Source organism: Eublepharis macularius, chromosome 11 (genome assembly GCF_028583425.1).
Source record: "Eublepharis macularius isolate TG4126 chromosome 11, MPM_Emac_v1.0, whole genome shotgun sequence".
Lineage (NCBI taxonomy): Eukaryota > Metazoa > Chordata > Lepidosauria > Squamata > Eublepharidae > Eublepharis > Eublepharis macularius.
In genome coordinates, this window is record NC_072800.1 from 36,642,766 (window position 1) to 36,931,123 (window position 288,358).

Genomic DNA, 288,358 nt, shown 5'->3' on the forward strand with positions numbered 1-288,358 from the left:
GCGGTAGTTCAGGCACAAGTAACAACTGAATTTTACAGCTAGATTAGTAAAACAGATGACTATCAGCCAGTATATGAAGTGCACAAGCAAATGCCGCAGCAGTTTTATTACATGTGCATGCTTGTTTCCTTGAAACCTATGATAAAAACAAGCTGATGACAAAGCAATCTTGAAACCAGCCATAAAACCATAAATATGTGCAACAACTAATGTAAAACAAATGTTGCGAGATTGGAAACTTTCTGAAATCTTTTCCCATTTGAATGCTAATTATAGATTACAGATGTTCTGGATGAAAATAAAATGTTTCATACTGGGGGATGTTAACTACAAGGATTTCAGTTTTTCCCCTATCTTTCAGTAGAGTTCACAAACCTTTTCTTCACATGTGTTCAGGTGGATCATAGTACAGTGCTTTATTTTAAAGAGCCTTCATTGTTTTCTTTGCTAAAATATTTTAATTCTGACTTTCTTAAAACAGGTTCAAAATTGTTGACACTGTATATTAAAACAGATTAACAGAAACCTAAAAATGTCATCATTAAAACAAGTTTAAAACCAGCGCAACAATAATTAAAATGCAGTTGGATGTGGGGAGTTTTATTCCACAACTGAGTGAAGCACTCCTGCATTTCAGAACTGAAAATAGGGAGAATCTTTTGCCTGTACATCCCTATTTCCAAATCAAGAATCTCTGCCTGAGGACCATCTCTTCTCTGTATGTGGCATTCATTGTCTTTGTAATAAATTGCCCTGTACTGCTCACTAGCCAAGCATAAGAGAGAAACTTCTCTTCTGCCACCTCTCACTCCTGTCAAAGAGCTACATGTTTCAGATCTAACACCTGACCAAAGGGGAATAACCAGGGCTTTTTTTCTGGGAAAAGAGGTGGTGGAACTCAGTGGGTTGCCCTCAGAGAAAATGGTCACATGGCTGGTGGCCCCGCCCCCTGATCTCCAGACAGAGGGGAGTTGAGATTGCCCTCCAAGCCGCTCGGCAGCGCAGAGGGCAATCTCAACTCCCCTCTGTCTGGAGATCAGGGGGCGGGGCCACCAGCCATGTGACCATTTTCAAGAGGTTCCAGAATTCCGTTCCCCCATGTTCCCCCTGAAAAAAAGCCCTGGGAATAACACATGTATGATTGAGGGAAGAAACTAGATGAAGCTCTGAGGGAGGTGTGGAAGAAAAATGGAGGTGGGAATTTAGTGGAATAATCAAGGTTAATTTTATTGAGTGAAATATTAAAACACGTATGCAGATGCAGTTGGCATATCAAGCATGCTGTAGCACTATCAAAATGGTCAAAGGAGATGTTAGGTATTCTTACATACATGTCTGTCACAACTCAAGTGAGAGGACTGAGAAGAGGGAAGGCATCAGGGAAAGCACAGGATTATATAACCTATTATGTATGAATCTTTGTGGTGAAACCATCTGAGGTAGTTTCTAAGTATCTAGGCAACTAATAGCCTTAGAACTTCACAAATGAAGAGGTTTGGTGTTCTGGGAGGAGTGTTGGTCAAAACCATGCAAATCCATAAAAATCCAAGGGAGAGAACCAGGACATGCTCCAGGGGGAAAGCACCTGAAAACAGCCATTGTGAGGGGAGGAGTTGACCACAACTCAAGATATACAGCACAGCAGAAAATGAGATTACTAAACATGAGTTGGAATTATGAAGGTAGCACTTAGGAGCCAAGGACTAAAAAGAAGAAAACATTTTGGATTTCCTGGCCTGGGAGAGAAAAAGAAAAACTTTTGATTTATACAGTAAGAGGCCTGAGGCAAGGAAGGTGTGTGACCAGGAAGGGCTTTCATGGTAGAAGGCTTTCCAAATATGAACAGCAGGAGGTAGGTCAGAGAGGAGAGTAGTATGAACTCTTGGTATAAAATTTATTGTCACAGGCTAAGATCACCGGGGTTCTCCATTTGGCAAGCCTAAAGCAAGAGAACAGAGCCCAACAGCATCAGAATTGAACCAAAACTCTTCAAATAATAGTCACAGAACTGATAATGCTTTATTGGATCATTTCTTTCTGAGATTTTCCTTTGTGCTAGGAATATACTGTTCTGGAACTAGTTAGCCTTCGGATTTACTTCATGGTTAAAATTCAGTCATATAAAATGGCCTGCTTTGGTCTATTCCCTCGCTTTACTCTCCTCCTTTGTCCTGCAAATACACTTTGGGACAACACTCAAGAGAAGGCTTTGAGTTTGGCAGAACTGATTGACTGGTCACAGACCAAAGGGGTAGAGACTAATGGCAACAAAATGGAGGTTTAAGGGAATCATGGCAACAGAGAGAAAAACTGAGAGCCCTTGCAGATGTTTTTAAAGGGACAGCAGATTTTTTCCCTTATGTCCTATGCAATGTGGTGCACAGTCTCGCATTTATAAAACTGGGTTCTGTTTCCCAGTGATGAAGACATGTTAATTTGAAACACTTGCCAGGCTATTTCTTCTTATTTTGTATGTCCTGGCATAAATTAAGACACAAGTGTCCTAGCCTTATGCTTCCATGCTACAACATTGCAGTTGGTTTCCTGCGTCACAATTGAAAGGAACATTCTTCAGATATCTGAATGAAATACACACATCATTCTAAACACCACAGCTCTTGTTTGCCCCTTAGTTTAAGAATCTTGTTTTAGTTACTTTAAGGTGTGACTTGGAATGAAAGCATTTATGTTAGTAATTGGGTGGGGACATTTCTCAGACATTTACAGTCCAAGCAAACAGTAAGGAATGCGTCTTTTATTTCTCAAGTGGCAGATAGTATTTCTAACAGATGAGATAATGTATAGTTTCTTTTGAAGGATTTAAGTAATGGTATATTGAAACTGAAGTCTGAACCATTTTTTTATTCTCTGTTATAGTTGTACAAGTGTTCCAAGGGAATCCATCTTTGACGTTACATCAAGATATAGTTGCCTGTTCAGTCATGTAGAGGAACCCCCAAGATTGTGTTTAGTGTAATGGTTGTGCTTATATTTAGAATTACATGGATTAACCAAAAAAAAAAAAAGAGTTCAAATACTCTCTTAATCTGATTTCCAATGAGATTAAATTAGTGGAGTTGCTCTGATGCAAGAAAGAACAAAGTGTGTCCCTGGAAATTGCTCTTCCTGTATGAGCATCACAGTCTCCTGCAAGAAATGTCACAAGCTGTACAGCTGAGAAAAAAAGATATTTTTGTTAAATATTTTCAAAATGAATAATTGTCTCACAATCTAGTCAAAATCAAGGGCTTGAAACAAAAGAGTCTTTCCTCAGTCAATAAGGCCATCTTCAAAACAAAGTAACAGAGAAGAAAAAATTAAGACTTGCAGATTTTTCAGTTTTAAATTAGTCAAGGTCTTTGTTGGAATCAAAGACATAAGGAGTCATGCTGCATGCCTTTATCTTGCTCGTTTAGCCCTCAAAGAATTTTTTCTCTTTGATTTTCACTTGAGCATCAACATGGGATGGAGCTTATGGGGTTCTGCCTGACCTCACAAATGTCAACATCACTTTTGAGGTTTCCGTGATGTACAGATTTCATCTCTGGAACAATTCCTGTAGGAATGCAAAAAAAGAAACTGGATTCTTTCCAGATTTTGTCCAGATTTTACTACTTCATGTTTTACTTTAAGATTGCAATAACTATAATTTGTTATTACCTATTTTATGATTTTCTAGATTTAATAAAAATGATTATTATGTATGCATGGAGCTTCCTGGATGTAGTAAACTGTTTCATCCATCCAATGGAAAAATCAAAACAATGAGTAGGGAAACATCACCTGTTGCAGTGTTTTCTAATCTGTGGGTTGGGACCCAAAAGTGGGTCACAAAGCCTCTGAAAGTGGCTCCCAGGCCAGCCATCCCTAATGGTGGCTCCTACTGAAGAGTGGACGGGAGCTATTCAGCATATGGAAAAATGAGAGGAGAGAAAGGGTCGTATGTAAGCAACACCTCTGTCTTGGGCTGTTTTCACATGGCCACGCACCCGGAAGATCGCATGAAACTCACGGCATAAAAGCATCTTCCTAGCCCCATTTCCTGGCACGATCCCGTTTAATGGCCCTTTTTCTGACATCATCAGGCCATTAAAGGGGATCGTGCTGGGAGATCATGCTAGGAAGTCGCTTCATGCCCTGAGTTTGCGTGAGCTCCTGGGGCACATGTGAAAACGGCCCAGGTGCTGCTCCTTAACAGACCTCTTGCCCAGCCCCCTGCAGTGCTTCACTGCCCTCTACCTGCCGTGTGAGATTTAGTGCACTGAGCCACTTGCCACCCACCTCTTTGCCAATATCTGCCATCTTCCTGAATATCCTCACCTCGGTGCTGCCACCCCTACTGCCAGCGCCTTCTCAGTCTCTTGGATCAGCCATAGATGGGTCACCACACAAAGTAAATTTGCATCATTCAAAAAGGTTGGGAACCACTGACCTGTTGGACAATGCTTACATCAGTACACTATAACTGTAGCCATGAACTGTTGTATAAGCCATTACAGCCACTAGCATGTTGAATATGTGAATATGTGGTTTTGGGGTGCACTTTTGAGCTTTCTCTACTTGGTGCAGGATGTATAGCGGATATACTATTTCAGTGCAGATGAGAGCTGCACTGGGAGTGGGATCTATCAAAGGAGGCCAGTATCAGTCAAAGATGCTTATGGCTTATTGAATCTCTCTAGCATCCTAAGAGCTGACAATGCAAGGCCACTACCTCTCCCACTGCTGCACTAATATTATGCAATACCAGATCTGTAAGAAACAAAGTTATATGCCTTGCTGGGATCTTGTAGGAATAGGAAATAGGTATGGCTTGCATAACAGAGATGTGGTCAGGGGAAAATGATGTGGTATATGTGCCCCAACTAACTGCCCAGCTATGCAGTCCTACACCAACCTCACAATGGTGGCCAGGGAGGAGGGGTTGTTTTTATACTTTGTGAGTCCTTCAGCTCCTGCAGTCAGTAGCTGGCATTGACTGTACGCTCCTTTCATTGCAAACTAGATTAGGTATTCATGTTTACCAACTGCCTAGATCCCCAGTAAGCATCCTTTCTGAGTTGGCAGAGGTGATCTCAGATATGGTGTTAGAGACACCTAAACTGATTGTTCTGGGGGACTTCAACATCCATGCTGAATGCTCCATGTCTGGGCCAGCCCAGGAATTTATAGCTTCCTTGACAGCCCTCGGCCTCTTCAAATAGTGACAGGCCCACACATGCGAGGCCACACTTTGGACTTAATGTTTTGCACTGAGCCTTTGAAGAAAGGTCTTGGTTCAGGGTTGGGGATCTGACTTGAACAATAGTCTTACCATTATCAACTCAAGGCAAAATTGAATATGGCCCCAACACCCTGCAAAAGGGTGGGGGGGCATTAAAATGGTTCACCCATGAAGAATCATCAACCCTCCTAGATTCCAAAATGCCCTGGGCACCTTAGGATTCCAAACACATGCTTTCTTGAGATTGCGGTAGAGGTTGGAATGTGAAGCTCCTCAAAGCTATTGACAACATTGCCCCTCACCAACCTCTCCCACCTTTGGCTTGGAAGCCACCCCCATGGTTTACCATACAGCTGGGTGACCTAAAAAGGGCTAGAAGACATCTAGAAAGATGCTGGCAGAAAACTCATGCTGAAACTGATACAGCATGCTACAGAGTCCATTGGAAGACCTATGAAGTGGTGATGATAGTAAAGAAATATAATTTCTCTGCAACCATTGCATCAGCTAGTTCATGCCCATCCCAACGATGGTCAGTCAACGATCACAGTCAACTGTGATGCCTTTGCAAAAATTTTTGTTGATAAAATAGCATGGATATGCTGTGATCTGGATGCCAGCTGTAATATAGGACATGCAGAAGAAATACTGTCTAGTTCACGTATGGACCATGTTGAACCAGTTACAGTAGTGGATATTGACAGGATCCTGGCATCTGTGAAGACACCTGTGCACCGGATCCTTGCTCATCTTGGTTGTTAAAATCATGTAAGGACTATATAAATGAGCCTTTGAAGTCTAGTGTAAAACAAGTCACATACAAAACTCTTCATGGCTTTGGTCCATCATATCTATGGAACCACCTCTCTCCCTATATTCCACAACTGTTACCAATGAGGAGGTCTCCTTGTGAATTGGGGGAATTATTGTGCAAGGAGAGGCAGAGAGAAGCAGGTAACTTAGCGAGAGCTCCACCTATGTATATGAAGATTGTCTTTGCTAGAGAACTCTTTTAATGATGAGGCAGATATTCAATCAAAAGGGTTTTTTATTGAATGCAATAAAGATCAATAGCACACAAAGACACACATACATTCAGAGCTAACTAGAAAGCCGTGGTGAAAGTTGGATAGAGGTTGAGGAATTGGGTGATAGCTACCATCCAGAAGAGGGCATCCGGGAGAGAGAACATTGAGTGATTAGTGCGTCAACGAAGAGGAGCTTGGATGGAGGCCCAAGGGTGAATGCTGGATTGGAAAGCATGCACACAACTATGGCGGAGGGGTAGTCCAATTATACTACAGAACATACCCTGGGGCAGATTACGTCTTCTCCCCCCCCCCCCCCCGCCAAAAACAATAACTTAATGGTTGTCTCCGGGATGGGACAATGAGCTGGTGAGCTGCCTCCAGGGTGAGACAATAACCTGGAGACATTTGACAAAACCTTCCTGGGCAAAGCTAAAGTTATCAATGGTGACCGACGACCTGTGCATAAGGCTATCAGAGCCCTGAGACACCTGAAAATGGGAGAGTGGATAAGGAAAGATCAGTAGGGTGTGCTATGGTGATTAATTCAGGAACTCTGGGAAGATCCTATTATCACAGGATCTTTGCACATCTCCAAGGCGGTGGGGCTGAAAGCTGGCCTCACCTGGCATCTCACATGCTAGTAATTTTCTGTCTCCCAACCGGGATCTAACTTCCATTTTTCTGCCTGGCTTAGGCAGTATTTCTGTGTATAAAACACATACCGGGCGGGGTGGTGGTGGTGGTGACTTATGATATAGCCATATTCATAAGCCTTCTTGATATCGTGAGAGCAAGTCTGACCACTAACACAAGGACATCTTTGTTCATCTAAACAGGGCCTTTTGCAGGTGCCATCTTGCACAAAGGTAAAATCAACAGCTGCCCGAACATGTGCATTCTCTGTGGTGGTACCCAATTTATGGAATGGGCCTTCCTGAAGAGGTCAGGAATCCTGAAGAGGATCTCTCTGGATTTCCACAAACTATGCAAAACTGAATTATTCAAGAGAGCTTTTTACTCAGATAAGAGGACTGTAATAAAAGGAAGCAGTCTCAAAGAGAGAAATCAGTAAAGGAATAGGGAGTGACTATAGATTTTACTGCTATAGCTTCACGTATGATACACTTTTGACTTTACTACTATTGCTCTAAGTATGATCCTACTGGGTAGTTCCTATGTTGTTTAACATATCAGTCTTAGAATTGCCTGTGTTCTGTTTCAGCATTTCTTGAACTCTGTATTGGATTTCTGCTGGTTTTAAATCTTTGCAAATTTGCATGTATATACTCTATTACATGTTTATTGAAATGTCCTTGAAACTGACTGTACTGACTCACACTGTGTTATCTGCCTTGAGTCTCAGTGAGAAAGGTGGGCAGGCCGTTCCATAGGGTAGGGGCCACCACAGAGAAAGCCTTTGTAAGGGCTGCTGTTGATTTTGCCTGTGTGCAAGCTAGCACCTGCAAGAGACCCTGTTTAGATGAGCGAAGCTGCCAGGGAGGGACATAGGGAGGGAGGCAGTCCTGTAGGCCAAGGCTGTGAAGAGCTTTGTATGTAATAACCAATATCTTGAATTGAGCATGGTAACTGACAGGTAGCCAGTGAAGTGACTGTACAATGGGAGTGATGCTCCTGTTCGCTCCTGCCAACACTCAAGCTGCAGCATTTTGCACTAATGGGAACCTCCTAGTTAACTTAGATGAGAGACCAATGTACAGTGCATTACAATAGTCAAGTTTTGATGTTACCATAGCATGGATCCAGGTAGCCAGGTCAGCTGTGTTGAGATAAGAAGCCATCTTCCAGGCTAATCAGGTCCAATTGGTTCCCATAGAAGAACTGTCAAATTTTTATCCTCATCACAACAGTGCTTTGAAGTGAGTTAGACTGGGAAAGAGAGACTAGACTAAGGCCAGTCAGTGAGTTTCATTACTGCAAATTATGTTTAATTTACTTAATTTTAATTTAATTTTAAAAAATTACTTCATTTATATTCCACCTTTCTCCTCACTGGGAACCAAAGTGGCTTACATCATTCTCCTCTCATCCATTTTATCCTCATAACAAATCTGTGAAGTAGGGTAGGATGAGAGAATGACTGGCCCAAGATCATCCAGCAAACTTCCATGGCAGAGTAGGGATTTGCACCTGGTCCTCCTAGGTCCTAATCCAGCACTCTAACTACTACACAAGGCTACATCCTTCTCACAGAGTGAATATTTAAACTAAGGAATCAAAGGGACCTAAGAGAGTTTAATGTAGGCTGGATTATGTCCTATACTTTTTGTGGGAAGAAAGCAAGACACAACTAAAAATAAGGATGGAGTATGCTTATAGGTCTTTAGTAGACATAGACTGTGGAAGGCAGTCAATTGTTGATAAAAGGATGGGGGGGGGATGGAACACAGATGGAAAATGGACATTTGTATGCTTGAGTCCCTAACAGCTTATAGTATTGTAGATATTCGGACTGGGGAGAAATGTACCAATTGTTTATCCCCACCAAAGTTCTTCATGGACTCCCAGCTTGTTCAGTTTCTTATTACCACACTAGCTAACAGGCTAATACTATGCTTGCATACTACAGCACTTGTAGAAATACTTTGCTTTCATCCTTGCCCCCCATCTGCACCGAACAGTGGAAAGCTATCCAGTACCCCTTGAAAAGCAAAGGAAAACAGGAGGATTCAGGAGTCATGAATGTGTAACTGAATTAATGAGTGCTTACAGTGGGAGCAGCTGTACTAGCTTCCAAATGGTGAACCACTGGGAGGAGTAATTAGCACTGGATCATTTGCTAGAATGATCAGATGCCAAGAAAAGCAGGCTTCAAATCTTCTTACTAGTTGTGCAGAAACAGAAATTTCAGCAGGCACTATATTTCCTACCCATGTGTGGCCAGCAGTACTGTAAAAAATTCTTCTACATAGCCTTGACTTCTTTAACACTTAATGGTGCAATCCTAAACAGAGTTACTCCAGTCTAATCCCACAATGGGTAGACCGGTGTAACTCTGTTTAGGATTGCGCTGTAAATCACTCACTTTTAACTGAGTAGTTTCGACACTCAGTTTTAACTTGGCAAATACAAATAGTCCAGAGAGTCACTGCAGCATAGAGTAATGGACAACAGGAGTTCAAATCCTCATTCAATCATGAAATTCACTGTGGGCCTGTTACTCTCTCTCAGCCTAATCTACCTCACAAGGTTGTTCTAAGCATAAAATAGAGCAGAGGGAGAACCGTGCACACTGTCCTAAGCACTCAAAAGCAAGCATGAGCTAAAATGATACAAATAAATAAAGAGGTGCTAAACAGTGTTAAGAGCCAAGGTGCCTAGAAGGATGTAACTCTGCTTAGGATGGCATTGTAAAAGTTCTTCCCTATCCAAGAGAAATCACTTTATTCTCCAAAATGTGAAGGGCAAAGTTGCTGCAGTCATTTTGACAGCATCATGGTTTCCTTTTCAGTTCACACTGAATAAATGTGCCTGTAAGCTAGTAACTTTGTAAACCAAAACGTCTTTTTACCAACACTTCTCCATCATTCAACACTTACTACACTTCTCTGTCATTCAACATAACATTTCCCATTCATGTGTGCTAGTAAGCAGGAGAATTCAGAGCAATATTTGAATTTCAAAAACTTCTAAAAGTTTGTATTCTGCACCGTTACTTACTAGGCTGTTTAAATGTCATGAATGAATCCTTAAACCCAAATTATTTGATGATCTTTAAACCAAATCATTGCTATTATGGGTGACTTTTTTTCCTCTCCGAAAGGGTAGATGCCTCAAAAATAAACAGGAGTCATGTGATACCTTAAAAGCTAGTAACATTTTATTCCAGCATATATTGGAACAAATTTATGCTAATCTTTAAGGGACCACAAAACACCTGTTTGTTTTATTTTTACGGCTGTTAAAAATGTTATTGTTCCATAGAGTAGACTTTTCAAAATTTGGCCCTAATATTTCAATAATTCTCCCAAGGGATTGCTTCTCTTGAAATTAATAGCATTACACTGTTTGTTGAAAAGCGAATTATAGCGATTTGGTTGTAGGAATTCATGCCTCATCTTGTTACACCCTCAACACACATTATACTTAATTAAAGTTTCTTCTTAGTCCGTAAAAGGAACCAGTGTGGTGAAGAGAGCCATACATGGTGGAAAATGCCCCAGAGCTACTTCATTAATTAGCACGTGTGTTTGTTTAGACATGAAAATAAGCACTAACAGAACAGAGTTTTAGATATTTGCTTTATAATGCCTAACATTATTATCCCCTTTAAAAAGAGCAAGTCCTATCTCCCTTTCTATGGACAATGACTGCTGAGTCAGGTATCAATCAGCTATGCTTTGGGCTCCTCTGGAGGAAATCTGTTTCAGGAGGTGATTTGGAGTATGCTAAAAGTGCAGTCCTTTTTTTTTAGGTGCAGCAATGATCCATTCCAGTCTACTCATTTTTCAACATTGCAGGATGAGGTTTCCCATGACACTGAAAGAGCCCCACTACCAACCTCTATTAAAACAAAATTACTGTTTTGCAAAAATTTATTTAAAAGATTCTTTAAAAAAAATCCTTATATAGTAGCAGTGATACACACTGAAGAGCAGGAATGTGTACACAAACGGGTGCATAAAGATCAGATGTTTCTGAGTGGTACCAGTTTCCAAGTCTGTTCTCAAATGGCCTGACTCATTATTCTTTCACTTGGTCTCTGCTTCTGCCCATTCTCAGCAACTTGGGACCAACACTTCTGACTCCTGCCTCACCTGCATCCTTTCCCTCTTCTCTTTATCCTAGCCCTTGTTATAAATCATCCCTATAGATATATTAATAACAAATTCTTCAAACTTTACAGAATGTGTCCCTGTTTCCCCGACTTAGTTTTCAGGCAGCAGCTGTGTGCTTTGCTGTACCCAAATGCATGTCCACATTCATTCCTGTTAAACTTGGCAGCCTTTCCTTAATGTGAAATGTGCTGGTTGTTAGGTCTGAGAAGATGAAATGAGTGTAATGGCTGCTGATAAAACAAAGACAGCATCTGATTTCTCCTTTAAGTAGTGGAAACCAGGGTTTCCCCGCTTTTCAGTTCCTACAAAGAAAGGATATAGTATGTGCATGTTTGTAGGGAGTCTCTGCCAGAGGAAAAGATGCTGGATCACCAAACACAATCTGTTAGCTTTCTTTCTCGCTCTGGCCTGGCCCAGCAAAGCAGCCTAGAAGAGGGAAGGCAGATATTCTGACTCACAGAGGTGTGGAACATAATAATATAACTAGCACCTTGAACTGAGCCCAGAAGGCAATAGGGATCCTGGGCAGTTGCTAAAGCATAAGCAAATTAGATGTGATATTCCAGCTCATCCTATATCTCCAAGTTGCCAAGGCCCAATTTCTGAACACAGAAAATTGGAAAATGCACAACAAAGACATGAAATTATAGACCATGTTAGATGATTGCCTCAATCCCCCAAAGGAGGGTTGTGTTACCATAATGATTAGCAAATTTATTGTGAAAGCAAACTTAAACACATCTACTCAGAATCCTACTGTTTTACTCTACTCCCAGGAAAGTGTTCATAAGATGACACTGTGTGGGACAAGAGTGGAAAAGTAGCTACCTTGTACCCTCCAGTTCTTATTTATCATATTCTTGTCTCATTTTTCCTCTTAGAAAGATAAGATTCCAACTGTTCCTGTTCACCAGTGCCCCTATAGATTACTGGTTTGCCTTTGTGGATGCCTCATTAAATTTTTGTTAGCATAAAATGCTAGCTTCATCATTCTTCAGGGATCAGCCCCTTCCTCTGAGTCGGGAGCGGACCTATCTTGTTGCTAGTGTATGTTGATGTAAAATACACATGCATAGCACAGCAAGCTGTTTCACAGATCACAGCTGCTGAGGTAGATTTCAAGTTGTTAATAATATATTGTAGGGCAATTATGTCTCGCATACACATCTTTAACCGAAAGACCCATCACCCTCTTGTCTCTTTAATCAGTGGAAGGCAAGGGTATTGCAGAGTAAAATGAATGTAGCAGGTAGTAAAGACCCTTCAACAATATGTAAGAGTGGAGCTTGCAAGGGATCTTTGGTTAAAAAATAGGGGGGATTACAAGCACATCCCTACTTTCATTTCTGAAATGCTGGAGTATATTAACAAATGTCCCCCTACAGATTTATCCTCACAGCAGTCCATGATTGGCCCAAGGTGAGCCGATCTGTGAGCTTCAAAACTAATCTGAATTCAGGGTTCCTAAGCTCCAGTGCAACACACTACTGACAACACCACATTGGCTCTAACCACCACATTTTCTCCCATCCTTGCAGAAAACAGGTTTGAAAGCATTACCCTCTTATGTATGCTAAATAAAGCACTTTGAAACCAAAGTCCCAAAGAAATATTTCCTTCACCATTGATTTTTAGAGAGTATTAAATACCACACTTTACACTAAATCTATAGAACAGTGCATATTTTTGTTGAACAGTATTATTTATATCCTGCTTTTCACCCCAAGGGGGACCCAAAGCAGCTAGCCATTCTTCCCTCTGCTGTTTTATCATCATAACAACAACCCTGTAAGGTAAGCTAACCTGAGAGAAAGTAACTGGCCAAAGATCACCCAGCAAGCGCTCAATAAATTGGTGTTAAAAGAAATGGACCAGTAACCTTCAGCTACATACTAAAATTCAGTCCTTGCAGTCCATGTTAATTAATCCAACATGGCCTCACCTGATGTGTTCAGTCACATAATTACATCTGTCCAGAAAAGTAGTATATAAGTAGTATATAGATGCAAGTTCTTGTTGTTATTATTATAGATCCAAATCTATGAATAAGCACATGTTGAACAGGTGGGAAAAACCCATGCCCTACATTGTGAGCATCACAGGAGCTAGAAAAGCTTTTAGCTATTATTACAAACTATGTAAATTAAGGTCACTATATGAATTATGGAAAAGAGCAAGAGTCCAGCAGCACTTATAAGACTAACAAAATTAATGGTAGGATATGAGCTTTCATGAGCCACAGCTCACTTCTTCAGAAAGATCATACCCTACTACTAATTTTGTTAGTCTTATAGGTACTACTGGACTCTTGCTCTTTTCCACTGCTACAGAGTACGCGGCTACCCATCTTGATATATGAATTATGGTTATTAATAACTAATAAAGCCAGTGTAGACTAGATGACCCAGGTTTGATTCCCCGCTCTGAAATGGAAGTTCACTGGGTGACCCTGGCCCAGTCACGCACTCTCAGTCTAATCTACCTCAGAGGGTTGCTGCGAGGAAAAAAATGGAGGAACAGACAATGATGTAAGCCGTCTTGGGACCCACTGGAGAGAAAGGAGGGGTATGAATGAAGTAAAAAAAATTACATTTAAAAACTAAACACTTTCCAGTCAAATCACACCGCGGACGCTAAGGGCTGGGCCACATTTATTAAAAAGGTCCTCGGCAACAGACGACAACCCTACCGCCGTTTCTAATCCGCTCGCCTCAGATTCTCAACACCAATCTGGGTTGAAGCGAGAGAGGAAGACCCATCAGTCAGACAGGCATTCGAGGCCTCCATTGGCCAGTGTACGGTGGCGAGGCGGAACCTCCTCCGGGCGCACGCGCAATTCCTCACCCTTTCTCTTTCGATGCCCCTCCCTATCCTGCGTTTCCTCCCTCCCCCCTCCCCCCTCCCCTTTCACTTGACTGCAAGAGAGCCGCTGTTGTTGTCAGAAGGTTTCGTAGCCCGCCGGGGACTCAGAGAGGCGCGAGCGCAGTCCGTTGGGCGCGCGAGTCGCAGAAGCCGAGGAGAGGCGGCGCGAGCTCGCAAGAACGCTGAAGCGTCCGCGCGCGCCACTGTGTTGTACTGTTTGTTTGCCGCCGCCGCCGCCCTGGTCGCTGAGGAGGCCACTCTGCGGCGGCTGTTCCTGCGAGAGGAGCGGAAGGGTGCCGAGCAGCAGCGGCCGCTTTTCCATGCGGGGAGCGGCGGGGGAAACGCGGAGGGCCGCCGGAGGAAAGACGGCCACTCCTGCCGCTGCCAACATCCTCAGTAAGTGGACGAGGGCGGGGCTGGGAGCGAAGCCGAGCCTCCGGCTTGGCCTGTCCCGAGGCTTTCGCCGGGAGGCCTCGAGGGGCAGGTGCCGTCGGCGAGGCCGGGTGTTTCTGAGGGAAGAAGGGGGGCAGGCCGGCTCCCGAGGCCCTCCTCTTATGATCCTCTCAGGCAGGAGCCGGTGGCGATGGCAAGGGTGCCGTACTCATATCCCTGCCCTGCTTTGGGGTGTGTATCTTGTCACACGCCCCTCTCTTTACCTGTGTGCGACAGAGCTGGGTCGGGGTGGGTGGGATGTCTTTTTGTGCGTGTGAATGCGACTCTTCCGGGGACTAGTGGGATGGAGTGAATGTATTTCGTGTGTGGTGCGTTAGCATTTAAACACACACACACACTTAGGATGCTGCGCCTGAGAGGAGAGTGAAGCTGATTCACCTTTCCTGGTCCCCTCTTTCATCTTTAGCGCGGTCCTTCGCAACCAACTGCACCCCCCCCCCCCATCCCCTGCAGTCGGAAGGGAGAGGGGCGCTTTCTGGATCCCTTTCCAGCGGCTTAGGTGAATATTCGTCAGCCTTATGTAGTGGTGGCTGAGAAGTTCTTACTCGAGAGCTGCAGACTTATGTTTGGGGGTGGAGATGACACTGCATCTTGCTAGCTAGATTTAGAGAGAGCCAACAGGTTAGTCCTGGGTGAGCCGAGCTGCCTATTTTCTTTCTGATAGTGCAGAGTGGGTCTGCTACAGAGAAGCCTTCCGTATTTCCTTCTTTGGAAGTGGCTGCATAAGGTCATCCTGCCAAAAGCACATTATTGTGCTGATAATCTCTTCAGCAAACAGCCATTTTTGTAAGCTGTTATCTTCTTGTGCTCTGCAGCCAGCATCTCACATAAGCATCAAACCTGTAGAGTGTTGAATAGGGTGAGTTGGTTGGATTGTTAGTTTTTCTGTATTTTAGTAGTGTTGATGAAGCAAATCTGTACAGAAGCAGTGCATTTGTTTTAATGAATAATTACTGAGTGGCTTAAAGGGAAGCTATGTTCATTATAGTGGTGGAAATTAACATGGTATAGCTTCAGCAGGTATCTTTTACGTCTATCAAATTATGAATTGTAAACATAAAACAGCCTGTTTTCTTGTATAGAAGTGTACTAAGGGAGAAACTGCATGTGGTTTGTATTTGAGGCTTATTTGATATAATGGGGTATGTGTAGGAAATAAATATTTTTCACTGGCCACCAGTGTACTTAAAGTCTTCTTAACTATAGCTGTACTACAGTCTAGGAGGGATGTGAATTCCTTTCAAAGGATGTGAGTCAAGATCTGTTTAAAGCCTGCCCTCTAGTGTAGCCATTCTTACTCTTACATGCTGCTATTTTTATATAGTTCTTTTTAGGAATTCATAGTACTGGATGCTTGGTGTAGAAAGTGGGGAAGGAGTTTAGCAGAGTAAGTCTTGCATTTTCCCAAGCTATTTTTGGAAAATATCCTTAAATATCTATTAACTGTAAGCGTCTTTGGTAACATTTGGCAGTAATTGTCTTTAGCATAATTTACTCCGTGTTGCTATCAGTTGTCTGGGTTGAAAAATTGGATAGTGATGGTATATTTCACATTGGTCATAGCTCATGAAAATATATGTTTTGGCTTTTTCAAAACAATATTTGTATGACTTAACTGTTAACATTTGGTATTTGTTAAACAAATGAGCTGCATAACTGTAATTAGGACACTTTGTACACTGTTTTCCTGCCATACATAGTACATATATAATTAATTGGAAGAATTAAACCTGATACTATTCAAATGCAATCCTGATGTTGTGTTTCTAAAGCCTTAGTTTTTTTTAAAAAAAAAGAAAACCAGAATCAACTTGATATATAGCCACTGTAAGGGAACCTTTTTATTTATTGTAATGTTTAGGTAAGAAAGTAATGTGAAGATGAAATCTACCAGACAGCTGTAAAGAAATCTGCTATTGATTTCTTTTAATGGATAAGCTCATGCTTATAAAGATGCAATAAAGTCTTCAAGGTCTGAAATGATTACCTTCACCTTCTGACAAGGTTCTATAACTTGCGCCTTTTGCTCTGATAATTCTGCCAGCTATTCTGCATTGAGTAGAACTCATCATCCTTCATATCCCATCTTTCTCTGTGGTTTGGGAACAGTTTTTAAAAATGTGCTCTTAGCTTCAGGTGTTTCTTTCATATTCCTTGTTCTGCCTAATGTCATTTTTGTATCTTTCCCTGTCTTCATTTGAGCAAACACAAGGAAGTGATTTGCTCATAGTATTTGCTTAGTGCCCCAAATTCCCTTCAGAGTGTTTTATTGTATCTTTTAGTTCTGCCATATAATTTGGAACTAGGCACTTAACTTATTAGAGAGGAGACTCTATGGTGCAGGTCATTTGTCTCTGCCTTTTCTGTGCAATGGTGACTAAGATGTAATGCTTCAACAAGATTAATCACTCTTAGTACATAGTAATGTTTGACATACATAGTGCCCATATGTATTTTTAACAATGTTGAAATTGCATAAAACCTGTAGAGCCGCCCTTTAATTAAGCAGTTGCTTCCAAGAGGCTGAGTAACATGTGCTTCCTTTAAACCTCTTTGCTGCTTGTCCTTTTCATGTATAATGCTTTGTTACTCAGCTTGGAGAAATTCAACACTTCATTGTTATTTTTATTTTCCCTTCCCATTGTGGAAAAAAATTTATTTGAACACTTCCCCAGTTTTCCGGTTTGAAAAGCACATACAAATGCTTTAAATGAATAATAAATACTTAAACAACTTACTTTTTTTCCACAAGTGGAGATGCACTGTATTTTCTCTATATCTATCAGAATAACAGTAAGTCATGCAACAAATTTATTCAGTACATAACACTGGGCTTCTAATGTGGGTAAAAAATGTTGGATAAAACAAAAGGATAAAAGGGATAGAAGTCATTTTGAAGTTTTCTTTTGGGTTTGAATGTGTAATTCCTGTGTACTGTACAAGGACTCTGAAACGTACCACCGCAAAATGTTACTGCAGTAGTTTTATTTGGTTATTAGGTTTTCAATTTGGAACACAACTTGCCTACTTTTCACTGAATAATAGAAAATGTACTATGCATGGTAGAAACAACTTGCTATACATCAGATATGTTATTCCTAGTTTGATCATCAATTACTTACTTTTTAGTCTGCCTTTATTACTGAGATTCAAGGTGGATTATGAAACATAGTAATGCATTAGGAACAGTATAAAATATATAATAAACACTGGAATGAGATTGGATTATACAGTTAGAAAACAATGCAGTAAAAACAGTATAAAGGATGAAATAAGAAATTCAAAAACTGGATTACAGAAATAACAGTGCATTAAAAGTAAGAAATGTATACAATAATCAGTGCCACAAACTACTGCCTTTGTCCCTTTGTTTAAGCATTCACCTGCACAAGTCCATTTTACTACAGCTCTATTCCCTTTCTAAAAATACCTCTTCCTGAACAATTATGATTTATACATTCTGCAGAATGATAGCAGTGTGGGAGCTTTTTTGGACTCCTCAGAGGCTATTCCATAAAGTGGGAGCCACAGCAGAGAATGCTCATTTATGAGCAGGTACTGATTTTTCTCATTTGCAGGGTGGCAGTTTCAGCAGACAGTGCAGCTGTCTCAGTGGAGCATTTTGGAAGAGGCACTCCATTAGATATGTGAGTTCTAGGCCATGAAGGGCTTTGTAGTTGTTATCAATACCTTGAATTCAACGGAGGAACTAATTAGTATACATCATATTTTGTGTGGCTCATTGGCTGCAGCAGCTTCTCTAAACATGGAGAGAGTTGCGATTAACTGCATCAGTTTAATGTGGTGAGTGGCATTTTCAAAGTTTACTCAGGCCAAAGAGATTAGAAAGACAAGGGGAAAAACAATCCAGTAGTACTAGCCCGTGTGCCCTGGAGTTACACATGTCTTGCAGTGTGGGGATGTGCACTTAAAAATGGTATTTTTTTCAGATTTGGGAATCAGGAAGGCTGTAAATATAAGTAATCCTGCTGTTGCGCAAGATTTGCGCAACATCGCGCAAATCTTGTGCAAGAAAACGTGATCTTCCGTGTTTTTTGCGCGATGTTCTGGGTTGTTCCGAGAGAAGGTAAGCAGTGTGAAAACAGCCAGGATGAGGGACACTAAAGACCCTTCCAAATTTCAAGAAGATTGGCTCGATCTAGTGGTCCGTGAACAAGGTGCCTTCAGCTGCTCTTCATTGTTCCTTATGGGTGAAAATCCAAAGCTTTCTTCAGGGCAGAGAAGCTTCTGCCAAACACACAAGAGCAACTACAGACCAAAAAGAACCAACAAAGCCCAACAGAACCAATGCCAAACAGAGAAGCCGAACAAAACCAACCTGGAACAGAAGGCATGCTCTCCAAAAAAAATCTTTTCCCAAAGCTGCAACTGGTTGTAGCAGCTTGTTTTTCCCCCTTTGAAGATTTCAAAGAAAGAAAGAAAGAGGCAACCCTTGCAGATGAATGGCATCACTTGTTAGGAGGAGCCCAGCTGTCTGTCCAATCACAACGATTCTCTCATATGGTCTGTGAGAGAATTTGTTGTGATTAGACATGCAGTTGAGCTTCTATTGAGCTATGCCATTCACCTGTAAGAGTTGCCTCCCTCCCCCCTCCCTTTTTTTCCTGGGAAACATGCGAAAGTAAGAAAAACAAGCTGCTGTGACCTTTAAAATGGTGACCCCGGTTATTCCCAAATATTTCTGGGATTAATTTGGGATGCCAATACATATTCAAGAAATCCAGATATGATCAGAATTCCTGAATATATCCCAAAAATACCAATAAAGTATTTTTGCAGCACATTAGCAGCCTAGAAAAGGGACCTATTCTCTGCCGATCTGTAAAAACGTCTGTTTGCTTAGAATAGGTGTTTGTAACTGAATAGGTGACTGGCTGCTTACAAGCTTTTTACGCTAGTTGAGTTTAGTGATGAAGTATTATCAGGACTTTAAGCAGTCTAGTACATTTACAAACTCCTGGGTGCCTTTTTGGAGATGCTGTACACGTGAATAACCTTTAGACCTTGTAGTGAGTCAAGTAAAAATGGGAAAATATTAAGGGGTGCCATTTAAAACTATCTTTGGCTGTATCTATCTAAAGGGATTTCTCTGCCTTGACTTTGAAACTTCAGTGGGTTTGTTGTTCAGTTGATTGGTTTATTGGCACAATGTCATCTTCTTCTTATTTGGAGGAAAAACAGTAAGAGACTTAGTTAATTTTAAAATGAAAGCTGAAAATTTAGAGCTAGTTGATTGTGGCAATGCAGTATTATAAATGTTGCACAATAGCAATTGCCTATTTTTAAAGAAAAGCCCTCTGGTGGTGTGGGGGGAGAATGCAGGGGAAATGTTGGCTGGCAGAAGAAAGCGTGTACACAACTCCTGAGGGGACGCCCTGAGCCAGGGCAAATCTGTCTGTATTCACAGCCTTGATGGCTGAAAAATGAAGAATCTTTGCTGGGTGGATGTAGCCCTTGGAAAATATTATTTATGCAGAAAATTGCTGTGATGGTATTCATCAAATTTTGTCCAAGCTATGAATTAATATTGGGTCTTAGAGATTCCTGCGTTCATTCATCACATCAGGTATTCCTTAGACTCACTGAATTTATAGCCTGCTCTTCTATACATTTCTGTTGCTTTGGTGGGGGGCGGGGGGGGGGAGCCAGGAGATAAAAACTTAGGCTTTTCTTAGAGCTTGCTGTCACATGGCTTTGTTTTTTATATTTGTATTGACAATTTCATGTTCCAGATTAAACAGGAGGAAGAAAGCTTGCATTTGTGGTTTTGGTAGGTATGTAACTTCTGATAAGTGAACTTAATTATCCTTTTTCCCCTTAGGCAATAAGGGAAGAAGACTAAGCAACTGTTCACAGAACTGGATATGGAAATATCAATAGATGAGTCCTTAGAGAATATAAAGAAAAATTGAAACTTCATGAACAAAGTATAGACAAGATGATACCTCTGGAGAGGGCGCTGCCGAGGTTGGTAAACTCCACATTAGATTTATTCATTGTGGATTTCTTAAAATTACTTCAGTGCTTGTGAAACTTCTCTGTAGCTATTGAGGTAACTTCATGATTTGTCAACAGTTGCAAACAATTACTGACTTTGGCATCTTCCAGACAGATGGTTTCATTTCCCTTGGTTACCATTGTTTTTCAGTGTTTCCCTGCATTGTCGTTGTCAATCCCTTGCTGTCCAGGTTTTTCTCTTTCCTCCCCACTCTTTCTAGAACACATTTCCCCTAACGTTTTTTTTTCTGAAATGGCTTGATTTTGGTTTTCCACCAGTCTGTAAAAGCTCTGCCATTTCTCATTGTTCTGTCCACCTTGCCATTTTGTGAGGCATAGGCATTGAACAATTTCTTTAAACAACATAGTATGCTTTTGGTCTCTTCAAACCATGCATATGCTAAATGAACCAACATGGCCATTCAGAACTTCAGACACAAGCAACTAATTTTCTCCTTGCTGTCATCAGAAACATTTCATGTAAGAGCTCACCTGAGCACATACCTGGGTATTATTTTCAGGCTCTGTATGCACTGTGCACTAGGTTCCTTTTTAACAAGCAATCTAAAGAGAAAGGCAAGTCTGGAAGTACTGGGGTTTCCGGGAGAGAAAGGGAAACCATTGCCTTGCTTTCAGTCTGGGGTGAGGAGAAGCTTCAGAGTGCTTCTCATAACCCATGCCTCCCCCCCTGTCCTGCCCAGCATGCCTTCTGCAGAAACCACAGAAACAGTGAAAGGGACACCCTCCAGCACTGGCCCAGCACTGTAACTGATCTATTCAGGGCTTTTTGGTGGCAATACACATATATACTGAGTACTGACGCTTTTCTGGGGTCTCTCTCAAGTCCAGAGGGAGGAATTGGTGGAAATCAGTGCATATAAGTGCTGATACCTTTTTAAAGAAAAAAAAACCCAGTTGGGTCTATTCAAATATTTACAAGTAACAATTTACAAATTAGAATGAAGCTACAAAAGCATTTCTTGCCATTAATGATGACTTGCTGGTGGTTAGGTGATCTGAAGCAGAGTTTGCCTCAGTATTAATTTTCCTGATCATGGATTGCAATAAATAAACTGACTGGCCTCAGTATTAAGCATTAATCCCACACACCCCCATGCACTTACACCTTTCTGTGGTCAAAGCTAGTGCACAACAATAATGAATTTGATATTAACTTGAGTATAGACAGAGGAACATTCTTTATTGATGAATAGAACTGGGCAACAATACAGTTTAAGGGTTCAACATCCTCTTAGTCCTGCAGTCGGCCATGATGATCGGCCATGATGAATTATTTTAAGTACTGTCCACAATTCAAAAAGGGAAGGAAGGATAGCATAGCCAATCAAAACAATGTAAACAACCAGTCAAATGTGGGAAAACAGCTAACCAATCAAAGGCCAGATACATATACAAGGTATGATTCACTGGTAGGCTTTGTTGTGATACAGTGCATGTGCAAATGGTGCGCTTTCAATAGATCAAGCTGTTGCTCCATGGCAACAGCACAAGCACAAAAGGAGGGGAGCCACAAACTGAACAAGAAGGCAAGGCACACATATGCTGGAAAGTTCCACATAAAACTCTGCAGAGTGGAATTATTGTCCCAAATGTGCTGTGATCAGAGACACCCTAGAGGCAAAGAAAAACCAGATCAAGGTTGCAGTCTGGAAAATGCCTATGTGTTTATATGCTAATCTCACGATATACTGCACTGGACCTATACAACTGTGTGTTTTTCTGTTTGTGTCTCTGAAATACCAGTAAATCAGGCATAATCCTTTCCTGATCTCTGCTTGCATGTTTTCTTAACAATGAAACAGCAAAAATATGCACATGAAATTTATGAATGTTGCATAGATTTTGTATCACAGGGGTAGGGGTACAAAATATTACTACAAGGATAACTTTCTGCAATCCGAAGCGTATTCCATAATTAGAAAGACTTATCCAATCTGATTGAGAGTGATTCCTTTGTAAGTTGATGGTGCTAAAATGGAATTATTGCAATGGATAAGAATAAAGCCTCCCATGCTGGGGACATGATACTCTAGGGAGGTCTGGAAACAGTAGTGCATCTGCATATTCTTGTGGTACTCATGAGTCCCACCCTGGTCCCCATGATTCCCAGTTCAATTCAGCTTCAAAATCAGTCAGTCCCTTCAGGCAATCTGACTAATAAGAGCAGGAATCATAAAGGACAGCAAATCACAAAGCTCTACAAAGAGGGATATGGGTTCTTTTCCAAATGGAAACAGCTGATTGGCTTAGCATCAGCCAGAACATGAAAAGTGTACTTATCCCTGACAAGGGGTGTAATTACAGATAAATAAATAAAAACCCTGAAGGAAGAGTTTCTTTTCCTTTCCCAGGAGCAAGCAATGAATGAGAAGTCCCTTGAAGGACAGGCCCACATGAGACCAACATGGCTCAGTCTATGAACTCTATGCCATTTAGCTAGGTTACCAATTTAACTTTCTATGTGGCTTTATCTGACAGGTGATGGCAGCTACCTGGTGTGTTTTAGGAGCAAGCAGTAGCCAAAGGAGCTCCAGGGAGGCTGGGGAAGTAGGACCTTCCATCTCTGCTTCCCCTCTGCCTTTCCTGGAGTAACCTGTGATAAGAGTCTAAAGCTATAAATGTAATGCCATTTATTACTGCCACCTCCTAAGTGATATCAGAGGTCATTTAGTGAAAAATAATCAGCATTTTAAAAAAATTGACCCTGAGAACTGACTGGCTCTTCAAGCTAAACCAGCAAATACTGCTTGTGTTGGTGATTAAACCTTTTAGATACCACCATAGCTTCTGTACGTTGGTACTGGTCAGAAATTCAGCAGTGGTGGTTGTGCAATAGCACCTCATCAGATACGATTAAAGGAGACCATAAATTGTTACCCTACTCCTTTTGTATTGTTGATATTCATGCAATAAAATTAAAAAACAAAACAAAAGGAGACCATAAAAAAGATGTAATTGTATTGGAGCCACACTTGGGACCACATCTTAAAACTTAAACAATGAAATAATTTTTTCAAATACATGAAAATTGCACCCAAAATTATTCTGCTTTATCAATTTCTAGATTTTTTTTCAAGAGTAAAAGTAAGTTCCTGACACACAAATATCCATGTTGGTAAAAGTTCAAGTGAATGAAAGAAATTGTGCTTTTTGAATTTAATAATTGAGATAAAACTGGGCTGTGTAGTTTATGAAGTAATTTTGAATTTGAACACAAAAGTAGTGTGAACTTTCTATGTTTATTGACTACTCTGTTAAACTTTCTTAATATTTGAAAGTATTCCAATTTATAATCTGTGTTAAATCCCATTTAACAACAGTTTCCTGTTCTCCAGTCAGGTAGTAGCCTAACATAATTGCATCACAAACCATCTAATACTCTCTTTTTCCAACTTGCCTGAAGCTTAATTCACACATTCCTTGTAGCACATGGCTGCTGCCACCAATATAGTTGTTTCCACACTGCACTTAGTACATCTTACATCTGTTAGGGTGGAGAGTACAATTACACTGGGGTATATGTGTGAGTTCTCTCACTATCCAACCTGTTTACTTGAAAATTTTGTACAAAACTTTTGCATATCCAGTATACATTTTAGATCAGCTTGAGTGACTTTCTCCAATTCTCTTTGATAAGAAGGAACTTCTTAAGATGAGCCCAAAGTACCATTTAAATAGAGAAGCTGAAATTTGTTAAACTTCTCATCTTAGGTGTTTATTCTATGCTGATATTTTTTCTGTGTTTTAGGTGCGTTTGGCAGTGAAAATGGTTATATATCTGCTTCAAATATCCTTGTATGAGAAGACATCAGTTTCAAAACTCTTCAGAATTACATCTTGACTTGGAGCAGTATGGCAGGTTTCAAACGAGGGTATGATGGAAAAATTGCCGGATTGTATGATTTGGATAAAACCTTAGGCAGAGGGCATTTTGCTGTGGTCAAACTTGCCAGGCATGTTTTTACAGGTGAAAAGGTAGCCGTGAAAGTAATTGACAAGACCAAGCTAGATACACTAGCCACAGGACATCTCTTCCAAGAAGTTAGGTGCATGAAATTAGTGCAGCATCCTAATATTGTTCGTTTATATGAAGTGATTGACACCCAGACGAAACTTTATCTAATCTTAGAGCTTGGTGATGGGGGAGATATGTTTGATTACATCATGAAACATGAAGAGGGCCTTAATGAAGATTTGGCAAAGAAGTATTTTGCTCAGATTGTTCATGCTATATCCTACTGCCATAAACTGCATGTAGTTCACAGAGACTTAAAGCCAGAGAATGTTGTCTTCTTTGAAAAGCAAGGACTTGTGAAATTGACTGACTTCGGTTTCAGCAACAAATTTCAGCCTGGAAAGAAACTTACAACAAGTTGTGGATCTCTTGCATATTCTGCTCCTGAAATTCTGCTCGGAGATGAGTATGATGCTCCTGCAGTAGGTAAGTTAATGGGTTAAAGCACAGCCAGTGTTAGAATACTCTTGGAATTGATACTAATGTAATGTTTTGCATGTAAATAAGTGTTTGTATTTTACTTCTGGTTAATGTGGGGTTTTTAATACTTGTTACTGTACATTTAAATGTAAGCCTGTGAGGAAAGAAGGAGGGGGCTTGATGAGTGAATGGAGTCTGCTGTGATTGGACAGTAGCTGTACCCTAGCAGTCAGACTGAATTGCAGTTTTTAGTCAGTGTGCTGAAAGAAAGTATTAATTCTGTGAAATTCAATAAATCTGTGTGGAGTTCTGAGAAATTCTGTCTAAGACAGGCCAACTTTGTGACCCTGAGTTAGTCTGTGCATATCTCAGAGAAAGATTATTCTATCTAGGTCAGACAAGCTGTGTGGAAAAGCCTGATGAGAGGAGTGCTTGTACTGTTAGTGAAAATCTGTGACTTTATCTTTGTGACTGGATCTGTGAACATACCTTTAAGAATATATATACCTATTTCTGAAATCACCATGCTGATCACCCTATTCTGAAACCAATACACTTATCAGTTCTCTGCAACCATTACACTTAAGTTACTTATAAATTAATTCTACTTTTGGTTAAGCAAAAAAGGATCCCTTTTTGGTCACAACCCCCCTCCCCCCACATGCTGAACTGTCATAAAACCATCAATATATAACAAAGCCTTCCTATAATATCAGTTAAATAGAAGAGATCTAAGGCTGGGACTTTAGGATGGCAGCAAAAACCTTTTGGGAAGCAGCAATATATCAGCCGCACAAAGGTGGCAAAATGTTACAGGTGGTGTTAGCAGTGGGATTCAAACCCGAAAGGGAAGATGTTCTGGAGGTACAAGCCTGGGTAAAATAGAGGACACCTGTGTGTGCAGAGGAGGAGTAATAAAGGTCCAAGGGCAGGTTTAAAACAAAAATAATTGCAAATAGGTTCTATGATGGTCTTGGGATGTCTTCAATTATGCATGTCTACTGCCTTTTATTTCAGAGTGGGTTGATACAATTGGACTTTTAAAATAAATGGCTGCCAGGACTGTGTGCATCCTTAATGGTGGGCAAAGCTAAGTCAGAGGAATATACAGTTTAACACTAGAAATATAAAGGGTGTGAATGCTTGCAGAAGAATCTAATATTTGTCATGAACATAAATTATGAAGTTTTGTTTGATTAAGTACATGCTCTAAGTGCTGCAAAGCACATGCAGCTACTGAAAAGAGGGACTTCCTCATTTATGTTTGTAGTGTGAATAGGTCTGTGCATGCATAAAATACTTTGGATTAGATTGATAGAGATGACTGTTTACCAAGAGGTTATCTAGCCACAGCACATATACAGAAGAATTTACCACACCCATGTATTTATAATCAGTAGTAGCAGCATGCTAGAGTTCTCTTTCTTGAGTGGCTGTTAGAGATGACCAATGCCCTTCTTTGTTGTGCACACCTAGTGATAAATTACTATTGACAAATGGCTTGATTCATCCAGAACTACTCAGGAAAGTTTCTTTTTGTCAAAATGGCATGCTAAAACATCTGTTCTTCATTCATAGTCCATCTTTGTGAAAGGTCAGAAGGTAGAATTAGGGATGCTTGGCTGTTGGTTGGCATTCCCAGGAACTTAGAAGGTGGGGCAAGGCGCCTCTTTCCTTCTGTTGCCATCTTCCGCCAGTGAGTGAAGACGTCTTTGTTTTGTCTGGCATTCTTTCAGTGTTCCCTCTTAACTGCCCTGTGTTTTAATAGTTGTTGTTCTGGTTTTGTACGTGTATTTTAGTTTTGTTTTAGTTGTATTAAATATTGGTTTTTGTTTGATTTTAATAGTTTTTAAGGCTAATGCTTATTACATATATGTTTAGTCTGTTGGCTGCCTTGGTGGCCCTGATGATGGCAGAAAGGTGGAGTACAAATTTTATAAGTAAGTAATGTTGTACAATGTGCTGCTGTCACTTCTAGGTGAAATCCTGGATGTGACAGCAGCACATCAGAGGATGGTTTGGACTCTTCCATACCTTCGATTTTTTGGGTTTCACCCAGAAGCGATGGTGACATGTCGCTCATCATTTCTGTCCCCACATTTCTCTTGGTGGCCAAGAACCAAGAGCAGATTGGAGGGCCCATCCACCAGAGGTTGCCCTTCTGAAGTAGGCAAATGGTAAGCCTAGATAGAATCTAAAGCCTGTAAAGTGCTCTTCACATAGTTTCCCCATATAATAACAGTAGTTTACACAAGGTCTACTAATGTTAATACTAGATGTGGTGGACATATTTTAACTTTGGTTTTTGTTATTACTAGATGGTACAAGGGTTAAGAACTTAGATTATACCTTTTAGATGTCATTGCAAAAAAAATATTTTTTCAGGATGGAAATAATGGTAAATATTATTAGAAAATTAGAGCATATATTTGTCATAAGATATACAAAATTATTTGACTTAAACAAATAAAACAGCATAAGAATCCATTATACTGAATAAAACAGCATACATTTGTCTAGTTTACAATCAATAGTGTTCTTGACAATAGCCACAGTATGATTTATTTTGTTTAAAACTTTAAAACTTTTTTCAGAAATAGGCTCAAAGTGATGTACATCAAAGTTTAAAAAGCAATCATAAAAACACAACACCAGCAGAATAATATTTGACTGACTCCCAATAACTATTGAGCCAGTGCATTTTGGTTGGTTTGAATTTTCCATATTGTCTGTAGGGCAGTGATGTGGGTTTTCCAGGAAAATCCAGATTCATATTTAAATAAATTAGCTAAATAATGTTAGCAAAGTTTAAATAATGTCATGAAAAGAAGGCAAATATACCATGTAGAAGCTTGGAAAATGTAAAAGACCTGAGGTTTGCCCTTGCTTTATATTCCATATTTAGCCCATCTAAAATGATTGAGTTGCATCCCTGAAAACAGCCCTGAAATCTATAAACACACTACATTTACATATGTGGAGCAAAAGATTTTTGACGTAATAATATAGCATTGGAAAATTTTCTGCCCCACATCACTGCTTCAGTAGCAACCCTACATAAAGGGCAATATAGTAGGCTAGGTTTGAGGTTGCAGTGACATGGATCATCATAGTTTTATCAGGTGGGACTCAGTGAAAATTTTCATGCTGAGTCTGGATGTAGTTGTAAAGAAGCACTCTTGCATGATATACTGACAATAAAGCTCTTCGAATAGATTTCCCAAGCTTTTAACTGAATTAGTACAAGAAAAAGCTTACCCCATTAACAGTGGGCATCACAATCCCTTCTGAAACATCAGCCTTGCCAAACCAGCACCACCTGGTGTATAAGTAATATATTTTCTGTCATCTGTTGGACTTTTTACATAATCTCTCAAGTAGGATAAAGAAATCTAAGCAAAAATTTGTTCTCAAGCAAGTGGAGGATTGTGTATGCCACAGCTTATTCCCATAAGCATAAAACCTTAGATATGTGGGTTATGTAATACTCATCCAACACTGTGTAAGGAAATTGCTTGATAAATTGGAAGTTTTTCTTACTACTGAGTTAAGAAGATTTATCAAGGAATTTTCCAGTTCATGAGCAGACTTAAACAGCATTATTTTTACTTTTCCCAAGAGAGATCCTGCTGGTTAAACTTCTGTCTTGTTCTCCTAAATCCAGTTTTTGGGGCCACTGGCTGAAGACTAGTAAAATATTCTAGAGGTAGTGGCCCAAGTCACCCAAAGAACTTCATGACTTTCTGGTGATTTGAATTCAGGTCTCCCCAGTCATAGTCTAACATCTTAGTCCATCAGTGTGCAGGATCCTCATGGCACATATATGTTGAAGCTCCTGGTCAAGTGAGTATGGGGTGGCTCTTTTTTGTCCACAAAATGATGCCTGTGAATAGAAATGTCTCCAGCTGACTGGAGATATTACTATCTTACTTCAAAGAGTTAAAAAAAAGTTTGAGTCATTTGCAAGGCCTAGCATTTGTATTAATCATAAAGGGAGAATGTGATTTTACCTGTATAATTTATGATGTGTGCATTAGTTGACTAATCCTCCAAGACTCAAACCAGATGAGTTGTTGAAGATCCGTGATTGAATCTCTCATCTTTGTATACTTTTAATAGTAGCTACAGGACCACCAGAATTGAGAATGCAACAATGGGATGTGTGTGTGAGAGATCAGTTATACTAAGTACAGCAGCAAACTTACTTTCTGTAGATGAAATGGATGAGCATCAGTATGCTGTGAAACTTCTGATGTATACAGAAATTGCCCAAATGAAACTGTATAAATTCTTGTTGGGACAACTACTAGCCAAATTCTGTTTTGGCAGCAAAGGAAAGAATGAACTCTTTAGAAACTTGCTTCTATGTACAGCCATACTACTATCCATAGAAGTTGTGTTTCCTGTTAGTGTCGCATTTGATGTCTTGGTTTTTTTTTCTGGTTTTTTTCTTGTGTTGCTTGTTTCCTAGTTTGTACCTGTACTGTCATCAGTAACATAGTATCTGCTCATAGTCCAGGCATTCTGCAGCAATAGTTTAGACAGGAAAACCCCTGCTGCAGTAGTCATTTTCCAAACCGGAAGAAGAAGGGGCAGGAAAGAATGAGAACTCAGTAAGAAAATGAAGAACAGTTGAGATGGTAGTGTGTGGAAAGAGAGATTGCCTAAAAGTACAACAATTGTTGAGACAGACTTGATGTCACAACTCTTTCTAATTTGTTCATACTGAGAACAAACCTAGTTTATTAGGCTCATGTGTTCCTTTCCTCCGCTCCTTAGCCATAGAGCTAAGAATGAAGACTTGTTGATTGAAGAAATTGAAGAAACTCTTTGAGCTAACTGTCCACAGTTTTTGTTGTTTCATGTTTTGGAGGCGGTTAAGACTCTTTTTTTGCCCAGAAGTAGGTTCAAAATCAGGATTTAAACTATGGAGGAAAATGTATTGACCAGGCCTAGTACAAAGCAGGCTCATTCTCATTTATTTATTGCATCTCAATATAGTTCAGACTTGTCTTTGTTCTTCTTCATTGTTGATGTTATGTGAAAAGATGCTTGGGATTCATTGGGCAGCAAATGCTGTCAGACATAAAAATGATGAATAAAGTTATCTTACGAAGTGAAAATGTAACTTATTTGTGCTTAAAAGGGTCATGTAGTGAAACTCACACCGTATGGAAGAAATAGTTCTGTAACATTACTAATATGAGCAAAGGTTGGTGGTAGACGTTGAGGCTAAACTAAAAGTGAAAAAATATATACTTTGACAATAGAGCTTTAAATAACCAGTGCTGGCAGTTTATTTTTAAAAAAACTGCCCGAAGGGAGAATGATTGACAGGCTGCTCCCCCCCCCCTGTGATTGACCAATGAGAAGGTAACAATTAGGGCTGACAGAATTGTTGAAGGAGTTGAAGTTTGGAGTCTGACAAGGAGGGATAGACTAATAATCCTCTGTGGGAAGAAAAAGGAAAAGTTTGCCCTAACTGGGACAGCTTTAGATTTAAAGAAAACTCTTCGTTAAAATACTTAAATGTGAAAGCCAGCACTAATTTACACAGACAAGATAGAACTGGGGGGGGAGTGTTGTTGGCAGAGGAAGTGGGTAGTGAAGGGAGACTCCCCTTCAGCCAACGATCAGGGTTATGTCTTTCGGAGAAGAATAATTCCTTCCCAGAGTCTAAAAGGGAAGGGTTGGCTCTGAGGAGGATCCTGGGTCTGATGTAAAGGGTAAAGAGTGCTGTGTTGAAGTCAAGAGACCTAAGCTGTAAAGTGAAATCTATGAAGAACCTTGTTAAAGTAACCTAACTCTGAAGCTAACAACCTCACACTTTCTAAGATCTGTGACTACTGAAACTAAGCTGTAAGAAGATTATTGCGCCTAATGCTTGTGAAGTATTCTGTTCTACAATCAAAGTTTAACTCAGCGTTACTTTCCCTGCCTACCTATATACCAACCCTGCCTGTTTAATAAACCTACTGCTTCTTTTTGAACTTTACTCAGTCTCTAGTGCCATTTCATTTGAAGAAGATGTGAGTTCTTGCTTCTCACCTACCAAATATTTAGGCTGGGATATAAGCCATAAATACATAAGCTTAAAGTGTGGGACAAAAATACCTTTAAATAACATCCAGTGGCTCGCTACCAGAGGCTGTCCAACCACACAAAGCAACATTGATGTTTTGGAGGGAATACCTGCTTCACAGTAGGGAAATGAGTGGGGATTATGTCATAGCATGTTCATCTTCGTTCTTCTGTGCCTCCACACATGGGACTGCGCAGGCGCAGGCCAGCCGCCGGAGAATTTTCTAGAGCTTCCATGGCTCCGAAGGGGCCGTTTGTTGCGCGCCTCAGCGACCGTTTTCCCGCCCAAACGGTCACGTGATCCTCCAGCGACCAACGGCCCCTTCCCTCAGTTCTCTTCTTGCCGCCGCTTGGAGAGAACGTGAGCTTCGTTGCTCTGTGCTTTTTTGTGCTTCGTGCTTTATTCTGACTGATTGCTTGGCTTTTGACTTCGGACTTCGTGACCTCGACTACTCTTCGGATCTCGTTTTGGACTTTGTTGTGGACTCGGTAATTTGACTCGGACTGTTTTTGACCTTCCCTTCGCGTGCCCCTGAAGATGGCCTCAAAGGCTCTCTTCAAGCATTGCCTCCAATGCCACACGAAAATGGCCAAGACCGATGGCCATGAACTGTGCCTGTTTTGTTTGGGGGAGACCCATAATGTGTCGGCCTGTAAGATTTGCCAGGGCTTCACCAGCAAGGCCCGACAGGAGCGCAAGGCCCGACTGAACTCCTCCCTGTGGCAGAAGGTCATGTCCGGAGGCGCTCCGTTGCCCTCCCCTAAGGCCGGCCCTAGCCCCTCTGCCGAACGGCATTCAAGAGCTGGCTCAGTGGCCTCCGCGAGGTCGGGGTCGAAACCGCGTCCCCCGAGTACCTCGGCGTCGAGAGCGGCCTCTCCAGCGCAGGGACCGGTGCGGCCGCCCCGTAGCGCGTCATCTACCAGGTCGGATCCGAGACCAGCTTCGGAACCGAGGATCCTGGTACCGAGTCCCCGATCGGAACCGACGACCGGATCGATTCCGATAAAGTCAAAGAGGTCGAAGCCGAGGTCCCCTTCGAAGGCGAGGAGCGCGTCGGTTCCGAGGTCTTCTTCGGAACCACCGAAGAAGAAGAAAAAGACCAAGCACCATCGGTCGCCGCGTCCCGCTCCTCAGGAGGAGGTCATCGTGCTTCCTCACACGCCTTCCCCTCATCTGGGCTCTCCGGAGCCAGAAGACATCTCCGTTCCGGTGCCGGATCCGATGGCCTTCGAGACGGTGCCCGCAGAATTCTCGTCGGGGCCGGAACCGAGCCCGCACCGTCGGAGCCGACCATCACTTCCCCTTCGGTCGCCGAGGCTGGAACCGAGCCCGTCTCCTCGTCGGAGCCGTCCGTCGCCTGCCCGTCCGTCTCCACCTCCGGTCGGTCGTGAGCGGCATGGTTCCGGGGACAGTGTCCGATCGATCCGATCCGCTGCGTCCCGGCATCGACAGGCTTCCTACCTCCCCTCGCCATATCGTTGCCAATGGGAGGGGGCACCTGCGGGCTTCTCCGTGTCGGAACCGAGGCCTTCGACATCGAGGTCGGCGTGGGCTCCCCCTCCGCTCCAGGTTCCGGAATCCCAGCTCGGTTCCGATGAGGAGGATGTGGAGAGCTTTGGCGGCTACCAGTCGGAGTCCTGGTCCGAACCATCGCCAGCTGAGGAGCTAGTGCCATCGGCGGACTCGCCATTCGAGGACCTCCGCATCTACGCCGACCAGATGGCTAGGATGGCCAAGGCTCTCGAGATGGACATCTCTTCGGCAGTTCCCCAGACCAAGGACAAGCTCCTCAAACGTATTTACGGGGACAATCCGGCGTATGTTGGCTTCCCCATGCTCGAGGGTATTGAGGAGATAGTGGAGAAGGTGTGGCAGGTGCCCTGTGATCAACCTCCAACATCCAAGCGCATCGAGCAGCTTTACAAGATCAAGCAGGGCACCTGGCCGGCGTTGGTGAAGCACCCTCCACCTTCCTCCTTGGTCACAGAGGAGTTCAACCCCCGACGATCGGGTCACTCCTCGGTGCCTGCCGATAAAGAGGGCAAGAAGCTGGATGCCATGGGCAGGCGCCAGTACATCGTCGCTTCGCTGGGTCTGAGGATTGCCAACTACCAGACCATCATGGCAGGGTACCAATTGTACCTCTGGGAGAAGTTGGCATCCTACACTCGAGACCTCCCACCTGAGCAGAAGGCTGTCGTCTCCCTGTTGCAGACAGAGGCTGTCCGGCTGTCAAAACAGCAAATGAATGCTGGGAGTCACGCTGCCGACACTGCTGCTCGGGGAATGGCTTCGGCGGTGGTCCTCCGACGCCACTCCTGGTTGCGGTCTACGGCCCTGTCCCAGGAGGTGCGTTCCAGGGTGGAGAGCATGCCCTTCGAAGGGGACTCGCTGTTCTCCAAATCGACCGACGAGACCCTGAAAAAGAAAAAAGAGGACAGGCAGACGGCGCGGTCCTTGGGGCTGGCTCCTGCGGACAAGCCCTCCTCCAGGCCACGGTACGCTCCCCGGTCCGGCCCTTACCACTACCAGGGCAGATACCAACAGCAGCGGCCGGGCTATCAACAGTATCCTGCTTACCAGCAGCGGCCTTACCCTCCCGCACAACAGCAGAGGAGGCGTCGGCCCTTCAAGCCTCGTCCGGCACAACAACCGGCCCAGCAGAAAGATCAGCAGGGCGCCGGGAGGCAGTACTGACGGGTCACGCCAGCCGTATCCCCGAACTTTTCGGACAGACTTAGTCCACTCCTCTCTGAGTGGGAGTCAATAACATCTGACTCATGGGTCTTAACTATTGTTGAACTGGGATACGGGCTGGAGTTTGTTGAGCTGCCTAGATGCAGTTCACCCCTGACAGCTGTCAATAACACTATGGCCGAGCTGGATGCGGAGATCGCGTCGCTCTTGGCCAAGGGTGCTGTGGAAGAATTGCCCTATGAGGACTCTGTAAAGGGTTTCTTCTCTAGGTTCTTCCTGGTCCCTAAGAAGGATGGGGGCTTACGTCCCATTTTAGATCTGAGGGGCCTTAATGCCTTCCTCAAGGTGACCAAATTCAAAATGGTTACGTTGGCGGCTGTGATCGCCTTGCTGAAACAGGGAGATTGGTTTGCGGTTCTTGACTTAAAGGACGCATACTTTCACGTGGGCATACGTAAGGAGCACAGGAAATACCTGAGCTTTGTTTACCGGCAAAGGGTTTTCCGGTATAAGGTGCTCCCCTTTGGCCTGTCCACTGCCCCGCGAGTGTTCACTAAATGTGTGGCCCCTGTGGTTTCCTTCCTACGGGAAGAGGGCTGTACCATCTTTCCGTACCTCGATGACTGGCTCATCGTGGCTGAATCGGAGTCTAGGCTGGTGCAGGACATTGGCTTGGTACTTAGCACTTGCCAACGCCTGGGGCTCCTGGTGAACTTGGAGAAATCCAAGCTAGTGCCCAACTGCAAGGTGTCCTACATTGGTGCACTGTTGGACTCTGTGCAGGGTAAGGCCCTGCTCCCCTTGGAGAGGGCTCGGTCCCTAAGGGGTCTAGCGTCCATGTTTAAAAGGAACCGGTTCCAGTCTGTGCGCACTATCCAATGCTTACTAGGGCATATGGCAGCGGCCACCTCGGTGGTGCCTTTCGCTAGGCTGCGTATGCGCCCTCTCCAGAACTGGTTTGTGCGGAGGTACGATGCTCTGCTGCACCCTCCGTCCCTCGAATTCTCTATCCCGAGGGTCATCCTCTCCTCCTTGGACTGGTGGCTGTCTGATGACAACTTGTTTAGAGGGACCCCTTTTGGGTATCAACACCATGACATCACGGTTACCACTGATGCCTCTCTGATGGGATGGGGGGCTTACTGTGGTGATGTGTCTGTGCAAGATGTCTGGTCTGACAGGGAAAAGACCCTCCATATCAATGTGCTTGAACTAAGGGCCATTCGTTTCGCACTTGTGTCTCTTACAGCACTGCTGAGAAATCGTCAGGTCTTGGTGCAGACGGACAACACGACTGCCATGTACTACGTGAATCAGCAGGGGGGCACAGTGTCCATGGCCCTGTGCCGGGAAGCCACACTCACTTGGCAGTGGGCTATCAAGAACGGCGTGTCGCTCCGTGCTATACACGTGGCTGGGTCAGACAATGCCCGGGCAGATGCCCTCAGCAGGGTCCCTTTGCTGGACCACGAATGGGAACTGAAAGGAGAGTGCATTGGGCCGATCTTCCAGATGTGGGGTCATCCAGTGATAGACGTGTTCGCCACTGCGGCGACCACCAAGGCCCACACGTTCTGTTCCAGGGCAGGGAGCGACCCCCTCTCTATTGGGGATGCCTTCCAGTTTACGTGGACGCAGGGCTTACACTACATGTTTCCTCCGTTCCCCTTGATTCCCAGGGTCCTGTGCAAGATAGAGGAGGACGGGACGGACTGCATTCTAGTGGCCCCCTTCTGGCCACGGCAGGTTTGGTTCCCGAAGCTCCTGCGGATGTCCCAACGGACATATGTAAGTCTGCCCCCCCGGCAAGACCTTCTCCTAAGCGGGAGCCTAGTCCACCACGATCCCAGGAAGCTGCACCTAACGGCTTGGCGGATCGTTCCTCCCCGATAGGCTTTACTGACGAGGTACAGAGGGTCCTCCTGAATGCTCGTCGGCCATCCACTAGGCGCGCTTATGCGGCCAAGTGGCGTAGGTTTGAGCTTTGGGCACTTGCTAAAGGAGTGGTGCCTGACAGCAGTCCCTTGGGGGTTGTGTTCGAATATTTGTGCCACTTGCGTGGCCTGGGCTTGAAGGTGTCCTCCCTCAAGGTCCACCTGGCAGCGATATCTGCTGCTCACACCCGAGTTGAGGGTGCTACGGTGTTTTCTCACCCACAATCCCGCCAGTTCCTTAAGGGCATGTACAATCTTTACCCACCTGTGTCGGCGCCAGTGCCTCAGTGGTCACTGTCCTTGGTGCTCTCACGTCTCATGTTGCCTCCATTTGAACCTATGGCTACATGCCCCGTGGATATGCTATCCTACAAGGTAGCATTCTTGGTGGCCGTCACATCGGCCAGAAGGGTCAGTGAGCTGTCTGCACTGCGGTCTGACCCTCCCTTTCTTGTGTTTCATCCCAACAAGGTGGTCCTGCGTCCCTGCCTCGGGTTCCTGCCCAAGGTGGTGTCTGCCTTCCACCTCTCGCAGGATATCTCACTGCCTGCATTCTTTCCTCAACCTTCCTCTAAGGGGGAAAGGGCCCTTCATTCCCTAGACTTGAAGAGGGCCCTAGCCTATTACCTGGATAGGACAAAGGAATTCCGCACCTGTCCTCACCTGTTTGTATGTTTTGGGGCCAAGGTCAAGGGTAACAGGGCTTCCTCACAGACCCTGTCTAGGTGGATTGTGACGGCCATTAGCAAGGCCTATTCCCTGGCAGGGGTGGCTTGCCCGCTTCATGTCAGAGCCCACTCCACACGGTCCCAAGCATCCTCTTCGGCACTCCTCAGGGGGGTGCCCCTGGTTAACATTTGTAAAGCAGCCACATGGTCCTCTGCAGACACCTTTGTCAGGCATTACGCCATTGATGTCAATGCGGAGCAGGATGTATCTGTGGCCAAGGCTGTCTTACACTCCCTTTTTTCCTGAGGGAGTTTTGGAATGACTTTCTTGGCGTACCTGTTGGGTACCCTTGAGTGAAAGTGTATATATGTACCTGGGGGTGTGTATATATGTAAATATTGAGTATTTATGTGTCCTTACACAGTATTTTTACATAGATGTATATATGCATATCTATTTATTGTTGATCTTGTTTGCTTAATAAAATTGTGTTGGACTTCACCCCCGCCTTCCTTATTGTGTGAAGCTTGGTACACTCCCATGTGTGGAGGCACAGAAGAACGAAGATGAAAACAGGGTTAACATACCTGTAACTTATGTTCATCGAGTTCTTCTGTGCTGACACACAACCCTCCCTCCTACCCCGCTGTGAACTCCAATGCACAATAATGTGATGGCTGTAACGGAAATTGGTGTTTTTAAGGTGTTATGGCTGAAGTGTGTTGGTCAAGCGGCGGCAAGGGAGAACTGAGGGAAGGGGCCGTTGGTCGCTGGAGGATCACGTGACCGTTTGGGTGGGAAAACGGTCGCTGAGGCGCGCGACAAACGGCCCCTTCGGAGCCATGGAAGCTCTAGAAAATTCTCCGGCGGCTGGCCTGCGCCTGCGCAGTCCCATGTGTGTCAGCACAGAAGAACTCGATGAACATAAGTTACAGGTATGTTAACCCTGTTTTACTGCACATTATAGCAAAATAAGTAAATGAATTACTTGTTTTCCTGGGGTTTGGAGTGCTGCATCTACAAGTAGAACCTAACAGTGGATTACTGGGTTGACATGTAAATTACACTAGCTGTTGACTACAGCTGGTATCAGTATGTCTTTATCTTCTGTAAAGTAATATTTGCTACAATTATGGAATCAGGAGAAATGCATGCAGATTTACAGGAAAGGTCTGTGAATCAGAGGAAGCCTGGCTGTCCATCTTGTTTTCAGATCTTTCCTGCAAAAACCTCTGTGAATTTTTCATTTCCTTCTGTTGGATTATTTGCAGGTATGTTACTCTTTGAAAGACTATCTAGCTAAAAAAGATTGAGTAAAATTGTACTGCTAGATTACCCACCAGCTTCTGCTCACAGATACTGCTGATGGGTGTAATTAACACTGATGATGATGGAGAACCATTGCGGAGTAGTGGTAGTGGTTAGTGTCAGACTAGAACCTGAGAGACCCAGGTTAAATTCCTGGTCTGCCGTGGAAGCTCACTGGGTGGCCTTGGGCCAGTCACGCTCTTAGCCTAACCTATTTCTCAGAAACATTGTGAGGATAAAATGGGGGAGAGGAGAATGATGCAAGATGCTTTGGGTCCCCATTGGGGAGAAGGGCCAGTGTTTAAATGAAGTAAAAAATAATGTGTTTGATTATTTGAATGCCTTCTATCTTTGGTTTTAAGGACTGAGAAGGAATGCTTCTGCTACAATGCTGTCATCTTGGAATACAGTGGAAATTCTAGCCGACTGATAACTTTTATAAGATTTGGTCCAGCAAATAACAATTTATGAATGACGTAGTCTTTCACTGTAGACTTTAAATGTTCACATTTTATATTGGCATTCTTTTTTGAGAAGCCATTGAATAACATTTTTTTTTTGCACTTCTACATATAATACAAGCCCTGGTGCTCTGTGCTCTCTGGATTTGAGACAAGCATGGCACGGGCAGTTAGTGACGTAGCTTGGTTTCCATGGCAATGTCTTGATGTTATGTAAGGAAGTTGCATGTACACTGCTGGTTGTCATGGTTCTGAGAATCCTGCTTAAACAACCCTTTCTCAATCAATGTTTCCAGAAGCATTGAAGGTTAGCAGGTGCTAATCAAAAACACTTGAGATAATAAACATGTTAAATCACAATTGCATGTTATACTAATACTGTGCTGGTCTTTAAGAACTCAAACCTATTCTAAAATGTGAGATTTATCCATTTAAAATTATGGTGACTCTTCCAGTTGTTGCTGTCATTTAGATTTTCTTTCTTAAAATATTTTGCTCCAGTGTTGAAAGAGAGAAATTATTTGATCTTTGCAAGCAGTAACTTTTAGCTTGATGTTAGTTCATGTTTTTTATGATGTGTTGATTTTGTTTTTTGTATAACAAATATAGAAGAAAAAAACCTGTAATGTCAGGAATTCATAAAATTAGGATTAGGGGAATGATGGAAGGTAGTTTTGGAAAAACTACATAATTTTTATTTTATGGTTGGCAGTGGGGACAAACACAACATTGTTTATATTTCCTCCTATTGTTTTTCTTTTCTTGTACATTTCTGCTTCTTTAAACAGTCTAAAATTGTAACCTTTTCCCAATTATTAATTAATTTATTTATTTCACATTTCTATTCTGCCCTCCGCGTGACTGAGCTCAAGGTGGATTACAACCTATTAAAATACAATAAAATTCCATTTCCATAAAACATTTAAAAACATCTTTAAAATAAAAACACATTTCTAGTTATACAGTCAGCCTTACAAACTAAAACAGCCTTCGCAGGGAGGGTTAGGTTTTATACACCCCTTGTTGTTTCAGGCCGGCAAATGCCCAGACCTCAGCCATGTGGCTGGTGGAACAGCTCTGTCTTACAGGCCCGGCAAAAAGATAGTAGGTCTTGCCGGGCCCTGGACTCAGTAGACAGAGCATTCCACCGGGTGGGAGCCAGGACCAAAAAGGCCCTGGCTCTGGTCAAGGCTAAGCGGGCCTCCTTGGGGCCAGGGACCACCAACAGCTGTTTATCTCCTGATCGGCGTGTCCTCCAGGGAATATATGGGGAGAGACGGTCCTGCAGATTGACTATAGAAAGCAGAATTTAAAATAATATATAAGTAGGGCTAGTTTCATTGTCTTCTCTGGGAAAGTGTTGCCAGAGAACAAGCCACGGATAAGCCACACAATATCATCCTATCATTGTTCACTTTCCAGGTTTTCCCTTTCCTTGGCAGGTTCTTTCTTAAACTTGGTTTATTATCTTTCTGTAAAGAATGCAGTCCAAATGCATTAGCAATCCATCTGGACAGGAAGGTGTACATTTTAGAAGGTCCGACCCACATAGGTGCCTCAGTCAACAGGGCCACAATTTCCCAATACACATCACCAGAAAGCTTTTGAAAAACTAGTAATTGAGGCAATCTACTAGTTCCTCTGGATTCCTAGCTTTCATTCTTTTTTAAGAAGTCTACTTCTTTTCAATTCAATGAAAATGACTACAGAAACCCTGAAAACCAGGATTTCAATAGAACTAGCATGTTGGAGATTGTTACAACATTACTGTGGTAAAGCACAATAGGAATTGCTGCTTTTTGAAAAAGCATTTTCCAGGGGAAAATGAAGAGAAAATTGATGAAACTGCACGTAACTACTGTGTGAGTGCAATGTTGCCAATGTGAATGCCTCTGCATTCACTGAAGCTATCACAGAGTCAATCCTCATGTGGATATAGCCTTAGTTTGCAAAACCGAGAATCAGTTCATAGACTTTTACTCAGATCTTGGTTTCCCTTGACAAATAGTGGTTCCATTTGATTTGATATGATTGTACCCTGTGAGAGTGTTGCTAGGGAACCAACCAGGATTTTAGGGTGTCTGTGTCCTCTTATCACATAAAGCCATAGCAGAGTAACTGTGGCTAATAAACCAGCTTCAGATCCTTATATAATGGATCTAGTCATAGTTAGTGGGTGTCCTGCATTCAGACAGTCTCATAAACCAGAGTTTCCCACTGCAAATGTGATGAATCCTTGCTGTGTTTGCATGTGTTAGTGCAGTTACCACATGTATGTTGCCTAGGGTTACCAGGCCCCCTCAACCTCCCGGTGAGGGACAGAAACCTGGCACTTACCTTTGGGGAGAGGGGAGTGTGCGCGTGCAGAGCGCCCCCCCCAAGCGTGATGATGTCACTTCAGGAGTGACATCATCGTGTGCCCCCTGGGCAGGCCCGTTTTTGGGCGCTGAAGAACACTCCTGCGCTTTGCAACACTGGAAATGGGCTGTTCTGCTGCGGATTGGGCCCGTTTTTGAGGTGCTGCGGAGCGCAGGAGTGTTCTTGCACTCCGCAGCGGCTAAAAAACGGGCCCAATCCATGCCAAAATGGGCCCGTTTTGGGCGCTGTGGAGCACAGGAGTGTTCCTGCGCTCCACAGCGCCTCAAAACAGGCCTGATCCGCGGCAGAGCGGGCCCGTTTTGAGCACTGCGGAGTGCAGGAGCACTCCTGCACTCTGCAGCTGCTGAAAACGGGCCTGGTTTGCCATGGATTGGGCCCGTTTTGAGTGCAGCAGAGTGCAAGAGCGCTCCCACACTCCACAGCCCCCCCCCCCCGCTGCTCAGGTAAGTGAGGGCGGAGTGTGGGGAGCAGGGGCAGGGGATCCCCTGCTCCCACCAGTGGTCTGGGATCCCTAGTTTTGCCTTTAATGTTTCTCTTCAGAAAATGACACACTGGTGAATTCTGTTGTTGGATAGGAGAATCTTTAAATGCCTTCCTGTATTTTTTGTGTCATTAACTTTCCCATTCTAAGTTAGTAGAAATATTGAATTTACTGTTAGAGTAAAAATAACTCTTCTATGCTGGCTGCAGTAAGCTTTAAAATAATGGAATTTTTTTCTTGCAGATATATGGAGCTTGGGAGTTATACTTTACATGTTGGTTTGTGGCCAACCACCATTCCAAGAAGCAAATGACAGTGAAACTTTGACAATGATCATGGACTGTAAATACACAGTGCCATCTCGTGTGTCAAAAGAATGTAAAGAGTAAGTAAAAGTTTATAGAATTCCCTGAAATTTAAAATCATGCTACCAGTGACTCCATTCTCATTCTTGGAAGTGTTTGCTTGTTTACTTTTCTTTAAACATTTCAGAGCCCAGTCATTAAGTAGCTGCCTGTAGAAGAGGAGAGAGCTTGTTCAGAGTGGGTAGCTTAATAGGGAATATGCAGTGAAATTGCACATATCTGCTTTCACGAATAAATGAAATAAATTCCCGTTGCTCAAGTCAGAATGTAATTGCTAAGAGAGAGTCCAGGATTTTTCCTGCCATCCAAACTTGCTTTTTCCTGTCAGCTTAAAGATTTCTTAAGAGCTGGGAACTGGATAGCCATAATGATTTTCTTTTATTGAGCCATTTTCTTTATATAACTAATTTTGTATGAATATTTTTAAAATTCTTGTTATAACAGAAGACAGAGTATAGAACTTAAAACCAAAATATGCTAAATGGAACCTGTGCAGTCTATCTGAAATGAAAAATTTAATTTTCTTCTTAATTGCAGTTTTGTGTTCACTGTATTTCTGATTACTTTTATGACTAGAACATTCAGAGCTGGTCACACTGTGTTTCCACGACTGGTTTTGTAGAGATTTCAAATTCTGAGTATGAAATACTGAGATTTGAAATACTCAGTATGAAATACTGAGAGCTAGTTTGGTGCTGTGGTTAAGAGAAATGGGATTCTAATCTGGAGAGCTGGGGTTGATTCCCCACTCCTCCACTTGAAGCCAGCTGGGTGACCTTGGGCTAGTCACAGCTCTCTGGAGCTCTCTCAGCCCCACCCACCTCACAGGGTGATTATTGTTGTGGGGATAATAATAACATAGATGGTTGTTGGGGGTTTTCCGGGCTGTATTGCCGTGGTCTTGGCATTGTAGTTCCTGACGTTTCGCCAGCAGCTGTGACTGGCATCTTCAGAGGTATAGCACCAAAAGACAGAGATCTCTCAGTGTCACTGTGACACTGAGAGATCTCTGTCTTTTGGTGCTATACCTCTGAAGATGCCAGCCACAGCTGCTGGCGAAACGTCAGGAACTACAATGCCAAGACCACGGCAATACAGCCCGGAAAACCCCCAACAACCATCGTTCTCCGGCCGTGAAAGCCTTCGACAATACAATAACAACATACTTTGTAAACCGCTCTGAGTGGGTGTTAAGTTGTCCTGAAGGGCAGTATATAAAATGAATGATGTTGTTGTTGTTGTGAATGGATGGTAACAAAAGAGTGCATATTTGCATGAGTGTGCCAACACCAGGGAGCCCTTCCCTGCACATGGTCATTTTATTTTGATCCCCCCCTTACTCAGTGTCTTGTCCTTTATTTGCTCCTGTGCTTCTTTTTGCAGTGTGTGTGTGCAAGGAACACCAAAGGAGCAGTGAGAGACTAATCAAAACAAATGTTCATTTAGCTAGGCTCTCCAGACTTGCAGATATCTTCTCAGCTATGTCCTTTCTCCTCCCCTAGTGTGGCAAATAGCATTACTGTGAGGCTACTTAAATCAGGAGAATGGTAGGGGAAAAGGTTTATTAATTTGCCCTCCACATATGCCACCATTTGGTTCCCGACAGCTCTATAAAAATGCAGATTTGTTAATTTATCTTACACATCTAATATGGCTGGATCTTTAGTACTACTTAAATGAAATGTATTGACTTTGCCAGGACAAGAAAAGAGGAGCTTAAATTAGGATTACCTCAGGATGTATCCTGAGAAAAGAAGCTTTGGGGGGTACACCATAAGTGGATGATTATGCTAATATGCTTATAGAGTTCCCTTTTTCTAGTTTAATTACACGCATGTTGCAAAGAGATCCAAAACGAAGGGCATCCTTGGAAGAGATTGAAAACCATCCTTGGCTACAAGGAGTTGACCCATCACCAGCAACAAAGTACAACATTCCTTTGGTTTCATATAAAAATCTTTCCGAGGAAGAGCACAACAGCATAATACAGCGAATGGTTCTGGGAGACATTGCGGACCGAGATACCATAGTAGAGTAAGCTACCGTTGTCTACTGTCTTTATATTTCAATGTTGTAACTATTCTAATTTTGTTACAAGAAAATGATGTTCTAGTTATAATATATTAACAAGCCTTGCTGGATCATCTTACCTGGCATTCTGTTTTTCTGGGAAACTAACAAGCAGGACATGGGTAACAGACCTGTCACATTGTATCAGAATACTATCTCTGAACATGATAGTTCTGTCCAACTACTGTGACCAATATTCATGGATAGGATTAGGCCTATTCTCTGCTCTGGATAAACTAAAAAACCTGCAGAAGGCAGCAAATGCAGCTCTTGGATATCTTCAACACAATATTTTTTAAAATGTAGGGAAGTATAAATATCTGTATGTTCAAAGTATCGATTGCAGCTTATTTGGAAATAAGTGGTACAAGATGATCACAGTATTTCAGATAAGTGCAAATGCAAAGAACAGCCAGAGCTACACAATCCTTTATTGCCATCCAGTAAGCTTGTAGGTGCCCTCTCAATACTCCCAGGTCTACTTACCTGACTACTTTCATTCCTTAAGAGGTGCGCATGTGTGTGGGATAGGGTACTGTGCTGCAGTGTCCTCAGGGCAAGTGATAGAAGAAAGAAGAGGGGGCAGTTTTCCCCCCTCACCAGCACTCTCCTGTCTGCACAGTTCTTTATCCACATATGTTCCATGGTCCAGGGAATAATCTTTTGCGAGGTCAAAAGGGGCAATGGGCGAGGGAGGGAAAAGAATATGAAGAAAATGTATGGTACTTCCATTGGAACTTTAAGTAAAAGCAATTGAGTTAACAAAAGATTTTCAGGTACTCTATTTTAATATGTGCTGCAAGCTAAAAAATCTGTTTTTATGGCAGTCTAATGATGAGATTAAGCAAATGTTACTTCACTTTGTTGACTCCCCGTCTATTTGACCTCATGAGAGGCCTCCTAATTCAGTGCTAAGGCTTCCCCTAAGCCAAATGAGCAGCGGGAGCAGACTTGCTTGAAATGGTGCAACCAATTTTAAAAAAAAATATTAATGCATACCTTCTGCTTCAGTATTCTCTGGGCAGTGACCTGCTGCCTGTTAACCTCGTACCTTCTGTTAGGCCACTTTCCATTGCTGTGTCTCTCAACACAGAGGAAGTTTATTTATTTAAAATATTTATATTCTACTTTTTCACCTAAAAGAGGGTCCTCAAGGCAGTAAACAGCAAATAGTAAAACATGTAAAACATTAACATAACATTTAGAATGTATATATAAGTACAATAAAAACATATAACATGCACAGGCACACACACACACACACACGAACCAGGGAGGAGGTCAATAAGAGTTTTCTGGGGCTATGCCAAACAACAAAACAAGAGAAGCTACCATGGACTAAGCACCAGAACAAAAGGGATTCCCCCCATGGTATATAGTCAACACTAATACCAAGTTTGAAAAACTTATTTCTTAAAGTGCAAAAGTGCTACAGATATAGTCAGTAAATACCAGTATCAAAAATATCATATAAACACAATAATAAATAGGTAACAAGAGTAATGATAATCAAGATACAAAGTATAACAATAAATACGTTCCAGCTACAATCTCTGCTGGTTAGGCAGCTGTTTTCTCCTACTGCAGATAACAGTATTCTCAAGCTGAGGCTGTTTCCTGAATCTCAGGTAAGTAACAATTGTATACTCTCTATATAATAGTCCTTCTTTTTTGCAAATGACCCCAGGTCCAGAAGAAGCTGCAACAATCACCCTGGCACCAGCTGGCTGTCCTTTTGCATACTGTATATCTCATTATCAAGTAGACTGCAGCTAGAGGAACCCCTGAGGAAGCTCTGCAAAAAGGGCCACCCGCTAGCAGCCCGTTGGGGCCAGGGTGATTGTTGCAGCTTCTTCTGGACCTGGGGTCATCTGAAAAAGAGTATACAATTGTTGCTCACCTCAGATCCAGGAAGCAGCCTCTGCTTGAGAATATTGTTATCTGCAGTAGGAGAAAACAGCTGCACTGTATGATTACTGCCTAACCAGCAGAGATTGTAGCTGGAACCTATTTATTGTTATACTTTGTATCTTGGTCGTCATTACTCTTGTTACCTATTTATTATTGTGTTTATATGATATTTTTGATACTGATATTTATTAACTATACTACTGTAGCACTTTTGCAGTTTAAGAAATAAGTTTTTCAACTTTGATACTGGTGTTGACTATATACCACGGGGTGGGGTGGGGATCTCTTTTGTTCTGGTATGCCAAACAAAACAAAAAGTCTTCATCCTCTGGTGGTAGACAACAATATAGGGAGACAGACAGATGTTACCGTGAAGGGAGTTCCAAAGTTTCAGTGTCACAACTGAAGAGGCCCTTTCTCAGGTTGCCACCCATCTAAGTTAAGGTGGCCAGGGCACCCAGACAAGGGTCTCTGAAGATAACCGGAGTGATCGGGTACATTCATATGGGAGAAGGCAGTCCTTCAGATATACTGGTCCCAAACTGTATAGGGCTTTGAAGGTCAATACCAACATCTTGAATTGGATTCAGAAGCAAATTGGGATGGATCAGGATGGCCTAGGATGGATCAAGTTCTGATTATATTGCTTCTATAAGTAATCTGAAGTAGCATAAGGAAAACTCATGCAGAATTTGACCCATTGTTTCTTCTAGTTTGCAGAGTGAGATTGATGTAAAATCCTTCGATTTCATGAAGCTTGGCAGTAAGGGAAAACATAATTGGTCTCTGTGATGGTTTGAGGTGGCAGGAGCAGGCACTAAAATGTTTTAGGTAGGAAAACTTCCACACAGCCCAGTGCCACTATCCTCATGACGGTGTGTGTGTTGTGTTATGTGCCATCAATTTGTCTCTGACCTATGGTGACCCTATGAATGAAAGACCTCCAAAACGTCCTATCATTAACAGACTAGCTCAGATCCTGCAAACTGGAGGATGTGGCTTCTTTTATTGAGTCAAGCCACCTCGTTTTAGGTCTTCCTCTTTTCCTACTGCCTGCCACTTTTCCTAGCATTATTGACTTTTCCAGAGAAATTTGTCTTCTCATGATGTGACCAAAGTACGATAGCCTTAGTCTTGTCATTTTAGCTTCTAAGGAGAATTCAGGCTTGATTTGATCTAGTACCCACTTATTTGTCTTTTTGGCTGTCCATGGTATCTGCAAAACTGCTCCAGCACCACATGTCAAATTAATCAATTTTCTTCCTTTCAGCTTTCTTTACCATCCAACTTTCACATCCATACATAGCAGTGTGGAATACCATAGTTTGGATTATCTTGATCTTGGTTCCCAGAGAGACATCTTTATCTTTAAGGATCTTATCTAGCTCCCTCACAGCTCCTCTTCCAAGTCCTAATCTTCTTCTGATTTCTTCATTGCAGTCCCCCTGTTGGTTGATGATTGAGCCAAGGAATAGATAATCTTGAACAACTTCAATTTCCTCATTGTCAACTTTAAAATTGTGTAATTCCTTGGTAGTCATTACTAGAGATGGGCACAAACAGCAATGCAAACAAAGAAAAGCCACGAACAGCCCAATCTGCTGTTTTGCAAGGCCCCATTCTAAATGAACAGGTGGTCGTTGCAAGCCTCGTTCATTGCTGTTTGTCAAGCCAGACAGTCTGGCACCTGCAGTCAATTCCGTTGGCAACTTAGGCAGGGATTGTCTGAACTCTGTCTGAACTCCTGCTGTTGCCCTGGAAACCCCAATCTAAGCCCAATTTAGCTTGATAGGCAGGTCTTTCTTTCCAGTGTGGAGCTCCAAATTTGTTACAAGGGAGCAAAGACCAGGGGGGAGGGGGGCTCCCAGCTCTGGCTTAGTTTGCAGACAGTGGAAAGGGAGAGAGTTGCTGTTGGCATTTTGATAGAGTGCATTGGAGCTTGAATTTTCTTTGTGTGTGGTGGTATAGAGATCTACCCCTTCAAGTTCCAGGGCTGCTGCCAGGCTCTGGGGCCAAGCTATTATTTATTATTGGTACCTTTCCTGGTGCCTGCTCAGGTCAGGTTTCTGGGAGTGCTGCAGTAGGGATCTTGACTCGGATGATGGCTGAAGGAGAGCCTGCTGGCCCCCACAAACAGCCAACCACGAACATGTTTGTGAACAGGGTCATGTTCGTAGTTGTTCGTGAGTCTCTGTTGGTGGTTGGCAACAAACAACAAACATCATGTTCTTTGGTTGTTGTGGATTTTCCGGGATTTTCCGGACAATACATCATGTTTTTTTTTCTATTAGTGCCCATCTCTAGTAATTATTTATGTCTTCTTGATGTTCAGTTGTAATCCGTCTTTGGCGCTTTCTCCTTTAACCTTCATAAGTAGTCATTTCAAGTCTTCACTATTTCCTGCTAGTAATGTGGTATCATCTGCATATCTCAAATTGTTAATGTTCCTCCCACCAATTTTCACTCCACCTTCTTCTAGATCTAATCCAGCTTTCCTTATGATATGCTGTGCATAGAGGTTGAACAGATAGGGAGATAATATGCATCTTTGTCTGACACCTTTGCCCATTGGAAACCATTCTGTTTCCCCATATTCTGTTCTGACAGTAGCCTCTTGTCCAGAGTACTGGTTGCGCATCAGAACAATCAGATGTTGTAGCATCCCCATTTCTTTTAAGATTCTCCATAGCTTTTCATGATCCACACAGTCAAAAGCTTTGCTGTAATCTATAAAACACAGGCTGATTTTTTTTGAAATTCTCTGGTATGTTCCCTTAGCCATCGTAAATTTGCAATGTGATCTCTGGTGCCTCTTCCTTTTCTGAATCCAGCTTGAACATCTGACATTTCTCGTTCCATATATGGTAAGAGTCTTTGCTGTAGAATTTTGAGCATCACTTTGCTTGCATGGGAAATTAATGTGATTGTCCGATAGTTGCTACACCCTTGGGCATCCCTTTTTTGGGGGATTGGAATATAAACTGAGTGTTTCCAATCTGTGGGCCATTGTTTTGTTTTCCATGTTTGTTGACATTTTCTTGTTAAGATTCTGATGGACTCCATTTCTGTAGCTTGAAATAGCTTTGTTGGGATTCCATCTACTCCAGGTGTTTTGTTTCTCTCAATGCTTTGAGTGTGGCTTTTACTTCACTTTCTAGGATTTCTGGTTCTTCATCAAAAGATTCTTTGTCAAAAGTATCTGTCATCCTTCCATCTCCTTTGTATAGTTCTTCAGTGTATCCTCATGACGGTAGCATGTATTGATTTGGGGATTAATTGAGGACTGTCTGCCCTCAGCATACCTCCCCATCACAACACCAAACACACCTGTGGATGAGGCCAAAGCAATGTTTATTTTTACTGGCTTGCCAATGCCTGGCACCATTTACTGCTAGCTACCCTGGATGTAAATTGTGGTGGTGTTCCTAAAGTCCCGTCTCCCCTGCCTTGCTGAAACCTGATTTTAACCTTTTCTGACCTTAATATCAAGGAGAACAGAAACGGAACACAGCAAGAAAAAGGCTTATTTACAGTGGTGGGGAAAGTAAATTGGGAACATTCAGGACAAACTTTATACCACTGAAAAGTGTGTGTGTGTTGTAAAAATAAAAAAAGGAGAGAAATATGGAGAATTAGCCAAGCACTGCCAAGCCCCACCTTTCAGATAACCAGTAGAGCTTTTTTAAAAACAGACTTTTGCCTGCACTAGTAGCTTTCTAATCACCCAGAAAGGCTGCATATGAGATCCATATATCAGTGTGTGCTACACCAAGCCACCACACTAAACAGGCCACTTTAATCTCATGTGACTGGAGACCTGCCCTGCTTAAGCAACCTCTAAACCCTATCTTACTCAAACCTCAATTAAATGGCTCATTTCCTTTCTGCTCCTCCTCTTCCTTCTTCCTTCCAAGTGTTCTGAGAGCCCTGGTTGTTTTTTTCTGTCTTTTTCTCCACACCATTAGGGTACAAAAAGAACTGGTAAATCCTGGAAAACAGGATGGCTTTGTCCATCAGTCTGATTATTTAAAATTGATTTGTAACCTATTGGTTTATTTCTGTCCTTTACTCCTGCCTTATGTTGTACTGTGGAGTAGTAGTAGGCTGCCAGGATCAGCTCTCTAAGGCGGTCAGGTAGAATGTGAGGAAGGTCCATAAATTTGCTTGACAAGTTTTCTGAGGCCCTGCTTTAAGTGCTCCTGCCTTCTAAGTTTAGATTGGGCAAATTTAGCCAACAGTGGAGAAAGCATTCTTGTTTGTAGGACCAAAATTGTGGAACTTCCTCCTTCAAGATAATTCTCTTCCTTTCACCAGTGGGTGAAAACTTGTTTGTTTCATTTGGCATTTCCTTATTGCCCTATCTCTCCTTCCCTATGTTTTAATAGCTAGTTACATGTTTTGTTTGTGGTTTTAACTGATTTTATGAGTTTCATAATGTTCCACTTTTAATTGTTTAGGATGAAGGAAGGGCTATAACATTTGCAAATAAATAAAATCTGTCCTATTCTTCTAGCTTTTAGAAACATTGACATTAGTCTGCCTCAGGTTCAAGATGGAGGCCCAGAGAGAATGGATGTACCAAACAGAGTGACAATTTGAGGCAGTATGTCAGCTTGGAGTGACAATTTGGGGCAGTATGTCAGCTTGGAAAGTTGAGGGAAGGGGAGAAATCACAAACTCTTTCCAGCAAATTCCTAGCAAAAGTTCAGGTGGCTGTAATAGGGACTCTGTCCATGGAGATGCAATGAGAGCCCCATCCAAGGAGGCAGCCCAGCTCCTGTAGTCTAGCTGCAAATACATGTTTGATCATACTGTGCACACATGCACCAGATGTTCTCCATGACTAAATCACAGGATAAAAGAATGGTCTTTATAAATAGCTATAACGATTTTTCACTTTTGCTGAGACATGTATATGTTAGTTGGAAAAAAATTGCTGAAGCATAAACTGATAAGTTACTGTGATCCAAGAAAATCTACTTAGCTTTCAGTTGTATTTCTTAATATAGTCTGGTATGAATATTGAATTTGCGACATTAGGTTGCCCAGTACTTAGTAATTTATTTATTTTAATTTATTTTATTATATTTGTATCCCACCCTTCCCAAGAAAGGGTTCAGGGTAGCTAACAACAATAAATTACAGGGTTAAAAATACCAGGAAATTACAGAGATCAATCAACAGTCTATTAGGTATCATCAGCGATAAGCCAAAAGTGTGCTTCCTGGTACTCTTCTTTATTTGCACTGAGGAGTATTGTAAATTGTGTTGGCTTTATGTCCAGTTTCAGAAAAACAGCCTAATATGTTGTATTTTATTTCCCCCAGGGCCCTGGAAACTAACAAATATAATCACATCACTGCTACCTACTTCTTACTAGCAGAGCGGATTCTAAGGGAAAAGCAGGAGAAAGAAATACAAACCAGATCAGCAAGTCCAAGCAATATCAAAGCTCAGTTCAGGTGAGAATTAGTTGCACATTATCTTATTGAATTTAATAAAGATTTTTTATCTATAAAGAGGCTTGTGGCCTTTTTTCTTATGATGGCTGATTCTGCACTCGTTGGATAATGCACTTTCAATGCGCTTTATCAATCATTTGAGGTGGATTTTTTGTTTCACACAGAAAAAAATCCATTCCAAATGATCTATAAAGAGGATTGGAAGTGCATTATCCAACGTGTTCGGAATCACTCATTATTTAAAATGCAGTAGCTTTACTTACCATATATGGTAACTCTACTCTTAGAGTAGAAAATGTTGAGAAACTGTCAGATCCTTGAAAAAAAATCTCTCAAAATGTGCAGGTTTGTATCTCAGGTCAACACATTTTTCCAAGAGGTAAGATCAGGTGGGTGTGAATTTGTAGATTGCTTGCCTTCAGTGTTCTTAACATCTAAAGAATTCCAGAACAAGAGGATGGAATTACCCACAGACATTTAGCTGTGATGGGTGAATTAGAGTTCGTTCTAGTGTGGATTTCTAAATAAATTACACACTCGCACATGTACATGCCTTATATGGAATCAGATCAGTAGCCCTTCTAACCTAGCATAGTCTAGACTGATGACAGCAGTTCTCTGTGGTCTCAAGTAGAGAACATTTTCTGTCCTACCAATGTGCTTCTAGTCAGAGATGCAGGGAATTGGAACCTTATGTGTGCAAGTTTATTTTCTACCATTGAACAAGGAACTTTTCCTGATAGAAGGCATTCCAGAAATTGAGAACATCAAGGACCTACAATGCATGCTGTCAGAGTACCAAAGCTGTGATAGTTTGAGATACAAAAAGTGAAGCCACTACAGCAGAATATGTTAAAGTTTAAGCTGCGTTGTAGTAAGCTACCCTGAGGACAAGGCAATTTGAAAATGGAAGAAATGAAGTAACATGTGAGTGGAAAATTACCTAGAAAGTCCAACACAGCTATCTTTCATTTCAAAAACAGATTGCTTAAAATGCTCAAGTATACAATTAAGAGAAGATTCAGGAAGATTTATGTTTATAGCCCTATAATAGAAGCTAAAATAAAATGTGTACTTCAGATTAGAACAAGCACAAAGAACTCCATAAAGATGCCATTTTAAAAAAAAATCCCTGTATTAAAGGCTGTAAAAGTCAAGAAAGCTTCCTTGGAGGGTAATAAAAATGGAAAAATTTAAAGAACTGGAGATGAAAGTAATACTGAAATGGTATAGGACTCCCTCCCAGTTATCCTATATGATCAAGGGAATGAAATCGGAATGTTGGCATTGTAATAGAATAAAAGGCTACTATGCTCACTTATGGTGGGAAGGCTCTAAAGTAACAGTCTTCTGGCAAATGATATTGGGAAAGGTGAAGGAGCTTTGCAATGTTGAGATAAATTTAAATGGGGAGATCCTATTTATGGGCATCTGGGGGAATAATAAAGTACAGGAAAACAGACAGCACTTGTTAAAAGCCATGATTATAGCTGCCCATGCTGTAATAGCGTATGGATGGAAAGATGCCTCTAAATGGACTTTGGAAAGATGGAATTGGTATTTATATGAATGGATCCAATCAGACATTCTATCGATACTAAAACAGGGTAAGACATGAGAAAATAAGACGTTAATGATAAGGAAGAAATGGTCTAGATATATAAGATGGGTAAGAGGAGGAGAGACCAACCAAATTATATTAACGAAACTCCAGAGAGTGCGCTCATGGTTAAAGATATAAAGTAGATGATTCTTGTGGTCGTTCCTCTTGGGGGTGGGGGTGGGGAGGGGGGAGAAATGGGGGAAAACAAGTCTGTATCGGATGTATGGATAGTTAAATTTATTCTATATATATGTACATGAAGTATAGATTGTATGTGGATATAATGCATGCATCAGTACAATAAAACAAAAACAAACAAACAAACAAAAAAGAAAGCTTCCTTGGAAGCCTTGTCCAAAGACGACAAAAAAAAAAAAACACTAAAGGCCCAGTGATGCGACTTGAGGTGGAAAATTATTTGTTATTTATATTCTGCTCCTATCTAATTGTCTAAAGCTGGGTCAGGAAAGGAGTGTAGTTCTTAACAAAAGTACAGGCAAAGGGAGCTGAAATACAAATATAAATACAGGTGAACTCCCCTTGCCCAACCCAATGTCATATCTACCTTGGTCCTAAGACTGCAGTTCTATCTACACTTGGAAGTAAGTGACATTTAACTGTGTGCTTTGCTCCAAAATAAACATACATAGAAATAGGGTATACAAGTGCACCTAAGAGGTAATTTCAGAAGTGGTTAACATGGCGAGGAAATACAGCAAATAATTTTATACCTATTTCATAAATGCAGCTGAAGCAGAAAGCCAGCTAGACAGGTAGAAAGATCATTAGATTACAAAGATGTAAAAGGAATGAAGAACTGGGGATTTCAGCAAAGCTTAAAGGAGTTCTTTGTAATAAAATGAATTTCTGGTTACCACAGATGGTGAAGCTTGGATATGCAATGCACTTTTACTACTATGATTTTAGCCAATTGGATATTTGGCTACAACTGTAAAATGAGATCCACTTTAACACTTAACATAAGAAGTAATGAATGAATACCATAAAAGGAAAAGTTACCAACACACTTGAGTCTGATGTTGCCTAGTAGCATTCCCTACTTTATTTCTTTCTGTGGCATTTGTGAAACTGTCCAAGGTTCAAAACAGATTTGCCATTCTGCAGTGTGGTAGTTCTTTGCTTCCATGGTAGATTTTCAAATTAAGATTCAATTGTAACTATTAAGTTTTATTTACCTTGCACCTTTCTTTGGGTTTTAGATGTTTAGTAAAACTGCAATTTAAATTTGTACTTTATTCTTGCTATAGGCAATCATGGCCAACAAAAATTGATGTCCCCCAAGATTTAGAAGATGACCTTACAGCATCTCCTTTGTCCCATGGAACTGTTCCTCAGTCTCCAGCTCGCAGTGCTGAAAGCATTCTTAATGGTCACAGGAATAAGGCACTTAATGATTCAGCAAAGAAAGAAGATATTTCTGAATTAGCTGGCCCAGCACTTTCTGTTGTTCCTTCAGTGAGCTTAAAACCTACAACTAGTGGTCGGAAGTGCTTATTTAGAGTGGAAGAAGATGAGGAGGAGGATGAAGACGATAAAAAACCTGTTTCCCTTTCAACACAAGTTGTTTTGCGCCGGAAGCCTTCAGTAACAAATCGTCTTACTTCCCGGAAGAGTGCTCCAGTTCTCAATCAGATCTTTGAGGAAGGAGAATCTGATGATGAATTTGATATGGATGAGAATTTGCCTCCGAAACTTAGCAGGCTAAAAATGAATATTGCGTCACCCAGCACTGTGCACAAACGCTACCACAGAAGGAAAAGCCAGGGTCGAGGTTCTAGCTGTAGTAGCTCAGAAACAAGTGATGATGATTCAGAAAGTAGGCGACGTTTAGACAAAGACAGTGGGTTTACTTATTCCTGGCATAGACGGGACAGTAGTGAAGGTCCCCCTGGCAATCAGGGGGATGGCAGTGGACAAGGCAAACCAAGCAATGGAAACGGAGGCATAGACAAAGCAAGCCCAGGTGATAACAATAAAGGGGGTGGAAGTCCTTCTGGTAGCTCTGGAGGAAGCACGAATAACAATTCAGGTTCTACTCGTCGGTGTGCTGGATCTGGTAACTCAATGCAGCTGTCTTCAAGAAGTGCAGGTGACCTTGTAGAAAGCCTCAAGTTGATGAGTCTTTGCTTAGGTTCGCAGATTCACAGCAGTACTAAATACATTATTGATCCACAAAACACCATATCATTTTCCAGTGTTAAGGTTCAGGAGAAATCAACATGGAAAATGTGCATAAGTTCTACTGGGGGTGTAAATCCAGCTTCATCTTTGGGCAGCATAAAATTCTTTTCCGACCAAATGTCAGACACAACAAATGAATTGGAACGAATAAGGAGCAAGAACTTGAAAAACAACGTGTTACAACTACCTCTGTGTGAAAAAACAATATCTGTGAATATTCAGCGAAATCCGAAGGAGGGACTGTTGTGTACCTCTGGTCAAACTACTTGCTGTCACGTTGTTTGACAATAACCAGACTTGACCCATTCTACTTGACATCACCAAACTTCCTTTTCAGAGCTGTGAATACTTTATTTCACTGAAACCCTTCATTGCCATTGTCTTAATATTTTAAAGTGAGCTTTGAGCAGTAATTTATTATGTTTTAATTTTAGTTTGCTTGATATGACAATGCATGATTTTTGTGCATGCTGCTAGCCAATATTTTTTTTATTCCCAACAGACCAGGCTATTGTGTATTTTTTTACATTTATAATTTTAATATGAAATTCTGGATTACACAAGGCTTGTATCCTGATCCAGTGTAAATGAAGCACTTAGAAGTTTCATGTTCTGCACTTAAATTTAGAGAGAGAGAGCTTTTGTTTTTAAGTGAAATGTCCAATCTTGTTCTGATCTTCTGTCATACCTAAACTGTGTGAGATGTGGCATAATTCTGTGTGTTTGTAACAGAACCAAAGCAATAATGTTTTGATGCTGAAAGCTCTTGTGGGAGCTTTCAGATTTCCAAGGCTTGTACAAAGCAGGACTGCACTGAAAAGGGTCTTGAACTATGATTTTAATCCCACATCTTTGTCTTAAACTGTGATGTGTGGTAGGGAGTTGTGGAAATGGACTAGTTTTGGTACAGGCAGGATTTAAAACAACACTCTAAGGCAGCTTTTCTCCATAGAAATATTGTAACATGCAGACAATCTTTTTAAAACTAAGGAACGTTTTAAGTCATCTGCCTGGAGCTTTTTACAATCAATGGGTAAATATATTCATTAATGGTATATATAATGGTGGCATTTAGACACAGTGCAAACCACTTAAAATGGACCAATGTATGTAGCTGTTGAGAGATCTATTCCAGTAAATCAGTTTCTCTAAATTAACTGGTTATAAACACTAATTAAAAGACTTAACTAAATTGGTATCCTGAACACGCCCTCCACCCTTTCCATTAACATTCACAGCCTGTTTTCAATATTAATAGTTTTGTGGAGAGCTTATTACTTTAAGGGTTAATCAAGCATCTCAACTGTTGTTTTAACATTGCTGCCAAGTAACCAAGGACAGTTATGAGAGGCGGCAATCATCTCCATATAAACTAGTTGCACCAGAAGTGGTTCATAATATACAATTCAGATGTTTTAATCAGATATTTTAAGTGAAATTGATGGAAGTAGAAACAATTACTGCATTTGGATCAGAGTAAATGTATTTTTAGTTTTAACAGAGAGCCTAGTGGAATACACTGTAAGTCTAACTTCATGAATCCTATGTACACAGATTTCGAAATGCAAAATGGAATAAAATTGTGCAGATTTCAATACATTCTTGTAGTATCAAATTTAGTTTGGTATAAAATAGTTGCCTTGTTGAGTTTCCTCAATAACTCTCTCTCCAAATCAAGTTAAATAATAAAAAGTTGGTGTGGATCAGTTTCCTTCTACATTCTTCACTGTTGTTAGTGTATCTTTTTTTAATCCCTTGTTATTGAAATGCTAGCAAATGAACATGCTGGCATTTTTCTGTACAAAAGAATAATTTTGACAAGATGAACTAACTTTTTGTGAACTTTTATCTAGAATAAAATATATTGCAAATCCCTAATTTTGGGAAAGGCAAGAATGTTGTTTTTTCCTTAGTGTGTGCCCTGGGTCTTCAAAGCAATGTTGATAGGAAATGATGGTATTATGTAGCAACATCCCAGACAGGCACCAATGTCTGAGGCAAGTTTACACTTTAGTATCTTAATGCTAGCAGAATGGTCAAGTAGAATGCATTTCATTTTACATTGTAGTCTGTAGAGCACCAAAGAACTGTTATGTTTGGTTATGATTATGTTGCTCACACTAACCCAGGTCTTGCTAAAGATTGCAACCCAAGGCACGCTGCTTACAAAAAGGTTCCATTGAATTCAACACAATTTATTTCAAAATGAAGAAGTTTGAGATTGCACTTGTAAGTCTAAATTGTATAGCATATTTTAATATTTAGCCTAGTTGGGGCTTATACTTCTTCCCAAATACAACAAGTTACAAATGAAACATTCTACTTCTTAAATGTTTTAAGCTGTTTCTAAGCTGTTGTTGCAGTTTAGTTTTAAAACAGGCTACCATGCTATACCAGTATGATATCAACAGCTGAAAGCTACAAAAACAGATGTATAGGCAAAGCCATAGAACATATTTGCTTGAAATTTTCTTGAGCAGGGATCTTATAAAGGGCCAGAAATATGGACAGTTCACAGAAGATAGTGAACAGAGCATGTATTAAAAAGTAGGAGAAAGTTTATAAAGGGCATTGGCAATAAACTTTGCAGCTTTTTATTTTCAAGTATTGTAAATATTCTTTCCACACTGTGTACAGCCTTGGAATGGCACCTTTTGACTAACCCAGGTGTTTTTTCCCCTTTGTTTTTATATACAAATGTGTATATATGGTGCTCACTTTAGAACAGCAGTGTTGACCATTTATGCTGCATAGCTGTAAAATAGCCTTATTTAGTTGTGTATGGTTGGTTGAACCTCTGGGTGTACAGATGTTACCTTGAGTGTCTTTTTATCCATTTGTTCACAGGTGAATGATTGTGCATGTGTTGTATGTTGTATTATGTTGTCAAGTTAAAGGAGGGAGCAAATAACCACTACATTAAAATATATTGGACCAAACTATTATAGAGCAAGTAACAGTTTCTTGTACCCCTTAAATCTGTCTTTACAAGTTGCATATAGTTACCGTAGCATATAAATTAAATATTGTGGAAAGCAACTAGTCTTGTATTTTTCTGTATGTGTATATAATGTACCTCTAGCAATTTATCTGTATTTAAGATGTGACAATCTTGACACAAAATTTTACAAGTAGCAGTAAAATTAAGCAGAACAGAGGCAAAGAATAAGAAGCTATACATGTTATGGAGGGTACAAAAATATTAGTTGATCCTTGTCTGTTGCTTCCAGCGATTGTTTGGCTTTCTTCATTGTATAAGCATTCATGATGTGTGACAAATGAAAAAAAAAATCCAACTAATAAAAATAACCTCTTTATTGGTGCATAAATTCCTTCCATGTCAACATTATACACTCTTAATCTGGGTACTGTTTCATCAGTGATTTATTGTGGTTTGAGTCCTTGTCCATAATGCAGTATCTTATGTCTTAATGGGTAAAAACCCCATACGAGTTAAAATTTTATTGGTCAAGAATGATTGCAAAAACAGATGGGAAATGCATTACTCAATATTATCACACAAATAAACTGAAATTTGAAACATCTTGTAAATCTTGATCATTCATAAGAGTGTGCTGTGAAAAAAAGATTGTCTACAAAATTCATGCTTGGTGTGGTCCTGGTGCCACACTGCTTGCTTGATCATAATTCTTGTTATTCAAAGCTGACTTGCACAGCAGTAGCATCTTTTCTGTATTACCATATCTGAAAAGCTATAGTCTATGTAAAAACATTAACTGAATAGTCTAGTTTTAACTTTTAAGCAATCTGGCACTCAAGCTGTACTAGATGTACTCCTTAATCCCTTATAATTTTGTTAGATCCATGTTTGAATGTCTTCAAGATGTGTACTCATTGCAGCAATCCTACAACAGCAAAACAGTCTTTGTGCCTGTAACTGTAATCCACAATTTGGTTTTTCTTCCAATGCATCTGTCTAGTGCAAATCCTCCCCCTCTCTCACACACACATAATATACCTCTGCTGTATAAAAGGCAAAATCCTGTACATATGTAATTTGCACCATTTTCAGATGCACGTGCCTGAGTCTTACTCTAACATCTCTGTATCTGAACCTGATATGGGTAGAAAAGCCACACATCTGACGTTCCACTCCTTTGGGCCCTTGCCCCTTTGGCTGGACTGCTTGCTTGCTGTTGTGATACTGACTTTAGGTTTTGGGCAGGGCAAAAATGCCCTGTTTTCATGTTTCTTATGGAATGATTAGGTTGTGTGAAAAGTCAGCCTTTTGTTTGTTGGGGGAGTTGTCATTCCCATTTGCTAAGTGAATCAGTGAGGTCCATGTTTGCCTATAAAGTTAGTGTTCTATTCATGTTCCTTATTACCATGTCACTGTCATGCATTGCTCAAGCAAAGTTGAGTGTATTAGGGAAATTTAAGCCTGATATAAATACTACAGCTGTAGTTGAAATTTGGCCTTGTATCGGACAGTGTCAGCAAGCTAAATCTTAAAATATAATTTCCCCTTGCTGTAAATAAACGATTGATTCTAAATATCCTGTCTAGGGAAGGGTAAAATCTTTCAGAAATCACTTTTCTTGTTAGTGGCTGGGCTGTAAAAATCCAGGAGCTGGGTAAAAACACCGTGGTCTGGAATTGTGAGGTGGTACCATCAGTAACTGGAAACCTGTCAGCAGTGAGGAATGTGAAAAGCTGGAGAAAACTAGACCTGGAAAAGAACTGTAGATATTGGAGAAAGAAACTCCTGATGAAAGCAGGTGATTTGGAAAAGGATAGGCTGTGGCAGGAAGCTGTGGAAGAGGAACTTTTTATGAACTGCTCTACCTGTTGTGCAGACCAAAAGTGCAGGAGGAAAATATTAGTGTGTGTTGCCAAAAAGGGCTTAAAGTATGGACCAAAGTATGAGATGGCCTGGTCAACAAGAATAGCCAGGGAAAAAAGACACATTTCCCTGCAATTGCTAAGGTTGCACAAGACCAGGTAATTGAAACTTTCACTTAACTTTGCTAGAGATGTGCCTAGATAGCTTTTCCCAACCAGCAGGAGGAGTCATTACAGCCAGATGTTAATGAAGGGAAATGCCTACGGTATTCTCTTTCTGGAATGCAGCTCTGATGGTATCAATAGGCAATCACTATGTCAGAGTCTATCTTAGAAATCTGCTAACAAAGTTAGATCAAAGAAATTCAGGTTTAGTGTTGTTTTTTAAGGAAAAAGAAGGGAACCATTTTCATGCAAACAAAATACATAATACAAATGGGAACAAGGGGTGTAGGCAAACTGCTGACGGTGCTAAATTGCACAGAAATAGTGAACAGTTTAATCTTGGTCAAAGGAAAAATGTTGCTTATTACCTTGGTATTATATAAAAACTAAGTGATTTATTGTATAGTCTTAATTTCTCATAAATCTGTAGCAAGATGGTCTTTTCCAGGAATAAATGCAAATCTTAAAGTAGGGTGTAATTTTGTTTTTTGGGAAGAGAATGCTGCTATGAACTTGAGTAATAAAAATGGGTTGAGGACTCGGTGTTTCTAAGTAGCTGTGTTTCCTTCATAAGTCCTATTTGTTAAGGGGTAAGGTGCAAGTTGATTAATTTGAAATGTGCTGGAGAAGAGTTTTAAGGATACCATGGACCGTCAAAAAGACAAGTGGCGGCTTTATCAAGCCTGAATTCTCCAGAGAAGCTGAAATGATGAAACCGAGGCTGTTGTACTTTGATCATATCATGAGAAGACAGGACTCACTGAAAAAGACAAAAAATCTAGGAAAAGTTAAAGGCAATAGGAAAGGAGGAAGACCCAAAATGAGATGGGTTGACTTGATAAAGGAAGCCACGGCCTTCAGTTTGTAAGATCTGAGCAAGGCTGTCAATTATAGTAGGGTGTTTATTCATAGGGTAGCTAGCTATTAAGTTAGAAGCAACTTGACTGCACATAACACACAAAGTGCAAGCATCCAGTAGAATTGGGACAGGTAACACACAGGCCCAACTTAAGAGATGGGACAGGTGTGTTTGTGTATGAAAAGGGACCAGTAAGTTTGAAACTGACCCAGAAGCTGAAAGCTAGGATTGGCTGAAGCATGTTACAGTGGGGATGTGGATCTGCTACCCTGCCCTGGAGTACGTCTTGGTTTTCACTAACATGTTTATAAATAAAGGGGAAAAATACAGAAACTCTAAAAGCATGTGGTGCTCTACCATCCAAATGAAGACAAACCCAGGTAGCATTGCCCTCTGAAATACCTCACCTCTTAGGAAAGTGGTACCCATTGTTAACAACTCTATTTAAAAGGCGACAATGCAGTCTGCTTTCCACAGTGAATACAAACACAAAGATCAATCAACTCCACAATAACCCCATCTTCTTTTAGGAATTCTTTTCATCAAATAGGACAATTCTCTCCCTAGATGTTTTCTTAATTCTAATGTTACAGCCTACTTTATATGCCCTTCAAAATACTGTCTGTGGCCTATGCCATACAGTCAAAATAACAAAAACCACAAGCTGTCTTAAGAATCTATGGACCACAAATGTGGTTTAATCCCAATTAAAAATGTCACAAAAATAAATGTTTTGGTACACAGAGAAAAGAGATTCACAATGACTGCATGTTTTAATGGGTTTTTTGCCAATTCTGATGACATTATTTATTAACATAGCTTGTGTTTAAAGATCCAGCCAAGTAGAAACTGATGCTGACTGCTGAGTAGAAAGAAGATACAAGCATGACTGTATAACTGGTACATTAGATTAAGATAAGCGAACTTTGCTTTCTTCTCCAGTTCCTTAAAACAAATATGAAGGAGGCACAGTTTCACACTGAAATGCTGCAATCTACAGTTTCATACATTTTACAGTTCACATTTCTTTTTTTAAAAACTTGCTCTAATTGGTCCTGTGGAAGAAATTTGTACTTCACATCATACAGTAAACAAGATTTAGATTTCCCCCCCCATATTTTTATGGAAAAATTAATAAGAAATCTACAAAATAATATGATAGTTAAATATTGTAGTATGAGGATAAAATAACTCCCACAAGAGATATGAAACTGAAGTGAGTATTTCTGCCTCCAAAATTCTCCTTTTAAAAGTTGCAATTCAGGATTATCACTATGCTTAATACTGATAACTTTTAGAGATTTTAGATCCTTTTGTAACACTGGTGGCTATTGTGGATTGTAGGCAGATCTGGAACAAGCTTCAGGTAGGTGCTATGTCATATGAGGTGCGGATGGAAAAGTTGGTTCAGCCTTCTAGTGGTAAATAAAGGCAAGTAATAATATATCATGGAGTATTAAAATGGAGTGATCAGGCATTTCTTGATGTTAGTACTTGTAACATTTTACTATTCGGCAGATGCTTAGGATATCATCTTAGGGTGTTCATTCTTTCAGGGACTCTGTCGCCAGCTTCATTTGCTAAAAGAAAGTAGAGCATAAAGTACATAATGCAAGTTAAGCAAACACCCCATCTGACATACAATGAAAAAAAAACAGCTTTGAACATAATCATGACCCTTTCTATATGTGGACCCTTTATTACTGCTGAGGCTTTGTTTCACAATATGCTGGAATCAAAACTCTGTCTGTATTTAGTACAGTGCCCATAATAATTTGGAAATGCCCATACTCACCAGCAAGATCAGTTTGGTTCAATGGGACTCACTTCCTAGGATATGTTTTAGTATTGCTGTAACCGATCAGAAAAGTTCTCATGTGTTACATTTCAAAGGTGCCCCCACTGGCTATTGGTTCTTCATTTAGTCATTTGTAGCCACCATTTCAAAAGGCAAAACAGTGAGCCATTTGCTCACTGTTTTTGTTCACTGAAGGTTGTAATCAGGAAACCATTAATTAAGGAATATTTTTACAGCGCACTTGTGCAAAAATGCTTTTTCTAAAAAAGACCAAGAACTTGGTTATGAGAGAAGGGATGTAGCAAAATACGATAACGGTACTACAATTAGGCAATTTTAGGACAAGGAATGCAACCAGTGGAAAATTCACTTATTACATCACTAATCACTTCATGGATCATAACTCTTTCTGAAGCATCAATAGCATTTTTCCAGTCCACGCTAGATGGGCGGGGCCACAATTGTCTTTAAAGCCAAAAGAATTGTCATAATCGGCACTTTAAAAGGATGGGAGACGAACATTAAAAATACTGCCAACTCATTGCATTTCAATGACATCACATTACAGACTGTCCATAATAACCAAGTGAAAAAGTATCATTTGCAGAGAAAAGAGATAGCATGAACGCAGCCCAAGTAAAAATGCCACACAGTAGCACCCTAATTCAGTTATTCCTTGAGTTATAGGTGAGAATGAGAATACAGCCTGGAAGAATTTTATAAGTCTTGTAATAGAGTTCTTGACTGCTGCTCAACTTCAAATGAACCTCAGTTAGCATGTTATCTTCACTGTACACAAATTAAAATTCAATTTGTTTTATTATTAAATCATCATAAAATCATTAATTAATCTTTAAAAATTAAAATAAAATTCTAAATTGTTTCCAGTACCATTTTTGTAGCCATTAAAAATCAGACCTTGTAAGCAGTTGGCCCAGCCTCTGCCATCTTTAATAGCCATTTTAACATGGCTACTTGTGATATTAAAAATCACCAGGCCTCTGGATTGAAAATGGCAGCTTGTATTGCAACCGGAGGGCCTCCAGCTAACAGTTGCTGAGTCCCACCCGGGAGATCCAGGCATAAATGGAATGCCGCATAGGAATACGGAGAGATTAGAGGTGATTGGATTTGCAGTCTCCCCAGCCCCTAAGGAATCCAGTGCAACAAAGGTCTCGCAGAGTCATCCCCACTTAACACATTCCATTCCCTCCTTCCGTGATGAGATCTGTCCTTGATTGAGGAGCTAATCAAATGACATTCATAAGTATTTACCGTTGTTCCTGGGAAAGTACATTCCCCCAACTAAATTAATCAACTTAGCTCCGGTGGACTTCATTAACAAACTATCCCTTTTGTTTTTGTGCAGCACTAGAACAAATGTTGCATTTGCTTTCACATGCCCCAGCAGCTACCAATCAAGATAATCACACCTTTTGTCAATCCCAGGAACTGACCATTGGAGTCTTTGTTCTAATGGCTAGGTGGGTTCTCCCACCTCAGGGCACGTTTTACCTATAAAGGTAGGGCCCTGGCCTCATTCAAACTGTACACGCTTACTGGATCCAAAGCGCTGTTCCCTTGAGGTTTGCCCTAAGCCTCTTGCTTCTTTGGCTGAGAATGCTGGCATTTGAAGCTCTCCCTCTGCGGAACCCCCGCTCTCTGGATAGGTAATTATCACCTTGCAAACCCTCAAATCTATCCCACCTTCACCACTGCTTTTCTTAGGCTTCTTGTGTGTTTGTGTGTGTATGCATTTGTCCCGTGAATAAAATTACTCTTTAATTAAGAACACCAGCTTCTATTTACTCGCAAGGATATCAATTCAGGTAACAACCTAAACAAAGTCTTGAACTCGTTTTGGAAAATGCTCATGCTGGGACTTAGGAAATTTCCAGGAGAAGGAATCATTGGCATGCTATGGTAAAAAAAAATACTCATGGTTGATTAGGAGTGTCTTTGCTACACTCCTATATACATTTTTGTTTGTTTATAATCCTAGAAATTGGGGAGGGGGGCTCATAACTGAACAATGGCATTCAAATTCTCCTTTAGCAGCCATTTAAGGTTTGGCCATTTAAGGTATTAATATCAGTACCAAAACACTGCTCACAGACCATTTACACAAATTGGATACTCCATTCTCTGATGGAAGGGAAAGCTATATGATATGGCACCTCTTTTGAAAAGACATGGGAAATGCTTGTAGAGGGAAGGGAGGTCCTTATCTACAGCAAGCCATTGGATCAGCCTCTAGAATGTTTCACTTCCATTTTACCTATTAGCAGGCCTTTTTTTCAGGGGGAACGCTCCGGAACACCGTTCCGGAACCTCTAAAAAGAGATCACGTGCACGGTGGCCACACCCACGTGATTCCTTTTCCTCCTGTGCTGCCTCTCTCTTTTAGCAGAAGCAGCAGCAGGAGCAACAGCAGCAGAGACTTGTTAAAAAACAAAACAAAAAACAGACCCTTCAACCCAGCTCACCATCCTGAGTCAGGAAGCCGGAGGAGGGGTGGCTGTGGCATTGAGAAGTGGGGGTGAGTGGGGCACAGTCTCTCCTCCACACACTTAGGCGCCGGAAGCTGGAGCTGCAAGCTGGAGGAGGACTCACTCACCTCGTGCAGCTCCGAGGCCGGCATGAGCTCTCCTCGCGGCCTGCAAGCCAGAGGAGGACTTGCTCGCCTCGTGAAGCTCCGAGGCTGGCACGAGCTCTCCTCGCGGCCGGCAAGCCAGAGGAGGACTCGCCCGCCTCATGCAGCTCCAAAGCCAGCATGAGCTCTCCACATGGCCTGCAAGCTGGAGGAGGAGGACTTGCCCGCCTTGGCGCTGGCATGCGCTATGAGCAGGTGCAGCTCCGAGGCCGGCATGGGCTCTCCTCATGGCTTGCAAGCCGCAGGAGGACTTGCCCGCCTTGGCGCTGGCGCGCGCTATGAGCAAGCACAGCTCCGAGGCCGGCACGAGCTCTCCTCGTGGCCGGCAAGCCAGAGGACTCGCCTGCCTCATGCAGCTCCAAGGCCAGCATGAGCTCTCCTCGTGGCCTGCAAGCCGGAGGAGGACTCACCTGCCTCGGTGCTGGTGCGGGCTATGAGCGGGCGCAGCTCCGAGGCCGGCATGGGCTCTCCTCGTGGCTTGCAAGCCGCAGGAGGACTTCTTGTGGGCACATTTAACGTGAATTTTTTAAAAAACTGTTTGTTGCTATTATCCCCCCTCCCTCCCTCTATAGTGGGCATTTCTAACATGAATTTTAAAAAGTCTGTGTGTTTGCTGCCTTTACTCTCCATGGTGAGTTGGGCACTAATCTACTAGAAGAGCAGTATATAAACATGCTGTGGTTGTTGCTATTCCCCCCCCCCCTTCTCTCCCTCTATAGTGGGCACTTCTAACATGAATTTTAAAAAGTCTGTGTGTTTGGTGGCTTTACTCTCCATGGTGAGTTGGGCACTAATCTGTCTAGAAGAGCAGTATATAAACATGCTGTGGTTGTTGCTATTATCCCCCCCTCCCTCCCTCTACAGTGGCCACTTCTAACATGGATTTTAAAAAGTCTCTGTGTTTGGTGGCTTTATTCTCCATGGTGAGTTGGGCACTAATCTGTCTAGAAGAGCAGTATATAAACATGCTGTGGTTGTTGCTATTCCCCCTATCCTGGCCTGGGTGGTATACTGCTCCAGTTATGCTAAAGAAACTGTGAATAGACTTTTCATCCATACATTTCTCTAATCTTTTTCAAAGTCCTTAATACTCTCTAGCAGTTGCCACTTCATGTGGCAGCGAAGAGGAAGTGGTGTCACTTCCGGAGGTGGGAGCACTTCTGGAAGTGATGTCACTTCCTGGAAGTGATGTCATTTTTTGCTTCCAGCAGCGTGCGCACACTTTGCACGTGCAGATGTCATAATGGAGAGTTCCACCACCTCTTTTCCCAGAAAAAAAGCCCTGAGTAAGACCAGAGCTTTTTTTCAGCAGGAACGCAGTGGAATGGAGTTCTGGAACCTCTTGAAAATGGTCACATGGCTGGTGGCCCCACCCCCTGATCTCCAGACAGAGGGGAGTCTAGATTGCTGCACGAGGCGGGTGAGTCCTCCAGCGGCTTGCAAGCCACGATCTAAACTTCCCTCTGTCTGGAAATCAGGGGGTGGAGCCACCAGCCATGTGACCATTTTCTCCGAGGGCAACCCACTGAGTTCCACCACCTCTTTTCCCAGAAAAAAAGCCCTGCCTATTAGTAAATTCAGTTTAGTTTCCTGTACATTTTTGTTTGTATGTGATCCCTGCAACAGTGGAAAAAATCTCATAAATGAGAGATGGTGTTCTAATTCTTCTCTTGCTACCTTGCTACCTCAGGTTCAATAAAATGCCTTAAATGTTTGATTTATCAAGAGATGGGATAGCGGTATTCCATTCATAACCCAAACAGACTAATTTACATATCCCAAGGCAATTTTCTCACATTTTCAACCTTACTGTGCTGTGATGTTCTAGTCTGTAAATGTGCTGCAGATATTCTACTGTGCTGCCTATCTACAGCTTAGACTTTGATAACTGAGCATCTACATATACCTGATAGCAAAAAATTCGTACCAAAATCAAACAAGTACCCAACCCCCTTTTATTTTAATTACTTCACTATGTTGACCTCTCCAGGAAAAGCTTATTATTCATGAGGCAACAAATATACAAATTCGTTTTAAGACAGAAATGACTGCTCTGCAGTTTCTGTGCATTCTGAAACATGGGATGCGCATTCATGTGCAGAGCCCACAAATCACCACTCAATTTTTTTCTGCTGCTTGGGGTTTTTAAAACCATGTGATTTTCATGTAGTTTTTGGAGAGATTTCATGGAACACACTGATAAGTGCATTACTTATTTCTCCAGTTTTCAATAGTCCCAATTTCCTTTTCTTGTTTCCTGTCTACAAGCTGATCTATACCTGTTTCTGAGGTTCTTCTGCTGATTGTATTGAAAGGGGCATTGATGCTGTTATGATGGTGGTGTGGATTATGATTATGTATTTTATGGATTGTGATTATGTATTTCAGAATGTGTGTAAACTGCTTTGGATCTACTACATGGGGAAAAGCAGGACTTTTTTCCTGGGAAAAGAGCTGGTGGAACTATTATCACATATGTGTGCGCGCTCCCAGAAACATGTGATTACATAACTTCTGGAAGTGACGCCACTTCCCGGAAGAGACGTCACTTCCTGGAACCCAACACAATGCATTACAAAATAAATATTAGTAAGCTTGGAAAATTACACTATTATGAGAAAGGGATTTTTTCCTTTCTGTATCCTCTACAAAAAATGAAATCTTCCATTCCTTTCCCCAAACATTTCATTTCTTTGGAATCATATTTTAAAATATGCAAGAAGGAGGGGGCCTCTAAAAATTCAAAACCCATCTTACAAATCTAAATTCTAACAGATTCCCTCAGCCAGTGTAGGGGGAAAAATCCAGAATTACACAGTCTGAAATTCCTAATCAAATGAACATTAATTTTTCAAATTTTCAGGGAGAGTTTTGCTTTATTGGAGCAATTCAAAATTAGATACTTAACTTTAGCTGCATTAGATTTATACTTAGTTTAAAATGGCTTTTTTTTGTTGCCTGCCAACTCTAACTTGCCAATGGCTAAGCTGTTGTGACATTGTGAAATGCTCATAAATATCCCAATGTCCCAGACAAAAAATATTCATAAAAACTTCCTTAACACCCATATGTCCACTGTAATTTCAGTGATGTTAATCAGCTGAGGGTGGGGAGAACCATTTGAGTTACAGCTATTAAGACATAAGAACACCTATATGCTGATGAATATATTGATGAAAGCCTTCTGTGACTTGGACACAGCTATCCATTCCTAACATAAAACTGGAATAACCATAGCTTATATTTTAACTAAGACAGAACCAATCTTCATTCAAAAGCTGTGGGAACCATAACAATGTCAACTTCAGTCAACAAAAGAATGAAAGCAACACACACACACACACACACACACACACACACACATGCACAGCCCCACCCACTCCCATGAAAAGAAAGCAGAATGAACTCAAAGCAGCTTAGCCTCCTCTGGAGAGCCGGACCCAGCAGCTCTGCTTGCACTCTCTCTCTCTCACTCACAGAGGAATGAAAAAAAGGAATGAACTCAAAGTAGCTAAACCTCCTCTGCAGAGCCCGTGCTAGACACAGCTCACTCACTCTCTCTCTCTCTCTCTCTCTCTCTCTCACTCACTCACAGAGGAATGGAAAAAACAAAATGAACTCAAAACAGCTTAGACTCCTCTGCAGAGCCCGCACAAGGCCCCAACTCTCTCTCATTCACAGAGGAATGGAAAAAAAGCAGAATGAACTCAAAGCAGCTTAGACTCCTCTGCAGAACCCGCACAGGGCCCAAACTCTCTCTCTCTCATATAGAGGAATAAAAGAAAGCAGAATGAACTCAAAGCAGCACACACACACACACACAGCCCCACCCACCCGCTCCCTCAATGAAAATAAAACAAAATGAACTCAAAAGCAGCACACATACACAGAAACCCCTGAATGAAAGCAAAATGAACTCAGCCCTCCTCTGCAGAGTCCGCACTGGGGCCCAGCTTGCTCTCTCTCTCTCTCACGCACACACAGAGGAATGAAAAGAAAGCAGAATGAACTCAAAGCAGCTAAACCTCTTCTGCAGAGCCCGCGCTGGGCCCCAGCTTGCCCTCTCTTTCTCTCTCACAGATGAAGGGAAAGAAAGCAGAATGAACTCAAAGCAGCTAAACTTCCTCTGCAGAGCCCGCGCTGGGCCCCAGCTTGCCCTCTCTTTCTCTCTCACAGATGAAGGGAAAGAAAGCAGAATGAACTCAAAGCAGCTCAACTTCCTCTGCAGAGCCCGCACTGGGCCCCAGCTTGCTCTCTCACTCACAGAGGAATGAAAAGAAAGCAGAATGAACTCAAAACTGCTTAGCCTCCTCTGCACAGCCTGCGCCGGGTCCCAGCTTGCTCTCTCTCTCACACACACACACACACACACACACTCACTCACTCACTCACTCACTCACTCACTCACTCACTCACTCACTCACTCATAGAGAAATGAAAAAAAGCAGAATGAACTCAAAGCATCGTCTACTTGCTTGCATGCTCTCTCTCATTCACTCAAGAGAGCAGAATGAACTGAAAGCAGCTTAGCCTCCTCTGCTGAGCCCGTGGGGCCGAAGGAGGAAGGAATCATATGGGCAGATTCTAGAGCTGCCAGAACACCGTTTCGGAGCATTCCCCCTCAAAAAAAGCCCTGGGGAAAAATATGTAATATATATTTTAATAAATAAGTAATACTAGGCCTAGTACAGAAAACTGGTTGCTTGCTTATTTTAAAGACTAAACCATCTAGACATCCAGAATAAACAGCAAACACACAGTTAGTACCAGCTTAAAATAAGAATTACTTTTCGTAGTGATCAAGATTGCATGATTTTATATATAAATAATAAAATAAAATAAAATTTGTTTGCCACTGCACAAAGAATGCAGTTAGACAATGACAAATATGCTATAAATTCAATGCATTGCCAAGGCAACGTTTTAGCAAAAGTAAAGAGGCTAAATGTTCAAACTTGCTTCACAAATTACATTTCCCATCACATCTGGGCTAGGAAAAGTATGTACTTCTCAGGAGCTATACAGTCAGACCATTCAGTCTACAATTCAAGCATTACATTGAAAGTAGCTGTGACAGCAGATGAAAATAGACAAAACTGGAGTACACATACAGTTTCATACTGATTTATTATTTATAGTAGAGCCGATTAGGAAAAGTTGTAACAGCTACAACTTAAGATAAAGAACTGACTACTGCGATTAATGTTGTGCTGATGTAATATTTTATTATTAGAACATGATACTTGGCTTTGTAAAAACTTTGCATAATATGTGACATAGACACTTTGAAAAAGTGACTACAGCATACTATTTGTCTGAATATACTGGTAGCTGAATATGCACCATTATAGCTGCATATGCAGGTATCTCACCCCAGTGCCATTCTGACTTGGGAAAATGGCACACGGAAGAAGGAAAGAGCTCCTCTTCCCCCAACACCATGGTCCCAAGCTGAATCTAGCTCTTGCAGACTTTTAAAATGAAGTTTCCCACAGCTACTGTACAGCTGTGGGGAAAGTGCACTGGGCAACTCATTAAAAACGTGTAGTTTGGCCCTAAAGTGCAGTTTTTGGTGATGTCTTAGGGTGAAACAGTAACTTTATTAAACAATTATAACGTGCATCCATATTGTGAGCTTCATTTTTACAATAATCTACACAGAAATTTACACATCATGCTCAAAAGGAAACTTAAAGCCTTTTTGAAGGTAATCAAATGTGATTGGAAATGCTACATTGGTCACACCAACAAGAAGCTACTTACAAAAGATAAAAAGCTCCATAGATAACAAATTACAAATAAATGCAGAATCATTTGCAAAACACAAGAAAGAAAATCTTCTTGATACCAAAACTGATATCTTCTTATACTGACAGGTATAGTTAAGTTTGCCAGTATACCTTTGCATAATCACTCTTTCATAATCCTAGCACCAGCTAGGATCCTGAACATTTCCAATATACAAACTATATACAGGGGAAAAAACAACAGTCACCTGAAAAATTAGTAAGTACAAATGCAATTCTTTTATAAATATTTTCACATAATTAAAGATGAAAAAACATTAAGATTGGTGTTCATTACACATAATAGAAGAAACAGATCAGTCCACAGCGTTCTTAAAGGTAGAGTCTCTAATTTCCGTTTTAATTTCACTTAGACACTGAAGATATTGACAAATAACCACTTCTGGAATTGACCCTCTATGTCCAGAAATGGAAACAATGTGTCACAAGCTGTCCTCCACTGACCGCCAACACCTTTCCTGGTGTCCACCAAGCATTTCTCAAAAGTGGGTGGGACCAGATGGGACTTTTGCCCACCAGGACTTCTGATTGGCAACTGGAGTTCTGATTGACTGTGCAGATTAAACAGCATCTTGTTAAACAGAGATTCTGCTGGAAATGTTGAAGAGTTACTTATGATAGTTATGTATAACCTCACTCCCCTGACATTTTGTGGTTGGCTCCACCTCCTGTGGCAGCCATTTTTGTTGTGCCCACTACCCTGTCTGAATTTCAAAGATGCCCACAGGGTCAAAATATGTTGGTGGCCCCTGAGCTAGAAGATGGGGTACAGATCCTTAAATTTGGGTGTCAGTAGAACTATGGAGTTACCTATGTATAACCCAACCTTTCTTGCCCTTAGTTAGGACAACACCCAAATATCCAATTGCCACTGACAAGTTACACATTTATCCAAGTAACTGGTATCCAGGGTTGCTGAAGAGGGCAAAAAGCAGTTTTCTAATTCTCCTCTGTGCATTTACTTTTCCCTGTAGGTAGGGCCTAGCCACCACCATATTGGCTTCTTCCCTTTTCCAACACTATTTTCTCTCATCTATCCCTATTCCCTATCCCCACACTTAAATATTATTTCCCCCCCTTCTAAGCAGTAGTCTTTAAGTCCTCTTCTCTCTCTCTTTTCTCTTAATATCCATAGAATACTTTCCCACTCCTTCTTCACGTTTAGCAGTTCCATTCTCTGCTGCTGCTAGCCAGACAGGGGTGAACATTTTGTTTGCATACAACTAGATAGCATAAATGCCATTCCCACCTAGTGACAGGTAATATTTTCTGTGCGTTATTCAGGTATATGCATTGCAATCAGCAGCACAACAGAGACATACAAGAACCACCACCATGTATACTGTACCAAGCTCCTTGGAGGAAGGGTAGGATAAAAATGCACTAGACAGATAAACAGATACAGGGTCAACTCATACAAGATACAATGGACCAAACAGTTAGAATGGATCTGAGATCTTTTGACACCTCTCTCATTCATGTTCCCTATAAATTTTTGTGTGTGAGAGAGACTTCAGTATGGAGGGGTTAAACATCTTCCTCCCACCAGCTGTTATCAACCTCACTAGGGGAAAAATGACAGGCAACTTCCTGTTCACATGTAAAGAAAGCTGCAGAAGGGTGTTAAACCCTGTCCCACCCACACCAAACATGTGCCAACGTCAGCATTTTCCCCCCAGTAAGGTTCATTTCTGGTATGGAGCATAGTTGAGAAAAATGCTTTATAATAATAATAACATTCGATTTATATACTGCCCTTCAGGACAATTTAATGCCCACTCAGAGCAGTTTACAAAGCATACCATTATTATCCCCACAACAAAACACCCTGTGAGGTGGGTGGGGCTGAGAGAGCTCCAGAGAGCTATGACTAGCCCAAGTCACCCAGCTGGCTTCAAGTGGAGGAGTGGGGAATCAAACCTGGCTCTTGTTACCAGAACTGCTCTTATTAATGGGGGAAATTAGCTTTAGCAGTCTGTAACTTAAAATTAGCGCGGATCTTAACCTATGTTTACGGAGGTCCCGATTCCAGACACTCTAGTGAAAAAGAGGCAGACTATAAATAGGTTCAATCACGTGTATTTGCTAACAATGTGGCGTAAGCCTAAACTTGCACAAGCATACAAGAGAACACACAAGATCTAAGAAATACAGAGTAGGAAATGCAGAGACTTTCGCATTAGCGGGTTCCCAACGATGGTGGGGAATACTCACAATCCTGGAGCGAAGCAGAGACACAACAGCGAGGTGGTCCAATGCCAGCAATGGATCCACAGACAGACAGCAAGGGGGTCTGGATAGGGAATGGCCTAAGCAACGTGTGGTCTGGGAGACCAGCTTAAATACCCCAAAACGTACCCTGGGGCTGGTGCTGTACTTGGTGGTTCTCACAGTTTAAAACAAAGGTTCTAATGGGTTACTGAATGGCTTGGATGGGCCACTTTGGTAATCTGATCGTGATAAGTGACACCTCAGGAAGAGGGGACAAAAGAGGGAGGGGGAAATCCAAGTGGGCTGAAAGGATGTTCCAGCGGACAGGGCTTGTCCTGATGTCATCAGCTCTGGAAGGCGGAGGTTTCTTTGAGATGCATTTTCTAAGTGCTTGGGATGGTCGGCACTTAGTTCCTTCTCCGGGGCGGCTCCTAAGATATGCAGAGCGGGGCGAGGTACTCTCGCTGCGGACGTGGTGTGCCCGCTTCGCCGAAATGGCTTCCCAAAGCAGTCTTCTTCCCTGGGTCTTCTGGCTGCCTGAGAACATGGATGCCGGCGGGGCATAGCTGGGGCTGGATAGCAGGCTGCCCGGTAGCGAGGGCAAGCTCGGCGACCGGCCCGCGGGAGGCTCCAGGCGGGAACTGACCAGGGAGCGCCTAGCCAGGCTCGCTGGAGGTTTCCCCGGCAGGCGCCCGGCTGCTAGCAGCGGCTTGGGCCCATGTGAGGCAGGCTTCCATGGAGGCAGGGGGAACAGCACGTAAAACACAGTCCAAAGCAGGAAACAGGCACGATCCGTGGCAGATGGCAAAGCAGGCACAGGGCACACTTGTAACAGAGTCCAAACACACACTGGGAAGTCCAGATATAGATCTGGGCAGGGCTGCCCAGGAAGAGAGTCCTTTGTGCAGTTATCCAAACATGGAGTCAGTAAACTACACAGTCTATTGCAGCAGCAGGGTAATTAGCAAGCAGGCAGGCAGGAAACTGACACGTGTATTAGAGCACACACGTGCAAGGCAAATCTTTGTGTAGCAGCAAAGCAGCAACGCAGGAAACTTTAACACAGTTCATGGCAGGTCTCAAAGCAGGAGAGGGGGCCTACTTGGCAACACTCTTCAGATTAGAGTCCCGTGCTCTTAACCACGACACCAAACTGGCTTTGAACAGATGTGCACAGGAGCATGAAGATCCCCCCAAATGATTTTTTGTTTTTTATATTTCATATTTTTCTGCACACCAGGGGCTTCCCTCAGATCCGTGGAGACAAAAACATCTGCATCTGGCCCCACTATGTGGATTTTTTAAATCCATATGCTGACAGCCAAGTTTAGAATGAGACATATTGATAAAATATAAAAAAGAAAAATACATGTAACAACTGTATCAAAGAAAGGAGTTTTTAAAAGTACAAACTACAAATGGGGGAGGGGAATTATTTAATCTTAGCTCCATGTAATGAGACAAATCTGTATTGGAAAAAAGTCTTCATTTAGTTTTTATTTAGTGATATGTTGTTATCAAAAGGCAATGTTTCATGTAGCTTTCTTCAAAAATGCAATATATTTAATAGTCATTAACTACTGTATAAGGCAACATGTGTATAGGATGTTGCCTTATACCAAGACAGACCATTAGTCCACCGATCCCTAGTATAGTCTGGTGCGTAACAATTATCTAAGGTGTATTGTCTAAGGTCTTAGGCAGAGACCCTCTTAGGTACAGTAGGAGTTCTATGTTCAAACTGTCCAGTGTGTTTTTTAAAACTCGATTTCCAGGTGTGAGGCCAATTCAGTTTAGGATCACAGGAGGGGAAATTTTTAAGCTTCCCTCCATCATTTCTCCAACCTGTAAGGGCACTAGGGAGCTGCTATTTGCCTCATTGCAGTAAACTTCTGAATACCCCTAAAAACTGAGTTTTGAAAAAATACTGGAAGCTCCATACATGCAACTAACATGCATGTCTGGTTTGACATTCAGCCTAACTGCAAGTGAAATCCTTTTAAATTGGAAATACTGGGGCAGAACCTAAGATCTTTTGCAATTATGCAAAAACCCTTCGAATCGTAAGTAGGGGTAGCAATCTTTCCATGGTAATCTGGCATGCAAAATAATCCACTGTTCTATTTGCCATCTTCAAAACTGGCTAGGTTAATTATGAGCATCCTCCTCCCCTCACACAGACATATGATCACAGTATTAGGGAAAAGTGCACTGGAAGGGTAGGCAATTCACTCTGGACATGACACATCAAAACTGACAAACTATCACATAAAAAAATACTGACAGGCAGATGACATTTGCTGTGCAATGCCTTGCATAACGCACCACTAAACAGCTGATAAAAATCACAGGCCAGAGTATATGCATTAACATAATTAAATCTTATTTAATGATGGGATTTTTTTCCGGAATAAGACTGATCAACAGAAAATTAATTCCAAAAGACTAGTGGCGTGAAGCTTTAAGAAGCAAGAGTACAATTGTGTGCCTTTGAGCAGTTACTGACGTATGGCAGAAAAGAACAAGTCATTTAGGCTGTGCAAATCTTGAAAGGGCTATCTGATGTGCCTTTTCATGCAGTGCCTAAAGGAGGATTTGTCTGTGACAATAAAATTTTACTTGAAACAGAGAGCTTAAGTCTATTCTCCAGACTTTGTAGGTTACTTACTACCTGTGTGTTGACACAGCACAGAGTAGGAAAAATTCTTGACTTGGTTAATGTCCACAGGAATTACTATAATATAGATGTGTAATAGAAAGAAAGAGGAATAATGTCTAGCTCGCTTCCCTTCTCCAAAGTAGTCATCTTCTAAAATTCTGGATATCATGTCTTATTATGCAGCACATTCTCAATCTCTAATGTAAGGTTAAGTCAGGCAAAATTATTTTAAAATTGATATTTACTTAAGACATGATGAAATCAGAGTTAAACACTTTATTTGCTTAAGAGCTCTGTTGATTTCAGTGGAAAAGATTTAACTGCCTAACTTTGGCTTGCAGCAGCCCTTATTTGTATACTTCCAGCCTGTCTCATCATAACTAGAGGTGGGCACGAACAGCAATACGAACAAAAAAAAGCCACGAACAGCCCAATCTGCTGTTTGTGAGCAAGCTGTTTGTGAGGCCCCATTTCCCGGCGAACATGTGTTTGTTCCAAGCCCTCTTCGTGGCGTTCATCAGCCATTCGTAAAGCCAGACAGTTTGGCGCCTTTCAATCAATTCCCCTGGTAATATAGGCATGGACTGTCTGAACTCTGTCTGAATTCCTTCTGGTTTTCCTTCTGGCTTGTAACCCCTCAAAGTAGCTTCCAGCAGACAGTCCAGTTTTTGCCACTGTGAAAAGAAAATGACAGGAAAGACAGGGACACACAGGGCTTTCCAAGAGTCCAATCTCTCTGAAACTTGGGGGGTCTTCAGAGGACAGTGAGGACTATGTCCCTTGCAAATTTGGTGGGTATTGGACATTGGGAAGGTCAGTCTGTAACTCCTCAATTAGCTTCCAGCAGACAGTCCAGTTTTTGCCACTGTGAAGAGAAAATGACATGAAAGGGGGAGACGCATGGACTCTCCCCTCCCCGGCTCAAGTTCAGCTAAGTCCCAAGGGGGGTGTTCTTGTTCCCATGAACCTCCAACTATGAACATGTTCGTGAACATGTCATGTCCGTCAATGTTCGTGAATGACAACGAACATCGTGTTCAGGTTTTTTACCTGTTTGTGCCCACCTCCACTCATAACTGACATCCAGGCTATTGACAATACCATTTTTTTTTAAAAAAGCTTAGAAACTCAATAATAAACACTGCAAAGTTAATTAAATCCCATGACATCAACCTAACCAAGTTTAAACACAAATTTAAAACAAGTTTAAATTTAAAGGTTGCATTGATTCAGCTCCTGGCACAGCGCATTCCATGTGGCTGACCAAAAGAAAAAAGGAAGAAAAGCTGTGCAAAACTCCATTGAACTCACCCATGGGTTTTTCTGTTTTTCTCTCTGAAACTGTGAGTTTATATTTATATGCCCACCTTTCTCCTGAGTATCTCAGGACACAAGGCAGATAACAATGCAAAAAACAATTTTATAAAAACATTAAAAATAACAGTTATAAAGCCATTAAAACCAATCTAAGATCATTTTATGCCACCCACCTGCTGGTATTCGCCTTCTGCCCTCACTCAAACTGCCATGAAAGTTCTCTGAAACAGTTCTCCTTTGTAGCCTTGCTAGAAAATCAGGGGTCAGAGCCCTCCTAACCTCTTCCAGGAGGCTCTTCCAGAAGTGTGGGCCGGCCCCTGAAAAGGCTCAAGCCTGGTCTGTTGATGAACATGCCTTCAACAAAAGGGAGAACTAACTCCAGAGCCCATACTTTTTCTTTAAACTGTTTAACAAACAATTAGAAGGAAAAGAGTCCTGTCCTACTGTGCTGAAAAGTTAGTACAGACCTCAAAATTTTTGTATTACTAAAACCTAGGCAAAAATAAATATTTGAAGCTGGGCTGTGTAAAAAAAAAAAAGATTATAACTCTGATCCTAGTCTGACATTCTAACTACTACACCACACTGGCTCTTTTAAAAAATGAAAAACTTGAAAAGTACACCAGCTAATGTGCCAAACAAGCACCAGGCGATATGCCTAGCTTCCAAGTACAACTCAGGCAACTGGGCAAAAGGGCACCCAACCAGAGACAAACAATAAAAATAAATGTAAATGCAAAGTTATAAATAGCCACTTGCCAAAATTAGAACAGTCTTTAAATAACCAGACAGGAATTTTTTAAAGCTATTGGTGGTGGTGGAAAGTGCCATCACGTCATAGCTGACTTATGGCTACCCTCGCTGGGGTTTTCAAGGCAAGAGACTAACAGAGGTGGTTTGCCATTGCCTGCCACTGCAACCTTGGTCTTTGTTTGAGGTCTCTCATCCACTTGCTAACTAATGCTGATCCTGCTTATCTTCCCAACAGTTTATGATGAGTATGCATGGGCAGACAGGCTAGGAAACCTTTTCTGTTCTAGTAACTTACATGAATTCATTTGGAAGGCTAATCTCTAGATGTATGCACTGCAGTGGGTCTGATTTTCCTTAGATTTTGGATATCAGTCCCATTCCTTTCTGTTGTTTTGAAAGGTTCACATATGACAAAGAGAAACAAAACACAATGTTGAAGTTCCCAACCTTTTTGCCACTACAGAAACTCCAGGGAACTCTGGTCCACATAATTAGTTCTCATATGGTATACTGCTTCTTGATATCAGGTCTCTTTAAAACCACTTAAGAAAAGATAGCAGATGGCATAAAAGTTACAGGAAAGGGAGACAGAACCTTCCCCACACAAACTCAAGGGCTGTCCACTATTGTGTTACATCAGTACTATTTCAGCATAAAGACCGAATCTCATAACAATAAACTGCATTTTAGAAGAGTAGTTTAAACACTAGGAAAACCTGGGCTTGGGTCCACATTGTCTCTTTTATATGGCAATTCTGTTTATGTGCTTCTTTTTCCCAGGCATACCTTTTAAACAGGTCCCTGTGGGAACTGGGAATTTCAGTTTGTATATGTGAAGTGCTCAGAGAATTCTCTGTTAGAAATTATCCTATTATTTTAAGACAACTGCAATCTGGAACACGTTATTTTAGCTCTCACTGCTATACATGCTTTAAACATTTGGGATGCAACCCGGAGGAGCTGATTGCATCCATCCACACTGGGGGTGAGGGGGGGATCCTTTCTTCCTTGCAGCAACTGGCAGTACTTAATCACTTAACCCCAATCCACACATCCTCCCCAACAAAAGTAGTTTGGCAAGCCATCCCGGGAGCTGCTGCTGCCAGGAATAGCACAGGAAGAAATTCTTGCGCCACTTTGAGCAGGAAAAAATATCTAAAAATGGGACAGAAATATATGTGTCAACATTATATTTGCATGTGGTTACGTATCCTAAAGTGACAAATTCTTCATTATCAGCTCATATAAAACTGGAATATGCCTGCACGAAACCAAAACTTTTTTAAAAAGACATGCAACTACAAGACATCCAAGCCTAAGCAATCTTTGTGCATAACTCTGCTTAAACGTATAGATTTGATCAGAAAATTCGATCAACAATTTTGAAAGCATCTAGCAATTGTGGTTAGTTACTGCTGTAGCAAATCCTTGCATGCAATATTTTTGCTTTTTTGGGTGGACTGGCCTCATGATGAAACATAGATTTGCTCTGATTTGCATTAAATGAAGAGCAGTAAAAAGATCTCTCAAAACATTTTAGTGAGAATATATTGAAATGGAGAGGAAAACGCAAATAAGACTGAAGAAAGGAACTGTCACTGAAGAGAATGCCTGCTAACCAGAGCCTGCTGCTATGATAAACTTGAAAACATTCACAGTTCATAAAAACACAGCTCTCACAGGAGCATGAAGAATAATATCTGCCATGGCAACCAACCAGAACAGCCTTCTGGCACTCTCTGAATGAGCATTTATGAAGAGATTAATTTGATACATGCACCAGTGAAAGGACTCCTGAGATCCATAACTGTCTCCCACAAATTATGCTTATTGTGAAACTGGCTGTTTAGAACAGATTGCACATTATCCATATTGACCCAGCACTTTCACAGAAAATTTATATGAAACAGATTAAGCACATACGATGTGTCATGCCATGCTGACCCACTCCATTTAATGGGTGTTTCGTAAACAGTAAAGTACAGCTCTGTGAGTTTTATGGTAAAATGGCTTGATTTTGAGGAGCCAATGAAAATAGGCTTGAAATCCCAAAGCACTGAGAGGTCATGAATGATTATATGTTCACGTGATCGTGTATTTTAAAAAAAAATTCGCAGATAAAAGATCTCGAAGGCATTGTCATGTAACTGATGGCGGGCAATGTGACTGTATTTCAAAAACATAATCAGACCAAAGTAGTTTTATTAATAATTATGATTCCCAGAACACAAACAGTATTTCTTTTTAAATAAAGAGCGCATCTTACAGGCATCACATAACTCAGGTGTGTGTGTGTATGTAATGTTTTGTACACTGAGAAGCCATGACTTTTAATTGTAACAGCACTTATGGCCATTGAAATTGATTGCCTTAAGTGCACTTAACTCTTTACTGGATTGTGGCATTTGTGTGTGCACATTTGTGTATTTTAATAACTATATTTGTGATAAAATTATTGCAGACAAAATACTGAAGAGTTTTGGGGCACTGCAGATTTGCTGTGGTATAAACTTGCCTGAAAAAAAGTGTACAGTGACACAGAGAGCCAGTTTGGTGTTGTGGTTAAGAATGGCAGGACTCTAATGGAGAACTAAGATTGATCCTTACTCCCCCGCTTGGAGCCAGCTGGGTGACCTTGGGTCAGTCTCAGCTTCTTGGAGCTGTCTCAGCCCCACCCACCTCACAAGGTGATTGTAGTGAAGAGGATAACAACAACAACAACAACAACAACAACATTTGATTCATATACCGCCCTTCAGGACAACTTAACAACCACTCACACTTTGTAAACTGCTCTGAGTGGGTGTTAAGTTGTCCTGAAGGGCGGAATATAAATCAAATGTGGTGGTGGTGGTGGTGGTGGTGATGATGATGCAGAAATGCAGCTGCCTGTACGTCTGCCCCCTACCCCCATTAATTCTGATGGGACCTCCACTTATAATACAGATTTTCTTATATAACAGTACAATCCTAAACTGAGTGACAAGATTCTAAATCTATTGATGTTAATGGTCTTAAAAAAGTAAAACTCTGATTAGAACTTCACAGAGAGAGTTTAAGAAATCCTGTCTAGTAGACCTATTATCATTTATACAAGGGAAACAGTAACAATATTAATTTAAAATACTATTTTTAAAAAGTAATTCACTGTCATTCTGAAAGAAAAACTATTTCATAAGAGTTTTTCCTAATATTTTCAAATGAACCCTGAGGGGTTAACTCCCCCCCCTCCTTTTTTGTTGGAGGAGAAGGCATTATACATCTAGGTATATGAGATAGAGTTTTGTTTTATAAAGTGAGCTTGGTCAGACAACATCGCTGCTATATGTATGCATATTTTGGAACCCTGCTTAGTGCCCCTTCCAGGTCTCTCGCAAAGAGAAGGGACCTCAAATGACCCATGAAGAGGAGGACATTTTAATATGTTACCTAGGGCTACAGCATACTTTATGGCAGCCTTGGACCCAAATTTAACTTCACCCTGGAAATATTCACAGCCATCTACACATTTCTAGGGAAAGCAAATAAAAATGCAAATATGCAGCCTCCAAGGGCAAACCTTGGAAACTGATGAACAGATAAGGAATAATAGCTGGCAACAGACTGACACAAGTTACAAAGCAATATTGGTAGCATTACTGCTGTGTGCATGAAGGCTAAATATAAACAAAGTAAAAGTATCTTCCTTGTGACTCAACAAAATCTAAAATGTGTCATTTTAAAAGCCCACCTAGTTACATATAAAGCTTATCTTGATCCCTGCTAACACACAATGTGCACTAGTTAAGGACTGTGTGAGTATCATAGTCTAAAAACATGAAAATATCATGAACAGTAATGCCTTCCTAAATCTTAATTATAAATATGTAAGTATAAAGATAGCGTGAAGTGGTAACATTTCTCTCAGAATCCCTGACTCATGTAGCACACAGGTAGGCTAATGACAGTGCTTGAGACCAAAATAAATGTGAATTGCTGAAAAGACCTGCACTTAAGGAAGAGAAGACAAGAAATAGACAACAGAAACCTTAGTTAACCATTATTCACTACTAGACATGGGCACGAATAGTATTACGAACGGAAAAACCCAGCCTGTTCGTCTGTACGCAAACAAGCCATTTGTGAGGCTCCATTCTAAATGAACAAGTAGTCATTGCAAGCCTCGTTTGTTGCCTTCGTCAGCCATTGGTCAAGCCAGACAGTCTGGGGCCTTTCAATCAATTCCCCTGGCAACAGCACGGACTGAACTCTGTCTGAACTCCTCCCGGCTTTCACTCTTCAAAGTACTTCCAGCAGAGAGTCCCGTTTTTGCCACTGTGAACAGAAAATGACAGGAAAGGGAAGGACCCATGGATCATGCCTTTCCCAGGGTGCAATCTCTCTGAAACTTGGGGGGGGGGGTCTTTGGAGGACAGTGAGGACTATGTCCCCTGCAAATTTGGTGGGTATTGGACATTGGGAAGATCAGTTTGTAACCCCTCAAAGTAGCTTCCACTAGAGAGTCCCATTTTTGCCACTGTGAAGAGAAAATGACAACAAAAGGAAGGATCCATGGATCATGCCTTTCCTGGGGCACAATCTCTCTGAAACTTGGGGGGGGGCTTCAGAGGACAGTGAAGACTATGTCCCCTGCAAATTTGGTGGGTATTGTGACATTGGGAAGGTCAGTTTGTGGGGTGTTTAAAGGGCCCTGCCCCTTGCACATGGCAGGAAAGGGCCCTTTAAACTATCAGCTGGCAGGCGGCAGGGGGGATTTCCCCCTGCCACCTGATAGTTTAAGGGGATCTTTAAGGGGCCACGAACAACGAACAACAAACTTGTTTGTGAACAGAGTCATGTTCGTTACTGTTTGTTGTTCATTGTTCGTGGATGGCAACAAACAACCAACAGCTTGTTCGTTTTCCCCCCCGTTAGTGCTCATGTCTATTCACTACTCTGTGGCATGAATTGTCAAGTAAACATTATTTACAGACACATGGAAGCTAACAGTTCATATTACCACATAAAATATTCCATTACTGCAATAGTCCATTAGAAAGTTAGCATACTGTATCAACATTTTGGCTCTTAACTGCAAATCAATGCACTTAGGGTAGAGCAACTTTGCACAGGACTGCACTTACTTTCTTCCTCTGAATGATTCCTAGATTGTACAAGTGATTTCTGCTTTGATTTGCTTTCACCAATGGCTCATATCACAGCATACATTCTGAACTCAGAGGGTTTTTTGTAAGCTAATTTTTTTTTAATGGTCATAAAATGTTAAATCTAATAGCGTGCTCTCAGAAGGCAATCTTGCCATTTAAACACTCAAGATAACAGCAGATCACTGCCTTGGCAATGAAGCTTATTTAACACTAACCTGAAGAGTTGTGCTAAAGGAGCATGGCCAATTTGAACAGCACATACTAAACACCCCTCCAATTACAAGTACTTCGACATTAATAGACAACAGAGCAGCACCAAGCTTTCATACAAGTTGAATTTGTCAGTAAGTATCATCCAATATATTGTGCCACTGCAGGTATGTCTGTCCTAAGCCACAGTGTAGGGCCTTAAACATCAGCATCAGCACCTTGAAAGAACCCAGAAAGAGACTGGGACCCAGTGTAAATGGGCATATCAGTTGTGTGCATACCATGAAGGCTGCAAATGGGCTGCTTTCACAGAGTTTGGGATTTCTGTATATTCAATTTAAATTAGTCTGTAAATTGAAAAAATAATTCCCCTTCCTTCAGTCTTAGAACTGAGCACACTGTTCTTGGAAAGCTGAGAATGGTCAATGGGTAGAAAAGAAGAAAAAAGAGGGATGAAGAAATTGGCCTGCTCAAGCATACCTGAGCTTTTATAAGAGCTTATAGCATCCTGGAGAGGGAGATAAGGGGGTAGCAGAAATTCATCAATTGTTTGTATCGCTCCCCCTTCTGTAGTTACTAAGGACCCTCATTTTATGAATCAGAAAATGAAGATCAATTTGAAAGAGAACAAGGGTTTTGTCTAACATTCAAATCCAAAGTACAACACAAGTTTAGTAGCAATAGCAAACCAAAATTCCAAGAAAATAACATTAGTAACAAATACAAAACATCCTAAATCCAACTACTAAGGCTTTCATTCAACCTTCCCCCTCTATTATCATTTAGAGAAGATTTCTCCATTTGTTTTTGTTTGCCTTAGGCTTCCCTCCAAAAAGCAGTACATTCTCTTCCCACTGAAGTCCTTGAGAACCAAGGTTTCTGAATGTTATAGCTGAAATGTGGGGTATAATGAGGGCAAATTAAATGCAGTTTAATCTAGTTGGGAGGCCAGAGATTGTGCCCAAATAAAGAATGTAGTTGATGAAAACAGAACACAGTTCAAAATAACCCGAATTCTTTATCTGTTTGTGTCCTAATTAATTCAATTTAACTGAATTGCCTGGTTAGAAGGGGTGCCTTTAAAACTTAGATTACTGCTATTCCCATATTTACAGTGGTAGCACATGACAGTAGCATATAAATTAAGCTTTTTCAAAGAACAGGTCATGTGTGGGTGCAGGAGAAAATCCAGCTTTCTGCCTGTTGGGTGTGATTCTTAGCAGCGTCGCACTTAGCTACTATTTAACCAATGTGCCTGGGTTCTGCCATATTTTGGCAGATGAAGATTTGTTTTGTATCTACAGACAGCTGTTACTAATTATAGTATAAAATTGGTATACTTTATGTGTGGTTCTGGGGTTTTCTGTGAAGATCAACTTTTGTGGAACAATCTTTGCCTTATGAGCTGTTTAACTAAAATAATGCCTCTTCAATAAATTGGCTGTATATAAGATTTGAACACGATAGCCAGTAATCTTACCAGCTGGGGAGAAGAAAGGCCTGGATTCAGCACCCTTTTCACTTCTGGAACTGCTAGCTTCCTTGTGCCTCTCTCAATAGGCCCAATGCATGAAAATCTTTTGCACTGAGCCTCTGAGTGAAGGTCTTCTTTCAGGATTTGAGACTGGCCTGAACCATAGTCTGACCATTATCTACCAAAGGCAAGGGTTAATATAGCCCCAACACCCCACAAACAGGGGGCGCCTGTTAAAACAGTCTGCCGTAGAGGATCATGAACCTTTTTAGATTCCAATATGCTCTGGGGGATTTTAGAATTCTAAATACAGATTCTCTCAATGTTGTGATGGAAGCCTGGAATGTAAAGCTCCTTGAAGCTATCGGCAAGCTATCATCTTCTTGGATAGCAGTGGGGCTCTGGGCCCTTTCCAAGTCTTTTTCAGGCTGGGCTATGGGACGGAAGCAGAGTTGGTGGCTGTAGTTGATTACCTCCCTCTGAATGTAGACAGTCCATGTTTTTTTTTATTACTCCTGGATTTATCTGCAACCTTTGATACAGTAGACCATGCCATGTTGTTGAGGTGGTTGGAGGCAGAAGTGGGTATCAGAGGACATGCCTTGGACTGGCTTAAATTGTTCCTTATGGAACAGGCAAAAAGGTGGTGGTTGGAGACCACCTGTCCTCAGCGTGGGAATTATCTTGTAGGGTTCTACAAGGCACAATTTTATTCCCCATGTTATTCAACCTCTATGTAAAACCTTTAAGAAAAATAATTTGGAGTTGTCATCAATATGCAAATGATACCCAGCTCTTTATCTCACTATCCAAATCCCCTGGTGATGCAGCAGAGGTCTTCTTGAGTTGCTGCCTGAAAGCTGTAGTCAAATGGCTGAAAACAAATTGAAAATGAACCCAGACAAGACAGAAGTGATACTGGTTGAGAAGGTCTTGAACGACATGCTCTCTACTTCTGATAGGGTTAAACTGACCCAGGCAGACTTGGTCTACATAGGTCTTCCCTCAAAATCAACTTGGAGACTCCAGTTGATGCAAAATGCCACAACTCGCTTATTATCAGGAACTAGGCAGAGCATGCATTCTGCAGTCGCTCCACTGATTGCTCCTCATTTACATGCTCAGTTCAAGGTTTTCACTATCACATACGAAGCCCTTCATGGCTTTGGCCCCTCATATCTGAGAGACTGCCTCTCTTCCTATGTTCTCCTATGGTAGCTCCGCTCATCAGAACAGGGCCTTCTGCAGGTGCTGCCCTGCTCAGGGACAAAATCAACTGCGCCCAAACATTCTCTGTGGTGGCTCCCATTGTATGGAATGGCCTGCCTGAAGAGGTCAGGAAAGCTCCCATTCAGCATTTTTAAAAGGTAAATTGCAGCTAAGGTGTGGAGGAGCAACAGATGGTTCAAATCAAGGCTGCTGTGCAAGGAAGAAGGGATTTAACCCTTCCACTCCTCTGCACACAGTGTTTCCTGTTATTTGCTTGGGATTTTTTCTTTCACATCTAGAAACAGCTCAGGATGAATGTTTTTCAGATGGGTACACCAAACCACCCCCCATTCTTGAGGAGCAATTTACCTTTTAAAATGCCCAGAAGATCTGATCACAGAGCTCCCCACAGTACATCTAATTTGGACCAGAGTCATCCTACTAGTAGTATAGGAAATGTTAATGAATGCAATGGAATTCCACTTATATAGAAGACATTCCTCCAGCAATACAAATGATGATTCAGCACTCGTACAAAAGTGCTGAAGACACAGATCCACATGACTAGGAATGGAAAATTGTGAAAATTTAACTTACTACCCTCTCTGAACAATGTATCTTTTTTGTTTTAGCGAAAATCACAAATATTTGTAAAAGCAGACACTAGAGGAGCACTACTTACTTAAAAGCCATGCATTTATTAACAACTGTGTTTATATAAAAATAATTGTGCGTATAGACCACTCTTCTAGACAGATTAGTGCTCCACTCAGAATGGTGCACAAAGTCAGTGTTATTATATTATCCCCACAATACAGCTGGGGAGTTGGGACTGAGAGGAGTGCCTTACCCAAGACCACCTACAGAGCTCATGACCACAGTAGGATTCAAACAAGCAGAGTGTTGACTCACAGCCCAACCACTTAACCACTACAGTAATTAAACATATGGAAAATAAATAATTGAAGAGGTTAGGTTTGGAGTTCAAAGGCACACATTCTGTTCTACAGAGGAGCACTTAGGCCCCGTGGGCTCCTGGAAGACTTTCCATACTGGTGTTCTATGATTCTTTTGGAAAGCTTGTTATGTACCTTGGACTGTGTAAAATAGTACCTTACAGATCATTTTAAAATGACCACAAATATATAACATCTATTTGCAACATGCAGAATGTAGGCAGAAATGTAAATATAATACCGAGCACACTTCTACATGGATACAGTGCAGACTAACAACAGATGTTTCTGATAGCCATCCATCTCTTCTGACTCGTACATTTACAAGCTCAAACTGAATCTAGCCTTCCTTACGTACATGCGATCTGCACTAGAGAAGTAATCTGTAATTTTCAATAAAACACTACTTGAGCTTGTGGAAGCAGTAAAATGAGGCACTCTAGCACTGGAGTTCAAGTAGAACAAAAGGTTCAAGGAGAACAAAACTATTTCTGTCTCAGAAGCTTTGCTCCCCTTACTGACTCTTGTGCAAGAATGTCATTAACTGTCAATCCCCCAAACCATCTGTAAGCAAAATACTATCCAAAAAGAAGGAAAACATGACAGAAACTGAATTAATAGAATTAATTCAGAATTAACAGAAACTGATTAACTCAGTAGGCAATGGTTGGCACAACTTTTACTTCACACAAGAGGTGGTGAGCTGTCAGGACTATCAGCAAGCAGAGACACAGAAGACGGATCTTTCTCTACTTGGAGTACCAAGGGGAGGGGGTGATCTCCCACCCATGTTGCATGATGGTTTTGGCGGGAAGGTTCTGTCTCATGACTGTTCAGGAAGAGTGCCTCTTGCAGCTTTGGAAAATTCTAGAAAGCTTTCAAATATTCTCTCTGGAACTGGCCTACGCCTACACACAGGGCCGGAATGACGGGGGGCGGGTAGTCTGCCCCTGGCGCCACCAGGGAGGGGGCGCCGGGAGCAGGGGCCGGCTGCCAGAGGGCGCAGGCAGCAACACGGGCAGCCTTGCAGCCCCCTGCGCTGCCTTTCGCCTGCCCCGCAGGACAGGGGGCGGCCGGCTTGCCACGCACCCCCTGCCCTGCAGGGCAGGCAAAAGGCAGCGCGGGGGGCTGTGGGGCCGCCCGCGCTGCCTTTTGCCTGCCCAGCAGGGCAGGGGGTGCGCGGCAAGCCGGCTGCCCCGTCCTGCAGGGCCGGCGAATGGCGCAGGCGGCCTCGCAGCCCCCTGCGTTGCTTTTGCCTGCCCTGTAGGGCAGGGGGTGCGTGGCATGCCGGTCGCCCCCTGCCCTGCGCGGCAGGCAAAAGCAGCGTGGAGAGCTGCAAGCCCACCCGCGCCATTCGCTTGCAGGGAGGCGAATGGCGCAGCGGCTTCCCAGCCCCGCACGCTGCCTCTGCTCTGCCCCGCGTGATGATGTCACCAAAGTGACGTCATCACGCAGTGCGGGAGTGCGCACACGCGCACAAAGCAGCCCAGCGAAGGTTGCCCCGGGCGTGGGCAACCCTAGATCCGGCGCTGCCTACACAGAAGACTCAAAGATGATATTAGCCTTACTGAAGCCAGCTTGAGGGTCTAACCTCTCAGTAGTTTGTTTTTTAAAAGATTTGGTCAAGGCCTTCACAACAGGGAGTTCAATGAATCCTATTTATGAAAAAGGACCAATCCATGTTTGATCGAGGCAAGCAGGTCAACCCTTAACTTCACAAATATAGCACCTAGGAACATTTGCAAACTCTAGGCCAACAGATCAATAAACACTTTCACACCAGTAAGATGCCTGCTTCCTCAGCAGAAACCACACTTTCCTCCATTCTGCTTGGGATAATGTTTCAAATATTTAGCTGGAAATGTTTATTTTATTCGCTTATACCATGTTATGGTGTGCTTAAGGGTATGTTCAGAAATACTCATTTAATATTTATTTTACAGCAGGGAAAATTTTTTAAATATTATCTTAAATGAAACACTTCCTTTCAATGTACCTTTCGGCTGCTCCTATCCCCAAGAAGTTTAAGCTTATCACACTGCAGTTAACATTATGTTTGCTCGCAGAAAAAAGAAAATCAGAGGATTATTTTTCTATTATACATGACTATCCTATATATAATTCACTTTTGGTACTTCAGCTGTTGGGCTTCTTGGGAAGTAACTATTTATAATCAGATGAGCTTGATGTGAATAAAAAAGATTTTATAAAACACCTCTTTGTTAGCAAACGTAGTGTTAACTAAACTGTGGACATAAACAGTTATAGCACACACAAATGAACAGCGCCAGGTTACCATTATTTAGAAAGCGTGGAGTGGTGTGGTGTGACCACAACAGTGAATATATTGTTATATAACAGGTGAAGTAATGAAGTATCTCCATAGAAGAAATACATGGCTACAACCTCTAGCACATTTTATCATGATGGCCTTGATGAATTATTGGATCATTCAAGAATTCTGAATAGGTTATTATCATTATTTGTTTGAGTTTTGTTTGAATAAAAGCCTCCATAAAATTATCAGTAAGTTAAAACAAGGCCACGTTATTAAAGATTTGACAAATTAAACTATTAGAACAAGAAAGGTACCTAAGACAGTATCAGATATAATACTCTGAACAAATCAGATTAAATTCCAAGCAAGATTTAAAGCATGTAAGTGAGTTTGGAAGTGTGAGTTGATATTTAGTAGTAGATTGCAGATAAACATGGCAGTATGCTGTAGGTATCATGTGACTGCTCAAGACATTAACAATACATGCATAGCATCCAACAGTGCATGCTGAACCAAGATGAGCTAACAGGCAGATGGTGGTATACCACTGATGCAATACCATCCCAAATGGCTATTTATAAACTGAGAGGATAGTGCTCAAAGCTCAGTCCTACTCTGAGAAGGCTAATGCCTTATTCAAGTTGTGCTGTGGGACTGATTCCCGACAACTTTTGGGGTGGGGGTGGGGGTAAAGCATATGCTTTACACTTAATGTGTCTAGGTTTAATCTAGAGACTAGTGGCAGGGCTAAGAAAGTCCTCTGACAACAGGAAATGTTTTTTGATTTGTGACATTTTTCATATGAAAAAGAAACATAAAAATGTCTGAACTTTCACAAATTTAATAGAGTGGCTTTTTAATATGTAACAAAGGCCAGTAATGTTGCAACTACCACTCTTCATTTATCTATGCTTTGGAAACTGTTAATTAATTCTTTTCTCAATTTCCAATGCTACTATTTTAATACAAAAACAAAAGAGGAACCCACTGGCAAAGGTAAAGGTAACTAAGCAAGGTGAAAACACACCAGTAGGGACAAAGTAATCACAAAATGTATCAAAAATACTATAATGGAGTACAACTCTCATAAATAGACAATCCAATCAGTAACATGAGTCGGGTAAGAATACAAAGACAGGTGCACCAGAGTCATGTGCAGCTGACTAACATATATGATACAAGAAATCTAACAGGAAGACATCCAACAGGTAAGTCCAGAGATTCCAAGTATTTGAATAAAGTTAATCAAGATTGACAATACGTGTTTTCTTTCAGGTGGAGCTGTGTTCAAAAGCTGCCGCAAAGAAGCCCACGATGCCCGACAGACTGTGCCAGCTGAGTTCCGCTGTTTCGTGTTTCCCACGTCATCAGGGGCAACATTTAACCACCTTAAACAGAAATTAATTCATACTTCCAACATGTCAAAGTCAAGACAGTCAGTTAGTATATTGAGTCTCACACGGCGTCCATAGCCTTACTTGATTCAAGGTAATTGAGAAGTAGCAGCACATGTAGTATTCTATAGTCTTGCTTCAGGTTGCCTTATAGAAACATGATATGCCCAATATAGTGTAACAGAATCCAAGAAAAATACTCTCCCAGGGGCCCTACCTCCTTATATGCTGCCTTTATTGATTTAAAGGCGGCTTTTGCTTCTATATTGAGACAAAGATTATGGGAAAAATTAGGGAGTACTAACATAGACAAAAGGCTGCTTTTTCTTATCCATGCTCTACATAACGTTTCCACTCTAAGGGTGTGATACAGTCCTTTAGGACTTCATACAGAACCTATCAAAACTTCCAAGGGAGCCAGACAGGGCTGTCTTTTAGCCCCTAATTTATTCAATCTTTACTGTAATGTGGTTAATCATAAGACAAACACTGACTTTCATCCTCCAAAACTTGGTTTGTGTCACATATTGATCTTATTATATGTAGACAACGCACTCCTTTTATCAAGGATGCTGCTGGGTCTCCGATGGGCACTTGACAGCTTTGCCACTTATTGTGAAAAAGAACACCTTACTATTAACTATGATAAAACCAAAGTTATGGTATTTGGTAGGCGCCCAAAAAAAGAATATGGCTGATGAAAGGAAACAGAATCGAGCAAGTTAATAGATTTATCTACCTTGGGGTAGCATTTCAGGAGAGTGGATCTAATGCTGCACATTATAACCTGAGAGCAGAGTGTGCTGAGAAAACTATGCATGCCATACTGAGATTTTCCCATTCCAAGTGGGGTCTTTATGTACCTGCTGCACTGAAACTTTTCCAGCCCAAGATAATAGCCGAACTCTTGTATGGCACTGTTATTTGTATCTCGGCTACAAGTCTAAAATCCTTAGAAAAAATACAATCTAAATTTCTACATTCCATTTTACAGGTCCCTCTAGGTGTCCCTAACTCTTTTCTTTGTTTAGAAATGGGATTAATGAAGATTGAGGCAAGGATTTTGTTGGCATCCAGTTTCCAATGGCTTAAAATTCATAGGAACTGAAAAGGCCTTCTCCTCTTTGCAATGCAAGACTCTTACCAATGGAGATGGCTACATATGATTGAAGAAAGCCTTGAAAGAATGGGCCTTTCATCTGGCACTCTTTTTTCACAAACTATTGGTCAGGAAAAATTTACAATTAAGCACAGAATTTGTGACATTGAATGCCAACAAGATCTAATGAAGTCCCCTGGATTCAGGGCCCCTGAGGTGACAAGATTCAGTATGAAAATGGCCCAGTATCTTAAAACTTTAGATTTTCTCCTTCACAGGAGGGCTTTCACACTGGCCAGATGCAATGCCATACCATCAATGATTTTGGAAAGGAGATATAAAAATATTGCATACTCTGAGAGGATTTGCCCCTGCCCTTTAGCCGAGGTGGAAACAACAGTGGATGTTGTTTTACACTGTCCCCTCTACAAAGAAATTTGAGTTAAGACAATTCTTCCTCTTATGGGTAGATCTGTATCTGTTATAGCAATGGACAGTGTATACCTAGATAAACTACTAACAGATGAAATTTCTGCTATTACTAAGGTAACAGCTAAATTCTGTGCTCATGTGATTAAACTGCGCAATAAATTTCAGTCCTGTGCACTTGAGCTCTGATTCAGATCAATTAGGAGACTACTATATTGTTGTTGTTTTTAGGTGTCTAGATTCAAATTTTAAAATGGCTAGCTAGTATGCTATTTGAGATTTTATACTCTATTTTAATTTTATGATGTAATTTTAACCAGATATCCTGATATTTGTATATTTTTAACCAAATATTCTTTTAATCTGTGTATTGTGTACCTGATAATGAAATGTTTTGTTTTATAAGTTTGAATCTGGTTGTGGACCGTAAATAAAATATCTGAAAGTCAAATCCAAGAAAGGTTCTTCTTAAGTGCTTTCACAAAGAGACAAGTCCAATGTATAAGACTCACAAAAAGACATCTCATCAAGCATTGCTGGGTGCATTAGGCTGCATTCATCTGATTTCCATGAGACTGAACAGGCCACATAATCTCAGTAGGGGTAAAAAACCTCAGCATTCGAGTATTCTTCTGTTAACAGCAAACAATCCCTTATATAACATTCACACATATTTTAATTAAAAGATGCATGCATATGATGTTAATTTTCAATTAACCCTCATTTCAGATCTAAATTTATCATCACACCACATGCACTTGGTGTCATCTCACATTTCCTGTCATTAATCACAGGTAACACAAAGTTCGGGATAAGAAAACATTATCTAGGCTATTGAAGTTAACTTCCTTCTAAGTTTTTGTCTTTCGCTTGTTCTTTGTACATTTTTTTCATTAAAGGAAGACATACATGGAACTAAAAAAAATGGACTAGAAGTATCTCACCAGGACTTCATTGATAGATCACCCCAAATTCTATCACTGAAATTTTTAATTGAAGATTGAATCTTTAATTGAGATTGAACATGAGGACCCAAAGCATGCACTGTTGAAATAAGGTTCACCTCATTATATGTTCTGTTTAATCATATGTTCTGTTTCTCTTAGCTTTGTAATAGTAATTTAATTCGGCTTGACAGATGCTAACACATGCATGCATATTTAAACTTATAATGATAATGATAATATCAACAACATTTGATTTATATATTGCCCTTCAAGACAATTTAACACCCACTCAGAGCGGCTTACAAAGTATGTTATTATTATCCCCACAACAACAATCACCCTGTGAGGTGGGTGGAACTGAGAGAGCTCAGAAAGAGCTGTGACTGACTCAATGTCACCCAGCTGGCTTCAAGTGGAGGAGTGGGAAATCAAACTCACAGTTCTCCAGATTACAGTCCTGCTGCTCTTAATCATTACACCAAACTGGCTCTTTTTATTCACTTTCTTGCAGGTAAAATATGGTTTTGCATAAGGGGCTTGTAGGACCTATGTTTTATTTTAACCAGTTCACAACAGTTGTTTTTAACTACACTTAGCTTTACAATAACTTTGTCCATACTTGAGTAACTGATTTTTTTTAACTACTTGGCAATTTTGGAGAATGGAGATACATCCATTTGTTAATCAGATGATGCCCAACCAGTGTTGCCAAGACATTTTTTTTTAAAAAATATCCTTTTATGGTGGTTTATGGCAAATCATTAAGACCTTAACTGAAAAAATCTAGTGACTTTTCAAACTACGCTATGGCTATTGGATGCATTTGGTTTATTGGGACAGCTATCGTTTACCATTAGTTTTGAAATTTTATTTTACGAGTACTCATTTTAAGGTTTTACTGAGGCTACAAGATTCCTGTGTGTATATATACACGCTTTCTTTGACATAGGAATATGTTGTACTGTCATTTCAAGAAAGTGAAGACACTGCTGGAACACATTTAGTCCTTTGTTTTATGCCGACACAAGGAGAACTGTTTGATTTTGCTGTCTGATTATTAAAATATATATATCATTGCTTCTTTTGAGTAGATTCATTTACACCCATTTTGCTCAACACAGTGGAGAGACATCTTGCTCTGTCTTTAATAGCGCACGCACAGTCATTGTTCTATCAGACTTGTCTGATCATACCATCCCCAGTCTTTGGCATAACCACCTTTTCACCATCTGACCTTATCTAGGCACAGCAGCGTGGCTACCAGTTTCTCCTCTTTTACCTCTGTGACAGATATGGGAGCACAACTGACACCAAACTTGGACACCTCCCCTTAGAGATCTGACAAATGGCTTTCAGTGTCACCCACCTGCAGATTCCAAATGGATGGACGCTGAACTGTCATTCTACAGCAGTTCATCTCAGTCGTTTATACAAGGTAATGGTTTCCTAACAGCAACACTCTTTTAGCCAGTTTACACAAGTTTGATCTACTGTAAATGATACAGAAGAGCTATGTGTCCTAACACACAAGGCCCTTTGGAAGACCCTGATAGCATGATACCTCAGCTCCTGAATCTTTTCGGGCTGCGCACCCCTAGTCAAAAGCTTTTCTGTAATCTATTAAACACAAGCTGATTTTCTTTTGAAATTCCCTGGTATGTTCCATTGGCCATTGTAAATTTGCAATGTGATCTCTGGTGCCTCTTCCTTTTCTGAATCCACCTTGAACATCTGGCATTTCTTGTTCCATATATGGTAAGAGTCTTTGCTGTAGAATTTTGAGCAACACTTTGCTTGCATGAGAAATTAACGCAATAGTCTGATAGTTGCTGCAGTCTTTGGCATCCTTTTTTTGGAACTGGTATATTGTTTCCATCTTTATTTTCTCCTGATTTTCCGTGTTGATCTTTCAGCATCCCAAGCCATGGCTTGAATTTCCCTTTGATTTCTCGGATCTTTTGGAACAGAGCTCTTGTTCTTCCTTCTCTGTTCTTTTCTTCTATTTCTTTTCACTGGTTATTATAATAAATTTCTTTGTCTCTGCATGCAAGTTGCTGAAAAGCTACATTTAGAATTTTGACCCTGTTTCTTTTTACTTTTGCTTTAGCAATTTTAAAAGTTTCCTCAGTCGTGCATTTAGGCTTCTCCTTTCTTTTGGCTACAGGAATAGTGGCCATGTTCACACTTCCTCCTGGCCGCGGAACATCCAGAATGACAGCGTCTTCCTGGCGTGATTTCCCATTATAAGTCCGGTTCTCGCACAAAATCGCGCCAGGAAGACACTGTCATTCCGGGAGCTTTACGCGATGTTCTGCAGCCAGTAAGAAGTGTGAAAATGGCCAGTCTTTGCACATTCTTCCTTGATAATACCTCTGGTTTCAGCCCATAGTTCTTCTGGCTCATGATCAATTAAACTTAGTATTGCAAATCTGTTCCTTACCTGGTCTTTAAATTCTTCAGGAATATTATTTAGATTGTATTTTGGCACTATGATTCTTTTTGTCTTCAGCTTTATTCTAATTTTTTATATTAGCAACTCATGATCTGTATCACAATCAGCTCCTAGTCTTGTTTTAGAGGACAGAATAGAGCTTCTCCGTCTTCTGCTTCCAATTATGTGATCTATTTGGTTCCTGTATTGGTCACCCAGTGATTTCTACGTATATAATCGTCTTTTTGGTTGCCTGAAGTATGTATTAGCAATGAACAGGTTCCTGGCTTCGCAAAATTCTATGAGCTGCTCTCCTGCTTCATTTCGTGATCCTAGTCCAAATTTTCCAATAATGTTTGATTCTGCTTTATCTCCTACATTTGCATTCCAGTCACCTATGATTATCATCATAGCTTGTTTAGGTGTATGATCTTCTTGGACACTTGCGTAAAAGTTTTCGATTTCTTCCTCCTCAGCAACCATAGTTGGAGCATAAGCTTGAATGATGGTTATGTTAACAGGCTTTCCCTGAAGTCTGATTGATATTACTGGGTCAGATTTTGCGTCGCAGCTCTTAACTGCTTGTGCTATGTCTCACCTCACTATTAGAGTAATACCGGGGTTTTCCACAGTAAAAAACTGTGATTTTCTGACTGAAAATGTCCTGAGTCGGTCCACATTAGTTCACTCACACCCAGGACTGCAATGTTTAAACATTCCATTTCTTGTTTTACAATTTCTAGCTTATGTGTTTTCAGACTTCTCACATACTGTATTCCTATTATATGTGTCGCTCAGCTTTGGACGTTCCTTTTGCATCTATTCACGTCCGCAATTGGACGTCCTTTCAGCTTTAATCCAGACTCATCATTAAGAATAGCGCTATTCGTACTTGTCCTCATCATTTCCCCTGTAGCCAATTGAGTGCCATTCAATCTGGTGGTCCTATCTTCCAGCACTATATCTTTTTTCATTTTGGATTGTCTCATCTTAGGGTTTTCAAGGTAAGAGATTAGCAGAAGTGGTTTACCACTGCCTTCTACTGCTTTGCAGTACTAACCAGGGTTAGTTGAAGTGACACTGCCGTTGTCTGTGAAAGAGCCTCTGCCAATGTCACCTTCCACTACTGCTGCTGCCCAGTAGCTAACTTTCAAGAATTCCTCCGCTCCCATTACCATTGGAACATTCAGTTCTCTTCTGCTGATGTGACCGTTGATTCCTGAAGGGGGTGGATGCATCTTAGTCTGGTGTCTCAGCTTTGACCATTCCACCTTAAGTGACTCTTCCAGGAATTTAGACACTTGACCAAGCCTGTGTTCCTGACAGTGTTGCTCTCAGTTGCACTGACACACACAAACCCCTTTACCGCATTAAGGTATGTATCCAAGAGGGAGAAAAATTGGATTAGCTTGCATTATAGAGTGGTTACAGAAGATAATAAAATACTTGGTGCACTGTAATAGTGAATGATCTGACACTAGCAGTTCAAAGTAAGTAGCTAAATATTATGACTATGTAGCACTCTAGTTGTCCTGACCTGGATAGCCCAAGTAAAGCCTGATCTTGTCAGATCTCAGAAACTAAGCAGGGTTGGCCTTGGCTAGTAATTGGATGGGAGACCTCCAACAAAGGCCAAGGTTGCAGAGGCAGGCAATGACAAACCACCTCTGTTAGGCTCTTCCCATGAAACCCCCACCAGGGTCATCATAAGTGACTTGAGGGCATTCTCCACCACCAGCAGCATTCTAACCAAAGCTATGATAGATAATATAAATTCAGTACATCTCATAGCAATTCAAAATAGAGAAAAACAGAGTACTTCTGCCTTCATTACATAATTTCAGCTGTTCCACCTTTTGATTATTTCTCTTGGCACCACCCCATAAACCTATAATTACAAAGTGTAGCGCTGCTGCTAATATGAGCAGATGAAGTCTCAGAAGTTGATCATTTTTTAAAATAAAATTGCCATGATCTTGTTTCCCTTCTACTAAGTCTCCTTCAGAGTATAATGGGGTGAGGCAGGGTAGTGCAACTTATAACAGTGTTGAATGCCATTACACAGAAGAGAGAATATTTCTACTCTACATGCCACTTACTTGTTATGAAGCCTTCATGAGGACTGGAGACAAACTTTAGCAGTAACTGAATTACCCTGTCAGCATTCTTCATTCCTTAAATACCATGGGCACAAGCCAATGCATTGTGTTTATGCCCACTGTTTCAATGAGCTTAAACTTTTAACTCTGTATTGGATTATCACCCACAATTTTGTAATGGGCCCGTTTTCTAATAATTGCCACAATATTTCATACATTCCAAACTATCTGAAGGAATGATGAAAAACTACACTGCTGCAACCACCAAAAAAAAGCAGATGATAGTGAGTCAACACTACGATGAACTCACTATAGTGCGTAATTTTCTTTCACACTTTGGATCAATGCACATTTTGGATATATTTATTTATTTACTTTATTTATATCCTGCCTTTCTCCCCAATGGGGACCCAGAGTGGCTTACATAATTCTCCCCTCCTCCATTTATGCCCACAAACAACTTTGTGAGGTAGATTAGGCTGAGCATGTGTGACTGGCCCAAGGTCACCCAGCAAGCTTCCATGGCAGAGTTGGGTTTCAAACCTAGTTCTCCCAGATCCTAGTCCAACACTTTAGCCACTACACCATGCCAGCTCTCATTGTTAAGATACTACTTCATCATTTGCTGTTTGCCCTGGTGAAGAACACACAACTGTTTGCCCTGGTGAAGATCATAAAAACTGAAAGGCAAAACAGTGGTTTCATATAAAAATACAGTGCCTCTTAAAGTATTCTCTATGCCTCTTTACAGTATTCTCTAGAAGACACAACAAGTATATAATGACAGAGCCATCAGTTCCCAGAAAATACACATAGGAATTGCGCATGTTGCTTCAAATAAGTAGGAGATATAAAGCAGTTTCTAAATCTTATCTTCTGAAAGCATCTTTAAAATGTCGTTTAAAAATCAGATTTGTCAAACTAAATCCAAATATGATTTGAATGTTTTTAACTGATGCTAATTTTACAAATGTACATCTGGAAATATATGCTAAAGGAGGATTTTTCCAGGTTCCCCATGAACCCATGCATGTGGCAATATACATTTTGAAGAGGTTATGAAAGCAAAAATGTACTAACTGTGTGAAAACACCCTTTAAAAAAATACATTTTCAAGACACTAAAATGCTTTTAAAAAAGAGACATGGAGCCTGAGGCATAGAATTAGTTTATTTTACTACATTATCTGAAAGTTCAAGTGATCAAAGAAATAATGTGGAGTTGATTGAGGGATACGTGCAAAGATAAATAAAATGATACAATGGTTACTTTCAGTTAAGAGCTTTTCCCTCTGCCCAGAGATATGAAGTGGAGGGTGTGGGGGGAGGACCAATTATCAAGTTCAGCCATTTTACTATATATATGTGGACTAGATCTGGAAAGAGTTTACACTGAAATTACAGAAGAATTTTAAAGCCAAGCCTGAGAAGCTTATAAAATATTGTTGTAAAAACTTTACAAATTTGGGCGGGGAGAGCAGAATGCTTGACTACAGCAAGTAGATACAGACTGGAGGATTAAGGAGACAGCAGCTGGCATATGTTTTATACTCTAAGCCAAAGGTGGCTATAGTAACTTGTACTTAAGGTTTCAGTGGCTGACCTAGTTTTTCCTGTCTTAAAAATACATATAAACACAGAGAAAGGGAATAGCTGCACTACATTTACAATCCTGCTCTTTATAATATTATGCAAAGCTGTTTACTACTAGCCATGGTTTCTTCAAAATAAACACATCTTTGAAAGGCAAAATTCAGCTGCAACTCATTACATTCGATCTTTATAAGAATTCTTTTAAGCAGTTATTTGGAAAAATGGTCTTGATCCAGGTAGAATACACTAAGAAGTGGAGCACAGTATCTCTAATGAAACTTTTTGACATAGCACTCAAATTTAAGGCACAGTAAAATATATGAAAAACCTTCTAGGAATCTGCCTGATTTTAAAAAGCCTCTGGAATTAGAATATATTTGAATCTCATATGAAATGATGAGGCTGTTTTCCTGTACAACACTCTCAGATTTCTAGGCAACTTGTCATAAATCAGATTTCATCATTTACATAGATCCGGAGGAGTTAGCCGTGTTAGTCTGCAGTAGCAAAATAAAAAAGAGTTCAGTAGCACCTTTAAGACTAACCAACTTTACTGTAGCATAAGCTTTCAAGGATCATAGTTCTCTTTGTCAGATGCATCCGACAAAGAGAGCTGTGTTTCTCGAAAGCTTATGCTACAGTAAAGTTGGTTAGTCTTAAAGGTGCTACTGAACTCTTTTCTATTTTGCATCATTTACATGTACATATAATAACAACAGTTTGGATAGCCTGTCCAAACCTTACAAAAACTAGTAATAACTGAACAGTACTTTAAAAGTTGAATGTGTCAACAAGAAGGAAGCAATGTCAGGACATTATTCAGAGGGTCTGAGTAGTAGATACAAGGTTATTAGGATTCTCTAGAAAACAACCTGGTAGATTCCCTCAGTTCTGATACTATTACATTTTTAAATCCCAAGACAGGCAGAAATTTTTGCTCAAATTTATGCAAAATATGTGTTAATGAGAAAAGGAAAAAAAGCTATTGTTATTAAACAAGTTAAGCAATATCAAGAACCACTTAAAAGAAGCTGTTTCACCATATGCCCTACAATTCCAGAATACTCTCCTGCCTCCATAACATAAATATATTCTCAAAGCCTTACAAATCCTATTGGTTTTGACAGATTTTTGGTGACCAGAATAATGTTTGCGCTGAGGAAGTAAAATGAAAGAAGAGTGAACGTTTGGTAGAATCTATCTGACTATTACTGAAATGTAATAAATGCTTTATGGTTGGATTATCCAAGTTATTTTTATTCCTTTGGATATCTGAACAACAAAATATCGGTTTAGTAGTACATTTATAATGGGGAATGACTGGGCAAGGAGTGCCACAACAAAATAAATTTTGAAGCCGTTCAGAAAACGGAGGTGCCATCGATCAAGTTTCAAATGAAACAAAATTAATGCCAGATAATTAAATGACAAACTCACTGAAGCACTAGAAATACTTCTCACCCGATATACTAAGTCAGCTTTAAGTTCAAGAAGGGACAGGAAATGTTAGTAATCAAAGATTCTTGCTGATTGATATAAATGGCATACAGAGAGGACACCAAGCTGAACAGACTGGCAGAACCATCACTTAAATAATTAAAAATGACAATATTTTATAAATTGCCTTAAAAGACTAGCTACCTGGGAGGTACTTAAGGAAACCCAATTTAACAAATAAGGTAGCAGTGACAGTTTTCATATCTGTCTGATCTCCAGCTTTCAAGTTCCAATACTAATCCTTACCAGCTGCTTGAAGAAACCAACAAAAAAGCAACAAAAAGCCTAACCCAATGATTTCTGAGAAAATTATCTTTGATGATATTGCTGCAGTCAATGAAGAACTGAGCAGGAAGGTGTGGCTTTGCCTACTTGAGGCATGCCTCTTGTGGCATTACCACCTGTCTCCTCAGGATGGGGTGGAACTAGAGACAAAAATAACTCTTCAGCTTAGATCAAGAAACTTTCAAGTGATACTCAGCACATGTGCATGGTCCACAGTGACAATGAAGTAGTAGTAATCTTTACCTGCTGTTTGAGTGCCTCCAGTGATTCAAATTCTAGCCTTGCCAGTTTTATTCGAATATCTTGTGGCTTATCGGGGATTGCAAATGCCATGAGAAACTTTATCGCCAGAACTAAATGCTAAAAAAAGGATAAATGATACTTAGTTTAGTATCACATATGCATTTGTTTGCAGTAGTTACCATTTTTACCTTTTAACCACAATTTAGGTATAAAATGAACATTATTAGTAAATATGAGTGACAAGCCATGTTAGTCATGAAGTGAAAAATACTAATAAGAATTTTAAAAATCTACAACTGAGAAATCCCCTTTGTTATCAAACCACACTGTCCACCATGGTAGTTTCCCCACATACTTACAAGTACAAAATAAATCGAGTGTTAGTCTCCCTCCTTAAATTTAGAGTGGAAACAAACGTTTTGTGTTCTGTTATCCTTTTTCATCACCCTTTTCATTTTACACAATCCATCTGCTGCAGTTGCAAAGTTAGGGCGAAAACTGACACAGAGGGGAAAGGGCTATTTAATCCTTTACTCAAGCAACCCCAAACTTCTTGATCCCTATTAGGACAAACTTAGGTGCACCTGTAGGTTTTCCCAGTGGAGGAAAAAAACAGATGGGGTTTTCATTAGGAAAACCCTGCAAGAAGAAAAAGCGCAAAAGATTACCTTATGCTCCCCTTAAAACTGCAGTATCCACTGCTACTTTGCGTAAACAGGATTGTGGAGCAAAATGCAATCTACTTTTGTTCCTCTGGTGGAAGGTGACACAAACAGAAAATGGATAGGAAACAGGCCTAAGAAATGTTTTTTCAGGTGTGCATTAAAGGCTAGCAAGGACAATACAGAAGACATGGTACACATATGTGTAAATTATGGATTATATTGTCACTTGCATTTTACTAGAAGCTGTCCTGGGCTCTGCAGGCATGCTGGGTCTAGGCTCCTCTGGAGTAAGTTCCCAGGCTTGGCGGGCTAGACAGGAGTTTGAGGCTTGCAGCTGTAGGCAGGGACTTTGAAGTACAGGGCTTATACCAATAGACCAGTCTATCTAGTAAAGCAGCCTTCACAAGCCTCAGTCTAAATAGACTGGGAGTTGTACTGGCTGGCAGCTGTGGAGGCTCCTGAGACTGTGCTGTGCTTTGGTCAGAATCCTTCAAAGAAGTTCTTCTCCCAGAGCCCTGTTCTGCATCCAGACTGGAAGTGTGCGCTGCGAGTCTGGCACTTCACCTTTTTTTCACTGCCTCAGCCTGGACCTTATGCCGATGCTGCTCTTGTAGCATGGGAGCAGGTCCTGAGGGGCTATGGGTCTGGGTTCTTGTCCTGTCTGGTGTAGGCCTATTGGATATCTCAGACGCCTGGTAGCAAGGTCTTTCTTGCAGGCTCTGGCAGGGTGGACTGTGGTGCTACTGGAGCATGGTCAGCAGGTGCCACTGTCATGTCAGCCCCACTCGATCCCTCTGGTCCACCTGGTTCCCTGGCCTTTGCTCCTCAGGCTCTTCCTCTGAGCCATCAGAATCACTGGGCTGGTCAGAGGGGGTCATGACAGAAGCTTTGAAAGAACAAATTAGTTGGTTAGCTCAAATTATTGCCCAAATATCCTTCAAATAATGACATGAACCAATAATGAAACAAGACAACTGTGTGTGGGCTTAATTACATGACTGATCTATGTCTCTGTTTATTTAAATATGCTGACAATCTTGAAGGCAGGCTACACTAGGCATACAATGCAGATGCCTTTCGTGTAGATACATCCTGGCTCCAAACTCAGCCAGTGCTTTTTCCAGCCTTGTTTATCCCATCCTAAACAATACTATATGCTTCATCTGCCTCCTTGATGGGCCACTGAGGACCAAGGGTGCTCCTTCATAGTACATCCAGCTGCAAGGCATGTGATGGACTGTCCTGGACACCACCACCCCATCATGCCCAATGCCTATCCTGTGTAACCTCCCCTATTCCTGACTAATAGTTGTGGCCCAACCAGATTTTTGGTGGTGGAAAGTTCAACCAAGTCATAGCTGATATATGCTGACCTTGCTGCAGTTTTCAAGGCAAGAGACTAATAGAGGTGGTTTGCCATTGCCTGGCTCAGCAACCCTGTTCTTCTTTGGAGGTCTCCCATCCAAATATTAACCAAGGCTGAACCTGCTTAGCTTCCAGGATCTGATGTGATCAGGTTTGCCTGGACTATCCAGGTCAGGGCAGCCAGTTTTTTAACCAGGCCTAATTAATTATTACCCCTTCCTAGAGACAGCACAGAAGAAACAAAAAAAGGGCTTCATAACATCTGATCTGATGAAACTCCCCCAAATTCCTGCTTGGCTCTGCAACAGCAACAGCTAATCTCATGCTGTCCCCTGGGAGCATGGCTGAGTCAGCCACAGCAGCAAAATGCCTGCTAGAGCGAGGATGCAGCTAGCTAAATAGTTGCCTACTGAAACCCTTCAGCCTATCAATATTGACTCATGCCACATACGAATTTCATGTGGGTTTCTGCCAATACTACATAGCTTTTGACTGCAGATCATGCATGAAGCTTTGTCCCACAGTCACTTTTTTTCTGTATCTTTTCCATTACTTGACTCCTCATATTGTTGCTTCTAGTTTCTGGCTATTAAATCACTGCCTACTTTTTCTTCTTCCTTTAAGCCTGTTTTGGCTATCGTTTCTCTTTCTTTACAAGTAGGAAGTCTGGTCTTAATGGTTATGCAAAGCCCTTTCCTTAGTATCATTTTCTTGACAATTCTCTGTACTTTCCCCCAAAATCTACTGTCTTCTTGCCCTTTGTTCAGGTTCCTTTGCCTGTTTTGAATAGTTTATTAAACCTCTCTGCTTCTGGGCTTTTGTTCCTTGACTTCCCTATGTCCTTGGATCACTTTGTGATACTCAGAATCTCTCTACATGAGACACCTCGGTGCATGTTTTCAAGTGTAGGGAGATGCCAGGAAGCATAGTTTAAAAGACAGAGCCGGAAGAGAGAGCTCCTCAGAGAGTTTGTTAATTTCATCTCCCCCCCACCCCCCTCCAGCTCTGTCAATTTTACCTCTCCAGTCTAAAACTTTGTGGGATCACAACAAATGGGCTGGAGCTGCCTTACAGAGCCAGGCTTGGACCTGAAGAGGTTATAATGGGCTGAAGCTTCCCTTCTGGCATTTCAAAGCCCCTTTACACAGCTTCAGTGTACAGCAAAGCCTTTGCCCTGCCGCTGGCTCTGTCTTTTTAAACTACTCTTCCCAGCTAACATTGCATTTCCCAACATGTGTTCTTCACGTGTCAGATGTCTCATGTAGAGAGACTCTCAGTTTGCCCATATGTCAGGCTTTAATCCCATTCAAACTTATTTTTCCTCTGTTCACAGAAACTGGATTTCAAAACTGTATCGTCCCTTGAGAATTAATTATTCCATACTATCAATCGTTCCACTGGTGTCAGAGACTTCTCTATCCCAAACACAATACAATATAAAGGTGTGTAGAAAGTCTGGCTGCTCTCTACTTACTAGACACTTAAAATAATTTCCATCTTCAATAACTCACCAGTTTAGCAAGACCTGCAAGTATGTATTTAAAGAAGCAAACCCGAATGTCAACTCAAATTTATTTAAAGATGTAGGTATTTTGATTAAGTCCTTTCTGGAACTACCAGAAACTTTGGATTGTTCCAGAAGTAGTAATGCAGCTTTCATTAAGTTCAAACAAGTAATTTATCATTCTCTGCTTCTATGGCAACATTCAGTTGGATAATTGCAATATATATTTAATCTAGTCATTCATCAGCATTTAGGCATCATTCTTGTCAAACCCCAAGAATATTGTGATGTTTCCAGTCAGAATAGAGAAATACTGGAAATATGCAACAAAGACATACCAACAGGATGGAATCATATTCCCCATTTGAGATTATGTAACTACTAATAAGTGCCTAGTTAATGTCACACTGTAGTTTCTATAAATATTGATCTTAATTTCAATACTGTGAATACTAATTTCTTAACAAGCAGTTTTTAATATTTGTTGCGTAAAGCATTCCTCCCAAGATTTTTGCAGGCAATTTTCTGTTTGTCAAACTATGCTTCTTTTGCATACAACCAGCCTAGGTCAGTGGTGGTTAATACCAGTTGAAATATGGCACTCTGCAACCATTTACTGTGGAATTCAAATTAGTTGCTTGAAATTCCAAGAATTCTTCTCTAATTTGCATTTTTTAAGGGACACATTGATGCAAACACACAGCTGCTGCTGTTGCTCATGGCTATATTTTTTGTACAACAGGCCAGTTCCACCAGCTCTCAAAGCACTTGGCAGAAGTCCACAAAGAGTTTGATAGCACTGCAATTATCAAGGGTGAGAGAGACATTGACATTTCGCTCCTTTCCCACTTGGCAAAACAGGCAGATATTTTACTGTTGACATGAGGGAGCTATGTTAAATCCATCCTGTTTTCTTCATACCGAGACATACACCTTGTAATCATCATATAGAACATGCTCTTGAAAAGCAGAACATATATCTTCGCATATATCATGCAATTCAGAATAATAGTTCTGTTCTGCAAGGGCTCAGAATATGACACAACACTGATATACACTAATAAAATGAAGGTTGCTACAGTGCTGCTTAGTAAATAAAAAATAACCAAACCATAGAAATTGTTCTTGTCATATGCAGCAGACTCCCAATTCTTATTGATTTTTATTTAATTTCAAAGCCAGGTAAGATTAGTTCCTAAGCTGATCCAGGTTACCAATTTTGTTTGGTGCAGGCAGAGTAAAAAGAGAAAGGCACCCCTCAAACCATCAATGGGCTTAGACTATAGTAACTCTTCTTAGGATTGCACTGTTAGATCAGTTTGATCATGGTATTAATACATTTCAGGCATGAAGAACAGGAGTACTTAAACATTCTAAAGCACTGTAAATAGCTTTATCACCACGTTTCTGGTAGGTGCTCGGACTGCTGCAGCTCAACTATGGCACTGATCCTAAGCAGAATCCTGCAGGGAAGGAATCTATTTCCAGCCCCTAGCCTCAGTGCACACCCACACACTGTTTCACATAATATTCCAGAGTGCCATCTGACCCTCAGAGGGGCCTTTGTGGGAAAACATAAGAAACTCTAGCAATAAAGAAAAATCCATCCTACTTGAAACATTGCAGTACACAATGTTTGGATCCAATGTTATGGACCTATGCAGTTGTGTGATTCAGTTAACAATGACCAAGGAGTAGCTATATCCAGGGCTACACGTATTCTGTAATGGTACAGGGCACTAGTCAGCATCCTGAAATCTCAGTTTTCAGTTTTAAAAAGCCTAGGGGCTGTGAAGATGTTTGGCAGAATTTCAGTAGCCTACTACAAACATTTTAATTTAGTAAGCGTTAGAAAGGTAAACATAAACTTGAAAGTAAAAAGAAACGGCTAATACATTTACACCAATGCGAAACTGCATTAAAATATATACAAGAAGTGAACAGTAAGTATTCACTGCAGAATTTCTTAACAGTAAATTTTATAACACAGCAGTCTAGAATGGACCTGATAATACATCTCCATCCTATAATCCTTAAATGTTTTTGGCCCAATCCTTAGCTCAATTTATGGACGGTGTTTCATAGGAATTAGGAGATGGGTTGCCAAGAGTCAAATTAGCTAATGAAGAATAGGGCTTTGATCATGCTCTGAAATAAATTTCACATGAAAAGTCAACTGAGAAAAATGCTCACACAGTTCAGCTCAACACCATGATAGATGCCATGCATTACAAAGTACCTCTTAACTGGCTGCCAATATTATACATTGGATCCTATATTTGTCAGGTCTACTTTATTTAGACGATGCTCAATGCCTAGAAAATGTGGAATTGATGCTTATTTATTTACTTGCTTCAGCTATACTCTACTAAATTTAGCTCTACTGTAGCATAGAGCTATGTATAATTGTGAACAGTGAAGCCCTAAGGTTCAAATGACACTTCAGTCATGAATGGACCAGGAGACCTTAGAGTCAAACTAAATGCTATGGTGGCCACAGGTCTGACCCTTGGCCACCAACCAACACCATTCTAGAGAAGAATTTGGTTATTTAAATATACCACAAGGCTGCAGTGCAGCAGATCCAGGAAATCTTGTCCTCCATGCACCTTTTCAAGTGCTGAAACTGCTCTGTGCGGGGGTGTTTCAGCACTTGGAAAAGTGAGCAGGGGGAAACAAGGCCAACTGATCCTGTGATGCCATGGCCTTGTGGTATTTTTAAATTACCAAATTATTCTCTAAAATGACGGCGGTGACCATGGGTCAGACTCATGGCTGCCATAATGTCTAGACTGGCTCTTATCCAAGTCTGCTTAATTCATTGTTTGGATTTCCTTTGTATCCAAAATAATATTTCCTTCGCTCCCACTACCTCATGCATAAGAAGATCTAGTAAAGCAGTGGTTATTAAACTGTGAGGCAGGGTTCTTATGGGAGGCAGTACATATATAGAACAAACCTCTAGAGGAGGAAAATTTTGAGGAAGGAAGAAGGCTCTGTATCAGGCACAGCCATATATATTTTCTTCTTAGCACAGGAGGATTTGCACTGCAGAGTGCAAACATTCAAACTGCTATATTAACCACAGAAGCTAAGGAGAGACAGGGAGTGATTCTACACACATTGGATAATGCACTTCCAATCCTCTTTATAGATCATTTGGAATGGATTTTTTTGTGTGCGGAACAAAAAATCCACCTCAAACAGTTGATAAAAGTGCATTGAAAGTGCATTATCCAACGTGTGCGGAATCAGCCAGGGAAGAGAGGGCAGCTTGTGGCCATGTTTTCTCATTCAAACTTCTGTTTCTTTTGCTCAGTGGCTGATTTTAGGAGGGAGTATTCAGATGCCCTGTTGAATTAGTGCTCCAGTGGTAGGTAGATCTTACCTACTTAGGAGTGGGCTACCTATATGCAGCTATGCGTAAGGATTATGTGTTTGCCTGATCGAGAGATGACTACTGTTGGGCTTGGAAGATGGAGTAAGTCAGAAGGAGACCTAAGTTCAGAAATTTATGAAACATTGCTGTAAAGGACTGTGCATAAAGAATAGGCGCAACGTGCATGAAAAAAGGTTCACTCTATCAGGGCAAATTGCTTTTACATTCTAACATTATATCAGGTTTTCAGAATCCCTTGCCATTCATTTTTGAATGCAACTGGATTTCCTTTTTAAACATGTAGAAGAAAATAACTTATTTACAAAAACGAAACCAGTTTCCTTTATATATAGATAGGTATAAAAACATTGTTCTTAATTAATCTAATTAGTTAGCATACAGTTTGAGCTAAATTGTATAATATGCAGTTCATTTTTAAGAAACAGAGAATCCTAAATAAAGGTAGAAAGAATAAATATTGATTCCATAAACTATCTACAGACTAAATATGATCAATAAGTAGCAAAATAATAGAAAACCCCCTCTCAGGCTTCAATCTTATCATGTTATCATACTGTTAAGCAGCTTTAGGGAGTTTCTCAGAAGAAATACATCCAAGTTTTATTTCCAAAATCAGTATATTGTTACTAAATCTAAAAGGTGAAATCGAAAACAACTGAAGAAAGAGTAATACTCTTAGAACATTTATATTTTTAAGGAATTTGTGACATTTGTTGCAGGAATTTAATTTTGGCCAGGTTTAGTCATCAGACTTTTTCAGATGTCAACAGGTGACACAATAATAAAGATTAGATCACTTTTACTACCCCAGAACGCTGAACCGAATAAATATAATACAAATCAGAAGACAGAAGATAGGGCAAGTGATTGATTGATTGATTGATTTTACATAGAGGGTCCACATTCCAGGGCCAGATTACATAGACGTTGTCATGTCAGAAATTTAATTGGAGATTTTAAAAAAATTCTTAAGGAGGGCATACCAATGTCTTGCTTGAACCTTGAAATTATCTGATAGAGATTCAGTTTATTCAGTACCAACCAATTCCATACAAAACAGAAAACTCTGGAGAAATAAGATGGGCTAGCAAGAAAGCCTCTTAACAACTGGCCAAAGATAGTAAAGTCATCATCCTTGACTTCCAAGTTAGACTTGCTTACTGGTATGACATATTTTGAACTATTAAGCCTAGTGATGTAATTACACCAGTGGCACTAAGGGAGGGAAGTGCTTTACCTATTTCCAATGAGCCAATTTTCCTAATTTGTCTCACTCTGCTTTTCCCGCTGTGGTAGGGGAGGGGCATGGGATTCCATATTTTTCTCCTGCCACTTGAAAGGAAGTGATCTGGTCAATTAAATCTATAATCTTCAAAAGCTATACATCATTTTTTAAAAGTCAAAGATCTTTCAAATTGTATGTTCGGTCCTCTAGCAACATACTATAACAAAATGAAAAAAATAAACATAGATCAGAGCCCTTCTTCTGGACATACTAGGAGCATAAACTGGATGATGCACATAAACAATAATTTGGCACAAATATACAAGATGTGTGACTAGGGTAATGAGAACTGTGATCAGATCTTTTCAAAGTTCCCAAAAACCAGGATCCCAACACAAATTGGGCTGCTGGGATGGGGGAAGGAGAGAAAAAGCATTTCTCCACAGCCCAACAATTGGGAAAATAAGACTGCTTTGTTTATAATACACTAACAGACTTTGAAGCTAGTTTAGAACCATGACTAAAGATATTTTTGATGTCCTTTCCATAGTCAAGTTTTTAATTTGGCTTTAACGTCTGAAAACAAAGCAGTCTTAAGAGAAAAACACATTCATGAAAACTCCCTTCACATGTATCACATCTTTTAAAATATTTTCTCCTCAACCAAACTCATCTTACTTTAGCTGCTTCATTAAAACCTAATGCTGAATTGAGGGGCAGCACCAAGGTTTCTGGCTCCTGTGGCTGCCTCTATGCACGCGTGCACTATCCGGACTGCATGATTACGTCATTACTCAGCAAGCCAGCCCCATTGGCCGGTGGGTGGCTGGGACGGCATGCGGAGGCTGCCTGTGCTCCCAGTGGGCGCGGCGGGTGGCTGGGGAGGTTCCACATGCTGCCCCAGACACCTGCCGTGCCTGGCCCACGGCTGCTGTGCCCAGCCGGGGGCGTGTGTCGGTGGTGGCAGCAGTGGTGTGGGGCTGGCCGGCTGCAGCAGCTGCCGGCCAGGTACGCCAGCTCTGTGGTGCGCACCTCTGCCCCTGGCACTCCCTCCGGCACCCCCTTCAACACCTCAGGACCTGTGGCGCCCGCCTCAATGGCGGTGCCGGCCCTGGCTGAATTTGCCATAAGATAATTCACCTTCACGCAAATGTACTGCAAGAGCTTTCCTTTCAGAAATGAGACTGGCAAAACAAGTATGTTTACTCAAGCGCACAAGGATACAGTAGATAAAATAGTAATGAGTATTCCTTTCCATTATGAATACTCTGTTCCAAATGTTAACATTATTTGAGATGCATTACTTTCCTTTAGCAATATTTAAGTTTGAGTAGACAAAAAAACCCACTTCCAAAATAGTCAAAATAATTCACCGCAACAACAGATAACAGTTAACAATCAAAAGTATTGGAAGGGGTCCTCCTAACTGACCAATCCACACAAGTATATTTCCTGGACACCATTGTGAAACTATACAATGGATGCATAAGCACCACTTTCTACTGAAAGCCCACTGATACACACATTTTCAGCTATCACCTGGACAATATAAAGCAATCAATAGTCTACAGTCAAGCACTGTATTACAATCATATTTCCTCTGACCCATTAAATAGGGATTTACAAAAAACATTTTTGGAATACAGAACCTGCCCACTAAAATTAAGGAGCAGATCAACAATGACAGACTAATACCCTGAAGTCAGACTGCTACAAGACAATCTCAAAGAAGGAAACAATCAAACACAACTGGTTGTCACCTGCAGCTTACGAAGCCAGCTGGGTGACCTTGGGCGAGTCACAGTTCTCTGGAGCTCTCTCAGCCCCACCCACCTCACAGGGTGATTGTTGTGGGGTAATAATAACACTTTGTAAACCGCTCTGAGTGGGCATTAAGTTGTCCTGAAGGGCGGTATATAAATCGAATGTTATTATTATTATTATTATTATTAAACCACTTTAATGCTACATCGATAACCTACAGCCCCTCCTGGATAAAAATGTTTTTCTTTCACAGGCCTTGGGTAGCTGGCCTTTCCTTGCTTACAGAAGCCCCCTAACTTAAAAGAACTTCTCACCATGGACCACCCAACACAGACATTAATCATAGAATCATGGGGTTGGAAGGTACCTCTAGGGTCATCTAGTCCAAACCCCGGCACAATGCAGGAAATTCACAACTACCTCCCATCCCCACACCCACAACTACCACCCATACCCCCAGTGACCCCCTGCTCCATGTCCACACCATCAGGATCCCTAGCCAAACTGGCCTGGGGAAAATTGCTACCTGACCCCAAGATGGCTATCAGCCTTACCCTGGGCATGTAAGAAGGGGTCACAAGAACTAAACACTGATGTAACCCCTCCTCTCATGAGCTGCCTAGATTCACAGAATAAGCATTGCTGTCAGATGGTTATCTAGCCTCTGCATAAAAACCTCCAGAGGAGGAGAGCCCACCACCTCCCAAGGAAGCCTCCCAAATTTGCACCCCCTCTTCTGAGGGGATAGAGTTTACCTGTCAGTGAAGGGCAATAAGATATTCATGGAAGGCCTGCGGCAAGGGCTCAGGGTGGCCTTAAGCCATTAGTGGGGTGTGAAGGCCTAAGCAGAGGCTTAGCCTTTACGGTGGCAGGTTAGATGTAGTGGGAAAAGCAACAGGACGGCGAACACCCGTGGCATATCCCCATTGGTGGATCCCTTGCCATGGTTGCAAGTTATTTGTCGTTATTCAATAAACGGCCATTTATATCCCAACTCTGGTGTCTGCCTCTTCATTCCGACAGGAGGGGGGGAGGGCAAAACAAAACAGACAAAACATAATTGATTACATTACACAAAAAAACTTTCGCATAACATCAAGCATGGATAAGCCAAGTGAATTTCATTAAGGTCTCTGTAAAAATAAGAGAAAGTGACAAGGAAAGAAATCAATTTATTTAATTCTATAAAGTAATCCTACATTCAAGTAAAAACCTGCATGAATCCTAAGATAAATAGAATGAACCTGTTTTGTTTGTCTAGCAGTCATACATGTCAAATCAGGAGTAGTCCACTTACTGGTGTCTTGCAGCCACAAAATGACAGCTGAGTAAGAATGACATTCCTGCTGACTTTGTGTGTAAGGAATAAACAAATAGGCGAGAAGCAATCAATGCTGTCCCATATGATTTTCAGATAACTCACCTAACAAAAATTTACATATGAACTGCCACACAAACACGCAAACATTTAAGGCAGGAAATTAGTGTACATACAAAACACAATGATGATGATAAGGGCAACATATACAGAGAAACTAATTCCTACTTCTGATTCTACTTTCTTTGCAGCAAAAACACACTGTCAGTTCACGGAAATGAAAGCATGTTGGAAATGTCATTTAGGTATAATGGTTTACTGTAAAATAGCTTCTAGTTATTTTTTCAGGGCATGATTATTTTGAATTATTTTTTCAGAGACAATGTCCTACTATGACCCTAATTTATATTATACCAAAGCATATGCTTCTGGCACTAACATGATGACATCACTTCCAGAAGTGATGTAGTCATGCCAGCCATTGGAGCATTCCCATGCTCCATGCAGTGCTGATTCTTTTGAGAATCAGCCCCAAACAAAGCACAGAGCTGTTTCACAGACAGTACAACAATGTCACTTCATCACATTCGCTGGGAGTGCACACACTGTATGTGTTCTAGAGGTTCCTGCCAGAGGCAGGTGATCTCCAGGTGGCCAAAAACCTCCTGCCGATCACCAGCAACTGGCAGGTAAGTAGGTAAACTGCCATGAGACTGCCTGCCATCGGTGGGCACCTGGGATCTCTACTGTAAACAGATTCTTTAAAACAGTAGTGAAAACAAAATGTATTTTTATCCCACCTTTTCCTAAGGGCAGCATATATGGCTCTTGCCTCCTCTTTCACTACAACTCTGTGAAATAGGTTAGGCTCAGGCAGACTAGCCAGCCCAAGGTCATCCAACTAGCTTCAGGACATAAAAGAGACTAGCATTCAGAATGTCCTAGCCCACTCTAACCTCGGCACCATTCTCTCTCACTAGTTCATATGTAATAAGCATCCCAAATAGATGGAGAAACTGAGGAAATGTCACTTTCTAAAGATGATACTATGACAATGTGGAACTATCCAACACAATGGTGGATTTGGAATTTCTTCCTACATGAGTACAGAGCACATCAGGTGCACAGAGGATTTTAGAAACTCATTATACTACAAAACTTTTTCTTCTGTAACAGTGAGAAAATGGTTTCCTTTCTACATTACTTTTCTTTGTAGGCACTTGTCATATTCTCTACGCTGAAATCAATATTAATTTCCTTATCTTGCAACTCAGTGAAGCATAAGTGAAAGCTTCAGTAACAGGTATATTGAATTTTTTTTTATTTCAGACCTATCAGCTTATGTTATGCTTTAAAAATCTATGAACACCTACAGCAGATAATGATATTGGGGAAGTATATCAGATAAATTCCCATTATTCATTCAGTGTTTTTACTTGTCAACATTCTGGTCCAGTACTAGTATCTCATAGGTCTCATTGTATAGAAAACTTCTGGAAAAACAGAGAATTAGAAATCTGAATAATAGACATGGACACGAATCGAAATACGAAGCAAATTTCATCACGAAACGGGCCATTTCGTGTGTCATGAAACTGCGTTTTGTGGGGCCGTGGTTATCATGAAATTATCACAAAATTCACAACTTTTTGGCCTGTTTCATTAGCTTTGTGAACGATTCGTAATTGTGGACAGGCTAGCACTGATTTATTGATTCCCTAGGCAACAGAGGGCCCAGACCTTTTGTTGCCATTGGAAACCCCAATCATAGCCTACTTAACCTTGATTGGCAGCTCTCCTAGCCATCTGGAATGCTTCCATGCTGCCATATACAGCCAGGAGCTGGGGGGGAGGGGGGGTCAATCCCCTAGGCAACAAAGGAGGTGGGCCTTCTGTAGCTATGGGCGCACCAATCTCACCCTTCCAAACCCTGTTAGGCAGGTTTGTTAGCCAACCACAGACCTCCTGTCCTGCTCTATGTCAGCATTTTTTATAAAAGGCACCTCTCTCTCTGCCTCGTGTTTCAGTTCCAGGAGACAGAGGGAGAGGGAGGAGGACCTGTTGCTGGGACTGGAGTAGTGCGAGACAGTATGTGGATTTGGGATTGTGCTTTTTGGTGGCGGCTGCTTTAAAAGAGACTGAAAGAAGCCTCTTATTTCCAACTGTTGGCCTTGCTGTGGGAAGGTCTTTGGGTGAGTGTACCTTTTTTCCTCCACCGCACCCTAGGCCCTGGGGCCTAGGCCTCCCTTTTTTTAATTTGCTTGTCTTTGTGTCTTCTAAATCCTTTTTCTGCTCTTTTGACGGCTCTCTCCTGCTGTTTCGTTGATTTTTTTGGTTTTGATTCAGGGCTTCTCCCCCAAGCCCAGTCTCAGGGCCACTGCCTGGTTCTGGGGCCCAGATTTTTGTGGGCTCCTCCTGAGGTCCAACTCTCTCTCTTGCTTGCTGTGCACACCTCTTTGTTGCAGCTCACTCTTGTTTTTGGGCACCCACTGTGTGCATCTCATTTTTATTGGGCACCCACTGTGTGCATCTCAGTTTTAGTGGGAGCACCTCTGTTGCCTGGCAGGTGTGTGTGTGTGTCTCTCTCTGTTGTTTAGGGGCTCTCTCCCCAAACCTCACTGCCTGGCTCTGGGGCCCAGCTTTGTGTGGGTTCCTCCTGAGGTCCAACTCTCTTGCTTTCTCTCTCTTGCTTGCTGTGCACATATCTTTGTTGCAGCTCACTCTTGTTTTTGGGCACCCACTATGTTCATCTCATTTTTATTTGGCTTCGTCACCTGAGGGCGGAAGCTCCTCAAAGTTATCTTGTTTCCTTTGCTTCCAACTTATTTTTGTGTGCAGCACTATGAGGCATAGAACGAGAGCAAGGGTGGTTTGGGGGGGAGGCACAGCTTGTCCTGGTTGCCCATTGGAGCCCAGAAATACTGGGGGGGAGGTCTCGGAGGCACCAGAGACTCCAACTGCAGTAGATCTCCCTGCGGGGGCTGTGGAAGAGGCAGAACAGGTCTCACTGCTGGCAGGAATGGAACTGGATTTCCTCAAAATTTTTGAGGACGATGACGAGGGGGAATCTCAAGAGGAATGGCAGGGTTTTGGAGAGACATCTAGCTCCTCCAAATCCCAAACTCTTGGGACTATCCCTGCCTGCAGTTCGCCCCTTACTCTGTCTTCCAAGTCCTGCGCCACACCACGGCCAGTAATCCTTTGTCCTCCTCCTGACTCGCCATTTTGGTCAGGCACTGTGGCAGCACTTCCAGCCCCTTCCTAATGATCCCTATGTGGTGTAGTGCCGTTCCTGCGATGCCCTGGTGCGTAGAGGTTCTGACCCTATGCACCTGTCATCAACTGCTCTCTGTTTACATCTGCAGAGGCACCACCCAAGCTTGTTGCCTCCAGAGCAACGCAAGTCATCTGGCGGGCGGAAGAGGAGGGCTCCTGATCAGAAAGAAGGGGGAGGGTCACGGGAGAAGCCTGGCCCTGAGGGTGATGGAGGTGGGAGTGGAACGTCCAGGCAGGCTACATTACAGGATGTTGTCCCCTCGGGGTTGGGGACGGTGCCTATCAAAAGAGTCATGGGGACGGCTCAGGAAGCAGGCACTCATGTGCTGGCAGAGACGATTGCCCTGGAAGGACTTCCTTTGTCTATCACTCCCTGGTTCGTAATACCGTCATGGCAGACCACTAGCCAGCGAGTCATTGTCGCCCTCTACCACAGTGTGTGATATATGGTTGCTCGGGAGCTGTTGCGTGCCCAAGGTCGGACCGCGCACTTCAAAGTGGATATGTGGAGCAGCTGCCATCATGGTTACCTTGCCCTCACTGCCTATTGGTGGCAACCAGAGAACCTCCACTGCCCCAGAGGAACACCCGGGCCCTGGGGTGAGGTGCTGCCCTTCCCGACGGGGTACAGAGTGGCCATGCTCCAGGCATGGGGGATGGATGATGATCACACAGGGAAGAACATCGGGACCACGATCAAGACTGGGCTGAGGGAGTGGGTACCTGGGGGTGATATTGTCCGTGGCATCATGGTCACCGATGCTAGAAGCAACATGCTGAACTGCAAAAGTGGGAAACCCACCCGGGAGGTACAAAAATGTCAATATCCACAATTAATACATAAAGTGCTCTCTCATATATTTATACTTAGCTTAAACTTGTGACCATTCACATGAGAATAAATACACGGCCAGTAAAGTGCTATGTGCTCACAACTTCATACAAAATTCATACCAATCCAGAATTCATAAACACTCATAAATATTCCTATGACCATGTATAACAACTCAAGATATAGTCCAAATATACAGTCACTGTATTATAAAGTCAATCCTCAAGCATGAACCCAACTCAGAGAGACTCCGGGACCAACTGAAGGTAATTGCCTCATATGCTTCAAAAATAGTGTCTTCTTTCTTTCTCTTTTGTCAATAGCTGATTTGGCAAGTTTGACGAGAAGGTGGAGGTTCAACTGCTACGCCCAAACTGGGGCCAGCTATCACTCACGCAGATTTTCATCTTGTGGACTTCCTCAGAGGCATACAAATCGTCCACTATAACATTACAAAAATGCATTCAAAACTGAGCTGTACACAAATTGTAATAAATAGTTTTATATTACATATTGTTCTCTCTTTCTTACCACACAACTTACCCTCTTATGTTACATTTCATTCATAACCCGGAGAGTGACACTGACGATAGCCTAGCGTATTCCGAGCCTAATTGCTTCCGTTTATAACACCACCACGGCACATGTAAGTTAAAGGTATAGTTACATTGTCAACTGAAATCTAACCCAAAAAGCAATTCAGCAAAAATTAATTATTTAATCCTCGCGACTTCATGCTGTCAAGAGAGTGAATCCATTGCGCCTCTCTACAAAGCAAATTCCGTTGGAGACCAGATCCCTTATGAGCTACATATAAAACTGCAACCCCAAGGTCAGTTGCAGAGTGATTATGTTCTACATAATATTGTGTCAGGGGAGCCTCCGTGACCCTGTTCCTGATCCTAGAGGCGTATTCCAAAATTCTGGTTCTAAGTGGCCTGACAGTATTGCCCACATATAGTTTAGAGCAGGGACAAATAATTAAATAAATTACTCCCGATGTTTGACGTGGCAAAATGCTTGAACCGCAATTGTTTTTTTGGAGACTTTATGTCTAACCTGTCCCCTTCGATGATTAATGGGCATGCGGCACAATGCCCGCATTTATAATTGCCCAAAGGGGCATGGACACCCATCACAGGTCCCCTTAAATCCAAGTGTACCAATATGTCCTTGATGCTTCGTGTCTTCCTGTACCCTATAGTGGATTTAAGTTCACATCCTTTAATATCTGATATCACTGACCAGTGTTTAGAAATAATCTTACTCAGTGGCTTAGATAGTGGCATGTAATCCACTGCCCACCTTATCCTCTTGTCTCCCTGTTTGTCCTTAATTTGGAGCAGAGCCTCCCTAGGAATGCTAGAAGTCCTACCCCTGGCCAATTGCAGAACCTGGTCAGGATAACCCCTCTTGGAAAAAGCTCCGGTCAAAACCTCATTCTGCTGCTGGTATTCTTCCTGAGCTGAGGAATTACGTTTGAGCCTTAATAATTGGCCGTAAGGTATATTACGCCTAAGATGTACTGGATGAAAGGAATGGTATGCTAAATAGGAATAGGAATTACTCCTAAAAACTTCCTAAAATTAATAATAATAAACAAAGGTTTATCATATACTTAATGCCTGTAATAAATGATCAACTAAGACATTGCTGCTGTTGATATTTAGAATATCAAATGGGAAGACAGAGTTCAATATGTGAATACATATCTGCCCTCTAGTGGGAACTGCCTTATTTTAATATACTAGGCATTCTTTAATCACCTGCTCTATACAAGTATTTTCTAATGGTAATTGAAAAGTGATAATTAGTGACTTTAGGCTACACGCCATTTGCAAAAGGCAAGTTATGATGACAAGCACATTACCTAAACAATGATAAAACAGTTTCATGATCTAGTTCACTGATAGTTGCAAAAGAAGAGAATTGGGGGAAGGTGGAATTAATTAGGCTTCTCCAAAAATGACTGTCAAGTGTTTTGCTACCAAGTTCTGACAAAGATTGAAAAAATGCACATACAAGTGTTTAACAAAGTAAGCAAACTCCCTCACGCTGGAGACACTATCTATTCCCACCTCAAACAAGAACCTATAACAGATTTCTGTGAACTTTCCCTAATTGTACATGATACATCCATAAGCCACAAAAGATACAGCATCTTGTGAAGCTATAGGCAGGCTTTCAGTCCTCCATTGTTTACAAGTAAATTATCTCATCAATCCATCGTCTATAAATTTTGTATTAAGAAAAGTTACAAAAATAGAATTTGTGTGTACATACATCACAATCTGTCCATTGTCCAAAGTGTTCCAACTCCTCCTATAGGAACGGAACAAGACAATATCTGCATCATCCTATATTTTGGTAAGGTCAAGTATGTTACTTTATAAAGGTCCTCTATCTAAAGATTCATCTCCACCAGCTATTTCCCAGAACATACCAGGAACACTCTGTACTGCAACTTCAGTACTGGGTTGATTAGGACTCCAGTTTGAGGTTCTAATCCTGAGAAGTTCAAATGAATTTTTGAACAATGTTTTCCTTAAAATGCCTGAAAGTCAATGTCAGTGTTACTGGGAATATCTGGAGCACAATCTGGATGGAATTCCTGATTAGGATATGTATTTTGGGGAAATGTGTGTGTGTGTATGCCCACCCCCAATTTAACCCAGCTGGTATTAGGAGCGGAGTAGGTGGCAGTGCCCTCTCCCTGCCTTAATCCAGCTGGTATTAGGGATAGAGCAGGCGGCAATGCCCACCGCCTGCCTTAACCCACCTAGTGTTAGGAATGAAGCAGGTGGAATTTCCCCTCCCACCTTAACTTAGCTATTATTAGGAGCAGAGCAGGTGGCAATGTCACTCCCGACCTTAACCCAGCTGGTATTAGGAATGGAGCACTTGGCAATACCCACCCCCCTTCACCCCGCTGAGATCAGAAGCAGAGCAGGTGGCTTTGCCCACCCACTGTCTAACCCAACAGGTATTAGGAGTGGAGCAGGTGGCAATGCCCACCCCCCACCTTATCCCAGCTGGGATCAGGAGCAGAACAGATGGCAATGCCCACCCTCCTTCACCCGACTGGGATCAGGAGTTGAGCAGCTGACAATGCCCCCTTGCCTTAACCCAGCTGGTATTAGTAGTGGAGCAGGTAGCAATGCCCTCCCCTGCCTTAACCCAGCTGGTATTAGTGGCAGAGCAGGTGGCAATGCCCACTCCCTACCATCACCCATTTTGGATGGATGGAGCAGGTGGCAATCCCCACCTCACTCCTTCACCTGGCTGGGATCAGGCACAGAGCACAGGAAGCAATGCCCTTCTTCCTTTCACCCAGCTAGGATAAGGAGCAGAGCAGGTGGCCATGCCCACCCTCTTCAACCTACTGGAATAAGCCACCAAGCAGGTAACAATGCCCACCCTGTTTTCACCATGCCAGAGTCAGGAGCCAAGCATGCAGCAATGCCTGCCCGCCCTTCAACCTGCTGTAATCAGGAGCAGAGCAGGTGGCAATGCCCGCACCCTCTTCACCCAGCTGGGATCCGGAGCAGAGCAGTTAGTAAAGCCTGCCACCCACCTTCACCTGTCAGGATCAGGCGCGAAGCAGGAAGCAATGTCTGTTCCTTCCTTCACCTAGCCAGGAGGAGGTGGCAATGCCCACTCCCCTTCACCCAGCTGGGATCAGGCTCAGAGCAAGTGGCAATGCCTGCCCCCCTTCCCCCAGCCATAGTCAGGCACAGAACAGGAGGCAACACCCCCCCCCCCTTTATCCTGCATGTATCATGCATAGAGCAGGTAGCAAAGCCCACCACCCCTACACATGGCCAAGATCAGGCAGATTAGGTGTGGAGCAGATGACAATGCCCCACCCCCTCCTTCACCAGCGGGAATCAATGATGGAGAAGGAGCAAATGCCTGCCTGTCTGCCCGCCCTCCCCTTTCTAGAGCCCATTGTATTTTTCCCCTGCAATGGGCTTTGTTGCTAGTACCACATAAAACTACAGAATCACATATAGAGAAAATCAATCCAATAAGGCACACAGCAATAAAAAAATGAAGAGAACAGCAACCACAGATCTCATAGAACCTAAAGCCTCTCCTGAAGAGCACTGCTGTAATTTGGCATCTAAAAGGCATTAGGGATGTAGCAAGACTGAAAAGGCCTGATGGTGGAAACACAAAGAGAAGGGTCTCTGAGGAAGATTTTAACATGCACAAGGTCTGGTATGTGAATAAGCAGTCCTATACATATTCCTCGCAATGCCTCATTGACTACTTTTCTTTGAATGTTTAGTTAAAATACTTACATCCCTCCTTTCAATAAATTCCTAGTACCTGGATGCAATGAATATTCTTTCCAAAATTGGATCATTTATCCATGAGTAAAGATGCTTGCATATAGACAGAGACAGACTTGGCGGTTCTGGGATCCTGGGCAAAATTCAAGGATTGGACACCAGAATAACTCAGGCAGCATGGGAGGGCTATCAGCTCGCAGGGTGTGTGTGTGTGGATCTGACCACCCTGCAGTTGATAGCTCTACCCCCACATCATTTTTTTAAGTAAGCTGACAGGAGGCTTGTCCTGCCCCTTAGAGGAAAAACACCAATCCCCTTTAATCCTGTTTGGTGTGAGAACAGTGCAGTTAGTAGCTGATCAAGATCCTTGGAAGGGCTGGAGGAGACAGAGGGGAGTGGGGAGTGGAGAGAAAAAGTTGTTGCACTGTCAGTTCACATCAGATAGATTCTGAACCTTCAGAGAAAGAGAGACTGTCTCAGAGTCCACCTAATGTGTAAGCAGACTAAACCATTAATGTGTGGAGATAGGTTTGTGTCTCCAGAGTTTAGTTGGGAAACAACTTGTATCAGGAGGCTTTGGAAGTCTCAGAACCTGTCTTTTGAACCTGTCTTCTGGAATAAAGCAGGCTAGCTGGATGAAAAATTCAGTTCAGCCTCAGGGAGAGTGCAGACAGTCATTATGCAGGCCCACTTCAGCAAGAGTACACAGCTTAAAGGGGGGCTCTGTCTAGCAGCTCAGCAAAGTGGTTTAGCTCTACCTCTAGAAGAGAACAAATTACTGTTATGTGGCCTGTGTCTGGTGATGAGCAGACCTCATACCCTTTGAAAGGTCTCACTGATGTGGGCGGAATTTTGTGCGTAAGAGTGGATCCAATATGGTAGCTAGGCAGTGAAAGCCTGTTTATACCTGCAAGCATTAAAGACTATTCAAACCACACTGTGAAACCATGTCTAGCTTAAGTCTATGTGCCTCAGCAAGGCTTCTCCTTTGACTATCAGAAGACCTGTACTGATCAGTTCTTTAAAAACAACTTGTCAACAAATCAATCTTTTTTGTTTACATTCAGTTCCTATATCAGTAAACTCTGTGTTCTTCTTGCTCATCACAAAACTTAGTTCATGGTGGCAAATACAAAGCCTTTACATCTGCTTCCCAAAGAACATCTTGTAACTGAGGGAGAGACTTATGTTTCAAAACAAACCTGATTCCTAGAATCATAAGATCGTATGGGTCTCCTCAGTTGGAGGAAAGACCTTAAGTCTACTATTTCAAGAAGCAAACTGGCACTTGTATCCACAAAGATCAACTTGCAAGCAGTTTACCTTCTTATATTAAATAGGAGGCTGGTGTGCCTACTGGCAAGAACTCCTGTATTTATTATTTGCATATATCCAGGGCTTTTTTTCTGGGAAAAGAGGTGGCGGAACTCAGTGGGTTGCCCTCGGAGAAAATGGTCACATGGCTGGTGGCTCCCCCCACTGATCTCCAGACACGGATCTCCAACAGCACGGAGGCCAATCTAAAATCCCCTCTATCTGGAGATCAGGGGGCGGGGCCACCAGCCATGTGACCATTTTCAAGAGGTTCCAGAACTCCATTCCACCATGTTCCTGCTGAAAAAAAGCCCTGCATATATCTATTGCAAATCCATTACAGAGCAGTACAAAAAGCTGGTGGGGACAAGCCTAACTTGTGGGCTGTTAAGACTCCCTTGCTGCCAAGTGGCTTGCACCTATGTGGAACCCCGTGTCCTGCCATTCCACAGTATCCCTCAGTAGGCAGGCTGGGGGGATGGGTTACCATCAGTTGGCAGGCAGGTCCGCCTATGCCTTCATCCATTGCCCTATGTGATGCCAAGGCGCTGCTGACAGCTATAACCAATAAATTATGGCCATTTCTACACCAATTATGTGTCTGTGGGTCATTGGTCTGGGCCACTTCACCCTCCCCTTTGCCTCTGGGCCTGTAATCCCATAATACTAGAATATGTTTTTTTGCTCTGCTTCTAGTTGCCTGGATGTGGCATTTTTACTAGGCCTATACAAGAAGGCAGGCTGGCTGTTAAATGCCTACAATGCAACCTTAAACAGAGTTATACTCTTCTAATCCCATGGACTTCAGTGACTTTAGAAGGGTATAACGCTGCTTAGGACTGCACTGTTATTCACAAATGTCAGAAGTCAACTCACTTCATAGGCACAAGCTTGAAACCAGTCTCATTTCTATTTATGGACACCACTGAATCTAGAACTGGAAGTGTTATGAACCCAAGAAGTTCTGTGATCAACCTTTTTATTTAGGAACTAAGGGGGATTCCGCATGATCAATTTTGATCGGACTTTCTGAGCAGTCATACCGCGGTGGAGTCCTACGAATCCACTTCTCCTTGATTCCACATTAGGCTTTTGTTTCGCACATTTCATCGGCTCAAAGTCCATCATGCGGAATTTTTGACAGGATAAAAATCGATTCCTCATCACTTTTTCCGGGGGAAGTGTCGAATGATGCACATCTTCATTTTTTTTAAATTCCCCCCCCCCCAAAAAAACATTGCTACACATAAACGTTGCATCAAACCAACACATCAGAAAAAAATTTCTCACAAAAAAACGTTGCTACACATAAACATATTGGATAGGCCAGAGCACTTCCCGCCGATATTGTGGAAGAGTATTGGCTATTGACATTTGGAGGGAAAATTGTTACCAATGACCCCACATCTATCTTTCCCGCTTTCTTCGTGAGCAGTGTGGTTTAGTGATAGGTGTTGTGTTGAGGACGGTCTCTTTCTCCCTCCATGAAATGCCTAGACCACTAGTTGAACGCTGAAGTCCCTCCATCACACTTTCACTCTACCTCAGAAGCTGTCAGCTGTCAGCGAGCAACAAGTAACAAATTTGGCATGTTGTAAAATGGACCCGTTATTGGTCAGCTGTTGTCATGTGACACAGGATATGTTTCTGCATAGATTTGTAGAAACGTTGCAACATTTTTTAACATTTTTTTTTAAAAAAAGAGGGGAAGGGAAAGGGTAGTGGGTGTAGCTTAGAAAACATGATTGGCCAATCAAATTAAGTTGATTCGAAGGGCGAGAGAAAAGGGCAAGGGTGGGGAGAACAGCAGATAAAGAATTCCGCATGATTAAAATCCCTAATTTGCTGCACATGGACAAATAAGTCAGGGGAAAGCAGGATGGGAAAAAAACAGACAAAACGTGCAGTGACTTCGAATCTGCTGCTAGGATTGCCTTCCCACGTGTGGAAACACAAGAAAAAATCGAGGTCATTTAGAAGCTGAAGCAGGGAAAACCATTCATGCGGAATCACCCTAAGTCCACCTAAAATAATCCTCATAAATGATAATACATCTTGATTTTAAAGATATTAAATAAAATTCCATCACATACATGGGCAACTTGTTCTAACATCAGACTAAATCCTTTCCATTGCAGTTTGAGCCAATTATTTCTTGCCTTGTTCATGCCAGAAAAGAGGGGAAATTGATTTTGCTCCTGAGGCAATCTTTCACATATCTTAAACTTCTTGATGTTCTGCTCTGTATTATTTTCCAACTAAGCATCATTATTTCAGTCATTCCTAATATGTCATTATCCTGTCCTCCAATCACAGTTTTTCATACTCTACACACGATTCTTTCCAGTTTCTCTACCTCTTTCTTGAAGCATGGCTATAAGTGTGAACATAGTATTCAAAGGCTTCAACCAATAAAAAAGAATGGAAGTAAAGTCTGCCCTTGTGTATTATAACACATCATCATGATGTCCCTTTATCTGTAACCCTGAGAATGTATGAATGATGTTGCTTGAACTTCACATGACTCCACAAGTTCAAAGGTGATTCACAGCACTAGAACAGTGGTCTCTTACTTGGTGGCCATGGGCGCCATGGTACATGCTGACACATTTCCCGGCACTCACCAAGTGTTTCTAGAAAGTAGGTGGGGCACTTGCCACTGGGTATCTAACTGGCTGGTCAGATTAAAATAATGTTTCAGTGGCAGCTGCTACCACAGTGTTTGCTTTATTCTTTCACTCCTCTTCCCCAGTATATTTTTTAAATACCCTGTACTTGGATTTTGTCTGTGTGTATGGTTCACAGGCTCCTGTGTTTATGGCTCTGCCTTCTATTGGCAGCCATTTTGTGGTTGAGTCCAGCGCCCTGCTTAGAATTCCAAAGGAGCCCTCAGGCCCAAAAAAGTTGGAGACCCCTGCTCTTGAAGATGTAATCCACATTCTCTGCATCTCCATGTAGGAATAAGACATAAGCATGTGGAAGAATGTACTCCAAGATGTAAATTTCTTTTTTCAGATTCCATTCTTATTTCTTAAAATCCTCTGGTCTAAAATCCAGCAATTATCAACTCTGCTAGTTGCAACAGTACCAAGTAGATTTTGGTCAGCAGAATCTGGAGAGTTTTAAAACATGCACATAAAGCAATTTTTCTAGTAATGGTAGCAAACAAACTATTTCTTTTTGCTTGAATTTATCAATCAAACGTCACCCCCAAGATAGTTTACTTTTATCTTATATCATACATCTTTGTCTGGCATTAACCCAGATCAAGCATATTATAGGCTATACATTCTCAGCTGCTTCTTACTGAGTCTGCTTTGTATTATCTACTATACAGTTTCAGCTGATTATATACATACATTAGAAGTCTCCCACTACTTCAAAAGAAGTGCTAGTAGTATTAAAAAGAGAAAGCAGCTGCCTACTGTGTCCCTTCTACAGTGCTAGCATTAATAAAAAATGCCTCTGAAAATTACCACCCCACTCATTTTCTCCAGTCAGAGAAATCACATTTGGGATTGACACTTCCTTCAAATACAGAATGAAATATGTACAGAAAAGGATTAGATAATTTATTTTGGCAGTTACTTTACATAATTTACTATGACAATCCTTAAACCTTTATTTCACAAATTCCATTTCACGTATTTTGTAAAATTAATACCAGAAAAAATCACACTGAGTGGACTCAGTCCAGAACCTAATTTAACAAAATGCCATTTGAAAAAGATAGTATTTTTCAACAGTGGACCATTTGTTTTTCAACAACAGTCCATGATTATACCATTTAATTAAACTGGGATAGTCTTTCAATCTAATTGGTTCAGGTCATTAACTGTAATTTGGATCAGCTGTCATTTTTAAATTATATTTGCAAACAAAAAGTTTCTATTAGCCTCCAACAAGTGTTTATGGTTTATTGTTTACATCCAGCTTTTTTACCACCAGGCCCTCAATTGATTTCAACAGACTAGTGTACCAACACACACACAGATTACACTAGAGCTAAGTATGGAGGAGCCAGATACTGTTCTATGCATGACTGATACCACAGTTTTTATCACAATGAATTAAAAATAATTGTAATACTTGTAATAACATTCTTAAAACAGGATATCTTCCCTCATCATGGGCCATGGCATCAATAACAGTCATACTCAAACAAGGCAAGAACCTTCTAAATCCAGCTTCATACAGCCCAATCTCCCTGTTAAAAGTGGATTACAAAATATTTACCTCCATTATAGCCAAACATCAATACCATCATAACAGAATATATTTACTAAGATCAGTCCAACTTTATGCCAGGGAGAGATCTAACAATACATATAAAACCTTGAGCATACTTGAATCATGTAATCACAGTAAATCAGAAGCTGTTTTTCTATCGCTGGATATTGAAAAAGCATTTAACTCCTTGGAAATCCCATATCTATATGCCTTGAGTTTAGGAGATAACTTCCTTAGAGCCATCAAGTCAATCTACACTAAACCGGCAGCACAAATCAAAGTGAATGGAATCTATACTCTGAAATCTATACTCTTGGAAGGAAGGACCAGACAAGACTGTCCTCTCTCACCAATGCTGTTTGCACTTGTTTTAGAACCTCTTGTAGAAGCAATCCGAGATAATGATCAGACAGAAGGAATAACAATTGCATCCAACAACTACAAATTAAGTATGTTTGCTGACAACATGTTACTATACATAAAAAATCCAGTAAACTCTCTTCCCCAACTTCAAAAACTGCTCTCAACATTCAGACACGTGTGTGTGTTATGTGCTGTCGTTTCCAACGTATGGCGATCCTGTGAATGAAAGACCTCCAAAACATTCTCTCTCTAACAGACCTACTCAGATCCTGCAAACTGGAGGACATGGCTTCTTCAGGACTGAAAGTTAATCAAATCAAATCTGGATTACTTCCTATTAATCTATCACATGAAACAGCAAAATTAATTCATCAACAATTTAAATTTCAATGGACAATAATCTACCTTACCTGGGGATCTTGATCTCTTCCACCTTAAACAACTTGATTAAGGTTAATCATTTTCCAAAATTCAAGGAAATAAAGCAAGATTTATTCAAATAGAATCATCAACAACTATCTTGGTATAAACGTTATCATTTCATCAAGTCCTTTGTACTCCCAAAATTAATTTTCCTGTTTTGAACTTCACCCGTTGAATTATCCGCAACCTTTCTGAAAAACCGGCAGACTACCCTCAATAATTTCCTATGGCAACATAAACATAAACAGATTGCATTTTCCACTCTGAAGCTAAAAAATAGAGACTTCAGCTATCCAGATGTTGATATTTATGCCAAATCAATAAAAATAGCAAACATAGCACTGATGCTGCAGATAGGCGATAGTCTGGATTGGATCAAAATACTATGGCCATTCCATCAACCTCTATCCATAAAAGAGCTGATCTGGAGTAAAGCAAATTTATGTCCCCTGACGATCAATCAAAATACCATCCTGGCATCCACAGTTAAAGTGTGGGATATTCATAGAAGGAAATTAGTGCCGGAAATATCCCGATTTTCCACATTCACAGCTCAAGTTTGGTTTCCACCCAATCAGGATCCAGCCTACAGAGAACTCTGGAATCATCAGAATGTCATGTGTTTGATAGATATTGTTACTGATAAAGGGATTCTAGAAAAATCAGAACTAGAAAGGAAAATACAAAAAAGATCCCATCGTACTCTTATCTACAGCTCAAACACATGACTACACAAATTAAAAGAAATGACATACTGGCCAAACCTAAATCAGAATTTGAGCAAATCTTAGATAATCCAATGCCAGTTCGTAAAGGGTTAATTTAAAAAATTTACAATGCAATCCTCCTTACCTGTAACAATAAAGTTCCACCATGCCAAGTTAAATAGCAGCAGGAGTGCAGAAATCTGAACTCAAATGATCAATAAAAGTCTATATGGACTTCAACTCTTCTCAATTCGCCAGTGGTTAACACCAAGCTACAAACTTACAAAATAATACATCATTGGTACTACACACCTAAGAAATTGTCCACAATATCTTCAGCAAAATCACCTCTATGTTGGAAAGGATGTGGAGAAATGGGCACTTATGTCCACTGTTGGTGGGAGTGCAAACACATTGAAAAATTCTGGAATGAAATCTTGGAACAAATAACCCACGTAACTGGCTATATGCTAATAATAAGCCCTGAAATAATCTTTCTGGACCAGTGGCAGAACTCAACTATACCACATATCAGGCGTGATCTCATAAGGATCTTCTTGGTGGCAGTGAAAACTACAATAGCTTCAAAGTGGAAATCACAGAAACCTCCTGCACTAGCAAATTGGTACTCTAAATTATGGGACCACTGCATTGTAGAAAATATCACCGATGGCCTCCTTCAAGCTGAAATATACCCGAGGACAACGGATTTTACAGAAAAATGGCTCCCCTTCATTGAACATATAGCCAAGAATAACATACAACCAAAAAATCCAGTGTACCAAACCATGATGTTATGTAAATTTTAAATCTCTGAACACTCATAACTATACATCCTTATTTGGACCTCGCACAACAAATGACATGTGCAAACGACTTATTAAATTGTTTGGTTCATCATGATACATCTCATCCTCCTGAACAATCGACAACAAAATAAAGCTTTCAGTCTCGTGTAACATCAAAAGAATCCACGCAGATAACCTGAGTTATTGACTCAACAGACATATAACATAGGAATGTCAATATTGTACTTTGCAGCAGCTGCTTTTACTTTTATCTTTAATGTTATTGTTGATGTTATTGTTGTTTATAAAAAGTTAAAATCAATTTTAATAATTTTTTTAAATTAAAAAAAAATTCAATACATTTAAAAATGTACATAACTTCTCTTCTAAACAAATTCCAAGTACCTCATACTGGCTTTTGTAAACTGTTCAAAAATGTTATTTCCTGCTGCTGTACTCTCTTAAGTATACAACATCTTGATAAAACTGGTGGCATCACATTAAGTGAATATCTAGTGTTCACACATTTGAAAAAAAATTTAGATTACCAAGCTATTATCAGGCCAGTCATGGCTGAATCTCAACTCAGAGGGCTACTTGTCCACATGACAAAAATATTTGAGTTTATGATACAACAGCACCTAAATAAATGACAGGTTTAAGAGTGTGTCCTTGATATTGCATAAAATTAACTATTACAGCTTTAAATAAATTTAACAGAGAATATATGTCACTAATTGACTCTGATTAAACTCCTTTAATATTCAGAAATAATTATGGTAGAGCGTTTTAAAGTATGTATCATTGAAATAAAATGCAGTTTCTGTAACCTGAACTTCTCCATCAATCTACTTTACTCGCAAACATTTTTTGTTCTTGTGACAGATCAAATTACCTGACTAAAATATCCTAATACCCACTTCTTCATCAAAACATAATGCTAGCTTTTTGAAGCTGGGATTATATTTAACTCTGAAGAATTCAAAGAAAAAGGCAAGTAAATAAAAGGCCTTTCCACATGTCTATATTTTTATGCAGTATTAACAAAAACATTGTAAGGAATTCAGACCTCATTTACTCTGCTAGCAGTCCAGGAAGGACAGAGATGTGTCTCAGCCCACAAGTTGCTGGGGTAGACCTTTCCTAGCACTCAATGCAGGGATCAGACAGAAATTCTCTAGTTCATAATCAGACTTGAAAGTAGTTGCTTCAAACAGATTCCTTTATGCCTTGAAGCTTGCCACTATTCAGAGAATGTATTTGAAGTCTTCAAGTATGAAAAATAAATTATATTAATATGCTACTATGGTTTCATGTATATTCCTTTATGTTGTTTATACTGATGTTTGCTCTAGATATTTGTTTTAAGAACTGCATTGGCAAGTGGTTCCCAAGTTTTATCTTAATTTGTTGTGCTTTTAAGGTTTTAGATGCATTTAAGATGATAATGGCAGAACTAATGACTAATTAACTAATATTTCTGTTTTGTTTACCTTCACTAAAGAGCTCAGATCCTTATGAGCTGTTATATATAATAGGCTTTTAAAATTAAACTTGTCTATTCCATACTATATACTACAGATGGTTTCATAACATAGTCAGTGATTTTACTGAGCAAAGATTTTGTTTTTCTTAAAGTAGCCTCTTATGTTATGTGTTAAAAATGCAATATAGATATGGTATAATAAATAATAAAAAAGAAACAGAGATTATCCAATACTATCACTTGTGTACTGTACCCATAACAAACCTAAAACATTACTTAGGTGTACCTCTTGCTAGGAATTAAATGATCTTATACAGGAAAGCTAACTAGGACTTCTTAAGGGTGTGTCTATATCTGAATCAGGGTTGACCAGAGTAATCCAGAATAGAGATGGGCACAAATCGAAATACGAACCAAAGTTCAGCTTGAACCGAGCCAGTTTGTGGTTTGCAAACTGGCGGTTCATCAGAGCCCATTTCTGACGAACTGCCACGAACTTTAGGCCAGTTTGTTTGGTTCGTTTTTAGGTTCGTCACTGCAGACAGCCTGGCGCCTAGGCAGTGGAGGTTGGGCTTTCTGTAGACCTTCTGCTGACCCTGAAGTGACCTTCTGCTGACCTGGAAGTGACCATTTGCTGACTTGGAAGTGACGTTTTCATGAACCAAACAAACCGGTTTGCGAACCAGGGAAGGTTCATGAAAGTTCATGGTTCCTGAAACACGATGAACCACAAACTTCATGGTTCATTTTTTCCCCAGTTCGTGCCCATCTCTAATCCAGAACATGGTGATCAATTTACAATCTTTGGTACCTGCCTGAGAAATAAAGTTAACTTGATGTTGCCAACAAGAAAATACAAGAAAGCATAAAAATACATTGTGCTGCCGATGCTGGTTTTTAAGCAATTATCAGGGGTAGATTTATTTATTTTTAAACAGAAGGAATTGTATGAAAAAAGCCTTCTTTCTGGTTAGGGAGGGGAAAGGTTCTATTTACATGAAAAAATACATTAGCAACTAATGTTTAATTTTCAAAAGAGAGATTAATATTACTTCTATTTTGTCATAGGGACAGAATTTTAATATGGAAACTTAAACAGCTTATTCATAGTAAACTTTTTCCTCAGGGAATGAGAACACAACATATATAAACAGATTTTTTTAAAAGGCAACAAACAAGCAGACCTGTAAAAAGACACCTGTCAAACAAAAAGAGAAAGTTAGACTTCATATTACCACAGAAGCATCATCCTTGGCTATATTTTTTAAAACAAGAAATAAGGATAGTTTTTTTTCCCAAACTGGAGACCGTCAAAGTACTGATATTTTATCCATCCTTACCTGACTCAAGCTGCAATTCACTGTTTCTAGGGAAATGAGATTTTCCTTACAACGAATGCCTCCAGTTCTACTGTACTGACTTTCCATTGCCCCATGAAAAAGAGTATCTGGGGAAAGTATCAGTTCTCCCTACAATCCTGGCCACTGCCAGGATTCACTGTAACTTATGAACAAGGTTACTGTAGAAAACTTGAAAAACACTGGTATAAAAGATTCCTCCATTAACTGCAAATGAAAAACATGCTACTCCATGAAATATATATACACTATGGATATATATTTCTCTATTATAATAGAAATTTTAAAATCTTCAACTTACCTCTGCCAACACTACAATCAGGATAAGTTCTGTTTTTGAGTCCGGAAAAAGTGCATTTACTTGGGGTGACATGCCAATCAGGGCACAATTGGTAACTACCGATATAACAGACATTGCTTCAAAAGCAAGCTGAAACAAAAATAAAATTCCTTCAGTAATAATCTGACTATTTTATTCTCCCAGGATCTTATGGACTCCTGATTTTTCTCTATTTTACATTCAGAAGTTTAAAGTACCCACAGATTTGATGGGTATCAACATGAATTCTAACACTAGCTCACCAAGAAGAAACAAACACTCACAAGAAAATGGCCATTTTCCATGCTATATTATTCCTAACTACTTTACTTGTTAAATATTGCATTTGTATAAAAATACTGGGTGCCAGTTACAAAAACGCACAGACAATAACTATGGCATGACCCATTACAAATCTAGCCAAAAAGTAAGAGAAGTTACCATAATGAAGCTTTACAACAAAATGACTGGTGGATACTCCTTCAGGAATTTCTTGAACAGTGGATGAGTTGACAATTCAGCCTCCCCATTAGAAGCAAAAAATGCCCATAACAGCAGTCTGTCTAAAGATATTAAGCTTGAGACTACTCCCCAGGTACATAGGAGGAACTGTGACAGGTGATGCAATTAATGGACGGCTCTACCACACTCACACTAATAGACACTGTTTCAAAAGCAATGTGTGCGGTTTAATCAGTAATATCAGATTCCAATGGGATGCCATCTCCATCAGAAAACTCATCTTCTCACCCTCCAAACAGAGATGGAGTAGCTATCCACTAGGATGCTAGTGTAGTCTCACAAGAAATCTGGAATTTCCTCCTTCAGGCACCAAGTGGTGAGAAAAAAGAAACACTTATTATCCTGGGGCCAGGAAATCATCTGCTTTCAGACAAAGTCATACTATTCTTAAAAGTTAAAATATGCAGAGAGAAAGAGAACAGTGATATAATGAAACCACGCTAGAAAAAAAACAGACATCTGAAGGATGGTAAGCTCTGCCAGATGGTGTTCTGAGGGAAAGGGACTTCAAAAATGAGGTGCCAATACTAAAAAATGTTCGTGTTCAAGTACCTACCACACACCACTCTATGGGAGCACAAAGACAGAGGGGATACACACAGAAAGGCTTGAGACAATGATTATAACTGATGGGCAGGGTGACGTGAGAGAAGGTGTTCCGTCATCAGGTACTCTGGTCCCTGTCTCTTTAGGGCCTTAAAGGTTAAAAAGGGCACTTTAGATTAGGCCAGAAGGCAGTGAAGGTATTTCAGTAGCGGGATAACATATTCTTTGTAACACATAATCTGGCTTCCAGCTGAAACTTTTGTTCGAAGGCAGCCACATACAGTACCCTCACCTGGAAGTGACCATATAACACGTAAATGTAGTCATACTTCTCAAGAAAAGACCACAGTTGGCATACCAAGTTGGCTAGCAACTGGTGCTACATGCTTCTACATGACACTTGTTCAGGATATCCACTGACCTACCTGATTTTTTTTTGTTCTGGAAAGACAGAGCAGAGTGCCATCAGCAGGCTGATGACACAACTCAAAAGTCTCCAGACGATCTCTCTCAGTGGTTTCATGGAGATGCTGAACAACTTGGGAGAGTAGAATGAACCCTGTGGAATTCCACAGGAAAAGTACCTCAAAGTTAGGCAACCATTCCCCAGACCCACCCTTGGGAACTAATCAGTCAGAAAGAAGTGGATCAGCCAACCAATCTAGAACAACAGGATCAACAAAAGCCACCAGGAGATATGATGTTATCCCACTTCTATATCCATAAGAAACAAGGATAACAGATTAAACAAACAAACAATAGACTTAAATGCATTACCTGCCATACACCAATATTTGCTGTAGGCTCTGAAAATGGTCGTTTAAAGATGCTGCACATTTTTAAGGCATCAGTATACATCTCTGTGACATTGTTTAGCACTGCAAAAACAGCTGCTAAAGGGTAGACGCATGAAAAAAGACTCACGTAGCCAAATAGCAAGAACAGCTCCAAATAGTCATCAAAAGTACCCTGGAAGAAGAAAGAACACTTTGCCCATAAATACTTGTGATGATCCTGGCATCTATGCATTTTCTAACTTTAATTAGGAAGATTAAAGTAGAGAATAGCTGTAAAATGGAGAGTGTAAGATTAAAGTAAGGAGGGAGTAAGCACTGAATGCTGTTCTCATTTCTCAAATGGCCTCATCTGAAGTTCAAAGAATTCTCCTTATGCATCCACCCTTCTAACATTAGTAAGAAAGCTACTCATGCATTTATTTACTTCACTGACACCCTATTTTTCTCCCCCTTGGGACCAAAGTGGCATTCTCTCCTTCCTCATTTTAAGAGTGAAAAAACAATAATGGGGCAAGAGCTCAGTGCTTTCCACTAAAAATCACAAATACTACTATTGGGATAGACAGCATACACACTCAATGGAAAGAGTGAATTCTCTAAGACTCTGGGTTGATCTAGTATGTTCTTAAAATTAAGGCATATCTTCAAACTCCATTCCGAATGCAAATGGTTTATTAATAGTCACTTTCCAGGTATAATGAATATGAAGGTTCAACACAGCAGAAGAGTTAGTCAGCTTACCAAGTAAGTATCCATTCCTTTTTCCAGATTAATTTGCTCAAATAAAGACAAGTCGGTATCTATTTCCAATGACTTCACCTTTTTTTTAACCGTTTTATTCCGTCTCTTTTGGAGCCAGTAAGGCAGTATGGCTTCTACACATTGATTAAGGATTTGTGAAGTTATCAGCAAAGTTGCCAAGCTCTGAAAGAATATAAAGAAAAGCAAAAACATTTAACACAACTGGCAGCAGTCTTAAATTAGTATACAATCAAATACAGTAATATATCAAACAGGATCTCCCTTTGGGGTCAAGAGACGTACAGTGGTAGCCACAGAAACAGCGCTGGTTTTGCAAGACTGGTAACATTTTTATTCATATCAGTGTAATTAAATTAACAGTTATTAGGGACTTCAACTTTTAGTTACAAAATGAGAGATAAAAAATAACTGGAAGAATGTAAAGCAATTTTTCAGGCTCTGGAAATGAGATCTTACCATATCACTTATGTTCAGAGCCCCATCATGAGTCCAGCTGTACCACTCCTCTACTTTTCGCTCATCTCTCCCCAACCCAGATTTAAAAAGCTGAAGCTTGTAGTTTAAACTTTTTAAAATAACATTTTTCACAAATGCATATGTTGCCACACTTGCTATATGTTTCAACAAACTATGATGGAATTTAAACAAAATAGCTTACAAGTGTAAATAACAGTTAAACCGTAAAAAAATAACAAAACAATACCCAGTGAAGCCAGTTCAAAATCAGACTAAAATTTTAATGGTGTATTTGTGTACTGCTTTTAATGGTTTTTGTGGTTTTAATTTGTTTTAATTTGTTAGCTGCCTTGGTGGCCCAATGAGGGCAGAAAGGTGGGGTAAAAATCTTGTAAATAAATAAAATAAACAACAGCAATAATATATTTAAAATATATAATATGAACAACAATAGAAATATGAACACCAAAAGAAAAATACAAACTCAACAAATTCCTGAGACAACAGAACGTCTTCACCTGATGGAGAAGTCAGGTAGATGGACTGGTGTCAGGAAGACAGATATGAGGAGGGTATTTTTTAACTGGAGTGCCACAGCCAAGAAGGTTTGTTTTTTGCCACTGTCCATCTCACCACAGAGAATGGGAAGGGGGGGGGAGATAAACAGAGCCTCCAAAGTCGATCACAATCACAGAAAATACACATTGTTCTTATTAAAATCATGAGTGATTGCAACATCAAAATGCACAATTTCCAGGGAAGAATGTTAAACAAATAAAGGGTACATAGAACAGAAATAAAAGTACACTAAAGTATTTTGTGAGAGAAAACCCAGTTCTCTTAGAATAACCCAAAACTGTGTGGAGAAACAGAAATGTAATACTAAGCACTTGTTGCTACAATTTAAATTGTTCTAAAGCTCCCTGGACAATCTGTTTGGTCAAGGAGAACATAAATATTTTAAATTAACAATGAATAAAAGTTGAAGGAAGTAGATAAACAGCTGCAATGTGCTTTAAGTGAAGCAAACTAGAGAAATATTGTATCAAACATGGAATAAAGCTATCAAATGATGGGAAGAATGCTTTAAGTTAAATATTAAGAAAAACTACAAGAACACTTTAGCACTAGCACAAACTGTCCTGAGTGGTTTTGGAACCTATTTCCTTATCAACAAATATTCAGTATTATGCCTAATTCATACTGATATAAACCAATAATAATTATTGGAGATACTAAAAATAAATCAACTGAAATCTTTATCTATATATATAAAGACAAGTGTCCTGACTGACTCATCATCGCCCAGCCCAAATCCCTGGACCTAGAAACATGAAATTTGGGGAGAACGTTCCTTTCATGATGTAAACACCCACTAAGAAGGGATTTTAAGAAATTTGCACTCTACAGGGTAAAAAGGGGTAAAATGTATTTTCCCATAGAGATATAGCTTCCCTGTGTGGCTGGCAGGCTACTTCCTGCTTGCCCCCCCACCGCCCCGCCAACTGCCAACTTGGCCACTCTTCCATAATTGGGCCAGCCTTTCAAGGTCATTTGCATATGCAGCCAACATTCTGAACAGTATGCAGTTACTATTGAAAGTCATTGAATGTGTCCTGAGCTAAAATGCATCTCCCTGTCTTCCCCTCAAAGTTCACTCTGCTTGCCAATCTCCATGTAGGGCCTGGCTTTCCTGTGTGGCTGACAAGCTCCTGCCTGCTTGCCCCCCCCCCCCCGGATTGGTCAGCTGAGTAACTTTGTGTTCTGAGGTAAAAACCAAGTCAAGAAAACTGCAGACAGTTGAAGAAAGATGGTACAAAACTCCTAAATAGGGATTTTATATAAAAGTCAGTATGGCAACTGGGTTTTGAAATGTTCATAGGGAGGTGGTGCACAACCTTTCTAGGCACCATTTCAATGTGAACCTCTCACATGAACTTGTCAAAGTGGCCACCACACCACCCCTCCCTCAGTCCAACTCCACCTCACACCTCTCGTAGCCATCACCTCTTACTGCCCCCAAGAAGTTTCCTGGTAGACATCTTTCAAGATACGCTGACACTAAAAGGAGGAAACAACTTAGAGATGTGGCAAAGAATTATGTACATCGTACTCCTGCAGTGTACTGAGCAGCAGTGGCCAAGTACCAGCAAGGTCACCCCGAGGTGCACAGAGCAGCAGTCTTTCTATGAGTAAAGCAATCCTGGAGGACGAGTAGAGAGGCACTCACTTCCACGGAAGGTCAAGGCTCACTCAGGCACGGCATATGATCATTTGCTACTTTCAAGCTGCCTCTTAACCTCATCCACGCAGAAACACCCCTGTTCCACATCTCAAAACAAAGCAACTTGGCCCAAGTGCTGCAGAACTGTAAGTTCATTGTTTGGGATGAGAGTACCATGGCACACAAGGGGTGTTTTGAGGCACTGACCATAACCCTCAAAGATGCCAGGGGCAACGAGAAAGTGATGGGGGGGAGTCACCATGCTACTGGCTGGAGACTTCCAGCAGACTCTGCCAGTAGTCCCAAGGGGAACTTGAGCTGACAAGGTTACTGTGTGTGTCAAGGTGTCATATCTGTGGCCCCTCATCAAGAAACTCTCACTAAGAAAGAACACGAGGGTCCACTTGAGAGGCGAGGTGTCTGCTGGAGAATTCTCTGAACTCCTACTAAAAATAGGGGACAAAGAGTATCCCAAGTCCAAGGGAAAGGTGACAATCCCTGCAGACCTGGGCACAGTACTGACGACCCCAGCAGACCTAACAGCCATGATATACCCAGACACTGATGGTGGCAAGAATTGAGGGAGGACTGGTTCTCACATGGGCAGTTCTACATGGCCTGCTCCATAGTGAGCTCACCGAGCAGCCTGGTGATCCTAGCACCTGAAGGGAAAACCACCAATGTGGTCTACAAAGAAGTCCTTCAGTAGAAAAAAAAACAGTTGTACATATTTTTCACTTTATTTATTGCATGACAATCTTTTCCTTTTAAAAATCTCTTCAATAAATGTTACATTTTGAAATTCACTTCATCAGTTTTTGGCATCAACACGCTTCGCTTTATTCAAACACTTTTGTGAAGCTCGGGAACTATGCTATTATACTACAAAACCAACTTTTTAAAAAACCCTCACAAACCAAAAAATGTTACATACCCATAAGTATTATAACTGGATTTAAAGTAGTTAAATACCGTAGCGAAGCACAGGTATCAAGCTAGTCATCAATATATCTAATTCTCAACATGGCCCCGCCTATGGATACTTAAATCCATTGATTGAAGCCCCGTGGACTGACAAGAAAAATCTTACTACAAACCTCAGAAAAGCCCCAGATTTGCAGAAAAATCTCAAATCTAAAAAAAAAAATACATGAAGGAAGGGGGTTAAACCCCCTCCCAAAATGACAGAAGCAACAGGTGTGCCTTTAAGAAACAAATGCCTTCTGTGACAGTTGTCAGGCAAGGAACAGTATTGCCAGAGTTCAAGCCTTGGTTTCTTTCAGTAAAAGGCAGAGGGAGGGTACTGGGCCCTCCATAGAGTTATTTTGGCCTTTTTGGAGGATTCATTGGTGGCAGGCACACCAACAACCACTGGGTGACTGGCTACCAACCAACTTGCATGACTCAGTTAAGCCTAGCTGCCTGCTACTGATCAACAGCAGCTACCCCACACAAAACTCAATGTGGTGTATTGGTTAGAGTTTCAAATTAGGATCTAGGAGACCCGGGTTCAAATCCCCACTCTGATGTGGAAGCTTGCTGGTTGACCTTGGACCAATCATACATTATCAGCCTAGTCAACCTCACAGGGTTGTTGTGAAAATAAAATGAAGGAGAGAAGAATAATGTAAGCTGGGAGGGGAACTGGAGTGAAACTTAAGTAAATAAATTATAAAGATGGCTGAACATGGGAGTCAGATAAGAGGCTGGTTGGCTGGTGAGTGGGAAGGAAAGAAGGAAGCAGGAAAAGGGGAGAGGCTATAGGGGCTTTCAGGGAAGGGAAAGAAGAAATAGTGAGGGAGAAGAAACTGATATGTACCCCCACAATTTCTTGTGGGTCTCCCACTTGTAAGACTATATTTATGGCAAGCAATCACATAGCTTCAAGTTAGCAGGACTTTTTAGAAACTCTATCTATAAAAACATAAATAAATCTCTTTTCAAAAAACTTACCTGTCTCAAAAGTTTCATATCAAACAAGACAAAAGCGATGTAGAATAAAGAGGCAAAACAGTTTAAAAAGTTGAACTGCAAAAGACAAAACACAGTAGTTCAATTGTATCAGTAGCCTAGTTCAGGGATGGACAAGGTAAGGTCCAGGTAATATATCCAACCTAGAAAGGCCCATGCAGCCTGTGCTGCCACCATGTGGAAATCTATGTACAAACTAGTCATTGGAAAAAGTTCCAGTGAGTTGTCCACAGGCGTTACATTGCCAACCCTGATTTAACTCAGTTAAACAGCTGCAATCCAAATTTTGTACTAAAGGTTCACATCTAATTAATTTTTTCTAAGAAGTTTTCAATATTTAGGTCCTTTTGGTTAAATCATCTTGAGAATGAAAATTGATTGCTCAATATCTACTTTTTCATAACAGAGAACAAGATCTACAGGTAATTTAGAAAGAACCCAAGATCCTCATTCAAGTACACCATCCTTATTTACTTTGAAGAAGTGTGTGCAGAATCAGCACTTGACCAAAAGGATTGTATCAATATGTGACACAGTAATTACAATATAAAGAAACATTTTAAAGATAATCCAGTGACCCAACCTATGCTATAGTTAATCTCCAATGACAGTCTCATATTCAGGCTGCAATCATATACATACTTCCCTTGGAAGTGAATCTCACTTAACAAAGCGGGATTATTTCTGACCAAAAACCCAAAGAATGGGACTTAGAATGCCAAATACTGTATATAATTCCCAAGGAAAATTTCCCACTAAGCCATGTTGAAAATTGAATCATGCAGGAAGGAAGCGTCCAGACCTCCCTATGCACAAGCAAAATGTACTTTGCTTGCACAAATTGCTCATAATTTTCCTCCACATACATCTCAACATTGCATGACCATCCAGAATGGTTTTGAGCAAACAAGAATCTGCAATCAGGGAAAAATTGACAACCCCTCCCTCTCCACATCTCTATGTTCAGACAGAAGAAATTTCTGATCACATGGTTATCTTTGGTCCCAAGGAAATATTCTCTAACTGAGAAATGAACAGAGATAATCCAAAACACAATTAAAGCAATTTCAACCATACATACCACCAAGACTTTCAGAATTAGGTGATTCTGATATGAAGATTCCAATCTATGGTTTTCTGTAATGTAATAAGTAGCCCCAATCAATGAAAAATGCATAAACCTGATACACATTAGATACCACTTAGAGCCAGCGCAAGTAAGACAGTAACTTTATCCAAATATAATATATGTAAGTCATAACCTGTGAAAAGCAAAGAGATGTGCTATATCTAAATTAAAACAGCACCTTGTTATCCATACACATATACACTGACTACTTGGCTGCATTCAGACCACGTCCCTAAAATTACAACATACCAATAACCTTAACTAAATATTAAATACTGGACATATGCTCTTATAAGGCTCATTGAAACCAACCTTAGCTTAGCTGCTGAGGGAACTTTCTGACAACTCTGCTATACAGATCTCCCCCACCCGATGAAGCATAGGCAAAACATATAGGGGTTAAGTTTAATGAATATGTTTTCCCCACTACATGATATTGTTTGCCTTTTCTTGTTCTACCTATGGATGAGGCTGTAATGATTTTAAGTAAATGTGGGTATGTGTCTTTAAATGCTTGGTGTAGTATAGATGAAGAGTGGGGGTGAAAGAGAGGGATGAGTGAGTGATATGATTGGTTGATGACAGTGTGTGGGCAGAGTGAATGCAGTTTTAGACTGAGAATGGAGAAAGAACAGTCAGGGAAAGAGAAGCAAGCTGTGTGCAGCCTTAGCATGTTTATGTTGTCTGAGAGAAATATAACCTATGTGGAAACCTGAACTGTGTGTTTGTGAAAGAACATTCAGTCAGGGAAAAGCAGGCAAACTGTGTGTGCACCTGAGAAAAGGTCTTACTTGTAATGGAGAGAGCAATTAATATCAAAAGCAGGCAAACAGTGTATGAAGCCTGAGAAAAGATTTGTGTGACTGAGTTTAAGTAACTTTAAGAATTGAGAACTACTCTTTTGAAACCATCGAGTTTTAGAAATAATATGAAACCGACACGCTTCTTATAAAAATAAACATTTACTTTGTTTGTTTTATATATCCCAGAGTATCTGCCATTCCTATATCCCATTCCTTTCCTTAGGGCCACATAGTACCATGAAAAAGCCTGACCCTTGGGCATGTTACTAAAAGGAGAAATTTAAGTTATTCTGGAATTTAATTCTCGGTGGCAGCAATCTACCAAGAGGGGGCAAGAATAAAAGGCTTAAAGACCAAATTGACCCATGAGAAAGAAAGGGGTCGTAGCAGAGGCTCTCTTGTGGACTCACCAAAATCATCAATGTATCTTCAACATTATTTTTTAGTTTTCTAGTCAAAATTATCCTGCTCAATGCATTCTAAATTCTTTAGTCTGTCAAAACTGTAGCAACGGAAAAGATTTTGTGTTGGGGGCAAGCACATCGTTCACCTTTGTAACATGTTTTAGGAACAATAAGATCTTGGTACTGTACCAGTAACCCCTTTCTCTTCAACATCTTTTTGGTTTTGTTGTTACACTGTCCTACACCAAAGAATACATTAAATGCTTCTTGTATGCCATTAAGCTTAACTATTCATAAAGAGTTCTGACTTCAGTGGTCTGCTAACACAGTCCCAGTAACTAAATTAATCAGATAATGTACTAACATCACAAAAATGTAGTAAAAACTTTAATCTTTAAGATGCTTCTAGACTCCTATTTAATTTTGCTACAAGAGAGTAACATGATGACTACCCCCTTGTAATTAACATCAGAACAACTATCTCAGGATTTTCAACATGTTTTAATCCAAATCATATGTCAAGAATTTCTCATATTGCAGTCAAAGCCCATTAAACATCATGAAAATAATGGTACTCTGCACAGCCTTTATATTTTTTGGGTGTTACTTGATTAGTGAGTTCCCCACACAATGCTAAATAAAACATTCACTTTCCATTAGAGTTCTCTGTTACAATTATACTGAAATTTGCAATATTTCATAAAGAGTGTTTAAGCAAAAAAAATCTTACATTCAAAGTGAATGTCTGTTCATTACCAAGGCAGTCAGTCAATTATAGAGTTTTTGTGTTAATGACTGCTCAGTTTTTAATCAAAAGATCACAATGCCTCTTTTGAGGATACTGAAGGAAGGGCATAGCTTCTTCTACATGAAAGGTAACTTTCAATTTGACAAACAAAAACTACCAATTAATATTAGAAGGCTGCAGGTTTGGAATTTTTCATAATCTTCTTTCATTAGTTTGGAAACTTAGAATATAGGCTGTTTCATTATTGGAGTAAAACAAAAATAGTTCATTTTTAAAATAAGACCTCAACAGTATTATAAAAGATTTTTAAGATATGCATCAATGTTGATTTCACTAAGCACTGTCAGTTTCAGTTATATGCAATTTTCTAAAAGGAAAGACAAAACAAAATACGGCTTGGAGAATCAAAAACAAGCCAGAGGCTGGCTTCATAGATCTGTCCTCTCCTCAACTTGCACATCTTCAGCTTGCAGTTCAGCACTCTTTCACATTTCCATTATTTCCTAAGATGAAATTTTAGGGCCATTGTGCTCAGCTCCTGTTCCTAAACTAGGCTTTGGGGACAGAGCTGGAAACTCTTCAATGATCTGCACAACTACAAATAGTTTCTCTCTATCAAAATAAATAATTCTACAGATATTGTGACAATCATCCCCAAAAGCCCCAGCTGTCCTCTAGGGCTCTATAATGATAGCCTCGCCCTCAGACAAATTCAAGCGATTATCAGCCAATCAGAGCCAGAAGCTCCACTGAGGGTAAGCAAGCCTCAGTTTTAAATGAGGGAGGACTACTCTTCTCAGGTAGGGGCTTGGAGACTAGACATGGGCACGAATCGAAATACGAAGCAAGTTTCATCATGAAACAGGCCATTTCATGTATCGTGAAAGAGTTTTGTGGCGCTGCGGTTATCACAAAATTATCACAAAATTCACAACTTTTTGGCCTGTTTCATTAGCTTCGTGAACGATTCATAATTTCAGACAGGCTAGCGCAGATCTATTGATTCCCGAGGCAACAATCTGCCCAGACCTTTTGTTGCCATTGGAAACCCCAATCATAGCCCACTTACCCTTGATTGGCAGCTCTCCTAGCTATCTAGAGAGCTTCCATTCTGCCCTATACAGCCTGGAGCTGGGGGTCAATCCCCTAGGTAACCAAGGAGGTGGGGCCTTCTGTAGCCATGGGCACACCAATTTCACCCCTCCAAACCCTGTTAGGCAGGTCTGTCAGCCAACCAACTCCTGTTCTGCTCTACGTCAGCATCTTCCCAGCCCAGCTCTACACCACAGCTGGTGCTTCGTCCTCCTCTGATCCCGCAACTCCCGGTCCCGGTTTCAGTCATGAACTCTGGCAGCACTTCCCTTCCCACCCTTCCCATTGACCTTCCCGATCAATGTATTGCAAACTGGGAGGGTGGGTGGAGGAGAGCCTGCTGAAGTCTTCCTGCAAGTTTGGCATCTCTGGGTGTGAAGGGGGCCGTTGAAATGCCCCAGGTTCTGACGAATCATGAAACTAACTAATCATTTCAACAAACATGTCAATTTCATGAAATTTCATGATTTGCGATTCGTGGATCACGACGAAACACGAAACTCTCATTCCATTTTTTTCTGTTTCTTGCCCAAGTCTATTGGAGACTCTGGTTAAGAGTGTCAGATTAGTAAGCTTTTTATTGGGTTTTTAGGTAGGGTGGGTAGGCTTGGGGGAGGAAGCTTATTTTTAGGTAATATATAAGCACCCTGGAAAAAGACAGAAGCGCCAAATCTACCTGGGCAGTTTCTGAGAGTCAGAAATTGTGAAGTGAATGGGGAAACCTATAACTTTGAGGGAATCTACATTTTGGTAAACCTCCTGACAAGATGTAAACTTCCTGAAGAACGGAAGCACGAATTTACTTTAGTATTTAATCTAGAGGAAGAAAGGTTGTAATTATGGGTATGCAGTGTGGTTCGGAATTCAGATTAAAAAACAGACTTTGGGCTGATTCAGTAACATCCAGATATTCCAAATCAAAAATCAGGTATCCCGAATTTTTACTGAATAAAAAAAATGGTAAAATCCTGCCATTGTTTTCTATGGGGAAATCACTCTGGGAGCTATCCAGAGGGCTAGAAGAGTCATATTTCAACTACACTTCACCAAATTTGGAGGGAACCTACTCTTGACTGTCCTCTAGAGTGACACTGTTGCAACTTAGAGCCAAGCTACAAGTGACGCCTGACACAGGTTGGACACTTGTCAGCTTCCCTCAAGTTTTGATGGGAAATGTAGGCATCTTGGTCTTGCAGCTGTAATGGAGAGCCAAGATGTAAAACCAGGACGCCTACATTTCCCATCAAAACTTGAGGTAAGCTGACAAGTGTCCAGCCTGTGTAAGGCGTCACTTGTAGCTTGGCTCTTAGTGACACTGTTGCAACTTAGTCCAACAGAACCAGTGTCATTCAAAGCAGCCAGACACTGAATTCAGTGGGGAAACACCACAGAACAGAACCAAGCAGTACCTAACCACAAGCACAAGGCATTCCGTTGCTTCAGTTTGCTTTTGTTGGGCTAAGTTGCAACAGTGTCCCGTGATTCAGTTTGGTTTGAGTGGAATAGATGCGAATCTCTCATGTGGTGCTGGTCACCTTCCTTCACTTTGATTCCGGAGGGATGCCATGACGGAATAGCCGTCTGTAATTAGTGCTGCCAAGTGACCTGCTTTGCCCAACAACAAAAACACTGGAGCCAAGACGTTGTGATAAAGTGCAGATGGTGTATTATACAAGTCCATATAATACAGGTGCAAAAGTGCTCAGCATACATACAGAGAGAGCAAAACCAGAGTCCAGTCCTTAGGTCAGTTACCAGAGTTATCCAAGATTGTTCTGAGCGACAAAGGTTTGCACCAGGCACCAAGCTGAGCAGATCAGCAACGCACAAACCTTTGGCTGGACTTTTAAGTGTCCACTAGCCTATAGGGTGAGTTGGAGTCAGCCAACCAGCACACGGCTGATGCAATCTTGCCGCAATCCCAGCTTAATTGATCAGGTGTGAACTGTCAGAGAAATTGCTGACTCACCCTATGCTCTATGTTAAAGGGCACAACAGCCTTTACACATGTGCAAGTGAGTTTATATTCTGACACTCCTGCTAAACTCCTTGCCACATGTCACATATCGTTTATATATATTATACACAGCTGACCTTACATATTTACACCATCAAACAACCGTTCAGTGAATATGTTATGTTTTATCACATCCAACCCTTTGGTAAACATGTCAGCTATGTTTTGTTCAGTGTTGCTGTATTGCAGGTCCACCAACCCTTTGTCAACAGCTGCTTTTACGTTTTGATACCTGATCCCTATGTGCTTGGAGCGACTTTTAAAGTTCTGCTCCCTAGCTAACTGAATAGCAGCCGTGTTGTCACAGTGTATAATGACCTTGTTTTGGGCTATACCAAAATCATGGCATAGCGAAGTAAACCACTCCACTTCTGTGACACAGGAACTTAAAGCACCAAATTCTGCTTCTGCGGAACTTAGGGATATAAACGTTTGTTTTACTGCCTTCCACTGAACCAGGGCACCACCCAAATAAATAGCTATACCAGTGGTGGATTTCCTTTGCTCCCTGTCCCCCCAACTGTAGTCTGAAAAAGCGAACAGGTTTGTATGGCTGGCTGCCAGAGTTAGTTTCCTGTTGCTAGTGCCCTTGAGAAACCTCAAGACTCGTTTGGCTGCCACCCAGTCAGATTGCCTAGGACTGGCATTCTTCTGACAAAGACGGTGTACAGCGTACGCGATATCAGGCCGAACCCAGGAGGACAGATATAGGAGAGATCCCACCAGTGATTGATATAATGTTGTGTGAGGAAAAAGCTCACCTTCTTCATCACAGCTATTTGTAATTATGGGAGTGTTAACTGGCTTGGCTTCTGCCATGCCAAATTTGTCCAGGAGCTGCAGGATTTTTCCCTCTTGGGACAAAACATAGGTTCCATTTGAGTGCCTGGTCACTTCCACCCCTAGGTAGTGTCTTAAGGGGCCCAGGTACTTTAGTTGGAACCTTTCCTGCAGCTTGCACTGGAACCATGTTAGGTGCTTCTCATGCTCTGTTATGAGACATAGATCATCTACATAAACCAGTAAATGCACCCATTTACCTGCCCTTTGTAAGGTATACAGACATGAGTCAGCGTTGCTCTGCTTGAAACCCAGAGCTTTTAGTGCCTGATCCAGGCATTGGTTCCATTGCCGGGCACTCTGTTTCAGCCCATACAAAGCCTTGTGCAGTTTTAAATGCATACCTTTTTCTCCCATGGGAAAACCTGGAATTTGATCCAGGTATAGACTTTCTTCAAGATCTGCATTGAGGTAGGCAGTTTTTACATCAAAGTGGAAAGCTTTCCACCCTTTGAAACCTGCTACAGCCAATGCAGTTCTGAAAGTCTCGGTTTTTACTGTTGGGGAAAAGACTTGGTCATAGTGTATCTGATTTACCTGTGAGAATCCCCTAGCGACCAGTCTTGCTTTGTATTTTATAGAACCATCCTCCAGTGGTTTCTTTTTAAAAATCCACCGGCACCCAATTACCTTTTCACCCTTGGGTAGCCACCTTGGTGACACAACCTTGTGGGTAATGAGTGACTGGTATTCTTCTTGCATAGCAGCCTTCCAGCCCTCTTGCTCTTTTTGTGGCAGTTGTTGAACCTGCCAAAAATCCTCTGGCTCAGAGGTGTAAACATAATTTATGGCCTGTGAATAGCCCAGCCGGTCTGGCGGCACACCTTTGTTTTCCCTCTGTGACCTCCTCGGCACAGCCTGCATTTGAGCAGGGCTGGAGGAGGGAGAGGAACTGTTTGTTTCTGCAGGAGGGGGAGATCGGCTGACAGCCGACTCACCCTCCTCTTGCTTCACAGCATGCCGTTTCTTCGGGCTGGGAGTTTTTGGAGTGATGACGTTCTCCTCCTGCTGTGGAGGGGCCAGAGGCAATAGCAATTGTGAGTGGTTGCTATCACCTAGCCTCTCCCAGCGAGAATTTTCCTTAAACCCCGCGGACCGGCTGAAAATCACCTCATTTCTATCACCCAGGAACCTGTAGGCTTTTGAACCTGACTGATAGCCAAGAAAAACCAGCTCCCTGGCTTTCTTGGACAGGGTCCGTCTCTTACCCAAAGGGACGTTTACAAAGGCTTTGCTCCCAAAGACCCTGAGGTGATTTATGTTAGGGTACTTCTTATACAGGGCATGATATGGAATGTCCTGTATTGAAGAAGTCCAAGTCCTGTTGGCCAAATAGCAGGCAACCTTCATAGCTTCAGCCCAGAAGTGTTTCTTCAGACCACTATCAGGCAAAAGGGCTTGCATTTTTGTTTTGAGAGTCTGTATCCACCTCTCAGCCACACCATTCTCCTGAGGAGACATAGTGTTGGCAAGCCTCTGTTCAACCCCTTGCTTTTGCAACCATGCCTTTAATTGGTTTGAACAGAACTCGCCCCCCCTATCTGACTGGATAGATACCACAGCAGTGTCCAGCTGTCTCTGAACTCTGCTCATCCAGTACTTGAGTGTACTAAAAACCTCTGATTTATGTTTCATGGGATACACCCAACAAAACCTTGTACAGTCATCCACTATTACAAGCACATATTGGTTCTTAGACACACTTTGAGGAAAGGGGCCAGCCACATCCATATGAACCAGCTGAAGAGGCTTGGCTGACTGCCTCTGGCTGTGTTTGGCTACTGGGGCTGCCTTGCTTTTTACTTCCTTGCAGATATTGCAGTCTAGGAAAGCATTGCAAGGCTTTACCTTTACCCCTAGCAGTCCCAAAGTTTTCTCCAAAGCCCCAAAAGAAGCATGCTCAAACCTGCGATGGAGAAAGTGTATACACCCATCGTGGTAAGGGCGGTTACTCACATGGCTAATGGTAGGAGAGTTCTTAACCATGTAAACATTGTTAGTTCGTGGTCCAGACAGCAGCTCCACTCCGTCCCTGGAAATTGTACACTCTCCGTTAGCAAAGCAAACAGCAAAGCCTGCTTTGTCAAGGTCAGCTACAGAGAGTAAGTTATTTTGCAGGGATGGGACACAAAGCACCCCCTCCAGGGAGTGCTTCAATGCAGGAAAACAAATCTCCCCTTGACAGACCGTTGAAGCAGCTTTGCCGTCTGCAAGGGAGACATGGCTGAGCCTGGGCTCTGTTTCAGTGACCAACAAGTCACGCTCACAACAAAAAGATTGTGTAGCACCCGAATCGACTAGCCAGATACTCCCACCAGACACAGAGGGTCCAGCAGACACCAGTGCTGTTTGAGTACGCTGGGTCACACCACTGCTTGCGACTCCTGCTGACTTCTGCTGCTTTTTCTTCCTCCGGCTGGATGGGCAGGCATTCTTTAGATGCTGTGTAGAACCGCAGGCAAAGCAATGACGGACACGCAGTGCAGTTTCCTCGCTGGAAGCTTTCTCCGGCAGGTGCTGGGACACTCCTCCGCATTGTTTGTTGATTGCACAGCTCTTTAAGGTCGTAGCAGTTTTTGCTTCTTGCTGCCTTGATTCCTCCTCAAGCAGCAACCCAGAGACGAGGCCCATCGTTAAACTGTCCACGTCTCTTGCCTCCAAGGCTGTAATGAGGCTATCAAACCTGGCATCCAGAGAGCTGAGCAGGGCGAAGACTTTGTCCTGTTCAGGCAGGATTTTTCCTCTCTGAGCCAGCTGTTGGAAAAAGCCCTCCATCCGAGTCAAGTGAAAAGACATCGACTCCCCCGGCTGTAGATAGCACCGGTAAAGCCTTCTTGTCAGAGTAATGAGTGAGCCCGCTCCTTGCCTCACATGTAGCCTTTTCAAAGCGTCCCATGCAGCTTTGGCAGAAGCAGCTCCCATCACATGGACAAGCTGAGTCTTATCCACACTCAAAACGATGGTGGCCAGGGCTTTTTCAATGTTAGTCTGATCTGCAGGCGTGGGAGCAGCGGGAGGGTTGCTTACAGCAGTCCACAGCCCTTCCCTTTTTAGATAATGTTCCATCCATACTGCCCACGTAAAATAGTTATCGGCTCCCAGCCTTTCAGCCGGCATGAGAGCCATTTGTGCCATGGTTGTTATCTTGCACTCTGCAGGACTCCCACGCACTCACTGCACTCACAGCTGCCTTAACGGGTCCAGGCACCGGCTTGTAACCAGTCAGTGTCTGTTCCAACCCTTGAGCTGCCACACAACGATCCAAACAATGCTCCAGCAAACCAACAGGTTCAGTTGCAGGCGGCAGGTACACTGGCGCAGCGGAAGCGTCCTGGGCCCATAACCCTGACGGAATAGCCGTCTGTAATTAGTGCTGCCAAGTGACCTGCTTTGCCCAACAACAAAAACACTGGAGCCAAGACGTTGTGATAAAGTGCAGATGGTGTATTATACAAGTCCATATAATACAGGTGCAAAAGTGCTCAGCATACATACAGAGAGAGCAAAACCAGAGTCCAGTCCTTAGGTCAGTTACCAGAGTTATCCAAGATTGTTCTGAGCGACAAAGGTTTGCACCAGGCACCAAGCTGAGCAGATCAGCAACGCACAAACCTTTGGCTGGACTTTTAAGTGTCCACTAGCCTATAGGGTGAGTTGGAGTCAGCCAACCAGCACACGGCTGATGCAATCTTGCCGCAATCCCAGCTTAATTGATCAGGTGTGAACTGTCAGAGAAATTGCTGACTCACCCTATGCTCTATGTTAAAGGGCACAACAGCCTTTACACATGTGCAAGTGAGTTTATATTCTGACATGCCATTCCTGTGTTTCAGTTTGATTCTAATGTGCTTTCTCTGGGATGAGCTCAGCTTGCATTTGGGAGTGTGCCTTGGCCATGGCAACCATGCCTCAATGTGTTTGTGCAATGGGAATCAGCTTTAACTTTTTTCCCATAGGAAACAATGGAGTGGCTGGAGGCACCTTGTTCAGGGGCTCATAGAATTGGCCCGCAGGGTCTAATCTTCCCAAAACTCAAGAGGTCATTAGAGGACAGTCAGTAGTAGGTCTCCTGAAAATTTGGTGGAGTTTGCAGGGAAAATGCCACTCCCAATCCCCTGGATAGCTCCCACATATTTTTCCTGGAGAATGTGTGGAGGCCCCTTCTTTGGGGGCTCATAAAATAGAACAGGAGTAAGTTCCCTCCAAATTTGGTGAATTTTGGTTAAAAAATGAGCCCTCCAGCCCACCAGATATCTCCCAAATATTTCAGAAATACACCAAATTAGGAAACCAATTCAGAATTTGTGGAATTCTGATTTTTTTCACAGATTCGGTTAAAAAAATTCAGATTTACCAAAAAAAAAAATTGGTGCACATCCCTAGTTGTAACTGCTGGGTGGTAGGGAAGACTCACTTTACCCTTATAAACTGAAACATTTCACATCCAACACTCTGTTGAATACCTTGTTTTTTTCGTTAAATAAAATGTGGCATTTTGCCTTCACCTGTGTGTTTTCTGTCTAGTCAAATATATGAGAAAAGAGAAACCTAATTTACCTCATAAATATAACAATATTATTTTAACAGCATCTAAATAAGATACTTGTCAGGACAAGCAGTTTACATGTTACCAACATGTCATCATAAACTTGTTGTGTCACCTATTTCTCATGACTGTAGGCAGTTGGTGACTCCAAAGTAAAGAGAAGCTAGTGTGAGGGAGAGGCAGTTTTAGAAAGGTCCCAGGCAATTACAGATTACTCTGAGGTATTTCAATAAACAGGATCCTAAAAATAATAAAGCTGTAAGCCTAAAATACAGTTGCCTCAGAGCTTCAGCCTAATCACCCTCTTCCTGTAACCATCATACTATACAAAACAAAATTTCACTAAACTTTTTTTAGCTTATTATACACAGCTGAGGAGGGGATGCGGCAGGTTATAGCCTATTCTCATCTCAGAAGCTGAAGAGGGTTGGTAATTGGATGGGGGACCACCAAGGAAGACTCTGCAAAGGAAGGCAATGGCAAACCACCTCTGCTCCTCACTTGTCTTACACAGCTGAAGAGATAGTACTCAACCTACAGCTTCCTTCAAATTATAGCTATTATAGTTTACATAATAAAGAAGCTTTGGTCATACTAACCGACTAGTGAGCTCTAAGAAATCACAGAATGGTTCAAATGATCACATGACTCCACCACAAAAAGTAAAAGGATAAGGGAGAATGAGAAAAATATATCTTACCCCATGAAGTTAAGAACTCTGCAGCATATCGATAGATGCGATTTAGAACTTCAATCACAACAGCATAAATTATGCTAGGCACATATAACAGCAAGCTGCTTAAATCAGATTGGTTCTCTTCATGATATAAATATACTTGGTTTTCCAAGTCAAAGTAAATCATCATGACATAAAGCGAGAAGTAGAGGCAAAGGCACACGAATGGTAAGGAAACTAAATAAATTCGTAACTGTCTTTTGAAGCTAGAATACACTGGCTCCTCTCTCCCTGTCACCAGATTGATGCCCAAAACTCCATGAAACCCAGGCCTGGGTTCTTCAAACTGTCGCTTCATCAACAGTGTCCCCCATCTGTAGGCCATCACAGCACAGCAACGCTTCCAAACTTCAAGGATAACCGTAGACCAAAGCAGATTGAAGGTTGCAAACATCACATACTTGTCATAATCTTCCCATGCAAAAAAATAATAAGGAATTCCAATAACAGCCATTGGAACCAAAGCAAATGTAAAATACTCCAAAAAGGCAAAATAGAAAGCAATCGTTTCACCAAAATAGCTGCAAATTTCATCTGTGAAGAATAAAAATGAGGATACATGTAATCATCATACTCGGAAAATACACCAGACCTGCACTGGGCAGGATTTTTTAAAAGTTACTATTAAATTCTATTGCTTCATTATATAAAGTGCTTTACAGTTGCTACCTTATGTTTTTAAGGATGCTGAAAATGCTAATTTACAGAGCCACCACAAGCCATTAAAAGGAATGTTTTGCAGCAGCTAATCCAAGTAGCACTCTATGGCATGTAGATTATTATGACATGCAGAAGCTGCCAGGCACAGATAATTTCAATACGCCTCCCCCCACCAACTCAGTATTTTTGTAAAGTACGAAGTCACTTAGTTTGCAAATATGAAATACCTAGTTTGTATCATAGCTGACTCTCAAGATAAGATCTTCTTCGCTGGTTTAACTAAATAAGACATTACAGGATAGACCAATCACCAGGTTTGAGACCAGGAAGGCGTTTTCCTCTAGATCGGACTGGCCGGTGACTTCTAGTTGTGTTTCCCAGCCCTCTTGGTGTGTGGGGCTTGGTTTGCTTATGTGAGTCAAACTATTTGCTGGAAAACCACCTTACCTATTCTCTTGTTATTACACACTGTGGTTTTGATGGTCTACATAGCCTAATCGCTCATAAACTTTCCTCCAAATTACATTTTACAATCCCAGACAACAATAAATTAGAGATGGAGCGCATAGCTAATAATGCAAGATCAAGCAAGTCTTATATAACTTCCACTGACAATAGCTCCAACTTACTTAATGGCTGGTAACTAATTTTCAGCTGGCCATACCATGTGTGCCCGAGTTTCTTTAATTCTTCTGTATCATGAAGTGGAAAAATATGAACTAAGATACCATTGGTTAGAAGCCTTCGCACTGAAAAAAAAGACAAATGCTTCATCTAAATTATCTTATAAATAGCAAGCCAAATTGCTTTTAAATAAAATTGTGAATCCTTATCTATTAATGGAGAAGGCAATCCCAATATTGTTCCCACATATAAACAGGCATAGGCTAAATGAATTTCATGTAAGTGTGAGAATTGGTTACTCACAATATTTATCCCAAAACAGATCCATGAGCATATCCTAGGTTCTTATTAGATCCTTTTTTACAAGTCTGGCTCTAGAAACCTTACAAATTGACATGACATTTCTAAGTGTATACACTCCTGTGAGTGCTACGTCAGAAGAACTACCCTTTTTTTTGCTGTGAGTGCACTATGTTCATGCACATAGTGGGAACTGGTAGCATGTAAGCATTTATGTGCCAAATGAGAGCCAAGCTACAAGTGACGTCTTACACAGGTTGGACACTTGTCAGCTTCCCTCAAGTTTTGATGGGTAATGTAGGCATCCTGGTCTTGCAGCTGTAATGGAGAGCCAAGCTGTAAAACCAGGATGCCTACATTTCCCATCAAAACTTGAGGGAAGCTGACAAGTGTCCAACCTGTGTAAGACGTCACTTGTAGCTTGGCTCTGAGTCAATCCTGCATCCTCTCCTAGAAAATTTGCTATCTGAAAGATGTTTAGAGGGGTTTTGCAGGTTGTGTATGAGATTCATCTAGATGGTTCTAGCTGAGGAATGATATCTATAAAAAGTTTAAAGAAAACTGTACCAGACATCTAAATATCCCCTGAAGCTAACTGTAAACCACATGATCCTTCACATATTCCCCCTCCCCTAGAACTGTTCCTCCAACCCAATTGTTGCAATTAAAAACTGCCATACAAAGTTACTTACTAATTGATTTTCCTGGATAAAGCTTTGCCTGTGGATAACCAGGGATCATTTTTTCATCTTTGGCTCTCAGATTTTCCAGTTCATGTTTGATGATGTACTGACACTCTGCCATTGTAAGGAAATCATGATTGTCCTCTAAAAAAAAGAAGTAAATGGCACAGTTGAATGTTGCCTTGTCTTGAAAAACTCCTTTAGAAGTAATCATTTGGAATTTTGGAGGCACAACGAATCAACAGAGGATGAGAGTCCTCAACAAAGTGCCTAATTATTTTATTTACTTCATTTATACCCCACCTTTTTCCTCCATGGAGGACTAAAGCAGTTTACATCATTGTTCTTTCCTCTATTTTATCCTCCCAACAACCCTGTGAGGTAGGATAGATTGAGAATCTCTCTACACAAGATGCCTGTCTCCCCTTCTGGAGCCTTTGCCCTGCCAAGGCTCGGTTAATGCAGAGTTTTAAGCAGCAAGCACAGCAGGGCAAAGGTTCCAGAAGGGGAGACAGACCAGCACAACAGAGACAGTGAAAGGGTGTGAGAGAATCTGTCCCCTCCGGAGCAATCTCCGCAGGCTCTGTCTTTTAAAACTATGCTTCTTGCTAACATTGCCTCTCCTGACACATGAAGAACACATGTCAGAAGTCTTGTGTAGACACACTCTAAGAGTATAAAGACATTAAAAGAAGATCCTAAAGACCTAATTACCTGTTAAGAACCATTAAGTAAAAAGCACATCTCTACAGAACTTTGTATTTAATATTCAACATTTAATAATGAGCACTTTTGTTAGCCATTACAAAAAAGTAACAACTTCTAAAAAGTGCAGAGCAGCATGAAATTAATCTTGAATCAAATTTGAGTCACACACATTAACAGAAGTTGAAAGTTTAGTTTTCAAAAACAAAACGCAATTATGGAAGGTTATGCTTCAGGAATGGATTTCCCACCTAAATAGCAGAAAACATTTCATTATTTCACAAAGACTTTTGAAGAATCATTTACCTGCAAAATTTTTGAAGGTTTTTCTACTGCTATACGTAAATGTTCTCATTGTATTGTCATTACATTCTTTCACCAGTCCCACCGTTTCAGCTCCTAGAAGCAGCCTCAAGTGAGATGCTCCAACAAGATATATGTTCTGGTTTCCATCTATTTTTTTCCCATCTTCCACCAAAGGTTTAACCAGAAGTTGGGCTCCTTCAAAATGGAGTAACAAAAGAAACAAAACATGTATTTAAAATAAGTTTATTATATAACAAGCAGGGGACCTGCAAAGACTTGCAGAGGGCATCTCATTTTTCTGTTTCCCCCTACCCCACTAATTGTTCTTTCCCAGTCCCCAGCAGTTCTCACAGCCTCTACCCTTTTCCTGCCTCTTTCTCTTCTTCCCACCCCCAGCTAACCTACATTTATTTGCTTCTGCTGCTGTCTTCAACTTTCCCTCCCCTGGGAAAATTCTGGCCCAGTTGCACATTAGTGGTCACCACCAGGACAGGCCCAGTTATGTAGTGGGCACTGCTGTTAAGCCCAGTTGTTTTATCCAAGTTTACCCCTGCCTGTCATGTATGTCTGTACCCATTCATCCATGCCAATGTTAATTCTGATTTTGAAGCTTAGTCTAGTTAATATAAGTATAATCCTAATGTGACTTAATTTCCTTTTGCTAGTGCTGTAACTGTTTTTCAGGCTTTCACAGGTGGTTATCTGGTAGCCTTCAATGTTTATGATGACCTTGCATCTCCTCTCAGACTATGATATGTCTTTCATCCTAGCAACAAATAGTGATAGTACCAATATGTAAAATGTTCTCACCAAGGAAGAGCAGCAAAAGATTATTTGGAATTGGCAGGGGGAGGAAAAACGGAGTAGAAAAGAAATGTATTTTTCCCATGTTGTCATTCCTGTCAAGCATCTACTCAAGCTGCTTAGATGCTCGCCTTGCTCCTAAGTAGACCTATGGACCTGAATATGGAAACAATCTGATTTCTGAATAAAAGTCATTTAACCAAGGACCTGTGTCTTGCTATATCCTGTCATCCAGAGCCTGACATTGCCCCCCTCCCCTCAGTTTTGCTTTATAGAAACCAAGGGGTGGAAGGCTCAGCAATACTGTTGTGGTTGCCTAGCAACCTCCAAAATGGCTACTGAGAGCTCAGCAGGCATTATTTTCTTAAAACTACACAAGTTGTTTCTATTGTTTTGGGGAGTCATAATCCACCAATGTATTTTTTTATTTCAGATTTTTCCTCAAACTTGGGACTTCCTTCAAGTTTGTAGAGAAATCCCTCCTATCTGTCCTTATCTTCATTTTGCTATTCTGTTGATCTATGGTCCAGTGTGAAATTAGGTATATGATTAACTGGCCACACATATTACTCAGGATCAAAGCATTCACAAATGAAGGAGCTGAATACAAACAAGTTCACCCTGTAGATTCAGAAATGATTTTATGCACTATGGCATTAGAGAAGGAGCAACTATTATCATTACTGTATTGATTAGTAGTCCTATACAGTGCAGAAGTGTTGCACTATGAAATCAGGGAAAGATTGCATAGGACAACAGCAGCATGCATTTGCAACATCCAAAAACTATAAAACTCAGATTAGTTTCTTCTTCATTGGCTAAATCAGAAACACTTTCTTTCCTACTGTTCCTACCATCCTTGCATATCTATCACTGATTAGAAGTTGGTAGTTTTATTTTTCAAAATAATTTTTTTCAGTCACACATGTTGTTGTCATGTTTTCCTTTTGCTGCAAAAATGTTATTCTAATCTATTGCCTTCTAGTAAAGTATTTAAATGCAATGAAAACAATATTTATAAACAATGATTTTCTAAAACATGAGAGCACTCACCTCCATTTTTCTTCTTCTCCACAATCTTTTGCGTCAGCCATTCTTTGGTTTCATCTCTGGTGTTTTCCGCAAGCTCAATCACCACCAAAGGTTTGAAATTAGCTTCAAATGTGTCATATGCAGACCAGCTTATCTTCATCTTTTGGGCTACTGGCTTACCAAAAACTAAAAAAAGGAAAACAGTTTTGTGCATTGTAGACAAGAGCAATGTCAAAGGATGGACTCTGTTCATCACCACACCCAACTCCCAAACTACAAGGTAGCTGTTACAACACTTCTGTTTCTGGTAAAAGCAGCATTTTACTTTCAACATAGATAAGTATTTCCAGTACTTCCACATTGTTTTGGACTACATTGTTTTGTAAGTGTTAAAAAAATCCAATTGTTAAAATATTTACAACATTACAGTTGAACCTTTTTAAAGCTCTATTAACTTTTTAAAAAATCAAATGTGGCATACAGTTTAATCAAATCAAGCAGAAATGCTAATTGGCAACATTGATTCAGTTTAACCATGTTTGGTCTTAGTGGAATAGAAAGCACACATTGTAAGTGGTAACACACACTCTAGATATAAAAGAATAGTTTCATGAAGTTAGTTATATAATTGTCCCCTTTATCCTAAAAGCCAATTATTTAATATTTATCAATCAAGTCCTGGGCCAAGATAACTGCTGATGCAGCAGTTGATGATTTCCACACTCAGCATTTACATGCCAGCACAGCAAGTTTTAGATCTAAGCCATAAGTGAATCACTTGTCCTTTCTATCTCAGTCAATCACTATAATGGAGGCAGTTACTATATAGATCAAATTAGCATTCTGGTAATTAGTTAACATTTGTAAAGCACTTCATATAATAGATCAGGATCCAGAAAGACTGTGAACCTAAGATGCAATGTGCTGGCATTAGGAAGAGTCATTATGTGTGTGGAGAGGTGATGCTTTTGAAGCATCAGTTTTTAAAAAAGAATACGTTTATATTCTAGAAACTTGTAAGTACACAAAAAGAAATATTAAGTACATAAATAAGAATAGGGTTAAATAATTTATTCTAACTTTTACCCACTTCTAAGCAACTTTTGTTATATCACAAACTCTGTAAAGTGTTGTTCATGGATGGTGCAATATAATTTAGTAGTTCTGTAATTTTAGTGGCACCTCTCAAAAATCAAAAAGCAACACAGGATGAATAATATTATACGCTTTTTATCTATCGGAAAGGTAAAACCTATCCTGACAATCCTTTTTGTTCAAGTTCAAACTTTTCCCATGATGCAGCAGTATTGATCATACAAAATAATGTAGAAAAAAACCAGGACTCAAAACAATGATTCAAAGGAAGTTATTTAGGAAGCTAGTATTACAATTCCAGGCTTATAAAACTGCACAATACTCTTCATAATATCAGCAATATAGCGGATGTTTAATGAGTGATCTGCAACACTATGTACACTTACTTGGAAGTAAGTATCAGTAAGACATCTGAGAAACTATGCATAATTTTGGACAGCAGAGCTGAAATCCTGAACACATATTTAAGTTCCATGGAAAACAATGGGTCTTACTTCCAATGAACAATGACTAGGATTGGGTAAAGATTTTTCTTTACTCATAGTTGATGTATATTACAGTTTTAGGAGCTGTCATGCAAATATAACAACATTTCCATCAATCCTTGAATGGCAAGCCACAACCAATCAAATCTCATTTGATTTAAGAATGATCCTGCAAATAGCCCCAGTCACATAAAATGACAGTGTTTGAAGGATTAATATTCAAGACTAGGCCTTAAACAAATGATAGTAAGCCATGTCTAGATTCCTTAAATGCCTGTGCAGGACAAATGTAATCTCTTCACAAGAAACCTGCAAAAGGATTTCCTCTGATTAGAATCAAGCAAAGCACTAACTCTAGAGGTGGCTTCAGATTAAGGTTGCCAGGTCCAGGTTGGGAAATTCCTGGAGATTTGGGGGGGGGTGTCCTGGAGAGGGTGGGGTATGGGGAGGGGAGGGGCCTCAGAATGGTATAATGCCATAGAGTCCACCCTCTAAACCAGCCATTTTCTCCAGGGGAACTGATCTCTGTCACCTGGAGATCAGTTGTAATACTGGGAGACCTCCAGCCACTACCTGGGGGCTGACAACCCTACTTCAGATAATCGGTTGAGCTGATTAGCATGATACTTTTTAACATACCTGTTCTAACACACCAAGAGCACAATCCTAAGAAGAGTTACTTCAGTCTATACCCATTGAAATCAATGGGTTTAGACTGGAGTAACTCTACTTAGGATTGCACTACAAGTAGTATAGGACATTGCAGTTACCACTGGCTAGGAATGCCAGGCCACCAGCTGACATCCCTGGAGCTTTCTGAGCAGGGCCTACACCAGAAATGATAGCTGGAAAAGACTGGCATCATATCCACTCAAAAGCCCAGATGTGTTATAACTGCATTGAGCAATGCTCTGGCCATCTCCAAAAATGCTATGTTAAAGATCATGGAAGTACCATGGTAAATACCATGGAGTTTTCAGGATGGCCACAGCATCGCCCAATGTGCGTATGTCACATCTGGGTTTAGGGGGCAGATGTGATGTCACACATCACCAGATGTCATTTTTAACCCAGGCCTCTTCTCCAGCCAGTCAAAGGATCAATGGTGGGAGTGAGAGCCCAAACACTGTGAGGCCTCCTGCCAGAAGTGGCAAATTATCTCTCTACCACTTGTGCTTTCAAACCACAAAGGCATTCCAGAAAGCAGTGTCCTGTAGTCTCACTCCTTGACTGAATAACAAATATTTAATAATGAACACACAAAGATATATTGGGGTGGATCCTGTTCCTTATCCTACCATTCCACTAAGCAAAGTGTATTAATTTTTTATGCATTTGTTAAAATATTTATGCTCCACATTTCCTTTTGGATCAGGTTTGAAGACGTCCTCAACTGGAGGAAGAGCCACAAGTTGGAGGAAGGCTCCTTAGGCTGGAGAAAGGCTATCTGGAGGATGGCTGGATCTACAGACCTCATTATACCTCCAAGTCAGACTATGGTCCAATCTAGTATTATCTATTGCTCTAACTGGCAGCAGATTTCCAAAGCTACAGGCAGTGACTCTTTCCTAGTCCTGAAACCTGAGCCTCTTCTAACTGGAAACACTGAGGATTGGACCTGGAAACTTTTTCTTAACAATGAACTACCAACACACACCTGTCATTCAAGGGCGTGGTACATCTTCTCCTCCCCACTTTTAAAAGAATAAATATTGCTCTACGTGTATCTTTTATACATATCAAAATTCAAACCACAACTAGAAAAAGGTGCTTTTGATGATACATCACCAACATTTTAAAAGAACGCCTTTTTACAGTTGTTAAGGCTATGCTTACATGAATAAAAGAACCCCCAATTTTCACACAAACACCCACTATTACAAGTATTCACATAAAAATGGACTGAGAGCCACTTCATTTATTAATGAGTTTTATACACTGAGGACACTGTAACATTGCTGGGAGTGGAGGACAGAAACCCGTGAAACCCATTACAGTAGTGCCATACCTGAAAGCATTTGGTGCCCAGGTTGGTATCTGTGATATGACACCTTAAAGACATAAGGCACAAGGTTTGTAGACTACAGCCTACTTCAGATGCTATGAGTGGATCCTCCCTTTATGTAAAATTATTACACTGAAGATGTATTCATAGCTTCTGAAGTCCAGTCAACAAAAGCATATGCCAGAATAAGATGTTGCTAGTATTTTAAGATACCACACAACTCCTGCTTATTCTTGGTACCACAAACTAACACAACTACCCCTCTGGAAATACTTCACACTAAAGTTTCATACATGGGGGCATTTTGTATGTTGAAAAATAAACTCAAATTCGTGGAGGGCTATTTCACATATTGTATCAGCAAACCAAACAACAGAGAGCTACAGCCCTTTCCAGCTCCGTGACAAATTAAACTTTATGATAGATGCCACAGTTTTGCTCCATTCACACTTTGTATTTTCTTTTAAAGAAGTGCTAAAAAACGGGAAGGAAAAGCCGTACCCGTGAGGCAACACTAGAGTGCAATTTGCCAGACTGCTCAGATTCAAACTGATCTTTGGTTCTTTTGCTCCCATCCACGTTCCTACTCTGGAGCAAAATTTTAATTCCTGTCCAAAATGGACGAAACTCGTCCCCAGCGCAGTCCCTTTCTCGCTTTAATAGCGCCGAGGGAACTCAGCTAGGAACTGGCCGCTCCTTTGCTTCCCATATACAGCGTAAGAAGATGTGGGAAGCGCCTCCCCGCTAAGCCTCTTGAAAGGGGCAGGGAGAAGCCGGCAGGGCGAAAGCGGAGTGGGACGCTGCCAGCAGCCCCCAATCCACGACTGGGCAAGTAGCACAGAGGCAGATATAAGGGCGGGGAAAAAGGTGAAATTGGGACCCGAAAGGAAACCAAAATATATACAACATTCCACAGCAGGGGGCTGTGGGATGAACAGTTGTCGGAGGTGGCTATAGTTACCGGCCGCCGCCCCTCAAAACCGCCAGCTCTGAGATGCCATTCTGACTTGGGGCTTTCCCCTCTCTTTCAGGGCCGCAGCTGCTGAGTGGAGGGAGATGGGAAGGAAGACTCCTCCTCTCAGGGGAGCAGAGGGAAGGGGGCTGCCCTTTCCCCCCCCCTCGCCCCCTCCCCGCCGCCCTCAGTCACTCACCCTCCGCCTCTATTCTCCACGTCCCGGGGGAGAGGCAAGGAAGGGTGGGGGGGTTGGCGCCACGGTGACAGCCGCCAACGGGCGGAGCTACTCAGGCCACGAGACTGAGACTGCGCATGACAAGAGGCGGAGTCTCGCTTCTTAGGCTAAGAGATGGTTTCTGAGGGGGAGGCCTTGGGCGAGCTTCTTCTACTCTCCAAATTCGCTACCTGTTGGGGCGGCAGGCGTTGGCGCGGGACTCAAACATTCTAAAATTAAGGGCGAGGGAGAGGATAGCAATTCGGGTCCAGTAGTCTCTTTAAAGACCAACTAGATTTCCAGGGGATGAGCTTTTTTGAGAGCCAAAGCTCCCTTCAGATACATTTAGAAGTGGAAGTATATAGGATTTTAAGCAGCCTGAAGGTGGGAGGGGTATTTAAAGAAAAGGGTGTATAATAATATTGTAAGTAGCTTGATAGAGTTTGGGTGTGAACAGCAGAAAAGAAAAAAGAGAGTGCAATCCTAATAAAAATTTCCTCAATCTAAGCCCATTGTTTGTTTTATATATTTGTGTTATATATAGTGTTTCTCAGAGAGCGCAGCCCTGATCGAACCCACAGCCCATGGCTCCCAGGGTTAGCCTGCAAGTCTCAGAGCCTGAAGATGCAGCATGATGGTAGAGCCCTCTGTGCCTCTGATGTCACTTGCAGCAGCTTGGGGGCAGACAGAGAATATCTCACTAATCAGCATGGCTCAGTGGAAAGGCAGGATGGCATGACTGGTGCTTGTGGCATGAACCCCAAGAAGGCAGGGGAGGTGGGCTAAAGCCCCAGCTCCCCCCTCCACAAATAGCAAAAGGGAGAGTGGGCTGGCCTTGCTGAGGAGACACCCCTGAGATACACTGGTTTGGCTGGCACATTGCTCCACCACCACCACCACATCCTCACTTCCTTGCATCAATCTTATTCCCTGCCCCCATGCACCACCCAGCTGCCTGGCTTATCCAATGCCAGCAGTGCTGTGGGAGCGTGAGACTTCCTTCTGCCCCCCCAGCAGACACACAGAGACAACACTCTGCTCCCAGCAATGTGTCTGAGGGGGAAGATGGGGTGTGTAGGGGAAGCTAAGTAGGGCCACGGTAGAGTTGCCAGCCTCCAGGTGGTAGCTGGAGATCTCCCGGAATTACAACTTATCTCCAGGCCACAGAGATTAGTTCCCCTGGAAAAAATGGCTGCTTTGGAGAGTGAACTCTACAGCATTATACTCTGCTAAGTTCCCTCCCCTCCCCAAACCCTGCCCTCTCCAGGCTCCATCCCCCAAATCTCCAGGAATTTCACAAGCTGGAGCTGGCAACCCTAGGCCACAGCCTCCGAGGTGTCACTGGACTGCTGCTCTTTTTCACAGTATAACATCTTCAGACCCTCTCCATTCTTACCAGGCTGGAGCCAGGGACAATCCCAGGCGAGAGGAATACAATCTTTTAAGACAGCAGTCCAGAGCATACTTCATTATGGGAATAGTATCTATTTAATATAATAGGATTTAGGTCTGCCTAGTCTACACATGCAGTAAAGTAAGAGGGTGAATAGGATCATTAAGTGGTAGAATGGGCTGTTCAGATTCAGACAGTAGGGAAAGTTACATTTTAATGTTTACCCATGTAAAAGCTCTGTGCAGATAAAATATTAAACTTGGAGGAAGGTTCTGGCCTGTTTGCATACTGTGTTAGTTTTCCATTTACAAAGAAGTAATAATGCATGGAATTTTCAGTTTGAAAAATTTAAACCCTCACCTGCTTTCTGAAGTGGTAGTTTTTTCTACCACCTGAGCACTCTGCCGCCTCATTGAGAGGAATGAACTGGGAAACCTGGGAAAGATCTGAAAAGCTCAGAGCTTGCCAAAGGGCCTTTGGCACTTATCCTGTTGTCTTGGTTAGCCTTATGAGCTTTTGGGGGGGGGGGATAGGATTGGTCATTGGTGCTTTGGGTTAGCAGCTCTGGAAGAGAAAGGATCCTGTTCCCCTGTCCAGGGTCAATGGCATCGCCCCTAATCTTACCTTGGGCCAGCAGTGCAAGTTCTGCTGACAGCTGATGTAACTATAACAAATCCTAGTAGAAGCCCTGCCCAAAAGGAAAGGCCAGGCAGGCTCCAGCATAGGAAGACTTGGTTGCAATGTTCCATGTGCACTTTCACAAATACATCAGATGCAGAAGTCTGTAGAGATAATATTAGGTATTTATATACAAGTTGAACTAGGATAGATAAGACAAATCAACATAGTAAGTACTGAAGAATATATAAATGCAAAAAGAACAAAAAAGCCCCACACAACTTAATAATAGCTGAGCTATACATAGGATTGTTGTGGCCTATAAATAAAACCTCCATTTGCTAAGACATCATACTGTAAATGTTACACATATGCCATAAGTAAACCAAATGGGGGCATTTATTTTTGAAATTTACCATGTGTTTTTCATGGCAGATATAATTAATGACCACTTAGAAACATGAGTATAAAATTATGTTGCTAGCAATGGGAACAGAGAAATCTCTATTGTTTGAGCAAGACAATAATGCCAGCGGTTTTTTCTCCCTCAGCAGAAGGATGATGTCTTTCTATTTTTGTTCAGTAGATGTCACTGTACTATAGAAGAGCTTTCTCCTGTTAAATGCTTGCTAATTAGAGCAGATGGGGGGGGGTTGTATGTAATAATTGAAACAAACTGTAGAATCAACACAGTAACAGTGCTGTACCACAAAATAACAAATTACCTAATCATTTACCATTTTGTTTCATTTTTTAAAAAATCATGGGGATCTCTGAATAAAAGATAATTGAAAGAAGATGCCAGCTATAGTGGAAATACACACATTTTGAGAATGGCGAATTTTATTGATAGGGAATTATTTTGGTATGAACAGGGTTTGGCAGCAGCTGAGTGCTGAATATGACATGAAAGAAAGGAGGCAGTGGGATTGTATTTTCCAGATGCTGTAAGTGTGCTTGAAGAGTGACCAACAGCATTCACTGTGAGCACAGGAAAATGATGGGTTGGCTCTAACCATCTTTTCTGTGGATGAAAAAAGGAGGGAACCCCCTTTTGATTAGGGAGGAGCATGATTCAGTGAAAAAGCCAGCAAACTGCCAGCAGCCCAATTGGGATGTATGCTGGTCCACCTCCTTCTCCTTGGTTACTACCACTCAGGTACTGGCTATCTAGCCTATGAAAATTTGATGTCAGAATGACTCTAATAATCAGTAATGTATATCCAAATTTCTTACCATTATTAATGGGATACTTAGAAGTTCTCAGTTCTGAAAATTCTGATACTGCGGGCCTATTTAGGCACCCAGAGAGTTATCTGATAATCGGAAAAATGTATAACATTTTTAATTTATTTAACTCATTTAAAATATTTATATAGCTTCCTTTCTCCCAGGCATCTTGGGTCCCAAGGCAGGTAACAACAAAGTAAAAACAGTATACACAATTTATTAAAATTAAACATTAAAAGCAACACATTAAAAACAAAAACTAAGATGACTTATATTCCCAAAGCAGGATATTCCTCTTTTGTACAAGCTCAGGCTGCCCCAGAAACATGCCAGAAAGCAAGGAGAGTAGGAGACTTACAGTGAAATCCTAAGCAGTTACTCCTGTCTAAGCCCAAGAGCAACTTTGCTTAGGATTTCACTGTTAGCAAGATTGAATAAGGTTACATCTACTATTACTATTGCGTGTGTGAATAGCATGCGTAGGTTTATCCTATATTATTCTTTATTTAGAGTTTGGTGTAGTGGTTAAGAGCAGCAGGACTCTAACTTGGAGAACCGGATTTGATTCCCCATTCCTCCACTTGAAGCCAGCTGTGTGACATTGGGTCAGTCACAGCTCTTCCAGAGCTCTCTCAGCCCCACCCACATCACAGGGTGATTGTAGTGGGGATAATAATCACACACTATGTAAACCGCTCTGAGTGGGCATTAAGTTGTCCTGAAGGGTGGTATATAAATTGAATGTTACTATGTATATTTAACAACCATTTTTTAAAAATTTCAACTGCATGTCCTGTGAAAATAAAACCTGCACTCCATCATCATATTTCATTTCATGAGTGTAGTATCTTGGAGTGAGTGACCGTTTCATAGCAATCAAAATACAATGGCTGAACTGTGATATTTTATGACTACATTATAAACATGTCTACTACATATTCTTTCTCTATGGAATGCTATGCAAAAAGAAAAGCGATTCCATCTGAAACGTATTTAATTGCCCTCTTGATGACAAGAAGCTTGCTGGTCATCAGCCTTGTACTTCAAGGCAATAGATTTTGACAGCTGTATCAGGCTTGGAGGTCAGAAAGTTACAGATTCATTACATAATACTATTGGAGAGGCACATCATTCGTACCAGAAAAAATCAAAATCTGAGATTCCTATTTTTGAACAATAGTTACAAAGCTTGAGAACAGAATGAATAACTCCAGTCATATTTAGCCATCACCTAATATTTGTTTGTATGTATTTTTGTTTATAGTCCACGTTTCTCTCTAAGACTCAAGGTGGATTGCACAGTTAAAAAAGGATACAATGAGAGCAGTATAATGCATACAGCCAACAATATAACAAAACTGGATTACAAAATTAGAGAAAAGTACACCAGAAGTGGTATAATACAAAAAATAAAGTGTAATATATATGATAGTACAACAAAGGTAGATTACAAAGCCAGAGAAACAGTGCAACAGTATAGTATATACAATAAACAAAGAAAACTACCAACATTTTGACAGGACCAGTCTTTTAGACTTCCCACTCATAGCTTCTACTAGTTGTTTTCAACATCCTGTGCTGTATCATTGTGAAACAGAAGTCATTGCACCATTCACAATGTTCTTTTGTTTAACATTGGCCTCGAAAGGAGACCCATTTTGCAATAATTTAACAAAAGCCGTTGTGTCCTTGAAGTCACACTCTTTCCTTCCATGAGCATTCTTGGGGTGTTCACTCATTCCGTAGTATGTCTCCATTATATTGTCCATTGAAATATTAATTTCAGGACCGGCTGAATATGACAACTTCCCCAACAATCCCGGCATTTCTGACTTCCCAGACTTCCTGCTGTTGTCAATCCACCCGGCATTTTCATACTTCTTTGTTGGTTCTGATTTGATGAAATGTTAATCCAGCCCAATGCCTATCAGACCAGCATGACATATAAACCATTTCCAAATTATTTGTAAATACCAAGATGTGCTCCAGAAAGCTTCCTCATGCTCTGAATGAAGAAGGAACGAGGCTTCATCTGCATGAATCAATCTGCAGGCCGTAATCACAGGAAGCAAAAGACAGAAACAGCGTGTGTACAATGCCACCCACACAGAGCTTCTAGAGTCCCATTGTTCAACTTTAACTAAGCATAAGATACCTACCGCTGCATTCATTTATTCTCAGTTTCTCTACATTTGCTTTTCCATCATGAAAAATTTTATAATTTCATTAACATTGAGAGACGTTTACAACGCAATCCTGTGCAAAAGTACTGCAGTCTAAGCCCCCTGCATTAACATTATATAGGACTGCACCAGGGCTTTTTTTCTGGGAAAAGAGGTGGTGGAACTCAGTGGGTTGCCCTCGGAGAAAATGGTCACATGGCTGGTGGCCCCGCCCCCTGATCTCCAGACAGAGGGGAGTTTAGATTGCCCTCCGTGCCGCTTGGCGGCACAGAGGTCAATCTAAACTCCCCTCTGTCTGGAGATCAGGGGGCGGGGCCACCAGCCATGTGACCATTTTCAAGAGGTTCCGGAACTCCATTCCCCCGCGTTCCCCCTGAAAAAAAGCCCTGGACTGCACTAATGGCAACTACATACACACTTGCATTCTTTGATATTATCTTATTCAAGACAAAACTTCCAATTTATTTATCTCGTCTAAGGTAGTATTTTCCCCTCCCCGACTGTTACCACATTACAACCTTCTGAAATTAAGACAAGATGTCAGACTTTCCTAGAGACTGCCTTACCGCCTACTGTGTTGGGCATACCTATCTAATCCAAAAGCAAGTGGATCCAGAGTAAGCACTGATGCAAATCTTTTCCCCTTTAGCTATGAAAAGCTCCCTTGGGTAGGACAAAACTAGCCTTTCCAGGACGATCAGAAAAGACTGACGGAAGGCAAATGGCAGTAGCTTTGAAACTGCATACCTTCCTATCCAGGTGGCCTGCTAAGGCATTAGGACTGTGTTCTTCCAGGAAAGTCTGTAGTGATTCAGTAAGCAAATGATTGGGAGATAACATGTCAATGGGTGTCTTGGCTATGGATGCCTGCTCTGGCAGATGAGCTGTAAGCTCTTCCTGGTAGCTCACTTGTGTACATGTGTGGAAGAAGGTATGAGAGGGAGGCTGTGATGTCATCTCAGCACTCTTGCCATTGCCACATCTTGATCGATCATATGGCTAGTATTGAGAGGTCAAGAATCACTGATTGGTGCCCTTGATGATCATCTAACTTGCAGTCATCATCAAATATTTGTTAGGGCTTTCGAATGCATGGATCATAGGGTGAGGCTATCAGAACTCTCTCATCACCGTGATTGATGGGCGGCAAGAGTGGCCAGGGTCATTGTGGGAATGGCCATCACTGTTGCTCCATTTGTTGTTACTTCTGTTGTAGTTTGAAGATTGTAAGCCCTGGTGTTGTGGTATGATGTAGCTAAGAAGCCTAGCCAGAGTAGGTGTGACTATTACATTAACAACTGAAGCCAGAGCCACTTAAAGTGTAAGCCCCATCTACAAAATAGCCTTTATTGCACTTTTGGATACTTTTGCACATTCCGGTGTATGCTGGAATGCACATGCAGTAAAGATCTGTGGGAGGCTGACCTCTGGGCTTTCTTCCTAGGGTTTACACCCACCTCTTTGTATTCTTATCTGATATATTCAGTGCAGTTGAACAACTTATTCCCTTGTTGAGTGGGTGAAATCTATTTGGCAGATTAGCCATAAATTAGGAAACATAATCATAATGAAACTTGGCAACCAGAATACAAAAATACACACTATCTTTGGTAATTAAAACCCATCCACTATTGATGCAAGTCCAGATGCATCCTCATTCTACATAGCTGTCCAAGCTATTTGTTTTCTTTTCTTCATAGGACTCGTTAGACCTGCCACATTTCCCTCATGCAGTATCTGAAACAATATCGCAGCAATTACTGCACCATGTAGGGTCATCTTGATGAGGAACAGGAAAGTATGAAGCAGTCAGAAGATTCAAACTGTTATTTAAAAAATGAATGGCATTATAAATATTCACGTGAAGATTTGTCAGTGGGAGAGGAACAGCATATTTAAAGGACTAGCCAACATTTTTGACTCTGACAGGCAACTATTTGCCAAATTGTAAGATACCACAGCATTAATAATATTGGGAGAGGCTGTGGCTTAGTGGTAGAACATATGCTTTACGTGCAAAAGGTCCCAAGTTCTATCCCTGGCATCTCCAGTTAAAAGGATCACATAATAGGCAATGTGAAACACTGTGACTGGAGACTCTGAAGAGCTGCTGCCAACCAAAGTGGACAATATCGTCCTTGATAGACCAAGGATTGAGTCAGTAACAAGCAGCTTCATGCATTCATGTATAGCCACAGGTTAGATGGACTGGCCCGACTGCTCTGGGAAAAATTTTAACTTTTTAATTTCTGATCAGATGCAGAAGTGTGGTAAAGTTTGCCTTACCATTTGCCAGCATAATACAGACCACTGGTTTATCAGGGGGAGGTATAAGCACATCATGGTTGCTATGAGCCTGCTGATGCGGGGAGGGCGGAATATAAATCAAATTAAATAAATAAATATGTATGGATTAATATAATTTTATGTCCTGTTTTAATTTGGCAGTGAAACACCAAGGGAGGTGCCACTGACACTACCTGAATTGTGGGAAGAAGAGTGAAATCAACATACAGATCCCACCTTTTGTCATCTCAGTTATGAGGAGTGGGTGGGTTGGACGTTGGATGTATGTTCGGTCTTAACACCTCTGTCATCCTAACTTGTGCACTCAGCATGCTTGTTTTGACACCTCTGTAATTTGGGGGTTGAGCGCAGAACGTATTTCTTTTTTGTTTTGACACTGATTGGTCAAGTCTTCTTAGAGAGAATATTGAATGTCTACCCCAAGTTCTGCTTGGCCCAAGAATGGAAATCCACAACTAGAGGGAAAGCTGTAAAGAAGACCCCAGGGTTCAAGTCTTTGTCTCATCTTTGCCAAAAGGAAACACCCTGATCCTGGGGTAGGGAAGTAAATGTCTTGATTCCCTCTCAAGGGGGAGAGATGTTTATATATTGTGAGTATATCTAGGTATCAACTGTCTGTTCTTTTAGTTTTCCAGTATTTAGTGTTATCCCATTTGCTTATAGTCTTTCCCTTGTTTTTCATATAAAATCTTATACCTGGTCTGAGAGAGAATTTATAAAATCTTATACCTCATATAAAATCTTGTAAAATCTTATACTCACCTCAGACTTGACCCCGGTACCACCCTCCCAGTCAGGGAGAAGCCCCGGGAAGCCTCCATGTAGCATCCCCTCAGCCCACCTCAACCCCCTGCGGACCCACTCACCAGGCTCCAAGATGCTGAGGAGCCCATCCCAGAGGCTGGAGGGCTGGGAAGGACATGAGGGAGCCAGCTGCAAACTGGGGGCTTTGGCGGCGTGGCAGCAACCGCTGCTGCCACCATGGCAACCACAGGCAAGCCAAACAGATCAGCTATGGAGAACGCGCAAGGTATCATTGCTTCAGTTGGCGGGGAACAGCCAGAGGTCCCTCCAGTGTCACCACCACTGTTCATCAAACCCCGCGAAGGTGGGACACAAGAGAGAGCAGCCTGGGAACTGATGGAGATGTCCTGCACCAGCAGAAGGGTGCTGAGACCCCTCTGAGCGGAGGGTGGGATCCAAGGGGCAGGGTTGGAACAAGGTCCATTTGGCTCCAAGGTTCAGAGGGAGGGTCACCCAGGATGGAGCAACAAGCCAGCAGCCTGTTGTTTCAACCCTCACCAGGTAGGCACATTAAAGGTGGTGAGGAAAGATGAGGCACCGAGGGAGGTACATGGATGGGTGCTATAAAGGGAGGACTCCCAGTGAGGCCAGGGAGGAGAGTGCTGGCGTAACTGAGTAAGCAACATGTCACTGTGCAGGAGGTAGTAGGAAGAACCAGGTGGCGCAACCCCCTCCTCTCCCCAAATCGGAGGCATAGTGAGGACTCCTAGCACACCTGGCAGACGACAAAGGGCTTCACGGTGTGGTGGGCAGTGCAGCAGCTTACAGTAATAATAGTTAATAAATATTGTCATATAAACAGGATGAGATGCTATTATTTGTTACCTCCCTGGAGGGAGGGGTTGTACTGTAATTCACTGGGTACTGTGCGCATATGTTTATTGTGTGGTGCCAAAAAAGGGCTTTGCATAGTTTCCATTCATTTCAATGGAGCTTGCACAGAATAATTTCCTGCCAGTAAGTCAATAACTAATAGCAGCTTATCCCATTTTATTGAGCTTTGCGTCCATTTCTTATCAGATATTAAATTGTTGTCAAGATTTTCATGGTATAAGCTTTTGAGAGTCACAGCTGCCTTCTTCAGAGGGACCTTTGACTCTTGAAAACTTATACCCTGAAAATCTTGTTGGTCTCTAAAGTGCCACTGAACTCAAATTCTGCAATTCTTCTGCAAACTAACATGGCTACCTACCTGAACCTAGCACTACAAGGGTATAAATGGAACTGAGGGGGGAAAGTCCCCATCTGTGTAAATACAGTGACACTTCTAACACTTGCTATGGCAAATTATGTTCCCTCTGTATCTCACACGGTAGCAAAACTGCTAATAGCAAAATATGCTGCAAAAGACCCTGCACAGGCTCAATGAGAAAATATTTTTATGAACAAAGGGAAGTGGAAGCTGCTACTTTCACAATCTGCTGACTTGTCCCCCCACCCAATCTTTTGGTGCCATGATCAAACTGTGAAAACAACAGCAATACTGAACCTTTTCCAATTATTTGAGAATGATTTTTTAAAAAAACATTTGGATTTGTTAGATCTGTCTTAAAGAGTACAGTGATTTTGGTTCCTACTTATTTTCATGCATGGCATGTATTCCAGGGTCCACCATTTAGAATATATCTTGGTACTATTAGGCTAAAAGGAACCCAATTCATAATACTTGGTAATCAACTTTAACTCTGAAAATACCAGGTTGGCTATTGGGACTAAAACAGCTAGCTGTTTACTAAAAGGCAGCATGGAATACACTCGTCCAAGAGAATTGAAATCAGTGTTTAAGATTCAATCACTGGTTAAGATCTGCTTAAGATTGCGCTATTGGTCATATAGTTGACTATCACTCTAGTGTTCAAATCTTAAGGTTCCCAAACCTTAACCTAGCTGAATATTGGCTAGCTGCTTGTCAAGCACCCTTCTCCCATCTCACGCCTCTCTTGCACATGTTGAAAACTGTTGCTCAACCATGTATTTCGTTCAGAAGTAGGCAATAGTTCCATGAAAAAACAAGAATGTATTGCTAAAGATTATATTTATATTCAGCACAGTTTTAAAAATCTTTAATTACCATCTCTGTTGATAAGATCACTTTTGTTATTGTTTTGTACAATAGCTTCTTAGGAAGACGTCCTTTTGAAGCAGTTTCTGAGTCTGCACAGAGATTGTAAAGGTAGATCCATGGGCTCACTATCTTGCAGCTTAAGGATCTGTCACAAAATTGTCACCAACTAACTCTGCAGAAAGGAAAGTTTTGTTTTATTCCCATTCAAGTGGGGTCAGTTAATCTACAATTTTATCCAGTTTCAACTTTAGCTATGATTTGAGCATGTCTGTGAGCTTAGCCCCCCAACCCCACCAAAGTCTCCAGATGGAGGAGTGGTGTCCATTAGAGGGGGGGGGGGAGGAGGAAAAAAAAACAGCTGAGCCTTAGGGGAAGTTTAGCCTTGGAGGCTGTAGGCAGTTAGTTCCTCCCAGAAATTGGTTCAGGAATAAAAATTGCCTGCTCAAAACAAGTGAAGAATCAGATAGGCACGACCAGAGAAAACCATGTAAAAGACAGGAACTCTATATATGCTTACCAACTGCTTCTTACTTCAAGGAATGATTCCCTGTATTTCTGAAATCTTCAAAGTGAAAAGTAACTTTAATATATTACAAGGATGGCATATTATAATAAAGTACTGGTAATGTTCTGGCTCAGTCAGATGGCACTTTCTTAGGGCCTCACAAAGTGTTCCTTATTTTGGACCCCTGTAGGTAGCAACCCAACTGGCCCAAGGCAGACACGGCTGCCGTGGTGGTTTGCTGCGATGCCAGCTACTGTTTGCCACTGAGTCTGCTGAGAAGGAAGGGGATTTGGCAAGGCCTGCCTCCATTCCATGTTCAGTGGCACTTCACAAATAATAATCACGCATCAATCCCTTCTAACTCTAGCTTGCCCCACAGTTCTTGATGGAGAGCAACTTTACAAGCATTATGTGTCAGAGAAACTGCTAGTGTAAACAGGCAAAAACTCTGAAATCATTATACCTGCATTGAAAAGGATGCATTGCAAATTCGTTATTCAAGTGCACTGACACCACCCCCACAGCCCCCTTGGTATTTGAAATAAGAAACCACTATATGGTACCCATCAAAACACATGGTTTGTTGCAGAATAACAAGAGCAAAAAGACCAGCCTCAAGAAGAGCACAATCAAAACTGGCAGGGAGAGGAGAAACGAGATGAAGGCTGCTTCTTCAGGGACATTAAGCTGCATTTCTCACACTGCAGGGATTTGGGGAGGGGGGCTTCCACACAATATTGTTGTTGAGCAATTATCCACATTCCGTGTTTTCCCCAGACCCACTGTGCTTGTTTCCCTCCCCCACCCCTCCGCCCCCAAGCTTGCTTTCCGGAAAGATCATACCCAAAGTACGTTGGTCACCATGTGGATGGGAAGGTACAGATTTCTCTGGCGGACATTTTGTTAGTTTTTTCTCTTTAAATCGGTAGTTGCTATATCTACTGAGGTGGCTCCAATCACCCTCCAAGTAGCCTTTCTCCAGCTTAAGGAGACACTTTCTAACTACTGTAGCCAACCTCTAGGTGGGGTCTGAAGGTTTCCCAGAATTAAAACATCTCCAAGCTACAGAGATCAGTCCGCTTGGAGAAAATGGCTACTTTGGAGGATGGAGTCTACAGCATTATACCCTGCTAAGGTCTCTCCTCTCTCCCAAACCCCACTATTCCCAACCTCCACTCCCAAATCTCTAGGAATTTTCCAACCCAGAGCTGGCAACCCTACTTTCAAGCCTATTTTTAATTTAATCCTATTTGGAGGAAGTCTCCTTAGTTTGAAGGAATGAAGAAGGGAGCTTTGACTCTCAAAAGCTTATACCCAAAAAAACTTCTTGGTCTCTAAGATGCCACTGGACTCAAATCCCATAGTTTGAAGGAAATATTGAAAGTTGAGCCAAAAGGGAAGGTGGGGTATAAACAAACAATCTAACAAACACACTTTGGTCAGTGGAGTAGTAGGGTAAGGGTGCCCATTTTTTTAAAGGCAGCAAAAAAAAACTGGCAGGGAAGAGACTGGTTAGCATGAGGGGATAGGAAACCTGCAGAATACCTGCCCCACCATGGAGATGCTCCATTGCCACTGTGTCTGCCTCTGCATTTGCTGTAGCAATGCATGCACAAGATGAGTCCCCATGTCGAAGCAGCAAAACAAATAATGTGGAAGGTGAGCCTATGTATTTTCACATCTTTCTATTTCCATTCTGAATTAGGATTAAGATGTTAAACCAAAGTTTTCACTCACACAAACAAGTTCATGGAGGGAGCTGGAAGGAAGACAGATATATCATTATTTATGTTTAGGAAAGAGGGAGTTCCTGGCTGGAAGGGCACATGGACAGAGCTAGAAGCAAACAAGAGACCTTTGGGCAGCTGAAGATGGTAGAGTTGGAGGAGCAAAGGTCATCAGCAGGTGATATATCAAGAAATAAAGGGAGGAAAGTAGGGTGAGGCCGCAGCAAGGAATTTCAGGGCAATCCTATGCAGAGTTACGCCAGTCTAAGCCCATTGATTCCAATGGGCTAATACTGGCGTAACTCTGCATAGGATTGCACTGTTAGTTTACTCCAGGCAGGGAACAGGAAGGGTGAAGAAGGGGCATCGCATCATCTGAATAAGTGAGAAAGGGGAACAGTGAAAAGACTTGAAATAGCAGTGAAAAGACTTGAGGGGTGATAAGGGGAGGCTAGAGAGAAGAATGTTACAATCCACAAAGTCTGGAAAATAACCAGAGTTTTAGCTGAGGTAATGGAGAAGAAGGGAAAGTTTGCACAATATTGCACACAGAAAACTTTTAAATAATTTGTTTCTTCAGTTTCACCAATCTACAAGCCTCCACCTTTTTTTTTTGGTTTTACACTTAAACTTGTCCTATTGCTCCTAATGAATATCACTTTCATATATAGTATCTTCATGTCACTCTCCCTCTTTGCCTATTTACAGAAGAGGGAAAGTGGTATAAAGATACTGGAGTGTTACAAAGCGAGGAGTGTTTTGCTCTTGTACGGCAGCAGCAGAAACAAATTCCAATGCCTTGGGAGGCTAGCAAAGCCAGCGGTATCTACTGTGGTACTTGGCTGTGGGCAAACAGGTGAACTGCCCTGGCTCCCACACTAGAGAAGCCCGACTGCCCATGGCCCTGCCCCAAGACTAGGATTGCCCACCTTCAGGTGGGGCCTGGAGATTTCCTAGAATTATAGCTGATCTCCAGGTGACAGAGTTTAGTTCCCCTGGAGAAAATTACTGCTTTGGAAGGTGGGATGGATGGCATTATACCCCCCCCCGGGGTCCCTTCCCCCACAAACCTGCCCTTCCCAGGCTCTACCTTCCAAATATCTAGGAATTTCCCATCCTGGAGCTGGGCAACCTTACCCATGACATAGGCTGGTAACTGGCTTGACGGCAGCCGCATATACCTACTCCATTTGGGGCATGGGCAATCAGCTTCCTGGAGGCAGCACAACAAGGGCCACCCCTTTCTTGAACCCCAGTGGCAAGAGATAGGCATAGCAGGGGGCTCAGCGGTAGGCGGCAGTAATTCCTGGGCGCTATCCTGGATCTTTGTCCAGGACTTCATAATTACTAAGATCTAGGGTTGACAGGCTGTGCCTGGCAACTGGTGATAGCTTTGGAGATGAGAACATGAGGGGTATTGTGTCACATGTGGCATGACATCACATCTGGGGAAAACTGGAAGTGGTAAATGTCACTCTAGGAATCACCAGAAACTCTATGGTAAAACCATGAACTTGATGGTGATTCCTAGAGTGATGTGATGTCACTTCCACATTTTCCCTGGTAGTAACATCACACCATGCACAGCGCTGGTGGGTTGTTGTTGTTTTTGCTTCCCCTGCCACTCAGAGTGGCGGCAGACAATGAAGGTTGTAGGTGGAAGTTGTCCTGCCACAGCAGGAGACGTGGCAAGCCTACTAAGACCACCCCTGGTACTTGGGGAAACCTCTGTTCCAATGGATTAAGGAATGGCTGGTTATTCATTTGCAGCAGGGCTTCTGTGTGCTCTCCCCCCACTCACCACACCATGCAGCTCAGAGTGGTGGAAGAAAACTGTGCCCCTTCACAGCCCCAAACAGGCTCAAGAATTCTTGTACACACTCAATTATGCCTCTTCTTTCTTTCTTTCTTTCTTTCTTTCTTTCTTTCTTTCTTTCTTTCTTTCTTTCTTTCTTATGTTTGCATCCTACATCCTGGCAAACCCCTTAAAGGGGATTACCACAAAAATCCTTCCACAAAATGGAAATAAAACATCTCTTACCACATAGATCTCGAAAAACGTAGTACAGGCTTGAAAGCAGGATTTTTGGAGCCAAACAAATGACTTTTCCAGCGTTTATTAATAGAATGCCATCAAAGCATCTGAATAGGAGGACAGCAAATGTCCAGGACATTTTCACCATTCAGCCCCAGGCAAAGCCTGGATGTAGATGACACAAGAGGGTGGGGTTGCTGCAGAGGCCTGTAAAACTAGGTCTTTGGCTTACCTCTGATATTTTGCTCTAACAATTTCACCTTTGTACGGTTCATATAGCAAATGTGACTATGATCTCTCATGCACACGCTGGCTGCTTCATTATGGCTCAATCAATCACAAAATAGGCAAACAATTACTGATTTACATATAGCAAATTACAAATATTAAACTACAAGCTCAGAAAGCAACCAACATGCCAATTAAAGTACATACATTTAATACTAACTTCAAATTAGAATTTGCATAATGGTTATCTGTGAGATATGTCACATTTGTCATGAAGGAGAGACATTTAATTTGGCTTCACTAGAACTGGATTAGAGTAAATATAATTAATTGTCTGACTCATGTGATTTTTTAAACAAAATTTAAGTCGCAAAGATGTCTACACCTTAACCAGGTTGTAGGGAGACTTTTAATACCTAGGACAGCTCTCACATGAAACTGCTTTATGCAATGGACTATCTACATCGATAATGTCTACTCTGACAGACAGCAGCTCTCTAGGGTCTCCCTCCATGGACATTTCTTTTTAATTCCTTTCAGTTTCTCTGTCAACACCAAACTTTTTACTATTGGCCAACCTCCCTGAATTCCATTCCTTGCTGCCCTCTGGTTGTGATCTCACACAGTTTTATATTGGAGAGGTGAAACTGACAGAGCCTTTGGGGAGGCGAAGATGAAATTAACAAACCCTCTGAGGAGTGATCTCCACCTGCTGTCTTTTTAAACTACACTTCCTGGCTAACATTGCGTCTCCCAACATGTATTCTTCATATATCAGTCAGTCACAAAGCATTAAAATTCAATAAAATTCAAAACAGCAACAATTAATTGCACATTTATTCAAAATCCTGTTTTATCCTTTTTAGTTTAATTAATTCAAATATAATTGATAAATTTGATCTAGCAATAACCACTTTTCAAAATCTGATAGTCATTTAGCAAGGATCTTAGAAACCACATTTAGTAACTTCTTCACTGTTCAGTAAATTCTTAATGAGATGGATAGACCTGATGAACTGATGAGTTTTCCTAATGTCTGGTTAAAAGTCACTTAGTAGGAGTTTTAAATCACTACTTTTAGTAATCTGGAGTTGATTTCTTTGGAGAAAAGTTGGATGACCAAATATGATGTTGAAAATACTACAAGAAGTTTCTTAACTACTGTCCACAGAGCAGAATAACAATCAGAAATTTCCTTCTGTAACCCAAAGTCTTGGTATGATTTCTTAAACTTTGGCTTTGGCTCAATGTCATCCTGTAGTTCAATTAGTTCTTCCCCCTAGCTTCTTCAGTATCTGAAAATAGACCTCCAGTGCCTCCTACCACCCCCTTGCCTCTTAGCATCTCCTAGGTAATCTCACTGCTCCTCAGGGCTCGGTCTCACCCACTTTGGGAACCACTATAAAAGTAACTATACCTGTGGTTAGAGTCTCCATCCTGAGCTTTTCACCACTTGGTACTGTGTTAATAGGCTCCTATGTGAACTGGGAAACATCTCATTAGTTATCTGCAATGCAAGTTGAGTAGGCGTTTACACCCACAAGGCTATTTAAATAGTACAAATCAGAGAGATCTTTAGATCTTCAATATCCACCTCAATATCTTCATCATAATACCAAGAGACATTTGAACTTCATCAGTTCCGGTTGGAAAATCATTTGGAAATAACAGGACTGTTTTTATCAGATGCTCACTGATGTGTGCTTTGTAATACTGGAATCTGGATTATGTAATAATGAGCAGGACACTGCAAGGATTTGCAGGGAGCATCTCTTCTTCCTCTTTCCCCCGTCTCCCATGATTTCATCTTTCCTTTCCGAGATAGCCCCTATAGCCTCTCCCCTTTTCCTGCCTCCTTCCCACTTAGCAGCCAAACTACATTTATCTGCCCTTCTGTCTTCAGCTTTCCATCCTTCCCTCCCCCTGGCAGCCTCTTCATGGGAAAAGTCTGGCCAAGTTGTGTAGTAGTGCTGGCACCAGACCCTGTTCTGCAATCACCGCTGGGCTGGCCCAGTTGTGTGGAGAGTGAGTCTCCGGTAGTCACCATTGGGCCTGTCCCTGGCAAGTACTCTTCTATCAGAGGACATGTCAAAGTAAGGGATTGGGACCTTCCCAAGGGTTCTTTTGTCCAGGTCCACCACCCCAGGCCCCATGGTTTTGCATTGCAGAAGCCAAGATGTGTAAGGCTCAGTGATAGGGGTGCCATTCCCTGCCCGGGGTGGGGGATCCCCTGCTCCCACCCTTCCCCCCTGTGCCCACTTATTGGCCAGTGGGGGGTGCGCTTCCCAGGCGCCCCCCAGGGCAGCATGGCATGCCCTCGGGCAGCGCACTGTGCTCCTGTGCCCACAGCAGCCCGATTCAGGTTGAAACGCGCCCCGTAGCGAGCCTGTTTTGGGCGGAATCATGGCTTGCAGCGGGGCGTTCGAGCACAGGAAGAGACATCATTGCACAAGCTGAGAGCACCCACGTGCACAGCGAGGTAGGTGCCGGGCTCCCAATCTCCCAACGGGGGAGTCAAGGGACCTCGCAACCCTACTCAGTGATATTATTTTGGCTGCCTAGCAAAGTCCAAAATACCACTTGAGAGCTCAGTGGGAATTCTTTTCCTAAAGCTATAGGCATTGTTTTTATTATTTTGTGGAGTTTTATTTAATTTCTATCCCACCCTCCCCATGAATGGGCTCAGAGCAGCTTACATCATCATAAAATACAATAAATTAGTTATAATAAATATCATTATAATACAATATTATAATACAATAAATCAGCTATAAAATCAATAACGCTCTTAAAACTATCACTAAAATAAACCAGGAGCCATTATACATAGGCTATCTTAGATAAATAATCAAAAACCTGCATAGGCCATAGCATGTGGGCAGAGCACATGGCCAAGGGCAGTCACAAAACGGGTGGTACTCTTAGATGGAATAAAGAGGGGACACCCACTGGTCCTCAACCAAAGGCCCGGCGGAACATCTCTGTTTTACAGGCCCTGCAGAACTGTAATAGGTCCTGCAGGGCCCGGATCTCCAGCAGGAGAGCATTCCACCAGGCTGGGGCCAGGGCTGAAAAAGCCCTGGCCTTGGTCAAGGCCAGATGGATGTCCCTTGGGCCAGGGACCTCCAGGAGTTGTTTATCTGCCAAGCGCAACACCCTGCAAGGGACATAATGGGAGAGGCGGTCCCGCAGGGCAGTCCGTGAAGGGCTTTAAACACCAAGGTTAACATCTTGAACCGGATCCAGAACACCACTGGAAGCCAGTGCAACTGGCACAGCACAGGATGGATGTGTGCTCGAATAGACGTTCCTGTAAGAACGTGTGCTGCTGCGTTCTGGACCAGCTGTAACTTCCAGGTCAGGCCCAAGGGCAGCCCAGCCCTTGTGAATTGTAGTAGTCTAACCTGGAGGTGACCATTCCATGGATTATTGTGGCCAGGTGTCATGCCTCATGGGGTGAGCCACCTTACACTGCCACCACTCTGGGATTTAGGGTCCCTTGGGAAGGCCCAGAGTACCCTCCCAACCCTTCTGACCTCCATAACTTGACCAATAAACAGGCATGAGGACCCAGCAGAATAACAACAAACAAAAGGATTTATTTACAAGGAGGTCAGTTAATATCATAATCAAACAAACAAGCAAGGTGCCTTAGCAACAACAGATGGGTGAAAGTAAAATAATCAAAAGGCCCTAACGCAACTGAACTCACTGTCCCTCTGTCTGCCAAGCCTGTCTTCTCACCTTACCTGGCCGAGGGCCTCTCTCCGTAGCAGAAACCTCCTCTGGCCTGCTCCCTGGGAGAAAGAACACAGGCTTTCCCTGCTCCCAGACTTATATAGCACCAGCCCCCTGTGTTCTGATTGGCCAAAAAGGGCTCCAAAACGGCCCAGGGGCTCCTGGGAATCATAGGCAGGCCTACTCCCACTGCTAACAGGCTTCTGAAGCCTTGCTAGGCCTTCCTGGCACAGCCAGATCATGACACCAGGTCTCGAGGCGAGAGATAGGGTGCCAGTTGCCTGGCCTGTTGAAGATGAAAAAAGGCAGATCTGGCAACGGTGGTGACCTAAGTTTTAATCCCCCAATGTATTTTAAAAATATATTTCAGATATTTCTGCAAACGTGAGACTTCCTTCAGGTTAGTGGCAAAATTATCCCATCTGTCCCTAGATTTATTTTGTGGATCTATTAATCGACGCCCTGTGGCCCAGTTATAATGGTGGTAGGCAGGAGGATGAGGAGGACAAATCTGATTTTACTGGGACTGGCTGTTGTCACTGCATATGAGAAAAGGAGAAAGAGACCTTTGTGGAAACAATGGCACACTGTGCATCATCAGCAGAATGGGATTATCTTGTGGGTTCCACAGGGCACAATTTTATCCCCCATGCTATTCAACCTCTATGTAAAGCCTTTATAAGCACTCATATGCGGATAACACTCAACTCTGTATCTCAGTATACAAATCACCACATGACACAGTGGAGACCCTAGGTTATTGCCTAAAAGCTGTAGTCAAATGACTGAAAGCGAACAAATGGAAACTGAACCCAGACAAGATGGAAGAGATGCTCACTGGGAAAGCAGAGATCTTAAAGGGCATTATATTCCCTACTTTTGATGGAGTTTATCTAACCCTTGCAGACTCAGCTAAAAGCCTAGGAGTTATACTGGATCTAGCACTACTGCTAGAAAAACAAGTTAAGGCAGCTGCAAAAAATGCTTACTATGACGTCAGTCTAGCCTGGGTCTCAGGTTAGAGTCTCAATGAGAAAGGTGGACTATAAATACTATAAATAAATAAATGAAGAAAATAGGGTTCCCAGCAGGGCTCATTTTGAGGGGGAATGCGCAGGAACACAGTTCTGGTAGGTCTCCAAAGAGGTCACATGTGGCCTCGCCCACCTGACTTTTGGCCATTTTGGGCCCATTTTGGTCTCGATTTGGCCCAAAATGTCCAGGATCGGGCATAAAACAGCCAGGATTTGTCCCAAAATGGCCAGGATCGGGCCTCTGATGGGTGGTGGATCACTCTCCCGCTCAGCAGTGGCCTAATTCTGACCCGTTTGGGCCCCTTTTCGGCCATTTTCAGCCCCCTTTTGCCATTTTGGGCCCAATTTCAGGCTGGAATGGCAAGGATTGGGTCCAAAACAGCCAGGATAGGTGCTGTCAAGGGGTGTGGCATATGCAAATCAGTTATGCTAATAACACACTTCTGGTGATGTCACATGCTAATAAGTTGTGCTAATGAGTTTCTGCAGCTCTTTTTCTACAAAATGACCCAGGGTTGCCAGCCTCCAGGTGGTGGCTAGAGATCTCTCAGAATTACAACTGAGCTCCAGGCCAGATAGATCAGTTCCCCTGGAGGAAATAGCCGGTTCACAGGGCTGCCATAGCATCATACCCTATTGAGGCCCCTCCCCTCCTCAAACCCCCATCCCTAAAGCTCCAGCTGACAGTTCCGGAGCTTACCCTTCAAAGTAGTTATTTTCTGCATCTGTGAAATTTCGAGGTCAGTTGTAAGTCTGGGAGGTCTCCAGCCACCATGTGGAGGTTTGCAACCCTATGTTGTTGTGGACTCAGAGAAGTTAGCGCGTTAGTCTGTAGCTGCAAAATAGTAAAGAGTCCAGTAGCAGCTTTAAGACTAACTAACTTTATTGTAGCATATGGCTGCATCTGACGAAGAGAGCTGTGGTTCTCGAAAGCTTATGCTACAATAAAGTTGGTTAGTCTTAAAGGCGCTACTGGGCTCTTTAGTATGCTGCTGCGAAGCCCATTCAGTCTGCCACAATCATGACGCAAGCTTTGGAGACAGACTCGCTCTCCAGGCGTCTCTCCCTCGCTCTCTTTTTAAAAGCACGGCATGGTTGCTTCACCGGGGAGGCGGGGCGAGGGGAAGCGGACCGGCCGTTCTCCGCGCTCAGGCCCGACAACGACGCCGGCCCCAAGCCCTCGCGCCAAACGGGTCCCAGCGGCCGCTCTAACCGCCACGCCCTCTCTATGGTGAGGCGGGGCGACGCTCTGACGCGCCTACTTCTCGGGCGAGTCCCGTGATGGCCGGCGGTGGGGCTTTGGCCGCGGTCGCCCTTTCTTTTGCCGCCGTCCCGTCGTTGGCCGTCGAGCGCCGCGCTGCCGCCATGACCGAGGAGGAGAGCTCGGCGCCTCCCAGGGAAGGGTGAGTCCGAGAGAGGCGTCTCTCAGCTGGGGGAACCCTTCGTGCCCTCACGGGGCTCTCAGGTGCCGCGTTCCTCCGCTTAAAGGCTAAGCCGAGGCCCTTCCGCGCTGCCAAGGGCCACCCACGCTCGCCTCGCTGTGCACGGATGTCTCTGCCGTGTCCCTGCCTCACCTTGCTCCGCCTTATGCGGCGGCGGCGGCTTCCCTGGCAAGTGCTGCTGTCCGGCTGAGCAGTGAACACGAATGCCTGTGGAGCCGCTTGTGTGCGGCATAACGCGTCTTGTGCCGCACGGAGCAACTCCGGAAACGTTTTCGTGTTTTCCTTTTGCCCTCGATATTTCCGTGCTGCTTACTGCCTTTATTTTAAGCATTGCCCCTCCAGATCTTCAGTTAGGAACGAAGCTTTTGAGAGGACTAATTTTTAAGTATTCCTTCGTGTCTAGAACGGCGCTGATTACTTTTTAATTTCTCTTTTAGCTTTGTCTGTACCTAGCGATTGCCTTTATCCTATGCTTGTTTGCTGGGCATATCTCCAAGTTGGTCCCGCTGCCATGTATGCTATTTTTGCTGTTCACCATTTACCAATGTATGTCACTCTTTCGTGGTTGCATTTTTTCTTCTATATGTATTGTCCTTAGAGATTCTCCAGTTTTCTAAACAAGAAGCAATGGTAGGTGAAACGCTATAAAGGGAGGCAATTTAAAAGTCTGCATGGTATTTTGAGCTCTTCTGCCACTTAAATTTCTCTTTCCTACCCTCTGAAATTGCCCAGTTTGGGTTGCTTGTTTGCACTGGAGGTTATTCTGGTTTTGGAGGCTTATTGAAAGAGATGGGCAGAGGTGGCCTTAGGAGAGGGGAAACAGTAGCCTGGATGAGAGGGTGATTCATCATTGCCTATCTTTGTTTTGCTTCAGGGTCTCCTATTCCACTTTCCGGTTTTACAAAGATTTGGTGGAACTTAATTCTAACATATAAATCTGCTGCTTTCACGTGTATGAGTTTTGCCATAGCAAGTTCATGCCCCATATATATTCTCCAGTGGTCGCATACATTTCTCTTACCTCCCGATAAATGCCATTGTGATCTGGGTTCCAAATAAGTTCTGGCCTCCATGTACCTTCTCTGTACAAGCTGTGCTGTTCTGTATGTAATGACTGTGCACATTGTTTGACCACATTAAGCTGCCATATACTGAATCAGACTATTGGTCCATCAGAATTAGTACTGTCTACTTAGGCTAACAGGGTCTTCAGGGTCTCAGGCAGAGGTCTGTCACATCATCTACTACCTGATCCTTACCTGCAGGTGCCAGGAATTGAACCTGGGACCTTCTGCATGCCAAGCTGATGCTCTTCCACTGAGCTGGGGCCCCTCCCCTTTATATTGGCTATAGCACAACAATAGTATGTAATTCACAATTAGATTTTCTGGTATAGAAAATTCATTTGTGAATGATTGCTTTAGCTCAGTAACAAATGATGCGTGGAGGTAGCCGTTTAATACAGAACTGCATAGCTTGTATGGGAAGGGAGTACATAATTACTGGATACTACATTACCACTTTGATAATGCAATGTGTGGGTACAGCCACTGTCCATATAGTTTGTACACTTCTGCACAGTGTGTTCTAAAAAAGAGCTATTAGTCTATTTTTTACTTTAAAGCCTTGTTCCCTAATACCTGGCATGGGTTCTGTTTTTATCTTGTGCTAAGGTGTTGACTTCTTTGTTGTGACACTTATTTTGAATGATGTTTGGAGGTTCACCTGTGGCTTACATTAAATCTTAACATCTCTATCTGCTATTCTGGATTCTCTTGGCTGAAATTCATATGGTGTTCAGTATATAAAGATTAACGTTTCCACACAATATACTGCGCTGACTCTAAAGCAAATTCTGCTGTTTTCCCCATATGAGCCTTGTCAAAAAATGTTCTAATGTATTCCTTTCACCACAGGTTATTACACGGCTTCAATACTTTTCCTTCCTTTGCATCAGGGCTCATTTTGAGGAGGAATGTGCAGGAACGCAGTTCCAGTAGTTCCCCAAAGAAGTCACATGTCAGGTGGCCCCACCCACCTGACTCAGCCATTTGGGCCCGTTTTGGCCTGGATTGGGGCCAAAACAGCCAAGATAGGGCCTCTGATGTGTGGTGGATCACTCTCCCACTTAGCAGTGGCCCGATCTTGACCATTTTAGGCTCCTTTTCAGCCATTTTCAGACCCTTTTTGCCATTTTGGGCCCAACTTCAGCCCTGAATGGCCAGGATTGGATCCAAAACAGCCAGGATAGGCTATGTCAAGGGTTGTGGCCTATGCAAATGAGTTATGCTAATGACACACTTCTGGTGCTGTAGAGGGGTGTGGCATATGCTAATGAGTTATGCTAATGAGTTCCTCCAGCTCTTTCTAGGAAATGATCCCTGCTTTGCATAATAGTTAACCTCATAACATTTATTTTACCTTTAGCATTTCTTTAACCCGCACACACAAACAAGGTGGTTGAGGTGACTCAGTTTTGAAAAGTACTCTTTTGTCTAAGTGCTTCATCTCTTGATTACTCCCCCTTTCTCCCACTCGTCTACACCCACCTAGTAATTGCCTTCATCTGCTTGGTACCTCTGCAATCATTCCCCCTCGCCACTTACCTATTTTTAAAGTTTGAATTTGTAAGCAATCTTGAATTATGGGAAAGAGGAGGTTTAAGTAGTATAACAGATAAATATGTTCTTTTTGCTTTTCTACTATACCACGTTCTTGCTGTTGCATGTTTCCCCCTACTTTTATTGCCCAATATGCCCTGTAGTTTTGCATGATTTCGTTGTCATATGTTTTCCCTGTGTATGTTTTCTTTTTTACGTACACAGCTCTTGTATTCCCACACTCTGACTTGCTGTGGTCTCAGAGCCAAGCTACAAGTGACGCCTGACACAGGTCGGACACTTGTCAGCTTCCCTCAAGTTTTGATGGGAAATGTAGGCATCCTGGTCTTGCAGCTGTAATAGAGAGCCAAGCTGTAAAACCAGGACGCCTACATTTCCCATCAAAATTTGAGGGAAGCTGACAAGTGTCCAACCTGTGTAAGGCGTCACTTGTAACTTGGCTCTCAGTCTATATCATATGAATCTACTTCTTCCACTTTCTGTTCTCGTTACTATACAGCCCACTTCAATAAACATTTCTTATCATTGTTCCTCTGATCCCTCTTGTCTGTTCTCAGAACACACATGTACTAATCCAAGCTTCTCACAATATATCCTCAGACTTCACCCATCACTCTCCATATACACACACTCACGTGCAAACACAAACATTCTCCTTTGCAACACTTGACATTTTTTCTTGCAGATTGCAGCTTGCTTTATACTAGTTGGTATTACAAGATTTTGAGTGTACTTTTTTTACTTGTTCTGGAAAATTAATCAGCAAGATACCTGTGTAGTACAGGTAGCACTATACTCTGTAGTACGAATATCACTTGACCCTTGTGTAATGTCATGTTGTATCTCTCTGCTGCTTAGTCACTGTCACATGGCTACTTAAGTCTATGACAACTGCAGTTTCCATAAGTTGAGCCAGTCACATCAGTGCTGCCAGTAATTAATTGATCCAGACCTGTCAATTTAGTGTGGGGCAGGCAACCATTGCAAGACAAGCTGAGCCCATTTGGATGATAAATTAATCTGACTAATAAGCCTGGGTGAATGGACCTTTGAACAAGTCCTGGGTCTCAAAATTTCTGCTCATATAGCCTGTTTTTCCTGTTGTGGTAGTTTGTCTTTCTTTTTCCTTTCTTAACAAACCAGTTTGTGTTCAGAATATTATCAATCAAATAAAATAGCCCTTCTGGAAAAAATTCCTAATAAAATTTAAATAAATTAAATATTTAAATAACATTAGTAAAATTTAAATAATGTTAGAAAAAGAGACAAGTGCACCATGTACAAGGCTGGCCCCTGTACAAGCCTTGGGGTTTGTCCATACTTCATATCTCTCATTTACCCCATCTGACATGATTGATTCACAGCACACCAGCCCTAACAGCTGTAGGTAAACAGATTATATTTACATACGTAAGGTGGGAAATTTTCCACAGAAAAATATAGCTTAGCAAAAATTCCCATTTTAAAACATTTTCTGCCCTGTATCACTGAATAGAGATATGTGATATTTGCACATGGGCATTTCTAACCAAGCAAATGCTTGTGCTGCGTGATGAAGTGATACAGACTATCAGATCTGGCTTTGGTATTTGTTTGACTTTTTACCAGTGGAAAGCAAGAGTGTCTGAGGGGTGAAACAAAAGAGCCAGTCAAGATGCTGCTGCATGCCCTTATTTTGTATATATTCCCATAACATCATGAATATAGTTTTGGTTGGCTTCAAAGAACTATGGATAGGGGAAAATAATTGCAAATGTTTGCAGCGCTGTACTAGTGGAAGTAGAAGACTACCTTTGGATTTAGTTTCACTTCTCATGTGTATTGCTCTGTGTTTTAGTATGAGGTGTAAAAATAGCTATTTCAGGAAAGGTACACCTGCATGCAAAAAGATCCCTTCAGATCTACTACAGAGTTGATTCTTATGTGAATCTGTAGTGGCCTCTATTGCGTGTAAGCATGTTGAATATATTTGGGTGCAGTTTCAAATAACTACCGGGTAGCCATATATGTTTGCTTTTTGGATATCCAAAACAGTGTCTGTCAACAGAACTTTCCCCACATTTAATTGTAGCATTCTCAGTGCTTTCTTTCCCAAGAGCTGCTGTACCTAGTTGACTTGAATGCAGTTATAAGATAACCTTAAGTTATGCAAGGAAGGAGTAGATGACCTGGGAAGAAGCAGGTTTGGATATACTCACAAAAGAGGTATAAGATGTGGGGAGGCATCCCTGTTTTATTTCAAGTGAGGCTCACCATTGAATTCTATAAAATTCGTACAATGGAGTACTTTACATTTAAGCGTGCAATTTATTGAAACTGTTTCTGATATCATGGTGGCTGAGTACTCTTTCTGTTACAATCTCATGTTAGTATTTGGCAAGTCAAGGGCCAGTGTAGTTCTCCAGTTGTATGCTTAGGAGGCCCTGGGTGGCAGCATCATGTTCTGTATTCGTTTTTACTTTGATTGTTCCAAGTACTGTCTTCTCTCAATACAAAGTTCAAGAGGCAATAACTATATAAGGGAAGAGTTGTTTTTACCTCTGACCTAATGTAGCAACATACCACAATAATCTGCCAAGGACCCCTCCGACAGCTGCTGTACAGTAAGCTTCCTAGAAATATTGTGCAGTAGCTCCCTCCCCTCTCCCCAGCTGTTACAGGGAACTATAACCCAGTACCTTGGTGTTGGAGATAAATGAACAAGAGGATTATATGTACCCACAGTGAAGAATGAAGACCAGTATGATAGATTCCTAGACTTAACTATCTGCTGACAATGGTCTAGTAAATGACTGTTGTACATGTTTATATATAATGATTGGATTAAAATGCACTGGAGTTGGATAATTTATATGGTTTGCAAAGCTGTCCCTATCCTGAGTACAGTAATACTTGTTCTTTACTTGAAAAACTTTAAAGAAGTGGGGGAACTGTGTGTGTTAGTTTGCTGCTGTGTATTCCACACCCAACTGATCAAACACCAACTTTACCCTTGAAGATGTGTCTCAGTTGGATCTTTGAAGGCATAAGGTGTATGCATGTTTGCATTTTGAGATGTGACGTTGATCTCTGAGCAAATTGGAATTTAATGCTTTATACCTTATATCTCTTTAATGTGTATATCTAAGCCTTCTTCTCCCCAGGTCATCTATTTCCAGCTGAGATCAGTCATTCGCACAGTATTGTTAGCAATTTTGCACACTGCATTAATTCTTGAATTCTCTCAACTGCCGTGTGTTCTTGTTCTCTAAACATTTTCTCCCCCTCCCCAACCATATAGATGTAAACATAGCTGCAAATCATACTGCTAATCATTCTCACAACTATGAAAAACTGCATGCCATCTGAATTATTTTTAGGATGTGTGTAGGTGAGCTGTGTCCACGCTAGTTCTGCCTCAGGTTGTTTGGCATAAAAATATTGCATGGCATTACACTGACTCCACCTGATGACTGCTGTTCCCAGCAGGGAACCACGTGCTGTGGTGACCTAGTGATGTCATGTTCCTTCAAACCCCTTTTGTAGATGTACTGATTCATACAATTGAATCTTTAATGGAGATGTGGAGCTTAACAGATTTCTCTTTAAACTGTGGGAACTCAGGTTATGTGTGTGTAGTAATCCTATTGTGTCCTGGATGATAGATAACTATCCAAGCATGCAAGTGAAACGGATGGAACTTCTTTTTTTTAAACAATCCATGCAACTTCTTCCTTTTCTGTATTTATGCTTGCTTAGAATTTTTTATCCTGCTTCTTCATGGTGTAATGTGTTTGACATAAGCCAGTCCAAAACAATATTAAAGATCACAAATCTCTCAAAATATACACATCATAAGCCAGTAAAAAAACCCAAATTATTTACATATGTAAGTTGCCTATACAATTCTTCCGTAGTGTTAAAGTTTAAAATGCTGTGTTTTAGTATGCTGCATTTTATCTATATTGGCTTTAACTTTGCATTCTTGACTTCGTTCCTGTGCAAACAACATAGACTGCTATGAGTTTATCTTCAGTTCACCATCTCTAGAAATCCTTGTCTTTATTTGCGGTAATGTTTGGCCAGCAAAAAAACACTGGATTCTGTTACTTCCTTTCTAGGATAAGCTAGTCACTGGATCTTCTGTGGGCCATCTGAACTATGAACAGCTATTGCTTTCAAGGTTGCAAAACCAAGTGTTGGTGTTCAAGCTGGATTCACTTTTTAAAAATGTATCCTGCACATGAATAAAGCCAGACTTGAATAAAGCCATGCCAGGATCCCAGGATCCTGGCATGGCTTATCAATAAGATGTACTGAGGTCCATTTGAACTGCTTTTTAAAAATTTGGTATTCATGTATCTGTTGCATTTATTTATAGCAAACACCAGTGCTTTGTTTCCTTAACAATATTAGCATTTAAGACCGAGATCCAGTTACTTAGGTCCTTAAGTCAACACTAGCCTGGTAGCATTCTCAGACTTTGGCCAGCTAACCAGCAAGGCCACATCATAAACTGCTTTTGCAATTCTCTTCATCGTCAAGCAGTTGGTTGTTCAACATAGAAAGCTGCAGTTCAAGAAAAACAAACCCCAAACCCCCTCGGGCTCTTGGTTCTAGTCTCATAGTTCTTTGGACCCTAGCCATGATCTCCACAACTGCCGAGTGTCGAGTTAATGAGCACATAGGCCACATGCAAGCAAAGTTCCTCTTGGGCTTTTATTTATCCAGCTGGATTTATTCTCTTTTACTTCTAAATTTGATCTTGCAGTCTTTTCATTTGCTTCAGATCCATTTAATGTAGATTGCCTTTTGGCTAGGCAAGGGTGCTTTAGATCATGAATGAGACAATCATAGCTGATCTGGAAAGTTAACCCAGAAAAGTGTGTATTTAATGGGTAGGAAATAAAAGGCTTAATTGTGAGCATTGCACTTTGTTTTCTGACTGGGCACAGTTGCTTTCTTGTATTGCTGTCATTCAGTCACATCCGAGAAATTTCCAACTGCTTGTCTGTTACAAGAAGTCTGAGACATTTTTTTTTCTGTACGAAGTTTTTAATGTGAGAAGCTTAGTAGCTTGCCCTTGGTTTTTAAAGAAATAAAAATGGCCTAGTTCCCACTGTCACATGCAGTAATAATTCTTCATTAGTTCAGGTCTGTTGAGGTGCCTGAAGTGTGTATACTGTGGTAAAGTGACCTGGCAGTTAGAGGCTATTGAACTTCAGGTATTCACCTGGTTATAGTGAAAGCATGGTCTGTGGATACTGTACTCCGTTCAGTTTTGTAAGTGGCATTTTCTGGAGACATGTTCTATTTTAATTCTGTTAGTGTTTGAGCCTTTTGCCCAACAGCTACACCTGAGATGACAAACTTCAGGTTCCCAATGTAGTATTGAAATATTAACTAAATGGATGTTTCGTTTTTCAGGAGGGCTTCAGTCTTAGGTCTCAGTCTTAGGTCTTCACTCTTAGGTCTCAGTATTCCATACTTTGGAGAGCCCTCACAATCCTATGTTCTCGCTAGTCTGAAGTTTCAGCTGGATGTAAAGCTTCCAGATATTTGGAAGCCAGTGGTGTAACTTTCCTAGTTTAAACAAAATACTATTGTTTTGAAAAGTTGAAACATATGCAATATTTTTCTTACTGAATCAAAACATTCTGTATTACTTTCAAGAACATAAATTGCATTGGTTGGATCTCAAGCTTTTTTTCTTCTTTGAGAGTGAGAGACTGATTCTTCACATAGCCTTTGGATCCAATCCAATATAAACTATAAATCAAATTGTGGCATTATTATAAAGTGTGCAAGTATCATGAGAAGAACATCAGATTCCTGTTGATTCAGACAAAAAAATCCACATAACCCATATAATGCCAGAACCTTTTAAGAAGCCCACAAACAAGGCATGAAGGCAAGAGCTCTTCCATGTTTGACCTTGAGTAACTGGCATTTACAGCATACTGCATCCGTACCTGGAAGTTTCATTTAACTATCGCACAGTGCATAATTAATATTCACCAGAAGATTGCATATGTTAATTATACAATGTGTGGGGAAGTATTTCATCTGTCCTGAATATGCCAAGTTAATTGTTTTTAAGCTGCCCTGAACTGAGGAGAGTGGGAGGTAGTTATCTTCATCCACAACGTTTCGTAACTTGATTGTGTCAGTTCTCCTCAGCCGTCTATCTGTTGTTAGCATCTAGCCTAGAGTCCATTTTCTGCCTTGCATGTAGAACCCCCAAGATAGATACCTCACCCTGGTAGTGCTGTAACAACTTCTTAACCACTGATCTCTAGATCAGTAGCTAATTGTTTTCCTAGTCAGCCTCCGTGAAATTATACTTTGTGATCTTTACCTTCTATCAGGCCATTAATTTATAAAGGAGTTGCACGCTCACAAATTTTGTAAATTGCACCTCCAAATTATTGATGCAGAAAAGATTTTTACTAAGAAAAGTATTGCTTCTCCTCATGTTTTTTCTATTTTATTTTGCTGTAATATGCACTAGATCAACTGATAATGCATCTGTCAAGTTTTTCAGAATTTGTCCAAAGATAAGTTGGCACAAGTTCGAGAGTACATTTTTCATGCAGATGTGAAGTAACAGTTAACGAACAGCTGTTTGTTTGAAGCAGAACTATTGATATGAATGACCAGCATGGTGTCATTTGGCTTGGATCCAAACACCTTCCCAAAGAGATGGAGAAGGATTTCTACTGGTTCCCCCTTGCCACTACAGGCTCTCTTGTTCCACACTGATACTCAGCCCTCATGAGCAGCTATTTAGGGAAGAGGGTGCATTGCATGAAGAAATTGAAAAGCCACATATGGCAAGCTAAGCCATAATATTCTTTTCTTTAAAGAAGGAAACAGTGAGTGTGAGAGACAGAAACACTAATTTTTGAATACTGTAAATTAATAATCCTAAAACATAAAAGGCAAACCATGTTGCTGACGTCTCGCTTCTTATCCCCATGCATGTGTAGCAGAGATAAGAAGAGGGGGCAAAATGGTTTGCCTCCCCACCGTGCGGCTGCGGGAAGGCCTGGTGCCGGTCCTTCCCACTGCCTCGGGGCTTCTCAGCTGGACAGGGCGAAGGCGAGTGAACCACCACTTTCTCCCTGCCCAGCTGATCCACGGCCCAGCCCTGCTGCTAGAGCCTGTTGTATTTTTTTCACAACGACCTCTGCCACTAGTGTTCTGATAATTTGAACAGTTTGAGGGCAAAAACTTTGGAACATGCTCTGTACCAAAAGTCTATTTTTTTTGTTGAGCTTGCAAACATTTTGTATCCACTGCTATCTCTCAAAATCCCAGTCACAAAATGGCTGTCATAGGGAAGTCAGGAATAGAGAAAACCAGAACTAACTCTTTGCTTTGGTAAAGCAGAGCAGATTGGGAAGAGATAATGGCCCAAGAATTAACCAAGCTAATTGCGTACCCATTGCATCCTCCCACAAACTGGTGGTGAGGGCAGTTGTTGAGCTAACACCAGTTGTCCTTGACACTGAAAGGACTAGGCCAAGCTGTCCATGGGGCACTAGCAGAGTTGCTGGGACTTAAGTCTGTCCCTGCCTGTTATCCACCCTTCTGGATAGCAACCCACCAAGAAATTGTCCTGTATGTTAAATGGCCAGTCTGCCCCTATGGGAGAAAAGGGAAGATTTGTTCCCTGCATAGCCACAGAGAGAAGTTTGCTAGCCCAGAAACATATAGTTTGTGTCTGACTATCAAATCAAAGGCACACAGCTATGATGAGATCAGAGCTGTGCTAGCCAGGCAGTCAGCTGGTAGGAAGTGATCCTCAGCTCCCTGTTTTGTTCCTAGTATTTCCCCTCTTCCATTGAAGACCCTTCATATTTTATTCCCATGGCTCAGGAAGGCCCCAGGAGAGACACCAGCAGATGTTATGGTGCCCTCGGACACCTTGTTGGTAATCACTGCTCTGCATGCTACAATAGCTGGATAATACTGGTGTTGTATCTTAAGGCAGAGCTAATTGGCATAAAGAGCCAACCAAAGAAATGGTGCCACTGAGTTTGAGATAATGAAATCAGTGATGTTTTGTTTTCTTTAATGTAAATCTTCAGATCTGTTGAGTCAGGTCAGGTCAAAAACTCTACCTTAGAACTGTTGATTGGATTTTACGGCATTTAAACTTTTACTTCTTTCCTTTTTTTATCCTCTGGGAAATGTTTACCCATGACAAAGCTAAATCTCTTTCACAGAAATGAACATTTCATTAATAGGATCACAGTTGCTTCTCATATAGCATAATTAATGTAGAAACTGGGACGAGCAATCTTCTAAAAGTATGATAGCATTGTCAAAATATGCATCGGCACACAAAATAACTCTCATCTGTTGTCAAAACGCCCTGCAGGCTGGGCAAAGTTGTTTGGGAGAGTTTGTACTGCAATATCCCTTTGACAGATATTGCATCTGCTCACTGTGTATGTAATGCTTGTTAGTAAACTTACTAATTTTGGCATATAAATATTCAAATAAACACTAGGATTTGTCGGCTAGGATCTAGAGGGTTACATGTCTGTTCAGTATGTTACCAGAGCTTTTCCATACTCTGTCCCCTTTCTTATGCGTTCTCCATACTACTGTGGAGCCATGTACACTGTGGCACAGGAGAATGCAGCCAGTGGATAGGGAGAATTGGATGTATTGCATATATCACACATTCTTTCCATACATGTTTGGGGCTCTTTGGGTCCTGGCCTTAATATTATTCCACAGAGTTACTAGAGCTTCACTTTAAGCCTGTGCATGACTTCTCTCGGCACAGGAGGGAGAAGCAGATGAGACTGAGAAATAAGTTGTGTAATTTTTTTCATTTAAGGCCCAGGTCCCATAGCAGTAGAAGCTTTACACTTGGGTAACAGGAGAAGATAAAATGAGAAACGGTGTGCTTGCACAATTTCTGCAACTTAACGGTTGTGCTGTCATGAATGGCTGTCAGTCTGATACCACGCATTATCTTTGTTATTAGCAGTTAATTTAGAGCAGCTCTGTGTCGTAGGTTTGTTTATGCTCGTAACATATTCACAAAAGCCCCCTTCCCCCAAAGACTGAAACTCTTTCCTCCTCCCCGGTGCTACTCAGGAGATGGTTACTTTCCCCTGAAACCAGCATCTTTCTCTATCAGAACAACGTGCCTGACAGTGTCAAAATAATTTTGCCCGTATGGTTAGGCCCTTCACAAGAGACTCTTGTGGGTTTTCTATAACTATGCAACAAGGTCACACTTAATGATCATTAGGATCTGTCATTCTGGGAGCTACTCTTCATTGTGGGTATAATAACATCTTGACCACAGAAATTCTTCCCTAGCAAAAGATCCAGTTCCTTCCATTCTAAGTTTCTTTTTTTACTTCATTTATTATGAATACAAAGTTGTTTTATATAAATCTAAATTGTCAACTGTAATGTTAATCCCTATATATTTCCATGGTATTTTCACTTATTTGGTTTATTTTTCAGTTTTCCAACCAAAGTATTTAAAATCTCTAGTTTCTCAAATTAATAGTAAACTGAAACTTCCAATTCCAACAAATTTCCTTTATGGACTACTAGGGATTTGTAGTAAGGGTAGCTGTTATCTGAAATGTTGCTTTTATGCTCACTTCCACTTATCTCCATTCCTTTAACTTTATTAATAGATATTGATATGGACATAATGGCATCTTTGTCTTGTTCCTCTGCAGTGTATAGTTATTAAAGAGTCATCCATTTATCTTACATTGAAGAGTTAGATAATGTATACATCCCCCTTATAAGTCAATATCCTAGTTTCATTTTTGGTAGTATCATAAATTTTTCTCCTGAACAATTAAAAAGCTTTTCAGCATCTAATAACACTGTAATTCCTGGCAACTTACTATGTTTACAGTGGTGTACTTTATAGAGTTGAGTGTATGTCAATTATACATAAAGCCCATCTGATCTTTATTAATGTAATTTCCTATAATTGTGTTTAATCTGAGTTATCTTACCACTGCTGTAATATTTTTACATTTTGGTTTAAAAGAATAATCATCCTACTAGACTTCATGTTAGGTTTTGGATTTTAAGAATAACTGCTATTCTTGCTCTTTGCAAGAAGCAGGGTAGCAGTTCTTTATCCTGTATAGCATTAAAAGCGCTTGTTTAGATGTGGTGGAAAGTATATACTTTGCTTATAAAACTCTACAGCATTTAAAATTATGGTTTAATTCTTATTGCTATAGGTCAGGATGGCTGTCTAGTTGGTTGCCTGCATGGTGTCCTACATCAGCGGTACAGCTTAAAGAAGCTGAAGAGAAAATACTGAAATGTAAGCATTACAAATGATCAGCTTTTATTTTCAACATAATGTCAGTGCCTTTTTTAATGAAGAACTAAAGGTATGTCTGGACTTTTACCTTTCATGGGGGAGGTGGTTTGCAGGTTTTTGCTGATTTTGGGTGTACTGCAAATGTGCTGAGGAGCAATCAGGGGCAAGAAATATATTGAGTTACAAATATGTTGGTTCAAGCTGCAAGCTAGAGAGTCTATCTGCAAGTAAATTTACTGCAGTCAAGTACACTACTCACAAGTAGATCTCTTCATAGTGGAGTTTTCAACCTGTCATTTCAAGCAACAGGCTTGAAAAAGAATGCAGTGTTCCTTCTGAAGTCTGGACAGCTGTTGTCAGTAACATCTTGAGAAAGCTAGTACCTCTCTGTTGAGGTACTAACTTTTTTCCAGGAGAAAGCCAAAATGCAAAGCCTTAATGGGGGACACCTCTTATACGAGGTGTATGCTGTGCCAGATAGATTATTGATTGCTGTAGCTCATGAAAAGCAGTTAGTAAAGATATCCCTCTTCTTGTTCTTCGTAGGAAAGCGTAAATTGGACATGTGTAGCCTTCTGCAATGTTGCTAGTATTTTATTTTTTTAAACCTATAGTAAATGCAGATTCCTAAGTTTTGGTGGCAATATCCTCCATGGTATCCCAGATGTCTCACATCCAATATCAAGAAATTATTGTGGTGTTTTTATTTGAACCTTGATTTAAAACCACATTTACTAATCTGTATCTTGTTTGCACATTGTTTTATAAAATTATTCTGCCCCTGACTGTTTCTAGAGATGTATCATATGTTGTGTGTTACTCAACACATTGTTACTAAACTCCCAAAAGTCTGTACGGTCTTTTTGTTAAGAAATCTCAGAGTTTCACATATTCCTACCCCTCTCTCAAGCTGAGATACAGTAAGAAACAAATTGGCTTGAATATGTAGCATCTTGACCATACAGTTGGATCTTAGAAAGAAAGGGGGCTTCCAGTCAGGGAGTTGAGTAAGATCCTATATTCAGATAAACACAACCTGACTTGGGGCCAAGCTATACCTGAGGCTCACACTCCTTTACTGGACCTCCAGGTGTACACCTTGGTCCTTAAACAGTAGCCTTGTGAGTGATCTGGATCATGGCCATACACATGTTCCCCAAACACATGTTTCCTGATCAGCAAGTGTATGCAGGTGTAAAATAAAAGTCCCAAAGTCAAGAACAGTATTCACACTTAGTGCGCTAATATTTAGTGCTATCCAGGAGGGGGAAACAGGATTTTTGGTTGTTTTATTGGCACCACGGTCCCATGTAGATTGTGCCGTGTTATCCCGTTACCAGTTGCTTTTAGGGCTAGTTTACCAGCCTTGAGTTCCAATTGCTGAGCTCCATTGTGGGTTCTGAAGTTTAGCCTTTAGATGTACAATCTTTTGCATAACTAGTTCACAGTGAAATCTTACATTGGGGCATTTCCCAACCTTTGTCCTTCTATAAATTAATTCCTTTGTTACACATTTTTGCTTCAATATGTGAAAAGTGCCTTAAAGAACAGAAATACTATCTACTTCTATAGAAAACAACAAATGCAGTATTGTTAAAAAGCTATTAAAATCTTTTAGCTTCTTTTATTCTGAAGGACCTCTTTTTATGGATTTTTAAAGGACTTGGAAAAGTATGTTTAACAAATCCCCAGGGGAGCTATTCCTGTCCCATCCTGAACATGTGCACAGGCCATGCAGATCATAGGAGGAAGGGTAATGTGAATGCATACACCTCTCAATGTAATTGTGACTCTTGTTAAAGGACCTGCTTCCTGCCCTTCTGATGGGTCCCTTACTGCACATGGGTCCCTTACTGCACATAATGAGACTGGAGGTTACTGTTCTGCGGACTTGCCCTCTTAATCTGTTATGCCTAGAAGTGACTGTCAGATGTCACTGTTGGAATAATAAGATATAAGTCTTGTTCTTTTTTTCTTCAGGTATCAAAAGTCCATACCATAAACAATATGTCTTCATATCCAACGGAAATAAAATATGGACACTAACATTCTCTCAGAACCTTTCCCATAAAACTCCACTTGTTCTTCTCCATGGGTTTGGAGGAGGTGTCGGACTTTGGGCTCTGAACTTTGAAGATCTTTGTGAAAATAGGACTGTTTATGCCTTTGATTTCTTGGGATTTGGACGCAGTAGTAGACCGCAGTTTGAAACTGATGCAGAAGTAGCAGAGAATCAATTTGTGGAATCTATTGAAGAATGGCGGCATAAAATAGGCTTGAACAGAATGATTTTACTTGGACACAACCTGGGTGGATTCCTAGCAGCTGCTTACTCTCTAAAGTACCCCTCAAGGTATCTAAAAATAATACATAAAGGAAAGCTCTTCCTCTGGTGTATTAGAGCTATAAATGTAGTTTAACTTGATGACAAAGTATTGTACAGCATATCATTCTCTTTTGTAAGTAAGTGCAGTATGGCACAGTTGAATTTAAAGGAAGCTTTGAGCTTCAAATGTAGTACTGAAAGACTGTTTTCATCCTTCGTTTAATGGGACTACATTGACTAGCAGTAGACCCAAAATAGAAATTGCACTCCCCTTGAATTATGTATTGTCTTCAGATGGCAGTTTTATACTACAAGTTAGTTGGTATTCCGTGACTGAAAGTCTTCCAGGGTATCTTTGGTGCAGGGGTCGTCTTAGTCAATGGCAGTAGGGGCAGCTGCCCTGGATCTCAGGCTGGGGGAGCAACCACTTGTAGCCCTGCCCCCAAAGGATGGAGAAGAGTAGGCTCCTTCTGGTTGCGTTTGCTCCATCTAGGGCTTGGGCAGCTGGCTTCTAGCAGTGGTGGCAGCTCCTTCCCACCTCACACAGGACAAGGTCAAGGTCAATCACTTCCTTTGCCCCAGCAGAGGGTAGCACTGGGTGATGGCAGTTATTCTGGTACCCTGTCCTGAACGTTTGTCCTTGACCCTAGAATCATTAAGACTGCCCCGCTTTGGTATAGTGTGCAAAGATTGCTTGCTCACTGAAGACAAGTCTTCAGTCTGAAGTGTTGTGGGGCCATGCTTGCCCCCACTACTGCTTTTTCATATCTCACTATCTTCCCTCTGCATTGATGAGTTTTTTGCTGTCTTGAGAAGTAAGCTGCTGCTGCTTAGCAAGATAAAAATGCAGAAAACTCAAAAACAATATTCTTTGCAATGTTGCCTGTTAATAAAACCAGCTGAGATTGGGCATGATTACAGGACCGTAGTCCCCCACTTTCTCCAAGAGAAATCAAAAGGAAATTGGTGAAAATAGTGAGGGATGGTGCATTTAGTGCAAGGTGTGTGGGTTGGCATTAAGCACTTGTGTGAGAATGGAGGGTCAGCCACAAGTGCACCTAGTGATCTTCTCAAGAGACCTATGAGGCTTGGCTGCCCTATGAAATTGTCTTGCCAAGCCTAATGGACCCAAAAGATCATCATAAATGGCCCAAAGATCAGGTGTGGAATGAGCACAGATGCTGACCTGTTAAGTCTAAGGGCAGATAATGGACAGTCAACCTGGCCTCCAGGCTCCAAAGTCTGGGTCTATAATCCATAGGAAGTAATTGGTGGTGGACCTGGCTTCCACAGTCCAGAGGCCCAGTCTTTTGCTCATTTTTTCCAGCACTATACAGCTGACCAGCAGCTCATGGCCTGTTTAAATTTTATAGAGCTGTTATTTCCTCTGGAATAAACCTGGCTTCTGGAGTTCCAAGAGCAGTTTTGTACCCTAAGAAATAATGAACCTTTACATTTTAAAGGATCCATCTACCACCACTGATCAGCTGTAGCACTTCCTTTCTGCCCCATCAACATCATTCTGATTCTGCATATTAGAATACTAATATTTAAACGAAACTATAATCATGTCTTCTTGACATGATTGTAGTTTGGATTAAATATTAGAAGTAATGTTCCTATATTTACAGAACAACTTTCCAATATAGTAGCAGCAGTCCTGATATTTTACCAATAAGCATGCCCTTCCAAATACGGAATTCAAACAATATTTTGTTAGTGCTCCCCCCCAGATCGAACCTTTATATCTTACTCACTGTGTGCATGCATCTAACTCAATGTGTGTATGCACTATAACAGTGTGATGGCCTCAAAATTGTTTGAGCAGTTGTACTTGGTGAAAAGTGCACTTTCAGAAGCAGCTGTTGAATTAATACACGCAATTAGTGTGTAATCTTTTGGGACAGGTATCAGTTCTTGAAAATTAAAGTGAAATAGCATAATAATTATCTCTAGCTAATCATATTTTAAGGATTTTAACCATACGTTCCACTATATTAGAACCACAATGCTGACAAATGCTAAAAGGCTCATGTAGGGAGAACCAATATTTGGCTGCCTTCATTAGAGGAAGCAAATACCATTCCTTTTGCTTCAGCATAGTTTTAAGAGATGAAGAAATTATTTGACCTCTGGCCTAGATGCTGTGGAAGTGGAAGTCATCTGGAACCGGACATTCTTCAACTAATTAGAAAACACGTGTGTGTGTGAGGTGTTTTAGTGAATGAAAATGGGGATGAAGCTTACTAATTGACAGTACCTTCACAGTACGTGGCTGTAAAAAAGAGTGATGGGTTTATGAATTAACTTGTTTTAGTGATTTTATTGTGTTGGACTCAAATATTTATGTCAAAATAATGGTGTGTTTAATAACACTTGCATTCGAACTGATTTGCAGGCTAATCATACTGTAGCTTTATTTATGTAGAAGTAAGCCCACTGACTTCAGATGAAACTAACATGTTTAGGTGAACCTATGAGCACAGGGAAGGGAAGAAATTCACCCTTTTCTTTTAAAGAAGTAAGGAAAAGAAAGGACAGTAGGTAGGGAGAGACATTATATCTTTACTGACCAATTGCACAAATGCTTGTGGAAATTTTGTGTCCCTATGATGTTCCCTCATCCTTAAACAATAGAAATGATTATCTGAGGTAAAATCAGAAAATGCATAGACTTCAGATCTTATGCTCTTCACAGATACTTAAATGCTTACGTTTTGAGCCTTTTGTTCCTTTGGTTTTCCCCAAACACTCTAGTATACTTTCTTTTAATATTCCTTTTCTCTTTTGGAGTTACAATACTGGAACCCACTTTCTAGTACCCCAATCCCCTTCTCCAAACACCAGTGCTTTCCTTCAGTTATTAACTGAATCTGAAGGTCTCCACAGGCAGTTTCCAACCACACTCTCAACCGGATCTCTTCACTCTCCAGGGCTACCTCCCTGTTCTATCTCCTTTCTTTGGCCCGTTTAGGAGTTTGCACCTTCTTCCCAAACTTCCTTGCCTACTTTTGCCCAGTTTTCTTGTTAATGTTAAAACTGCTCTGTGTTAGGGCTCCCTCTCCCAACTCTTCACTCTCCATTCTTCTCTGCTAGGGCTGAAAAAAGACACTCCTCTTTCTAGCTCATGCTTACCCAATCAGATCCCTTGGAGTAACCTGTCACTCAAAGCTCTCTGTATCTGTGAGGGATTAACCCTTAACGATCCTGCTGCTGTGTCTGTACAGCATCTCCAGGCTTTTTTAAAAAAAACGTGCAGTCTGTCACAGTCCCCCTTAGCAGAACGCAGTTCCATATGAATTATGATCTTTTTTGCACAGATGTTAGTGAATTATATGGGGGGGGGGGGAATAGCAAATTAGGATTTATTGGAAGACAAGTCAGGCCATACTTATTCTCGAGACGATACACTGTATTTTCTCCATAGCTGTTTTTAAATTACTATTGAATTACAAATTTTATTCTAGAATGCCAGTGATAACAGAATGATTTTTATACTTGTGAGCGTATTGCCTCTTGTGGTAAAGATTTTATCAAGATATAGGAAACTTGATAAATTCCTGTTTCTATGATATTCTGATGCCACTTTTTAGTAGTTTGTGTTCTAAACACCTTTTTACTTTGTTACTTCTGGTTACTCCTGGTTGTGGCCATTCATTTACATAACTGTCAGTGCAGCGCTGTGTAGAGTTACTCAAGGTCTGCCCACTGATTTGTTTCCAGTGGGGGTAGCGTCTGGAGTCACTTTACATAGGATTGTGCTGAAAGTCACCTTGTATCACAGCTAAGAATCTCTAATCATGAACTTAAATACAAGCTGTGAACAACCTATGGGAAGTTTAGATGAAGGGCATGATTTAATTTTGACCATGCAGAATCTCCTGTTGTTCCTTGTAATCAAATTTGCTTTATCTAAAGGAAAGGTATTTCCTGTAAGTAATTAATGAGCCACCTAAAATTGATTGAGCAGAGGTAAGGATGTAACGTTGACTCTGGAATACAGCAAGCATCATTTTTAAATTGCCCTGTTGACATAACAACAACAACAACAACATTTGATTTATATACCACCCTTCAGGACAACTTACCACCCACTCAGAGCAGTTTACAAAGTATATTATTATCCCCACAACAATCACCCTGTGAGGTTGGTGGGCCTGTGATAGCACTGGAAGAGCTGTGACTGATCCAAGGTCACACAGCTGGCTTCAAGTGGAGAATCAAACCTGGTTCTCCAGATTAGAGTCCCGCTGCTCTTAACTACTACACCAAAACCTCTGACATTTATACCAACAGGGTAAAGCATCTTATATTAGTGGAACCATGGGGTTTCCCGGAAAGACCAAGTAGTGCTGAACAAGAAAGACCAATTCCAATCTGGATCAAAGCACTTGGAGCAGTTTTGAGTCCTTTTAACCCATTGGCTGGTCTCAGGATAGCAGGCCCATTTGGTGAGTAGTTGTCAGTTTATTTTCATAGCATTGGTATTTTAAGGAACCTGATTATACTATTTGAGCTTCAGAACTCATGGCTGAGGATAGACTTTAGGTGCACATTGGGCAAGAAAGAAAAACAGTTTAAGTGGTAGTTGCCTTCTAACCAGAAAGATGGGATAGAGACATCTTATTTACTGATGCTGCAAAAAAAGTTAGGATAGCATTCTTAAGTCAGAAACTCAAATAAACAATAAACAATAGATGCATACTCTTAAGTTTCTGAGAATCTAGCTATATCTCCTTGTGTTGCAGAGGGGCTCTTACTCAGAGGTAAAGAGAGCACATACTTTGTAGGCAGAAGACCTTGAGCTCAGTCCTCTGACATCTCCAATTAAAGGGTAGTGGGCATTCAGGTGGTGGAAGAACCATTTCTCTGTAACCCTGGAGGATTTCTGCCTCTAAGAATAAACAGAACCGTGCTAGAGGGACTAAGAATTGGCTTTGTGTATACTCAGAAAACAACAGGCAGTTCTGGGACTTACATTAAACAACTCAGAACTACCTAGTAGGGTCATACATAAAGAAACAAGTAGTACAAAGGAGCATGTACTTAAAGCAACAGTACATAAGGCAACTTAGTGGTGAAGTCTATGGTCCCTAACTTGTTAGTAAAGCATCTCTTTGAGACCACCTCCTTATGTATGTGTGTGATGGGTGTATTCCTAGCAGTCAAAGCATTCCCTTTTACATTCTGTTTCTTGTCTAAAGTTATGAAATGTGCACTTTAACGTGGCCACAGAAAGTGAATGCACAATACTGTTAATGGGTATTTTGAAAGCCCAACAGTCAGCAGTGTTAAGACTGTTTTCTTCTTGATTTATGACAGGGTTGAGCCTTGTACAGCGTATTAGGCCAGATTTCAAGAGAAAGTATTCTTCCATGTTTGATGATGATACTGTGACTGAATATATCTACCATTGTAATGTGCAGTCACCAAGGTAAATCTAAAGTTTGCAAAAATGTTAAATGAAATCCCTAATTTTTTCATTGTGTTAAACAAAACATGAAGAGAATCACTTAAGTATCATTCATGCAATGAACTAGCAGCCTTAATTTTGAATTAATTTAGTTTAGAATTTGATTTGCACTTTGTCTGCAGAGTTAAGGTATTTTAATCAAAAAGATGTACCAAGAATCAATGGATTTGGCAGAAATGATCATACAGTTTGGCAGCATTCAATAGAAACTCTGGATTAAATGCTTGTAGTTGTAGAATATTGGTCTGTTAAAATTAAAACCCTTAATGCTTTGGGATTCTAGAGGGAAAATCTATCCATTTTATCAAAACCTTTCACATCAGCTGAGAATCCTTTCTTGACTCTTCTATCAGTGAACCAAGCTCAGTGGCAAAGGCACTGATAAAAAATGCACTTCCCCCAGCACCCAATCAAAATCTCATCATGAATATCTTCTAAAAGAGTGTAAGGTTTTTTTGGTTGACGTAGTATTTATCAATCAGAATTAAGCAGACACGAGACAGACAATTTCACACTGTAATATAAAATGGGGTATGTTTCCTAAACTTTTTGAGTTGAATTTAATGTTTCATCAAAGTTAGTGCTTAGATAAATGAGATTTCAGCTTAAAAGTACTGCAGGTCACACATTTTGGAGGTAATGTTTTCTGAATACAGTTTTTTACCCCTTTTCTTCCATTTATACCTTTAAAGTGGTGAAACTGCTTTCAAGAACATGACTGTTCCATATGGATGGGCAAAAAGGCCAATGCTGCAGCGGATTGCCCACATGCACCAAGACATTCCTATCACTGTGATTTATGGAGCACGGTCATGTATAGACGGCAATTCTGGGACCACAATCCAGTCTCTGCGACCAAATTCATTTGTGAAAACTATGGTAAGTAGGGTGCTTAGTCAAGAGGTTGATATTTTTTTAAATATAAATTGCCTTGCTTTTATACTGTCAGTTTTAGTATTTTAAGAGCACTTGAATTAAAATTCATGGTAGGAGTGTTTTTCCCCCCAGCTCTGACCCTGTTGTCAAATCAAACTCCAGTTCCCTTAAGTATTTCTTAATCTTCTTTTTTTCATACATGAATGTGAAAGATAATGCTTTCCATGGACATTTATTTCAAATTTCAGTTGTGCCGAGACCGCAGTTGTGCTTGTGGATCTCTCTCTCTCTCTCTCTCTCTCTCTCTCTCTCTCTCTCTCTCTCTCTCTCTCTCTCTCTCTCTCTCTCCTCCTTTCACCTCAGAGTGGATTCTTGCGGTGAGGGGGCCAACGAACAAGGGTTCTGCTTTGTAGCTTGGCTTTCTTAGGTGTTGACATCCACATGTTTGCTGTGCATGGACATCCATAAAGTGGGGATGGGGATCCTGGTTGTTGAAACATCCAGCTTTGGGCCTGTTCGTGTTTCTTTTTTTTTAAATTTTACTTCATTTATACCCTGCCTTTCTCCCCAGTGGGGATCCAAAGCAGCTTACATCATTCTCCTCGCTTCCTTTTTTTCCCCTCACAACAACCCTCTGAGGTAGGTTAGCCTGAGAGTATGTGACTGGCCCAAGGTCACCCAGTGAGCTTCCTTGGCATATCAGGAAATCGAACTTGGGTTGCTCAGATCCTAATCTGCCACTGTAACCCCTCTCTCTTATAAACAAGCGGCCTTGGGGTTGGGCTCTGGCTGGAGAGGTTAGCCCTCCCAAAGGTTAGCAGCAGTATGAAGATGGCATTCTGATGTCAGTGGATGTCCTTGCAGTTATTTTCAATTCACCCAAGCTGCTGGATTTTGCTGTAGCTGGCTATTTACACTGTCTAGTTTGGTCTTGTGTGCCTGTACTGGTTTTAAGTGCCAGTGGTTTGAACATTCATAAGGTCCCTGATACGTACTCAGCACAGGAAGAGCCACCTATTGGCTTTGTCACCACAGAGTTGGGTATCTGGAATGAATGTTCCCACAAGCTCAAAACCTGTTGGAATAAAATCCATAACAATTTCTTGGTGTACTGTGTCTCATCCAACATCCATCTTGTATAAACAGGAAGTTGAAAGCTGTCAAAGATGCTTGGGAGACTTTCTCACACATTCCAGCTCTGAATTCATGTTACTGATAAAGTGGAGACTTCCACAATTTAACTCTTGCCTGTGGGATAAATATAAGCATACAACCTCATTGGCATGCTGTGTTTCCAAGTGCCTAGAATGCATGGTTGGTGTCCGTCTTATCTAATTCCTTGAACATAACCTACTGGTGAATACCCAGTGCAATTTCTGTAGTCATTGGATTACAAAGAGCCACCTGCCTTGATTAGAACTCTTGATTTGTGAAGCCTCCATGAGATGAGTTTGGATGTCAGTCTCTTACTAAGCCTTATGACACACCAGGATGTATGGACTCCTTGAAGACGCTTCAAGTTTTGGACTGTGAAGCAATCACACTTGTTTTCATAAAAAGAGATTTAATGGATCAAACTCTCCAGATTCACATTAGTTCCACTTACTCCACAATTCTTGAATAGCAGAAGGATGTTTCTCAAGGCAGTATCTGTGATTATTTGTGCCTGCTGTTGGAGAGGCCTGAACAATGTGTGTCTCGTACCATTCCCCACACATCTTCTCTGTTTGTCTTTTTTTTTTTTTGGCTGCTCATTAAATGTTTTTACATATACAGCTATCAGATGTGGGAGAGATTGATGACATGTATGCTTTTTATCTGTTTCTGAAGACAACTGGCTGCTGAAATTCTCTCTGAAAGTTGCTATAACTGAGTTGTCTCCTGAAATTGGAATTTTAAGTAGAAAGTGTAGTATCTCGTTACAAGATTGCTTAAAGGGTTTCCTATATATTCTCCACACACACACCCAAAAAGTCTTCTAAAATACCCTGCCCACTCTACTCTCTGCAGAATACTAAAAAGGAAAGGGACCATTCTTGTGCTAGATCATGTTCTCACCCATCAGAGTCTTTCTGCAGATCTTCATTTTGGGAGGACAGTAATCCATGTAGACCAGACTACTGAATATCAAAAGTTTCAGACAAACAAATTTTGTTGTAGCCATTTGTGCAGTGTGGGATGGTTCACTGCCCCTTTTAGGATTATGGTGGAGCCTGTCTCTGTCTTACCACTATACTGAGCAACATTTTTTTTTATTTCAATATTTATATCCCACCTTTGCTTTTGGCTGAAGTTCGAAGCCTTCCTCCAACTTTCAGTGGCTTTTCTGTTGGAAGAAAGCCATTTAAGTTGGAAAATGTCTCTAAGCTGAAGGAATCTTCCTTGGAGGATGTTTTACCAAAATGCAACATTATAAAATGTTTCCCAGAAACTGTTAATGATGATGATTCTATTTAGATGATGATTCTATTTACCAAGTAATGTGCTTTTGTGAGGTTGAAAATAAACACCAAAGGAGGTGTGGGAAGCCAAGCTAGATAAAGCATGAGTGTTTTTTCTGTAGAACATCACCACCACCTCCCAGCAGTTTGGAACTCTGTTTTTAAAAAGAGAAGCCCAAAAAATCATTTCTACAAATCATCCTGCTACCTCTGCCAAACTATGCTCATGTTGAAATAAGATTTGCTGTTTCATGTTAATTGATTTTAAGAATAATTTCAAAATCTCTTTGCCAGTTAGCATTTAATATTTTGTGTCTTAAATCACTTGGGTCACCCTTCTCCGCCAACCAATTTGAAATAAACTGTTGTGATAGCTAAAGAAGCAGAACTTGTCAAAGATCTGTTTCTGTGTGCTGTGAAGTGCTGATCTCTGGAGTTGGCTTGCAACACACCAAGTCATTGGTGTGGGCATGTGACTTTGGCAAGAAGGCTCTCTTAACCAAATATGGCATAATGGCACCACCCTAATTTGTTGAGAAGCACACTATTAAATAGAGGAATGAATGTGCTTGGCAAGGCTTTGCTTACTTGGCAACCTGAAAGCATTTTGCCTATATTGAAACAGCTACATCTATGTGATAATGGCAAATAGAAGATGTCCTTCTAAGACTAGTTCAGTGTGAATTGGTCTGTGTACTGTCTGGGAACATTTGTAGTGGTTAGGGTGAATCTGCAACATCCTGCCTTTTGGAAGTCTTCTTGACCCAAGTTTTTTAAGACTGTTGCTGCGGTAACAATTGAAAATACGTCATAGCAGTTAAGTCATTGTGCAAGTTCACCTTAAGTAGACTTAGTTACACTGTCTTTTCCTCCCTTCTGTCTCTTCCATAGGCTATCCTTGGTGCTGGTCATTATGTGTATGCTGATCAACCAGAAGATTTCAACCAGAAAATAAAAGAGATTTGCAATTCTGTGGACTGACCAGCATTCTGCTCTTCAGAAAAGATTTGCAATTGTATGGACTAACCAACATTCTGCTCTTTAGAAAAGCCAGCTGCCGATGTAATCCAAAGTTTTGTAAAATACGAAGAAATAAACTTTTTAAAACACACACACATACAACTAGGCTTAGCTTGTACCATTTTATTTCAAAATGCTACTCACTCACTTTAAGCCATATAGTGCCTTTTGCTGGGGTAGGGAGATTTTCAAAATGAACTTTGTATGGTTCAGTTTGATATTGCTCTTTATATATTTAGAGAGAGTATTTGTTTCTCTAATATTTTTAAACTGGACATTTTTTAAATTGAATTTTTTAAAAATGGAGAGCATTTTCCAATTAAGACACATACAACAAAGACTTTTTGTATCTAGCTAGAATGAAATATTTCCTTTACAATCTGATGACCCAGTGGGTCTTATACTACTATGATGAAATATGGAGCAAATGTTTAGCTATTTCAGTTTTCAGTCTTTCTTGACACACTGGTCTTTTTTGGAACTTGAAAACATTCACCGATATTTCTCCTTGAAATCCCAAATTTCCTATGTTAGGTTATGAAGTGTGACTGTCAGAATCATCACCAAGCTCTAAGGAAAAGTACAAAAGTAGGAATTGGAGGTAGGACACAAAGCAGTAGTGCATCTCTATCCCTCCCCAACTCTAGGTACTGTTAGTTGCAAAAAAAAATTGTGTGTTTCTTAGTGGGTCTTTTTGCCATTTCTAACACTTGTTTTGCTGAAAGAGAGGTTATAGAATCCAGGGACTTTAAGATTCAAATGCCTTTTTAGTTTAACATTTGTAGATACAGTTGCATGATCCTTTACTGGCTTAAGCCTTACGTTTAGAACATTTGCAAGAATGCCACTTTAGTCCTTGGATAAACTAATATGGTAAGATGAACATTTTTTTCTTAGACTAGTGTAATAGTGAGCCAGTTTAAGCGGACAATAGGAAAATATATTACTATGAACACCCAGGAATCCTATTAAAAGACACTTCCAATTTAAACAACACAAATACAAATGAAACGGGAAAACATCTTTACCTCAGGACTTTTAAATAACATACTTGATTCCATGCAGTATTTTTAATAAGACCTATTTATGCTCTAGCTCTTCACAGAACTGTAAGTTGACATTAGTTCTTAAGTACTTTTGTTATAATAAAAAGCAATTTTTTGTCAATTGAAAATCAAGTGGGAGTAGTTTATAAACAAAGGTCTGCACAGTAACTTATTAATTAGCTTTTGAATGTTGAAATAGCTACTGAATTCTTAATTAAAGTCTTGAACCAGTCTGAAGTTATTTTTGAAAATCCAGTTATTGTGCTGTCTCTTGTGTATATATAGACTTGGATAAGGGTGTGTATTTTGGAAAATGTAAAATCTGCATTTGGAATGAGGGGGCACTAATACCATAACCCCAAATTTTCAGGTATCCCTATGCCTGTTTGGGTTTGTTTTTGTGATGCTTCCCCCTCCCCCTCCCCAGGTTTTCTAGATTTACGGCTCCATTGTTTCCCATGGGCACCACATTTGCAGGGATCTAACCAAGATCTCCTAAAGACCCCCTCAAGTTTAAAGTGTCCCCAGCCATCCTGGTTTCCATTGTTCTCAGTGGAGGGGGTGGGAATGCTATGCATCCTCCATGGCAATGTCAAACAGAAACAGGACACCCACCCATAACCCCAACAGAACAGAGCAAACCCTCAAAACACCAAATCTAATTAGAACATTCTCTGACCTCCCACCACAGTAGGGAGCCTCCCAGCATCTGAGCTTGTGGACCACTAGTGCCTCAGGTGCCTGCAGGAGGAAATTGTGGGAATGAGCATGTTCCAGCATCATGCTGGTGTGCATACGTCACTTCTAGTAAAAAACGGAGGTGACGTGGCAGATGTTCTAATAATAAATGCTGGAGCATCTGAAGATACCACTTCTGGTTTTTTACCAGAAGTGATGACAGTGTCAGGATTCACCTTCCGTTCCTTCGAAGTTTGTGAGCTGTGGCATGGCACCCCTACCACAGAGCCTTGGAGAAGTCACAGAATAAGGTCTCCTTGGCTATGCAAGAGCCAGCCATTTTCCAGAGCTCTTGTGGCCCTGCTGGAACTTCTGTGGAGTGGGAGATAACCGTGGCTTGCCTGTTGCTGCTGTGCTGTCCTGAGACAACATGGGAGCCTCTTAAGGAATAGTTTTATATTCCTGTTTTTGTGGATGTATTACTAGTTTAAGTGGATGTATTACTGGTTTAATTATTTTACTGTAATTAGCAAAACTTTTATTTTGGCTTCTTAATGCTGGGGTTTGGAGTTGTTTGTGGGGTGTTAAATTCTGCTTCTGTATTTAGTGTTTTATTTTCTTGACTAGCTTGTGTGCTGGGGGAGGTCTCATATCTGTGTGTGTGCATGTTTACTTGGTTTTCATTTGTTCCCCTAATTTTGTTTTATTTTAGATTTTTGCTGACTGCTTTGGTTTGATTTGGATTTTTTTTGTAAAGGTTTGATGCTTTTGGAGGTTACTGTGTTCTTTGGGAGGGGGGTATCTGTGCTGATTTGTTTGCTGGTAGTGTTTTGGGATGCTCCTATGGGGGAACTGACAGTTGCTTTGATGATTGGATTGAAGGTTTTTTTAAGCATGACATTTCCCCCTATGAGAACAATGAAGACAAGGTTAGCTAGGGGCAACTTGTTCAGGGATCATAGAACTGGACCCCTTTGTCCAATCCCCTTCGGACTTGAGGGTTTTTAGGGGATGGGCTGGCTACCTGCAAATTTAGAGCATTTGCTCTAGAAACACCTGCTCCAAACCCCCAGAAAGATCCCCATTCCTCCCAAAGTTTTGTGGGTTGTTTTTCATCTAATGGCAGAAAGAACTGTAACTCTAATTTTTGTTCTATAAATACATAGAATGACTTGTAATGGCATTTTTAAGAGATGTTTTCTGCCTGGGAATTTTGATATACACATCCCTAGTCTCAGATTGTATCTCAGTAAAGTAAAGGTGCTAATCTGCATGTAATGCTTACTTCTTCGGTGCTGTGACAAGTCCTTGTAATTCTTCTATCTGATGTAAAATTTTATGCTGAATATTGGTCCTTTGTGCCATTTAGTTTACATTTTAAATGGCATTGCCCAATGAACCCCTGAAAGCTAAAAAGCAGAACATTTTATTTCAGATAATACATAAATTTCATATGAAAGTGCAACATATTTAAGATTACTTAGAAGTAATTCATTCTATTTCACATTTTCCTATTCATGCTGATCTGTAGTTGCCTACATATGAATGCTGGCTACTGCAGAAATGTTACCTGCTTTAAACAAATCAAGTCTCAACTAGGGGTGTGCAAAGGCACCCTGATTGGTGTTTTCCGAATCTGCTAAACCCGAATCAAGAGGCCGATTCGGGTTTAGCAGAAACCCGAATCGCCCAGCCAATTCGTGTTCACCGATTCGGTTTGATTTGGGTTGATTCGGGTTTTTTGTCAATGGGAAAAAGCCTCTCCAGGCTTCTCTGAACCCTGGGGGAGGCATTTTCCCACCGAATCACCCCAAATTTAGTGGGGGCCTTCCTCTAACTCCCCTCTAACAACCCCCCAAGTTTCAGAACGATTGGACTTTGGGGGGCCATGTTATGGCCCCCCCAAACCAGGTCCCCCTATCCTCTCCTAAAAAAAGCCATAGCTTTAGGTTGCTGCTGCTCATCTTCATTCATTTTTTCTTATGGGGAAAAATGAAGAGGAAGGCTTCCTTTGCCAGGGGTGGCATTTTGCATGCAAAATGCCCCCCTACCCTCAGGGGCCCTTCTCCCACCTTTCCTCCCACCCCCCACCAAGGCTCAGCCTGCTCCCACTTGGGGGGGCCATTTCATGGCCTCCCCAAGTAGGTGCTCTCAGCCCCCAAAGTCCACCCCTTACAGCCCCACACAAACCCAGTTCCCCCCCAGTTGCCACACACAGACCCAAATCCCCACATTAGCCCCTCACAGACCCAAATCCACCCCCAGCAGCCCCACACCCATAACCCCAGGAACAGGCTGGCAAAGGCCAGCCCTCTCCCTTTGTTCCCTATGCTGGGAACTTCTAAACTCTCTTTCCCTGGGCAATTCTGCACAGCCCAGGGGTGCCACAGTGGTGGGCACACTTCTGAGTGCCAGCTGGTCCCTGTGAAAGAGCACTTGAACCACAGACACCCTCCCTCAAATTCCCCCACCACCTACAGAGATGGCTGGCCAGCCAGCCCCATTGTTCCCTATGATGGGAACCAAATGCACAACAAAGAATAAAACACGAACAACACAAAATAAAGTTTTTAAAAAATTATTTTCTCCCTTTCAAAGTACAAGTAGGCAAAGCATTATGACACATTACACCAGCAGTCCCCCACACAGAAAAATAACACAACTTACTTAACATCAGAGAATCACAAAAGCACAATTCCTGTCAAAAACACTTTATTTCTTGAACAGCTTTAGGTTACACAGTAGGAGGGCACAACAGGGCATGATAGCAGTGTACTACACAAAATAATACAACCCACTTCACCGTTTTTGACAGCAATTGTGTTTGGGTGATTCTCTGATGTGAAGTGAGTTGTGTTATTTTTGTGAGGTGGAATGCTGGAATGCCCTTTGGTGTGCCCCCTGCTGTGTAACCTAAAGCTGTTCAAGAAATAAAGTGTTTTTGACAGGAATTGTGTTTTTGTGATTCTCTGATGTTAAGTGAGTTGTGTTATTTTTGTGAGGTGGAATGCTGGAATGCCCTTTGGTGTGCCCCCCTGCTGTGTAACCTAAAGCTGTTCAAGAAATAAAGTGTTTTTGACAGGAATTGTGCTTTTGTGATTTTCTGATGTTAAGTGAGTTGTGTTATTTTTCCCGAATCGATTCGGGTTTCTCCGAATCAACCCGAATCGGGGTGATTCGGGTTTTTTCGGGTTTTCCAAAACCCGAACTGCACACCCCTAGTCTCAACCAATTAGTGAATTTTATTTTGGAGTGGCACTTAGTATTTGGAGCACCAGATCCCCACAGTAGAGGATTAAATGTCAAATAGACATTTTTCACTTACCCCTTTCAACGCCTGAAAAGATTGTTCTTTAATTTACTCATTTGCATGAAAATCTGCTTTCCTAAATTGGTTATAGTAAACTTAGCCAATATGTGCTCTGCCAAGTGACACACCCTACACATCTGTGAACTGTGAGCTTCTGGCCACTTCAGAAAACAACTTTGTCATGCAGCAGAAATGGGAGACCTATCACAGTCCCTGGGAGGCCATCAATCTATTTGGGTAACACTTTGTGCAGGCTTGCTTTTTCTATACAACAGAGTGCCTCTAATCCAGGGGTCCCCAGTGTGATGCCCATGGGTGCTATGGTACCCTTTTTCAGGTGCTCACAAAGTGTTTTTAGGAAGTGGGTGGGGCCAGTTAGGGCTTTTGCCCTGCAAGATTTCTGATTGACTATGCAGATTTTTAAAAGTTGCTTCAGCAGGAGCTGCCACCACAAGACAAACAACTTCACTGTGTGACTGCAGGTAAGCTGCGGCAGGCTCTAACTCTTGTGGCAGTCATTTTGTGGCTGTGCTAACTATGCTGTGTCAGAATGCCAGAGGTACCCACAGGCTCAAAGGGGTTGGGGACCCCTGTTCTAATATAGTGTAGGCAACAGATTCAGTGTTCAAAGCTTACCTCAGATGCCATAGTACCAACGTAAGCTTTACTAATTGTGATGGGTAAGGGTCGACTCTAAGCAGAAAGATCCTTGAAATGCTTCATTTGTTTTTGCAGATGCAGTCTCTCATTGTAAATGAGGGACACAAAGAAGCGCAGTCTTCCATAGAAGTCATTTCACATTTTATGACTTACCAAGCTAAGCAGTATACCAGATGCTTGATTCTTATTTCTCTGCCTGTATAGAGCTTCAAATGCAAAGATCTGTCAACCCAAACTATATAACTCAAACAGAAGGCTATCTCAGTTGCAGACAAAACAGACTCAGAGAGTAAACTCACAGCGAGTAACCATATAAATGTATACATATTTTAATATAAATTTTAGTTTAATTTTAAATCACCCAATATTATAAAGTGCAAGTGCCTAAAGATGCTCAAGAGATAAACCAGTACAGCCCAAACTGTATAGCTGCTGGACTGTTTGGTTTAGCAGGTAACAAGTTGTGCAGGCCTGTTACAGGAAACTAGCACCATGAGAAATCCATTTGACCATATAGTGGTCATCTATAACTTTTTAATGAATATAGATTTTTTACTTCATGGTTTCCTGCAAAAAAAAATCTTGTATAAACTCAAATGTTAGCTCAAGTTAAAGTTCGTTGTAGAAAACAAAGCTCTACCATCAAAGTAAATTCAGACTTCTTATAAGATTTATATTTGTGGCACAAAGAATTCAAACTGTTCTAGATAATTTGAGGGGTAGGAAGAACCTTATTATAGTATCTCGTATACCTGTGATGCTTTATCATGTGACATGATTAATGCAGTATCTTTCTGGATCCAAAACTGGATCTCCACAGAAATGATTTAGATTTTAATGCTGCAAGTATTGTGTAAACACACTACAACAGCTCAGGAGGTTTTTTAAAGGAATCTTGTACTGTGTGCCCAGACACCTAAGCAACTGCTCTGTTCTTTTTTCCTCTTCCTACTGTTGTCTGTCATGCAGAGCAAAATCACTTACCTGCAATCTTCATTACCATTTCATTATTACTTTCATCGTCAAGCCTGGAAGGGGGTGGGGGAGTCCTTGTAATGAATAAATAAATGTGTGTGCTGCTTCAAAAATGGACTGTGATTCAAAGAGAAAAGCAAGATCATTTACATTCTTCTGGTAATTGATGGAGGGCAGCATTTCTGTGGGGGGCGGGGGGGGGGGGACAATGTCCTTCTCTTAATCCTTAATGTCCACTAGAATGGAGCCCAACAAGGATATCACTTTGAAGCTATCATTTTGAAGCTTCCAGTTTCAAAAAGGGAAATAAATCTATTTTTGCTTTCAATTTCTGTCCAAGACAAATGTAAACACTTATTCTTTTTTTAACAGTTGTGGCATAAATCACAATACTGTGAATTCAAAAGTAAGAAGGAAATTACTGCTAGGATCTTCTCTTTCCCCCTTCCCTCTCTGTCTATGAAAGCTGTGTGCTTTGCCTTAAATGCATTCTCCCCCCCCCCCATACCGAGGGTTAGAGGGAGCAGATGGATTGCTTGTCAAAATGGCCATTCAGTAATGAGAGATTAGCAAGTTCTTTGTGAGAGTATAGGATCCCGCCCCCACATCTTGCACATCTGACTTCTGAGCCACTTCCTTTAAGCAGTTATCTGTGATGACCGCCCCCCCACCCCCAGCTACTTTTAAAATGTCCCTAGCTTTAAATGGAGAGCGGGAATTGAGCTGTTTTCAAATGGCCTCGTTTATTGTGCCATCTGTGGTTTAAATTTGGGCTTGTAAACTGACTTGAGCCCAAAGGGAAAGGCTGGGATAAATATATTAATAAAACTTATTTCCAGACAGTAACCATCCAGGACTCTAACCCAATTAACAACCTCCTCAGAGGCTGCATTTTCAGTTGCCTATTTGAATATGTATTTTAAAATCAATTTTATATTCCTTTTGTTCTTGCCCTGGATGGAGAAGTCTTGCTTAATATTTAAAAAGTGAAAATGAGAACCTGTGAGACCAGCTCATCACTGGATTTTTGTTGTTGTTGTTCTACTTCTAATTTGGCTGGAACATTTCATGTAAGTTGCCATTTTGTATCTATTTAACTGTCCCCAGCAGTATGCACTGCTAAGAACTCCATATTCCAAAACAGGCAAGACTTTTGTACTTTTAAAAATTCTAGGCTTGGGGGAGGGAAACACCCATCTTACAGTGATAAAAACTTTGGAATAGGCTACATTTTATGGTTACTTTGGATATCACCAACATGTATGTGCCATCAAGTTGCAACTAACTTATGGTGACCCCAGCCACCAGCTTTCCAGGCAAGTGAGAAGCAGAGGTGGTTTGCCATCGCCTTCCACTGCAGAGTCTTCCTTGATGGCCCCCATCCAAGTGCCAGCACTCCTTAGCTTCTAAAATCTGATGAGATCAGCCTATACCATCCACATCCTGGGCTCTATATAGCCACGCCATAAAATGTACACGCTGGTATGACAGTACATAGCAAGTATTCCTATCCTTGCCAGCAACCAGCCGTAGAATGGAGTGGAGTGTTGGTGGCTATCCTTAATATGATGTCCCCTGGGTAAGAACTTATACATAGTCCTGATGGTAGTATCCAAATTTTGGCAGTGGAAGCTGATTCCTATGGCAATTGTAATGCAAAGACTAAGCCTTGCCTGAGCCTTTGCTAGCCAGCTGCATATTCTGACTATAAAACATTTCACCTGCAGCTTTTCTGCTGGTGAGGAAGGAGCACCAGAGAAAGCTATGCTGTAAATCAAGGGAGCTGTTTCTACAAAACTCTTGTGGAACTGGAGTTGTATTAAGCAGAGGAACTGGGCAAGATTCAGTGGAAAAGATGGTTAAATCCAACCCTCTGTTTATATGTTAAAATCTTACTGGCCACACTTCAAGGCAGAACTACACAACATTATCCTGACAGACATAAATTTCCAACTTCTGTTTACTGAAGTAATGGAAAGGCCAGTGAGATGGACATTTACAGGAGAAAATGGATGAGCTGAAGAATGGACCTTTCCTAACCGCTGCAATCTTAATCACAAGGACACTTTTCACTCTACTCGTCTTTTTTTGTGGGTTTCAGAGTGTGAATTAGTGGGTGAAGAAAAGTTAGATCATTTACATAAACCCCTCTCATCTCTGTATTACCTTTATGAGGCCTACCTAGTTTTAGGAACTTATACTTTGCTTGTTATGAGGAAACGTGTCTTAACAGTTCTTCAGTTTTCACCATTGTTACCACCTCACAGTCATAAACCCCCTGAATATGAACATCCCATAATAAAACAAAATTCAAATAAAGGAGGAAGCATTAGTCAGTGATATAAACACATTTTTCTTCTGAATTGTGTGTTACTTAACAGAATCATAGATGTTAGATACGTGCTATAAGCACTCTGTCACGCTGACCATGCATCAGATTATTAATCTCTGGTCTGGCAAAAAAATGTGCCTTGTCTTCTATTGGCAATGTTAAATGTTCAGCAGACTTTCAGGAGATGAACTACATTTTAAACAGTTGTATGACCTACCCATCATCTATGTAATTCCCGTGAACAAAAAAAAAAGACAGTTGATTTCTCCTCTACTTTTGGGAGAATCTTTGAAAAACTGTATGTATTATCAAAGATTGTGCTACAGAAAATAAAAATACATAGAGCTTATTTACTTGGGAGACAGACAGATGACCTTTCTATGAAGCAAAACAGATCCTACTTTTGCAGGTACACAAATATTTTGCACTTAGCATTTCTGCCTGGAGATTCCAGCTGCATTTTGCATTCCCATTATGCAAAAGCATGAAGGATGTTTGTCACTAATAAGCAGAACGGAAAGTGTTGGCTGGACCATAATTTATCTGTTGGATGTTTAGACTGCTTGCTCAACAGAATATCAAATGAGCAGGCAGACTGGATTTTTTCTCCAAAACTAAATTCACAATTACAGGTGTGACCTTTTTCTAGAGGTGCAGATTATTTATTGCTTAGTACTGGTTGGGTCTTAAAAGATTTTAATGAATGGTTAGTCAGTTCTTACAGCTCAAGATTTACAGTTTTATGAAAATGTTAATACAGCATCTAAAAATCCCAACATTTGGAAATAGACATTGGGGTTCTGTCAAACTCAGTAGCCACAGCTCAAAATAACTAGTCAAAATAAGAGTCAATATTTCTGGGTTAAAAAATTTACCACCCCACCATATTAGACCAATTCCCAGTTGTGCTCTGGGAATTACCACTGTTGGAATCTATTTCCCAGGTATTCCCAGGGTTTCCCTATAATACCATGCACTATAGGGTGCTTTGGGCAATTTTTAAAAGCCAGTTTTCTAAACAAATATAGCATAGCGGTTCAGTGTTTGGGCTGTGAATCAGCACTCTGCTTGTGTGAATCCCTCTACTTACCATAAGCTCCGTAGGAGGTCTCAGCCCCAGCTCCCCAGTTGTATTGTGGGGATAATAAGACTGACTTTGTTCACTGCTCCCAGTGGGACACTAAACTGTCTAGAAAAGTGGCATATAAGTGCAGTTATTATTATTGTTATTGTTCTGTTTGGTTTTCAGATTGCCCCTGCTCCTCTTATTCTGGCACAGAGGTAAAGCAGTAGGGAATTCTCACAACAGCCTTGTATGGATGGTCAGTATTATCACCATCATATTAAAGGAAGATGGCTGCGATGGAAAGGCCCTTTAGTGAGCTTTGGCTGACATCAGATTTGAACTAGTTTTTTAAATTCCTGTATCCCGACACATTCTCTTAACATATGTTGGTTAAAGTTGAAAGTCTGTGACTTTCAGCTAGAAAGACAGCTCTTAAAAACTTAAATTTGAGCTCAATTACATGACCAGAGTATGGCTCTGGATGCAAATGCCAACTGAAGTGGTTTCTTTTGTGTGGCAAATAGTGCTTGGGTTCTAAAAATAACCCTCTATTGTTGTTTTCTTTAGGGTTTGTAAAGGCAGTCGGCCGACTGGCAGCTATTACGCTTAGAAAAAATGTTAAATACTGCTTGTCTCAACAGGATATTTCAACAACAAAAAAAGAGGATTTATATATAAAAAAATTCAGTGCTGAGATGCAGCTTGGATCATAACAGGGCATTTATCTTGTCACTGAGATTTACGTTCAATAGACAGGAAGCAGAAGTTATGTAGCTCCCGCTTTTGGCGGTTTCCCTATGCTGGATGTGAATGAAATCCTCCTCAAACCAAGGAAAGATTTGGCTGTCTGGTCTTCTGAAGAGAAAAAAAATCTGCTGCGACTTATTACATGCCTATTTTCCTGTTGAAAAATAGTGAAAGGGTTCATAAGACTGTCCAAATACGCTGTACAACAGTTGCAGTTGTATGAAGAGGGTGGAACCTGATGACTGTAGTTATAAGAAACATATCAGGATGTAACTGGATGCTGAATCCTTTCTTGTTAATTCTTGTGCTATTTGGAACACCTTATCAAAATGTTTGAAATCTGAACATTCAAATGTTAATGCAAGTTGAAATCTATTTGCTATGAAAATAGTAAATTTAATTCCCTTTCCCCAAGGAGGCCAGGATGGTGTACTTCATTCTCCCCTCCTCCATCTTGTCCTCATAACAGCCCTGTGAGGTAGGCGAAGTTGAGTGAGAATAACTGGCCCCAGGTCACTCAGCAAGCTTCTGTGGTTGAGGGGGAGGTGTGAATCTGTCCTAGTCCAACTCTCTAACCACGACACCCACATCCCTATGGAAACTAGAACTTATGTGAAAGATGCAGTCTCTTGCAGATAAGGTGAAAGTGGCAAACTTGAGAATATGGCCCAATCAGTTGAAGACATTCCTTTCCAAGACAATGGGAAGCTTCCTAAAACTGTCAAAATAGAATGGTTGGGCAAACTTCTAATATGCTTATTTGCAATCCTGTGACACAGGTGAGAATAAGTTTCCTTCCTAATATTCATTTTTATTATTTTCACTCTTTGTTTTAACTAGGTATTCCTTACATAATTATTAAGGAGAAAATAGAAGAATTCCATATTCATTATAACCACTGCTATAAATAAATATATAACCAACCAAAACAGCCTAGAATTCATAGATTGTGTTCCATTCCTTTGTGACATGGCGACATCTTCACACACTCTTGGGAAGAAATGAAGGTCATAGCACTCTTAAGGCATAAGGTGGACCATATCATGGTAACCTCCAATTGATCTTGCTTGGCATTTGTTTTTTGCAATCACTAAAAGCGGATTGAAGATGAAGAAGGAAATCTAGATTACTGTATTCAGGAAATAAATTATTCCTCTCTAGAAAATTAGCATGCATTCTGAAATGCCAGCTTTGTTTGTCACCTATTTGAACTAACTTGTCTGAAGTATCTCTGTTAACCTCATATTTATTCATGTCATCCTCCAAGCTCCTCTTAACATTCTAATCTACTCCACAAGTGCTTTCGAAATCTCTTGGTTTTGTTAAGATATGTTGCAACCAAACAGGAAATGAAAGGTTCCTGATTTAAAGCGGCTGATGTATATTCCTTAACTCTCCCCACAGGGTGCACAATTATAATTTTAAAATAAAGATAAAAATAGAAGGAGAAAGCACTAATAAAATCTTGTGACTGGTTTCTTCTGCAGGTCTTTTGGTGTGCTCTTTAATAATAATAAAAAAAACAACTTTCTGTGGAATCTGTATCTGCACAGTAGGTCATTTGCAATATACAGGGCATAGAGAATAATCAGTCCTGTACTTGTTCAGATGAAAATAGTCTCTAATGTCAAAGTGTCTGCCTGTTCTATTTTGTGGCATTGCCTTGTACTTATCATACCATGCTGATACACAAAATCAAAAAGATTATATTTAATATAGAGATATCAGTAAGGGAGCTAAAAGAAAAGAAACTGAGGTCATTCCTAAAGGGATTACAATATTCCTGTCCATATTAAAACATTTCCCATAAGAATAATAGGAAATGAATGGGTGAGAGGACTAAAAATTCCCATACTCTACTGAGATTGGTTTCCCTCAGACATATTTTCAGAGCAATAAATTAATCTTCATGTACCAATTATAAGAACATAAGGAGAGCCTGCAGGATCAGACTAGCGGCTCATCAAATCCAGCATACTGTTTCAGAGAGCAACCAATCAGTTGCCCTGGAGGGCCAAATAAATGGAGCATAGAGGCTGAGGCCCTCCTCTGCGGCTGCCTACTATTCCTGGTATTCAGCTGCCCCTGTGGATGGAGGTTTCCTTCCATCACCATGGCCTAGTAGCGATTGATGAAGTTCTCTTCCATGTATCTGTCTAACCCCTTTTAAAGCTATCTGTGCTTCAGTATGTCCTCTGGCAATGAATTCCAATTTAATTACTCATTTAGTAATTAAATTTAACAATTAAATAAGTAATGCTCGTTAAATGAGTAGTGCTCATTTAATGCTCCCATTTTGACAGTTAGGAGTCTGCGAGTGATTCAGGATGCCTCCTTATCTATGGAGGCCCAGGTTACAGCACTTGCTAGACCTGCCTTTTTCCATCTGTGGCAGATCAGGCAACTTGCCTCCTACCTCTCAACCCATGACCTAATGACAGTGATCCAAGCAACGGTCATCTCTAGATTGGCTACTAGGGGTGTGCAGTGCCAGGGTGATTCGGTTTTCACGATTCAGTTTACCCGAATTGGGGGAAAGATTCGAAATCGAGCAATTCCAAAATCGTGATTCAGGTCACTTCAGGTGTTATTAGGAAAGATTCGGACATTATTTTCAATGGGGAACATGCTCCCAGCTTTCCAGGAGCTGGGGTGTGTGTGTGTCATTTTCTTTCCTAATCACACCAAACTTGGTGGGAACCTTCCTCTAATGCTCCTCAAATGACCCCCCCCCCCCAAGTTTCAGAATGATTGGACTTTTGTGGGGCCATGTTATGCCCCCCCCCCCGCCAAGAAGGTATCTCCATCCTCCTCCACTCTCCATTATTCCCTCTGGGGAAAAACAAGGCGGCTTTCTAGGTGACTTGGGGTGGCATTTTGCAGGCAAAATGCACCCAATTTTCAGGGGACCTGCTCCTACCTCTCCTCCCACCCACCCACCCCGAGTTTCAGGGAGATTGCTCTTTGGGGAGGAGCATTTTATGCCCCCCTCAAGGTTGTTTCCATCCCACACTATATTTCTGCTGTGGGGAAAACTCCCATATAGCAGAAACACATGGATTGTGGGTGGCCAATGGCCACAGCCACAGTCCCACTCACAACCACCCCCCAACAGAAGCAAAGACACATACCCCAAAATCCTCCATCATCCCCCAGAGCTGGCTGGCCAGCCACCCTCCATTCTTCCCTATGATGAGAACTTTTTAAGATTTTGCTCCCAGGGGCACTTATACACAGGGTGGGTGCCACACAACACAGGCATGCACCCCTGATGCAAGCTCATCCCTGGGAAAGCAAAGCAGAAGCAAAGACATGCACCCCCAAATCCTCCATCACCCCCAGAGCTGGCTGTCCAGCCACTCTCCAATCTTCCCTGTCTTCGCACCAGAAAATCACACACACAACAAAAATAATTTTTTAAAAATTTATTGATAACGGAATTCACCACCACAATCCACATCATCACTATAAAATCACAACTTACAGTCCTAGATTACAAAAAAAACCCACCATCACACCAGAGAATCACACACGCACACAACAAAAATATTTTTTTAAAAATTTATTTCTTAATAACAGCATTAACCATCACAATTCACATCATCACTATTAAATCACAACTTACAGTCCTAGATTAAATCAACCCCCACCTTCACACACAACAAAAATAATTTATTTAAAATTTTATTTCTTGGACTTCCTGCCCTCCCTCCCCACATAACAGCATTATTAACATTACATTACAGCAGTACATCATATTAATTACATATTCCAATCACTACATTCAGTCCAGTTTGAACCCCCCAAAAAATCACACCAAAGAATCACACACCAAAAATTTTTTCTTTGAAATGTATTTCTTGAATTCCTTGCCCTCCCTCCTCACAAGTGGGCTGAGGACATGTAACAGCATTAGTGGCACATTCAAATCACAACATACAGTCCAGTTTGAACCCAAACCCCATATAGGGCACATATAATACCTGTCCTGCATCAGCTACACTGGCTCCCCATAGAGTTCTGGATCAGATTCAAAGTTTTGGTCTTAACCTATAAAGCCCTTAGCATGAGGTTTCTCTTTGTGTGTGCATGCCCCAGAACAGACATGGTGATGTTACTTCTGCAAGAGACATCACTGTGCCGGCTGCATAAGCACTCCCGTGCTCTGCACAGGGCCTGTTTGGCCTGTTTGGGGCCCAAGTTGGGCCCAAATGAAGTGCAAGAACACTCCCACAGCCAACGTGATGATGTCACTTCAGAAGGGATGTCACCACGTCCCCAGGGAACATGTGCATGGCACATGTTCCCTGGGTGCCTGCTGGTGGCAGGCAACCTCCAGGGGACTTGCTACCTCCTACCGATCTCTGGGCAATCGCCAGGCGACGGGGCAAATCTCCAGCAGTTTGCCCACCACCAGCAGGCACCTGGGAACCCTAAGCAGAATATAAGATTAATTAATTAATAACAACAATAATAATAATTAATAATGATAGTAAAGAAGTATTTCCTTTTGTCTGTTCTGAATCTATTTCTCAACCATTTCATTGGGTGCCCCCAAGTTCTATTGTTATGGGTGAGGGAGAAAAGTTTCCTCTATCCACTTTCTCCATCGCATGCATAATTTTATAAACCTCTATCACGTTTCCCCTTAGCTGTCTTTCTTCAAGGCTGAAAAGTTCCAAACTTGCCGATCATTCCTCATAGGATAAGTTCTCCATCTTGTTTTGGCCTCCTTTGTACTTTTGCCACCTCTGCAATATCCTTTTTGAGATACAGAAACCAGAATGGCTTGCAGTATTCCAAATTGTGGATAGCTGTATTGTATTTTAGGCATTTAAGCATTCTTTACAATTGTGACATAAGTTTATTCTACAGAGCAGGAATGTTTTGAAATAAGGTACATTTCTTATTTCCATAAATCCCCACACAGGACTGCCAGTCTCCTGCTGGAAGTGGGGGATCCCCTGCCCCCAGGAGCAGCAGCAGGGGGGAAATATTTTTTTAAACGGCCAGTAAGCCAATGGCTTGATGTCATTTCTGAGAAAAACTCAAAAGTGATATCTGTCCTCTTGAGAAGTTGCCAGAAACTCTGAAAAATTGTTCTACCAAGCAACAGGGTACAAACTAAGTTAATGTCTAGATTAGGTTTACTGTAAACCTTAAATAGGCATAAACTTTAAGATTTCCCACTCCCAGCCTCTGCCCCCCCCCCGCCACCACTCACCTGGCCAGCAGGGAGTGGCACAGGGAATGGGTCCAGGATCTCCAGAGCGCACTTCCGTGCTCTCGGAGCCTCCTTTGTCATGCTGGGAATGACGTCATTCCCGGTACAACAGAAAGTGAAGGCCCACGTGCAGGACCATTTTGCTTAAAATGGGCAAAAGTGCAAAGTCGGCAAAAGCGCAAAGGGGGGCAAACAAAGATAATTAGAGGATTAAAGAACCTTCCCATGATGAAAGCTTGGAGAGTTTGGTACTTTTCAGGCTAAAAAATGACATTATTCCCGGCATGACAAAGGAGGCTCCAGAGTAAGGACTCTGGCAGTGTGCCCCGCCACAACTCCCCTATTCCTCGGTTTTAAGGCCAGGAGGCCTGGCAACCACAATTCCATCACTCAGTAAAATGTATTAAGCCCAGACCAAATCTCCTACATCTTACTTGCTGTTTTCTCTCCTGCCATGACCCTTTTCACGCTGCTTACCTGCTGCCTCAACATCGCGAAATATCGCGCAAAACCTGCGGAAGATAGCTTCTTCTCGCGAGAGTTTTGCACGATGCCTGGAAAATCCACAACAACCATCTATCTTCCGCTTTTTTTGCACAATATTTCACGACGTTGCAGCAGCAGGTAAGCAGTGTGAAAAGGGCCCAGATTACATCTCCCATCTGGCACTGCTTTAAACTTTATTGTTTAGAGCCTCTATTTGAACAGCACACTTTGCTTTGTTAAGAACCAAGATATTGCCTAAATGTCTTGCATTACTAAAGGTCATTACTTAAAAAAAAATAGGTATCATACATGTTTGTCTTGTCCTTCGTTCCTAAGAATTAGGTTGTACCACGTATTGAATCAAAATCCTAATCACTGAAGGTGCAATCAGTTCTAAATTTCTTTCAGGAAGATTTTTCAAAATGCACATTTTATCTACCCTGTTCTAGACATTCAAAGTAGAACAGTGTACATTTTTGCATCTGCTATGTTTATTTTTTATCACCACTTACTTGGATTTGTATGCAAGGGAGGGGGGTGTTGACTCATAGGTTGCTGCTATATGCAATGCATAAAAGAACATTTTCCAGTTTACTGTTAATATATTTTCCAGTAATTTATTGATCTTTCATGGTCAAAGTTATTTTTAAAGACCTTTAAAAATATAGTAAGTGCCATTTATTGATTTGAAGTCACATACAAAAATATACCACAAGCTAGATTCATTTTAGGATCATATTGCTGCAATTATCCCCTGCATTATATTAATCTAAAATAATGCTTGTTGATGTTGCTTTGTTCAGTCGGAATCAGCATTGCCAGTCATAGCCAGCAGGTGGCGCACATCTTTCACTAAGCTTCCCTGTCCTCTGTGCTTAGCGCCTGTCCTTATATACTTGGCCTCTCCCTCCTAGCTAGCTTTTTTATCCCTTACGCCCTGCAAGCAGGAAATGATCCCTTTGTTTGGATTGTAGACAGGCTATTGAAAAGTAACAAATAACTTCACTACCATGGTTGCTATTAAAGTGAATAACGAGCATTCAATGACTCCATAATGGGAGGAGGACACTTAGAAATGATGCCATTATTGCTGTTGTTTCACCTTGTGTAGCAGTGGCAGAATGTGAAATGCTTTCATGGAAAATAAAATCAGTCATGTCAGCAATCTTTGCTTACGCAATATGCAATTTATTTTTCCCTGTTGGTGTCACTTGCTACCACCAGCCCCTCCTTTGACTGACTGACTCACATTCAGCATTCTTGCTTTTGTTTTATTTTCCTTTTGCATTAAAAAAGAATAGTAAAATTGTGACTATGCAGAGAGGCAGCAGCAGGCAAGGCAACTGATGATCTGTAAGGGGAAACGGCTGTTTCAGCCACGTTCTGTTCGGAGTTCAAAGCACATATTGCTTGCATCAAGGAATCCGATGACATTCCCACAAATGTATTCACTTCTGTGCTGCTAGTTCCTGAAAGCCCTGGACAACGTTGCACACTTTATTGCCAGCAGGTTGTTAATGCTGCTGGCAATAAAGTGTGCAAATGAAGACGAGGAGGACTTCGGTTTGAAGCACAACCATGATGGATTTATCGCCTTTCTTTGAACAGGCTAGACGGCAGAGCCAGGAACGTACGCCTGTGGAGAAGAGTTCCAGAGCCATGGCAAAGCCCTCGGAGCATCCTCTGACTCAAAGAAACAGACCCTGCTCCGTGTTCAGAGAGCCGTTTGAGGAAACAGCCATCTTGCCAGAGCCTAGTGTTAGCAACTGCAGCTTGGGAAGTCCTGGCAAATCAACGGTAGAATTTAGGGAGCGTGGAGTTTGGAGAGGGAATGAGATCAGGTATTATAGAGTCCACCCTCCAAAACTGCCATTTCCTCCAGAGGAACTGACCTATGTTGTCTGAAGATCAATTGCAATTCAGGAGAACTCCAGGCCCAATCTGGAAGTTGATAAGCCTACCCGGGGCTTTTTTTCTGGGAAAAGAGGTGGTGGAACTCAGTGGTGGAACCAGGGGCGGAGCAAGGGTTTACCTCACTCGCGGCCGGCCGGCCGGGCGCCCCCACGAGCGCGCGCACCGGCCTGCGTGATGATGTCACGCGTGACGTTATCACAGGAGCGCACGCACCGCTGCTGGCCCGATTGCTGCGGCGGGCGGCCTCTGAGCTCTCCCACTCGGTTGTGTGCGCCGCCGCAGATGCCTGCCCGCGGTGGCTGCGCCTGGCCAGGGGCTTGTGCTGGCGGCAGCAGCGGCGCGGGGTGGGAGGGATAGGAGGCTGGTGCTTTGTGGCGCGCGCTCCCGCCCGCCGAGCCTCCTCCAGCGCTCCCTCCGGCACCCCGCGCCTGCGTCCACCGCCTACCTGGCCTCTATAGGCCCGCCGCCCCTGGGTGGAACTCAAGACTGCCTAATGACGTCACTTTGGGTCAGCTGGAACAAGGGGGGAGTTTTTTAAAGTTTAAATCGCCCTCGGTGAAAATGGTCACATGGCCGGTGGCCCCGCCCCCTGATCACCAGACAGAGGGGAGTTTAGATTGCCAATCTAAACTCCCCTCTGTCTGGAAATCAGGGGGCGGGGCCACCGGCCATGTGACCATTTTTAGGAGGTGCCGGAACTCCGTTCCACCGTGTTCCCTCTGAAAAAAAGGCCTGAGCCTACCAGACCCAGATTTATGAACAGGCTAAGTAAGCCACATCTTTTAGGGCCTCAGATTATGAGGGGCCTCTAAATTAAAAACTGAACTACATTTCTGTGTTAGAATGATACACATGGAGAGTTGATGCTATGGGTCCTCTTATAAGTTGCATAGTGTAGGACCTCAGTATCTTTTAATCCAGCCCTGCATCTCACCTAGATCTCGCTCTGAAGCTAGGGATTTCAGGCATGACCTGGCAACTAGCAGGGGATGAGGAGGCACAGTTTGGGGTGGCAATCAGTATCTCTGGCACAATGACTAGGGCATAGCCTGGCATGGTCTCCAACCAGCAGGAAACCAGGGGGCAGGAAAATAGGGAAGAAGTTTTCATGATGGAGTGACATGATTTCCAGTTTTCCCCCAGAAGTGATGTCAGTCCTCTCTAGGAATTGCCAGGAAATCTATGGTTTTACTGTAGAGTTTCTGGTAATTCTTAGATGGGCATGACATTTCTTCCAGGTTTTCTCTGACATGATGTCACATCAGGGGCTAGTAAACCTGGCAATGATGTCACTTTCATTGCAACCCAGAAGTTACCCCATTGCAGCCAAGACACCTGTTCTGCCCAATTTCCCCAGGCATTTCTGCCTACCACTGCAGGCAACAGGAGCTGCAAAGCACTTTCGCCTCGCCATGGTGATGTCACTTTTGGAGATGATGTCATGTGGGAGGGCAGGAACACACACACACGTTTCATATGAGGGCCAGTTCCTTAAGAATCAGCACAAAATGCTGTATTCCCTGCCCCCCATGTGATGACTTCACTTCCAGAACTGACCTGATCATGGCGGGGCGTAAAGGTCCACCCACCTGTTTGTCTGGAATACCTGCCAGTGACAAGTGATTGCTAGGAAGCTTTCCACCAAACCATTGGGAGTTTGCCTGCTACTAGTGGGCACCTGGCGACCCTAAATGCTATAGAGTCTACCCTCCAAAGCAGCCATTTTCTCCAGGGAACTATTTGTTATTGGTTACAATTTTGCTTCAACAAGTGAGGTATAGTGGTTAGAATATTAGATTAGGATCTAGGAGACCCAGTTCTTAATCCCCACCAGGGCTTTTTTTTAGCGGGAATGCGGTGGAACGGAGTTCCAGCACCACTTGAAAATGGTCACATGGCCAGTGGCCTCGCCCCCTGATCTCCAGACAGAGGGGAGTTTAGATTGCGGCGCAGAGGGCAATCTAAACTCCCCTCTGTCTGGAGATCAGGGGGCGGGGCCATCGGCCATGTGTCCATTTTTGCTGAGGGCGATTTAAACTTTAAAAAACTCCCCCCTTGTTCCAGCTGACCCAAAGTGACATCATTGTGTGGTCCCGAGTTCCACCACCTCTTTCCCCCCCCCCAAAAAGCGCTGATGTGCTGGGGATGCTTGCTGAATCATCTAGGGTCAGTTGCTGTGAGGATAAATAAATCTTGCCCCTACTAACTTGCACAAGAAGATAGGACATGGTTGAACCTGCCTCAAAATACATTGATTTCTGGAAGAACCTACTTTTTTCAAGAAAATTTTTGCATCTAGAGCTGCTACTACCCCAATTTTGTCAGAAAAACATAGACGATATTATGATGTCAATTTTTTACAAATCTCCTTCAGATCAAGAAAAGGTTCTAAATTTTTAAAATAAACATGGGAAACACACAAAATACAGTTTTATCATAAAGTCTTCAGCTATCCCAAAAACTATAGTTTTACTATAGAGTTGCCAGTGATTCCTAGAAAGGACCGACATCACTTCCAGTATTCCCCCATAAGTGACATCATGCCATCAGCCTGACAGCCTTTTTAAAAATGGTGGCAGGAAAGAGGAGCTGAGGACAGGAGATACCCTGCCCCCATGGGGGGACCACAACCCTATTTGTACCACAGAGTCAGCGGCTGCAATTTGTGCTCTGGAACAGGTGGTTATTCTAAACCAAAAATTTGTTTCATTAGCTCCATGAATGGTGTTTGCAAAATAAATGCTCATGTTGGCAATTTCAGTTCTAGGGAAATCATGTTCATAGAAAAGATGACTACTTTACTAATTTGAGACAACTCTCCCTTTTACCATAATCAGGGCCGGATCGAGGGGGGAGGCAGGGGGGTAGCCTGCCCCCGGCGCCGAGCAGCAAGCCAGCCACCCCAGTGCCTGGTGAGCCGTGGAACTGGCAGCAGCAAGGGCGTGTGCTGGGGCAGCTGGCTTGCCGCGCAGGTGGCTGAGCGCAGGGCTGGGAGGTCCTGCACATGCAGAAAGCCAGCCAGCTGCCCCAGCGCACGCCTGCGCCGCCACCAGTTCCATGGCTCACCGGGCACTGGAGCGGCTGGCTTGCCATGCAGGCGGGCATGCCTCCCGCCCCTGCATGATGACGTCACGAGAGTGACGTCATCACGCAGCGCCGGGAGCGCGCACGCTGTGCGTGCACGTGGAGCACCTAGGCAAGGTTTGCCCCCGGGCACCCACACACCTAGATCCGGCACTGACCATAATATCTATTTATCAAATTAATTTTTAACATCTCAAAAGTGGAAGCATAATTTAAGCTATCAGACACACTTGGAAATATTGGTTACCTTAGAAATTGGAAAATGCAAGGGGCTGGGGCGCCGATATGGGCGGAAACTGCAAAAATGCAGACCTTCCAGCTCGTACATTATGGAGACACCTTTATTGTGGTCTTTTCAAAAAGATCATATCAAACCAGGCTTGGGAAAGATTGTAGCAAAGTGGGAACATAGAGAATAAGGTCACGAGGATGCTCCTGAAAAAACACGAAGAAACCATCCTTGTGGGAAACAACTGGTGATATCTGCTATTTGCTTCTTCCTGTTTCCTTTAGCAAAGACTCCCGGTGGGAGGGTGCGGGACCTGGCACTTACCTTTTTAGATTCTGCACACGCACTCTTGGCACAGCGCATGACATCACTCCCAGGAGTGACGTCATTGTACCCAGCGGTGGGCATACTCCCGCCCTTCACAGGGGCCAATTTGGGCCTATGTGAAGGGCAGGAGCAAGATTGCCACTGGATGCAATGATGCCACTCCCGGAAGTGATGTCATCGTGCTCATGGGGAGCACATCAGCTACGTGCCAACCCAGGAGGTATCTTGCCTCCCAGGCCCATTCCGTGGAACTTTCCAACCCCCCACCATCCAGGTGGATGGTGGCAGGGGGCAAAGGTTGTGAGAGGGGGATTCCCCACCCCTACCAGGGGACTGGCAGCTCCAGTGATGTAGTGAGACTAAGAGCAGGGAGAACCAAATTTGAATCCCCACCGCGCTACTCAAGCTTGCTGGATGACTATGGGCCAGTCTCTCATTCTCAGCCTAACCTACCTCACAGGGTTACTGTGAGAATAAAATGGAGGAGAGGAGAATGATGTAAGCTGCTTTGGGTTCCCATTGGGGAGAAAGGTATAATGAAAGGGTATACTGAAGCAAATAAAATTAAGTCTGTCTGCAGAAGCAAAGGGGGAGCCACAGCAGTGGTTGTTGCTGTTCTGCTCCCTCTCAAACACCCCCAGAGTCCCATAATACTGACACTAAAAATAGTAATGTTTTATTACCCTCCCTAGGAGCCAAGTGGGCATCGGTCTGAAGGAAGGCTCAACTTACGAACATTCTGGAAGTCCTAAAATTGCCTTGCATTTTAATGTAGCACTCCATCTTCTGAAGCACTCTGGGTTCAGCCTCGTTCACTAAGCTCTCTAAAAATCAATCTCCTAGCAAGAAAGTAGAGGGGCATGATGATTTATTAATAACAAACAATCAAGTACAGAATTTCTTTTGTCTCTCTCATTTAGGTAATTTGTTCCATTTCTTAATGGCCCATGTTCCTTATTAGGCGTGATGTCAGGGAGTGGCTGTGAATCTCTAGGGACAAAATTTCCATGATGACCTATACTGGAGGGCTGTGGGTGGGGGAGACTAGAACAGCTCTAACTCTGGGCATTCAGGTGACTGTTGAAAGGTTCCTTACAAGTGGATGAGCACCCACCATGACTCAGGGATTGTCACATCATGATGCTTAGCGCATGCAGGAGGACGCTGAAAAGAAAAAAAAGATCTGTGGCATGGTAATCTGAATTTGCTGACATCGTTGTTATAGTTGTTTTGTCTTACTAAAAAAAGCACAATGTCTCTTTTTAAAATAGTTTACTTTCTGCATTCAGGAAGGCATGTAAAGTGATTTATTTCAGAGGGCATTTAGTGCAGGTAAACATTTTTGGCAGGTTGGGCTATGTTTTATCTTGTGTGTCATTTTTTCTTATTGATGGATTCTTTTCTTATGTGTTTGCAACTTGTTGCTTTGTTAGCTGCCTAGAGCCTAAAGCAGGGGTCCTTGGGCATCTTTGGAATCCTGGCGCAGGATGGAGGGTGCACCCACAAAATGGCTGCCACGGCACGCAGAGCCAAACACACAGATGAAGCCCAAGGAGTAATTTTTTAAAATACACTGCGGGGGGGGGGGGGGAAGGAGCGAGAATAAAACCAATAATGTAGTGGCAGCTGCCACTGAAATGTTATTTTAATCTGCCCAGCCAATTGGATCACCAATGACCGGTCAGAAGCCCTGCTGGGCAAGTGCCCCATCTGGCCCTATCCACTTTATGTAAACATTCGGTGGGCAACAGGAAAGGCATCAGTGGGCACCATGGCGTCCACAGGCACCACGTTGGGGACTCCTGGCCTAAAAGCATAAGGTGGAATATAAATCTTTTCAGTAACTCTGTTCTATTATATCATATATAGCAACAGGGACAATATAATGGCTAAGAAAAAGAACAATAATCCTAAAGTTGACCAATTCTAGTGTCACTTCTGTCATGAATTCACTAGGTGTCTTGAGGCAAGCCCCTCTCTGTTTTCTACCTACAATATGGGCTCAACAATACTTGCATACCTCACAGGGCTGTTGGAAAGATTCCTGCTACATATACAAGCAAGATTTAAGTCCAGTAGCACCTTAAAGACAACAAGATTTCCAGGTTATAAGCTCCCTTTGTCAGATACTGTCTTCATGGAAGGTGCCACATTCAGCTGCATGGAGCAGAAGCTGACCAACACAGCTACCCACCCGAAACTGCAGTAGATATGAAATGCTTTCAACACTGAGAATGTTATATAAATGTAAAGTATTGTTACTTTTATGAATCATTGTATATATCCAAGGTTAAGAGGTCTTTGAATCTCTTCTTCACTCAGTCCCCAATGAAATCTGAAATGGAATCCTCGTCGGGACCTTTTGGATAAACCCATTGTTACCAATAATACTGTGAGCATTAAACCACACCAAAAGGCACACTTTCTACCTACCATTTCTGAAAAGAACCCAAGGAACTTTTCTCATCTTCTCCTTACTCTGTCCTGATAACAGTTGTATATGAGCAAGCCTTCAGTGACTCCCTTGAGTCACTTGAGTCCCTTGATAATCTGTCTGCAAACGATATATATCGAGCAGCACCAAACAAATGTGTCTCTGTGATATCTGGCCAGTAGTTCCAGTTCTGGAGGAGTGCTGAAGTAAATCCCATTGTTTTATTTCATTTTTGCTTGCTTGCTTTTTCAGCCACCATTCCTTGAAAATAAATGAGCATTAGAATTTGAGAACTGAGGAAGAGGAAGGGAAGTACACAGAGAAAGAGAAACGCAGAAGGGGGAGTCATTGCCAGTCTCATAAGAAACAAACAGGCCACTTGCCAGTTCTCTCAGGGAAGCCGCACGTCATCCCACTTAGATGCAGGGTGGAGATGGAAAATCTTGAGGATATTTCAGTGAAAGAGTTGCAGCACATATTCAGCCAGCCAAACAAATTGCAGAGAAGAGATAAGCAGTTCAGAAAGAGAAGTGCGAAGGGAGATTGATTTCTGGCAAGATTTCAAAACCCTATTTATTGTTCCTTCCTAGGTTTCTCTTTGGAAACAACCAGGGCATTTTTTCTGGGAAAAGAGGTGGTGGAACTCAGTGGGTTGCCCTTGGAGAAAATGGTCACATGGCTGGTGGCCCCACCCCCTGATCTCCAGACAGAGGGGAGTTTAGATTGCCCTCCGCGCTGGTCGATCTAAACTCCCCTCTCTCTGGAGATCAGGGGGCGGGGCCACCAGCCATGTGACCATTTTCAAGAGGTTCCGGAACTCCATTCCCCCACGTTCCCCCTGAAAAAAAGCCCTGGAAACCACCATAATATTGCTGCAGAAAAAAAACCTGCAAAAACTTGTTATTGAATGTGTTGCTTCAGTTACAGTATGTCATTGCTTTAACCACTCTCTGGAGTTTTCCACATTGGTGTTTTGGTCCAGTTTATGTGCAAATACGAGGTGGGTTTTTGTCCTGCTTTCTCCCAGTATCATGGTAATTTTGTGCACCTTCCAGCTTTTCTCCTGCAAACTTTTCTAAGCCTTTTTCTTCTGAAAAGAAACAGGCTTAGAAAAGCCATGTGGATGGAAAAGCCTTTTTTAAATGGATATATCAATTGACATATCAGTGTAGTAACAGGTGGTACAGAAGGGAGGAATGGCATCCAAAGGGTGCTGGAGCAGAGAAAACAAAAGGGAAGTCACCATGTGAAATCCTTTTTGCCACTTGACAGCTTACTTGACAGCTACAGCGGCAATAAGAAAACCTCAGGCTAGAAAGAATCCTCAGTCACACTGGTTCCACACCAACCCTTTACTCTAGAACTGCTATGATTTGTTCACTCAGGTTTTAAAAAACTTTATATTGGTATTTTAATGTCAATATACAGTCAAGACCATCATAGGAATATAACAATTTCAGTAACAATATTCATCACCTTTTATCTGCCCACCTTACTTGAACTTCACCCCGCAAGGGAAATATTGAGTTTTAAAGGACAATCTGTACTGGACAATGTCTACCTAAAAGAACAAATGAGTCCAAATCAGGTATTAAAAACAAAAACAGAAATCTGTGGGGTTTCTCTGTAGTTTCTCGACCATTTTTGATCCAATGTTTCTTGCTGGTCTGCAGCCAAAAGGTTTTTGTGCTTCAAAAAAGTGCTGCATTTCAACTCTCCTGGACAATTCAGTAATAGATTTAAAGGCTGAAGTACTTCAGCAGAAGAATCTGAAAGGAAGACTCCAAGGTGCTGAGTTAGAATTCATATGCAGAATGACATGATCCAACTTTGACTCAAAAGGGACTTGGGGTGGCACTGGCTAGCTCTCTAAAGAAAGTGCACAGAAATTATCCTGACATTAGCCCTGTACGCATAACTCCTTTGCACATTGAGTCAACGTGGACAGAGGGGAAGCGGGTATTGTTGGCCCCACACCCGCCTCTGCACAAGCACTTCCCAGTGATCAGGGGCATAAGTGGCAGCCCCAGTCACAGGAAAAACACTTCATTATAGGAGAATGCTGACATGCCAGCAATCACAGAGGTGGGGGATGGAAACAATGCATTGACTGAACATGTAGAGGGGTTGTGTGTAGAGGGCTAAGGTTACATCCGTCTCCAGTCCTTCTTTGTCAAAATAAACAACAGGTCCTATGAAATGCTCTCAGTGATAAAGGTGATGTTTTTAGACTTAAAGAATCATGTGACCAGGTAAAATCTATCCACATTATAAATGAGTGTAATGCGTAAGTCCCCCCTTTCTGGCTCTCTCTCTACATGTCTCCCCCCTTCGCAGGGCCTAAGTTCTGTGAAGGGCAAGAGAGGGGGGCTCATTCATTGTCTCTCCTTCTGACTTCCTGTGCCTGGAAGCCAGAGGAACCCCTGATCTCTTAGTAAACCCTGGACGAACTGCCAGATACCCTCTCCGGGGTTCCAGCGGTGGGATACTCACAAGTAAACAACTACATTTAGAAAAATAATCCCTTTATGAATTAATCAATTCAGAAATCAATAAGAATGAATACAGTACTGGTCTCAACAGTTCTGGAGCCTGCAAAATAATAAAGCCATCTTAGCTAGATGTTACAATAATTACCTGGAGCTGAGCTGGAACTTTAGCTCCCACATACAGCCAGGCAATAAAGCATTCAAGATATGAACATCAAGCAGCACAGTATAAAGTCTGAAGATTCTGCGTTACTATCATGCCATCAGCTTTCTAGAAGCTAAGACCCTAGGGCTGTTATAGGCTGCTGACCAATCAGAAGGTCAGTTTCTGGTAAGTTTCCAGAACTATGTTTTCAGTGCTCGTCATTACTCCTCTCTCCCAGCACTGAAATCAGTGAATGGCCTTGCGTTGCTAATGGGAAAGAACATTTATATCCAGGTGCATTGAGCTAACAGAACTGGGTTCTTAATTGTTCTATTAACCCATGATGTACTAGTGATCTGTTGCATTACAGTAAGCCTTGAAGTTCCATTGCTACACTGGTAGCACATTTGCCGCCCTAGGGTATGCATTCTTTTCTTCAAAGACCATGTCACAACCAGTGAATTTGTTATGTATTTGTCAAATGTTGCACTCTTAGCAAGTCCTCAGGTAATTGTGCCTCAGGACCAGGGCTTTTTTTCTGGGAGAAGAGGTGGTGGAACTCAGGACCGCACAATAACGTCACTTTGGGTCAGCTGGAACAAGGGGGGAGTTTTTTAAAGTTTAAACCGCCCTCGGTGAAAATGGTCACATGGCCGGTGGCCCCGCCCCCTGATCTCCAGACAGAGGGGAGTTTAGATTGCCCTCCACGTCACGTGGCGTGGAGGGCGATCTAAACTCCGCTCTGTCTGGAGATCAGGGGGCGGGGCCACTGGCCATGTGACCATTTTCAAGAGGTGCCGGAATTCCATTCCACCGCGTTCCCACTGAAAAAAAGCCCTGCTCAGGACATTACAATATTTTCAGGGATGTTTACAGAATAGTTAATTAACATTAGAGGGTTTTACACATGGCAACACTTTCTTGGGGTTTTTCTGCAGTCACTGTGGTTGCCACTGAAGCGTCATGACAACAGTGCTTCCATACTGTGGTCTCCTCCTCTGTTCTCCTGTATTTGAGGGAAATGGGGCTGAAGTGGGTGGCACCTTTGAAGCACAGAAAAGCTTCTTTACGGAAGGCAAAGATTCTTTGGCTGTGGACCTGCAGGGAACTTTGTGTGAAAAGTGGTTTGAGAAAGCAAGGGGAAACCTTGAGGGAGCTGTGGAAAGGTGACAAACTGATGACACTGTGAGAAAGCTCAGAGAAATACTGTTGAAGTTAGAAGAATCCCAGGCCACAACAAAAAAGGCCTGTGTGTCAGTGACCTTGGTTCACTTCACTGTTCATTCAGTTGAAATGGTGGAAGAGTTTCTTCCCCTCTCTCAATGTATTTGGAAAGGCTAAACAGGGCACCGTACAAGGCCCAGGAGGAAGTTTAATATCCAACAGTGGATTCTGTTAATAGGCTGAAGGTGTCAGGGTAAGGCTCACATTCAGGAGAACTAGAGGTAACTCCTGGGGAGTAATTGAGGGATGGCCTAGAATCCTCATTCGAGGTCTTTATGAGGAGAGTTTTTGTCAGGAAAGTTTGGGACTGGTTTACACTGGGTTAGAACTGCCATGTTATACTAGATAAGCTTTTATTCCTATCCACTTAATTTTTTATGCCATGGGTGATAAATGTCCTACTATATAAAAGGCAAACTGTGCTGCCTATGATTCACTTCTTATCCCCACACAGGTGCAGTACACTGGGATAAGAAGCGAGTCGGGGCAAAAGAGTTTGCCTCCTCGCTGCCTCCTTGGGACCTCCAGAGGCCCGGAAAGGCCCAGCGTGGGTGCAGGAAGGCCTGGTGCCATGGCCTTCCCGGTGCCTTGGGGCTTCCAAGGAGCCTGCTGCTGCTGCTGCCACCACCACAGAGGAGCCTGCCACTGCCGCAGTGCCTGAGGAGCCTGCTGCCACTGCAGGAAGGCTCAGCGTGGTGGCGACATCCTCCCAAGGTCCTGCAGCAGCCAGGAGGTGGGGCTCCCCACCGCCTCCACAGTGGCAGCCAAGGGGCCGGAGGAGGAGGGAGCCCCTGATCTCTTCCCCAATCCCCACTCGAGTGATGCCACAGGGGGAGGTGCAAGGGGGGGAAGCGCTGCTAGGGCTCATTGTATTTTCCCAAACAATGGGCCTTATTGCTAGTTAACTTATATTTTGTATTCATTGTGTTTCTTTCTCTTTCTTAGTAGTGGCCCATGTGCTCTTTTGGGTGCTGCCAAGAAAAAGAGAGAGGATTTGTGAGCTGACTGCCTCCACATGATGGTTGAGTGGTGGTAGTTAACCTAGTGCATTCAGTGGAGAGTTAGCCTCACTGAGCCTGTACTAAAGTTTCTAATACCCCAGGCCAGTTTGTCGTAGAAAGCTGGAAGAGGATGAATTTGGCCCTTCACACATGAAAAGGACATTGGTGTGGAGGATAAAACATTAGTGGTGGAGCCAGTAAGTGAAATTGCAGCAGCAATTAACTTCCTGAGTAAACAGCTAATTGGCTCAATAATAAATGAACAAAAGATTGAGAGACAGCGATCTAAGTGGCATAGGATATCTAATATGGAGCTTCAGTAATGGGAGGGGGCATTTTGCATCCTGCCCTCTATTATTTTTAAAGTGGGCACTGTAGACCTTGCATGCAGCTGCTCTGGGTGGGGCATGGCCGTTCATTGTAGCGCTAACCATTTGGAGGCACCCATTGGCAAAGATATCATCATCAATCCCGCATCTTCCTGAAAATGTACTTTTAAGCACCTTAATTGCATTTCAGAGATAACCCTACAGGCGAAATGACAGGAAGAGAGACCATATAGAGCAGCTTGGCGGTTAGGCTCTTTGTTTTAAATCAATCAAACATCTGCGGCTAATGCTGCTTTGGGCTGCTCCTCAGGAAGCATTAGGCCTATTAGTCTAGGGCTGGCAGGAACACAGAATAATATATTTATGGACAGAGTACATGGGCATTACTGCCAGAGAGCAAATGCAGAAGGAGGCAGAGGAGTGTGGTCAGCACTTCTGCCTTGCTAGAAGGAGGTCAGCTCCCCCTTTTAGTGTGTAGTTTGGAAAAGCTCCTCCTGATACCACTCCCTTTACAGCAGTGTAGATCTCACTTTCCAAATTGTTGCATTTGGTCCGCTGCAGGATTATCTTCTAGCTCTGGCTTCACAGGGGCCGCTAAAATTTTCTTGAGGGGCAAAATTTAGCAATGTCCAGAATATTGTTCTATATACAGTTAAGACAAAATGCCAAAAAAAACCCCCATCAGTCTATTTTAATATCATTCATTGGCTTGGATCTTGCCTTAACCTTACACTGATGGACGTATTTCTGTCTATGTGGTTTGACTTGCATTCCTTGCCCTTGATGCTACAGCCCCCAATGGCCCCCAAAATTCGGGGGGCCTCCAAGAATAGCTTGGAGGAGAAATGGCAACAACAACAAAATCGTAACACTTGGGATGTTTAAATGGAATCCAAGCCATTGTGAGAGTCCAGCAGCACTTTAAAGACCATCAAAATTGGTATTTAATCTTTCATGAGTCAAAGCTCACTTTGTCAGATTACGCAGCTACCCACCTGAACCTAATTCTTTTAAAAATAATTCATGATGACTTGACCAATATTATAAATACGGGACAAATAGCCTTTGTTTTAACAAGAGGATTAGTGTATTTGTTAACAACAGTCATTAATTTCTTAACAACAGGACTCTAATCTGGAGAGCCAGGTTTGATTCCCTGCTCCTCCACTTGAAACCAGCTGGGTGACCTTGGGCTAGACATGGTTCTCTGGAGCTCTCTCAGCCCCACCCACCTCACAGGGTGTTTTGTTGTGGGGATAATAATGGCATACTTTGTAAACCACTCTGAGTGGACATTAAGTTGTCCTGAAAGGCAGTATATAAATCAAATGTTATTATCAGGGCTTTTTTTCAGCTGGAACCTGGTGGAATGGAGTTCTGGCACCTCTTGAAAATGGTCACATGGCTGGTGGCCCCGCCCTCTGATCTCCAGACAGAGGGGAGTTTAGATTGCCCTCCGTGCCGCTGGAGTGGCCCGGAGGGCAATCTAAACTCCCCTGTCCCCTGTGGCAGAGCCACCAGCCATGTGACCATTTTCACCAAGGGCAATTTAAACTTTAAAAAACTCCCCCCTTGTTCCACTGACCCAATGTGATGTCATTGTGCGGTCCTGGGAGTGTGTGTGCACTTTGCGCATGTGCATATGGTACCAGGGGCTAGACATGGGCACGAACAGGGAAAAAATCCCGAACACCCTGTTTGTTGTTCGGTGCCATCCATGAACAACAGACAATGAACATAGACAAACGTGAACTGTTCCCGGACATGTTCGTTGTTCGTTGTTCATGGGGGCTAGAACCCCCCCAACCCCAACCCCCCCACTTAGCCCCCCTCCCCTCAAACCCACTTACCTGGCCCTTTAAAGATCCTTTTCCTGCCACGTGCAAGGAGCAGGGCCCTTTAAACAGCCCACAAACTGACCTTCCCAATGTCCAATACCCACCAAATTTGCAAAGGACATCATCCTCACTGTCCTCTGAAGACACCCCCCCCAAATTTCAGAGAGATTGCACCCCAGGAAAGGCATGATCCACGGGTCTCCCCATTGGCTGTCATTTTCTCTTCACAGTGGCAAAAACAGGACTCTCTGCTGGAAGTACTTTGAAGAGTTAAAGCCAGAAGGAAAGCTAGAAGGAGTTCAGACAGTTCAGTCCCTCCCTCCCTCTGGTTGCCAAGGGGATTGATTGCAGCAGGCGCCAGACTGTCTGGCTTGCCAAAGTGCTGCCGAAGGCAACGAACAAGGCTTTTAACGACCACTTGTTCATTTAGGATGGGGCCTCATGAACAGCTTGCTCGTGAACAGCAGATTGGGCTGTTCATGGGTTTTTTCTGTTCGTAATGCTGTTCGTGCCCATGTCTACCAGGGGCACCACTTCCTTTTTTTTTTTTTTTTTTTCTTTTTTTTTTTTTTTTATAACTACAAAACACTACACCAGACTATCACAAGGAAAGGGAAGAGGGAAGGGACAAAGGGGAGTGGAAAAAGAAAAAGGGGGGGGAATGAACTACAAACACTAAACACTACACTTCAATGTTTCCCTTCATACTGTCATAATACAAAAATAGCTCCATAGAATAATGATGGAGTGGTTAATCATACAGAGAATAAACATTTCAAATTCTGATTAAACTTTCCTCCCCCTTCTGGGTCCCGGACGCAATTCTCTCTGTGCAACTGCTGTTGCAATGCTCTCCTCCTCCCCCCCCCCCTCCGGCTCCTCCTTTTCTTCGTTCTTGGTGCAGCAGAGTTCTGGGTTTTTATTCTCAAAATCCTTTAGTTGATCTTCTGATAATATCTTATAGGCCTGATCTTTATATCTGAACCATATTCCTTCCGGGAATAACCATTTGTACTTTATTCCATGGTCCCTCAGAAGAGCTGCAAACTTTTTATATTTAAAACGCCGTTTCCGGACTAGAAATGGAACGTCCTTCAAAATCTTGACTTTCAAACCCATAAAGTCCAAATCCGCATTGTATGAGTTATATAGGATGGTGTCCCGAATCTTTTTAGTTGAAAAGTCAATAATGATCTCACGAGGCAACTGTCGCTTTGTTGCATATTTTGAAGAAGCCCGACGGACCTCCAAAATGGCGCTTTTAACCTCTTCTTTAGTCGTCCTCGCGGGTGTCGCCAGTAATTCCGAGACCAAATCCCACAGATCCTCATTTTCCTCCTCTTTCACGTTTTGGAGACGCAAAATTGTCTGCGTTCGTTCCACTTGTAGCCCGATCAGTTGGTTCTCCACCAACTTCAGCTCCTTTTTTGTAGCCTTCACAAGTGACGCACTTTCCAGAGCAGACTTTTCTGCCCCCCCCGCTGCTGCCTTAATGGTTTTCACCTCGCTTTCAATTAAGCCCACCCTTTGATCAGTTTCGTTCAGCTTGTCAACAAAGGGTTTTATGGCTTCCACCACCGCCCTGCGCACCAATTCTTCGAGCGACTCCCCTTTCTGCAAGGTGGCCGAGATTGACTTACCGAGAGCGGGACTTTGCTTCTTTGCTGCCATTTTGGGGGGGGGGGGGCGCCAACAAAATTCTGGAACTCCACGAAGGGGAAGAGCGAGTCTTCTTCAGATCAACCTCTCCTTCACAAACGCTTGTAGAACAGAAGGGATTCGCTTGTTTACAGGCTTCCGCCTGTTTCTTTTACTTGCCGTTTCTCGTTGCCCGGCGGCACTCGAGGCGCCGCGCACATCTGCCGGCCTCCATAGGGACAAACGGGCAATTCCCTCCCCGCATTGATTTCGGGGAGTTCTTCCCGCCGCGTCCCGGACCCTGGCTCCCTCCCTGGGAGTCCTGGGGGCTAATCCTTGCAGATCAGCCGCCCGGTCAGGGTGCCCGGTCGTTTCCTCCCGGACCAGCCGAGAGGAGCGTCCGGCATGGCTGAGAAAACGAAACCGAATCCAGGGGCACCACTTCCCACCAAGAGTTGTCCCCTGTGCTGGCAACCCACTGAGTTCCACCACCTCTTTCCCCAGAAAAAAAGCCCTGGCTATTATTATTAGATAGATAGATAGATAGATAGATAGATAGATAGATAGATAGATAGATAGATAGATAGATAGATAGATAGATAGATAGATAGATAGATAGATATTGCTTGCTCTTGATATGAACAAAGAGATGAAAGACCCCATTCTTTGCTCTTCCCACCAGAAACAGGCACTCAGTGCAATCCAATGCAAAGTTCCTTCAATATAAGCCTGTTACAGTCAATGGACTTGCATTGGAGTTACTAAGGTTGCACACTATGAATTTATGAAATCGTTGAACAATTTCAGTAGTTTACACTCGTGGCTTAAAAGGACCAGATTAACCACCACAGTCAGTAGTCTATGGACCAAAGGCAAAACAGTTCTTAGGTGGGAAAAAGTTCACAATATTGCCAGCTTGAACAAAATGTACTCAAATGTTGGCTGGTGAAATAGTTTGATTTATAGGTCTAGGATACAGCCTAGAATAGGTGGAACTGTAGAACCAATGTGGACTTAATTTGGAATTAGAATTAAATGACAGTCTTGATACTTCTTTTGTGCAGTGCAAGGGCCATGAGGCCTTTATATCTGCTTTCTTCGTTCCCAGCCACTTTCTGTTTCACCTCAGGAGGACACAGGGCCAGCGCACCCATTGAGGCCAGGTAGGCGGTGGCCTCAGGGCGTGGGGTGTCAGAGGGGGCACCAGAGGAGGTGCGGGGGGGGGAGGACCGCACACCATGAAGCTGCAGCCTCCTAGCCCTCCTGCCCTGCGCTGCCGCTGCCACCAGCACACGCCCCTGGCTGGGTGCAGCAGCCATGGGCAGGCGTCTGCGGCGGCGCAGGGCAATCGAGCAGGAGAGCTGGGAGGCCACCCGTGCACTGTCCCAGCCACCCGCTGCAGCAATTGGGCCGGTGGCGCGTGTGTGCCTGTGATGACATCACACATGATGTCATCACACAGGCCGGTGTGTGTGTGCGGGCGCAGGCGCCTGGCCGGCCAGCCAACCAACCAGCCGTGGGCACCGAAAGCTCTGGCGCTGCTGCTGGGAGAACATACAGACCTTCCTAAAGTGATTCTCCCACACTTTAGTAGCTTTCTGTTTTTAATGCAGACTGACACTATCATACTGCTAAAACCCTTGGTTATAAATGTAGGTATGGAATTAGTGGGCCTAGGGAAAGGAATGGCATGTTTGATCTTGGGGGTGGGTTGATATGTGCAACTTCCACCCCAGGTCATCTGTGGTTTGTGTTGGCTGATCTAAACAAAGAAAGATCCCTGATAGGAAAATGGTATGGGGAGAAAGAATATTTTAAAAGTCTGAGATCTGTTCTCTGTACCGCAGCCTCAATTCAAATTGAGAACCTCTCACAACTACTATTTAAAAATGAAAACATGGTGAAATTCGATTCTCAGATCTTCCGCTGTCTTTTCTGGATTGGTCCTTCATTTTATTTCCCCCTGTTTTGCATATCACAGAAGAGATGGGTAAGCTGACAGAAAAGCATTACAAATTTTTGGCCCTCCAGAAATGTGACATTGCCTCATAACAATAGCAAAAATCAAACCATATTTGACTCCCTATATCATTATTAAAAAAACATGCTACTTTGAAAGTCTTCCAGCTGGAATCTTGTCACGCAGCAACAGAAAAATTGACCACCAACCCTAACTTCATTTCATGTGTTGTGTGTCATTTGGAGGGCGGGGAGCTGATTTTCAAAAGAATTTCAGGAGAGATGGGAGTATATGAAGGTTAAATAGCTCAAATGTACCTGAGAAATTCCACAGCTGGAACAGCTGCTTTGTAGAATTCCTCTTCCAAGGAGGAAGACAATAATCAATGAAAAACCAACTATTTCCTTCCCTTCCCCATTCTCAGCTCTTCCTTTCTGGCTCTTAATTTGATTGATTGCTCTCTCTTGTTTGCCAGTCATGAATAATGAGTGCTTCCATCTTCATTTGACATCTATGGTAGGTCTCAGTGTGTAAATGGCTGCCAGAGTGTGTGGGTAGGGGAATAGAAGAGGAACTCACATGTAGAAGAATAGAGAAAGAAGTGGAAGGGTTAGGACACTTCCCCAGCCCTTTGTGGGCTTTTCTTTAAGCTCTGGGCAGTGCCAAATGCTTTCAGCAAGCCTCTCTCTATCATGGTTCCCTATCTAGTGATGGCTAAAATTACTCTGTAGACCACATGGGGTTGAATCCTATCACTCAGGCTAAGTGTGGAGCCTTCCTTGAGTACAAAGAGACTTCTTCCAACTCTGTTCTTCCAGAGGAAGACTCCCTGTCTGTACTTAGCTGAATGGAGTGGTAGAACGGAACCGACTGATAACACAGTTACAAGTAAATACAAGCGGGAGGAATCAAAGTCCCTCAAAAACATCTTAACCAGATGCTACCTCAGGTCCAAAGTGCAACAAACATCTGGAATTTCTCCATTCACTTTTCTAGACACTGTTCTTATGGATGAGCCTCCTCCATTGTAATGAATGGTCTTCGGAACTTCTGTGACAACAAGAAATTTAGGTAGAGTTAAAATAAAAATATGATCACAGTAGATGTAGGTGCCATGTTAAATATTTAGTATGCACCTACTTCTTTTGTCGTATGTGAGTGGTGATGTGGATTTTTATAAATTTCATGTATCCCTCAGAAGCACCTTTCAAGGACTGGGGCTGATCTCTGTGCCCTGCAGCAATTTGACTCACTATGAGACAGGAATATGTGTGGTGTGACTAATGGCATTGTAACAAAATAGTGAAACTTCCCATCTCTAATGTGCTCCATTTTTCTAAAGCACAGCTGAGCTCAAACTTACTGTGGAATAGAAGCTGGATCATGGTTGGGCGGGATGACATCAGGCCCAGCACAGTTTTCTTTTGGTACATGTCGTTCTGCCTTGTGGCCAAGAAAAATACTTGAGAATGACGGTATTAAATGGGAAATGACAGCTGGCATATTTGACAGAATGACATATCTGACTGAGTTTGGCTTTAAAAGCCAAGGACATACCTGAAGTTATAATATGGTTTATGCATGAAACACATAAGACAGTCAAAAGCAAACTCTGGTTTCCTTTCTCAAATGGAAAACGATATACATTTCCCGTCGCAATCCCAATGCTCGTTGAGTTCCTCCATGTACCTTTCAGGACAAGGTATTTCTTTGGCACCCACCACGACATCAGCCTCATTTGCCGGTGATTAACGCATTTCATGAAATTGTCTCGGTTGGTATTTGGCTTCTTCTGTGGTGGGAGTCCATCTGCTGGAGGCAGAAGTGCTTTGTTGATTAAGTGTGTCAGTGGGGAAGACCATCCTTGATGAACTCTGCTGCTGTCATCTGCAAGAAAGCAATCAAGAAGGAGTTCTTTCTCTCATGTTTGAGAAAAGAAGTAGATGTTATGAAAACTTCAAAGTGGTTCTGACCCAAAAGGAAAAAGAACAAGAGCAACTGCTGAATGGTCTTTAGGATGCAGACACAGGCAGTTTAAACACAAAGGGGTGATTTGCAAACAGAGTAAAACAAATTAGAAGTGTCCACTTGGTGGTTTTTAAAGAAAGGAGAGAGATGGGCACCCTCTACCCTTCAAATCCAGAGCTAATATGTGCATATAGGTGTTATTTCTGCCCTCTAACTGATAAAAAGAATTATCTCTTACCACTCGGCTCAGCCTTCCTCCAGAGAAAGAGCCATTGGAGGAGGGCTGAATGCTCTACTTAGTGAGTGGAGTGGTACAATACAACCCGCTGTCTGAGGTTAGCAAGGTCCTATCACTGGACAATGGCCATATTATCTGTATGGGATAGAAAGGCACCATTTATCTAGTAAACATAGTCCATTGAAGAAACAGCCCAATTCCATAAGTAAATAAAATACCTAGAAGTAATTTTGATTTGTCTTTAGTTCCCGGGAAGGTTGCTCACTACTAACCATGCGGTCTTAAGTAGTATTACACCCTTTCACACGTTAGAAGGATGTAAGACTGCACTGTTAATATATCTATTTTCATTTAATGAAGCGAATATGACTCCAAAAGAGGTAGTTTTTAAAAAAAATTTCATGGTTCTCAAAGAGTGAGCTGATTGAGAGTGCGATGGCTTTGAGGACCATGAGCTTTGACTGGAAGAAACAGCCTGAGGGACAGGATTGAGAGATATGGGTGGAGAAACATGTGACAGTACCTTATACCAAGACAGTTCATTGGTTGATCTAGCTCAGTATGGCCTACTCTGATTGGCCTTGGCTTTTCTGGATCTCAAGCAGGGAGAGGACGTTTCCAACACTGCCCTCAGCCCCACCCCCTGCCTTGACGGGGTGGGGGGAGAAGAAGGGGAAGCAACTGACTCAGTAGCTGCCACTTGTGTCCTCCTCATCCAGACTTGGGCAGCTGGATCATGGCAGCGGTCACTCATGCCTACCCTGTGTAGGCATTCAATGGTGCCGCGGGTTCCCACCCAACTCATACAGGGTGAGGGCCGTCCCTTGCTGGGTCCTGGCAGGGGACAGCTCCAGTGGGAGGGAAAGGGGCAGCTGGTGCGAAATTGGCACTAATTTTGGGTCCTCTTCCTGGACTTTTACCCTGGGGCCCAGAACTACCCCTGTTCTGGAGAACCACTGCCAGTCAGAGTAGACAATGTGGATCTGGATAAACCAATGACCTGACTTGGTATAAGACAGCTTCATGTATTCATGTAAGTGATGCTATTAAATCAAGGGTAATATTGTGATGTCATCCCATTCTTTACATGGTATCTTTGACTGGGTAGAATCATCCATGTGCTTATTTCAAACAGGAAGAAAAGGAAGCATCCAAGGGGAAACAGTGGTGCAGAACAAGATTTAAAAAAAGAAGAAGGTTTGCATAGCCTCACTAAAACCAACAGAGTTAGACATGCTTAAACCAATTGATTTCAATGGGCTTACCCAATTCGCATTATTGCCAGTCATTTTTGTGTTTTTTTAAAATAACCTGTGTCATGAAAATAATTTACTTTAACCTATAAATGGAAACTGCTGAATATTCAGTGGAGCCCCATTCCAATGAGTTTAATTTTCTAGACTTCTTGCAAGTGATATCAACAATAGTGCAGGTGGATGCAAATATTGTCAGTGTGTGCTTGATTTGGGTGAAGTGAAATGGAACATAAGCTTAATACTTTTGTTTATACTGTGTGAATCATTGAATCTACTTCTCCCACATGAATATGGTAATATATGCTGAATTGTCACAGCAATCAGGCAGTCACAACAATAAGCAAAGAAGTAAAATATCACCTAGCTTTTTATTTAAAAAAATTCTTCATACTGGTACCTCTATATTACCTCGTTACATGTAATAATATTAAATTTACAATTTTTGATCATTAATAATAAGGTAGACAGATGCACAGCAGTGGAATATTGTGTATTATTGATCATAAAACATTTTGTTCTTTTTGTCAGTAAAGAATACAGGTTGTAATTGGCAATAGCAATGTCTCAGCTGCAGGCTGAACTGCAGAATCCAAAGACCAAAGTCATGTAATACCTTTTATTAAGAACAACAACAACAACAGTACCTTTTATTAAGAACAACACAAAACAGTGTGCAAGCTTTTGAGTTCTCCAGAACTCTTCATGAGGCTGAATGTTACAAAAATGGAGAAAAAACAGGCCAAGTTCTTAAGTCTTTGTCTTGCCAGCATTTGTGTGAACTGCAGGGACCTTCCAGGAATCACAATGAGAAAGCGCTGGGTCTTTGTTTTGCTCTGTCTTACTCCACTGTGAATGAATCTTGCCTTCTTCTGCCCATGGGGTTGCCAACCAGGTGGGGGCTGGGGGGCCTAGAACTACAACTGATCTCCTCATTGCAAAGATCAGCACCCCTGGAGGACAGAGCAGCCTCAGAGGGTGGACTCTGTGGCATCACATTCCCACTGAACTCTCCTCTCCTCAGAACGCCACACTCCCCAGACACGGCCCCCAGTCTCCAAGGATTTCACAATATGGAGTTGGCAGCACTACCTGTCCCTATATAACAGCCTGGAGGCTCTGGCCTTTTCCACACTGCTTACCGGCCACGGAAGATTGTGCCAAGCTCCCAGAATGACAGTGTCTTCCTGGCGCAATTTCACGCAAGAACGGCAGAGGTGGGCACCACGGAGCTGGCATGCCTGGCCCGCAGCTGCTGAAGCTGGCCAGCCCCATGCCGCCACCGCCACACGCCCCTGGCCTGGCACAACCACCGCTGGCCACACACGGCAGGCGTCCGGGGCGGTGTGCTGAGCGCGGGCAGCCTCCGTGCGCCGTTCCAGCCACCCGCCGGCCAATGGGGCCAGCTTTTGCGGTGTGATGACATCATCACGTGGTGATGTCATCACACAGTCCGGGGGCGCACATGTAGGGGCAGCCACGAGCACCAGAAACTCTGGCACCGCCCCTGGCTGGAGCTGCCTTCCAAGCCAGGCTTGGACCTGGAGAGGTTATAACGGGCTGAAGTTTCCCTTCTGGCATTTCACAGCTCCTTCACACAGCTCCAGTTAAAGCAAGCCTTTGCCCTGCCGCCAGCGATGTCTTTTTAAACTACCCTTCCTGGCGAACATTGCATCTCCCATGTATCTTTCACGTGTCAGAAGTCTCATGTAGAGAGAGACTCAGTCCCAGCTCCCCAGTTATATTGTGGAGATAACAGTAACACTGACTTTGTTTGAGTGGGGCACTAACCTGTCTAGAAGATCAGTATCTAAGCGCAGTTATTTTTATTACTTGATAGCTAGCTTTTATAGGAGAATTGTTCACCTTTCAGCCATGAAGAAGAATTTATTCTGAATGGGAACGCTTCATCAGAAATCCTTGAGAATTCTAATCTCTTTCACAGAACTACCATTCCCAGAGTTCTTGAGATTGGACTCATGGCTGTTCAACCAACTCAAATCTGATTTAACAAGAATGAAAAAGCTACATTGACATGATTATGCATTTAATTTGAAGTGGCTCTTATCCTCTTTCTGTTCTCCACTAACAATATTCTGGTGGTGAATTTTCATCTTAAAAGCCGCCCCAAGGCTGCTTCCCCACTTTGCATGGCAAGAAACCTGTGCTTACTTCTGCACAGATGCACAGATTAAAGAACCAAAAGGAGGACTAATAGCAAAGACAAATTTATATAGACTATTTATATCAATGCACAGCCACAGCATCCGCTCAGCATCTCATTTCAGGGCAAAGAATGCACTCTGAAACCAATCCCACCATCATTAGAAAGTGTTCATTCAGAGTTGTGGTTGAAAAGCACTTTTAAATATGCTTTATATCCCCCAGAAGCCCATATTCTGGGGGAATCTAGATGAACCCCAGTGAATAATCTGGTAGCTCTAAATGGATGGGGCTCTAAGAAGTGCTTGGACCAAAAGCCACCATAAGGGGAAGGAGCGATTCCAAGGATGCAAGTGTAATCCTGTAACAGGATGTAAGTATAATAAATGCATGAGTTGGAAATACAGCGATCATACTGCTGAAAGAAACTTCTCGGTTCCGTGCATCAGTATTTCTCAAGATCAGGATTAAGAGCAACTAAATGCCCCAAAGGATGCACAGCCTTGAATGATCCTGACATCCTTGACAGGCTAGTCCCCATTCTGATTTTAATGTAGAGTAATGTACATGCGTGGAATAGCTTCTCAAGGTTCACAGGTACATTCAATAGCTTCTGTTCGTTGACCACAGCGAAGGCTCCAAGCCAGTGAGAAAAAGCAAAGGAAAGCAGGAAGGGAGATGGGTAACTTGTTAAGCAAAGATAGGGGAGCAAACCTATGAAACGGATAGAGTGGGAAGTTATATTATTCACTTCAAGGCTTCATTTCATTCCTCTAGTCCGGTAGTTTCAGAAAAGTGAAATTCTTCCTAGAATCAATACTGCTATCATTTCACAAAATTACAGCAGTTCGACCAGAAAGCTAGTCATAAATCAATGTCATGCCCAGACAGCCAGAGGAAACATCGCTGGTTGCCATATTTCAGTGATTCAGGACATGTTAAAGAAGACCCAACACATCCAGGATGCTTCTTTGTTTTTGCACATGGGCACATCTAAAGCTGTCTTTAAAAAGGAGAGTATCCTGCCAAGAAGAATGCATTGTCTGTGTCTCATTTTATTTATAACAAAGAGCATCAAGCATACGAAGATGGTGTATTGGCAAGATGTGCGTCCTTTAATTTCAACGGCTGTTCCTGGCATAACCAGGGCTGTTTCTCTAATCAAGCCACTGCTTGGAACAGCACAGCGGGAAAAGCGCTGATGCCTTCCAGGGGTGTGGTTCACTCTTTCTGGCCCTGCGTAGTAGGAGAGGCAACAGCCACAGTGGTGCTGCCAGGGCTGGGCTTTGGGGCAGAGGACCAGCCTCCCCAATTCGAAGGCTTGGGGTGTGTGTGTCTAACATTGATTGTAGCTAGCAAGCCCTATTGAGCACAGTGGGACTTACTTCTGAGCAAATATTCATATAGTCAGATTATGCCAGGATGGGATAGAATGGGACAAGACGGTGGAATTTTCATTCTATGTTCATTCTAGCCCTGTTCACAAATTACAGTGGACTCATGCACAAGCTGTTGACAGTCTACACTTAGTTTTTCTTTATAGGTAGACTGAGTAATTCTCATGTTACATTCATTGCAGGCATGTGCAGCTGAATGTGTGATTCAAACCCCAAACTTGGTCCCTGCTCGTTGCCTTTTTCTTACAAAGATACAGACATGTACATGTAGATTGTACATGCATCCATATAACTTGGGAACAGGGTTTCTATGGCTTGCATTTGTGGTATAAATACTATAGAGGCATAATAACATTAGAGTCTAAAATTGGCTAATAGTACCACTGAGCAGGCACATTTTGTTACATTTATTCTATTCATACATGTATATACTATTTTTCTTCTGCCCTTAAGCAAGTCTCTCCACTGGGGCCTGTGCTGCTGCCAGCTGGGTCCAGAACAACCTGACTGGCAGCAGCATGGACAGTGGTTAAAGCAGCTAGAGAGTCCTACTAGGATCTGGGAGATCCAGTTTCAAATCCCCACTCTGCCCCAGAAGCTTGTTGGGTGATGATCTCAGGCCCATTACCCTCCCTCAACCTAATCTCCCTCAGAGGGTTGTTGTTGTGAGGATAAAATGAGGAAGGGAGAACCATGTGGCAATCTGCTTTGGGTCCCCATGGGGAAGACAAGTGGCAATGAATATCGAAATAAATAAAGCAATGGGTGTACCTTTGCTTTGGGTCAGGAAATTCCTTGAACTGGGCCTGGATGAAAGAAAGATAAAATATTCTCAATGTTTCACACTTTCTCTGAAAAATGACAGGGAGCAGATTAAGCAACCCCTCCTTGGAGGTTACATTTCAGTAATAAAACAAACAGTTGGGAGAAAGAAACATGCCATGGCTACAAGTCATTTGAAATCATTTGCTCCACAAGCATGACAAATTTTTCTCTTTTCTTGTGACATTCTGCAGTCTGTGTTACTGCCTTTGTTCTGAGGAGGGAAGGAAGGTGGATAGACAGCTGTACCTCACAACAAGAGATCAGTCAATGTACTTTTGCTCCAACTGTGTGGTTTGGGCTCTGTGTGCGCTGTGATCGTGTGGGACCACAGAGTGTTTGTGTGTGTGGAAATATAGACAATGGTATCAACAACTTTTAAAAAAAAGTTTCTAGTCCTTAGGATTGCAGAGATGTACTTAAAAGCGCGGGAGTGATGTTTGCTGAAATTTCAGCAGGCTGAAAAACATTTACAGTAGACAAGGGAGTTTATTTTACTAAGAAATTAGTAGTCTGGATACAGAAAACCATATTCTGAATTCCACAAGTCAAATATGTCAGAAAGAAACAGATCAATATCTCACTTTCTCCAATCCCTCTTAAAAGTGTGAAAAATTGTATTTCACAAAGAGGACTTACTTGTGTTATTTTTATTAAAATTATAGATACTACAGTCTTCTTGACTACTGTAGTGTAGTGAATGGAGTCCAACTCTAGTTGAGGAAGGCCAGCTTCTGGTTTGTGATCATAGATTCAGAGCAATGTTGCAATCTGAGAGAGAGAAAAGGGGCTAGTAGCAGGACATTTCCCCTCCTTCTACTTTGAAATGCCAAATCAGACTGATTCCACAAAACAATGATTCTGAGTCTTTGATTCTACAAAACAATGAATATTTCCTTTAAGGTGAGGAATAGGGATGTGCGTTTCGGCATTCAGAATGCCGAAAGAATGCCGAAACAAAAGTGTTTCGGCTTCTTTCGGGGAATGCCGAAACGTTTCGGGGAATGCCGAAACGTTTCGGGTAGCCGAAAGAAAAAAGCCGAAACGTTTCGGGATTCTTTCGGCTTTCTTTCGGCTTTTCTATGGGAAAATGCCTCCGTCTTCCAGGACGCCTGGAGGAGGCATTTTCCCACCGAATAAGCCCAAAATTGGTGGGGACCTTCCTCTAACCCTTCTCTAACAACCACCCAAGTTTCAGACAGATTGGACTTTGGGGGGCCATGTTATGGCCCCCCAAAGCAGGTCCCCCCATCCTCCCATAAGAAAACGAAGGAGCAGCATATTGTTAGCATGCTGCTGCTGATCTTTCTTCATTATTTCCTATGGGGAAAAAATGAAGAGGCAGGCTTCCTTTGCCAGGGGTGGCATTTTGCATGCAAAATGCCCCCCAGCCCTCAGGGGCCCTTCTCCCACCCCTCCTCCCACCCCCCACCAAGGCTCAGCCTGCTCCCACTTGGGGGGGGGCATTTCATGGCCTCCCCAAGTAGGTGCTCTAATCTCTACCACTGACAGCTGGGGGAGGCTTGTGTTGCCAGGGGTGGCATTTTGCATGCAAAATGCCCCCCAACCCTCTGGGGCCCTTCTCCCACCCCTCCTCCCACCCCCCACCAAGGCTCAGCCTGCTCCCACTTGGGGGGGCATTTCATGGCCTCCCCAAGTAGGTGCTCTGCTCTCATCTCTACCACTGACAGCTGGGGGAGGCTTGTGTTGCCAGGGGTGGCATTTTGCATGCAAAATGCCCCCCAACCCTCTGGGGCCCTTCTCCCACCCCTCCTCCCACCCCCCACCAAGGCTCAGCCTGCTCCCACTTGGGGGGGGCATTTCATGGCCTCCCCAAGTAGGTGCTCTGCTCTCATCTCTACCACTGACAGCTGGGGGAGGCTTGTGTTGCCAGGGGTGGCATTTTGCATGCAAAATGCCCCCCAGCCCTCTGGGGCCCTTCTCCCACCCTTCCTCCCACCCCCCACCAAGGCTCAGACTGCTCCCACTTGGGGGGGCCATTTCATGGCATCCCCAAGTAGGTCCTCTCAGCCCCTAAAGTCCACCCCTTACAGCCCCACACAAACCCAATTCCCCCCCAGCTGCCACACACAGACCCAAATCCCCACATTAGCCCCTCACAGACCCAAATCCACCCCCACCTGCCCCACACCCATAACCCCAGGAACAGGCTGGCAAAGGCCAGCCCTCTCCCTTTGTTCCCTATGCTGGGAACTTCTAAACTCTCTTTCCCTAGGCAATTCTGCACAGCCCAGGGGTGCCACAATGGTGGGCACACTTCTGAGTGCCAGCTGGTCCCTGTGAAAGAGCACCTGAACCACAGACACCCTCCCTCAAATTCCCCCACCACCCACAGAGATGGCTGGCCAGCCAGCCCCATTGTTCCCTATGATGGGAACCAACTGCACAACAAAGAATAAAACAAGAACAACACAAAATAAAGTTTTAAATTTTTTTTTCTCCCTTCCAAAGTACAAGTAGGCAAAGCATTATGACACATTACACCAGCAGTCCCCCACACAGAAAAATAACACAACTCACTTAACATCAGAGAATCACAAAGCATGATACCTGTCAAAAACACTTTATTTCTTGAACAGCTTTAGGTTACACAGCAGGGGGGAACACCAAAGGGCATGGCAGCACTATCTTACACAAAAATAACACAACTCACTTAACATCAGAGAATCACAAAAACACAATTCCTGTCAAAAACACTTTATTTCTTGAACAGCTTTAGGTTACACAGCAGGGGGGAACACCAAAGGGCATGGCAGCACTATCTTACACAAAAATAACACAACTCACTTAACATCAGAGAATCACAAAAGCACAATTCCTGTCAAAAACACTTTATTTCTTGAACAGCTTTAGGCTACACAGCAGGGGGGGGGACACCAAAGGGCATGGAAGCAGTATCTTACACAAAAATAACACAACTCACTTCACATTAAAGAATCACCCCAAAAAATAGCTGTCAAAAGCACTTTATTTCTGTAACTGCTTTAGGTTACACAGTAGGAAGGGACCGCAGAGCAGGAAAGCAGTGTACTACGCAAAAATAACACAACTCACTTCACATCAGAGAATCACACAAACACAATTGCTGTCAAAAACGGTGAAGTGGGTTGTATTATTTTTTGTAGTACATTGCTATCATGCCCTGTTGTGCCCTCCTACTGTGTAACCTAAAGCTGTTCAAGAAATAAAGTGTTTTTGCCAGGAATTGTGTTTTTGTGATTCTCTGATGTTAAGTGAGTTGTGTTATTTTTGTGTAAGATAGTGCTGCCATGCCCTTTGGTGTTCCCCCCTGCTGTGTAACCTAAAGCTGTTCAAGAAATAAAGTGTTTTTGACAGGAATTGTGTTTTGTGATTCTCTGATGTTAAGTGAGTTGTGTTATTTTTGTGTAAGATAGTGCTGCCATGCCCTTTGGTGTTCCCCCCTGCTGTGTAACCTAAAGCTGTTCAAGAAATAAAGTGTTTTTGACAGGAATCATGCTTTGTGATTCTCTGATGTTAAGTGAGTTGTGTTATTTTTGTGTAAGATAGTGCTGCCATGCCCTTTGGTGTTCCCCCCTGCTGTGTAACCTAAAGCTGTTCAAGAAATAAAGTGTTTTTGACAGGAATCATGCTTTGTGATTCTCTGATGTTAAGTGAGTTTTGTTTTAATTTTTCTGTGTGGGGGACTGCTGGTGTAATGTGTCATAATGCTTTGCCTACTTGTACTTTGGAAGGGAGAAAATAATTTTTTTAAAACTTTATTTTGTGTTGTTCTTGTTTTATTCTTTGTTGTGCAGTTGGTTCCCATCATAGGGAACAATGGGGCTGGCTGGCCAGCCATCTCTGTAGGTGGTGGGGGAATTTGAGGGAGGGTGTCTGTGGTTCAGGTGCTCTTTCACAGGGACCAGCTGGCACTCAGAAGTGTGCCCACCATTGTGGCACCCCTGGGCTGTGCAGAATTGCCTAGGGAAAGAGAGTTTAGAAGTTCCCAGCATAGGGAACAAAGGGAGAGGGCTGGCCTTTGCCAGCCTGTTCCTGGGGTTATGGGTGTGGGGCAGGTGGGGGTGGATTTGGGTCTGTGAGGGGCTAATGTGGGGATTTGGGTCTGTGTGTGGCAGCTGGGGGGGAATTGGGTTTGTGTGGGGCTGTAAGGGGTGGACTTTAGGGGCTGAGAGGACCTACTTGGGGATGCCATGAAATGGCCCCCCCAAGTGGGAGCAGTCTGAGCCTTGGTGGGGGGTGGGAGGAAGGGTGGGAGAAGGGCCCCAGAGGGCTGGGGGGCATTTTGCATGCAAAATGCCACCCCTGGCAACACAAGCCTCCCCTAGCTGTCAGTGGTAGAGATGAGAGCAGAGCACCTACTTGGGGAGGCCATGAAATGCCCCCCCAAGTGGGAGCAGGCTGATCCTTGGTGGGGGGTGGGAGGAGGGGTGGGAGAAGGGCCCCAGAGGGTTGGGGGGCATTTTGCATGCAAAATGCCACCCCTGGCAACACAAGCCTCCCCCAGCTGTCAGTGGTAGAGATTAGAGCACCTACTTGGGGAGGCCATGAAATGCCCCCCCCCCAAGTGGGAGCAGGCTGAGCCTTGGTGGGGGGTGGGAGGAGGGGTGGGAGAAGGGCCCCTGAGGGCTGGGGGGCATTTTGCATGCAAAATGCCACCCCTGGCAAAGGAAGCCTGCCTCTTCATTTTTTCCCCATAGGAAATAATGAAGAAAGATCAGCAGCAGCATGCTAACAATATGCTGCTCCTTCGCTTTCTTATGGGAGGATGGGGGGACCTGCTTTGGGGGGCCATAACATGGCCCCCCAAAGTCCAATCTGTCTGAAACTTGGGTGGTTGTTAGAGAAGGGTTAGAGGAAGGTCCCCACCAATTTTGGGCTTATTCGGTGGGAAAATGCCTCCTCCAGGCGTCCTGGAAGACGGAGGCATTTTCCCATAGAAAAAAGCCGAAAGAATGCCGAAATAATGCCGAAAGAATCCCGAAAGTCGAAAGCCGAAAGAGATTCTTGTTTCGGCTTTCGGCTTTAACGATAGAGAATCTTCTTTCGGCTTTCTACTTTCGGCTATAGCCGAAAATTTTTGGCTTGCACACCCCTAGTGAGGAACAAGAGCACTCAGAGCACTTTGGGAAGGCACCATAGAATGCAATCCATTTAGAGGAATAGAATGCATTTTTCCCTTCAGCCACAAGGGAGAGCTTTAAACAAATAGCACAAATGAAAGAAAGAAAAAGCTAATTAGCCAGGAATCCAGTTCTTTCTTCATTAATTAACTGTTGCACAATTTTTCCCCTCCATAGAACTTGTTTCTGTGTAGGGATGTGCATGTGTGCCACAAATGTGAAATGTGGCACTTTCTTACTGAATATATACCATAAAGATGCCGTTGTGCATTTGAGGAAAGTGTAATGTACACAGTGGTTCTGATGGTAATTTCATATGTAACATTTTTACATAGAAGGGCTTTCCTAATAATTCTGTTAACAAAGAAACCTGGGATTTCTCTTCTCTTAAATTTGCAAGCTTAACGGTTATAGAAAGCAATATTAATCCTACTTGGTCTAGTCAATGAGGTTTACTCTTAGGAAAGTCAGGATGGTGCTGAATCTGGATTTTCATGGGTGGTTTCCTTAGTTGTCTCGATCATGCTTATTTCTCTGTTTTTCCAGCCTTGTCCATTATGTTCTGTTCATTTGTAATAGTTGGGGTTTACATGTTTTTGCCCTGCTGCTTAAAAACTTTTGCTTGGTCAGTTCTAAGAACACACCAACCCAATGAATATCTCTGGCTGCATAGGTGGCAAAGTAATATACGCTCATGTGGTTACTATTTGATGGTTCATGACTTGTCCCTGATGACCCCCAGGGCATACGTCATGAAAGCAAGCCAGTAAATGGCAAGCATGTGCTTACTACCAGGCAAGCCACCCTGAGGAATGTCGCCATTGTGCAGATGCAAAAGTACCTGGACTGTACTTTATTTTGAATGGTGAGCAAAATAATGGAGAGGATTTGCCTAGGCATGGTTGGAGGCTCTTTCAGCGAGTGGAATTGTGGGAAGATGGCTGCCAGTTGTGCAAGATCTGGGCTGAGTTTTGGTTCCCTCCCATTCCAGGTACTTAACACCTGGGCATGGTCAGAGGCAAAAGGGCTCTTAGCCTAGGGCTTGCAGCCTGTGCTACTGATGAACCACCCCAGCGGAGCCCAGCCCAGGGTTTTTATTTTAATCTACCCATGTATTTTACTTGTTTTTTGCACAATTTTTAAAATATCAGGTGGATTGGCAAAGGGAGGAGAATGGGGTGGATTGGCCATTAAGGGCACTGGGGAAGTTCTAGTGGACCAATGGACAGTGTCTGCCCCCCCCCACTATAACCACCTGAGGGCTGTGGGGGCAGTCCAGGGTAGACTTGAGGGGAAGGGCCTCCCAGCATGAGAATGTATATATGCAAAATATTTGGAATTCAGACCAATATTGTGTGTGTTTCCAATATTTGAAGGCGCTCCTCCCAATTTACAATCAAATTGCAGTTTGAGGAAAGGAGTGTTTACCCATCACTGGAGACAGCTAACAAACATACCTGAATCCACCAAGCATGTGCCAGTCAAGACATTCTTTGGATCCTTTAATTTACAGAAACAGGGAAAAAACTTAAATCGTGTGCTATCAAGTACTACTAAAACACTGGATTAAAAGAAACCTGGGATTTCTCTTCTCTTAAGTTTGCAAGCTTAATGATTATAGAAAGCAAGATTAATTCTACTTGGTCTATTCAATGAGGCTTACTCTTAGGAAAGTCAGGATGGTGCTGAATCTGGATTTTCATGAATGATTCATATGGAATCCAGACTTTGCACCAAACATTCTAGATGCCATTAATGTCTCTGAAATCAATTCTGTGTTGTCTATGGGGAAGATTTCCTTGTCTTCTAAGGTTCATCCCCCATTTAGAGCATTAAGTCTTGGCACTTCCTCTCTACCTTTCCCCGGACGTATCAATAAGTAGCTAGCCACCCTTTCAAGCAGAGAGAGGCCATTTTCTATTTTTTTTTTAGCAGATGGAATGGTACATGCATCTTCCCACTTAAACTATGGTAAGGAATTCATGTGGGGGGGGGGAAGTGTGGGAGCATTTCAGCTGCCTATCGTGAGGTATCAAATTTTAATACAGCATAATTGCAGTGTGGGCTACTCACGCTGAAAGAGCACAGCGTTACTTCCAGCATATGCTGCGGTGTAGGTCCCAAAGAAAGAAAAATAATCCTCTCCACTCTTTTGAACAACCAAGAATGTTATAGTAGGGAGAGCCCAAGTTTGAACATGGAAACTCAGCAAAAAGATTTTAAAATTTTTACATTTTAAAATTTCTTTCACACAATGGAAGATAGCTGATGCATCATATACGTTTTGGTTAATTGTTTAATAAGTAACTGTATATAAACTTGCATTAAACAATAGCTCTGTTTAAACGGCAAGTAGAGTGATAATTATAGAATGGGATTTTTCCGCCTCCCCCCAAGGGGTAGGAGACCCTCTGGAAGCGCATGGGAGTCAAGGTAGGGTGTGCATCATGGATGCATGAACCAGCCTTACACTGTGTCCGACCACTGGACCTTCAGGCATTGTTTACTTGGACTGGTGCTCTCCCTGATCCTGAGCAGCAAGCTATTACTGATAGATTGGCGCCATTGAGGACAGCACTTCTGTAGCTGAGTGCCAGGGAAATTCCCCCTACCTCTACGTCTCCATCAATCTCAATAGACACTGAGTCTGGTCATCTTTCCAAGGTTCGCCATTCTGTCTGCACTAAGCCCGGCCCCAGTGAAGATGTGCCTTCTATACATGCCATCAAAGTCCTCAAGCCCTCAGACACACAGCACTTTTACTAGATATCTTGAGGAACGTGAACATGGCTTGCCTGACCCTCCACAGGTGTGTCTACCTCAGAATTGCTCTATGAACTCCCCCAGCATAGCTTCCAGAAATGGGTGTATTTTCTCAGATACAAACAAGCTTTTGGACCAGGTCGATTACCTAGACTGACAATTAAAAATCCTCTCGTGGAATACCATGGGGTGGTGCAATAAACTTCATGATTCGGCCTTCTCCAAGTATTTACAGGACTTTGACGTACTGTGCCTGCAGGAAACTTGGGCCTTGGATCCCGACTCCATATTTCTCCGAGGTTATCGCCCATTTGTAGCTCCTGCAACCAAATCAAATAGAAGGGGCCGTGGCTGCGGGGGTTTGGCAATCTTGGTGTCTACTGATTTGCCAGCTGAATTGCAGCTTTTGAAAAGCAGCTCATGTGACCTAATTCAGGTTCTAAAGATAAGTGGGCCCCAGGTTGGTTTGCTTCTTTGCATCAATGTTTACTTCCCTCCAAAATTCCCAAAGCATGGACAGTGTTTGGAACAATCTTTCTGGCATATTGGAAACCTTGGATCTTCAATATCCCAGTGCCCACGTTCTCTTGTGTGGCGATTTTAATTACTTGGACTGGCAGCAGCTCTCCAGGGTCTCAGGTAGAGGTCTTTCACGTCACCTATGACTGGAGATGCCAGGGAACTTTGCCAGTTTTCAGAGGAAGTGATGTCATGTACTGGCGTGATGCTGGCATGCCTGTCTCCACCTCCAAAATACTCCTGGGGATTCCAGGCTGCAACCTGGCAACTCTAGTGTGTGCATATCAGAAAGCTCATCCTATAGCAAAACATTAAATGTCAGCATTTGGGGCACACCATTCTCAGCACCTATTCTGTATGCATAACATTGGAATCATAAGTGCCTGACCTTACAGGGCTGTTGTGAAAATAAATGAGATCAAAACCGCAAAAAAAAAAAGTCACATTCTCAGCGTGATGTGAAAATGACACTTGGGCATAGAAGAGGTGGAAAGCCAGAAATGGCTTGTCTTTTCTGCTTCCTATTTCTAGAAGGTTAATCAGTTCTCAGACATAGAATATGTAGCCAATTTACAGCCCTTAGTAAGCAAAGGCATCCCAGAGACAAGGCAGTCAGTGCTATAGAGTTGAACGTTACCAAAATCAGCTGCTGAAAAGAACATACAGAGCTGCTTTCTGCCGCCCTCCAGCACTGCTTCAAAAGACATTTTTTCCTTACAAAAACTAGGGCGCATTATTGCTCTCGTTGCAAGTAACCGATTTCCATTTATAGCCTTGTGTCTACTCTTTGAGCCCTGCTCAAGATCTGCAGCAACAACTGGGAGGTTTGTGCTTGTTAAAAACTCGATGGATTCTTTAAGTCTGCAATGCAACCTCCCCCACCCCCACCCAATTCTCTTACTTCTAAGCTCCTGCTCTCAATTTTTATTTCATTTTTTAAAACTCCATTAAGCCGAGGCTGGATATTTTTCTTCCAGATGTAAAAGCATCATTCGGCTGTGCAACGTGCCATTCATCACTTCCAGCTACTTGGGACTGTGACGGGAAGATGTGAACAGGATGCCCTGCATGATGACACGGCTTAGTTATGCGCTCCCTTAGTGGAACAGAAGACAGGAAACTCGCTCTCTGTCACTGGACCGGTGGAGTCCATGGAAACCTTGGAGGCTCAGGGGGAAGCCCCTCTGCAGCTCTGAATTATTTATAGGCCTGATTGTGTCCTGGTTCCTTTCACCTTCCACATTTCCCAGAAGATCATATCCCCAATGGAGAGATGCTCCCCATGCCACAACCTATTCATCTCCTAACCTACGGTGACAAATGCAGTTGAAAAAAGAAACCCAGTATGTTTTCCTTCCCGCTGCTTTTTTGGGAAGTCTTTTTGCTATTTCTTCACAGAAACAAGGTCGAGCTTGCCCCTTTGGGGCTGCAGATGCACAGGAAGGTCAGAATCATATTTAACACTCCCCCCTCCCCCAAAAGATGTACAGAACCATCAAGAAAGTACTGAAGCACAGCAGATGGGCACTGTTTGGCAGGCTGATTTGCATCAGGAACATTTCTTCAGCATTTGTCCTTCTACATAAGCTTTCAGTGGGTTCTTTTTTTATTAGAGTGGATTCCTTTCTTTTAAAAAACACAGATCTGACTAAGAGACAGTGTAGGAGGCTGCAGCCACAATATAAAGTCAGAGCACATGCTGGCTGGAATTAATCCGGAGGTATTAAAATGCCTGGTCTATTTGATGGCTGCAGTGAGCATACCAGTTCTCTGCGTGTTTCTCACTGCAGTTCTGCAGAGATCTAAATCGCTGCCCTCTGAAAGGTGCTGGTCGAGAATCCCAACTGTATAGGAAACAGGGAAGGGGAAGATTAGCCAGAATAGCATGGAGCCCAAGGAATCCAGGTATGTTCCTGTTCAGATCTGTGGAAATTTGTTTATAACACATCTACACTACTGGTTTCAGCCATCCAAAGCAGTTATTCCCTTTTAACCCCATTGACTCCTTTCTCTGCTTAGGATTCCACTATTAATGGCTACGCCCACTCTTTAGGGAACTCTAAGAATTGTAGCTCTGAGAATTGCAACACAAGTCAACTATGCTGATGATCCTGAGGTCTGTGTGGACAAAAGGTATGTGGGGTAGGGGCTGTAACGAGGAGTGGAATTAAATGAGATTGAGTGGGAAAGCTGACTGGATCCAACCCATTTGGTGTGAGTTGCCCCAAACCCATAGTTGGGCTTTAAGGGCCGATCTATACTGTAAATGTATATTGGCTCTGTACCACAGTGTTTACCTGGCCAAACACACAGTAGACATTTCCTCCATGAGGCTGCTGGGTCATGCATAGTATTACAAATATGGTTTGGATTATTTTATTTTCTTCCACTCACTTTTATCTGTGGTAACACTGTCTTTACCAAGCAGTCAGGCCTCTCCATATTTCCCACGTGGCCTCTCCATATTTTTTGTATTAACCCTGTGTCTCCTCACATGAAATTTCACCTTGCCCAAATCTTTGTGGGGGGTGGGGGAGGGAAGCAAGATCTGGTCACCTCTTTGAAGAGAATGAGAACCACGGGAAGCAGGACTTTTTTTCAGGGTGGACCTAAACCTTTAGATTCACAAACTACTCCTATAGATATCTGGCTCTATTGCCTTTTAGAAAGCTGGTAGAAAGGGTACAAAGGAAAGCTGATTTGTAATACAGCTGTAGAGTTTTTGATAGGATTTCACAAATTTCATTGTAATCATTTTGAAAGCTGCCTCAGAATTCATAAGACAGAAGTCTCTTTTTTTTAAAAAAAAATCACTATTTCCCTTAAAATCTAGTGAATATGACATAACAACACAAATACTGAAACATCAGAACCTTAATAATCTATCAGGCATATAAGACTTTTCCATATTTATACATAGATATGGGCAGGGAGAAGGTTTTTAAAGGGATGGAGTACAGACACTATTGTAATGTGGGGCCTTCTTGAAATTTCCAAACAGTTAGGCGATACACATTCACACAGCTTCAGTTAGGTGCTTAACAGAAGGGGAATGAACACTTTCACTTAAAAGCAGCAAGGAATGGGTTTCAGCATTTGGTCAGTTCCTTCTCTGTTCCTCTCACCACCAGCAAGCTATTTGTACAGCAAAAGCCAGCAGAATATACCCATAAGCAGAGGTGATGAGGGAGCTCCTTTGACTCAGATAAATAAACTTTAGCCACAGCATTATCCTGAGGGATGACATGAAAGATATCTGGGCAATGAGAAACTCAGATGGTATGCAAATGGCTGTAGCGGTTAGAGCGTTGTAGTAGTAGGATAGGTTCAAATCCCTGCCCTGCCATGGAAGCTCGCTGGGTGACCTTGGGCCAGCCACTCTCTTTCAGCCTGACCTACCTCACAGGGCTGTTGTGAGGATACATGGAAAAGAGGAAAATGATGTGAGTTGCACTGGGTCCCCAGTGGGGAGAGAAGTAAATATAAACATCTTAATAAATCAATATAGGTAGGTATGAGGATACCTGCTAAATCTCCATTTCCTGGGAAACTCACTGGGTGATCTTGAGCCCGTTATTCTTTCTCAGTCTAATCTACTTCACAGGATTATTGCGAGGATAAAGTAGAGAAGGGAAGAACCACGTAGCCATTTTGAGCTTTATGAAAGAACAACAGGATAAAAACATGAAAAGTAATGGCTGTAGTAGTTAGAGTGTTAGAGCGGTTGTAGCAGTTAGAGAGCACAGCCATTTACAACAAGAAGAAAAATGAATGATTTGGAGGAAAGCAGAGAATAAGGAGGGCATGAAAATGAGGGACTCGAACATGAAGGAGTTCTTACATGGCCAGCTGTCTATGATGCTTGTTGTCCAAGCCATGCCCCAGAAAAACCTGGAAGACTTTATAAGATCTATCAGGTCAGGGTAAGACTGGGCGGGTGGTGTCAGCCTGGTGCCTGAGAGCACGCCATAACCCAGGAAACCTTTTTGACAGTCCTGGATGGCTCACCACATGAGGCAGCAAAGCATGGATACAAAAGTTCCCAGGTTTGAGCACCAGCATCTCCCAACTGTGTGTGTGTGTGTGTGTGTGTGTGTGTGTCTGTCTGTCCATGTGTGAGTGTGTATGAGAGAGAAATCTGCATACTCAATAGAGTCATCTGTGGAGATGACAAAACATTCAATTGTAGCTGTTTCCACGCACACATGTACAAATCTGGAAGCTGCTAAGCTGGGCCTATATTGGATCTTTTTTTTAAAAAATGCTGTCACATACAAATTCTTCATTCAGATCTAGAGGTAAAGTTTCTAATGGGAAAAGTCTGAAGTGACACATAACCTGATCTTTTTCTGAGCTGTTGCCTTTAAGAGTCAATAAATATCAGGACTGTCAACCAACAAAGGTTTTCTTAGTCAATTAATTACCTTGCTTTTAGCAGATTTATCAATTAATGAACAAATAGAAGTAGAAATGACTGTATTTTTAAGAGGTGACATTCAGTGCAACCTTAATCTTTCTGAGCATAGCATGACCTGGATGGCCCAGGCCAGCCTGACCTCATTGGCTTTTAGAAATTAAGCAGGGTTAGCCATGGTTAGTGTTTGGATGGAAGACCACAAAGGAAGTCCAGGATTGCTATGCAGAGGCCGGCAATGCCAAATCACCTCTGTTCTTCTTGTCACAGTATATTTTATTTTCTTCATTTATACTACACCTTCCTCCACAACAGGAACCCAAAGCGGCTTACATCATTCTCTTCCCCTCCAGTTTATCCTCACAACAATCCTGTGAGGCAAGTTAAACTGAGACTGTTTGCCTGGTCCAAGGTCACCCAGTGAGCTTCCATGATGGAGTGGAGATTCAAACCTGGCTCTCCCAGATCATAGTCTAACATGCTAACCAGTACACTACACTGTCTCAACCCTGATCTTAGGAATATGGCTATAGAGGATTGAATCCAACCAGCTATTTCACTGATGAAAAAGGAGGAGGGGTTCATTTTGACACCCTAAAAAGACTTATGATGAGGTTCATGGCACCTGCATGTACAAAAGCCATGTCATACAGGGACTGGGGTAAGTATGAGAACAGAAAACCTAGTTGCATCAGTTTTTGAAGGTGCTTGGCAAAGGCATTTGGTAAAGTGAGAAACTTCTCTGCCAAACTGCCTACTTACAGAATTGACGTTGTACAGTAAGAATGTACATAAGTGGGTTAGCATTTCACAAGCCTTTAGATATAATATATTGTACCCATATGCAAGTCCATCATTTTGGAAGAGTAGAATATCCAAAAGAGGTCTCAGAACATGGTATAGTCCACAGTATTTATTGGCTACTTTTTTCTATTACAGTGTACTCCTATGCAGAGGTCCTCTAGTCTAAGCCCATTGATTTCAGTGGGTTTAGACTGGAGGAACTCTGCCTAAGATTGCACTGTAAAGCACTTATGTAACCCCCCCTCCCCAAGGATTTCTGGGTTAAGACATTCACAAGCCCTCTCTTTCCAAGCCTACTCTTATTAATAGTGCCTCATCTTTCAAAGGTAGGTTTGCAAACAGGGATTAACCGAAGACTGCAATTCAGAAATATTTGCAGGATTTTAAAAAGCATCTAATCCTTTGCATCAATGTTATTGAAGGGGAAATATATCTAAATCTCATTATGGAAAAAAAATCAATGTAGAACAAATGACAGATTTCCTTGTAGGTACAAAATATAAAAGAATGGAGGCATGTGGCCACTTAGTTGTGGATTTCTGTCCTGTGTGGAGCAGAGAGGGCAGGTGGGGAAGCAAAAGGTAGCAATGAATTCTTGAGCAATGAAATATAATTAAATAAATAAGAGACGTATGCCACTCAGAACAATGATGTGCACAAATCACCTTGTGCTATACTTACTACATCAAAAATTAAAGAGAGAGTTGGGCCTGTAATGACTGCCTCTCGATCTATCTCTTTAACCACGTACAGTCATTTGGCATGGGTGCATCTGGTTTGGGAAAAGCACTACCAGCCTCAGGATAACTACCAAAATGGCTGTGTCAGCTCTTCAAAATGATGTAGGAGGGAGACAGGAGCTCCTCACCACCACCGCCCGTGCCATGTTCCCCAGCAGGATCAGCCCCCCCCCCCCACCCCCCGGCCATTGGTTGAGAAATAAACTCTAAAATGGTGCCACGTACCTGTAGTATCATCTAGTTTGGCCCTCTGTTTTCTTGTATGCAGCTGTAATGATCTTCTCAAGGGGATATGTCTTCTCCCGATGATCTCTTGGTGTAGAAAAGTTATTTTAACTATTAGCTGGCCCAAAGGGATTCATTTTGTTTCATCCCTCTGGAAATACTAATTGTTTCTAAATATTGTTTGCAAGCAACAGGTTCCAAGAAGCATTCTGCTTAGCTGGCCATACAGATTACAACCTTGTTTTGCATTTTGAAAAGAGAAAACTAAGAATGAAAGATTTTGCTTCTTTTGCATTTGCCTTAGGTGGAAAAGGCAACATTCATTGACCGTTTCTGCCCCTTGAATTATTCATTGAAACAACCCTAGTTGCTGGTTTTCTCTCTTGTCTGCCAGGAACTTGACATTTCCTTTTTGGTTCAGAGCTGTAATCAGAGCAATCAGCAGCCCATTAAAGATCTCCACTTGTCAATCACAGGCTATGTTTTGGAACAGAGCTGGGGCACTTGCCCCACTTTACAAGCAGGGGCAGACAGGGAAGATAAAAGGAACCAGGCTGAGCAGTGCTACAAGCCAGTTCTACAGGGACCTGGCCAGTGGCACCAAGGATAGATATTAGCTCACCTGTTGCCTCCATCCTGCAGCACTACTGCCAGTCAGGTAAGCTGATACCTGTCTTTGGTGTACAGATCTCAGCGGAATGGTTCCTGCAGCACATGTAGAGCTACCAGAGTTTGAATCTGCTTGTTCCTGGCTACATAAAAGAACATAAGAGAAGCCATGTTGGATCAGGCCAATGGCCCATCCAGTCCAACACTCTGTGTCACACAGTGGCCAAAAACTAGGTGTCCTCAGGAGGTCTGCCAGTGGGGAAGGGACACTAGAAGCCTTCCCACTGATTGCACCCCCAAACAGCAAGAATACAGAGCATCATTGCCCTAGACAGAGAGTTCCATCCCACTGATTGCCCCCCCCCAAACCTGACCATGCAGTGGCTTGGTGGGAATTTTCCCAAAAATCTGCCTCTGTTTGAAAATTTTGAGGCTAGTCTTCTGTAATAAGATTTACCACGTGTCTGAGATTCAGGCGGCAACTATCAACCAGCCTTCAGTTAGCATGCTAGCTTTTCATCACTGGACACCATTTCAGTAAACCCAGGGCTCATTTCGAGGGGGAACTCACAGGAACGCAGTTCCGGCAGTTCCCCAAAGAGGTCACATGTCAGGTGGCCCCGCCCACCTGACTCTCGGCAAGTTTGGGCCCGTTTCAGCCTGGATTGGGGCCAAAATGGCCTGGATTTGACCTCTGACAGGTGGTGAATCACTCTCCCACTCAACAGCGGCCCGATCCTGACTGTTTTGGGCCCCTTTTAGGCCATTTTCAGCCCCTTTTTTGCCATTTTGGGCACAATTTTGGCCCTGAATGGCCAGGATTGGGTCCAAAACAGCCAGGATAGGTGATGTCAGGAGATGTGGCATATACAAATTAGTTACACTAATGACACATTTCTGGTGATGTCAAAGGGTGTGGCATATACTAATGGGTTATGCTAATGAGTTCCTCCAGCTGTTTTTCTATGAAATGACCCCTGAGTAAACCAATATAGGTGTCATTATCCATGAGTGGTACTTCCAGAACCCAATCAGAGTTTTCAGCAGGAGAACATTTGGTCATGTTATCACCATATTTTTAAAACTGCAGGAAACAGAAGAAGTTGCACAGAGTACTTTGTCAGATGTTCCGGGGAGAGGGAGAGGGCAGAAGTTGAACTGGAAGTCCTGAACAGCCGGTGCTGATTTTTTTGCTTCTTGTACCACCAGGGCTTAGGATTTTCAACAATCTGGAGAACAGAAGGCCTATCCCTTAATGTATAGAAACGGGCCACTGAAGCTTTTCATGGAATAGAGGTAAATAACATTTTAAAAATCCAATTAAGTCTCTATTAAAGTGAATAGGCATTTCCCCGCCTCCAAGCTGTTGGTCAAAGAAAAGAAAACCCGGGGTACAAACATAACAGTCCAGAATCTTTGTGGTCTTGGGAATCAAGTGATCCTTGGCAGCCCATAACAAGTCACTGCCTACAGTATGGCTCTGATGCACTATCAGTCTGTACCAGGGCTTTTTTTCTGGGAAAAGAGGTGGTGGAACTCAGTAGGTTGCCCTCAGAGAAAATAGTCACATGGCTGGTGGCCCCGCCCCCTGCGCCACTGTGCAGCGCAGAGGGCAATCTAAACTCTCCTCTGTCTGGAGATCAGGGGGTGGGGCCACCGGCCATGTGACCATTTTCAGGAGGTTCCGGAACTCCGTTCCACCACGTTCCAGCTGAAAAAAAGCCCTTGTTTGTACAAAGTTTTTGCACAGTGTCTCTAGCCTGTTCCTGTGAACAGCTTGGCAGTCAACTTACCTCTTTTGCTCCTGGTACTTGCTGCCTTTCTGGCTGTTAGGGGATAGACGTCACCAGAACTCAGCTGGCATGCCTGATACTCTTGAATCTTGTATATTCTTTTATCAGCTGTCAAAATGTGTACTCCGCTGAGACCTGCTGTGGGGAATCTAAATCCTCTGAAATCAATTAGCTTAGATTGCATTGCTAGTGTGAGTTACAGTCTCAACCCATAGCAGCACCAGCATAGAGTGAGTACACCATTCTGCATGACAAACTGAAGCACTTCAGTGTGCAGCCAGTGTACAAGTAATCCACATAATACCATGTATATTTCACAGTTCACACGCACAGTGATCTGCACCCAACATAAAACTGCACCCATGGATTTGTATGCATCAATATTACTGGAACAGCTGCTACTGATGAGCATCTTTCCTTCCCTATATTTAGATTTTGCCTTCTTACTAAAACGCATATTCAAAGCAACTTACAAATATTCCTAGGCAGTGCTTGGGCTTGTACAGAACCCTGAAGAAGGACTAACAATAGAAAAGCAAGAGTTTATGTATTCTATGCTTTAAACAGATCATCAGCACTTTCTTCCAATGTAACCTGTAAGGCATATAGTAAAAAAAAAATAGGGCCTTTATACATTTTCCCAGTACCTTCTTGAAGCATTATGTTTCTCAGCTAACTCACACACATGGGATATGAGCAGGGACGAGCTTTAGAAAATAGGCCTCTGAAGTCTCTCTCATTTTCGATAATTAAATGCTGGGTAAAATTATTGAAAGAGAAAGAATTTAGAACAGGACTGACTGGATGGATAAAAATTGTGCCATGCACAGTATTTATTCTACTTGAAGATGAGGACCTCCTGAAAGTGGCCAGAATAAGGTCAGGACACAGACAGGACGTGGAATGGTGGATTACTGGAACTTCTACCATTCTTTTTTGTGGTATAAAAATGATTGGGACAGTTCTCATATTCATGTATTACCATTTGAGCTATTAACAGGAGTCCATTCCCCTGGTGGAGATGGGGGGTCCCCTGTTCCCCACTCCCATTGCCTGCCACCATTCAGAGCAGTAGCAGGACAAAAATGTCCTGTAGCATCATGAGTGGTATCACAACACTTATGAAAAAAACTGGAAGTGACATAGGGTAGCTCTAGGAATCGCCATAAATTCTATGGTAAAACCATGGAGTTTTTGGCGATTCCTGGAGCTACCTGTACTGGAAGTGACATGACCTCCACGTTTGACATTGCAGCCCCACCATAACCCTTCCCACGGCCCTCCCTCCTACCTGTTGTTCTTTTTAATGCATCTTTCACACTTACTGATAAGTATATCTCTGGTCTGATTCATAATTAAGCCAGGAAGACCAAATTAATGTTTGCCAAAATGAATTATAAATCAGTTGGGTCCCTTGACAGTCCCTAAAACATCAACAGGCACTTGTAAGGGTCTAGATAACTTCCTGCATTCTTCACCTCTTGCAGTCCAATCAGCCATCCTTGGGCCTAGAAAATCTGGAGAGGACTGAGCCTTTCTCAGAATGTGGGCTTTTTTCATGGCCTATGTAATGAAACAAATTAAACATTCATATCTAGCCACTAGGGATACTAACCCTATCTCTGATTCTTCCTATTTGGCTAAAGTCTCATGTTCCTTGTCCTCTAACTGTTAAGCCTGTTAACCTGGCTGTTGCTTTCAGCGCAGCCCTAAGAAGAGTTGCTCCAGTCTAAGCCCATTGATTTCAACGGGTTTAGGGTAGAGTAACTCTGCTTAAGATTGCATTGTGTGTAACTTAACACCAAGTTTCTTTTCCTGTATAGTTTTTATGCTATTGCATTTGCAAGTGGGAGACCTGCAAGGACTTATGGGGTGGGGCATCTCATTCTTATTTCCTTTTTCTTTCCAGGGCAGCCCCGATAGCCTCTCCCTTTTCATGCTTCCTTCTCTCCTTAACACCCACCAGCCAAGCTCCCTTTTCCTGCCCTAGCCCTATCTTCAGCTTTCCCTCCTTGTCTTCCTCTGGCGGCCTCTCCCTGGGAAAACTCCATGTGGTTCCACCTGCTGAGCCTTGCCAGGCCAGTTGTGCAGTGCTGGCCACTGGGCCGGGCCCAATTGTGTGGTGTCAGCCACCATGCCAGGGCCAGTTGCACAGTGGGGAGTCCACAAGGGCTTGTGAGAGCATCTCCCTTTCTCCTGTATCCCCCTCCCCACACTTTCCTCTCTTCTTCCTCCTCTCCTGGTATATCCTCACCTTTCCATTCTTCCTTCTTCCTAAGCACCCACTCACCTACTCACTAGCCAATCAACTTTTTATCTGTTCCCCTCATCAGCCAGTTATTTATTATTTATTTACTTCATTTATACCCTACCTTTCTCCACAATGGGAACCAAAGTAGTTCACAGCATTATCCTCCATTTTAACCTCACAACAACCGTATGAGACTGGCTAAGCTGAGAATCAGTAATTGGCCTAAGGCCACCTAGTGACTGAGCTTCCATGGTCAAACAGGAATTCAAACCTGACTCTCCCAGATCTTAGTCTGAGACTCTAACCACTGCACCACACTGGCTTTCATGGGATGGCTGCCATCAAACAGTAGTAAGCAGCTGGATGTGAATGACTCATGCAAGTCAAGTAGTAGCAACTTGCTTGCTGGCTACTGATGGGCCTGACTCTGTGAGTCTTCCCTCAGGTTTGTAGAAAAAACTATCTTGTCTGGTCATGACTCCAGTCTTTGGATTTAAGGATCCACAGATGGGGCCATATTGAGAATTAGAATGTTAATGAAGGTGCTGTTAGCAGTTAAACTTGCTTATTGCCAGGCAACCATGGGGCTGAATTCTACTGTATGTCAAAGCATTGTACATAAAGGCAGTTGCCTCAGCTTCCCTAACACTCCCCCCCCTCTCTCTCACACACATACCACAAAGTGATACATGACCTTGATGTTAAAGGTCAATGTAAAGTGTATGCTGACAAGTATTCCCTGCAGAAGACAGAAGCACGTATTACCCACTCTGTCTTCCAGCATGAACAGGGTGCTTAATAGGTCAAGACCCGTAGTAATATATCTTTTCTTTCCAGTCATGCCAGCCCATGTCTTTATAGTATATAATGGCTCAGCGCTGGAACTCACAGGTTGTATGACTGTGAATATGTCTGGGAAGATAACCTGTTGAGAAAGACTATTGATTCAGTCATTCACACAGACTTCTAGCCCTTGAGCTGTTGGCCTTTCTTTCTCTCTATTTTTAAAAGCATGTCTCAACTATGATTACAATTAATAATAAGCACTGTAATCTATGAGAACCAAAGCGTTAATTAGTTTAAAGATTGGAGAATGTAGGAAGGCCCATGACATCATTCGACAGCTGAAGGTAAGCAAACTGGTTCAGATGGGAGACTGCAGCTGGGAACCATATGTAACAACAACAACAACAACACTTGATTTATATACCACCCTACAGGACAACTTAATGCCCATCACCCTGTGAGGCAGGGGGAGCTGAGAGAGCTCTGACTGACCCAAGGTCACCCAGCTGGCTTCAAGAGGAGGAGTGGGGAATCAAACCCGGTTCTCCAGATGAGAGTCCTGCCGCTCCTAACCACTACATCAAACTGTCTCTCTGCTCTGAACTCTGGAGGAAGAGTGAGATATGGTGACAGAAATGAAGCTGCCTTATACTGAGTCAGATTGTCAAGGTCAGAGTTGTCACCCGTAGTCCTGAGTGGTGGTCTTTCACATCATCTACCGCTTGATATATTTTTAGTTACAGATGCTGAAGACGGACCTGCCACATGCAAAGCCCAAGCACTACCACTGAGCCATGGGTACTGCCCAGGAATGAATGAGTAAACCTCATTCATCACTAATTAATTAATGACTTAGCTGATTCATCAGTAAGTTTCATTGTTAATCAGTTTGCTGTAGCAAGACTCCATGTGAGGTCATGACAACTGAAGAGCATTCATAAGGGAAGAATGGGAACAAATGTCCAGACTGTCTTCTCCTATGCATGTTCACTCAAATATACCAGTTGTACACATGTTGATACCATCCTCATAACTGGGAACATTTGCACCTGATTACATCAACAGAACCAATGAACGTACAGTTTGTACACAGTGGCATGTAGGCACTGTGCCAGAATTCAAGTAGATATAAGAACATGGAAGTGAAGACAGTGTATTTATTCCCACTGCCACTATATGTACATTGGCACTGTACACAGATATGTCACATTTATAGGCAATTCTGATCACATGGATAGCTACTGGCTGAGAACTCTCTATCAATCAGGATATCCATATGGAGAACAGTTGTGCATATTACATGTGCCTGCCCTATTCAGAAGACCACAATATGACAGCATTTTTCAGCATGTGTGCAACTGTATTTGCTTGCATGAATCCTTTGTTATCCTTATTTCTCGTTCTTTCTATCATATTTATTCAATCATATCTACATTTCTCAGAGCAGGCCTGCATTTACATATGTTACTCTGTAAAGTATTATGTACAAGTAAATTAAAAGGCTGAAGTATTCAAACAGGCTCTGAAAAAGGGGACAACTTACAATATAGGCATATTCTGCTTCAGGTACAAAAAAGACACATTTTCCTAAATGGCCATCTCACTATTTTTTAGATGACAAGTTGGAAGCTGTTTTATTCTTTCCGGCCTTGAAAGGGGGGATTATTTGCACAGTTCATGGGCTCCCCCCCCCCGCCGCGCTTTATTAAGGCAACTATTGTTCTTGTCAGTTTCATTTTGTATTTTATCCTTGGCCATCGTCACACGGCCATAAATTTAGCGCCAAACTAGCGCCATCTCCCGCTGAATGTTCATCTTATTCCGGCTCTCTTGCGATTTCGCCATTCTCCCCAATTCACGCTTTGTGACTCTTTATGTCGTCTTTATCTGCTTCCATGTGAACGCCCTGGATCAACTATGAACGCTTTGCAACACCAAAACGCTCACTCTCCCCGATCATCTGTCCCACCTAACACTGATTCTCCTGCCCTACACTCCCACAAGCCCCAGCACGACCCACAATTAAGCCTCAAAGTAATTTTTTTTTTCAAAAACGTCAGCCTTATAGCGCCATGGCTATTCTGCCATGGGCAGGAAACCTCTGCTACCTATCACAGTTGGCTTTTGGGTTAGCCCAGCACAACACTGGTATAATAGAAGAGCGATATAGCACAAATATGTGGGAAAAAAATTTTTTTAAGAGGCGGGATTTTTAGGACCCTGTTTCTGGAGGCACTTTGACTGACCGTCGAATAGTGCTTTTCCCTTTTACTGTGACTGACTGGAAGCACAAGCAGTCATCAAAAGATGGGAGAATCCATTCTAATAACGATAACAGAAGAAACGGTTTCTAGTGCAAAACTGACGAAATAAGGGCCCGTGTGATGAAAGCTCTTGTTTTAACTGTGACTGCAAGCCAACTTGGAGACCCTGAGTAGAAAAGCAAAGCACCCATCTTTTCCATAAGATTAAGAAAGGAAGGAGAAGCTTGGAGACGTTGTCTCTAAGGTTTCCCCCAGTACTATTGGAAGAGAGCACTTTTGTGTCTGCAACAATGTCTATCCTGAAAGCCAGGATCAATTTCCATTGTACAGTCTGCTGGCCTCTTTGATCCACTCCCATTTATTTTACATATTGACTTCCACCATGATGAAGAGTAGGTAGGTGCTGCTGCTGCGATGACGGATAGCCAGCTCCACTTTGAAACAAAGGAATGCACAAGTTACCACTAGGTGCAGAGCCCTTCACAGGCCCCAGTGATGCTGCCAGGGCATAATAGCTTTAGATCAGTATAAAACCCCATGCAGGCCATTCACTCTATTTTTAATTCCATTTGGCCTTATGGATTGTTCAGCTCCTTAATACATTAGTGATAAGACAGTGTGATGAATATGTAATATGCACTGATATCAGGATGTTGAATCGATACTGTACTTCTCCTATCTAGCCTTGGAGAAATGATGCAAAGATAAATTAAACAGGAAGCCACAAACAGCAGGAAGTTCATATTCTCTCAAAACCATCTTTCCCCACAGTTTGCTTATATTTATTTCATTGGTTTCTTCCTTACCACTTCACCCCAAGTACTGGGAACCCAATCTGAAGAAGGGCTGGGTGACGAGGTTTGTATCTACTTGTCTTTTTGATCAGACATGTTTCCTGCACATTTCCACAGCAGCTGCCAAAACCAGAACACTATTAAGCCTTGTGGCATCTTAACTCATTTACAGGGCAATCCTATGGAGAAGGACTCCAGTCTAAGCCCCACCGAATGGGCTTAGACTGAAGCTGCTCTATTGCATTTTATTGAGGCATCATCTCTCAGGAGCCAGGGCTCCCTTAGCCAGATATTTCTCCTGTGGAATTTCCAAAATTCATGGAGCAGTTTTTTAAAAAATTGTTTTGAAAAGGAAAAAAAACACATATTAGCAAATGAATACAATCTCAAACTGCATTCTGAAGCCTGTTTGTTTGAAATATTCCCATCCTGTCTTTTTCCCTTTAAAAAGTGATCCAGGGCAGCATGCGCGCACACACATGCACACACAGACACACACACAAAGATGCATGGGCATATAAGCACACCTAAAACATTTAAAAAGCAACAAAAAGGCTTTCCAAAGAAGCAGTCCTCAGCCCCATACAAACATATATCTGACCAACAAAAAATCGCATCACACCAGGTGGCTTAACAATGTCTTCTAAACCTCCTCAGGCAACTGTCAGATATGCCCAGGATATCGGCCATGATTGTCTTGTGTGTTTCTGGACCTCTTGAGAATGTGCAAAGGGGACACCGTTGCTGCTTGGCTGTTAACTGCTTATCTTGCAGGTGTTTTGCTTTCCATTTCCAGGCCGGCTTGTGAACATGGCCTTGGAGTTCCAGCTGGAGCCGTCTCATCCTCCCTGAGAACTAGGATGAGCTCATCCCTCCTTTCTTCCCCTCCCCTCCCTTCTCCTGGGCACTTCGCGCCAAAACCCTAGCGGTCTTCTCTTCCCAGGGGTGGGAACGTCCCCCTATAATTAACATTGCTTGCCCACCTTGCATCACTTCTGCCAATGCTTCTGTCTGAACACCTTGATACTGGTATATCTCATCAATAAAGTATCCTTAACTCATACCTTGATGTGATGCAGTGAAGTGCTTGGGGAGCTACCTGACAAGTCCTGACATTTTGACAGAAGTGACGCATTCCATAGATAATGGGCAATGGCTGAGAGAGAGCCTGTAACGGGGTTGAGGACAAGCTAGGCACAGTTTGGACGACACAGCAAGTAAGCACTGATGGGAGGGGCAAAGAGGGTACACAAATTCGTATCTGGAGACTTCAGACACACCACCATTTTATATGGACTCAAACCATCAGTCTATCTGGCTCAGTATGGACTACTCTCATGGGCAACATGTTGTGAGCAGAGAACGTGCTTTTCCTAACATCTGCTAATTTTTTTTAATAGAAAGATGCCAGGTAATGAACATGGATGTTCTCTATGCAAAACATGTGCAGTGCCACTGAACCACAGCAGCTTCCTTGACTTCACTCTACATGTTTACAAAGATGTGTTAATGAAGAGCCATAGCATACAGCATCTCATGGCAAAACAGCCTAGATGATCAAATGCCGTTTTGAAGATGCAGTGATTTGTACAGCCTGAACAGTGTTAGTGGCATACCACTTAGAATGGAAATCTGGGGTTTCTATGTAGGTGTGACGGACTCAGCTTCAGATGCTGAGATTTCCAGTCAGTGAGCTATGATTGACATGTTCTCCCCCCCACCCCCGGCTAGCCTGAAATGGCAGTTGGGGATGGAATGTTGGGGAAGCTGTCAGTGGGAGTTGGAGAGTAAACAAGAGAGTGTAAAGAAGAGTTGGAGCCTGGCTTTAGACCAGAGAGGGCCAGCCAGAGAATCCTCTGTGTGAGGAAGAAATGTTTGTGAAGCACTGTTAGTCCTCGGACTAAAGTGGGAAAAACCAGCACCAACTCCTGCTGAGACTTGAGAGATCTGGGACTTAAAGTGGGTCAAGGAAGTGGGTAGAAAGGAGTCTCCCCTTCAGTTCCAGGAACAGGGTTATAGCTCATAACTATAACGCCTGCCCAGTATCTAGTAAGGGTTTGTCTCAGTGGAGCACCCTTAAGTCTGGAGAGGAGGGAAAGTCATGCTGTATCTGTGCTTTAAAAGGGAAACATTAGTGAAGGAGTGTCAACCTCTGAAAGAAGCCAGCAACCTAGTGTTATACCAAGTGTTTTGTGCCTCACACCAGTGAAGTTCCTTTACAAAAACCTTTGTTTCTTCAGTTCAAACACCTGCCTTCCTGCCTTTTGATTTTAACCTTCTGTAAATAAACCTTCAGTTGTGTTTTGAACCTCCCCAAGCCTTGTGTGCCAGTTTCTGCTAAAGGGAAGCACAAATCTCCTTATCTGCAAGATATTGTCACTAATATCTCTACTCTCCATTTGTAAAAAAAGATACATTATATTTCTGCTGCTTCTCTTGATAGCCCCCACATGTCTATCGTTTTGCAAAAATATGCAGTATTGTCCAGGATGGCTTTCTTGTAGGAGTAAAACCATGGTGTAATGGCTCAGCTCAGGGGGCACTAAGGATAAAGTCTTTTCCACACTGGTTATCTTGTTGCCTTAAACAATAATGTATGTTTGTATATATTGATTGTTCCCTCCCCCCCATGTTCTACAATCAAAGCCCAACTGCATATTTGTGTCTTACCAGGAATCTTTGCTGTTAGATTCAAATGTTGTCATATTTTGCAATCCACTTACTGATTGACTGGAAAGTTTTTATCATACTTGTAATCCAGCTTGGATCCTAGTGAGCAAGGTGGACAATAAATAAATAAATAAATAAATTGCCATATCATCTTCAGAGAACAGCCAGTTTCCTTCCTTCCCACTCATTTGAATACACATATTTGTCTTTTCTTTGGATAATTGTCTCAATCACTGTCAAAATATAGAGGGGGTGAGGAAGAGGCTTAATGGACCCTCCCTTTATTCATTTTATGTATTCCTTAAATATCATTTATTTTGATTGTGGCTTCCCAGATTTTGTATGGATTATACATCATTCTTCTGACCTTAGTATTTATTCCCGTTTCCCGTAATATGGGAAATCACATTGTTCCAAATGGGACAGCTAAAACCATTTTTCTTCCTAAACCAATAAGTGCTACATAAGTATCCTTCCAAATGTCTAATATTCTATCAATATTTGAATTGCAAGAATGATTTCCTTTGTTTTTCTTTGCTTCTTAAAACCTAATTGATCTTCACTTAAGTGTTCATGCAATGATGATTTACCACATCCAAGAAAAGTTTCAGATTGTGGATTACTCAAGTGGGGCTGAGTTATAGGACTGAATCACAACACAGCGCATGCAGTGGGGCACAGAAGACTTTTACCAGTGAATTTTAGTGGTTAAAGTGTTGAACTATCCTTGCTTGCCCTGAAATGGCTATGGTTCATCTCACACACATAATTAATCCATCACTATTTGCAGTGGATGAATTGCATGCAATTGCAATGTGCAAGCACATTCAAAGGCCTACTTGTGCTGAAGGACTTAAGCCCAAGGTGTGTGATCACCTACTTCAATCACACATTCTGAGTGAGGGCAAAAGAATCTACAGTTATAACACAGAGAGGGAAATTCAAAAATTCTGGTGAAATTTAAAGGATAGTAGAGCCTTAGAAGAGGGAATATTTAAACATGGTTCAAATGCCTTCATAGTTATGAAGTGCTCCTCTGATAACCTTGGGCCATATTCGCTCTCTGCATCATTTATCTCTTATGGAGTTATTGTGGTAATTAAATCGGATTTCCCCCACATATGATATTTGGAGTTCATTGGAGGACTGATAAGATGCCAAGGTTATTTGATTTTTTAAAAATCAAATTGTTGTGCCTTTACCATATTAAAAACCAGCCCAGAGGTTGCTGTTCTAAAAATGCTTCTGTTTAGACAACAGGTTTCATGCTGATGGAGTATTGTGAGATTGATGTTTCTGTTGGGATTGAAGAAAGAGGCTGATTTCCATGAAACTTTCACCCTATTTGGTGTACTCATGGGATGATTTGCAGAACCCTGTGCCTTTAAAGATGCAACCAAGTGCATTATATCTCATTTATACACTCAGATTATACATGATTTATAACAAATACACTCAGATTGACAGACAGACCAACCCAAGAGTAGGACTGCATATGAAGTATTCCATGGGTTTGGGGATTTTTAAGCGCTGTTCTTTGCATTGCAAGATGATTAATTTCCAGCAGAGAAGCTGATTCAAAACCCTCAGGGGGTGCAATTAATATATCCTTTTAATAAGGCTGGAAAAAACCAGAGATTGCAGCCTTCAATTGTCTTGCCTCCTTTTCCCAGAAACATTTGGTGGTGGAGAATGCTGTCAAGTCATAACTGACTTATTGTGACCCCTGCTGGGGTTTTCAAGGCAAGAGACTAACAGAGATGCCTTGTCATTGCCTGCCTCTGCATTGCGACCTTGGTCTTCCTGGGAGATCTCCCATCCAATTACTAACCAAGGCCAGCCCTGATTAGCTTCAGAGATCTGACAAGAAGATCTGAAATATTTAGAAGACTAAAATACGTGATATTATCACATAGCCTTTCTGTTTCATTGACTACCATTTACAGAAGTGGGAAAATCTATAACACGCTGAAGTCATAGCATACATTTTGGTTGGGGTGTGTGTGTGAAAATGCTGCATTTAACCCCAGCCTACCATCTCTAGATTCAGCCTTGGCATTTTAGCCTGTGTTTATCACACACAGGAGCTGGAATTCCAGTAAGAGATTATGCACTTAAGCTGTCATAAACCAGCACCAGTGTGCTTATATCAATGTCATTTGAAAAACTATTGTTTGGTTTTATGCACCAGACCATTCCCCTCAAAAGGACAGATCTTGCAGGTGTTTTGTGTTGCTCCCTCAATATCTAGCAGCATTATATAGCTGCCTGGTCACAAATATTCCATTGACACATTTATACCCCTCCTTATTTTTCAGCTTGTTAAGAGACTTCAGTACACTAGAACAGGGTCCTCTTGATCATCTTCTACTAGATAAACAAGTAACTAGTCTTCTCATAAGAGTGAAAATCATAGACATGGTCAACAAATTTCATCCAGCTAGTCCAACCATTGTAGCTTGCAAAGCCGGTGCCAGGGTTTCTGGTGTCTGAGGGCAGATACCTGCCCCCACGTGTGCATGTATAAAGTGCGCGTATGCACCCAGACCGCGTGATGACATCACTGCACGTGACATCATCACGCAGGGCTTGCCACTGCGAGCCAGCCACCCCATTGGCGCAGCAGGCAGCTGGGATAGTGTGCAGGTGGCCTCCTAGCCCTCCCGCTCAGTTGCCCCGCACCACCCCGGCCTCCTGCCACGCCTGGCTGGCCCGCAGCTGTGTGCTGGTGGCGGCGGCGGCAGCATGGGGCAACTGAGTGGGAGGGCTGGGAGGCTGCCCACTCAGTTGCCAGCACTGCTGCTGCAGAACGCACTCCTGGCCGGGCACAGCAGCTGCGGGCCAGACGCAGCAGGTGGCCAGGGCGGCATGCACACGCCCTCCCAGCCTTTCTGCTAAGTTGCTCCGTGCGCCACTCCGGCCGCCTGGCCCACAGCTGCTGCGCTTAGACGGGAGTGTGTGCTGGCAGCGGCAGCAGCGCGGCGCAGCTGAACAGGAGGGTTGGGAGGCTGCAGCAGCTCAGTTGCAGGCCAGGCACAGCAGGCGGCTGGATCATTGCGCTAGCTCCTATACCACACTGGTTTTCCACATGGAGAGCATGGACACATTTGCCTACCCAGTGCCAACTTCTGTTAAGTTTGTGAGATGCAGAGCTTAGTGTGTAATTTCTCCATGCAGTGTAGCTCAGGGACAAGACTTCATGCCATCAACCCCCATAGATCACATTGCTAAAGCCTCGAAAGAAGGGTAGGGAAAAGAATCAAGTGTGAAGGGGCAGCTCTGTAGGCTGAGAGTTCCCAGCCTCAGTTAGTCCCCACAAGCAGGTATAGCATATACTGCAGTGTGAGAGGGATTGCAAAGAAGCAGTCTTTTCATAAAAAATTTCTGGATGGCCATACTAGATTTTTCCTTTCTGTCCTTGAGTACAAACCTAAGGCTGCAATCCAGTACACACTTACTGAGTAGTAAGCCCCACTGACCCTAGTGTGACTTGCTCCTGATGAAGCTTGCACAAATGTGGGTTATTTTAAATCCTTAGAGCTCAAGGTCATAAATGCCATCTCTGGTGTGGTGCGTATGCCTCAGTTGTGTGAGACTCCTTGAGGTCACAACAACTTCTTATTAATGGCAGCAAGACTACGGGGGGGGGGGAGGATGACGTACACTTTGGAGGCCCCGCTTTCCACTGCTGCGTGGAGTGGGAGGATCTGTCACCCCATCATGACACAAAGGAAGCTCACTGTACGGCATGACTCAGCTCTTGCAAAATGCTGCATCAGAGCTCTGACTCTGCAGCATTAGAATGTAAATACTGCTAAATACAGAACATTGGTACACTGCAGTAAGTGTGGAGGAACAGGCATGCAGGCACAGGCTGCCAAGATCCATGTGAAAAGGCACTGCTTCGTAAAATCACAGAAGTCACATTCGCAAAGGGTACAGCTACTGCCAATACGAGGTTGTCTTGTTTTGTTTTTACATGCAGCATAGGAACAATTTTAATAAAATAATATTGGTAATATCTACAGGGTTTTTTTGCATGAACAGCAAAACACAAAACAATAACATTCAACAGGATGACTCTTATTCATTGAAACTCCTTTACTTTGTTCCAGATTTCATCCTGCAGACAGGTTTTACGGTTTGCATATCTGGTATCAGTTGGGAGTCTCTCACCCGCACGTTGTGTTAGCTGATCACTCTTTGGATTGGATCTTGTTTTAACTGGCCTCTCTTTATACCTCCCCCTGCTCCCAATCTGTTGTGTATAAAAGTAGGTGGTGGAAAGTGCTGTCAAGTCACAGCTGATTTACAGCAACCCCTGCTGGAATTTTCAAGGCAAAGAGTTTAAGAGAGGTAATTTGCAGTTGCCTGCCTCTGCATATCAACCCTGGTGTTCTTTGGAGGTCTTCCATCCAATGACTGACCAAGCCAAATCCTGCTTAGCTTCCAAGATCTGATGGGATCAGGCTTGCCTATGCTATCCAGATCAGAACATATACAAATTAGCCTGATGGATTTACACTTCAATGCATCTACCAGTGTGAGCTCTGACTCACAAAAACCTAAACTGGAATACATTTTGTTTGTCTTTAAGGTGCCACTGGAGCCTTGTTTTATTCTCCCATACATTCTGAGACACTGGCAAAGTTTTTAAAAAAGAAGTGTCTGTCTGTCTGTGTGAAAGGGATCCTTAGAAACTTGCAATGCATCATAGTGTGTTTTGTGTGGCAAGATATATGTAGTGGGGCCCCTACCAGGGGAGTCCAGGCCACACTGGCAGGTATTTGGGCTGGTTTGGTCTCACTACAACTTTATCACCACGTACATTATTTTTTCCCTGTGGGAGCAAATTGAGTTAGATGGGGAAATGAAGTAAGTAACCCAGATTTGGGGGTATTTGGTCCCCCACCCCTGCTAGACTGTAACATATATCTCTCTGTTTAGGCAGCAATGTGATTAGAGAGAGAGAGAGAGCATGGTGTAGTGGTTAGCATGCTGGACCAGAATCTGGTAGATTCCAGGTTTGAATCCCCACTTTGCTATAGAAGCTCTCTGGGTAACCTTGGGCTAGTCACTACATCTCAACCTCATAAGGTTGTTGTTATAAAAATGGAGGATGGAAGAAGACTTTTGCAAGCTGTTTTGGGTCCTACACTAGGGAGAAAAGTGTAGTACAAATATTTAAATAAATAAAACTTGTTTTAGCCACAATAGTACTGTCATGATTTTGTGTCAATCACTGTTGATAACTTGTGTGCTACTGACATTGTGGCTTGCTCTCGTTTAATTGGCTGACATTTTCTCTCCACCTATTAATGCCATTTATCGTCTACTTTAGTATGATGAGGGTCAGAAGATTCCTCCCTCTTTTGGTTTCAAGCCTCTAGCGTAGTGGTTGACAACCCCCAGCATGTGTGCAGAACTACACCAGAACACCTAATCATGGTGTTTGGCCTGCAGGGCCAGTTTTCTGCTCAAGAGACCGAGGAGAGCTCCTATGGCACCAGCCCTGCTGCTGGGTCTCAGCTTGGTCACCAAAGGCCTGGCCAAGTACAGCTCTAATCTCTCCTCCTGCCTTTTATGTGCTGACACACCAATATTTTCACAGGGACTGACCACAGATGTTTGATACTCAGTCCAAAAAAGCTGGGCTATTAAGCGGCTGACATTCTTTAAAGTTGGCATAACAGCCTTATTATTTATTTTAAGAAAGCCAAGGACTTATCCACACTATATCCTTTCCTCATAAAATACAAAAGCAGTGCAAAGCCATTGCTGCGCTTGTAGTAGCAGACTTTTCCAAGTGCATTACTACATCCATTTTTCAATGAACAACATTGACAAGAGGTGGATCAAGGCCAATGGGAAGTACAAAACACAGTGGGTGGGCTTGATCAGGGCTGTAGCTCTAATTTCGCAAGGGTAATAACGGCATCCAAATAGTCACTGAAACCCTCCCTCATCCTCTTACTACCTGGTACACAAATCATTTTCTTCTATATGCAGTCAAGGGGCAGCAATTACATATCCTGGAAGGCGGCAGGTGTTTGAGCCAGTGTGGGTGGAAAGTTGGACTTTGGCTGGAGGGCTCCACTCAGCCTTCAAAGACTGCTGGTTTACCTTGCTGGGTTCAGTCTAACCCATCCCACTTTGTGAAGGGAAAAGGGGCAGGGACCGCACGTGCAGTGCCCTGAGATCCCCAGAGGTAGGCTTGGGGGGATGGGGAAGTAAATCATAAGAAACAAATAAATGTTTGTTCTGCAAGTACCCTGTGATGCTGTCAAACAGAGGCCCCCACATATAACAGCAGCTTTGCCAATGTGGACCTTTGCTTTATTCTGGCTGTCTGCCTTGCTTCCACAGCCGCTAAGGAACCCAACAGTGCCTTGGTTTATATGACAATTCCGCCCAACTAAAACTCTATACGATGTTTTTGTACATATGCAAAAGATTACTTTTGTTTCCTCAGATACTCCCTTAGCAGAACAATGACAATAATTCATTAAATGGACGTATATATAAATCCTTCCTTGACAAACAGGATGCTATCATGTTTGTTTTCAATGTAATTATTTGGGTATTTAATTATAGAACAGTTAATTACTTTATTTTAATTATATCTCTCTTTTAATTACATGGTAGCTTCCAGGCTTTGATAAGGTTGAGTCTGCTCTGCAACATATTCATTTTTTAAATTTTTTATCATCACTGCATTTCGTTCTGGGTTGCTGGTTTGGGATGGATCCTAACACTCGTGTCTTTTCATCACTTCTCTATTCCAGATATGTTTTGTGAAAGAGGTAAAATATTTGCATTGTTGTCTCAGCTGAAACACCTCTATTATTCAATGAACTGTGCTTCACATTTTGCTTTTGAAACTAGGTACCAAAGTATTTTTGTACCATTTTTACCAAGGAGCTCAGGACAGCATACATGGTTCTCTTCTCTCCTCCATTTTATTTTCAGAGCAACTGTGCAAGGTAGGTAAGGCTGAGAGGGAATGAATGGCCCAAGATCACTCAATGAGTTTCATGGTGAGCAGGGAATTGATCCTGAGTATCCCACTCCTAGACCAGTATTCTAACCACTGTGCCACACAGTCCACCTGACTTTTGATGCTAAAATCTGTACCCTTGTGAATGGCATACAGACAAGCCTATAGATAGTTTCCTTTCCCCTAAATACAGGTGCAGAAGGCTAGTGCTCCCTAATCACTGCAGTGGTGCTTAATTTGGGGAAACACAGTCATAAATTGGCCATACTCTGTTTGTGAGGTGTGGATCCACATAATCCTTTGTGGATAAACTGACCTAAGCCAGGGAGCAACCATTTCTTCTTTTCCCCATGGCTCACTACCATGCTTACACCCTCCCTCCCCTCCTCAGGAGCAGAACGCAGCTGAAAGCTTCCTGGTTTGGGAAGCCTTTGGTCAAACTCCAATTTGCTCTGACAGCTGGATGCAGGCACCTGTGAAAAGTTTGTTTTCTACCCCAGAGCTGGGATTTGAACAGTCCAATCCTAATCACCCTTTTCTAAATCCATTGGGCTTAGAAGGACGTAACACTGCTTAGAATTGCACTGAAAACTGTGTCGTGTCAAACACACAGCAGTCATAGAAGTGTAATACTTACTTTGGAAAAGAACTCTGTTGGTGTTGCCTCCAGCCAAACTTCTGAGCAATCAGACCAAGCAGCTGAAACAAGGGCACCGAGGTGCCAAGCTGCATGTGGGTTCACATGTGGATGGCATTAATAACAGCCCAGCTGTCCTTGGCGCTCTCCATCTGTCAGTGCCGCAAGGACAGGATACACATCGTTGGCATCTTCTCCTTTGACAGCTATTGCAGTAATAAAGCGTGGATTCTCTTAGGGCACTCCCAGATGGCAGCTTCCTGTGCTCCTCGTCTGATACTGTAGCACAGTGTCCCCGGGAAAAGAAAGCACTCCTTCCCCACAGAAACTGCCCCTACGCTCGATGCAGGGAGCCAGCCACCCAGACAATGCAAGCACACACTGGTCCAGTGTTAGCACCTGCCAGCCCTGTGCACTGACTTGCCCAAGCATACATCAGAGCTTGAATGGGCTGACATAGCTCAGCGATAAGGAACTGGACACACTCTCATCATTGCAATGCACAATGCAAAATGGTGTCAAATAGTGTCGAGGCTGATCAGCACACAGTTTCCTAAACTTCCTGCTACTGCAAACCTCAAGAAAGCTGAGCTCACATAAAGTGCTACACGTTAAGTAAAACACTTGGATGCTTGGCAGCATCCACCATGCAAGGAGCAGAACAGCATCCTGTATGCGTGACATGCTGTCAAGCTGCAGCCAACTTAGGGTGATCCCATAGGGCTTTCAAAGCAAGAGATGAACAGAGATGGTTTGCCATTGCCTGCCTCTGCACAGTGACCCAGGTCTGCCTTAGAGGTCTGGCCCTGCTTCACTTCTGAGATTGGGCTGCCTCAGCCATCCAGGTCAGAGCAGCAACATCTTAAGAAGTTATATATGAACACCTTCCTCATATTATTTTAACAAACACATGGAACCGCCTTATATTGGGTCAGGCTGTGTATCTATCAATATTGTCTATTGTGGCAGTGGCTCTCCAGGGTCTCAGGCTCATCCTTTCACATCACCTGCTGCTTAGCCCTTCTAACTGGAGATGCCAGGGATTGACCCTGGGACCTTCTGCTTACCAAGCAAATGCTTTGCCACCGACCTTTCCCTGAGCCTGCTGACTGTTCTCCCTGGCTGGCTGTGTTGGTTCTGTGCAAAATGCCCCATCTCCAGAGTCTCCCTTCCGTGTGCATAGTTTGAAAACCATGGGGGATCTGCGAGGCTTGATACATGAACCATATTCCCTTGCTGGCCTTATAAAGACCATGTGTTATGCTGTGATTTTGAGCATCCCATCTGCCACTGAGACCCTGAAGCCGGGGAGGGAGAGGAGAGTCATTTGGAACTTCAATGGGAATAGTTCAAGTATTGCTATGAAGGCACAATCCCCATCCCCACTGGTATGTTTTGCCCACACAAGAGGGTTTAGGCTTCATTAGAGCTAAGAGTGAGGGTGATTTTGTGAGGAACAAAACTTTGTGCTTTAACAGCACAAAATCAAATGAGCACACCATGTCCTGGTTTCCATTCTCTTTCATGAAGCATGGAGAATAGGCTATTGTCTACATAAATAGAAGATATAGTGCAAATTGCAAGAATTGCATTATGCTTGATAATGTCTATTCAGTTAGTTCTGTCTGTACTTATTAGAAAAGCAGGATTTGAGAGGTAAAGAATACGGAATTCTCTGTCCTCAGCTTCTGTGTGTCTTAAAACAGATTATCCCAAGTTTTGATTTGTAGCGGAATTAAAGACCCACTGTAACACAGCGGAGAAAATGAGAAGTCCCGCTCCAAGTACCCTTTTCAAAAAGAAGCAGCTCTCTAGTCCTCATGGAATAGTCACACCGTTTCCTCACAGAGGCTCTAGAGCTGTTAGCATTTGCTTGATATCAAGAGAATCAACAGATTTATCTTTTGCCGTGGTGATGGGAACAGATGCACTTGTCACCATCGTGTGGCTGTTTTATACTGAAACCTCTTTTCCTGATGTGGGTGGGGTGTTAGAAAAATTTCCTTTGAGGCTTATCCTCTACTTTATGTAAGAGTCACTCTTACCGGTTCTTATTTAAATGATCTTGGACATCTCTGATTCAATTAACAACCATTACAATGCCATTAAACATAAAGTCTCAGTGCCAGTGTATTGCTAAGTTGTACTCACAAGGTTGTTGATGATGGCTCTTAGGGAATTTTTTCTTTTTCAAAATGTGTTTTTAATATCTCTATAGAATGAGCACCTTCCTCAGAATGTGAAGACATGTGCACATTCAATGCACATGCTATACTAGAAGGATGGCACACACAGCCTGTTGCTCCCTTAAATGCAGAGATCAAATAAACAATGGAAAGACAGATTTAGGGGTTATAGTAGATAACAAACTGAATAGGAGTTAACAGTGTTGTTCTGTAGCACAGCAGGCCAAATATCTTTTTAGGGCCCATTAGCAGAAAAGGAAATAAGGTTACGTCTCCACACCAGCACTTCTTGTTAGCTTTCCCATTGATACACGAGAAAGACATGCCTTCGGTACTTGCATGCTCCTGTGGGAGACTTTCTGCTCACTGAAACAAGGTTTTGTTGGTTTTAATAATGGCAGTGAAATGAATAATATACTGCCTGCCATGTACTCTGCTCTGCAGCAATTTCAGAGAAAAATGAGGTGAAATGCATATGGCAGACTTGGCAATCCTTGGAAAGCGTAGTGGTCAGGGTGCTGACCTAGGACTGGGGAGGTGTGGGTTCATATCCCTCCTCAGCCATGAGGTGATCTTGGGATGGTCGCTCATAGTCTAACCCACTTGTGAGGACAAAATAAGAGAGAGGTAACCATGTACGCTGCCCCGAGCTCTGTGAAGGAAAAGTGGGATAAATATGAGCATGTGAGAGATGAGACAAAATGGCAATACTGAACCAGGATCTCTTCCCTAAGGGAAGAACAGCCAGTGTAAAACAGTGGCTAGAGTTCCAGAGGCGTTAGCCATGTTAGTCTGTAGTAGCAAAATATAAAAGAGTCCAGTAGCACCTTTAAGACTAACCAACTTTACTGTAGCGTAAGCTTTCGAGAATCACAGTTCTCTATGGGAGACTCTGGTTTGAATCTCCACTCTGCCTGTTAGGTGACCTAGGCCAGTCACACACTGTTGGCCTAACCCACTTCACAAGGTTGTCATTGCAAAAGACAAAATGTAGGAGAGTAGAACCTTGTTATGAGTTGCTTTGGGTCCTCGTTAAGAAGAAAGGCAGGGTATAAATAAATAAATCAGAGACAACTACAAACCACAATATATGACTATGTCCACTACACACAAATGTGAATTAATTGTACCACCTTCTACTTCCCTAACAACTGTAGTTTGTCTCCCAGATTAATCTAATCTGAAGGAGATGATAGAAAAGGAGAGAGAAAGAGGATGCAGATTAGACATCATTTAAGTTCCTGAAAAGGGAGCTATGTATGAACAGAAGGAGGCCTCCTAGACAGCATCAGAACGAAGTACTGCCTGTTTCTAATGACATCTGGTGTAAGTCTATTTTGAGCTCATTCTGTGATAATGTTTCTCCGCTTTAGATGCTTTACCGTACTTAAACTTCTTGATCACTTCTTCATTAAGAACAGTTTTCCTGCCGAGCTTGCTGAGACGCAGCGTCTCATTTACCTCTGAAGATAAAAACAGGCACTTTAGTGCTTAGAGTCAAAATGCTTGGAGTATAGTGATAGAATAATAATGAGGGTGGAGTGTATTATCATCCTAATGACGAGAAATCGAGAGAATTGGCACTCAGGACACGGCTTTTTCCTATTCCACTCTGCAAAGGGATCGGCAAAGTGAAATGAAATTGATGCAGGTAAGAAATTGTATTTCCCTTTGGCAATTTGACCATGTAATTTCACATTCAGAAAGTGATTTAACATTGTGTTTCATGGGAGGGGGAGGGGGGACAGAAGGAACCTGAATAATTTTTTACAATGCTTCACTGGGCAATTTCTTTTTTAAAAAATCTGATAGACAAAGAAACAGAATGATTCAGCTCCTTATATGAAAGCCTTTCTGTTTACATGTTAATGAACTGTGGGATATACTGCTCACACATGTTTTCAGATTAAAATAGGGTCCCTGAGGGCCTTGGAGTCATGCAAATAGAAGTGAGGTGCAGCCACTTGCTTGCAAAACAGAAATAGGGATTAGATTTAGGAATGGCATAGCAACATGTAGATAGTGAACCCGAACAACATCACAACTACCTTCAGCATAAAGACATCCTAAAGTCTTTCTTTAGTCCTTTCTTTTTGGATCTTTAGTCTTTCTTTAGTCTTTTCTTCTTGGATCTGTATGAAGTAACAAACAAGGATGAGACACACCGTAGGCGGAACTTTTCTAAATATCTCTGCTCTCAAATTTTTCTATAGTCCTAATATGCTGTGGCTTGAGCCTGCCATATGCATCCTGATGCTGCTGTGGCTCTTGGAAGAGGCTTCTCCAAATGCCAGCACCACTGCAATTTAGTTTACCAATCTCAAGGTCAACATTTTAGCTTTAGGTCATATACACACTAAGTCCAGTTTCTCCCTCATTGCTACCATAGCACAAACCCTGAACAGTGTCAATAGCTTGCTAATGGTATAAACATAATAAAATGGGGAATACTCATTTTCTTAAAAAAAGATACACTTGAGTTTCTTAATTTTTAATTGCAGCTTGTCTTCCTAGTTCCTAGCATTCAAATCCCAGGTTGTACGGACTGAGCTATGAATTAAG

The 288,358-nt window shown here is 42.2% G+C and overlaps 3 protein-coding genes across 4 annotated transcripts; 2 read left to right on the top strand and 1 right to left on the bottom strand.

The window, feature by feature from the left end:
• Window positions 1–13,982: 13,982 nt before the first annotated feature.
• Window positions 13,983–58,009, top strand: SNRK (SNF related kinase). The gene is made up of 7 exons (XM_054990740.1): window positions 13,983–14,309; window positions 20,209–20,354; window positions 24,154–24,846; window positions 41,095–41,236; window positions 43,038–43,250; window positions 50,525–50,659; window positions 53,531–58,009. The coding sequence occupies exons 3-7, from the start codon at window positions 24,258–24,260 to the stop codon at window positions 54,747–54,749; spliced, it is 2,298 nt and encodes a 765-aa protein (XP_054846715.1). The 5' UTR covers window positions 13,983–14,309; window positions 20,209–20,354; window positions 24,154–24,257; the 3' UTR covers window positions 54,750–58,009.
• Window positions 58,010–61,041: 3,032 nt separating this feature from the next.
• Window positions 61,042–160,932, bottom strand: ANO10 (anoctamin 10). Of its 2 annotated transcripts, none has more exons than XM_054990742.1 (13): window positions 160,855–160,932; window positions 156,140–156,304; window positions 154,283–154,477; window positions 153,281–153,415; window positions 152,294–152,413; window positions 150,969–151,538; window positions 139,771–139,826; window positions 138,672–138,746; window positions 134,018–134,200; window positions 133,257–133,448; window positions 131,394–131,522; window positions 100,780–100,896; window positions 61,042–61,871 (listed from the first exon to the last, which is right to left on the bottom strand). In XM_054990742.1, the coding sequence occupies exons 2-13, from the start codon at window positions 156,276–156,278 to the stop codon at window positions 61,836–61,838; spliced, it is 1,947 nt and encodes a 648-aa protein (XP_054846717.1). In that variant the 5' UTR covers window positions 156,279–156,304; window positions 160,855–160,932; the 3' UTR covers window positions 61,042–61,835. The 2 variants fall into 2 exon arrangements, with proteins under 2 accessions (XP_054846717.1, XP_054846716.1); XM_054990741.1 differs by lacking the exon at window positions 160,855–160,932 and adding an exon at window positions 160,665–160,767.
• Window positions 160,933–182,020: 21,088 nt separating this feature from the next.
• On the top strand, window positions 182,021–208,531 carry ABHD5 (abhydrolase domain containing 5, lysophosphatidic acid acyltransferase). The gene is made up of 7 exons (XM_054992077.1): window positions 182,021–182,142; window positions 195,023–195,108; window positions 197,089–197,461; window positions 201,731–201,885; window positions 202,757–202,868; window positions 203,600–203,786; window positions 207,116–208,531. Exons 1-7 carry the CDS (start codon window positions 182,021–182,023, stop codon window positions 207,203–207,205), a joined length of 1,125 nt encoding a protein of 374 aa, XP_054848052.1. The 3' UTR covers window positions 207,206–208,531.
• The last annotated feature ends 79,827 nt before the right edge of the window (window positions 208,532–288,358 follow it).

Bases quoted from the DNA above. Each gene is read 5' to 3' on its own strand.
- SNRK (XM_054990740.1), top strand. From the start codon at position 24,258: ATGGCAGGTTTCAAACGAGGGTATGATGGAAAAATTGCCGGATTGTAT. The intron at 24,847-41,094 runs GTAAGTTAATGG...TTTTTCTTGCAG, and splicing joins GTATGATGCTCCTGCAGTAG to ATATATGGAGCTTGGGAGTT. The intron at 41,237-43,037 runs GTAAGTAAAAGT...CCCTTTTTCTAG, and splicing joins GTGTCAAAAGAATGTAAAGA to TTTAATTACACGCATGTTGC.
- ANO10 (XM_054990742.1), bottom strand. From the start codon at position 156,278: ATGAAGATAAGCTGGTCTGCATATGACACATTTGAAGCTAATTTCAAA. The intron at 152,414-153,280 runs GTAAGTAACTTT...CTTTTTTTTCAG, and splicing joins TTATCCAGGAAAATCAATTA to TGCGAAGGCTTCTAACCAAT. The intron at 151,539-152,293 runs GTAAGTTGGAGC...TATTCTTCACAG, and splicing joins AATTAGTTACCAGCCATTAA to ATGAAATTTGCAGCTATTTT.
- ABHD5 (XM_054992077.1), top strand. From the start codon at position 182,021: ATGGCCGGCGGTGGGGCTTTGGCCGCGGTCGCCCTTTCTTTTGCCGCC. The intron at 195,109-197,088 runs GTAAGCATTACA...TTTTTTCTTCAG, and splicing joins TGAAGAGAAAATACTGAAAT to GTATCAAAAGTCCATACCAT. The intron at 203,787-207,115 runs GTAAGTAGGGTG...TCTCTTCCATAG, and splicing joins ATTCATTTGTGAAAACTATG to GCTATCCTTGGTGCTGGTCA.